Raw genomic sequence first — 288358 nt, forward strand, 5'->3', positions numbered from 1 at the left:
CTTGAAACATCTGAACTGTCAGAAAATTGAACTCTGCATTTGATGTGGGAGTTCTGGGCAGTCTAGTGGCATCCCAGTGTGCTGCCAGCTGCCCTGGCACCAATACCCCCTCCAAGGGAGCTTCCAATCAAGAGTCACAATCAAAATCTGAATGTTCCAGGACAGAGTCTGGATTTGCAGCTGTTGGAGACTACAGAAGTAGAGTAAGTGAATGAGCAACAGCTGTGTTGTTTTCCTAACAGAGCTACACTAAAAGCATTATTCTGTCTTCCTAAACAGAAAAAAATGTTTAATTTTACAAGACAAAGACCTGGTGGGGTTTTTTTTTGGTGTGTTCTGGTTTTTTCTATACCTCATGTGTTTGACTTTTTCCAATTTCTTAAAAACCGTATAATTTTGGTAGCATTGTGGCAGAATGAATTGTTTGGAGCATGTTCATGTTTCTTTTGGTAGTTCCACGGCATGGAGTTTGGGAGGGTTTGAAGAAATAAGTTTTTTGAGCTAAAAAAGCTAGTTTTTATGTGACTTAAGGAAAGTATTGTGCAAATACTGCCTTTGCTTTGTTATGATATGTGGTCATATCTGGACCACGTAAGTGTTTTGGGGTAACCAAAAACTCTCTGACCTGCTGGAGGCAAATTAAATAGGACATTACTGTGAAACTATTTGGAAGATTACAACTTTGTTTCTTGAGTTGAAATGTCAGTAGCTATCCACCTTAATGTCTGAACTATCACCACCATGTGATTTGAGATTAAAAAAAAAATGTATTTTGAATCTAGGGGGATATATGTTTTTCACATAAGGATAGGTTATTACTTAAAATAACAAAGGCAGCCCTGTCTACTTCAAATGTGGCCTCACCCTCCCCAAAATCTGTTCTTGCTTTTCACTGCTAGTACTTTTATGTTTTGTGGTGAAATCCAATGCCTTGCTACCTGTTTAATTTTTGAGGGAGGCTGCTGTGCAGTCTTTCTCCCTGGGTGAAACCAATGCTGAAAAATCTACCAGAAAACTGGCAGGTCGTGTGGGGAAGCAGCACCAATGTTGCTTTTGTTTGTCAGGGTGAAACAAGGTGTTCAATAACGAGAGATTTTGTGCATTGCTAGGATTTTGTGTGTATGACTGGGGTAACCCTGACATGCAGAGCAGGAAGATGAATGGACAGGCAAGGGACAGCTGCAGGTTGTCAGTGGGAGGTTCACAGGGAGGTTACTGAGGGCTGCAGAGAAGGCAAACACAAACTAATGGGTTTTGATTCTTCTAGTCTGCAGCAAGAAAAGAAACCTTCACCCAGTTATAGCCCTGCTGCTTGGCTGCAGGGTCCTTGATGAGAAAATGAACCCACAATTTTTCAGACAGTGCTGGCTGCCCAGGTCTCACCTGTGTGCTATTAAGGCTCTGCCTCAGCAGCTGCCCTGGTCTCTCTCCTGGCTGGGCTGGGGCAGCACACATCTCCTGGGGCTCCCCACTGCTCAAAATAACCCCAAACCTTCAGAATGACTACTTGGTGTTTGGAAGAAACAGCAAGGCTGGTCTCTTTGGCTTCTGAGAAATGTCTTCCTATTCACTTCTCACAGAAAACAATTAAAATTGCTACTTTGCTTGTATGCACAGCTTTTAATAATGCAGGCTCCTCTTCAAGGAAATTGCCACAAACCCACATGTTCACAAGCCAAGTGCCGTTTTTCCTTATTAGAGCATGTTATTATCCCATGTAATCTCTGAATTATACCTAATGAATATAGCTGCACCTAATTACTGAGCTAGCTACAGGTGAGAAGTTTATTTTTAATGAGATTTCTGCTTGATGAGAACGAGAGGATTCTCCAAATGGCATATCCTTGCATAGAGAATTTTTACTGAGAACTGGATATTCTAGTGATGTAGGTTGTGGTTTGTTTTGTTGCTTTTTGGGTTTTTTTCCAACTATAATGCAAAATGTAATGTGTAGTAACTTGGCTGACTGCTCAGGAGTAAAGAATGCTGTTTGAGAAGATGCTTTCAGTGTTTTACCAGGATTCCCAAATGTAAGAAATGTGCAGTGCAGACTCTAGTGTAGAGATATTGCTTTGATAGTAGTGATGTGGCAGTAAAATCACTGCTTGGAAGCTGGGCATGTGGGAGAGACACTCTGTCTCTCTCTAGTGCTCAGAAACCCCCAGAATAATGTGCAGGTGCAGCTCGTGGGCAGCCCCAAGTGATGACAATTCCCTGCACAAGTGATTCTGGTCTAAAGCAGGCTAGTTCTGCTCTGCCATAAACCATTTTCTCCCTGGCTTAGCTGGCACTGGTGCTTGGAATACTCCAACCAAAATCTGAGACACACGGGTGTCCCTTCTGCTGGGCTCAGTGAGACTGAAGAGCAGTATGTTCTCACTATAAAATTGGTGTTACAATTTGGAGCCAAATTTAGTCCTAGACATTGTTTATGGGTTCATCCAAATGCAGGCAAGTGGTTTTCCCACTATTATGAAAATTATTTGTTTACTTGCCATCTGGTTATTATACATTATTTTCTTTTATTTTTCCCAAGATAAAACGAAGATCTTTTGATTAGAGACTACAGTAAAATGTGTCTGATTTGTCTGTGAGAGTTGCTGTTTGCCAAGTACATTGCTGCAGCACAAGTACTGTTTGTTATGACATTGTACTGAGTCACTTGTTGATGCTATTTGAGGGAGAAAATTTAGTTAAAGAACCTGGAACAGGATGTCCATTTTATTTCAGTGCTTGCAATCCTGAGTCATTTCAGCTAGTTGATGAAATACAGCACCTCACATTTTAGACAGGGCTTCTCTTAACATAATTTGGGGGTGCTGTAATTTGATAGAGGGTGGAATAGTACGTAGAGCTGATTTTATAGAGAGAGGTTTATTTTAGTTTTCACTCTCTGTTGAAGCACTCTTAAACTTTGCACACATCTGGGGTAATTTACCAGGTCTTTAAATACTTTGTACTTACACATTGGTTCCTGTTTCAGTCTAGATAGCACATGGCTGTGCAGGTACTGGGATTTTGAGGGCTCTGTCTTAAGTATGTGGATTCTGGTTATGGTGATCAATTAGGTTTATTCTTGATTGATCATGTTGGCTGCCTCCTGCTTTACTTCCACTGCAAAAATAGAACTCCAGAGGCCTTTGGTTGAGTGCATGGGAAGCAAAGAACCAATGGGATTGTTATTTTTCACAGATAAGGTTGAATTCAAATATTAAGTGAAATTTTGGATATGATTTTATGTAAGCCTGTATATATGTGTGAGAATTAATGTCTTTTTGGGAGAATAGTATGAACCATCAAATGTGTGTTGTTACTTCCTGTAGGAATTTGTAAATGATTGTAAGATTCTGAAGTTGAGCATATTTCCACTTAGGAGCTCAGAGGCTTTTCAATATAATTTGCATGTATCCCATTAGCTTCACTTTGGGGTAGCAGGCAGCAAATCTTTAAAACATAGAGTATCTAGGGGCAGAAAATAAAGAATATTGATTCTATCTAAAGCTGTGGGAAGAATTCACGTTGGAATAATTGAATTATTAGATTTGGAATTTGCCCTGTGAAACACAATACTGCTTTAGGTGGGAGATGCTATTATGGGTGAATCCTGCTCAGAGGATATCAGGGCCTGGTTTCACTTTTAATTTGGATACATGCACGTTCAGTAGTTGCAGAAGCCCAGAAGGGGCCAATGTGTATGTCTCAAACACAGATAGTTGTGGAATCTGCCAAAGATTGTTGTTGATAATAACACTCTGTGAGAAAGAACAGGATGTGGCTGGAGAAGGGGCTTTATGGGGTAGGGCAGCACTTTCCTGGGACAAAACATCCTTGTTCTGGCTCTTGGAGAGAAGCACAGCCCAGCACAAGCACAGGGATGAGCTGAGAAGTGGGCACAGGTGTTGGGGGACCAGGACCACCAAAACTCCCTGACCTGTTTGCAGAAAGGTCTGAAGGAATGGGCTGTGCATGATAACTACTTTGGATGGAAAATGAGAAGCTTTCCAGGGCAGGAAAAGCCTACCTATGAAAATGTACCCCCCCAAGCCCAGGTATGTGGGTACCCCATGGACCCTGGATGCCCCATCAGCTGCATCCAAGCTGGACCCAGGGCTGCTGATCTTCTCTCCTTTCTTTCTTCCTTCCCTCTTTAATTCATCTCTCTCTCTTCCCTTTCTCCTTCCCTCCGTATCCAAACCCCACTGCTGTACCTACCTACAGAGGAGTTCAGGGACTATCATAGCAATTTCCATGCCAAGTGAGTAATTCACTAATAAAACTTTGTAAGCTTTTGCTGACCTTCTGGTTTCTGTTGTTCTTCTCAGCCACAAGTGTGAGATGTTACATAGTGATTCGTGTCATTATGGTAAATATAAACAAAAATACTAAATCCAAAGTAAAGCATATACATGAAACACAGGAAAATCTAATTTCATTATATTTGTTTAAATCACTTTGTTGCAAATTGTTGATTTTTTTTTTCCTTTTTATTTATTATTATTAAAGCCAAATGGTGCCACCCCTCATGCTGTGCAGTTGTTGTTTTCCTCTTGGGATCCTGTGGATCTAGGAGAGCCAGGTTTGATCTGGCACTGGTATGGCAGTGTGCCTGTCCAAAGGTTTCTCCTTCCAGTCTTTCACCTCCTGATATTCCCAGGAAATCTGTGTGATGAGGCAGCAGAGCAGCTAGGAAAGCTCCTACATCCCTAAATAGGAAAGAACAATGAATAGAGGTAATGTAGGTAAAACTCTACATTTAAATTATCTGCAGTCAAGGAGTGGAATACATTCATCCCTTCTGGCACTCTTGCTAATTTATATTTAAAGCAATATGAATTTCATGAGCATTTTAAAAAATCATATTTTAAATTCAATCTCCTGTCAAGTCATTTGATGTTTTGTGTAAAGTCATTTCCCGTAAACAGGTTATTGAATATCAAAAGACTTGTCTCATACATAATTTCTGGAAAGAAACAATATTATAATAAAGATGAGAATCTGGCCCTCATGTGAGTTGGTGAGCACTTTCTGGATCACTGCAGTTTCCTGGTGCTTGCTTTATCCCAGTCAAGGGAGTGACCTGGGAAAGGAACATTTGAAAAGGAATCCATAATAATAATAATGTTTCTAGGTTATTCTGCAATTAACTGCTGATATGATATATGAGGAAAGACAGCAGTGAATTTTTTTTCTAAATATAGAAAAAGAGTTGGGAAAAATATGGATTACAATACCTCAGATCTGACAGACCTTTCAAGCTGTAGAGCTCATGCAGAGCAATTGATTGGGTAATACAAGCAGATATGTTGAAAAGCTAAGACACATTTGTTCAAAACTGTTGATGAAATAACTGCTGTATTTTCTTGGCATGGGGTTCTTACCTGTGCTTGGAGACTGCTGTCATTTGGCAGATGCTGCACTATGTAAAACTGAGCATCAAAGCTGGTGTGTAGCTGAATCTTTTGTAAAAAGAAAATAAATTTGCCTCTGGACGCCACCAGTTCCTCTTCCAAGTCTGACTAATAAACCCTAGGTGTATTTGTATAAAACACACAAATAAGGTGTTTGGGGTCTCAAAGATTTGATACATCGGGCCAGTAGGGTTGAAATAGCTTTTTATTTAATCATTTATTCATTCCTTTATTTGAACAATCTCTGTTTTGAAAGGGGGTTTCTCCTTCTTTGAAGACTGCCAGAAAAAGTAGTTTCTAAATTTTGCATCTCTTGTATTGTAGTTTAATGTGATGGATCAGTACAACATAAACACTGAAATAGGCTGGGTTATATTAAAGAGGCAACTGGACATTGTGCTGAGTAGAGCTGGATTATACTTCTGGCTTTCTCCAGCAAGCTGCCTCCTACTTGATACAGGTTTGAACAGTTTTGCACCTCAATAAACTTCAAATATAAACCCCCTATTAGTGCAGAGTGGTGTCACCACCAAAAGGAGCAAACAGCAGCTGGGTTTGCCCTCTGCACGGTTCTGCAATGTTCTCTCATTGTTGGGCAAATTCTCATCTGCTGGGTATTGCCTCTCTTTGTCTCCAGAGGAACTGATGTGACTTAATGTGTCTGAGGAAAGGATTTATTATGAGGAATGGGGAGGTACTGTTCAAATCCTTGGTGTTCATATGGTAACGTTTTCTCCGTGTTCCTTTTATGAACAAGGTGAAATTAATCCCTGAGGGTCATAGACAACTAATGACCTAAATCTAATGCCATCTAAAGACCTAATCTGAAAATGCTGACACCATTGCTTGGATTTGATTATTGGAAAAGAATTCAGTGCAGGTAGAAAGCCAAGCACAGAGGGGGAAATGGGATAAATAAAACCAGATTTTCCCAGTGAGTACACAGCTTTGAAGGAGTAAAAGTGTAATGTGCACTGATAATGCTGTAGCCTGCAAGTTAAAATTATCCCATGAAGCAGATCCATAATATCCACATTAGGAAGCACAGTGCATTACAGTGGAATTAATGTGCCATTTCTGTGGTCAAAACGTGGGGCATGCTGAATAGCAACTAAATTGTCTGGGAAGAGCCTGGCCAGACATCCTGTGTTCCTGTGGAGCTCTTGTTCTGAGGTGTTTGACTTCTCCCTTCTGGCTCCAAGGAACAGAAAAAGAAAATCTCCCCAGCTCCTGCACCCTGGGCAGGACTGATGTCCATCTCTGCTATGCCAGCTCTGTTCTTTGAGAGGCTGCTGTGCTCTCAGGCCACTGAGATCCCCCTCTGCAGAGACCCTGACCTGAGGGCACTGAGATGTGGTCAAAGGTGAGGAAGAAATAGCATCCTTTGGTTGCTGGCAGGCACTGTGTGACTATTGTTCAGTGCTCATAGCTGTGACTGGTGTTCAAAGGAGTCACTGCAGATGTCACCACCTGGGACTGCCTCCCAAAGTATCCGTGGCCTTGTGCTGCACACGGAGGAGAGATGATGCTGGGAGAAAATGTTGTATGATGTAGTATTTCTGATAATAGCATTGTGTCAGTGCCTGCTGTGGAGTGTGCAGGAGAGGCTCAGTGGTGCAGAGGTGCCAGGGATGTCTGCAGCCTGCACAAGGGATGGGCACCCCTTCCTTGCAGGGTCAGTGCTGTAAACTGAGTTTGCTGTACAGTAGGAATAAATTAAATTGGAGATGATGTTGCCTTTGAGTTCATGGAATACATGGGAAGGAGAAATAAAGGTTTATGGCCAGGGCTCTTTGTGACAACGAATTCAGAAATGCCTGAGCCAGAGGTGAGGAGGAACAAGACACCCTCAGTAAGGCACAGCAGGTTCCAAAGAGGCAGCAGCACACCTCGGCCAGCCCAGGATCTCCAGGTCTCCCTCTGCTCTGGGATGGTGGCAGGGATACGGCCACTGTGTGCACCCTGGTGTCAAACAGCTGCTAAGAGGGAGTGCTGCTTTTCAAAGTCCATTATAACAGATGCTGGGGGCACTCCTGGATTGCTGCGCTGCCTTCCTGGCCCCAAACCAGTGGCTCTCTTGTGTCGATAGGTGGTGCAAGTTTGCTATGCTCCTGGAAAGCTGGAGCAGCTTTTCCAAGATTGCAGCACGTGTTCAGGCTACAGGGATCCGAGAAGAAGAATCTGCCTGTTAAATGCAGCCCCTCTCAATAGCCAGTACCAAACAGCAGTGTCCTGTCAGGTGTGCCACTTCCCCAGCCCTGGGGTTTTGCCTGGGAGGTGGCACTTGGACAGGCTGTGTAGCAGAGGGATGCCCCAGTGTGATGCCCAGGGTTTGCTGCTGGTGGCTGCCCCAGTCTTGCTGCAAGAGGAGTGAGCTGTGCTCGCTCAAAATGAGCTCTGGAGAAAACATGGGAGGACAGCAAAGCAATCAGATGTTGGGCTCCATGTTCTGTATCCCATTAACTGGCTGTGACAGAAAGTGAAAACCTTGCTGATGCAGAAGTGACAAAGCCCCTGGTTTCAGCTAAAGCAGCTGAAACATGACTGCTAAAAATAAAGGGAAAAGAGGATTTAAGCCAAAGCTGGGTCTCTAACAAGTCCTTGCACGCTGAATGTACAATTGCATAGTTTATCAGTCAGACTGTAAATGTGTCCTGTAAGTTTTGCAGATGGTTGTTTTGGGGGAAATCTGGTCTAAATCAGAGGCAGAGTTAACTATGTGCAGGAGCACAAGGCCATCAGGACTTCCACTGCCAGAGGAACTCTGTCCTGGTGTTTCCAGTGGTTAACTGTGGGGTTGTAGAATCTAAATTATTATATGGAAATATTTGGCCTAGCTTTTTCTTCAGAAAGGATCCCTATGAACAGCTAGTTAGTTAGTAGGTCCACTCAACAGAAGATATTAATGCTCATGGACACCTCATTGTAAGGAGACTATGAAGCTGAGGGGTGGGAAACCTAAGTGGTTAAGTCTGGCTGTAGGAATATTTTCTGCAAGGGTTTCTTTCCATGCCTTGTAGCTGGCAATCACCCTGTCCCAGCTGTCCAGGGAATGATGATTTCTGTTTGCTGCAGCTTTCAAGGTTTTTAGCTGCGGCTGTTTCACATTGAAACAAAAAAAAAAAAAAAAAAAAAAAAAAAAAAAAAAAAAATTGGACTGCTTTCATCAAAGTGGAAACATCTGGTTTGGGTGTAAAAATAGCTGGGTGTGTTCACAAGGCAGAGCACATTTTGCTTCTGCTTGTCCTGTTCTGCAAGTGCATCAGGCACAGCTACTCTCTTCCTCCATGGTGACTGTGGCACTGATTTGCTGAAGACACTGTGTGTGTGTGCCTCCTGCCCAGCCTCCCTGCCTGCTCTCCTGAGCAGCTGTAATTGAAAGCACTCTATCTGCAAGCAGCAATGCTGTCTGGAAAAGCAATGTGCTCCAGGAATATGTTACTTGCTTTAACATGTCTCAATCAGCAAGAACATTACTTGGGATAGAAGCAGGGGGGATAATGGGGTTTGGAAAGCTTTCCTACTACATTTGCCACATTTGTGGATTAATCAAGGCCTTCCTCAGACAGGCTGGAAGAGAAAAGTTAAGGTAGATGTGATATTTGTGCCATTTGTTTCCTCCCCTCCCTTGCCAGCTGCCCTCCTTGCACAACACAGTGCTGAAGTCGAGCCCAGGGAAAAGCAGCAGTGATCTCCAGCCACTGGAGCCAAGGAGCAGACCTTGCCCTGCTCCAGCTCCTCTGCTGGCCATGGCCCAGCACACAGCCTGCTCTGCCAAGGAGGAGTATCTTTGCTTTATATTGTGTGGTTCTCTTGTTGCTGATTGTGGGGATGGTGGCACTTCCAGAGTGCATACGAGATGGATGGGGGAAACTGCATTAAGATCTCTTGCTAATAATCCTTGATTAATGCAGTTATACTGTTCTGTTAAAGGCTGTCACTGGACAGGATTAAGGAAGAAAGACCTATGAGAAACAGGATTGGTTGTGAGTTATCTTCTTGTATCTTTTAATCTCTCATGTGCTGCTGCCTGATGTTTTCAAGTTTTCCTTTTGAAACGGCAGATAGAAACATATTACTGCTCTCTAGAACCTTTAATCTTCAAATGAAAATAAGCTTTTCTTGCAGAAGTAGGCTGCTTTTTCAGATGCTTTCAGAAATGCTGATGTTGTGCCTTGGTTGATCTGGCTAATTAAAACTGAGCTTCTGTCAATCAAAACTATTACTGTAATGGTAATGGCAAAAATGCAAAGTGCTGCTCTAGTAAAGCAGTGTTAGAAATGTGCCTTATTTCTGCTGTGTGATTCACTCAGGGAGTACTGAAAATTTTGTGAGTTTTGATATTTAGATTTTCCTCTTAAAAATTTTAGCCTTTTAATTCCTGTTGTCTGCTTAGATGACTAACTAGTGTTTACTCAATACTTAATTACTTGCCTAAAGATTATGAAGGGTATGGCCTCGAGGTTTCTGCTGGGCTGAGTCCAGCTGAGTTTGAGACTCCTCCTCCTCCCCCGTGTACCGACTGTATCCTGTCCCCTTGGGAACACCTCATTTTATCAGACACCTCATTCTGTTCCATGTAAAACTGGGTTGAACTGAAGCCACACTTCCAGGATTTCTATCCTGCTGTCTGTCAGTCTCTGAGCTGTGCCATTTCCCAGAGTTTGCTGCCCTTGATGCTCAGAAAACTTACCCTGGCGATGCTGAATCCTTCTCTGGCTAGGAGTGACTGAGAAGGCTCCCTGATTAAACATATACAGACAGCAAAGTATTTTTACTCCCTCACATCCTTTGTAGTGTATTTAGCTTTCAAAAATCTATTTCTGCACCAAATAGATGAGTAGTTGCAGTGAAAGACATTCTGAGTGTAGACTTAGAAGTGCATACATGAAAAGCTTATAAAGATACCTCATTGTCAAGGTTTGAAGGTTATGTGCATGCAGTGTTACATCTGCCCCTGGTTTTGTTTTCAGCAAAGACACAAACCAAAGAACCAAAGCAAACTTTAGATATTGAATCTCTCAAATGTCAGTACAAAGACTCCAGGTGCCTAATGATTAATTAGACTCAAAATGGCAAATATGACCACCTAGCAGCAAAAACTAATTATATGCAAATAGTGAATTAAGCTCAACCCAACTCAAAAGATCATAAAGCAGCACAAGGATTTAAAAAAGTGTTTCTTATCCACCTCCCCCGCCCACCAAATGCAAGGAGCTTGACCTCCCTCAAAGCAGCTTTGTATAGAAACTCTGCCTTTCCCTTCTTTTCCTCTATTTGCTAACCCCCAGTACCTCTCTTTGTCACTTAAAACTTTCCAGGGTGAAATCCTCCTGCTTCTGTCTGACCTGAGCTCCTTCCCCTGCTGACTCCTGTTATCTCTGGCTCAGCTGTTCCTGTCCCTCCCATCATTTTGGAATAGCACTCTTTTGTTCTGCCTCTATGCATGTTCTTGCATCCCACAGTCCAGCAGCACTTCTTTGGTTCTTCACACCTTCTTTCCTTTCTTGCCTCAGGCATTTCTCCTGCCTGTCTGCAACCCCACTGCACTGTGAGCTAAAAATCCTCAGCTGGGAAGATGTAACTGGGGCAATTTAATAGCAAGCCTGAATGCATCAGGACAGGTTACCTCAGGTTCAGTACCCTTTCCCAGGTGTTGTAAAAGTCAGTCATCCCTGTTACTTTAACTGTTCTTCAGATTTAGTTTGACACCAGCCTGGTGGCACCAGTTTTCTTCACCAAGTCCTCCTTTAGCCAGTCTCAGTGTGGGAGCCTGGAATTGAGCAGGGATCTGTGACAAGAAGAGCTAACATAGATCCTGCACACGTTTGCAGCAGAGCCTCTTGCCTTCCCAAGGTGGAGGCCTCAAAGAAAGTATCTGCTAGGGTATTCCAGTGCTCTTACACCCCTAATTACCTCCTCATGACTAAATCATAAGCTGTCTTTTGCTCAGGTCTGCTTGTAACATCCTCCTCTTTTCTGCTTCTGATGCGGGGGCTTTCCCTTTAATGTAGCAGCTGCTCAGTTCCTGTCTGAGTGATGGGATTGAAATACCTGCAGACAGGCTGAGGATCTCTCAAATTCCTTTTGAAATACACCTGGAAATTGCAAATTCAATTCTTGGATGAACTGCCTGCCACCTGAGGGGAGAAGGCAGGAACGTGCTCCCTGCACAAGCAGGCAAATGGCAGGGATAGGAAACAGCCTCTGTGCTTAAAGACCTCTCCCCTTCCCAATTCATCCCTGTTCCACTGCAAGGCAGTCTCATGATGGTCACTATTTTCCTAAGGCCTCAAGATTCCAGTCTTGTGATCAGACTGCTTTCATCAAGTAAAATTGGCCTGAAAGCATGGGGGTGTTCAACGGGGGGTGCATCTGGCTTGAAAACCACAAGGCCAAGGTACACAACCCCTCATTATAAAGCTTTTTAGCTTTAGAGGCCATGATTTCTTTGGAGGAAACCAGAGTGATAATATTGGAGTGCCAGTGGCAGCTATTCCCAGCTGCCTTTTATTTTTAAGGTGGAACATGAAGGAATGTTTTCCCCTATTTTTGAGATATCACTCAGGGCGAAAAGGATCATTCTGAAAAGTGTCTCTGTTTTTGTATGACTCTTACATTTGAAATACTGGGCTTCTTTCAGGCTAGAAGACATGGATTTTTAGCCAAGCTGTTTTGACCATGGCTGTTGGCATGTGCACATTGAGAAGAGTTCACCTTGGTAAAAGTGCAGTGCCAGTGCAGTTAGAGGCAGCCTTTAGTCTTTCTGGTCATGTGTGTGCTGAAATAATTTTTCCTTTGGATGATGTAAACACACAAGGAACAAATTAAAACACAGCATCTTTTCTGCTCTGTTGGGTCCCCCCAAGACTTGATTTTTTGATAGTGAGAAAAGAGAATTTGTTCAAGAGGGGAAAAAATAAACCTGTATATAACAGCTCTAAACTAGGATGAAAAATGTATAGAAAAAGCACCCTTTATTTCTCTCAGGTCCTTCAGCAAATCTAGGAATGATCTGCTTTAGCTTTCTAAGGTAAAAATCAGATTTACTCTTAAAAAAAAGTTTCTAGAGTGTTTAAATTAAAAGAGAGTTACAAAACAAATCATGCACTGGTTACCTTTATTATCCATTTAATGAAAACTGAAGGAAAACTGTGGCCAAAGTAAAAGGCCAAGGTCTAGCAGACCTCTGGCAATAAATTTGGGAGCTCCAAAATCTTGAGAACAGTATATTTGGATCATGCTTTCATCTAGTGACAAAATCTTCAGAGTCACCTTCTCAACCCTTTGCTGTATGTGATCTATTTGTCTTCCTAATGCATACTGTGAATTCACCTGGCTCGCATCTATGCACACACAAACATTATAATGAGGAGGAATTACTGCTGCCACCAGTGGATGTGCCTGGCCAGCTGCCAGGGAGTTCACTGATTGCTGGGGGCATGCCAGCCTTTATGAAAAAAGAGTATTCTTTCACATCACAAAATTGTTTTTGATTGAGGCAGAGTTATGAATAGCCGCTGTGTCTGCCATAAGTTTACTTGGAAATCAGTGCTGGCAAATGGCTCTGTGGCTATTGAGGGGTTTGGACCAAATTTTCTGGTGTGCAGAGAGCTGCCAGTTGGGACTGGGCTTGCACAAAGGCAGTCTGGTCCCCAAATCCCTTTGAGTGACTGGCTGCTCCTCTCTGGATTGTCTGATGGCTCCTGCTGCTAATGAGGAGTGGGAGCTTGGTCTGGAGGATGTCTGGGAATAGTCTGTGTTTCCTCTAGCTGGTCCTGCCACCTTCTCCCTCTCCCCTCGTGTGATCCTGCCCCGTTTGGCTGCTCTCCTTGGTCTCTGTGTTTGGTCAGGCTCGCTTTGCCCTCCTGTGGCTGACAGCAGATGTTCAGGAGGTTCTGTGTGGAGCCTAGCACCAGGCTGGACCTGCCCACCAGCCCAACTTCTGCCCAAAGCAACTCCTCAATGGTGGTCATTTAGGATTTGCTTTTAAGCACAAGTCCTGTCATTGCCTACATTGTTCTGAGCATCTCTGACTGGACTAGCTAATAGATACAACTGGTTTAAGATTTATTTATTCACCCTGAAATGCAACCAAATTTTTAAGAGAAGCCCACTGCTAGTTCTTTCTCTGACTTCAGACAAAATGGTAACAAAAACTTCTGGTAAAAGGTGAAACATTCAAAATAATTTCTTGAAATATATAACTAATAATAATATAAAGTTACATTCATATTGTTAGCCTCCTGCAGAACTGCTACACCTTCAGATCTGTGGCTGCTTCAGCCTGTTGATGTTGATTCTTCTGTTGGTTTATTTCCAGCTGACAATTTGTTTCTAGAAGGTGCTAAAATATGTACAGAGAGGGATAAGACTGGGGAAATGTTTACTGGCTGTGTTGTTGCCTTCTCAGGCACTGCAGAGGCAGGTGTTTGACTTCAGCCTGAGGAACTGGAGGTGTCATGTGTGACAGATTTATAATTATTATTTATTAATAATATATGTAACTTACAGAATTATATCCAGATTTATAGCTGCTGCATGTTGGGGTGACTTACTGGAAGTGGGAGTGAATTTTTTTTCATTGTCAGGTAGGATTTTTAATGTGAAGATAAAAAAAGTAATTTTTTAATAGCTATGAAGTGGAAATTACTGAAATAAGGGCAGCTGTTGATGTTTGCATCTGATCTCTTAGATCAGCAGGTACTTGCTGGCTGTGGTTCCAGTTTCAGCATGGTTCATGGATATCCTTGGGATATTTTGATTTCTAGGTGAAGAAATGAGAGGACAGCATAAATACACTCCAAATAAAGCTCTCATAAGAAATATGTCCTTAGTATACAATAAATGGATTTGTAATTACCTTGTACTTAATTTAAAATAGCTGAAATCTAAGGAGTTCAGGTCAGGATTGGATTCTTATTCTCTGTATATGTGTGATTCTGTATAAATCTCATAACTGTTTATGAAGAGGAATGGGGGAAAGGAGAGCAAACTTGATGCTGTATGAATTGCAGCTCTCTAAAATAAACCACCTGACATAAATGCAGTAGACTAAAGAAAATTATCTGCTAATCCAAGGAAAAGCAGTCATTAAAGCAAATTAAAGCTCTTCCTTTCCCTGCTGTGGACATGCTGCTACCCTGGGAATGCTGGCCGAACACGTGTGTTCCATAGTAACAGGGTAACATTTTAAGTGGATCCCTTTCTCCTATTTTTGAGCATTAATTAGTGCTCCAAGCATCTGTTATTGGCTGTGCATCCTCCCGGCTAAATTCCTGAAATGTGCTCTTAGAGTCTGGGAAAAATTGGGAATTCCAATTCAAAGCATGTGTTTGATGCATTTTGCATTTAAAACAAAAAAAAAAGTTTGGGAGTAAAATTGATTTTTCTCTAGAGCAGGTAACCAATTCTTATCCCTCTTAGAGCATAGTTGTTCTATCCCTAAGCTCTGAAAAATCCAGCATTGTTTCAGAGAGAGAGTAAGAAAATCTCTCCATTTGATGCTAGAACAGTGTTCCTTTTTGCACCTCCTTTTATTAAAGAGGCTGTTGAGGATTTTGCACAGCAGGCTTTTGCAGCCACAGGTTCAGGTGCATTGAAATGGTGAGGAATCCATCCCTTGGCTGTGGCAATAATGATTCCACATTGCTTACCCAGAGATGGGTGCTGTGCAATGGAAGGTACCTCCCTGCCTGCAGCCATGAAATTTCCAAAGCAGGACTGGGACCTGAATGTGATTCTAATGTGAGTCAGAATGTAATTATGAATGCAGGAGGGGATGTGGGAGTGCAAACTCTGTTTGATATGGTAAAATCTTCAGTGTGCTGTAGTGCTCAACCTGAAGTTCTGCACCTATTGAAGATTTCTAGAGTTAGAGCTTTGGAGTTGCTTTAATGTGAAATATTTATGTTTACATTACAAGGAAAATAAAAAATCTAGGGAAGGTGTTCACAACACACCAAGATTAGGACTGTGAAAAATTGCATAGAAAAGTGCTTCCAGGTTGACACTTGAAAGCCAAAGTGGCACAAGTTCTCAGATGTGACAAGCAATCACCATCTCCTCTTGGATGCTCCAGGAGCTGCTGAGTGCTCAGTGTGTGTTTGAAAATGAGGCCACTGATTTAGGCTTCTGTGTAGGGACTTAATGGCCTGATCTGAGGCATGCACTTCAGAAGGTTCTGACTGAATTCACATAAACCCTTCGAGTCAGAGTAAATGATTTTGTATTTCCTGTGACCACTCAGACTTAACTCCAATTTTGCATTTCATATTCTGAGATTGCTTATAGACCCAGGAGGAGGGGAGGCATTTTAAGCAGTGCTGTTTGGAGGACTGGTTAACCTCCTGAAACTGCCTGGTGTTTGCATTCCTGCAGGCAGAGGGTAGCAAAAAGCTGAGTGGATGCTTGATGTGACCTGGGGAGGGCTGACTCAGCAACGCCCTCACCTCCACCCTTGCCAGTGAGCAGAACTGGAGCCTCAGTGAACACGGGTCTGGTCCCACCATCTCCAAGTGTGTCACTCCTGGCAGAGGTCTGTCCAGCCTGCTTTAACCAGCAGCTGATGGTGGTGGCTCCTCAGCCTACCCGAGCAATCTCATTAGTGCTTTGAGCATCCCCTCACCCCTTTTGATGTTCTGACCCTCACTACTGACATCTTAGGTCATTGCTTTAACCCTTTCCTTTAGGGAGGTAATACCTGGAGGATTCCTTCTTGGTTTTGCAAAGTCCTCCTTGCACCTGACAGTTAATTATCTTTTCATTCAATCCTCACTTTGTGCAGCATGGTTGAAAGAATGATGACAAATGCCTCCTGTCCTAGTTTCTGCTCCTTTGACACTCTTGGCTCCCTGACTGTTCTGTAGCTCTGTGAGGGCAGTACTTCAGCCAGAGGCTAAGGACTCATGGCTCTCCTGTTATTTTTGCTCCATAGGGATTTCTTACAGATACTGCATTTATGATCTAAGTCTATTTGCATCAATATGACCTTGACACATATTAATTTTAAGATTCCTTACAAACATCCCAGAAGAATTCCTGTGCCACTGCCACACCCTTCCCTGTTTCATACAGGTGCTTATCCTTACTCAATGTAGACCACTGCATTTTTTTCTTCACTAGGTTACATTTTCTAAACTGTTTGTTCTTCAGCTTTATCAAAATCATGTTCATTCCAGCTCTGTTGTCAAACTTCCTTAAAGCTTTTGTCATCTGAAGGATTAGTAAGCATGTTCTTTTATAAATAATCTGGATGATAGAAAAGTGTTCAAGTCACCCAAGACAGATCATCATGGAAAATATCCTTTCAATTTGACAGTAAAACACTGATACAGCTTTCTGAGAACAGAGTTTTTTCTGCAGTCTAGGTCATGTATCCCTTTTTAATGATTATGTCTGCAAGGAAAGTTTTCCTAAAGGCAAAATGTGTATCAAAATGTGCTCCTATTTTAAAAAGAAGGGAAGCACAAGATGGTCATTCAAGTTTTGCCCAGTCCTACCACATGATCCCATTAAACAGAGACAAACAGGCCAAGGAGGAAGAAATGGGCACGGGGGAATTTCCTTTCCATATTTATTTTCCCCTGAGCTCTCTGGGGTTTGGAGAGCCAGGCTCAGACAGGAGAGCTCTGTGCTGCTCCTGTGGGTTCCTTTGGTGGGATGCTGCTGTCCCCTGGCCAGGCTGCCTGCACAGGGACGTGCTGGCTGGACATGCTCTCACTCTGCCCTGCCAGCCCTGACCTCCCAAACAAGGGCTGGCCCTGGGGAGCTCAGCAGCAGCTTTAATTGCTTTCAGCTTGAGGTGCAGCCAGCCAACACACCAGCTCTGAGAGCTGCTGCCTCAGCAGGGCTGTGCTCACAGGGGTTTAATGAGGGCACTGTGGATGGGTGCTGCAGAGCTGGGTTTGCCCTTTTACTGCTGCCATGGTAAGAAGGGCTTCTGCCCTGCCAGCCTGCAGCCTGAGGGCACAGGGAAGGCTGAGGAAGAGATGCTGGGTGGAAGGCAGCCAGGTGATGTGCCCTGGCCCCTCTCTGGGTTTGTGCCAGCCCATAGGGCAGCTGTTGTTGGAGAGGGAGCAGCCTGGTGCTGTGGAGATGTGCCAAATTAAATTCTTTTACCTGGTGTGCAGGAGGCCAATCTACACAGAGATTTGAGGTATTTGATTTATTTACAGTTCTGCACAGAAAGGGGAGCTGGGTGGCAAACCCCCAAAGCCACCACAGAGATTACCAAAACTTTTCACTATTTCTATACTTTAGCAAACAAAGGCATCGATGTTCATTGGCTGCAAGTTACCTACTTATCTTATTAATTAGTATTACATCTTCCATTGGCTCATGCATTTCTTGCTTCCCATGCTAGTTAGTCCATATGCTCAGTCACCCTTTTCTTCTGGGTTGGGGCATTTTTTGGGTGGGTGGCCACGAGTTGGTGCCTTTTACGCAGTTGGAGCTGATTCATCACAGTTGCTGTGGTGGCTTTATTAGTTTCATCCTTTTCTTGGGAGTACATCTGCCAAATGTCCTTGTGGTTCATAAATTCTGCTCTCTTTCTGTTCACTGTCAAGGGTATATCCTGGGAGGGAGTTGATTAGATCACAAGGATAATCTTCAAACTATGGGAGTCCAGTCTGTAGACCTTCACTTAACTTAGGGTGAGCAGAACTCCATCAGTGTTGCCCCCTGGGAATCAGTATGTAAAGAGTTTCATCCTTATGAGGATTGGTGCTAGAAGGTTCTCTGTTCCCCTTCTTGTTATTGGTTAAGATTTACTGCAAGTATTTAAATATTCCTAACCCTTTTTCCTCATTGGACCCTCACCCTCAGATTCTGCCCCAACCTACCTTTTATCCACCCTGGACCTTGCTTTTTGGAGTGCTCCTGTTCCTGCCCTTTGGGTTGTCTTGTTTGCTGTTTTTGTTGTTTATTAAAAGTTTTTCTGTTTTGCATCACTCCATCAAGCCCATCTTTTTATTCTATAACCACATTACTCTTGACCAGTGCAGTCCTGAGGTGGCAGCAGTCCAGGCTGCCAAAACATCCTTCTCCCCAAGCCTTGGTAACCTCCAGCTGTCCCAGGTGTGGGAGCTGGGCCTGCCAAATGGCTGTGCCAAGACTTTGAGCTGCTGGACATGAAATAAATATTCTTTAAAAAGACACATGCACTGGACATACCGTAACTTTAAGCACAAGGTCTTGTGGAAGGAAAATTTGGCTTTTGCATGACCACACACTGACTCATGCTGAATTTTGCAGGTCCAAAAAATTCCTGTGCTGAAGCTTTTGCAGCCTGGGCTGTCCTGAGGAGATAGCACTGACCCACCCTCAGCTGGGGTGAACTCTGGTTTTCCCAGAGCCTTTCCAACCCATGTTCCCTGTCGGATAAGCAACCTTGAAGATCCATCTAGTCAGAGGAAGGGGAAATCCTGTGAACTGAGCCCCACCTATATGCAGAAAAGAAAATGCGTCTGTGTGTCCTTGGATTTTGCCCGTGCTACGCAGCATCCCACATAAATTTGTGATGAATCACAACTCCGTGACGAACTCCAGTCCCCAACACTGCCTCTCTTCCCTTCTTATCTTCTGGCTGCTGCCTTGCTTCGTGCTAAGCAGGTCGCCAGACCATAATAGTTCAGTGATTCTTGCATAGATGACTTGAAAGTATAGGCTGGGGAAGGAAAAAAACCAAACAACAGTGCTAAGTATTAAAAGTATGTAATAACTCCAGTGCTGTAATAAGGAGATATTTCATTGTGTAAATGTTAGTCACTGCTAATGGGAAGCATCACGTATAAATAACATTCCCATCTGGTTAAATATTTTCCACTGGAAGGTAATTCCCAGCTACAGGCTTTTTCCTGAAGCAGACACTGTCTCCTGCTTTGGCCTGATGCTTAGCCACGCAGGCATGCAGATATTAGGTAGTGAGGCATGTTAAGCCTTTAGTACCACAGTCTTATCTTAATTGATATTCATAACATTCTGACACTTTCATGGGGAGAGGAGGAGAAGGCAGAGCTGTGAATTGAAAGCACTTGTGTATGTGAGGGATACAGAGAAAGTTGATTTCTCATAGTTTCATCTTGCAAGGTATGTTATAAACTGAGCTGAAGAAAATGCTGGTTGTTTCGTCTCCTGAGGCACCCGAGTTACCTTTGTGTTATGGCAGGGCAGATTTTCAGCTGAATTGAAGTGCCATAGTGGAGCCAGCAATAATAATAATTCTTACTTCTGTATTGTTTCAGTAAGTGGTGCTAAGGACCTGCTCCTTGGTTCCCTCTCCTGTGCTTTCAGGGTGAGTTAGGTGGGTCTGACATTCACAGCTTGTTAATCACCACAACCCCAGGTAAAAATAACTGTGTACTTTAAGTGCTGTAAGATTTTCTATTGAAATTCAATAGCACCCTGGATGCTTGTCTTAGCTGCTGTACTGTGTGTGCACTGTAGGAGTTTCATCATCACAGCACAAACACATCTGCGGAGCAGGAAATGGGGTGGGAGGTTTGAAGCTGCCACAATGGTGGTTTTATTTTTGTTAAGTTTGGCAATTTCATTTCAAACCATTTTATTTGGCTTATTGTGAGTGGGTAAATATAGTCCTTGAGAGTGGTTCAAGCCATACAAAAAGATGTTGTGCTGCAAAGAGCATTCAGAGCATCCTACCACTCTTTTTCAGGAAAGGACAAATGACATGTACATCTTGTGTGTTTACTCTGATTCTGTTCCTGTTTTGACATCAGGAGCACAGTTGCATTCATGTGGTGTTTCCATTTTGAATTTATGTTCTCATACTAAGAAGGATGTGTTTTGGAAATGGTGATTTTCAGAGGGTGGTATTGTTGTAGATGAAAGGACTAGGATTTTGAAGAAGAGGAAGATACATGATCTTTAATTTTTATTTTAAACGGGTTTTTTGACACTAAAGTAAAAAGTTGTGTAGTCTGATTTCTGCCATTTGCATTATTGGTTCCTAAACAGAAAAAAAGCCAAGATAAAATAGCAAGACACTGTGCCCTGCCTTCTGGGGAGCAGCTAAGAAATCTCAATGGCTGTTGAAAGTTTCTTCAACGTTGGCTGGGGTTACAGAGTGCTGTTTGTCAGTGATGTTCTCATTGTCATAGATGTGATAAGCACCTGCCAGAACCTGGCTGGCATCCAGCTGCATGGACCCAGCTTAAACAGACAGGGTTTTGTTTTTAAATGCTGGTTGGAGTTCCCACCTGGAAATTCAGGACAATTAAAATGAACTACCTGGTGCCTAAGAAGTTAATTTTCCACACTTGCAGACACAAATCAATTAGTTTAACAAGCAATACATTATTAAAGGGAATTAAGTTCCCTTAGTTTGTACTGCTTTCTGCCCATATTGTCCCAGACAGCAGATGCTTGTCTTTGGTTTTCCCAGAGATGCAGCATTTTTGCTTGCCTGAAGCCCCCAGGTTATCCATAAATGCTGATTCTCCTGTGGTGGGAGATGCTGCTGCCTCAGGTGCCCACCAGTGTGGGCAAAGGATGCCTGATCAGAGCCCTGTTTGACTTAATTAGGGAAATTCATGATCTTCTGGCCTTTTTTGGGTCTCTACTCGGGACCCCTTCCATATTTCATAGCTTCCTTTAGACAAAGTGTTAGGACAGGACTCCTGATGAGAGCTTACTCTAAAGGAAATACTGCAGACCTTCTCCATGCATTGTTTACTGCATTCCTTGCATTGATACTCATGACACAAATCTGTTCCTGGATAGGCAAGCTCTATGCATGTGTTAGTTCTAGGTAATGTGTGTATTGCAGGGAGGGATTTACACATCAGGCATGTTTTCAGTCACAGAGCACCCCATAATAGGAGTTCCAGGTTTGCACACTGCTGTGACAGTTTGCTGAAAACAGATGCACATATCCTCATGAGCACTGGTGCTTGAAAACTCCCCTCTAAGCTGAGGAAAGGGGCCAATTCACTTTTGCTTTGTGTTTTCCCTTCAGTGCCATGAGCAGCAGCACTGGCCCCACCTTATGTCACAGAGACATGGCCAATAAGCAGGAGAAAAAAAAAAAATCAGTGTTTTCACAGCCTTGTAATGCCCTGTTTATTTATGAAATAGAGTGAGTGTCATGTAAAGTTTGGAAGTGCACTTAGCTCTTCCCAGCTCCCTTGATCTGTGGTAGAAGGTTCTCTCAGCTGCTGCTGCCTCTCTAATCTGCACTCTGATTCTGCAGGCATTTCTTATCTGCTGGCTGTGGTCTGTTTGACACGTCCAGCTATGAAAGCAAGAACAGGCTGCTGAGAACCCCTGTGATAATGCTTCTGCCCAGGCACAGAGGAACTTTATGTTCCTTGCAAACTTGCCATGTGCACTAAAATTCTTAGAAGCACCAAGCTATTGAATGCTAGTGTTACCCCAATTCATTTTGTGCTTGATTTTCAGTGGGTATGAGCTGATGTACCCCTGCTGGTATCAGTGGAGCTGTATGTGTTTTTAGAGGAAAATTCAGAGCTGCACAGTTCCTGGAGCTTTGTGATGACATGGTTTTACTAAATCTGCTCATGAAGGTTCATCTTTTTGCCTTTATGTCTGTATCATAAGCTGGTGTAAAAGAAAATGAGCTGCCTCTGCTTTGCCTGCTGCTTTCCTGTGCTCTCAATGACACAAACCTGCTCCTTCAGTGGCACAAGGCTAGTGGTGAGTGTGTTGCTGGAGCTGTGATATACATAACCAGCTGCTCATCTTCCCTAAGTGAGGAAGAAAATCACCCAGAGGAGCAATGGCTGTCCCTGAGACAGCAGCTGATGTGGATTTATGAGCCTGTAGCAGACACAATCAACCTATTTAGTTTTCCCAAAGCAGGAAGAGCAGCTCTCCTGTGGGCACAGACCTTCTGTGCCCTTCAGCAGAACAGATCTTGCTTCCTGGGTGATTCTGCTGGATGGGAGCCAAAAGCTGGGTGTTGTGTGGCAAGCTTGCTCTCCTGCTTGTGCAACAAGGTCTGCTGAGGATGCTCAGGGCTTTAGATCACCTGGAAGGTGTCACAGTCCATCCTAAACCTTTGGAAAAGGCTTTCCAATGGAATCTTGCCTGCCTGGGGAAGAGCCTGTACTCACCCTTGCTTTTTCACTGCTTTGAGTGAAAAAGATAGAGCCAGTTTTTCCGAACTCCAGTTCAAGGCAAGGGTTGGATGCAATCCTCCCTGGGGAAACCTGGTGCTGTTTCCACTGTTCACCCTTGATTGTGGCAGGATCTGAGAGCCACAGCCAGAGTTCAGAGCCCCCTCGTGCAGGGAGTTGATTGTGAGCAGTTGGGATGGAGGGTGACAGCTCCTCTGGGACTGGATGAGGTTTGGTATTTTCTCCTCAAGTTTGATGGAAAAAAACGAATTCCTTCTTAAATGAGTGTTAGAGCTGGTGGTATTTATGGCCAGCCTGAGCAATACAGCCCCTCTCAGCATTTTCCTTCAGGATGTGAGCAGTGGAAGGCTGAGGACTGAGAAAAGGAGTTTGTAATCCAAATTGCAAAGGTGGTGCTGAATTCAGGTGGCACATTTTGGTGGCAAATTCTGGCATTTTTAGGCAGTACCTGTGTTTTCAGGAAAATCTGAGGTACAGTCAGGTTTGAGAAGATGGGGAAGTCATCTTCAAGGGGGAAACTGCTATCTGTTGGAAGATCTAGTAAGAATGTGTTTAAACATTTGCATGGTGCAGGGTAAAGAAGTTGGTAAATACCTGTGGAAACTTTCATTGTTTTCTAAGTGTGACATTTTCTTACCCTCCCTTTTCTATTTTATTTTGTTGGCTGAGATTGGTTTTGCTTTTCTTTTTTACTTTTTTTTAAGCAAAGGGACTCCCTGGGAATTACTGTAGATCTTCTTCACAATTCCTTAGTAAGACACTGGATTTTTTGCCTGTCTAATTCATGCTGAGAAGCAGCATAGCCCACAGGAAGCACCATTAATTTCAAGAAACCAATCAGCTTTAGTAAGGCTATTATTGAGATTATTAGGTGAGAGTTTGTGCAATATTGAAAGTGCCAAGCTATTACCAAATTTTACATTGTTGTTTTTTTTTTTTTCCAATTGTCATCTTCTTTGACAAGCATTGTAATTGTTTACTGGAAAAGGAAATGAGTGTTCATGTTCCTTCTTTTGCTGCCTCTCTGTTTTAGAGAGAGGAGTAATTCATTATCTCACAGATAGAAAACAATTAAAGTGTTGTTTCCTTCACGACTGCATGATAATGGAGTAACAAAGCTCAGACTCACATCTCTTACCAGAGTTCTTGGGAGGGAGACAAGTGCTGTGTGCTGAGCTGAGCATCAGAAATGTCTCATTTTTCATGTACTAGGGGTGATTGAAATCTCCCTGCAAGCTACTCTATTAAGTATGCTTATGCACTGCTGAAAAAAATGCAGGCAGTGCAAGAAAATACCACTGCAAGCACACCCTGAATATAGTAATACTTAATTTGTAGGCAGAGCTTCACTTATCTGGCTGAGAGCCAGTTTTTTTCTGGTAGAGGCAGCAGTGTTTGTTTAATGTGTCCCTTATCAAATCCCAAAGCTAATATTTGGGTTAGTTCTCCATGAAGATAAACAGGAACTGTTTGAGTGAGAATTAAGATCTTGTGTGTCATCCTCCTCAGAACTGTATCTGGGTACTTTACCTGAATCCAAAGAAATGTCTTGCAGATGTGTATCCACTCTGTTCAGAGCAGGCTCTCTTTTAAGATAGTTTTTGTTGTTAAAGTATTTGGGGTGGTTAGATCTTGGTTTTCATCATGGAGTTGGTTTGAATCCATCAGCCATCCTTTCAGGTCAAGGTTTTGGTCCTAAAGGTAGCAAAGAGGGGGTGTTTTGAAGGAACTCCAGCAGGAATTCTGCATTCCTGCAAAGAGGAGTTCTGCAATCCCAGCCTGGCTGTGCAGGGAGTCTGGTCCATGTTCATCTCTGCTACACAGCACAGAGCTCACCCAGCCCCTTTCCCTTCAGAGCATCCATCCCAAAACTGCACCCAAAAGTAGAACTACTCTCCCCATACACACTCAGATTTGAAGACAAGCAGCAACATGAGGACTCTTAGTGACTGGTCAGGATAAAGGTAAATAAATGGATGGTAAAACAAGTTATTCCTGGATGCCACTGCTGATGCATGTCCCCATCACCACCCCCTCAAAACAAACATTACAGCTGGGTGGCTGCAAAGTTTAATATGGCTTTGTAGAAGCCTGTGAAAAACAATCTGGTACTGCAAATCATGGTGGTAATGGCAGTGAAATGTGCATGGGGGGGAAAAAAAGTAAGGAACTTAGAAGCAGAGTCACAGCAATGCAGCTGGGGAAAGGTGCAACAGCAAATGATCACTGTATTAAAATAATATGTAGTATGTTTTTCCTCACCAGGCAGTGTTCATGCAGCATTCAGAGCTGAACAGGAAAATCTGAAAATATCATGAAGCTCTGAAAAGAGGATTATTGTGCAAAAAGAAATCTGTAGTAATGAGGAAAAATAGCCCTTCATGCTAAGGGCAGGCTTTAACTATTGAGATAAGAACAATAGCAACTGTTAATGCTGATAATCACGAACATTTGAGGTTTTCAGATTCTTGCCAGGCTCACCACATACTTTGTCAAGCTAAATGCTGGAAGGAAGCAATGTAGCTGGAACTTGCTGGAGTGCATTAGGTGGAGAAGAGGAAACCTTGTTTCCTGACAAATAACTTTTTCAGCTAATGCTTTTTTTTGTAGTTTTTGGCCAGCTACACTGTTGAGTGAAAATAATAATTGGAGAAAGATGGCAGAACACACTGAATAATATACAACCTTCAAGAATAAATTGTCTCCATCCCATGGGGGTAGAGGAGTAGGCTGAAGTCTTTTCATTACCTACATAAAGTAATTATTCTGTGGATCTCAGGAATGTCAGGAAAGCATCTTTCCCTTTCTTCTGCCTCAGGCCCCATGTGGATAGCACAGCCATGGCAGGAGAAGTGCTGCTGGTGATAAATGTGACTGTGAGCTTTGCCCAGGGCCCCAGAGGACAGGGCTGTGTGCCATGGAGGGGCAGGCACATGCCTTGCTGCTGAGTCCACAGGCAGTATTTCATGTGGCTTTCCCTGGAGGATTTAGACTAGAAGAAAACCCTTGCAGAGTTTAGCTGATCCCTCCTTTACTCTCATATTGTACAAAGAAAAATGAGAGCAGACACCAAGCTCTGTATTGTAGTGTGATGATTAGGATCTGTAGAACCAAAATTATCTTTCAGGTGGTGCACTAGGGTGGCATCAGAAAGGGATTTTTGGCTATAACCAGCAAATCACCTAAGTTTGAGTAGATATTTTGACCTGTGGCTTCAGTACTTCCTACTGAAGTACTGAAAATTAGTGATTAAAACAACCATCAGATTTCTTTGTTCCATTTTAAATTACAGTCTGAGGATCCATTTCAGCCCAATACTTGGGGTAGATTAGGCCCTATAACAGAGCAACAGTGGATTAACATCCCCTGAAACTGCATTGCTCATGCAGGCAAAGCTCCCTGTGTGCACTGCCTGAGTGTTGTGGAGGCAGAGATGATCTCACCCTGTCTGCATTTCGAGCTGACCAGGCACCATATGGATGCAGTTAGTGCTGTGCCCTAATGAGAGATGTGGCACATTAGCTTGGGGCAACATCTGACATTTCCCATGTCTTCCAGTTGGCTTGAAGCATGGGCAGAGGGAGCTGGTGTCTGTCTCAGTGTGAGCTGTGCCTCTGCCTGAAAAATATTGCAAAACTGTGCCTGAAAGACTTGCAAAGTGATTTTGTGAAATTGTTACAAAGTGAAATGCTCTCACTAATATGAAATTACTCCTATTAGAGCTGCAGCTTGAGTAGGTTATGTATGATCAAGAAGCACCAGTTCAAGTTCTCTTGTCCCTGATTTTCTATAAACACTGATTTTGATTGTCTTTCACTGCTGGCATAGGTTTTGACTACTGTCACATCTTGAAAAAGGGAACTGTCTGAAATTGTTGAGTTTTCAGGCTGGGTGCTGAATACTGTGATAGCATAGGCACTTTAAAAAATACCAGGAGGAAAACTTTTGAGGAACTTTATCAGTTTATAGAATGAGGTATAAATGTGCAGAGGTCTTCAAAATCAAGGAGCCTTGGATGCCAAATAATTTTTTTAGGGTTTAGCATATTAATCCTTATATTAAATAGCAAGGATGGATATGAAAGTGAGCATTTAGAGGTACATGTGGGATGTATACTACATATATGTACACATGTATGAGATGCATTGCTAGGTAGAAATGTACCTTACCCTTCCTCTCTTTTGTAGAAGGTGACTTTCTTTTCAGGCACTGAAATTTGACAGCAGCAAAAAAATAGGTGAGGAGACATTTTCCATTTAAAGATTATAACCCTAATCCAGTTTTTTCCTCCTGTTATTTCCAAAGCTTGTCATCATTTTCTCCCCATGTCTTGTTCTTCTGCACAGGAAATGATCCAAGTGTGGTAATTATGAAAACCTCTGAATCTATTAACCTGCATCCTGTAAGTCATTAGCAAGAATTCATAGTGCAGCCTTCCATTTTATGAGAGAGTTATATAGCAAACAGAGAGTTTCTAGAAAAGTACAATAAAATGTCAGGCAACAACCTAGGAGATGTCAGGAGTGGAGTAGGAGAGAGCTGCTGCTTTATTTAGTGAAGAATGAATGGTGGGAAGGGGACTTGGGCAGGTCTCTTCTGGAGTGAGAGCAGAACCTGGCTTCCACTGTTGTGTGAAGTTGCACCACTAAATAAAGAACCTGAGCAAAGCCAGAAAGAACAAGCTGTTTCTCAACAGATACGTGAGAATGGAGCAACTCCCACGGGAGGCCAAGCACGAAGGAGAAATGGCCCAGCCAGCATGGCTTAATATAGCCCAGCTTCTTGGCAAGGCAAGGGGCCAGTGCAGAGGAGAGCTGGGTCTGCTTTCCCCAAAACCTCCCTGCAGTAGGGAAGAACTCCTATTCTGACTGCAGACAGGCTGTGTGGCAGAGAAGCTCTGGGATTCAGGGGTCTGCCAGTGAAATCCAGCTGCTGGAGGTGCATTCCTTAGTGCTTCCAGCAAATCCTGCCTGCCCCTGTCTGCACGAGGTCTGTACTCAGTGGGGAATTGCCCACATGTCTGGACAGGAGGTGACCTCATCCTGCTGTTCACAGCACCTTTTCCCCCTCTCTCTCCCCCAAGCCTTGGTAGCAGGTAGACATAGCAAATGTGAGCTTGCACTGAAGACCTGGCAAGGTGCTGTCACCATCATGGGTTTCTGCAGACTCAGGCTGAGCTATTTTCATATAAAATGCTACTTTTCCCTATTCTGGACCAACTTTTCTCATACAAAACAAACCAAAACTCTAAGCAAAATAAAAATGATTGACTGCACTGCACAGTAAAAATCACTTCTAGACCTAATCCTGGGCATTGCTTCAGCAATACATTTTGGCAGGTAGAGAGATGATAAATATTGAGCTCTTTGCTCACTATTGCTGTCTTTTACATGGCAGCTGTCCCAGAGTGATTTCTGATTCCCTACTCCCATTTCCATCTTTTTCAACTGTAGACCTTATTGACCCTTGTTTTTCCTTTTTCCCATTTTTGCTGGTGCCTCTTGGTTCTGTCCCAGCCTTTGTTCTGGGCACTCTGCTGGTGCCTTTCAGCTCCTTCCTCCTGTTCCCCACCCTTCCTAGTGGCTCCTTCCCTCACACATTCCCTTCTCTCATGCACACCCCACTGTTCCATTTCTTATCCGCATTTTCCTACTATTTTCTCCACCTACACACTTCTTGTTTAATGCCTCCCTCCTCTTCTGGCTGCATGTCAACTATTGTACCAATAAGAAGTACTGAGAACTAACTAAAAAAATATATCCTTGATTCATTGTTTTTTAGGACTAGATTTATGGGATCCTATCAGTCTATTTCCTTTCTAACAAAAGAATTTACAGCCACTTCAAAATCCATTAAAGCCTTTCCAGGTTCCCACCTTTATTTGAAGCTGTGTGTCATATACACTACATATCTGTGACATACATAGTGTTTAATAGCTACAGCATGAGATGATTTTGTTTCAGCTGAGAGCTCTATGTTGAGCCTAACCCAGGAATGCATATTTCCATGTCCTGCAGCTTGTTTTTCTTTTGCAGAGGACACAGGTATTCTTCTCAAAAGCTTATTCCTGAAATATGCCAAAAGAAATCCCCTTCCTTTCAACTTTACTAAGGACATGTTTACACAGGTCTTGCATGACAAGTCACCCTTCAGCTTTCAGTCATAACCTGCTCTCTGACTGTCAGTCTCCAGCTGCTGCCCACAGTGGCATGGTGAATTTTGCAGGGAAATGAAGGTTGTTTAGGAGTCATCACACAGTGCTCACAGCTTTCACTGTGGCTGTGTGTGGAAGTGACAATTGACACTGTAAATGCAGGCAGCTTCTGTGTGTTCATAATTTGCTTACCCCTAGTCAGAGGTTCTCAGTGTCCCTTTTTCCATGTCTCTGGCAGTGCTGTGCTGAGTTGCAGTGATTCAGGGAGCAGGCAGTGAGTTAATGCAGCTCATGTTGTCACCCTCACGGGGCTCGTTTGCCTACAGGCATGTCAGAAGGAACAAGTAAAATAAGGGCATGTATAACTGTAGCTGGCAGCACACTGAAAGGATGCTGGAACTCCTTTAAATGGATAGGTTAGGACATCAGGAGCTAAGTAGCTGAGGAATAAGATGAATTTTCCTGAACAGTGCTGTGTTTCTGTAGTTAGGCTGTGCCTGGTACTTGATCTAAATGAGTATGTGTGTGTGGTGTGCAGTGAAGTCATCCCTTGTGTGCTATTTGTTCCTAGCACTGTCTTACACATTTCCAGTATCCATCACAGCTCACATCCCCTGCACTTCTTCACTGCTTAAGCCTGATGGGAGGGAGTAAAGGAGGCAAAGCAGTCTCCTCACTGCAGGTAATGGCATAGGGGTTGCAGTGATTTTCTGCTCCCAACGTTCAGCAATGTGAAGGTTCAGGGTGTTTTCCCACAAACCTTCAGGGAGGAGTGGAGAAGCCTGTGGTGTGATTGCTGTGCTGGTTGAAGTGTTGCTCTTTCATGGTGTGCCTGCACAAGCCTGAGCCTGCAGGTGCAGGAAAGGCCAAGAGCAAGCCACGTGTCCCCTCTGTTGGTGCAACCTGGGCTTGGTTTAGCTGCCAGGGATCACCCTGCAGAGCCAAGAGAGGTGGTTCTGTCTCTCCAGTTTGGATCGTGGCTGTTGGCTGAATGCGTGTGTCCTTGAATTTGCTAATTGTACTTTTGTAATTCTCCAGCAAGAGGCAGGTTTCCTGAGCACTCTGCACCAGCACACAGCAGACTGTGTTGTAAGGGGAATGTAGGACAGCCACACACACAGACAAAAAGTCATGTAATCTCTTGTGATGATCCAGTGTGATTATCTGCTGAGATATTCCAGGGAGCTGTATGGACAAGTTGTTCCAAGGCCAGATTTTCACTGAAGGGAGTAAGGAGTATCACCATTATTATGGAATTCGGACTGTGCATTTCAGCTGTGTTCTGAGGGAGAGCAAATGTTGGAGAGTTTAAAGCCATTGATGGCAGAGGAGCAAGGCTGGTGTGGAACCCTGCATAATACAGTTCCCAGTCTGGATCAATTCCAGCTCTCAGACCCCAATTTACTAACCACGGTGGGAAGGACACGAGTTTTCTTTTAGAAGGTCAGTATTATTTAAGGTTATTGAAAGTGAGTAAACCTGTTCCACCTTTATGGAGAAAACATTGCTGTGGAGTTTTTAGGAGCCACAGAGTTATAATGAATAATGAATATATGATACTTTGTGTAGTGTTTAGCTCAGCCTGAGAGAGAGAAAATAATGGAAGTCTCTTCTTTCTGCCTGGGTGTTCAAATGAAGGAAAATCAAAGCTGTTATACCAGAGCTATATATCAGCTAACATATTTTAGGAACTGTGGAATGATCATAATTACAAAAAAGTCCTCCAGAGAGAAATTATGAGTCATAGTTTATGTTCTCTTTGGTGTTGCTATGGAAAAAGAGGTTAGTGCCAATGGTCATACAGCAATATTAATCTCTGATCTGAAAGAAAAATAAATAACAATCTCTAGCTTAACCCAAAGCAGATTTATTCTCAGTTACCGCAGCACACCCCATTAAAGGGGATAACCACGTAAGAAAAATTAAAGATGACATTGATTATCAACATGCAGTTAGGGAGAGTTCCTTATTTGAATTAGTGTGCACTTCAGACTCCCACAAATGACTTGGTGGAGTGAGAGGAAGGGAAAAAAGGCCGTTTGATCAAAAGGAGGGCAGCAAAGATCAGCCACCACTGCCAGCTGCAAGTATGCTGATTAAAATTTCCTTATGCGTGCAGTGAGACTCAGCCTGGGGTGTGGATGTCGGTTCAAGGCAAACCCTGAAACAAACCCTTGGCGAGGGGCAGTGTGGAGCGCTGGAAAGTGGCTCTCAGCCTTTTTCCATTTATTTGGGTGAGTCAGGCAGCTCCGGGTGGATGCTTGGCTGCTGAGTCAGCACCTCCGGGGCTCTGCCAGTTGTTTCTTGCCCCTCTTTCCTTTCCGAGGCAAAGCCCTGACCAGGACCGGGGCCAAACAGCTGCGTGCTGGCCTTGCTCTGCTGTGAGTGAACCTTCTTCTTTTCCTGCAGGACCACCTCACACCTTCCCCTTGACACCCAGAGCGAGTGTGGTCATAACAGGTCACAGCAAAACTTTTCCCCCTGCCAAGCTGGCATTGTTTTTAAGGATGGTGGTTACACTCTCTCTGTCACAGGCAGCTCCCAACAGCACAGACCTTGCAGTCAGAACCCAGCTTGCAATTCTGCTCACAGTGCACCCTGCAAAGCAGGGCAGAGCCTTCCTTTCTGCCACACCGCTGCGCCTGCCGTGCTGATGGCAGGAAAACTTTTTGTTGGGTTGATGAGCTAAGCAGATTGGACCGGGGAGATACAGGGATCTCATGTCCTGCATCCCTGCACACAGCTTACTGATGATCACAGGAGCTGTATGTGTGGCCCAAAAGCATTGTGTGGTTCAAAGCATCTTTTGAGCCAGCTGAAGGCTTTTCATTAACTTTCAGGGTTGGATGGCCCCTTGTGAAGAGTCTGACCTCAAACAAATTGCCATTACTTTGCTAATTCTTCCAAGCTTACCTTTTTTTTAGGTGTTTGACTATCAGTCATCAGCTGTGCAGCTGTTTGGCATTACAGCCCACAACAACAAAGGGTTTTCACTGCATCAGTGTAAAGGACTATCCAGGTGTATTTTACCTTCTGATCCTTTTCTTCTCCTCTTTCTTGTGTCTGTTAAAGGGACAGAACATGCTTCAGTCAGGCCTGTAGGATGGCTTACACTGCACTCTCTCATTTGACAGTGAAATGGTCCAGAAAACCCGAATCTGTGCCTTTTCACAGAAGAGCCAGCTCGTGGATTAGCACGTGGGGGTCAACGGGATGCTCTGTGCTCTTTCCCCTAAAAGGGGACAGAAATGTCAGCTGGTTTTGTGTCATTGAAAATGGAAGTATCAGCAGCTGCTGAGTGCTGCTTGTTTAAATATTTATGCCACAAGGGCTTTATCACACCCTTTTCCTTAGTGCAGAGCTGCCGCTGATTCCGGCGGAGGTCAGACTCTGAATCTGTGCAGCAGCTCACAGGCCAGGTCCTCCAAGGAATAATGGTGCCAGTGGAGCTCACTGTCACTGTGTCAGGAAGCATAAACAGGCAGTTTTTAAAAAATAGTAATTCTGTGGACAAACCTGTCAGCACGATCACGGAATACTCGTGCACATGCCTGACATCTGCCAGCCTGCCGAGATCCAGGCACGTGCTCGAGATCCTTGAAGGAATGCAGTGCTGCTGTCCCAGGCTGTCTCCTCCCTCCATCAGTAATTTCTGCAGCCTGGTGTTTTCAGTCAGGCCCTCAGAATGGAAGGCAAGGGGGAACAAACAGCTTGGGGGGCATCTTGAGAGCCTGAGCTTGCTTCCTCCTCTGGTTTATAAGACAACACAAAAGCAGACGCCCATGAGTTGAGTGAAGGTTTTCCCCTCTTGCGGACCATGCTTTGTTTGTTAGGATTACAGACCCACCTGTCCTTGGAAATGTGCAATTGTGGTGGAGAAACCATTTAATTCTTGTCCTGCACCTACTGGCTGTGTGTGTGCTGTATTCTGAAGTGGGTATTTGAGTTAATTCTCCCAGATGCTCAGTATCTGCATTTCCAATGGTTTTACTGGACAGCATTGTAATGCGCTCAGAACAGTGTGCACAGGATTCATTTCAGCATCCCTAAAACTGGATAAAGCATGGCCAGGGGTATTGTTTGAATTAAAGCTTAGCAGGACAAACAAACCAGCACATCTGAAAGGAAAATACAAACATGATGCTGGGGCTCCTGGTTAGCACTTGGTGGCTGCGAGGGGTTGACAGCTGCTGCATAAAGGTTAAACGTGCTTTCTTTGATCTGTCAGTAAAATTAAGCCTGCTAAAGACTATGTGGCACTCCAGAAGACAAGAGTTTATCTCTGTGCATAAACAGAACATACACTTCAATATAAATATGCTTTCAGGACTATTTAGAGTAGTAGGAGAATGCTGCAGCCCAATAAAAAGATGCAGAATGAGCCAGGAGATTTTGGAAAGAGCCTGAGTAGGTTTAGATGGGCTAGAAGTCTGAAAAGTGTCTGGAAAGCAATGCACTGGTGTTTGTTATCTAGCAATAACAGCATAGGATGAGAAAGAGAATGGTATAGATACAACAGGGCCACAAACTGAAGTAATAAACACTTGACCTTTAAATTTCATCTTTGCCAGCTTCTCCCAAAGACTGACATGGCTGTGTTTTATATTATGCTTTTATTTGTCATATCCATAGTTAGTTACAAGTAAAAATTACTGAAATCCATTGTAGTTAATACAAAATAAAAATATAGCTGCACGAGTTATGCCATGATTTTCCTTAGAAACAGTATCTTCTACATGATACCATGCACTTAAGAGCTTAACTCTTAATAGTACTTGCCTACACTGAGCTCTAACTAACTAACTTCCAGTGTGATTTACTGGTTACAGGTATTATCCCTGTGGAGTAATACCTGTTAATTATTTCATAATGGTACTTCTGCTGTAGCTTTTATTTCCCCTGTAATTTGTGATTCTAAAACACAAAAGGAAGCCATCTTTTAGTGCAACATTAAGTATCAGTAGAATTTTTTATGTATATAAAAAAATAAAAATAACCCACTGCATAAACAACCAAGGATGTAAGGGAACTGTTGTGGGTATTGTGCTTCCCTTTCCTCCTTTGCCCCTTACCTTTAAGTGACAGGAATGAACATTCATAGTGAACAAACTACCTTGTAACCTCTCGTTTTCAATCAGTTTTGAAAAATTACAGACTAGTAGTTTTGAGAGCAGGTGGGTGACTTTGATCAAGGTTACTAGCAGAGAACCAAATCCTATGGCTTTGCAGACTCATACTTACATGAACTCATCCCTGCCATGAAGTTCAATCCATGACACATTGTTCCCTTTGGACATGCCTGAAAGAGTATTTCACCTTTTGTTGAAATTGTCCTTACATCCCTGTAATTATCTAACTCTCCTGTGTAGATATAGCTCTATATATGAAATAATCTGTAAAAAGATAAATTATGCTATTTTCAAAATACTCTGAGATACAAAGTTGTGCAGGTGCAAAGTTTGATAGTATATTGCTATAAAGACTGCAAATTAATTAGTGTTATCTGAGTACATATACTTTAAGCTGGGAGTATAGATTGAATACTGTGGGGGGTTATTTTTGCTTTTTTTTCATTTCATAGCATTTCATATTTTCTTCATGCTACCTTCATCTTCCTGTCAAACACCTATTTTTTTTTTTTCTTTTCAATTTCTGAACCTTTAAAGGTGCGGTAACACATTCATGCTTGTCATTAATGTATTTTCATAACTCTGTTAGATTGAAAAATACTTTTTTTTTTTTCTCCTCCCCACCTAAACATAGTGATTTCTTCTAAATGACTAGTGAGTGACATCTGGCAAAAATCTCTCCCCCACTGAAATGGATGGAACTGGGTTTTCAGCTTTGCCCTCTAAGTACTCTGCTCTTTTAGTCTCCTATGGTGCTGTGGAGCAAAGCCCCACAAACTATATGTGTGTGCACAATTACTGAATACTGTTAGTATTCATGGAGCACGACAGGGCAGCCGAAATCAAATGTTCTCATTGGGATTCCTACATTTACATACAAAACTACTCACAGTGCATGAAATACTGGGGGAAGGAAAGAGCACAGAAATGCTTGGGCCTTGACTAGCCTCCAGGCATTCCTCTGACCTAACTCTAACAAAAGCCAGTGATCAGCTTGCTTCTACCAGACATCCTCTGTGACACCAGCAGGCAGCATCTCTAAACTCATGAACACCACTGTCATTGACCGAGTCCGCTCCGCATTCCAACGCGACGCAATAAATTGTCACTGCAGAGGAAAAGGATGGAAGGGTGGCTGCTCCTGCCTGTGCAGCTGGAAGCAGGGCCATGCCTCGGGAAGGCTGAGTGTGCTGGGGCTGCTCAGGCTGTCTGGTTCACCTGCAGGACGGCCGCTGGGGTGCTCTCCTCGTCAGACTGTTCCATCTCCCCGCCAACCGGGTTGCTCCTCTCGTCGAACAGTTTCTGGCTAGAAACTTCCAGGGGCACCCCATACTCCTCGTCATCCTCCACGATGGACAGCTCGATGTTGTTGCTCACCACGGCCTTGGCCTCCTTCTGCAGGGAATCCACGGCTGCCTTGCCCTCCTCGGCCAGGGAGGTGCTGGGTGTCACATCCGAGCGCGTGTCGCCCAGGGACGTCTCCTCCTCGTTCTCCGCCTGCTCGTTGCTGGCGCTTTCTGGCCTGTCCTCACCTTCGGCTGGGCTCTCTCCCTCACGGCCTTTCTTGCTGCTGAAGGTGAGGGGAGACACCTTGAAAGCCGAGCCCTTGGAAGAGGAGGATTTCTGGTGGTGCACAGTGAGAGATTTCTTGATCTTCTCTCTCCGCTCGGGCGACACAATCTTGTTCATCTTCTTCTCGATGTTCTGGCGGGAGAACGCTTTCTTGAGGCTGTCCACCTTCTTGAGGCTGGATCTTTTCAGCTTCTCAGCTCTTGATTCTTCTGTTTTCTCCTCTGCACTGTCATCTAAGTCGTCTCCCTCGTGGAACATATCATCATCTGATCCCAACTCCACTGTATGCAAGGTTTCTTCCAGTGTCTTGTTCTCATCCACAGGCTCCTCTTTTCCTTCTGTAATGCTAGGAACGGGCTCTTTTGCAAAAACACTGGCAGGGATCTCATTTTCCTCCTGAAAGAATTGACAATATTTGAGTTTCATAGTTCACAGGACACAAATTTAATAAAAAAAGCACAACCTTGAACAATTATTCCCCACCCCAATGAGATGAATGCTGAACGTTTATTGGTTTTTTCAACACATTTGACCAGTAACAAACCGCTGAACCATTATCTGGTAAAGTTTAAGACTTATGAGCTGTCAAAGTGACTTGGGATGTATGCAGAATGGAAATCCTGTTCTTTTAATTTATATTAGGTAGCTTTTAATGAGAGTTTAGCTGTCAAGTTGTGCACCTGTCCCTGGGGAGAAGGGAGGGTAAGGTCAGGAGGGAGTTTGTACTGCAGACCTCCAGAAGTCACATAACCCCACAGAGCTTTCAGTTTCTTGAGCCAAAGACTGAGCATATCCCTGCAGAGGTGTTGGCTGCACCTGGGAAGATTCTCAAATGGCAAATGCACTTAGCATTTTTTCCATATTCCTGGAAAATGTATGTTGCTGTTAAAAATGGATTGTTGACATTGAAAAACCATGAAGGTCATGATGTTTAGAGTATATCCTATTTTACAGCTATTTACAGGAAGAAAAACCCTAAACTGATAAACTTTGTTGGTAAATATTAAAATGTGGATAGGATGCAACTCCTTGGCATGTAAGGATACAAATTTATGGTATACAAAAATAAAAAGAAGTTATACCACATAGAAAACAGGAGCTTCCAGCTACCAGGAAAAGTGTTGCTTTTTAGAAACAAAACCAAGAAAAGACACAGAAAGAAAAAAAAAAAAGAAATAATCTAAAACCAAAACAGGCTAAGCAGGGGCAGAAGCTGCAGGTTATAATGAGGGTTGTCTGTGCCCACTGAGTGCAGAAACTCTGCAACCCTGAGCAGCTCAGGGGCAGCACAATGAACTCACTGTTCTGTGGGGGCTTTGCATCTACCCATGCACAGAAAATGAGGCTCCTTCCACACTCCCTTCTCCTCTCAGCACTCTGAGCCTTGGATCTGCATAGCCTCTATTCATTACCCTTTTTATCACTTTCAGACAGAGTGCATGCAATTTCATTTCCTCACATGCATTGGGAGGATTTTCTTTTCCCTCCTCCCTCCACATTTATCTTTAGATACAAAAAGCAGTAAGTGCTGAGTGAAATGGTTGTAATAGTCTCAGATCTGTCCCCAGTGGGCCTGAGTGTACAGTTAAGGGGAAAAAAAGGCCACATACACTTCCAAGTTCATGCTCATTATTTCAGGACTGAGCACACAGTTGTGATCACTGCAGAGAACAGTGTCTTGGGTTAAATTTGCTGTCAAGGCTATTGTACATGGCTGTTGTTTAGTCTGGAGGAGGCTCAGGGGTGACCTTATTGTTCTCTACAACTCCCTTAAAGGATGTTGTGGCCAGGTGAGGGTCAGGTTCTTCTCCCAGGCAACCACTGACAGGACAAGAGGACACTTAAACTGTGTGTCACAGGCTGAGGCTGGACACTAGGAAGAATTTCTTCACAGAAAGAGTGATTAGACACTGGAATGTGCTGCCCAGGAAGGTGGTGGAGTCACTGTCCCTGGAGATGTTTAAAAGAAGACTGGAAGTGACAATTGGTGTCATGGTCTGGTTGACAAGGTGCTGTTGGGTCACAGGTTGGACTCAATAATCTCATTTCCAACTTAATTGTTTCTGTTATTCTGTGATTCTATTAAAACCTAGGACTACTTTGTAGCCCTTCTGGAACTCAAGAATATGCAATGTAGATGGGCAGAATAATTTTATACCATATATATATAAATATATCTATTTATCACACACTGATTCAAGTATACTGGTTAATATCCCTCGTGGATATTAAAATGAAAAGTGTAAAAGAAATGAATGCTGGTTTGACAGCTTGTACATGCTTTATCCCTGTGGTTTCTGCCTTTCTGGGCCAGTGGCTTTAGTCAGGCTGGCACACAGCTTTACAAGCCCTGTGCCTGCAGTGGAACATCTAATGAAGCCCACACTCTTCTCCTGACACCTATTATCCTGCTGCAACTATCAGTAACAGTGACCAAGATAACAAAAGGAAACCCACACCAGCTTTAAGTGAAACCAGCTGTTAACTGCTGTACAAATATTTATATTTTCTCTCCACTGCAGTTAATGAAATGTGGATTACATGAGTGGGTGCAGCATTGAATTATTCCCCAGAGCATGAGAACTCAGTATAAAACATAATTTTCCTATCTAGTGCATTCTTTCCAAACCTAGGTAATCCCACACAGTTTTAGACATCTGAACATCCAGGTGTAAGTGCCTGAATGGGATAGAAAACTCTGATTTTAATGGGTAGAGAGGTGGGTTGTTACTTTTTAAGTGTTTTATCTGGGAAAGTGGTGTCATATGAGTTTAATCACAGTGCAGTCTGAGCCAGAGATGGGTCTGAAAGGTCCTTCTCAAGGTCAGCCTAGCTCTGCCTACACTATTCATGTTAACCTGAAGTGTACTGAAGGCAGTCTCTAGAAGAATATGGACACAGATTTGATTACAATTTTTATCAAATTTCTGAGTAGAAGAGAGACTATCAAACTGCCCATCTTTTTATAAAGAGGAAAAAAAATAACCCAAACAGAAATATGCTGCATAATAATGAGCTAATGATTCAATCAAAAGCAGATCCTAGGTGATCTCTGGCTATCAGTAGTGGAATTCAAGGGATCACCCCTCTGTCTAAGCTTGTTGCATGGCTCTGGAAAACATCAGCCTCTGGGCATCTATTTGTGTGCTCATAAAATGGGATTGACACGCTGCTTCCCAAAGACCTCAGGATTACAGCAACTATTAAAATGCAAATGAAAATAAATTAAGTAAAGTGCTTTGAAAACGTGAGGGTGGTATAGCAGGAATGCTCTGTGGTGGAACAGACATTTCTGTTTCAAACAGAAAAAGTTTCAAACCACAAAAGTGGTTACTGATAGCATGTTGTAAGTGGGCTATTGATAACTTTTTTTGGTCTTACAAGTTTATGTGACAGCTATATTTTGTTCTGATACATTTTTAAGCAATCTGCTATTGCACTTAGGAAGACTAGAACAATACACTGAAAAATGCCAGCTGTTACAAACTGCATAACTATTTTCCATGCTAAAAGAAGTAGAACTTTGATCTTTACTTCTTGATCTAATCTAAAATTCTAAGAAAGCAATACATCTTTGTATTTTCCACATCTGAGCTCAAAACAGCCCTTGCATTTTTTTTTTTTTTCCTCAGAGGGGCTTGACTGTAGGTAGCAAGCTCCTCTGAATTTTATTTTTCCACATAGGAGATGAATAGAATGGTGGAAGTTCTCTGCATAAAACAACTCTTGCTCGCACTAGCAATATTGCATAGTTCAAATCAGTGCCTCCTTTGTGGCTTTGATCAGCCATCCTTGGGAACTTCCTGCAGGTCATAATTTCACACCTGTCTCTTACAAAAAGGAGTAAGATCCATAACAGTGTGCTACAAAACTGGGTGGACTGAGTGAACAGGTAGTTAATTTATTCAAGAACTGCTGATTCTCTGATGCTGCATGAGGGAAATCAATCTGCTTTGGTTTATTTTTTTTGTTACATTTGCTGTATGAGGCCTTGACCTTCAAGCAGGAGAGATTGCATTTTCCCAGTCCAGGCTCCTCTGTATGCCCAAATGATCACTAGCCTAAAACTTTGGTTTTGCAAATCAAAACATGACAAACCCTCCTGAAACCAGCTCCAGCTCCTCCTACTTTTCTTTGAGCAAATACAGCTCTTCTTCTCACATCTCTTGGATGTCAGAGTGGGGAGGGAGGGCAGGCAGGAGGAAAGTTGCTTTTGCAAAAGATTATTGCAGTGATCCATACAAGAAGATACAATCAAATTGCTGATTTTTTGTGCCCTCCTCTTGCTTCATTTTAGGATAAAGGGTTTACCAACAGCAGCATCTGAATATTACTGTGCTTGACCCCAAGCTGCAATTTTGGCTTATTTCATCTGTCTAATTTCCATGACATTTAATTGAAAAATTAAACATGAGCCTTTTTTTTTTTTTCTTTTTTTTTTTTTTTTTTTATCTTCCATTTTGCTTTTGCAGCTAAAAAAGCAAACAAAACCCCCACCAAACCAGAACCAAAAAGCTGGTCATGTGGTGAGAACAAAATAGAGGGGAACAATGCCAAAGCTTAACGAGGATTTTTAAAACAGTCACTTCAGTGTTTTGCTGAATTGCTGTGTCATTTATAATAACTTTTGCATCCTCAAATTCTTGGAATGGAGCTCCTTTAAAATATGCCACCAATTAAAGAAATATATGCAGACATTCTAGGGAGAGAAAACTAAGAGCATTTTAATGGAAAATATGTAAATAGGTGAACTTTTCTAAACACAGTTCATTCTCAGTGCATATGCAGAGGGAAAGCAGATGCTGGTGCGTGGCAGCACAACTTCATAAAATGCAGAGCTGGAGCTCAGTCGTGTGCTCTGGCTCTGCTCAGTGCTCCCACCAAGAATTAGGGAGTTTAGGGTATTTGTTGAATGCAGAACTGAATCTGCAAATGCAAATGTGAATTATTATTTTCTTATTGAGCTGTCTCCCTAAGCTGGAGAAGCTGGTTCTAATGAGAAACACGCTCTGTGAAGTTTGGCATGGGTTTTTTTTTTTTTTCAGTGGAAAAGAAGGATCCCCCAGCTGAAGAGGAGTCTCATACATCCATACTCCCCTTTGTTTTCACAGAAATCTGGCATCAATGTTGTTTCATTACTGAGACTTCTCCTTCCTGCAATTGTTTTTCCATGGATTTCTGTGCAAGGCAGGACACAAACCCAGCCAGCCTGCTTTTTTTTCCCCCCTGTACAATTATCCTAGCAAGGCAGTGGCCCTGCTGACTACCAGACTGTCCCTCCTGCAGCCTGAAAGATCATCCTGCAAGGAGGTTTCAAGGAGATGGGCATGCAGGTACAGCCAGGAGAAATTCCCAGCTCCACAGCTGATTTTTTTTTTTTTTTTCAATTTTAAGTAAGTTAACTGCAGTATTTCCTTAAGTCTTGTGTTCCTGATCTGCATTGGCTTGGGGTTGGGTGAGTTCATAATCCTGCACTGTGGTGATGTATTTTCTGGTGGCAGAGGGGAACAGAGTCACCTAAATCCCTGTAAGAGCTGTGGAGAACAGAACTGCTGTCCAAAGGCACAGGAGACAGGCAGTGGATTTTCTTTATCTCTTGTACTGGGACATGGGCCTGTGTTGTTTGCCTTAAGTTTGTGCAGTGTTAAGGAAAGATTCAAGGTTTAAAGCAGCCTTAGCTTTACAACACTATTTAGTGTCAGGAAACAGGACACTGCTTTACCCATCAAACCCTTCTTGGTGATTTTTACAGCTGCTTTCACCCAGTTCCCAGAAAATTTCCACCAGTGGAAGATCCCCACCCGAGGCAACGTCACCTGTCCTGGAACACAGAGCTCTGTTTGTCTTTCCTCCCTGCATTATGTCATCTGAAAATAGTAAATATTGAGTTCTCTGGAGGAAGACGCTCCTTGCAACAGCAGGGCCTTAATTCTCACACTCAGAGGTAGGAGAAATGTTAAAAATTCCCTTCCCCCAGGCCTTGCTGATGCACCCACCCCACAGGACATTGTCTAGGTTTAGGTTTGATCCTGGAGGCAGGAGCCAGTCATTAGCTAACGGGGCCTGGGAGATGGCAGTGTTTTGACATACAGTAATGGACCCTAAATTACTTGCAGTACTGCAGAGAACATGTGTCTTTTAATTTACCCAGCCTCTGGAATAATTTCCACATTCCTTCTGGGGTGGAAACATGCTGCAGCTCCTCCTCTTCTGGCCAAACAAGCCTGGACTGCAATTTGGGAGAACAATAAGCAGGGAGGTGGGGGTTTCCTTTCTGGGGGAATTACCTGTGCACCAGCCAGGCCTGCCAGCTTTTTACAACCAAGCACTGCTCTCTTGTTTTGGGATTGTTCAGGAAAAAGCCCCAACAACCCAAGGAGCAGAGTTAGTGGCTGACAGAGGTAACGCCCAAGCTGACAAGCTCAGTATGAAGCAGTGGTGAAGTGCCCAAGCTGTGACTACCCCAGCCCAGCATTTGCTTCTCTGCCCTCCCTCAGTGATTTGTGGAAGCCTGTCTTTATTATTTTTTTTTAAATATGTGAAAGTCACGTCCTGTGTTTAGTTAAAGCTCACGGAATGTTCTATCCAGACCATTGCTTAAAAAGGGGAAAATATGCAAACTGCCGCTATCACTGGATGGACTCCCAGGAAGCTGAGTTTTTAAGCTGAATTTTTAGCTCATCCCTGAATGGGCCAGATCAGCACAAGGAGACAGGGAGATGCAGCCCTGCCCCTCTCCTCCTTCTGAGGGCAGATGCAGAGGCAGTTCTTAGGGGCATTTCTACTGCAAGTTTGCAAAATGGGCTCTTTCCTCGAGTTTGCCAAGAGTTTGGATAAACATAAGGGCCCTTCAAGTTTACTTAAACCTCAAAACACTCAATGAAACAAACCTTTCCTCACATATGCTTGGAGAGAGTAAAATATGGCTCTTTCTCTTCATTTGCAAAGAGAATAAAAGGCAGCAGTTTTCTCACAAAGGCTAAGAGTTAGCAAAACAAGGTCTCTTTCTTCACATTCACTAGGAGTTAGTAAAAGACAGCTTAATCTCCAAGACTGAAAGAGTTAAAGAGGGGTCTTTCCCAAAGTTTGATCATAGATATCAGTGAAAAAAACAAAAGGAGAAAGAGGGAAAAAAAGTAAAGAAGTGCTTTTTCCTCAGTTTCCAAGAGTGAAAAAGAAACACGGCTCTTTTCCCAGATTTCCTAAGAGTTAGGAAAACATACTCTCCCCACCTCCACTTGGAGGAAGAACGGGCGTTTCTCCTGAATTTGCTAAGAATAAAAGAGGGCACTTTGCCCAAGTTTAAGAGCTAGCAAAAGACTACTATTCCCCCAAGTTTGCTAAGGTGGAAAAGTTTTTCTTCCAAGCTTGCCAAGTTCGAGAGTTACGAGTTCGCAAAAGACTACTCTTTCCCGAAGTTTGCTGAAGTGGAAAAGTTTTTCCTCCACTCTTTGCCAAGTGACCACGCAGACCGAGAGCTAGCAGCTTTAGGGGCGAGCAGCGGGGGCCGGGAAGATGCTCTCACCTGGAAGATGAGCACCTTGAAGCGGTCGCGGCGCAGCAGCTGGGCGTGGTGCTGCTCCAGCCGCCGCACCTGGTCGCACTGGCGGTCCAGGCGCTCCCGCACGGCGCGGGTGTGCGCGCACACCTTGCGCGACTTCTCCAGCAGCTTCTCCACCGTCTCGCCCGTGGCGCCGTGGCTGCGGCACAGCTTCACCAGGTCGTCCTGGATGCCCCGCACCGTCCCTTCCAAGCCGCGCTGCCGCTGCTCCATCTGCCGCTGGTTGCCCTCCACCGTCTCCAGCATGGACACCAGCTTCTCCAGCAGGGCCAGCACGGTCAGCGCGTTCACCTGCCCGCCCGCCGCCTCGGCCGGCAGCGGGGGCACGGCGCTGCCCGCCGCCGCCTCGCCCATCCTGCCCCGGCTCGGCTCGGCTCGGCTCAGCGCGGCCGGGCTCGGCGCTGCCGCTATTTAGGGCCGTGCCGCCGCCCTGCCCGGCCCTGCCCGGCCCTGCCCGGGGAGGATTGCGGCAGAGCCCGGCCCCGTTCCGCCCCGGGCAGCGCTGTGACCGCCCCGCGGCGCGGCTCCGCTGCCCGGCCGGGGTGCGCTGCAGCCTCGCCGGCATCGGTAGATGGCAGGAGATACCGCGGAATGCGGGCCCTGGAGACTGGAAAAGGTGCTATGAACTTGTGAGGAATGGGGGCTATGAAGTAGGCGTGCGTTTATTTAGCGTTGGGGCTCCTCTTAAAGCATGCACAACTCCAAACTATTGCTCTGTTTATTCTCTAACAGCCTAGGATTACACAATATGCATAATACAGTCTCAGCCCCGCCTAGTTTTGCTTACTCTCGCTTCTTGTTAAAATTAACCAAAAGTTATTTTGCGTTTGCACCTCCGTAATTTGGGGTCTTTGATGAAGGCTTCCAAACTCTTCATCACACTTGAACTTCTCAACTTTGTTTCTGGAGCATCCATCTCAGCTCCTAGAGCACATTCTAGGCTTTGGGATTAGCTGATCCAGGGTTTTGAGTTTATCACTTATTACCAGTAGCCTCGCACCCCTCACCTTGTTTGCTAATTTTGGCTTTGTTTATTGTAAACTAGTCTGTCTCTCTTCTCGATTTTGCAAGCACAGAAAATGTCAGGCATTCCTCATGGTCTTGGTTAGTTAATTTTGATGAACTGTTCTTTACTCCTCAATTCTTCATCTCAGCCTGAGGAGGAAAATGAGAATGTGTTGGAGGTGATGGTCCGGAGATCTCAAATCTCTCAATTTTGGGTCTAGACTGGAATTCAAGCCTGTTGTATAGTCTAAAGTACATTCTAAAGTATATAAAGTATATTCTATAGTAAGAATAAGTATTTAAATTATTGCTGTAATAATCACAGTGATTACAACAATAGTATAATAGTATATCACAGTAATAGTATATTGAAATGCTATTAAAAAAGTAAATTACTACTCTAATAAATGCATCAATTATTACATTAATCGCATATGAACGTGCTCTGACAATATACAATAAAATGGTATCAGTATATTTATTCTTATGTCAACATCCTTGTCATGATTTGTAAAAATCATCATAATAATTAACAAAATTATAAAACATTTACTCATGGTGAATCAAATATCACAGAATTCCTTCCACTACATGCAACACCAGACTGGGTGTTTGGATTTTTAAAAATAATAATGTAAATATTTTTATCTCCTCAGGCTTGTTATTGTTATTATTACTGGGCTTTAAAAAATCATTTAGGTGGTGATTATTCTATTCTATTCTATTCTATTCTATTCTATTCTATTCTATTCTATTCTATTCTATTCTATTCTATTCTATTCTATTCTATTCTATTCTATTCTATTCTATTCTATTCTATTCTATTCTAGTTTTGTTAGTAAAAAATCTGAAACAAACAACTGTGGTGTTGCATGGTGTGCTTGCTGTGGAGGGAGTGCCAGGAGCTTGGATTCCCTGCTTGGGATGTGCAGGTTAGCTGGGCACTCTGGTTGTCCCAGCAGATTTCTCCAGTAAGAAAGAATCACAAGGTTCAGCCTGTCTGTTTTGGGGGAGTAGTGATAAACTGGGTGTGGTGGCAAAGGCACTGTGTTCCCAAGCACCAAAAGGAGCGATTTGGCATGGAGAAATACCAAGCTGTTTATTCAGAATAGTGCATAACTGTTCCCAGGATGGACCCAAAGCTGTTACCACCAGGGAAAATGTTAAAAAATTCCTTGGACTTGGGTGGCTCATCCTGTACTGATGCTCTCAAGCAATCAGTAATCTGTGTTCTCTCCTTTACATTTGCTTGGAAACAGGACTTCCTGCTGCAACACAGGTGTTTCTAATGCTTGGGTATATAGGATTTTAATATCTGGGTAGCTGACATATAACATTTTCCAATATTGGCCAAATACACTTAATGATTTCCCTACATCCTGCAGATTAAAAACATCTATTTGGAGTCCAAATTACCATGATTCCTGCCATTTCCTTTGTACACAGAAGTAAAAAAACCCCACATTTTACCATGAAAAGGAATAAAAACTAATGACTGAAGAGCTATGCAAATGAGTTACCCATTTCAAATACTGTGTGCTTGAGCCCCTGAATGTTCTGCAATGTTACCTTTTTTTTTTTCTTACTTTTTTTTTTCTTTTTTTTCCTCAGGCTGCAACTTCTATTCTTCAAATTGTGGGAGCTTGAAAAATGCATTTGTGAGTGAGTTCACTTTGGAAAAAAAATCACTGAGTCTGCCAGAGCTGTCCACAGGGGAAACTATGCTGAGACTGTGAAATATGCAGGCTGGGAGGGGAGTGGACATATTTTAAAGGCACAACCTAAACAAAACCCTTCTGTTTCCAGATCTCCCTGGCAGCACTACCTGCTACGCCCTTCCCTAGGAAGGAAGGACATGTTTGTGTCTGCAGAGGGCTGCCAGTGTCAGCCCCTCTCAGCACAGGATCGTGCCCACCACACTTCCTCTCTCCCTCCCTTCTTTTTGGCCGGCACCTGGAGCTGAGGCAGAGGAGGAATTTTTGCAGAGAGCAGATTACCTCTCTCTGGCAGGGAGCAACCTGTATCCATGCCCTGCTACATATCTTTCCTGTGGCAAAATAGCTTTTTAACTTTCCAAATTAATTTTTTTTCTTCAGTTTTGCTGGGCTGTGGTGAAGCCCTGGCCTGGCTGTGGTCCCAGCTGCTGGCCCATCTCTGGAGCCTCCAGCCTTTTTGCATCCTCCTTCTGCTGTACCTGGCACAGATGGATGATGGAGGAGAGAGCTGCCCTGTCTGTGGAATCTAAAGAAACACTCCCCTGATTCCAGCTGTGAGCCTTCTGCAAAGGCTCTGCAAGTTTTTGAGTGTATAAAACCCCCAGCCCTGTGTGCATCCTACAGAAAAGTTGTGACACCCCACAAGAATCAGCACAAAACACAAGGTTTGGTTTCTGTAAAGCCAAGGGAGTGACATCAGGGCTGATGGAGCTACAGGGGTCATGGACACCCTTGGCAGAGGGTTCCTCAGGGTCCCCATGGCTTGGGAAGAGGTGCTGTGTTTTCCCTATGCTCCCTTCCCAGAATTGCTGCTTGGGCCATCAGCCCTGAGGCAGTGGGGAAAGGAGGGGTGATGAGAACAGGAGAAAAGGTGTCCCCAGACTGGTACCTGTCTCATTCTGCTGCTAAATTTGGCTGCCAGTGCTTGGAGGAATTGGAGAGTTTTTATGCAGGTTTGGGGTTTTTAATTTTATCAATTAATTTGGCAGAGTAGTGGAGGAGGTTTTTTGCCAAGTTTCAATACAGATTTTACTGGTGAGAAACTTTCTGGAGGAAAACATTTTACATTTATTTAGAAAGAAGAAGCATTAAAGAGATTAAATTTATCAGGGTCATCCAATGTAAGTCAAGAGTTCTTTTCATGTAAAATCAATATGTGAGAATTATATGGACAAAAATTGGAGGTTAACTCACTCATTACTCACGTGGGGCTCAGGATAATAAATGTTTGATGCTGGAGCATTACTGATAATTTATTAGGCATGGAGTAATAGGTAAAACAAAATGACAGGAAAGGATGGAGAAGGGAATTAATAGGGGAGGGAAGAGCAGCAGGAGCCATATAGGTCATCCCCATCTTGTTGAATTTAATGTCCAAGCTAGCAGTGGCTTTAAAGAGATGGTGTGAGGCATCTAACTGCTGAGGGGAAGGGCTGGCTGCTGGAAGAGCTGTGGAAGAGCATGGGAGGGGTGGTGTCTGCTGTGCTTGAACAGTGGAGAAAAGGGGATATGGGTGGGACATGGGTTGGGAAGGAGTGATGCTGCATCTCACGTACCAGAACCAGCAGTGTCTGCGCCCAGCAAGGGCTGGAGACATGGAATCTGTCTGCCTGCTGCTGGAGGGCTTCTCTGAGGGCTGGGTCACAGTGCCATTTCCCTCCTGTCAGGCTGCCCCATCTGCCACAGTGACACTTGTCACGCTGCTGGCACCTCTGCTGCTCAGCCAGAGTTGTTTGACACTGGTCAGGAGCTCCTGGGGAAACAGGGGCTGGACTGGTTGGTTTGTTAAACACGTGTGATGGCTGAGTGAGGTTTATGTTATTAGGCAGTGAGACTAACAGAGGTTGCTTCTTCCAGAAGAAATTGGTCCATGAACCCCTAATGTTGCCTTTGGTATTTTTTAAAAAGAAAATGGTATGTCTGTTATGAGTCAGTCTCACTGGAAGCACCCTGTTTGTTGTGCTCTGAAAGCATTAGAGAAGAAATGTAATGGGTCAGAGAGGCAGAGACTGATTTCCTGCATTGTCTTTGGCACCAATCTGGGCCAGTACAACTCACCAAGCCTGCTGATGTATGCCAGTAACTGCAGTGGATTGTGTACTGGCTCTCCTCTAGCAGCAGTAGTTACTAGCCCTTACATTTTGGGAAGGTATCAGTATCTCAGATGTGATGTAGTGTTTTGTGTAGAGGAGCAAGCACCTGAGCTGGGGAGGGTGAAACCTCTTACACCCATGCATGAGAATGGGAAATTTGAGCAGTCACTGCTAGGAGAAATTTTAATATTGGGGGAAAGAGATGTGGCTGTCTGACAGGAAATGTATCAGCATAGAAGAACATGAAACTGCAATTTTACTCTCTTGTGCAAATGGTATCCAGCAGAACTTAATATGCAATGAAGAAATCCACTTCCACTTTATCGGCCAGACTAAATCATGTTGTGCACAGGAGACTTCCTTTTGCTGTGTGCCAAATAGTAATGATTCTGTGCAGGCTTGCAGACAAGGGGAAAAAATAAGCCACATAAAATACCATATGTGCCAGGCATTTTCTGTGTATGTCCTCAGACATTGGAGGAGCACAATAATAAACGGAGTACTTTTTAAAATATATATATATTTTTTCCCTTTGAAAAGCAAATTAAGTTTTGCAAAGGGGGAAAAATAGTTTCCTTAGCTTCAGCTAAAAGAGAATATTTCAGCTGCTCGGTTGGAGGCTTCTGCAGCTCAGACAAAAGCGAGGTCAGGACACCAGCAGTTACAAAATGAACAGCATATGGCCGGCCAGCCCGGACCTGCCAGAGCTTTGTATTGCTCCAGATATGTGGGGCACGGAGCAGGAGGAGCAGCTCTGATAAAAAATGATACTGAAAGGACCTGGGAGATGGCAGGATCTGCAGGTTGGGCCATGGTTGCCTATAGGGAGCAGAGAACCAGCTCCATCCTCGACACCTGCTCCTGCAGCCAAGCCTTTGTGAGGATCTGCAAGGGCACAGGCAAACTGAGCTTCAGGGAAGAGGTTTCTGGAAAAACCCCTTCTAAATGGAGGGTGGGCTTTTAGGAAGTGAGATTGAAATGCCCACCAGTGTTCTAGCTTCCTTCAAAAGTGTTGTGTTCTCTGGAAGAAAATGCTGTTTGTTTTTCCCAGTTTCAGATCAGAAGCTGCCTATGGAAACAGATCTACTTTTCCCTTTCACTTTTGGATATTTCTGGGAAAAGGGGATCTAGTTTTCAGGCCTGATAACCTGTCTTCCTTTTCTTTCCCTCTTCAATTAAAGAGAATGAAAATTAGAAAGCTTTTAATAACTTGAAGCTGAATCCACACATGATGTTTTATTCTAGGATACTTTTTATTACAATACGTTCTCAGTGATTTATTGTCTTCTGAAATTTCTCGAGGAACATTTAAGAAATCAACCCTCTTGCAAAAGACAAGAATGGGCTGCTCCTGTGAAGACTGACAAAGTGTTCTTGTGTTGTTGTGGAGATTACTTGAGGTGATGCCTCTTCTTAACAGAGGGGAGATTTTCTAGCAGTAAATAAGGGATTATGATGAGTATTGTAGTTAAAAGGAATTGTGCCTTTATCCAGAATTTTTATTGTTGCTACAAAGCTGAAAGAAGAGATTTTCCTACTTTGTAATCAGGTTGTTTGGAAGAGGATGATAATGAAATAACATTTAATGGAAGCAAGTAGGGCATTAATTATGTGAAAAGCAGGTGAATTGAGATCTGTTCTCTGCAGATAACTGAGGAGACTTGAGTCACTTTTGGCCTGCAGACACACCATCATTCATATCCTTTGAATCTTTTATTTGAGATGAGCTATAATGGACTTGAAATCTAGAGTGTCTGTCCTTCATTGCTGAGGCATCTGTCATGTTGTGCCCTGTGACTTCATGTTGTTCTGATGACATGGCAGAAGATACCAGTGCAATGCAAAGCCAAGCATGATAAATCCGACATGGCGTGTCCAAAACAATACTTGCTTTTAGTAGATCAGTTATCCTTTAAAAGCTAGTATTTAGGTTTGTCCTTAGATAATTCAATAGCTCCCATCTCTGGCAGGAGTGATGTCAACCTGAGTTACTGTTTGTGCTGAGCAGCGCTGATGGGACATGATGGCATGGAAAGGATGAAAGAGCAGTGCACATCCCAGAGCTCAGTGCTGAGTACCTGGTCAGGGACAGGGTCACAGGGCTGGCATGGCAGCAGTGTGAGAAACAGTCAAACAGGATCTGTTTGTTTCCTGCTGGCCTCCCTGACAGCCTCTGCCCACCACAGCACTTGGGGTTTTAATTTATCCTTTTGCAGAGGTCGCCGATAGCGTGCCCTGTTAAGGCAGTGAGAGAAGAAGGAAAGGAAGAGCAACTCCCCAAAAATTGTAGAAAAATTGTGTGAACTGGTTAAATGAGGAGCTGAAATAAAATTATTAAAACCCAAAGTTGGATGTAAACCTTGCCCAGCCAGTTTGTCGTGCAAACTGCATCAGTGTGACCCGATAGGGCTCCAGGGAGAAGCCAGCTCAGCCCCCTGGGAGACACAGGATCAGAGAGCCTCCAAAAGTGGGGTGCATCCTGGACCTCCAGAGTTGCATTCTCTTCACAGAGGAATATTTTGAAAACTGTTTATTCTTATATGTGAAAATCAGAAATCTAGGCTGGAAGAATATGGGGTGTTTGGCAGTATTTTCTCTCTTGTTCTCCCCCTCTCTCACCTGTACCCTTGCTGGCTTTTATATGCCCTATGGATACTCCTGTCTGTTTTTGATAGCAATTATTTTCAGTGATTCAAAACACATTTTAACTTAGTTATAAAAAAAATCACATATTTTTCAGAGCCCCTGTTGAGGCTAGAAGAAGAAAAAGAAGGTTAAATCAGGTACTGAGCATCATGGTGCACAGTATTAATAGCTTATTTATTACTTCACAGGCATTAAGCATTTTTATTCAGAAGTATTGAATAAGCAGAAAGTAATCTACATAGGACACGGCTAAAATGTCAGGCTGCAAATGAGTTTGTTTATGCAGCAAGCACTGAGGGTTTCAGGCTTGCTCTCTGTCGTGCTCAGGGTTACAGGCAGTGAACCCACACTCACATCACAGCCATGAGCACCCTGAACTTGGTTTTTAACCCGGGCACAGTGCACTAGGAGTTATTTACACGTGCTGGCTGCAGGACTGAACCCATGCTGCTGCTCACTGTCCTTGGATGCTGCTGGGAACCAGGGAAAAAGCAGCCTTGAAGCCTTGGGTTTCTCAGGCTGCTCAAGGACAAGAAATTATAGCAATGATCAAACACCTGCTGGAGACGTGAGAAATATGTTTTACAGAAAGCATGTTTTCAAAGAGGTATTGCCTTCTTGGACCAATGAGCCTCTTCTATTCTGTTTTGCAAGAACTACCCTATATAAGTCTGGTGTTTCTTTAAATAAAGCTCTCTTTTGCTTCTCTTTTACACAAAGAACTATGCTGCATTATCCTTTTCACTGCTCACCTATATCTTCAAATGCAGCATTTCACATGGTGCCCAGCAGCAGCCTGTCACCCACCCCAGTGCCTGCACCAAGAGGCTGCCCCAGCCCTTAAATGGGTTTATGGCTTTATTTTAGCTCGTGGATCTTTAACTGACTGTGTCCACAGGCTCCAGGCTGTCTTGCCAGGCTTTCTGGAGATCTCCCAGACGATTCAGTGCTGCAGCCACATAAAGGCTACTCATGCTGTGAGAAAGGATGGTGAAGGGCTTGCACTGGGTGCACTCTCTGCTAGCCTTGGTCCCTTGCCAAAGTCCATTTTGTTTTGCAGTGTTCGAGCAAGCTCGTGGAAGAGTGTTCTGCTCTCTGGAAGCTGCTAGGGTAGCCAATCTTCCAGGCTGGCCTCTTGCTGTGCATCAAATCAGCCCTGAGATCTCTGTTTAGGCTGCCAACACAAAGATCAATTAGTCCCTGCCATGCAGGGCACCCTGAGGAGCATCCCAGTGCCCTACAAACTGGTCTGGACCAGCAGAGCATCTCCTGTCTGCCACCAAGGAGCTACCAAAGAAAAATGATCTTGTTGCTGATGTGCAGCTGAGATGGATGAAGCCATGACCCACATGTGTAAGACTGTCCCATAATTAGTCCTCCAAACCAAGCAGCTGCTGGGCCATTGCCTTTCAGCTGGCTCTCAGCCTCATGCCATCCTCTCGTGGTGCAGCTTGAAAAATTTCCCTAAAAGCTCTCTGGAGTGACACAGAAATCTGTGGCAGCTGTACCTGTCCCTGGGTGCACAATGCCAGCTGCAGGCAGGTCCCCAGTCCCACAGCCTCCCCTGTGAGTGCAGACCCATCTCCTCTGCTCTTCATCGCTTGGGAAGGGAGGACGGGGCGAGCACATGGGGATCTCACATACCTGAGAGATTTCCTCAGTGGAGGCTTTTGATTTTTGGTGGTGCAGACCTATTCTAAGGGGTCCTCATCCCTCAAAAAAACATACAAATCAAAACGAACACCAAAGTATTTTCCTCTCTGAATCTTTTGACTGCGCTGCAGATTGCTGAAAGAAGGGTTGAGAAAATCAATCTTAATTTGGGAAGGGTTTTTTCTCCTAGCCTGCTTTCTCCACAGAATCCCCCTTTCCAGATTCTTCATTGCTCGCCAGGAGCCATAGCCACAAATCCAATATTGAATGGGAGAAAGGAAGGCCATAGCAGGGGAAAGTTGTAATTGAAGAAATAGAGCAACGTGATTTTGCTTTTTTTTTTCTTCCCCTTGGATAAAATCCCTTTCATAAAACCTATAGGCCCCCAAGAAGAAACATTTTCTTTTTCATTGGCATTTTGCTTTAGTGAAGTTTGCCCTAAAAAGTACAGATGAACAAAAGAAACCTAGTTCCTAACTGCTAAACATGTTTGCCCAGCCTCAGAGCTTCTCTAATAACTCTGTTTCTTAGCACTAGGCATCATAGCAACTATTCTGCAGTGCACAGTGCTGCAGTGGGTTGGTTTGTTTGCTTGTTTCTGAGTGATTTCCAGGCATCTGAGGATACCACACTGGGTTAAGGCAAGCAAGATGCTTTTAACCTTCATGCACAGATCGAAAAAGCTGGCTGCTCTAAATGAGCTACATGTAAATCCAAGGACTAACATGAATGGAAATCCTGGCTTCTTTAGCTGGCTTAACTTGAAAAATACCATTTAAGGGACTCAGAAAAATTTCTTGGACAACACCTAGCTGAATGGGAGGTTCAAGGGAAAAAAGGCAGGCTATATTCTGCATTAAAACATAGCACTCTTTCCATCCTCTCTGTTCCTCTTTTCTTTTTAGTGCTGATAAGTATTTTCCCCCTGTTTATCATCACATCGGTCGACAGCTTTGTGTAGTGTGACAGCACGTAATTCAAGGAAGCAAGCAGCATTCTTTAAAGCTGTGTGTTTTCCCAGATTCAACATTATTGTGCCAGACAGCAGGTCTGCACCTTCTGCTGCTCTAATGAGCTTTGAGAGGACCAGGCAGACAGAACAGTGCTGCTCTCCACCTGAATCCTCTCCATGTCATTTGCCAGAGCTGCATTTGTGAGAGCCCAGTGTCCACGAGAGCTCTCCACCTTGAGATCTAAGAGTGGGGGTGTTAATAAAAATGAAGTGGTTTAAAAATAAAAATTAAAAAAAGAGAGAAAAACCCCTCTGCTTCTGGCCAAGTTGCACTCAAGGTGTGTGCCTAGGGATGATGCTGGAGGTTTGCAGTGAGTCGTCAGATGATTTGAGAACTGCAGATCCGGACTAAGAAACAAAACAAATTTTTTCCACTTTATACCTTAGGCAAATAATTTCACATCTTCTCCTGTTACTAAATATGGTAACATCTAAAGAATTAAGAGCTGATGGTAGGAGCAGATGAAGTAGAAGGTTATGGGAGGTTAAAGAAGTGTTTTGAAGTCCAACTTCCCGGATTAATTTTCCTCTCACAAAAAATCTGATTGCCTTTGGAACAAGCGTTTGCTGATCCCTATCTTGAGGGCTCACATCCTGTAATGAACCCTTCCCAGTGCCTGTGCTCCATCCCACCCCTCCCCTGATGGCACCCACTCCCCTCCTGCTGCTTTTACAGGACAACCAAAGTATTTCAGGGGCTGAAATCCCCATCTCTCTCTGAGGCTGGTTTCCTTTGCCTTGTGACTCTTAATCGATTAAGAAAAGGTTAATTCTGCACCTTTCAGTACTTACTCTCCAATATTATTCAGGCCATGGTTATTTTTCCTTTTCCCCCTCTTTCCTCTGTCTCTCCTGTAAGACTGGCTTTTTAGGATTAGTCCATTTCTGATCTTGACTTCTTTGTCTGTTGCCTCACACATCTCTATTGAACAGCATATTACCGGTGTCACTTCATGTGAAATCCATGTAATTATTTTTTGGGTTTGAAAGGTTTTTGCTTTTAAAGGGCAAACAACACTTTTCAGCAATCTTTCCAGGTGCATTAAGACACATGGGAATTTCCAAACACAGTGGGAGGAGAAGTTTCACCATCAGCAATGTCTAGAAGTGCTAGCTGGTGTCCCTTGACTCTTTCTTTGTGCAAGATGATGTTTGTCTGCAGAGGCTTTTCAGCAGCTAATTTTAAGAGCATCTTAAATAAATATCTCCTTTAGTTACAAAGGGAGAATACCAGGTAGGGACGAAATGTCTGCAATCTATTGTGTGTGCCCTTCTGGAAAAACTCAAGGTAAGAAAACAAAGTTTGAGAAAATGTCAAGGCCTTTTTCAAAGCATTTATTTCTGGATGCAGGGTTTTCTTTCCTCATTAAAAGCATTAAACAAAGTCAGCATGATGTCACCAGCTGACCAGATCAGTCTTAGTGTCACCAAAGGCTATTTGGTGTTCCCAAATCCTGCTGGGTATGGGACCAGAGGTTTCACATAGGAGGGTAGGTCTTTGTCTAGTGAAGGGCAGTGCTGTGTAACACTTTTGATTTTGCTGCTTCACCATGCTATGATTGACATATTTTGATATGCCCCAGGAAGAAATTTCATCTAGAAACACTAAACACATACAATAGAGCAACCAAATGTATGGGGACATAGAAGGGCAGGTCAAAGCAGTGAGAAGACCATATCTAGCACTTGTGGGGGCTTTGGGGGTTCCAGTAACTCACTGGGAGGTGATGCTGTTCCCAGTGATGTGGGTGAATCTGAAGATGTGTCTGTGTAATATGTGATATATACATTCTGCATCCATTAAACCAGCCTTTAATAATCTGCTGTGTAGAGCACACAACTCTCCCCCAGCCCTCCAGTCCCTGGAGCTCACAAGGGTGATATAAGGACATGGTCAAGAGGTTCCTTCATTCTCTGTCTATTTTTGATAGGAGAGGGTTGGAAGTGCTTCAGCTGTGCTGCTGAACTCCTGGTTTTGAGCTTAGTGTTTCTGAGCATTCTGGCTTTTTTGCTACTTTATTCAAGTACAGCATCAATGTACACCAACTTTAATGCCAAGCAAACATGAAATATTTGTGAAGACCTGGGAGAAAGAGAGAGGGAAGACTAGGTCTGCCCAAAGCAGGCTGGGCATCCAGTGCAGCATTTGCCCACCCAAAGTGGCCTGGCTGTCAGGGCTTTCCTCTCTTGCAGGGAGCTCCAGTGCTGTTTGCAACATCAGGGGGCTCTGTCATTGTGACAGTCCCAGCTCCCTGAATTGTTCCTGCCAGCCCCATCAGCCCAACTGGGGCTCCTGGCAGGGCTCTGCTGTGCTGAGCAGCTGCTGCAGAGGGGCATCCTCGCCACCAGCCACTGCTCCTAATGACTTTGGTGCTCTTTCATTAATGACTGAGGGACTGGGATTTCATTTTCTCCCCTCTACTGGCTTTCCAGACCCCTGCTTGAGAAAGCAGACCAAATTCAGACAAAAGTGATGGTTTTCTAGATGAAATTAATTCAATTTTTTTGATTTCATTTAAACCAGAGCAGAAGGCACCAAAATGGATACTTTTTGCATACACAGTACTACTGCACTTACTTGCCCCTATTATCTAACACAAACATGTTTTTAAAAGTCATGGCTATTCCTGATTATTATCCCATATTTCTGGTGAGAATTTGGATTTTGCGGGAGGGAGCTTTATGCACACAAACCCCACCACCCAAACCACGTGTGCTTCTTCAAATATATTTTCCACGGATTTCTGCAAGGAGCAGTAGCCAGAGACTGGCTTCATGCACCACAAATGTCAGGAAATCAATTTAAGGGCAGCAAAATATTCCCCAGCTTGGGAAGTGGGGAGTCTTTCCTTCCCAGCCCTGGTGAGGGGCAAGCAAACTGCTGAGCTGGGCTGCAGAGCAAGGGCTCGACCTGCAGTCCCAGGGAGCCTGGGTTCTGATGGGATTAACCTGCTTATCTGCTTTTCTGGCTTTCAGTTAGGATTTAGTTAAGAATTTCCTGCATCTGCATCAGCAAGAAGAAATGGCTGTTCCCAGGATTCAGAAAGGTCAGCAATAGGCCACAGATACTTAAGCACAGAGTTTGAGAATTTTAAGGTGTTGGAAATGCACAGGCTGGAGCCAAATCCTAAAAGTAGGTCCTTGGCATAAGGAAGGAAGAAGCTTCTAGCAGGGGATGCCTTGCTGTATGTCTGTGCATTTGCAAGCAGCAGGAGATGTTCCCTCTCCATTTTGTGGCAGCTGTTTGTCCCTCCACACCAATCCTGCAGCAGAATTCCCATGGGCTTGGATGCTCTTGGGAATCACTGGCTGTGTGGCATGTGGGACACTGTCCTCCCTGTGCTGCAATGCCCAGGGCCTTGATTTTCCCCACCCCATCTGTGCTTTGCCCACCAGCCAGCATCTGGTGGGTGCCTGCTTTGAAGTGTTGCTCCTCTGCAGGCAAAAAAAGCCCCTCAGATTAATGGTCTGCCTAAAAGCTGAAGAGAGAAAAAAAAAAAAAAAAGAGAGAAATAATTTAAAGTATCACATTAAAATGCCACTCCACATCTGAAAGGATCCATTAAAACTTTTATAGAGGTTTTTACATTTGTTTCCTCTCTTTTACATTTTGTTCTGATTCAGGCACTTCTCTCTTATAATTCTCCTATGTAATAAACATTTTCTTCTCAGTTGGCTCTGTTCTAAGAGGGACTATTTCTGCTGCAGAGGAAAACGTGGCACTTTTAATAGAATGGAGTTTTTCCTTCCAAAATCACAATTTGCAGGGATCCAGCCTGGGCAGGAGCCTTGGGCTAACCCCTGGAGGTGTTCCTTCACAATCTTTCTTTAAAATGTTGTGGTTTTTAAAGGGATTTGGAGAATGCACCTAGGCGTCACCCTCTGATTCTTCTCTTTGTCAGAAGGAAAGGTTTCTGAGGCCCAGCAGAAATCCCTGAAAACATTCAGGTAGAGGAGTCTGTGGAGAGGGGTTCAACTAGATGACTTTTAAAAGGTCCCTTCCAACTCAAACCATTCTATGATTGGGCTAATTATTCAGGTGGCTCCCTCCTCCTCAGGATGTGAGCAAAAACCAGAGCTTTCACCTGTTTAGCCTTTGTAATTGCTTTTAAAAATATTTTTAAAATATTTGTAAAAATATTTTGGTTCCTGAGTGCTTGAGGGGTATGGACACATGTCCTGCACCCTGCCCAGCCTGTCCCCTCCCCGTGGGCTGGGGACATGCTCACATCCCATCTCCCACCCCAAGGCAGCATGTTGTGCCATGTTTTGCCCTTTCCTTGCCTTGCCTTTTCCTCCTGCTCCTGTGCCCATGACACTGCAGATCCTGCCAGATGAAATCCCACTCGCTGCTTACCTGTACTTCCTGACTGAGGGATTTCACAGGGTATTATCTAATCTTTGTCTTGTCTCTAGCCCTCCTTCATAGACATGCATTTTTGGAAGTTAAATGCTTGAAACAAAGCATCTGGATGCACTGGGAATGGTGTGGCCACCCCAGCTGGCATTTCTCAGGAGGAATGAGGGTTTAACCCCAGCATTGCCAAGCTCCTTGCAGGGCTCCCCTTCTCTCTGTCCTGCCTTGTCACTGTACCTGCTGCTCAGGCTTTCCTGCCCTTCCTCTGCCTGCTTGGCATCAGCACACATAAGCTTGCAAACCCAGGGCAGACTTCAGGAATGCAAATAATGTTCCCTGTGCATCCAAACCATGTCTCTAAAAACCTTTTCCTCTTGTTCCTTGTTGCCCTGGAGGATAGTTACTTCAAAGAGCAGCCCTGTTGCCTGGTATTTCAGTTTATCTCATTACCATTGTGTTTGCCAAGCCAGCCAGCTTTGCCAGAAACAGAATCAAGGTTGTTGGCAGTGCTGGCTGGCTCACATCTTCACCCTCTCTGCTGGCAGAGATGCTAATTTCCCCTTGATTGCAAACCCTGCATTCATCTTTTGTGCCTACAGTCACGGCATAATGGCTTTAAAAACCTGGGCTGCAGCCTGTGGGCCCCTCTGCTGGGGCTGCCCAAGGCAGGGCTCATGGATGCTGTTGGATTATTTACTTGCCACTTCTGTGGCCCAGGGCAGCAGCTGGCTGGCACCCACAGCTGGCAGAGGGCAGGCAGGAGAGCTGCTTGGCAGGCAGAGCACCCAGGGGACGGGCTGGGGGAGGCACTGCAGCATGGGTGGGTGGAGGGATGGAGGGAAGGATGGGGGGATGGATGGAGGGATGATGGAGGGAGGGATGGATGGATGGAGGGATGGATGGATGGGAGAATGAATGGATGGATGGATGGATGGATGGATGGATGGATGGATGGATGGATGGATGGATGGATAGATGGATGAATGATGGATGGATGGATGATGGATGGATGGATGGATGTTGGATGGATATGGATGGACAGACAGTGGGTGGGTGCAGGGACACACCACTCAAAGATCATTTGTCACAGCAGGGGCTGATTGCAAGAGTAGAGGTGAGAGCTGACAGCTTCTGGCTCTAGGGGCTTCCCTGGGCTTCAGGAAGACTAGAACAGCCTCAGGACACCCTCAGGATGGTTTTAATACAATCTGATTTCCCTCTTGTCGCCTTGAGTTGATCGCAACAAACTGTGTAAATTTTTTAAAAGTCTCTGGTGCAAAATGCTGACCTGGCAATGGTGTAGCACAACCTGAACAGTTTGTGCTCAAGCTGACTTGGGCTGGCATTGCCAACGTGATCAAAACAGGACAGCAAGCTGTGGGTTGCTGCTTAAAGTCAGTTTAATGGCTGGGGATTGCTTTATTGTTTTTAACAGCCCCCCCCCCCCCCAAAAAAAAAAAAAAAAAAAAAAAGGGAAATTAGCAAATCCTGGATCTATTAACTTGCAGGGATGAATGAGCCACATCCCTGGGCTTTACATTCCTGGTTAGGATAGACCTGCTCCAAGTGATGCTGTGGCTGTTGCTAAGCAACAAGTGATGCTTGCTGTAGCCAATATTGCCAATATTGCCCTGTTTAAAGTACGTGTGCAAGGAGCAATCTGCTGTGTGCCTGACAGCAACTTGCAGATGTATGGATTTGTATTAGTGGCAGTAAACTTTGGCAATGCTTCAGCGTGGTGTTAAAATGGAGTACAATGTGGCATGAAGATATTGTGCAGCAAAAGCATTAAGCCCTCCTCTTTACTTAATTGAAACTTAAAGCTGGGATATCTTACTCACCAATATAAATTAACAGTAATTCAGGTTACAGAATAAATTAACGAATTAAATGGAGTTAGTTGGGAAGTTTAAAAAGGAGGAGCATCTGTGAGCTGCTTGCATTACAAATGCAGTTACAAAGTCTTACAAGTACAGTTACAAAGGCTGAGGTGCTGCTGCCTCAGGATGTCCAGGAGGGACTGGCCTGATGGTCTTGCCATGCCACAGAGCTTCCCTGTGTTCCTTCAATCTCCCTGGGCTCGCCCTGCTGCTGTGCCAAGGCTGAGGAAACTCGTCTGATGGCAGCAGTGAGAAGGGCAACTGTGGCAAGGTATTTTAACTGTATTACTTTCAGGTGGTTGCCACATCTTTTCTAATTAAAATAAAATCATCTTAGGACTCCTGAAATGAATATTTGGTATAATAGATTCAGAAAGTGATGAAAATGTTTTCATTAAATAGTGAGAGAGGGAGAGAGACCCTGCAAGGCATAGCATTTTATCTCAACTCTCTAATAACATTAATAAACTCTTTAATCTTTGTCACGTTTATGACTTAATGGCAATCCTTAAAGACATGACAGACAAGTTAGAGCTGCCAGGTTCCTTTAACCTATAAGCATTCATATTCTTTGCAGGATTTTGATTAAGTGGAAAATTCCTCTGCAAGGGGCTTTATTCTCCTGGTAAATCTGTGCTCTGCGGCTGTGTGAGTGGCAGAGGATGCTCAGCTGGGACCTGGTCGTGCTGTGGGATGGGGATGTCACCTCCCTACTCCCTGGCCAGGGCCCAGGTGAGTGCTGGGGGTGCTTGGTGACCAGCCCTGGCTGTTCCCCTTGTCCCACCTGGGTCCTGACCCAGCGCTGCTGATGGGCTTTGGTCACCCAGGGGACTCTGGCTCTCCTCTGCATGTAAACCATGCTCAGAGTGCTTGGTGTCCAGCTCTGTGGTATGCTCCCCACTCCCTCAGGGGAGCTGAGAGCTCTGAGCATCCCTGCCCCTGTGCCTTTGCTCACACAGGGGCAGCCTGTGGTTTCAGACAAGTAGCATTTGCTAAGAAACAGCATTAAGAGAGTGACATTTGGTTGCAAGGTCAACACTCCACAGCTGTGGATGCTGAGAGCTGCCAAGCCCAGGCTTCACTCTGCCCCAGTGTGCCATTATATGTGTGTGGTCCAAAGAAACAGATATCCAGGGGGAAAATAGTATGGATCATGTAATTATGGAGCTGTACAACAAGACAGGCACAGCTGGGAGCTCACTCCAGCCTTGGGATTTTCTTTTTTATTTTTCCCAGCAACCTGGCATTTTCTAACCATCAAGTTCCCGACTATAAAAGCTAATTAATATTCCTTTAATGTAAGGTTTTTGCATTTAATCTCCTACATTTATTTTGTTCTGTTTTGTTAATGTTACATGAAAGTGCAGCCCTTTTTCCTCTGTAGCTGGGGCTTGGACCCAGAACATCCATTTTGGCAGCTGCCACCCCAGTGCTCCCAGCTGGAAGCAGAGGGATGCTCCACTGGTGGGGTGAGTGCAGGAAAGGGTCATCAGTGGCAGCTTGGTCCCTTCTGGGGACCCTGCACCTGCAGTGCCCAAACCCAAACACCTCCACACAGGTGTCATTTCACTTGGTTCACTGTTATCTGCTACACACACAAGTACCAGCTTGGTAAATTCACTCTTGTAAATGATAAACTGAAGCCTCTTTGGTTGTTTCTCAGTCACATGCCAGCAATAAAATGAAGAATCACCATTAACCCCCTCTTTTATTTGCATAATTTTGATGCTGTCAAAAAGAAGACAATACTCATGCAGCATAAGGAGAATTTTTAAATAGAAACATTACATTTTAAAACCCTAATAAAGATAAAAGCAAAATAAACACTGAGATTTGAACTTAGAGAATGAGAGAAGAAAGATTAGGCTGTGCTGGTGAAGTAATGAAGGTAGTGGCTGGTAACAATTTTTAATAGCACATTAATGCTGAATTACTTTGGAATTTCTGCAGGAGTCGAGATGACATCCACATAAACACCAAATGAATTCCAAATGATTGGTATTATCATAAAGAGCACCAAATGAATTAATAATGATGGAACACTTAAACTAAAACGTTATCTTCTCTAATCTGTTTTCTCTTTTACGCACTGCGCAATTCATTTTTAGCCAACTATGACCCTTTCTTTCATTTGTCTTTCAATTTAAAAACATATATATTTATTTTTGCATGGGTGTTCTGCTCCTGCACTGTTTGAAGTGTGACTTGGATGAGTCCATCTTCACAACAGCTTTGTGCTGGCCTCGGAAAATTTAAGTGATGGATGGGAAGACATCTGGACACGAGACTCATGGCTGGGAAAATGACTATGACTAATAAGAACAATAATAATAATGATTCCCTCTTGATGGTCCCACATGTGCACAGACCTCAGGGCACCCTTAACAGCGTTTAATAAGCTAAATGGCTCACTTTGCAGCAAGGCAATATGTCCCCCTCCCATGGAGGAGCCCAACAGGAGAGGGAGCTGTCTGTGTAGATGAGCCAGGAGAGATCAGTGAACAGCTGAGCTGGTTTTGGGTGTCCCAGGGAGCAGCTGAGCCCCAGCGCTGCTGCTACACACGTGTGTGGCTTTTTGGGGTCCCCTGTCACAGGGCAGGGGACACCAGCACAGCAGTGCTGGCCCTGGTCACTCCCCAGGGCCAGGCTGGGTGTGCACCCTGACATATTAGCAGTCAAATGACATTTAGAGAGCACAAGTCTCACTCTCTCCTGCAGGCCAAGTAAATATCATTAGTAATGATATTAAATCTCAAATTGTGCTGCTGCACTATGGCAACCACTAAGCAATTTGCTATTGCAGCTTGTTCCTAACAATTACTTTCATAGACTTTATTTCTTGGAAAACTGTTACTGACCATAATCCTCTACATGGCATGCCATGAAAAGAAATAACAATAATAATAATAAATTAATGTTTAGAAAAAGCCAACCCAGCTTTCAGAGTGAGGCTGTAGTGCTGCCACGAGGCTGGCATGGCAGGTTTTGGTGTTGTTTGGAAGCTGGGAGCTGCACAGGGAGCTCAGCAGGGCACAGCTCTTCTGCCCTGTTATTCTTTGTGGCTTTGACACAGCACGTGCTGCAGGGCAGTCAGCTGGCTCTTCTCCACAGTATCCATCATGCAAATATAATTTTATTTTCCTCTATAAAATCACATTTTTGTATGTGCACGTGTATTTATTACATGCACGAGCACATAGGCATATCCATGTGTTTGTACAAGTGTGTATTTGGGGTGCATGTGTGTATACACACAGCTGGGTGCATATATGTGTCCATATGTGTATTTATACATCCCACCCTGTCTGTATCCATGCACACACTCACAGAGCCCCTCAGCTCTTGGCTGCTCCTCACTGCAGCACTGCTGGCTGGGCTGTGGCACTGGCAGGGCCACTGGCCCCACACACGTGCTGTGCTTCTGTGACAGGAGCAACATATAATTATATTACAAATTAACTTGCAAATGCTGGCGGTGATGCACTCCACGAGAAAAAAAAAAAAAAATAAAATCATCGGTTTCATCTTCTCTGGTGGCTTGTAGCTGGTCCCTCCAGCACGGTCTGCATCTGTCAGGATCCATGCCCTGGGAGCACTAATCATTTTTATTAACCATTAAACAAGAAGATCCTTTTTATTTGAAAATGTAAAACATGCAGGAAGCACTATGTATAGCTGCTAATTCAGGTCACATTACACGGCTCTCGCTCACCTCTGTGCTCAGCCCTGCTCTGCTGAAAGCTCTGCTGCTCTCGGGGCTGGGGGGCTGATTTTGGATGGGGGATGATGCTGCATTTAGAGGATCTTGCCCTGAATAATTACACTTCTTTTCCTAGTGACCCAATGTAAACCAAGCCCTTCTCAAAGCTTCTCTCGTGGCAAGTTTATGAGGTGTTACTATATTTTCTTAACATTCTTCACCTTCTGGTGGCAGTGGCTGCACCATGGAAAACCAGAGGGGACAGGGACTGTCCCCAAAGCTCCTCCCTGGGTGAAATGGGTCTCCCATTTTATTGACAAAGCAGGTACCACCTCGTTAGCATTATAGAGCAGATTCCTCACATGTTTTTTTTTTTTTTTTATTCTGCAGCTTGGCTGCTGCTGTGTGAGACTGCGGAATATTTTACTGCCTTGTGGCTCACATTCAGTACAGCAAATAGAAAAAAAAAAGGAAAAGTTGACAAAAAAATCTTGCCTTTTTTTTTTTCTTTTTACGTGCATCTCTGTTTTTAACAGCCCTCCTGCTGTGACAAAACTGTTAATTAAACTGAAACTGAAATAAATTAAGGCCACCTAATATGACAAGCATTTGGAAGCAAAGCATCAGCCCAAGGGCTGGCAGGGTAGGAGCTGCTGTTCCTGTTCCTTCTGCCCCTCCTTGCCCCCTGCCCCTCCTGCTTGCAGGGGCTGCATTGGTGGCACTGTCAGGGTGCAGCATCCCAGATGCTGTGTGTGTGGGGGGGTAAAAAAAAGAGATTTTTGGCTCTCATGTCAAACAGAGCACATTGTAAGAGGTTCTATCAGCCAGGCTGTGGCCCATTGAGACCAGAAATACAGATTAAATGTTAATACTATTTATATTATTATTAATAATAGCTTTAAATTACTGTAAAAACTTAATGTTTAATGGCCCAGTGTTTCTCCATCTCCCTTCAAGTTCAGCTGAGGTTGTCGATTATTCTGGAAAAGCCCCACCAGCAGTGCTAGACACTCTCAGCTTGCCTTCCAAAGCTCCCAAGCAGCGCTGCAGCCTGGCCAGGCACCCATAAATTACAGAAAGGGCCAGGCTGGCCGAGGCACAGCACGGGCTTTGATGTGCAGTAATGAAGCTGGCTTTTAATTCGGGGCTGCACCTTCCCTGCCGCAGAGCCGGGCGGGGGAAGCTGCATGCATAATCAGGGGTGAAGGCAAGGATGCCATGTGTCTGATGTCGGATGAGAGGGAAGATAGCCTTTAATCATTCTGTTTTCAAAGCAGCTTTAGAGAGCTCTTTGAAGATGAGGCTTTTTTTTGAGGGCTGCTTGTGGAAAGTAGGAGGCGGCGATAGACGGTGCTGGTGTCCCCCTGCCCGCTGGGTTAACCTGTGCATGGGGCACACCTGGGCTCCCTGCACCAGCACCTGGCACAGCAGCCTCTGCAAAAAACAGAGCTGTGACAACCTGGTGGAGGAGGAACTGCCCCAGTGACTTTGCTGTTGAGGCAAACAGTTAGAATTGGGTGTCCAGCATCCCTTCGTTAATCATAATATTTCTGTAATGGTAACATCCTGTAAATCGTGTCTTATTATCTTTGGATGAAAGGAATAATGAACATCTGATCAGACTTTAAGGAGAAGCACCATGATGGTGAGGAATGGGGCTGTGCCTGTCCTGTAATGCAGCATTTGGGGTAGGGAAAGGTGAGGTGTGTGCCACACATGCCTCCACAATGCCCCACCACTGCAATCAGTCAGGTGAGCTCCTTAGGGGCTGGGATCCAGCCCAGCATCCAAAAGCACAAAGGTGCTGGCCACCATCTGAGCACCCCAGGATGGGGAGGGTGAGGGGCTCTGCCAGTAGCACACCTGGCTTTATTTTGAGGGCTGAGGTCAGGACGTTGTTGTGATAAATGCATCACATACAAAATAAAGACATGGTTTAGTGCTCCAGAAATGTGACAGGCTGCTCCTTAGGGAATGGGTGTGCCAACAGTCCTATTTTTACCTCTTAATTTTACCTTTTTTGTACCTTTTTGTGTGGCTTGTGGTAAAGCATCAGCCAGGCCAGAAAGTGACTGCAAGCTGTTGGGCCATGTGTGTTGCCCCAAAGCCACCACACTGAGTGTGGAATACTGGTCTTTTCAGTGGTTTTTGCACATTTGGTCGTTTAGTGTGGTTTTTAAAGTGAGTATTGGCAGTTGAGGTTTTCTGCAGTTGCCACAGTGCCCTGCAAAAAAGCCCAAGAAACAGCCCAAATAGATGAACTAGTGCCCTCCCCAAGGACTGTCTATCTCCATGGGCAGCACAAGGGACCTTGCTCGTGCTGCTGAAGAGTGCACTGAGAAGAGAACAAGCAGCAGCACCTTTTCACCCCTCTGTGTGACTCCAGCTGGAGGAGCTGGGCTCTACCTTGGTGCATGGCACAATCCCCATGGCCTTATGTGCCCAGCCCACCTCCCTGCATCTTCTGTTAAACTGCACATTGTCTGGAGTTCTGGCCAGCACAGGGATCTAACACACACACATTTTCCAGACCCTTGAGAAAAGGCAAAACCCACATCTCCAAATTTGCTGTATTTTGTACAGTTTCTGCAAATGTCTTTGGTAGAAATCTCTGTTCCTGTGTGTACAACCCCAAGTTCCTGTCAGACTGTGTACCCATGCCAGCATGTTGAAGGTTAAGTCTGGAAGACCTTAAGAGGTGGGACCTGCCCCTGGGTGTTAAAACAAAAATCCTTTCCCCCTCTCTGCCTTCCTGTCAGCAGCTATTTAAACACTGGCCTTGCTGGGGAGGTGTGGGGCTTTGTGACATGCCCTGCAGCTGGGGATGCTGCTAATGACACCTGGCAAATGCAGGCTGTTTGGGGATTAAATGAGCCACTACTCAGTAGAAGCCAGGCTCATCATGTTGGGAAGTTTGGAGACAGTGTGTCAGACTCCTAATTTCACTCCTAAACGCTGCTGTGCTATTTTTGTCCAGGCCAAACCTTGCCTTTTTAAATTAGGTTTATTGCCATAGCTCCGTGGCAATGTGTATATGCTAACATTTGATTTTTGTACCTAATGTAAGCAACAGAAATAAACAATCCAGACCTGATAGTCCCAGTGGGGGGACTGACATTTGGAATGGGCTCAAAATACGTGGTTTTGGCACTTGTTAGACTCCAGGGAGCAGAAGGTCCCTGCAGGGCCAGCACCCCAGTGCCAGAGAGCTGCCCTGTGCCATCATCTGCCCCTCTGCCTGTGCAAGCACCACTCCCACTCCCATCAATCAGCACAGACCAGGTGTCTGGAAGCATCTCTTGCCAATCACCTTTTATTACCTTTAGAAAGCCAAGAAACCCAGAACAAGACAAAAACTGAGACCGTGTGAACATCATGCAATGGATTCACTTTAAAGCAGGCTGGGGTAGGGAGGGGAAGACCAAAAGTCATGTTAGAGTAGAAGGATTGCTGCACCCCTGCCTGAAGGCCAGGCAGGGTGGGCTGTCACTGCTGGGGCTGGTGGTGACTGCTGTGAGTGACCAGATGGATGAAGCAGGAAATGGAAACACACTCATGAGACACCATCCCAGGTGACCCCAGGTCTGACTGACATGGTGATGACAGTGAGGAATGCTCCTAACTCTTGTTTTGGGGGTGTCCTGCCTGGGCAGTCTCTCTGGAGAGCAGCAGCACAGTGCCTGCTCTCACAAGGGCTCTCTAGCTCAGTTCTGCTGCTCAGTGGGACTAGAGCCCAGGCACTCCATTAGAGGAGTGGATGTGCAGCAGCAATGTTACCCCACTATGCCCTTCAGTCTCACTCTGCTGTTAAAATTCACAGCACAAGCTAGAGCAGAATTACCTTCTCGAAAGGATGTGTTTTGGAGAGCTCCAGCTATCACAGAAATAACTTTGCATCTTGTCCATCAAGTGGATGTGACAAAACACATGCCCTTATTTTCCTGAGGTATAGCCAGCATTTGGGTTCATTACATTTAATGGAGTAGGGTCACCCATGAAGTTATTCATAAGGTATTTTCTGAGTGTTTTTCACCTTCTCTTTGAAAAAATAAATTATATCAGCATGTTCACGAGGTGCAAATGGGACTGGCATTTCAGCTGTTATTATGTTATTAACTTTTTTAACCTAATAATTTTCAATCAAGAGTGAGAAGCAATTTTCACTCACTCCAGTGACCAGAGTTGGAGATTCTGCAAAGTGTTCTCAAAGGGTTCACCTTGACAGACACCCAATTCCATCCCAAATGGAAACGTTACCCCCGACACTCGTCGCGGTTACCGAGAATTTCCATTTCCCCTTCGGTTAAGATTTAATTTAGAAGGCAAAGACTTCCTAAGCTATGGGAGAGTAAAGATAGATGGCATGGGAGAAGAAGGCTGATGAAATGTAGTTGACTCCGGATCTGAAATATTTTATCCCTCCTCAATGTAGGTTAAATTATTCTTCACCTTTCCCACATCCATAATTGTCGCTGATCTTGGACCAACTCAAAACCCTACTACTGAGTTCAGTAGACTCAAAATTGCCACTAGAACTGGAAAAAGAAAAAAAAAGAGATTTGTTAGTGTCCATAAACAATATCCCAAGACTATACACAGCTATGAGATACAGCAAATTTAAGAAAGGCAATTTTTTTCTCATCACTGAGTATTTATTATATATAACAAATACATGAAAAAGAAAAAACTATATTGTGTGATATAAATAGTTTATTTACATTACAGAAAAACATCAAGACAATGTATACTATTTCAAATATATCCATACATAATCAAATATAGCTGTAGTACATGTTCTCATTGGTGTAGATTACCACAAATGCAAGGCAACATGTGTAGATCTTGTCTTAATCTTTTGTCTATAATACTGTATTTTGTAGTCCAAGCTCTCTGCAGTTAGTTTTGCCATTGTGGAAACATGCTCTCTTTAAATTAACCTTGTCGATGCTCTTGTTGTGTTGTCTGAACTGTAGTGCCCTGTGTTTTGCTTCTGTCTGTGGATTCTGTTGCTCCTGGGACATTTCCTGGAAAAGAGAGTTGTGAGAATACAGGGCTCTTAGCAACACATCTGCTCGAGAGGTGGAGGGGGCAGCAGGGACACCAGGGTGACAGGGGCATCCTCCAGCCCTCAGTGTGCTTCCTCCTTAATGAAACAAAACTGGCTGGCTAATGGCAATGGAACCATAAAAAAAACCAAAAAACAAAAAACCAAAACCACACACAACCCCCCCCAAAACACACTGTGAACAAAATTATGGCAAGGGAGATGTTCAGATTCCTTAACACTGGACACTTGCTGCATCACAATGACCTCAACTGCACTGTGCTGTCCAGCTTTAAATAATGGGTTTATTTTCACCCATGAGCACACACCTCCTTTACTTACAGCTGCCACAGCTCCTTGGCTTGGTGTGGAAAGCAAAAGCCCTCAACCTGACATTCCTTTGGAGAGCTGCAGGGGCAAAACCCTTGTGTCTCAGGACCTCCAGTGCTCCTCAGCAAGGGCACTTTTCAACCTTTCACCTGCAGCAGCACCTGCTGTGGGATGCTGCATTTCCCCCTGATGGAAATCTCACGGTGTGTTTCTGGCTCCCTCTCATGGAAAGGCACCCTCAGGCAGAAAGCATGGACAAGTTTAATCCCAGGTGGAGGCCACAGGGTGTTCCAATCAGCTGAAAGCCAAGGTGGTTGTGGTAATAACTGTGGGCAGCTGCACAACAGAGGCTGAAACACCCTCCTGGAGTGCCATGGGAAGAGGGCCCACAACACTCCAGAGCACACTGACATGGAAAAACATTCCCTTTGTATGGGGCTGACTTGTTCTTCTGTTAGAGGAGGGCTTTCAGCAGCACCTGGTGAAACCCTATGGGTTATGCACTAAAGAGAGCCCACCTCAATGCAGTGAGAGCTTAAAGCACTTATAGCCTGCTGCTCTGAGTCAACTAAGAGCAGAACAGAGTCAAATAGATTTTTACCCATTAAAATAAAGAAAGTAATTTCCCCCATCCCCCTGTTGAATGGGAGTGATGCTATAGCTTTGTGACGTCAACTGAAAGGCTAAACAAGAGCATAAGAACTTAGGAAGCATTTTTAAAAAGTGCTGGAATACAATTACATAAGTGTCTAGCAAAATATGGGTCAGACTGTCCTGACTTGGCTCACTTTTAAGCCACCAGGACCACCCCCTCATGAGAAGCTGTATGGCTGTGGGCTATATTTTGCCTGTTCCTGCCTGGGCAGCAGTGAAGTAGGCTGCAATCACTGCTCCAGGAAAAACCAGCCTGTGTCTCCTGCACTCTGGGGGTCACAGCACAGCTCTCATTACAGAGCTAGGGCAGACTGCAGCTGCTCTGTGATCTCATGACAGACACACTGTGCACTGTGAGCTCCCTGAAAGGGCCATCAAACTTTGGGAGTGAGTCAGGGAGCTGCTGTTAGCAAACACAGGCTGGTCACTGCCCTGCACAGCCCCTCCTGCTGCTCTGTAGACACTTCCACCAGCTGAGACAGCCCCACCCACAGCCAGGGCTCCTCCAGCACCTGGATTTAGCAGCCCTGCCTTGCCCCAGCACTCTGAAGCTGGCTCAGGAAGCCAGGGCACGGTGGGCACAAGGAGGCTCATTTTCTGTGAAACATGGAGGAGCCAGGAGGCTGGGGGATGATGAGGATGGCCAGCAGTCCCAGGGGTGCATGGTGGCTATCAACTGCTCCAGCTGGAAGCAAGATGAGCATCTCATAGGCACTTTTCCCAAACCAACACTGACAGTATCTACACAGTCACTTCAAGGTCGAGAGAAATCAATTCAAATGTAGAGATGACTCCAATTAAGATGATAGAAAAGCATCTTTGAAACCAAAAATACCCATGTTTCAATTGTACATTACCCAGGCTGCTAACACACAATGCTATTGCATTTACAGGTGGGCTGTGTCTGAAGTGCAGCAGGGGGTCTTTAAGGGGGGCATTGGCATTTAACCAGCTTTTGAGACTTAATCATCTGCTAAAAGTGAGTGATAGGTTTTCCTCAGTCCTTAACTCTTTAATCAAAGGTCCTTTGTAGTGCACTGTGTGTGGGGAGCATTCATTTATGAACACAGCAGCTACATCGATGTAAACCAGGTACTGGAGCACAGGCAGCCCTCCCTCCCTCCCTCCACTGAAGCTTTGCTAGAGCTCGAGTTACTCACAATGTGATTCATAGCAGGTAAAACACGTTATGCATTCATTTTTAATCAAGTTATTTCTTCACATAAATAAGCTGCTGTGACTAAACATTAGGGAAGCACTAAAAATGCAAAGCTGTAAAGAAAACTGCTGAGAATCATTATGACACTAGGCTATACCTGCATTATTTGCCATCTTTCTTCACTTTTATCACTGCCTCTTTTTTTTTTTTTTTTTGCCTTATCTCTAAGCTAGAAATCATTGGGCAGCCTGTGCCTTGCTGTTTTACCTCTTGGCCTCTGGTTCCCTGCTCCTCCCCAGAAAGTTATTGCCATTGCTGGCACTAGTGATGAGCAGCCAAGCACTTCAACCCAATCATCATCACTTCTGTTGGTTGCATTTTCAGCTGAGTCCATCCTCTGGCTCTGTTGACTGTGTGGCTACAGAAGTGGCAACTTGGGAGGGCCAAGTGCCCAGGAGACAGAGGAAGGGGCAGGGTCAAACCTCAGCTGCCAGAAGCCTGCTTATTCAGATTAAAGTGTCTGTGCAGCAACCCTAAAACTTCCCAGGACTTGCTCAGAGCCTTCCAGCAATAGAGGACACCCCCACAGATCTGCACCACTGTACAGGTAAAATTTTAAGAGCAACAACAGTAATGATAGCTGGAAGATTACAATAGTTCTGTGAGGCTGAAATGGATTCAGTGCACCAAACTCTCTCCATAAATTAATTAGCTGAGGTTGCACTGAAGCAGCAAAGAATTTGGCTCCAGTGCCCTCTGAGTGAAGTTTCCCTTCTTTCTCCCAGGAACCTGGCAAGGTGATTTCAGCACTTTCAAGAATTCAGGGTGTGGAGTTCAAACCAGTACAGTCAGGTTCTCCAAAGCAGACAACTTCAAAAACTCAATTGCTTATGCATATGCTGCCACAATGCTCTCTGGTCATGTGGCTTTCTCTTAGGCCACTTCAGAGCACACTTCTGCAAATGTATCTCAAATCATTATGCTGGGATGGAGGATGCTCTGCAGTAATTACATGCATTACAGAAAGAAGTCAAAAGATCATAAATTGACTTGGTGAGGAAGTGTGGGGGAAAGGCACTGTTCTCTGTATGAAAACAGTGTGATGGGTAATTTGCATTACAGTACCAGATCACTCAGAGCTCCCTGTCCTCATTCTTCAGGATAAAGTACTTTGCTCACTGCATCAAGGTGACAAAACTAGAGTCACTTGACAAAACAATACACATTTATTCCATTATCAGTTACTGCACCACCTTCTTTCTCTCCCTACAAGCTTTATTTTTGGTGGTTTGAATTACTTCTGTGAGTACCACCTCATGTAATCTACTGCCTCATTTGGTAGTTCCATTCAGGTGATAAACTCTGTCAGGCCAAAAAAGGTTTTGTTTTGTGCCTTTAGGCCAGAGAAGAATTTATGAATTTTGGTTTTATTTGGTATTTTCCAGGAACAAATGCTCTACACTTGTCTTCCAGCCAGGTAGTGCAACATAAGGACTGAAATGAAGATTTTATTTTATACAGAGGTATGATAGATGGCTTTTTAATTTTTTTTTTTTTTAATAAAGAAAATACTTTTAAAAAGAGCTATTTATCAGTGCTGCTAGCTGAATTAATTTCACCTTGTGATTTCTAAGAGAAGCCTGTAAATTTTTGACACTCAGAACTTCACCCAAGCCCTCCCAGAGACAGTGACACAGTCAAGTGGGTGAGTAGAGCAGCACATGGAGAGGAAGGATTGCATTTACCCCTCTCATTCTGTACTAGTCTGGGGCTTTTCCCATTTACACAACCCTCTGCTCCTCACTAAGAAAAAATCCCCAAGTACATCATATATGGAAGACCCTAAAACAAGTGCAGTGCCTTTGAACATGCACTCAAGCCTAATGAAATCATTTAATCAGCAGGGTTGCAAACAGGCTTAAAAGTTTGTATGCTTTGCCTGATTAGGACTAAGGGAATGGGCCCTTAAGGAAACCAGATGGAGATATGATTAGTTTTATTAAGTGTTGATCCAGCTGCTGTATTTATACTCCCCTTATTTATATGAACAATATTTGTCCAAGCATCTGAATACAAAACAGAGAACTTGCTGTAGGCACCACTGCTACCTAAGTTTGATCAAGATGGAAGTAAAAATTCAATCATAATAACGAAGGAGCACTAGGCTGGCTGGAGCAGATGATATCTTCTGTTTGTTGGTGAATTAAATAGCATTTGTTATCAGCAGTGTCACTGCAGAAATCGGTATAATCAGCGCACATTGCAGGAAAAACAGAAGTCTTTTCTCTTTCTACTGTAAAGCACCAGAGATACTGACCTTGTAATACAAAGGACTACAACACAGATGATAGCAATCTGGATGGTTCCAATCACAGCTGCTATTAAGACATACTGAAATCGTACTGGGCCTGGAACCACATATAAAACGCTGTAGTCCTTTTTTTCACAGTGTTGTCCAGTATAGCCGGCATCGCATCTGAAATAAAAAAATATTTTTTTTTCTTGTTATACCTGCTGCTTTCAAAGAATGCTGGAGAAACTGTATCTGGAAAAAAAAATTAGTGGCTGAAGCATAAGCTTATGTGTTTTTTTTTCTTGCAGAATGGACTCCCACAAAGAGAGTATCTCAGCCTCTGAGAGGGAAGACTTGTGGTCCTCAGTGTCACCAAGGTCTGTGAGAGTGAACAACACTGTGAGAGTGCCAGGAGGTGCCCAGGGGACCACGACATAACCGGCTTCATGTGGAACTACTTGCTTGTTGTGATGAGAACCCATTTAGTTCCTTGTACAACATACTTGAGATATCTCCCTTTCTTTGGGGAGGTGGGGGAGGGTGAAAAGCCATGGAGCTGTGGTTCCTTATGCAGATTACCCCTAAGGAGGTGATAAGCAATCACCCAGGCTCCATATGAAATGTGATTAGATGTTTCTGAAAGTGGATACATCATTTACATTTCGTCTGGATGCTATAAAAAACCCCTCTATTGATGCTGCAGCCATCCACCCCGATGCTGCCTGCTGCACTGCTCACCAGTTCCCATCCTGCAGCCTGACATCTCCACTCTGCTCTGCGATTCTGGGGCCAAGCACTGCTTTTACAGTTTTAGCTCTTGCCCTGTTTCCCCTTAATTGCCCAAGCAAGATGTGGAAATCCAGGTCAATGGCAGCAGCAACTGTCAGGGACTGAGACAGATGGCCTGGGCTCCTCTCAGGTGTGTGAGTGGAGCACTAACCCTGATGGGTTAAGCCTTTTGCTTCCTCCCTTTGCTTCTCCTGCACTCCCACAGCTGCCAGCACCTTGAGGAAAGGACATTTTCCAGATGAATGGAGCACCTAAAATGCAGAAACTGCAAAGAGCAAAATGTGTCCTGGCTGTCTATGTGACCTGGGAGAAGCTGGCTTGAGGTTCCGCCCTGGGGACAGTCTGCTCTGTATCTCTGCATCCCATTCCAGTGTCCCAGGAAAATGGTGCTTCATGTGTAATAGTCCTTTTCCAGCCACCTGGACACTGTGTGGACTTCAGAAGTAATATCTGCACCTGTGCAGGGAGGCATTCACTGCAGGAGCACTACAGTGCTTTTCACTATTCTGGCTTTCCTCCCTGCCCAAACCTCCTCCAAAATCACCTGCTGCTGAAGCAGCCACCTGCTGCCCCACGAGCACCCCCCTCCCTCAGGCTGAGGGCACCTAGCATGGTCTGAGTACTTTGTGGGGGGCTTTTAAAAACACATCTAAATAGAACTGAAGTCTACTGGGTGGCTTTACAGTCAATTAACATTGTTCATAACTCAATACTCTTCTGGGACTTCGCTGAATAATTTAAGTCTGATGGATTTCATAGCACAAAGGGCCATGGTTGCCATTATTTTCCACAGCTGATGTAGATTAAGTGCTGCTGTAAGTCAGTATTTCCATGTGTGTGGCCTTCCCTGGCTGGTAGGAGAAGGGTTACCTGCAGGATGGTTCCAGCATGTTTGTGGAGTGCTCACACTTGCCATGCATGCAGAAGCCGTTGTAATGCTCTGGACAGGGGATGTAGATCCCTCTTGCACTTTCCTCCAGTTTATTTGCATTCTCTGTGAACACAGATGAAGGGGAATGTTAACCTGACCATGTAGGATAAGATGAAGTCATGGAAAGAACTCAACATATGAAAGAAAAGAAAACCAAAAGGACAGGATGTGAAAGATGTTCATGGGAAGCAAGAGCAAGGGTTTGCAAGGGTTTATCTCAGTCTTTCATAATTCCTGTCAAATTACAGCAAATGAGACACCTGAGAAAATAACATGACTATTAGAAATCTGATGACAGAATAGCACATGCAAAATACATGATTATTTCTGTTTTATTTTATGTCTCCTGTCTCCTAAAACTGAGGCAAGGTTGGGAGAGAGACTCTGGACACTTGCATGTAATATACATTACAATACATTTTGTAATTCAACAGAACAAATACAGAAAGACAATTTTATGGCTGAAGTAGAGAAGTTTATCACCAGTGCTGCATGCCCATGCCCCAAAGCCCAGTGGCCTCCTCCACATCCCACAGCATCCAGCACTTTGAACTGGTTTGACTTTCTGACCCTATTTCTGCAGCAGTTAAAGAGTCACTGAGACTGCAAATCCTGGGAAATCCCTTCATGCAGCCAGGAAAATGGAGGTTTCATTTAGTTTTGAAGCAGGTGTGTGCTCAACTTCACAGGCTGAAACACAGAGTGTTACCACCATGAACTCACATGAATTTTGTAGGCCACCGAGGTATTAATTAATCTGGGTAACTTTTGCAAATTCTCCCATTTAACCAATATTTATGATATCTCAAATGCTAACACTCCTTTTTCTGTGATTCTATCTTCTAGCCATGATTAATTAAAAACAGAAAAAAGAAATCTCATGATGGATGTCTGAGGAAATGTAGCTTGCACGCAAATAAGTTGAAGCATTTTTATCTTCCAAAGGAAGTCCCTGAGTGTTATAAAACAATTGCAATTTGTGTTCTGCCTCTGAGCCAGTCATGCCAGCAGCAGGCATGCTTAGGTATTATCCCACCTCTGGGAAAAGTGTGTGCAGCAGATCCAAGATTCAGATTTTCATAATGAATTTCTTTTCTGTCACTGCTGTCCAAGGAGAGTTGTAAGAGTCTCTAACCACTTGCACTAATAAAGTTGGTTATATTGCCCTGATGTGAAAACAGGAGAGGACCAGCTCCCAGCAAATGAGAATGACAGGCAACCTCTATGTCCCTGCTGGCAGCAGCAGCTTCTCTTTCATCCTTAGGGCTTCCAGGACCTGTGCACTGTGGGCCATATTGCAGATATGCTGAACACAAACCCGTGTGCCTCTCCCTGTTCCCTGATTCCACTGGGATACCTGTGAGGCTGGGGGAGGCTCTAGGGACCATGCAGTGAGGATTCCTGGGCTGGGGGCTGACAGCTGTCTCTGGGACAGCACAGACAGGATCTGCTGACAGGAGGCAGGTTAGAGCCATGGTGTAACCTCCTCTGACAGCTTGCCCAGGAATTTTTGCTACAGGAAAAAGGTGGGAAGACAAGGAGTCCATTTGGTCTGATATGAAACATTTTTGGCTACCTATGACCCTCTAAGTGAGACACTGGCTACCAACACATTAAATATATATGCAGGATGATGACCCCTTCCTGCATGCTCCTTTATGCCCTGGAAATCCTCCCAGACAGAACAAATGTGTGATGTGTCAGCTACCAGTGGACTTGCCCATGGCACACACAAAGATCTCCATGTGCTCAGGACCTGTGGGACTCCATTCCCATGTAGTGATCACTGTGCCTGATGGGTTCTGGCTGTGCTTGACCTCTGCTGTGGCCCACATTCAAATCTATTTCTGTCCAGGAAACTGCAGCAAGAAGTATGAGATCCTTATTAACACACATTTTTTTTTCTATGGTGGAAAACATAATGCCATTTCCTTCAAATCCTCCATTACCAGAGGAAGTTTGCTTCCTCTCTGAAGAACAGGAGACTGCTCTGTGTGTGTGTGTGTCTCTGATTGCTCCTTCTCAGGTACTGAGGTATCCAGGACTCAGGGCAAGAATCCCTCCTCTCTCAGATCAGCCAGCAGTGTGGTTAGAACAAAATGAAATCCTTTGGTTTAATTTTCTTTTATTTTCTTAAAAAAAAAAAGGGGGTAAATTGTAACTTTCAGGACAGACTAATCTGGGGCTTGAAAGGGGGACCAGGACCTATCTGGATGTGCAGATGCTCTCACTGTGTGTAGGCTTGCAGGGCTGGCAATCAAGTGGGTAGAAATCATGTTTTCCTTAACAAGGTCCCTGGCATACTTTAAAGTACATCTAGGATCATGCAGAACTTGTAATTACACCTCTGAGCATAATGTTGTGATGGAAAATGCTTTACTGAATCTAAAGTAAGATGGCCCAAGATTTGCTGCCATTCGTAGGAAAAACACTTCAGAGTAAACACTTCATACAGGAACACTTGTCACCTGTCCCAGAAGAGCCCACAAAACTTAGACACAAATTATCTGTATCTCATTTTGACTGATGACTCCTCCAAAAGAGTCAGGGATTTATATAAAGGCAGAGAGGGAGAAAAATGCATTTTAAGTTTGATCTGCTGTTTAAGTTAATTGAAATACAGACCACAATAAAAACACTGTTTTGTTCAGACTGAGAAGTTCCCCCTCCCAGCACATTTTGAACACACACAAAATATTTCCCTACTCCAAAACAGGCTATTTTTCTCATTACAAAATCCATCTTTTCAGAGCCAATGTAGAGACCCAAACACCCAGACAGGCTTTAAAAGTCCCTTCATGTTAAAATTGACTGCTCCCATCTCTGGAAGGACCTTTTCAACAATCCAGCTGTTGATGAGATACTAATTCTTATGAATGCATCACAGGGTTAACATCACCATGAAACAAGAACTATAAACTGATTCTAAAAAGAGAGGATATAAATGAAAACTATGCTGAGGTTATGAAGCAAACAAAAACTGTACATATCTTAAAAAAATAAACCTAAATTAAAGAAATTAAGACTTCTACCCTTATAAAAACTTTGGGTTATTTATCAATTCAGTATTGGATGCAATTTTTACTAATCAAACTACAGTATCTCTACACTCAGGAGCTTCTCTACCACACCAACCTCACACCAACAGAGAGCTAAACTAAACACAAACCCACTTTTTTCCAAGCACAGCAGATCTGTATGCATAATGCAATGACACAAACCCAATTCAGAGTTACTCAGGTTTCAGTAATGTTAAATTCAGTAGCTCCTCTCCACACACTAGACTTGCTGCATTCTAACTGGCAACAATGTGGGCAAGTTTTATTTGTGCCAGAAGGACAGATTTGTACCTTTTTGTGATGGACAGGATTTGAGGCAGAAGCCAGATGTAAAGACTAGAGATAAACATTGGACTGATTGGGTCAGTCTCTCCTATCTCTGGACAAAAGAAATTCCTGCCATGTTTCTCAAAATGCTTGTCCTATTTATTTCAAAAAAAGAAATACACCCTCACCCTCCAGATCAATTGTATTCAAGAATCTTTTTCTTGAAGCACTTTTCTGATCGAAAAAGTCACTTTGATGAAGCCAACATCTTTTGCATTTCTGCAGCATTTTTTTCATCTTTAGCCTAACATGACATTTCATATTGTTCACATCTCTTGTTAGTGCCAGCACAAGAGATGATAGCCTATCAAATAAGACACACTAGTCAAAACACATTATTTTTAAGTGCGTGGAGGCCAGATGCTACTGTGTGTAGCCTGAAACAGCCTGAAATCATCTCTCTCACTGGAAAAGTCTCCCAGCTGAACCCTTGCTCTCCAGGCTCTCTGTGGATGGCAGGAAGAAGCTGAGATGATGAACTATTTGTCTGGGATAAATCTAGTGTGGCTGGCCACCCACTCAGTGACCTTGCTTTTCCTGATGGATTGTCTTCAGAAATGTTAGATAAATTATTCAAAGCTGTATTGTCTCAATTCCTCAATATCCCTGTCTGTTCCTGTCTTTCATGAAGGCAGTGCAGAAGAATTATTTCAAATATATTTTGTGTCATTTTAGTTTTAATTTCTGGTTTAGCTACATGGCTTTCCTTCGGTGTTTGGGAGTTGAATGCACACCCTTCAGATTCTCAGGTAACTGCTTCAGTGAAAGCTGAAATTCAAAAGCTGGAGCAGTCTGCCTGGTGGCAGGATGTGACTCTGCAAGTGATGGAAACAAAGCAGCCAAACCCTCCTCTGGTCCCCAGCTCCCATCTGAGCAAACGTGGAGCTGCTGTTCCACAACCAAACATGTGCACCAGTGCCACTGACAAAGGAATAAATCCATTAGTGCCCTTGATGAGGATTATATGAAGTACTGTCTGGAGTGCCCAGAAAATTCTTTCCAGACCTAAGGTCCTACAATCCACTTTAGAGAAATTAAAATTAAAATCTAGGCAAAAATAGGATTCTTGTGTCCAAGAACTGACTGCCAGGCATTTAACAATTAGTTCTGCAGGGCTGATAATTCTGTCATTCTTCATGAGTGAATCAGTGAGACTTTCTAGGTGATTTCAAGCTAGCAGAGTAGAGGGCCATGTAAATTCTGATGTTAGCATTTTGGCTGATGTACAGCAGGTAAAGTTGGAGCTTTGGACAGAATAACTATTAGGCTATGCCCATATGAGAAAATATTGGCTCATGTACAATGTTAACACCTAGTGTACAGTCATCCCTGGACCAAGAGAAGGCCTGAAAATACATATACACACATGTATTTAATCAAATAAGGGATGAGGCAGTGAATGATGTGCAGCAGAAGCTATTTTGACACCTATCTCATTGGAAAAAGTGGTTAAGGCAAATTGACTTCCATAATAATTTAATCCTTTAATACTGCTGAGGTCAGTCAAATTTGCAGACGGAAGCTCTCGCTGATATTGAAGTAGTGACTCCTTACACATCACATCAGCTGAGGACATATGAAGGGAAAAAGGGATTCTGGGGTCAAGTCTATGTCTTTAACCTTCTCAACCCCTCTTGGAAGTAAATCCCCTTCCCTCCTTTTCCCTCCCTGCTGGCTCTTCCAAAAAGATGCTGCAGAGTACAGCACTGGGAACCTTCTTAACAAAGCTCTTCTGCTCTGCATCAAAGAGACTTCCTGTGCAATTCTTGTCTGAAATCAAAACAAACATCCAGAGAGTATCTACCTGTGGAACACGATGCCCTGAATTTTGGGAAAGAGCTGAAGTTGATTGACTGTGGGTGGGAATCTGAACTGTGTGGTTGAGATTAGGGGTAGTTTATGTTGCTCATCTTCAGACTTCACAGAGTCAGCAACTGCTGCTCTTTGGATGCAAAAGGGAACTTTCTCAGGCCAGGAACATCTGCAGGAATGGTTCAAAAGTCCAGGAGAGGGATGGAAATGGTGCTGCTCCCTCTGAAAGTGCAGAACTGCTTTAACAGATTTGAGGGCATTCCCCCCTTCCTCAATAGCATCCAATGGGAATGAGGTCCCACAGCAGCTTAGGGATGAAGTCCTCAGGCAGGCTTTCCACTCCCTTGTAATGAAGAACTGTGTCCTGGTTGGAAGGACAGTGTCTGCCAATAAAGGCAGAAACTTCGCTTTGAAATGGAGAATATAAATCCCTTCCCTCCAAATTATTATAATTTTGAAGTTAAGGGGCTCTCAGGCAAAGATATGGCAATTAGGAATAACAGTTCTTTACTAAGAAAATTAAAATAGAAATACAGTATTACAAAGAACAATCCCAAAACACTGACAGAGTCAGAATCCAACCTGACACACTGTCAGTCAGTCAGGGTGTTGGTAGCAGTCCCATTAAATGGTGGCTACAGTCCCCCTGCAGTGGCAGATGTGGTTCAGCTGGAGCAGTGCTCCTGTAGAAGGTGCAGTTTTCCTCTGAAGGTCCAGGGATGATGTGGAAAGGTCTGGCTTTCCTCTGGAATCCAGTGGAAAGAAGGTACCTTGTTGTTCAAAACCTCATTTTTTCTCAAGGTAGGAAAGGCTTGGCTCCTCCCCCTGGCTGGAGCATCTCTCAGTGGGATGATGTAATTTTATCAGTCACACAGTGGCACTGAATGGGCCAGCAGCAGATGATATCTTCCTGGAGGGAGGATGGGTTGTGGAAAAGATAAAGATGATTGCCCCAGATGGTTTTAAAGATGGGCCATTAGCAGATAGTATGTGCCAGGAGATCAGGGTCACTGCCCCACCCGGCTCAACAGATGGTGATAGAATATACATTTCTGGCCACATCCTGTATTGCAACCCAAGACAAACTGCCATGACAAATCCCAGCTCTGGTGAGAGAACAGATTTCTCCAGGGTCTTTGCTGACCAGCTCCAAGCTGCAGCATCCTTGGCAAACCTGCCCTGCTGCACGGGCACCCTGCACTGCTGCTCAGGGCCAGCCCCTCCAGCCCTCACATCCCCCCCTCCTGAAACCCTGCTTTTACAATTACACAGCGCCTCTTCACAGTGAGCAAAATGTGTGCAAGCAACTGAAAATCACTGTTTGGGTGGGCGTTGAGTGAGAATTCCGAAGGAAGTGCTTGCTGCTGCTCAAGAGGGAGCTCACCAGCCCACTCTCCCTGAGAGCAAGAGGAAAATGAGACACCAAATGTCAGCTGAAAATGTCTGGCACCACTATGCTGCAGCCTGAGCCTAAATTCTTCCTGCAGCCACTCCAAGTGCAAACTTGAAGCTAGTTTTTCTACATGAACTGCACAAAAAATACCCTTCCCATATTAGCTGCTTCACCAAGGGGAAAAAGAGAAATGGAACATGGTGAAATAAATTACATTCACTTCTTTTCTCAGGCACAAAATAGGCTTGCTGAACACAGTAATTTATTAATTTTAAATGTCCCTATGCAAATCAGTTCCCTGGAATAAGATAAAATCCACTTTCCTTTTTTAAAAATAATCTAGAGCTTTTTATGTTTGAGATGATGGCAAGATGTCCTAGCGCACTTTGAAAAAAAATATTGTGCTCTGTCTTTGCAGCAATGCATCCTAATTATTCAGCCTGCTGCCATAATTAATAATAGAAACCAATGAATTAAGACACTAATAATCCCCAGATGTTCAAATGGAGAACAAAATACTTTCAGCTTGTCAGCATATATACGGGGGCTATGCTATATATGTTAAAGCTGTTGCTGAACTTCGGAAATCAAGAAGCACTTTTATTTACAACATCTGTGAATATATCTTCCTTCTTTGAGAAAACTGATTGAAATCAAGCAACTTGTTAATCATTTTCCTGCATATATAACAAGACCATTTGTCTACTCAAAATGAAGCCAGTACTGTTTTCCTGTCTTTTTTTTACCCTTTTTTTTTCACAGTGTCTGTTGTCCCCTTGAATTAACAGATGCCTGACCCTTCACACTTGATTCCAGGACATCCAGAGGAGGATGATGCCCTGAGCTCTCCCTCTGTACTCCTCTCTTGATTCCAGGACATCCAGAGGTGGATGATGCCCTGAGCTCCTCGTCCCCACATGTCAGCAGCACCTGCTGCTCCCCAAGCCAGCAGACTGGGGAGGTCCCTGTGTCATCTCTGTGTCAGCTGTCCCCAGGCCACCTCCCCACAATTTTGTGGATGAACTAACACAGACAGAGCTCTTTATGGCCACTGCTGTGGGGGCTGCAATCATTGCTAGGTTGTGATTTAATGATGCAGGGCTGTATTGTGGATTTATCAAAGCCCTGGGTAAAGGGGTTCTTACAGTTTGTGCTGCCTTCTTTTGTTTCAGGATTGAACAAATCTGTGTTAACTCCATTCTTGGAATACATTAAATCCCTCTTGGTGCTAACTCAGCTTCTCTTTGTTTTTGGCAAGCTGCTGATGTTCCCTTCACTCAGATTCTCCTGCCTAAGAGAGATGCCACCAGCCCTGTGGGAGCAGCATCCTCCTCCTTCAGAAACCAGCAGTGTAAAGAAACAAAGTCACAGTTTATCTCCTTGTGTATGATCTCCTTAGGCAGCTCATGACAGAGCCCTTAGAGGATGAGTTAACCTTATTATTATTGTAATTCTGTGTTGAAAAAGAGTTGGTGTCAGTTTAGAGATTTGTGAGGTTCCCTCCAATTAGGCTGCGTGCCTGCAGGCAGAGGGGCGAGTGCTGGATCCATCACAGGACAGCAGAGAGAGTGTCACCCTCTGTGAGAAATTCCTCCCAACAGCTGAGCCAAAGGCTGTTTTCTCTCCCATCCACCTCTCCTCCAGCTACTCATTAGTGCCAGTGCTGGAGGGGGTAAGAAATGGGCAGGAACAACCAGATCAGGGCTCCTCTCTATGCCCTCCCCTCTGACAAAGTACGCCTGAGTTTCAATTTACTGTTTAATACCAGATTGAACAGAGATGGAAATACCACCCCAGTATGTGGATGTTAGCAGCAGAAGATGCTTCTTTATACAATCAAATTGTGTCTCCTTCAGAGAAAGCAGGCATGGATCTGCAGAGGATGCTAGGAGGGACACTGCCAGTGGAATACCTCTATGTTCAGTGCTGTCTTTTGGAGCACAGGAGACAGACCACCATCTCTACTGCACACACACAATTCTCACCAACCAGCAGCTCTTCACAACCCTTCCCAGTCCAGCACTGCAGTGACACAGCACTATCAGTTAACTTAGTTATGTGATGATTAAGGAACAAAACTCCCCGAACTTCACGGAGAGGCGTCCTGCTGTTTCTGCTTTGTGTGCTACTATGCAATTTCTATATCAAAGCAGCCTGGCTAGTGCAGCACTCCAGAGCAGCTTATTTATATGTAGATGTGGCTATATGACATTTCCAAATGCCATACATTTGCATATGAAGGTCCCACTTTTTTTCCCCCCCACTTCAAGTAAACAGAGTCTGCTTCGATTCCAAAGCAGTGCTTTCCCTCAGTTGGAGCTGGCTGAGAACCATCCTCCTTAAGCAGCTAAAAAACCCCTGAAACACCTGATTTTCACAATTCAGCAGCCTTGGCTATCAATAGTGTCTCTGGGTGGGTCTTGTGATTTATAGATGTACCTTTGATAGCAAACCGAGCGCAGAGAGCAAAACTGCAAGACCTTAAGATTTCACATGAAATGGCTGCAGATAATCTGCAATACCAATCAATATTTGCAAATAGGCCTTGGACAGATGATGGAAGCTTGTGGTCATCCTAAAAAAGCCTGTGGGTCACATTCATTATAGCTATGAAGATGGTATTGATTTTTGTCACTGATTCTCCACTTGAAAACAAGAGCAGGAGCATGTTGCAGGAGCTGCTGAGGAGCTCAGAAACTGCAAACCTAACACAAAACCACAACCTTATGTAACACCAGGAAAGCCAAGTGGACATTATATATTCAGCTTTCTTGTCAAAGAAGATAAGGCTGAAGCAGATGGTATGTGGGCAAAGTTTCAACCTGAATACATTGCCTTGTAAAAACCAACAGTGCTATGAAAACAGTGCTATGAAAATGTAACGTGAGGCTGATGAACACGTTACCTGCACACTGATGCAGGCACTCCCAGGAGTCACCCTCACTGTTGTCTCAGCTCATGGAGCTTCATCCACCCCCCAGTGCCTTTCCAGAGCACCTCACCCTCTGCTGCATCAACTATGACAAATGGGACGAGCTGCCAGAAAGCTGATAAATACTTTTGATACGGCTCTAAAAATAGTGAAGGGATATTTGTATCCTTCTGACACTTTTTGGAAAGTAGATGGATATGCATGACCTAAGTTTTAAGAGGGGTGTCAGGAATATTGATGTGTGGAAGGAGCAGGATTGTCTGGCTGGTGCTGCCCCAGGGGACAGTCTCTTGACTGATGATGTCTCCATCTCCCAGCTGAGGGTGTGCTTGGAGGGGGCTCGAGCAGAAAAATGGGAGCCCATCCAGAAAAAAACAGGATTCGTCTTGCCCACCTAGGACATATCTTTTCCTCACTGGGGATGATGAAATTGGAGAGATGGGGTGCAAGCCTTCTCTGAGCAGCACTGCTGTGCCCTAAGTTATGTCCTTGCAATTCCTGCCACATTAACTTCTGTTATTATCAAGTATGATTGAGCTTGGCATGTTCCCAGGATCACACCTGTAAATTTAATCTGATATTTCCAAACCCTCTCTGGAAATGTGGCAGTCAAATATGGTTTCTTCCTTTTCCCTCCAATCTCTAGAACAATGTAGACTCCACAGGTCTCCAGTTTGCACAGCCAACCCCAGATGTCCTGAAGTTTTCCCTTCTTTGGCACCTATGCAGGAATTTATGCATTGGTGCAACTAGCAGCTCTTCCAGATTTTAGGGACTACACTGATAGAAATTGCTTTTAAGCAATTAAACTGTAGATTAACAAAGCATGCTTCCAGTTTGTGTGGAGATGCACTTACAACCTGTATCCACCTGATCATACCCAGGGAACAGGCACATCTTCCATAACACAGAGCTGCATTTTCCATCCATCCTCTCCCCTTCAGCTGAGTTCATGGCTTTTACTGGCAGAAAGATCAGGCAGGCAATCAATGAAACAAAGCAGGAACTTCCTCTTGAGAAGCTGCTACACATAAAAGCACACCCTAATCCAATTACCAGGCTGCCCCCTAATTTCCAATAGGAACTCCAGCTCTGAATGGATTGTTTTCCACAGAGAAGCAGTGCTTGAAAAGGTCTCTGACTTATATTTAGGTCTGCCAGCATGGTGCTATAAGACTTTACTTTCTGGTTTCACACTTCAAACAAACTCAGAAAATTACAACTGAAAGCAAGTATGAATGGCAAAACTGTCAGAGGTTTGATGGGAGGCTTGGATAAGAAAAGGTTACCCAGGTACGTGACAGAGTGGACAAGTAGGTCAGGGATATCACTCTGCCTACAAGGCATTTCCTTCAGTCCTTCTGACAATCTGAAGGTTTTACAGTCCTAGTTTTGCACTGCTTTTATATTCAGTTTGATTACTAAAATCAGTCCTTTTTTTTCGGGGCACATGTTGGCAAGATGCTGCCAAGCTGAAGTGTGACACCCATTTGGCTCCCTTCCCTCCTTTCTTTTTTTCCAAGGTAGCATCTGTGCTTGTAAAGACATGCTGCCTGAGAGGATTCATCCAGGAAACTAAAGAAAGAGCTGCAGAATTTGGGGGAAGTGTGTGAGAAAATAGGAGATGGAAATAAAAATACTTGACTCCTATATGTGGTATTTTTGTACACTTCCTGAATCACATGCCTGGCAAATCCCTTGTGAATATCCTGCTTATTTTAGTTGCCAGAACATGACCCTGAATGGCCTGTGACTACTCAGAAATATGTCTGTAGCTGGCTAAAAGCATGGTTTCAGCCATACTTTCCACTGCTTTTGTTCAGGCTATTCAGAAAAGTTTTGTTATGCTCAGAAACATTTTATTGACATGTTGCAAACCTGTGATCACTCCTCCTTACAAATCAAATGCTACACTTGCTGAGGGATGAATCCTCCGTGGTTTGGTGCTATTTTTACTCACTCCTTTGCCCTGAGTCCTGCATTGTAAAACTGTGATGGCAATGGGTCCACACTGTCTACAACCTTGCTTTTTGTATCAGTCCAGTGTATTGTTAAAACCTTTTGTGGCTGCTCAGATGGTTGGCTTTCAGCAGATTACATGTTTGAAACTCCTACTTGGTAAACAGGAGTGTGCATCCTTTCCCATGCCTGGAGCTGAAGAGACATCCCTTACTATTCCCAATTTTAAGTGTAGGAGAAAATGGATAAAAAAATATAAAATGCCACTGAAGTAAAACCTGCTGCTGGAATTCATTATTGCTCATTTTCAAGCACAGAGAGAAAAGTCTATTAAGAACATTATTTTTAAATAAATGAATACCTGCATCTACTATTTTTCCACACCTGTTATTATTGTCTTGCAGCAGTGCCACTGAAGTGAGCTGGAAAGATGGCATTTGTGGAAATAAAGGGTTTGGTATTTTAACTCCACGCTTACTCCTAGAGCTAATATTGAAAGCAGAACAAGCTGAATGAAAAAGAAAGGGCAATTCTGGGAAATGGAAAATTTACCAAGAATAAAAATGGACCAAAAACCACACAGAGGAATCTCAAAGCCATTAAACTCAATAGCCACTCTCCCACTACTTTAAGCAAGGCTGGAATTTTACCTACTGCCTCTTTAAATCTTATTGACTCTTATAACAGTATTTTAAACCAAACAGCTGACATCCTTCTGCCCAGCCAAGGCCTTTTAAATCACTGAAATGCAGGATGGAAAAAAAAATCTGCAGTGCCAGATGTGTCTAAAAACAGTCACAGTTCTTGTTGAGGCGATCTGCAGAGGAAAATGTTTAGCATTTATCATGCCTGACAAAACACTAATAGTTTATCAGTTTTGATATTACACACTAATAACAAGCTTTTCCATGGCTACCTCATTTGCAGAGCATGGAGACAGGCTACACTACTGTTACTGGATTTTAGAACAGTGCTTTTTATTTAATCCTTCTCCTTCCTAGCTGGATGGAAGCACACTTCCATTATTTAATGAAATTGTAAACTAAATACTCTAGGGAAGGGGTGTTTTTGATATATACCTGACACAGTTTTAAACCACAGATAAAACAAGAGGGAGATTAAAACCAAAGGGAGAGTTTTAATTTCTCCCCCCTCCCCCAAAAATATTTTGCCATTATGTAATGCTGTCTGAAATGGCTAAGGCTTGTGATAACAGCACTGCATTTTGATTCAGTGATGATAATATTCTGACATGCACTGCCACTGGTACTCTAATAGCACATTTTGTTTACAGCTGTTGTATTTCCAAGAAGAGGAGTTTCACAGCCACTTAATGCTCATGGGTACAAGCTAAAATGACAGCCCAAGTGTGTAAGAAGTCACCTTTCTAGGCAGGTAAATATTGCTTTCAAGCCTGAGTTATTAAGAGCACTTCTGCCTGCTTGGTGATACAGAGGTGCTCTTCAGACTCCTGAATGCAGAGGAATATTTGGATGGACAGAAGTATGGGAGAAGGCACAGCTCATATTCAAACTCCTGCATCTCCTTCTGAAACCCATACTTTCTCTAAACCATTTCCATTTTCCTGCAGAAACAAGTTTCTCTCATGGTTTCATACATTAAATGTTAATATGGAAAGTATAGTTATGTTGCACTGCTTGAAAAGTCAGTGCAGGGTGTGGCTTTTAGCAGGTGTGCTCAATGGAAAAGGTAAATGCACTTTTTAGCAGGTGTGTTCAATAGAAAGAAGTAGATCCATCAGCCAAGTGAAACTGTTGTGGCAAAATATTTGTCTGTTTTTACTTTCTTTACCCAAATCTATTAAACCAGGCAAAACTTGTCACTTGTCTCCATCTAGTCTAATTCTTAAGGTCTACTAAAAATAAATATACCAGCTCCTTCTTTTCTTTCCCAAGTATATTCCCTTTAATTCCACCAGATGCATTTGTACTCCTGAATCCAGGTGAAATTGTTATCTCAAGGCTCAGATTACCACTGCACGTGTCTAAATGATCAAATTATCTCGTGTTTGTATTGCAATTTGACATGATGATACTCCTTCTACAAAAAAGGATGTTTCAGTCAGTTCTAAGCAACAACTTTCCTTATGGTTACAACTTATTTATTACAACTGTCATGTGCTTTCATCTCGTGGTATTTTGATATCTAACATTTCATAAAGAATGCCAAAACATCCCATGAAACAAAATTCTGAGGAAATTCAATTCTATGAATATTTCAAAATAATTTTTTTTCAACATTTCAGACTAGATCAAACACAAATATTTAAATGTTGATGTTTCCTGAAAACAGATATTCTAGCATCTCATTATAACTTTAACTCTCAAATCCATGGGAAGGCCCTGTGATTCCTAACAGCAAATCTGGTGTGCAGGGGGTCTGGGGCTGTCTGCAGTAAATTTAACATCTGCAAAGCCCCTTTATGGCCTGTGCTGTTAGATGGAGCTCATACAGAGCTCTATTTAGTGCTGGTGTGTCTCAAAGGAGGGGCCTGGAAAATGGCAAGGATGCAGTATTAACTAGGTGCTACAAGGTGATTTAGTCAGGTGTAAAAAGAACTTTTTGGCTAACTGTAAATCCCTTCACAATGGCAATGCCTGCAGCAGGAATTATGGTGCATATTCCATAAATCCATGGCAGCTGAACATTGGCTGTAGATCATGTTGTTTCATCCCCACAAACCTCTGAAAACAAAGGTTAGGAAATACAAATTTTGGGAGTAGCTGTAACCAGGGCATAAAAACTAGCATGACTGCAAACCATAAATGTAATTTTTGGAGGGTCCCTACCCTTGCCATGACAGGTTCTATTTAGGAAGTAGGTACCTGGTTAAAGACAACTTGAGAAATCAGGCACAGTTCAGCTTGTGTTGAATTTCTGGGATTTTTATGTGGAAGAAGGAAGGTGTCTTTCTTCTCTGCAAGCTTTGCCTTCCTTTCAGCTTAGCCATTCTTCTGATCAAAATACAGATACTGAGCAGAGGACCAAAAGATCAGCAAGTACTGAGAGGCTCAGGTTTGAAAGTGAAGATGGGTTCCTGTGCTCCAAATAACACCAAACATATGTAAATGGAACCTTATGTGTTTATGGACTGGGACACAAATGGAAGAATCTGGAGAAATGCCTGCATGAACTCAGGTCTGCTCATCTCTATTGCACACAGAATTTCTGTTTTTATCCATAACCTTTAAGAGAACAAAATGTTACAGAAGTCTGCTAACAGGATAGCATAAGGGGAAAACCAACAAGTAAGGCACACAGTCTTGGGCAAGCAGAAGAAGTGCTTGGAGCAAGCTTCATAAATTTCTCACAGTTCTGATGGAAACCCCACATGACAAAATACACTTGGATTACAACCTCCACCCTCACCCCAAATCTTAAGGAAGTTTTCCACCTGAATCCATTTCCAGGAGTTAAATGCTTCAGGGATGCTGACAACACTAGAACAGCCTGGTCTAGTTTTGTGGTTTTTAGGCAGCCTGTGCCAACACTGGTGTTACAAGCTGGAACTTGTTTTTACTGTTTGTTTCCTACAGATCAAATTCTTAGCCTGGATTTACTGAATTTTCAGGCTCCCAAGCTTTAATGCAAATCAAATAGCTTTCTTTATAATGTTCACTCACAACAATACTGAATTTGTTTATTACGTGAGGAAAGCACAAATGAATTCTGCAACTTTTGATTCACACTCATTAGTGACTGAATTAAGGGCTAAGCTTTAGAGGCACAAATGGAAATGTTCTTCCTCCTTGAGCTACATCAGTCTAAGGTAAAGAGATGTCTAGCAGTTCACCTGAGACCTAATTTAAGTTTTAATGCTAACAATTACAGGTTCCATGAGCATGACACTGGGAAATTGTAAGTAATGAAAAGGCACAATTTATCTCATTATAAAACCAAAACCCCCCCAGAAATCCAAAAAAACAAGGCACATTTTACCAAGCTTAGTGCATCCAATTCAAAGTTAGAGGAGAACTCCCATAAAAAGTGAGGTATTCTCTTGAGGCTGACAGATTAAATGAGCAATATTTCTCTCTGCCTCTCGCTTGTTTTTAAAATCTCCATAAGCCTGTTTTTATTTTGCATGCTCCTCAGGAAGAGACTGTTAGGAGTAAGTGCTGTTAAATCACATGGCACAGTTCTCTGGAGTGCTGCAGCTTCCTTGCTGGCAGGGGGCTTGTTTGTGAGGCTATTATGTGACCCCTACCACAGTGGGTCTGTCTCCCATTCCAAAAAAATTATGTAGATTTCAGCAAGATAGAGCCACCAGGATCTGAAGGTAAATTTGAGATGGTTCTACAGAACAAAAGCACTTGGGGTAGCCTGTGCTGCAGTGCCCATAGCAAGACAATTGCATTGTTGCCCCAGCCTTTCATATTTTAGAAATAAAACATCCAGCCTTCCTTATAACTGAGGAAAATGCTGGAGTGGGACTTTCCCCACTCCACCTTTTACAGCCACAAAAGAAACAGCTGCAGGTTTTCATTTCAAAAACATCCAGGACAAGTGGAGGTTTGGGGGCCAAGAGAATCATTGGGACTGACTCTGCTGTCCACTCAGAGCTGAGTTCAGGAGTAGCTGGCAGGAAGATTTACTGACCTTACAGCTGGTATCTATCACTGCCTTTCAGATTTTCCTCTGGATATCAACAACACTGGAGGAGCTGCAAGGCAGCAGGAGGGCTGGAGACCACCAGGCTACCAGAGCACAGTGATCTCTCTCGTGGTTAAAATCCTCTCAGAAGAATCTAGACTGAGTTTTTTTCCCCCCTCATCTACCACCTTGTGACTGTGACCACCAAGGACTTTCACTGTGCATAAAGTATATTTTCATAAAAACTTGCAAACAAGTGCAAATAGCGATTTGCAAATGCAAATAACAATTCAAGGAACATTTAAAAGCTTCCTGTTTCTATAAAAATGTATAATTTGTACCATTCTTGTTCCACAGGTCACAGTGTGTGTGTCTGTGTGTGAGTGCAGGTGGAGGCTGCAGCTAGACACCATTCATGCTGCCACACAGCTGCCAAAATATTAAAGTCTAGTTTCTTTCAATTTTTAAGTGATTTGATGCAACAGCAGGAAGGTTTTCTATATAATCTACTTATTTAGTGTGACAACCTCTGACTCTGAGGCTGAGGAATCGAAAGCCAAGCAAATCTGCATATGCAAGGATGTAATTTCTCTCACATTTTTACAAAGCTGCAGATGAGAAACAGTTTCTCTCTAGCTGTGGTGGTTGCACAGTGTTCAGTTTTGTGTCTCACTTGCTAATTCCATTAAGAAGAAAGGAAAACCAAACCTGGTTCACAAAGGCAGAGCAAAAATGCACCACAGTTTATATCCCATAGCTAAGCTCTGGGGCTTTATTATTCTTCAGCAGTTCAGCAAATGGCTGACACAGTAGTAGAACACAAAATTTAATTTGAACAGACAATGTCAAGTGGTTTAGACTCCAAACTTAACCTACATTGAAAATGTTGTCATCTGGAGAAGGAATCTAGTCTGGAGTTCTCATATTTTAGTCCAGGGGAGGGGGGGGAAATTAAAAAATAGTCACTATAGAAATTCAGCACTGCTGTTCTGATTCCTGGCTCCTCTCCAGGCCTGTTACAGATGAAGATGGTTGTGACTAAATTGTATTTATTTTGGAGCCCAAGACTCTTGGACTTTTGAAGGGTCTCACTGAAGAGTCTGAGACTCTTCTTTATCCTTGTGTGGCTCTCATGGCCTTCATCCCCCAGCAGTGCCCCAGTGCCAGCCGTGCCCAGCCAAGGGAAGATGATGTGTTGACACAGATGGATTTTGCCCTTTTTGGTGGAGCTCTGAGTTTGCTTGGGCAACACAGCCATCTGTTGGATTACTCACCCCAGCAGCCCTGGCAGTGCCAGGCAGCACTCTGAGAAGCATCCAAGGCTGTCAGGCAGGTTTGGAATCCCCTGGGAAGGCAGGAGGTGAGCAGGGAGCAGAGCAGCCACGAGCAGACGTGCAGCATTTTGTGCTCGTTCTCGGTTCTGGGTGCAGCAGCAGCATTGGCAAGATGGGCCAAGGCACTGCCAGGACTCCCCAGGAGCCCAGAAAGCACCACCTGAGGCTGATGCCAAGGGAGGCTTTACTGCCCTCGAGGAACTCCAGAACACAGCTCAAACTGACCACTTGAGGATGCACATTTTTCACTATTTGGGCTGAAAATGCCTCCTTCTCCCTTCCATCAGCCTCTCTGTGCTGCTGGCATTCAGCTGCTGAGCCTTGATCTAATCAATGCTCATATGGGGAGGTTTGTCTGGCCTGGAAGATGATATTATTGAATAGGTCTATCAAATTTGTCAGTGTCTTCGCCGACAATTTTCATGAATATATAACATTGAAATATGGCACATTCATACTGACTTATTCCTTATGGTGTTCAAAATGGCTTGGAAAGAACCTTCTGTAATTTGATAATGAGAAAGGATAAAGTCATTAGGGGCATAATTGGTAATATCCAGATCTTAAGAAGATAATATAAATATTGAAGAATATAAATAAATAGGCAAAGGGATTAACAAGACAAGAACTTCTTGATTGCCTGGACTCTGAATTCCAAAATGCCATCAAACAGCCTTATTTATGCATATAATGGGGAAATTCAAGAAAACATCCATCACAGGACTTTCAGCTAAAACATACATTACACTTAAAATGCTTCAAAATGCTCTTTCATGGAAATTGCAAGATAAAGTGTATTTCTATTGGATTTGAAGGAAAAATCGCACCCATTCATTTATTCAGCAAAACCAAATCTCACTGCACAAACTTGATCAAGGTCAACGATCTGCCATTTGTTGAGGAGAGTGAAAATCTCCCCAAGTCTGATAAATGCCTTGGGGTTTCAGAAAAGGGAGAGGCCAGCACTGCACAGAGGCATAGATGCACAGTGTACAGACACGTGTGGCACAGGCAGCCATGCCAAGGGGGGAATGGTGACCCTGGAGAGGCAGGACAGGTCACAGAAGGGCCTCCTACAGCTCACTCCTCTCAGGTGTGCTTTGTTGTACTGCTTTTTGGGTGCCTCTGACATTGGCCAGGCATTTAGAGTGCTGGCACAAATCTTGCCTGTGTAAAGCAAGAGGGTGATGCAAACCTAACACAACGGTTTATCCCCCAAAGGAAGGAGTACCCTTGGCTTTGTAAGATTTGTGCCTTGTTGGTGAGCACCAGCAGGCTGGCAGGAATGGGAGGGAGTGAAGACACTGATGGAGCAGACAGCTTGAATAGTTCAACATGGAAAACCCCAGCTGGGTGTTGGAACTTGTGGCTGTCTGCAGAGCTGCTGCCCTCCCGGGCCCCGTGGTGGGTGTGTGGGGGTGGCTATGGAAAAACCTGCACAGCTCAGCCACCACAGCCCTTACAAAGAGCATTTGGCTGCATTAGCATAATTGACAACATCAATTATGCCCACTGCTGTACTCCCCCCTGGGAAAGGCTGTCCCTACAAGCCAGTGTTTTTAAAAGCGTGTGCTGTTCACGGTCTCGGCAATTTTTATTGCCATTAAATGGTAGGGAACAAAGATATTGTGTGGAAAGCCACAGGCTCAGGGAAATTGCTTCAGGGGCTGAGGAACTGTTGCTTTTTCACACAAAGCTTCCCATGGTTAGGGCAGCATTTCCTGTCTGAGGAGATGTGAGGGTGGGAAAGAAGTTGCACGTACCACATCCTTATCACAGCCACCAGCATCAAATGTTTCTGCAGCTGAAGGAACATGAGGATGGCACAGAGCTTCCTGTCTGCCAAATGCTGATGCATGAATGTTCACTGAGCCTCAGTTTTACACTGCTGCCTTCCTTTTCCCTGATTATTTCCAGGGAAGCCAGTGCCCTCCTCAGCTCTCCAGCAAGAAAGAGAAAGGATTTAAGACAAACATGACTTGGTCTTGGTTTCTAACTTAAAACATTTTGGCTTACTTGGCCTTGTGTTCCCATAGGACACCACACCAGCCTTTCCAGCCTTTTAAGAAAACTGACCACTACCTCTCACAAAATGCTAAGGGTGATTAAGAGTTTGGAGGAAAGACACTGAAGACTTTTTTTCTCTTTCTGTCTTCACCAATGGAAGGGCTCCTTGGCAGTAGGAAACACCTGGACTGTGGCTCACCTTGATCTTTTAGAAATCCATCCCAGCATTTTCTTTCCACAGCAACTTCCACCCTCCCTGCTTTGTGCTGCAGCCACCCCAAGACCTCGCCCTGCTCTGCCTCACCAAGACATCGTTTATTCACAGCTCTGTGTTTTAATCATCATGCACTGTGTTATGTAGGAATAGAACAATAATCTCTAAGGCTGGCTACCTCACTGTCACAGGAATGGCACAGAGGGCCTGCAGAGGAGATGACCAGCTGGATTATCTCCTGTCTCAGGACTCTCCCAGCAGGAAATGCTCTCGCCTGTGAAACCCTCAACTCTGTCTCACCCAAGCCACGCAGCTCAGGCAAACCCAGCAATGCACACCTACTCTCTCCAAACACTTCAAAACCTCAGAAGTGTCAGGGAACTGAAGCAATGAGTGCATCACCTGACCCATTTTCACCAGACCTTCCCAGAGGCTTTCATTCTCAGTGTGAGCTGTGAACATTTGCATGCACGTGCCCGCTCATGCACACGTTCCATTTCTAAATCAATCCTCCCAGGCAAGGGGTGTAAAAAATGTCTCCCAAACCTCACTAGTATTTACATGTTTTTAATTTCAAGTGCCATATAGGGCTATTCAGCCATTATATTTTACTATAGCTTCTAAATAAATTAAACCCATTTATCACTTAACCCCCCCCCACACCCCCATTTTAAGAACCTTATTAACATCATAGTTAAATGCTGACAGGTAATATCCATTATGGCAGAGTTTCATGGTATCCCAGCAGGGCTATGAGCTGGATTTTCACTTCCTTAAACCTGTATATCATGATAGAGATATGCATAATCCAGAGCACTGATTCTATAATTTTCAATAACGTCTGCTAATTCTGGCAAATAATTTACAGTATTTATTTCCTCTTGTCAAAACAGGTGTTTTATGGCCAGCATAGCTGTAGGTTGACAAAAATAGAAGCAGCCCATTTGTTAAAAAGAGAGTTTGAAGCAAAAGAAAGAGTAATGGAAAGACAATGTTTTCTTAAAGTAAACCAGGAAAAACATGCTAAAAGATGAGGATGCTTCACCCCAGCAAATGAAGGAGAGGAGAGACTTACACAGATCCTGTGAATTGTGATTCTCACAGAATAGGAACCGTACCTGCATAATCTGTCCTTGCATAATGCCCATCTTCTGATTTTGTAGTTGTTGTAGTATTGTCTGTGTGAAAAGAAAAGTGTTGAGTTGCCTGGGGAGCCTGGACTCCACACAGCCCCATGCCCCAATCACAGTTCCCAGGCAGAGCTAACCTCACTTGCACACACATCATCTCTGCTGCCTGCAAGGCTCTCCTGGGCCTGCCAGGTGAAAACAGCAGGATCTTTTTTCTAACAATATATGGTAACAGATTGCAGCTGGGATAAATATATCAGTCTGAAGCAAGGGTTGTCATTTCTGCTCTACTTGAAGTAATTGGGGATTTTAATATGTACCCTGAAATGAACTGCAACTTAGGGTGGTTAACTTTAAAGAGATAGGAATAAACAGGAATGTGTTTAATACATCTGTGTATGGCCTTGTGTGTTGAGGATTTATGGGTCAGAAGCCAAGGAAAAAAGCTATTGAGAGTCTAAGCCTCAGTAGACAGTTTATTTACAGGAGCTATTGAAAAGCAAATTCTCTTTGTTTTTATTTTAGAGAAAACCAGGTTTTTTACAGGTGATGTAGTAGCCCAAGAGGGGGACACAGAGAAACACTGTATTTATGGAGAAACAGAGAGAGCCTCAAGCCATGACTGGAAAACTTCCTTCCAGGCATCTTGGGCAGCATGGGGCCAGCAAGGGTCACTTGAAGAACCAGCCCAAGCACTGTGTTTTGGAGCACCTATCCAGGGAATCTCAGGATCCATCCTGGCAAAATAGGGCTCTGCCTCTCACCACAGCCTGTGCTCTAGAGTATAAACTGCAGCAGTCTAATGGAAATGTAACGATTCCCAAACAAGAAGCCAGCCCTGCTTCTTTTTTTTTTTTTTCCTCCCTGAACAAAAATTGAAAACATTCTTTGAAATGAGTTTTGTTATGAGAGTTACCTTGACATCGACCCAAAGACATGACTTCAATTTTCTCCTGTTTCTGGCATGATGCCTCTTTGATTTGACATGCATTATCATAAGATTTCCCATCGGAAGCACAAAGAGGATTGAAGTTGGTTTGAGAACAGTCAATGTTGCACACACACCTGAAAAGACACAGAAGGAGAAAAAAGAAGAGGCTAATGTGAGAAACTTTTTTCAATACATCATAAATACATCTCAGAAATATAAGTGTTTGTATTATCCTGACTGTACAATGCAAATCAACATAATGTAAGTGGAAAGTTCTGTCAAGAGGTCATTTGTATTTCTTGATGGAAATGAGATGCAGGGAGAGGGAAGAGGCACATAAAAGCAAGATAAAAGAAGTATGTTTTACATGGAAAACTGTACCACAGCATTGCCACTTGTAATCTCCTGTAAACCAAAGAGATATGCAGATAAAGCAAGCTGCTGAGCCCTCCTGCAAACTAAAGGAGGCACAAAATTCTCCTCTGTTCAGGTGCTGTCCATTGTATGTAATACCATATAAACTGGGTTGATATCGATTTATGATTTAATTCTGAAAATAATTACAGCACCTAGAGGCACTCTGACTGTAACAGAAGATGTGATACTGAAGCCTCAGTTCACCCCTCTGGGATAAAACCACCTGCCAAGACAGACTGGAGCAGGGATGTGACTGCTGGTGGGATCTCCCCAGCTCCTGGACACAGAGAGGCTGCTCACTAACAAAACCAGGAGAATGCTGTTTTAGGGAAGCACTTTCTGAAGCACTTGGATAACTCAGCCTTACCCAGGTGTTCCCCAGGAAGGTCTCCTGACCTGGTGTTGTCCTCTGGAATGTGCCCAGGGTGATGGAAAACAGTGGAGCCAGTACTTGTCTTCAGTTAGAATTTTTTTTTTTTTTTTTTACACTGGGTAGGTGTATTTACCCCAAATGTTCACAAAATACAGAAAACTTCAGTTCAAAAAGAGGCCAGTGGTGAAAAGCTGTGGTTATAAATTAAATTACACGATTTCATAACTCGAAGAGTCTAGCTCCCTGTGTGTAGCAATTTCCCCACACTGATAAACATACAGAAGAATATAAGAAAAAAAATAAATGCAGTGCATTTCCCAAGAATCTCCTTATCAGCAGAATAAGAATGTTCTGCTCCACTGAAATATTAACCATCATCATTTCTTCCTGCAGCCATTTCCAGCTTCCCACCTTAGTCAAACTCACTTCATTAGGAAACATTTACTGCTCAAGTAATAGCAATTCTTTCCACGTAGCTCCACCATTTGCATTTCAGATGGGACACAATCAGCCATATGCTCCTTTTTTTTTGTACTAAACCAGCTAAGAAACAGCTTCACTTCTCTACATTTTGCTACAGAAAAATGAGTGAAGGTTAATATATATTATGTTTCAAGTCAAGAGAAAATTAAGCCAACGGGAAAATTACAACAAAAGGGTGCTCTATAGGGGAAAACTCAGCAACTTTGGATTCAATTTCAAAAATACCTAGGGGATGTAGGAACCTATGCTCAGAGTTAGACACTTTAGAGACATATTTTTAAAGGTGTTTAAATGCTTAAAGATGCATGCAAACACTTAGTGTGGGATTTTTGGTATCTCAGAGACCTATCTCCCACTGATTTCAAAGCACTTCAGAGCCCACTAGGCATTTATCTACATCTGCTGATATCTTCCAAAACATAAAGACCCAAAATTACTTTCCTGACCTCTTCCAGCAAAACTGAGAAGAGAACCAAGGCTCAAACTCCTTGCTGCAAAAGGATCTGTGCATCATCCACCCCTTGCACAGTTTCCAGCAGACAACTTCTGGCTTGCATCTGCAGTTTATTACTGCTTTTGCACTTATACACCTAAATCCTACTTTAGGGCTGCACAATTAAGTTGGCATCAAATATATGTCAGGAAATGCAAAAAGTAGGATTGCATCAGGAAGATTAATGTGCCTGTGTTGCTGGCTCTTCTTAATTCATAGTGATCCCCTTATCAGGGAAAATGATGTTATTCCAACATGTTTTTTCAAACTGGAGGGAGCAACAGTCTTCCATTTGGACCATTCTGGCAAATTTTAGAAGAGGAAAGAGGTGAGGCATGTACTCTAAAAGAGGCAAATGGAGCCTCTGAGAACAGCTCAGGCTTAAGAGGGATCCACCAGTGAGGTAATAAATGCATAATGAACAGCACTTCATGCATTTGGTTGGATGAAAACCTGCAAAGGTTTTTGACTTCTTGAAGCATTTCAAAATGCAAGAGTGGGACTCTGTTGTGTTAAACAAGAACCAAACTGTGACATCCCTGCTTGTTAGGTCAGAGTTCCAGGGTGTCCCAATGGTGTTATTTTCTGGGTACAGAGAGCACCTTCAGCTCTTGTGGGACACAGAAGACCCTTTCCCTGCAGAGAGCCTTTCCCTAACACTTATGTACAGGGCTGGCAGCACCCATCCCACTGCCAAGGTGTGTCCGATGGGCTGGCTGGCTGCAGCTTCCCAGTCCCTGAGGCACCCCAGTATGCCTTGAATTTTAAGAAATTCAATCATTTGACCATGTAATCATCCTGCCTATGACTTCTGGTTATAGCTCTATCAATAAATCTACTTGCTTCTGCAGTCAGAAATGTAGCTTTAAAAGCCTCTGTGAGGAAGGGGAGCCTCCAAGATGTCAGCAGATACCCTGCAGCTCCTCTAAGAAAGGATGAAATGCTGTTCCACATGCCCTTTGCATCTTCAGGTAAAAGGCTCATATGTTAATTGATTAAAATTTGGGCTGCCACCATAAACAGTCATTAAACAAGGCTCATTTTCTCATGTCTTTTCTTCCAGGTCATTGTGAGAGTCTCCAATGATTTCCCCTTCTTTAAATGCTTTATTTTATTCCGTTTCATTTCACAAGATGATAACCCTGGAGGAGCTGAACATCCAGCCATCTATGTGGTTACTCTGGTGATCATGGAAGCCAAAAACACCAAAGCAAACTAAAAAGACTTTTGAAGGGGCAAGCCTGGGCACCTCCTGAGAGGATTCTGAGCTAACTCCCCATGGTGGATCTTGCAACACTGCTTGATGGCATGAGAATGTCACACCCAGGGTGAGCCAGAAAGAGTCTGCAGGCAGAGGTGCAGCCCTGCAGAGAAGATGCAGGAGGATGCCTGGGGGAGAGCTGGCAGAGCTGAGCTTAGCCTGAGGCAGGTGAGATGCTGACAGGCACCTCCTTGTGCCTCACTACCCACTTGTGGGGTGTGTGTTGCTGCACTCTGCTCTGTGAGCTTTGGGAGCTTCTGTCAAGGCAGGAACTGCAAAGAGGGTGCTCGGCAGCACAAGGCAACCCACAGGCATTTTGGGATTTCACCTGTTTATCGTGCTTCTCCCCTCCCTAGGGGAATAAGAGCACAGAGAACTCCTTTCCAGCCCTGATCCAGATCATGAAGAAATGCTGCCAGCCCTCAGCCTGCTCTATGTGCCAGCAGTGATGGTGATGTGCTGCACCAGGATGCCTGGCCAAGCTGGAGCAGACAACTTGGCTTTCTGTTGAACCAGTCTCCATAAAAATTAATGGGGTCAATAAACCAGGCATGGGTGAGTGCACAGTCTCCTAACGCCCCACGCTTCTGCAAATAACATATGGTGCTATTTTCTGGGCACAGAGTACCTCTGCCTGCAGAGAGCAAGCTACTGGAGACAGGATTCATGGCTATGAAGGACTGTCCTGAAAGCAGGAACTGCATTTTAAGGAGGAGTCTAAATAAAATGAGAAAATGGTTCTTTGCCCATGAAGGGTAGGAGAATCCTGTAATTCCATTTCCTTAGTTCATGAGTAGAATGTAATAATTACTGACACAGCAATGACAAAAAGAAAGGCACTCCAGGCCTTATCTTTACTCCTAAAACAACTATTCAGCCTTTATTTCCAGCCGTGTATTACTGAAAACCAATTTAAAAAAAATTACTGTGCAATATCTGCACGTAGCATGAGGAAGGTTTCCCATGTAGATGTGATGGGAAGCAAGGAGGATAAATGAGACAATGCTTCCAAAAGAGAGGTTCACAGGGAACAGATGCAGGCACATTTCTGTCAGAGCGAGATGGCAACGGCAGCTCTTCCCCATTCAGCATCTTTTAATTAGCCCTCTGCTGTTTGGAAACCTGAGAGCACTGTTGGTACTACCTCTGTTTATTAAAGATTCATATGCAGACTTTGCTGGCCATGGGTCATTTGCTTTTTGGAACCTGAGCAACAGAAAATTGTGCCTGAGATATCTGAAAGAGAAGTACTTAATGAAATGACTAACGTCTTCAGGCAAGTGTCTAGTTGATTACAGGGTCCAACCAGCAGAACAGCAATAAATCTGCCACAAAGAGAATTGTCAGTCAAGAAAAAAGGCATAAAACCAAAGAGACAGGGAGGCAAGAGCTAAAAATGTGAAAATGCAAATCTAGTGTTATTTTTACTAGTCAGAGCTCTGATATTTGAGTGCATATGCTAATTTGGTCAAGTGTGAGATCCCACCATGTCTCAGAGAGCACTGTTTTACAGAGAAGGTGAAGTTCCATTCTGCAATAATTTTAAACTTTGTATATTTCCTGCAGGCAAAAAAAATAAAAAGGCAATGAAAACCCCAACAATATTTTGCAGAATAAAAAAGCCCAAAGCCTTTCCTTTGCCACAAAATGGTGTATAAATAAAAACACAGTTGTTGCACATTTATGGTATTTCCACCTGAGACATTTCTTATCTTCCTCTGCTCTGACTAGAAAATGGTGATCAGAAACTCAAATTTCTGGATGTTGGCATAGATCTCTCCAAGCCCCCCACCCCTCTGAGTGGGATAATAAATACCCACTTAAAGCAAACCTGGCAGTATCTGTCTACATAAAGAGCCTGGCAATCAGTCCCAAATGCCTTCTCCATCATCTGGATTCCTGCAAGGTTTTCCATTCTGGTACACAGGGCATCTTTGTTGACATCAGCAGCAGGCTAGCTGAAATGAAGCCAGGCTTAATGCTACACCTCACCACTGGAGCAGGCACTGCAGCACAACTCAGCCCGTGCCAGGGGAGCTCTCAGTCACCCAGGCAGCTCTGGGGCTCTTTAATGCCTCAACACAACACCTTGCAGACATCTGAAGGAGCTCTAGGCAGGGACTGGGCAAGGTGAGCCTCTGGGAGCTCAGACCAGCCTTGCTCACACACAGCCTGTGACAGCCCTCCACTGGGGAGCTGTGCCAGGTCACCTCTGTGCCCACCACCCACACACACAGCCACCTGCACACATGGCAGCAAAGCTGGATTGTGCCAGGTGGCTTGGGCACACCCGTGTTGTGATGTCAGTGTCAGCAGCACCACACAAATCCCAGCTTCTGGTGTGACCCTCAGCCCACACCCATCACACCACAGTGATTTCAGCCAGCCCTACAGCAGCAATGGCCTGGCACCATCACACCCCCTGAACAGAGAGGCAAAGTCCTGACATGCTCAATGCAGAGCCACCAGGGACTTGTGGCACTCTGGCCAAACTCAGGTACCCCACAGAGGTCTCTGCAGCACAGCCCAAGGGGATGGCACCCAAAACTGCCTGGCACCATTGCCTGGTTTGGCATGCACTGAACATCACAGCTACACTGACATACATACATATAAAATATATCCAGAATGCACACTGGCACACAGTGCTTTACACTTTCTATGAATCATACCCTACAACCTGTCTGTGCTTGCCAGGAGACTGAAATCCTATCACTGAACTCTTAAGAACATCATTAAGAAGCTTAAAGAATAAAGACTCTTCATGTCTCCTTCAAAACAAATTTTGCTGTAATTTTTGAGGCTGATGCAAAACTTTAGCTGCAGTGCAGAACAATAAACAATACATATTTTATAATGGAAGCACAAAAATAGCACGCAATATTTCTTTCCTGGGCCTGCTAGTGCTTCTCTTCTGCTTTAAGATCACAAGAGAAGGAAAGCACAGCTTATTTTGAGTGCCTTCCATTCAGTGTTTGTTACTTACTTATTTATTTATCTAATTTATTTTTCCTTTTTGTCCTTTGTAGCCCTGCTTCTGCACTAAGGGCTTTAGCATGCCTACTTTGCACAGTGGCTTCCCTGGGATATTTTACCTATTTTAACTGTTCAAATGTTTATCTTCACCAGGAGTAAAAGGAGAAAAGCTTGATTCCCTCAGGGTGATGCAATGCTTCTGCATGGCATTTCAATAGCATCCTGTTATTCAAACAATTAGAAATCACAGAGACCATGCACAGAATTATCAGCATACTGCATGGAGATTTTTATTATTATGTAGTGCATAATGAAAATGATTTGAAGGACCCCAAAGCATCATAACAGAAGGAAGTGCTGAATAATCAGGGGAATTTTTTTTTTTTTCTAACTGCAAAAGCCCAAAATATTGTTTACTGGACATATGTCAAGCTAAAATGCACTAAAGTGGTGAATATATTTACTGATGGCCATCCTTGCATACCAAATACAACCCACTCTGGGAGTGTAGCTGGAGACAGAGCCAGGAGCCTGGGCTACAGCTGCCACACTGCTGCACAGCAGGGAGGGACTGGCAGTGCTTTAGAACACACGTGGATTTTTCAGAGCTTTCTCATGGGGGATGCTCCAAAACCATGGGCTGCTCCTGCAGACATCCCTGAACAGAACCCCTGGGCATTGGCTGCCTCCCAGAACCCAGTGAAGGGCTGGTCTCATGCTCCTCCAGCTTTCAAGAAGTCATCCTGGACACTGCACTACAACTTGAGTGCTAATTCCCCTTTAATTTTTGACCTGTAACTTTTTTTACTAAATTTTTGACAAAAAAATGATACAAACTTCACCTTTGCTTCCCTTTTACAATTCACAGCACCAATTCTAGTATGACCTTCACCTGGCTTCCCAATGCCTCTGGTGCCCTCAACATTACATTGAATTGTGTGCTAACAACTTTAGGGCAAAATAAATGTCTTTCACTCTCTCTTTTTTGGTCCTTCTAAATATCATTCTTCTTTAAAAGTACTAAGTTTTATAAGCCGAACAGAGCATCACAAGGCTGATGACTGGGTTTGAAGAGTCATGGAAAAGCCCTCTGTATGGCCAGAGAAAAAAATTCTAATTCTGTGCACATGCCAATTCAAGTCTCTGCAGGTATCTAATGTGCAAAGTTTATTTAGAACTCATAAAATAAAAGCCTTTCTATGGTTTCCCTACCCCTAGTGTCCTTCAAGTCTCTGTGTTCTGTGCTAAAACAAAGCTTTGCTGATTGTTTTTCTCTCTCTGTAAACATTTGAAGCTGTCCTTCATGAACAGGTTTATTGCTGTGTGCCTCAGGCTGCTGATACTGTTCACTCCTATCTTGAAGCCAACAGAATAATGAAAATTGTTCCCACAAATCCCACAGTCTCACCCCAGACTGAGCATCCACAGGGAAGCATGGGACACTATCTGTCTGCAGGTCCTTGCCATGCTGGAAGGATCCATCTGCTCACAAAGAACTGCAGCTCCATCTGGGACCAACTGCGAATTTCTGCTAAAACTTTTGCTAACACCAGAAGTTACTTCTGAAAGTGAACTCTGATTTATCAGTGAAAGTAAAGGGATGATGGCCTTTTGGCTAGCAGAGACCAGTGTGCTGCCAGCCCCATCTCTTGCACCACAATGAGCCATCCACTGCTGGTGGGGAAGTGGGAACCTTCCCAAAATGAGGGAAAATTGTGGTCAAGGAACTCCTCAATGTAAAGTCTGCCTCCACATGTGCAAACCTAGACCAGCTCTCCCCATAAACTCTCTGTGACCTTAAACATGTCCTTAAATACCCTGAGGTGGAAGAGACCCACCAGGATTATATTAAGTGAACAGTAATGCAGGGGTTGGACCCACACTGTGGTGATATGGGCACCACATTCTAACAGGGCTACCTGCCTGAGGCAGCACCACCTGAACTGGCCACACATTCCAGGATACCCAGCTTGGTCAGCTGTCTTCAGCTACAAAACAAAATCCAGCCTGCTATTCAATGAGATTTTAGGAGGATACTTCCAGGCTTTCCTTCAGGCATTGTTTGCCTAAACAGGCAGAAAGGAGGCAGGATAACCTCACTTTATCCTGCCCAGCAGTGAAATGAGATCTCAGCCCTGAGGAATGAGCCTGGGACCCAAGCAAATCACTGCATTTGCAAGGTGGAGGGTGCAGTAGTAGCCCTCCTTTTCTCAGAGCACCCAGGTGTGTAGGTAAAAGCTGCTGTACACAACCAGGCAGTGGGATCTGCCTCGTGATGCCCACGGTGGCTGGCTGCTTTTGGGATCAAGCCCCAAGGGACACTACTGCTGCCAGGGAAAGGAAGACAGAAGAATGGCTGCAATGTGCCATCTCAAGGACATGTCCCTGCCAGCAAACTAATGGGATGAGAGTAACCTTCTTCAGGGCTGGCACAGATCAGTGGAATCCACCTGCAGCTCCCTGGAAGGAGCAAGTGCTGTGCACTGGCCAGGACAGGTGTCCCTGGGGCAGCGTGCTGTTCCACTGGGGAGAGCTCTGTTACAAAATGGGCAGGCTGAGACACAGCAATTAAATCTGTACGACAGGGCACCTCTCACACAGGCTTTGAGCTGCAGCCTGCACGTGGGGAGGGACTGGGGCAGGAGATGGGCTCTGGGAGGAAGGGACACCTGCCACTCTGCAGGGGCTGTGAGAGCTGAGGTCAGCCCTGTGCGTCAGCTCCTCCTGAGCTTTTCCTCAGGCTCATATTTAATGCATGGGATGTATTTTTAATGGTTTAGATGTGTGAACAAACCGTGGCCTTGATGTTCCTACATGGGCGTGTGAAGGAGCCTCTGACCTTCTGCAATGGATGCAGTTCTATTTTAATAGTTAACATAAAGTGGGATGGAAGAGATGAAGCATTCTATTAAGACATTTGATAATAAATTGCTAAGTGCTTTCCCAGTGTTTTACATAGTTATTCTCTCTGCTGATCTATTTAGCCAACACATGTAATTCTGAGCTACCCAAGTTGTATTCCTGCTTTCGTAAACATACTTACATAAAACTCAATAACAACACACTCTATTTATTGCTAAAACGCTAGTAGGAAATTGGAAAAGGTATAAATACAATTCATTGCTGGTGATCTCCTGCCCCCTGAAGGCACTGTAAGGCTCCAAATCTTGCTCGGTTCACAGCATCATAAAACCCAAGCAATAAATGTCACTCCTTTCCTGATTGCGCATTAGGCCAATCGCCTTTTTATTGCGGCTAAATAGAGCCGTCAGCAAGGCTCTGCTGCTGGGCATGGCTGCCTGCACGGGGCCAGGGAGGCAGCAAAGCTGGCTTGGGAATAACAACAACAGGGGGCACAGAAAGGTGCAAAGCACATGGCTGTGGGAGGCCTCTGTGCTGGCTGTGCGTGGACAGCTGCGTGTCGGTGCACATTAACACCCGATGGCACTGCCCCAGCTGCTGAGTGTCCCCAAAACCCTCCTGATGCCCTGAATGTGGGCAGCCACTGCTGCTCCCCCCATTCTTCAACAAACAGCCAGCTGGACTAAGTGAAAGTCAGCTTCACAGTTCCTCTCTGCTTCCACAGTCCTCACCCCTCCGTGCCTCCCATCCACACACACACAGACAGGCATCTTAGACATGGAAACCTAACAGGAAAATTGCTCCTGTGTTTAGCCACACTTTTAAAGTTATTGAAGTTTTTTTCCCACAACTCCAGTGCTGACAGACTATTAATTGCAAAGGCAAATGATGGCTGTGTCTCTTACAAGCCTTCCTCCCCTTGAATTTCAGAACAATTTGTGTCTTGCCCCTACAAGAGCATGGCATGGTAAGACATGAAACCCCCCCAAAATCTCAGAAATTATTTTTGTTTTTTCACAAATCAGTATTTCCTCTGAAGCATTTGAAGCAGTCAGTTAGGCAAATCCTGCTTTTACCATCGCAATTTCCAAGTTATTCTTTGCACTGTAAGACTGACAGAGAAGACACACTCCAACTGAGTTTGTTCTCCCTTCTACCAACAAAAGGCTCCACAGGCTACTGAGAAGTTACTCCATAGTTATCAAACTGGGAGAGAACTTTTGTTTCACTGAAGTCAGTGGGATAACTTTTATTGACTTCCCTAAGCTGCATGTTCACCTTCTGAACTGAAAACTAAGTTTGGGTGAGCATATGAAAAGAGGAGCACAAGGGAAAAAAAAATGTGTAAGCTTTATGACTGTGTAGAGTATTATTCCCTGGACACACACAGCAGGTTTTGCTGTAATTGCCAAAGATAAAAAATGCCTTTTTTTATTAGAAAACCAAATGTTAGGGATTCTAGTTTTTGGATAAGAGATGGATGTGTCGTATGGGGTCCTTAAAAAGCTGCTTGGGTGAGTGGTACAGATGGAATACAATGTGGGTTTGCATTTATCTGAGAACATTTAGAGCCATGATATATAGTCTACATGACAGACTTCCTCGATGTATAGAGAAAATATAGCCAATTTCTTTGTGTAGGCAGAATTATTTACCAGAGTGTTCCAAAGTGTATTGGTAATAAAACACTATGAAGTATAAGTAACTCCAGACAATCTTGGCTTAGGTTAAAACAAGCTGGGGTTATATTTTTGGGTTTTTTTTTTAAAGAATGTTATTAAGAAAATAAATCCTGAGAATCTGGAAAGGCAGAACTTACTCAAATGAACGTAAACCTCTGAAGGATTGTGTTGACTCAACGGAGAGAAAGGTCAAATTCTCCCAACCATCATCCTAAAGGAGTTGGGAATCAGTCTCACTTCAAAATTAAATAGGCTATTTTGGCACAGGATGAAGGATGCAGAGATGGTAAAGTGATTCTGTGAAACTCACCTGACTGGGAAAAATGGCTGGTTTTAACTAAACCTGAATAATATACATGCAGAGTAAAACAAATGTCACCAGATGGCCAAACAAGCCATCATTTTTCCAAGCATTAGCTTTCTAGCCAGGCCAGGAGTAGTGCCATCAGTTTAGAAATACATTCCCTTATCCCCTCATCCTTCTCTGGAGAACTGGACCACAAGATTTTCTTGGGGCTGCTGAAGATAAAGCCAACTGCTTTTTCCATACCTTTCCTGTCTCCTTCTGAGAAAGAAAACCACCTATTTTTAGCTTGATTTAGGGTCTTTCTGAAGTCTGTGGGCATCTTTCCCTGTTTATGTTTGGGACTGAAGTCACTCTTACACTTAGGCCAGTTTAGGTTGAAACTGCCCTCTGAAAGAGTCCTACAAAATCTCAGCAGCTTGTCAGAGAGAAACCTGACAGGAACCATGGCATTCATGCAATGCTTACCTGGGGACCTTATTTTCTGACCCTAACATCATGTCTAGACACTGGTTTCTAGTAAGCCAAATCTTTCACCCAAGCTGGAGCTGCTGCAATGTTGTTCTTGTTTGTGCTGTGGACAGCAATTCAAGGTACAGTTTTGTATTTTTCTAGTTTTCCCACTTTTGTGCCTGTGGCATTTATTTCCCCAAGTCCCAGACAAATAAACGTGGCTGGGTTCTCTCTTCAGCTCTCATACTCCAGCAGCAGAATGTGGCTGAGCAGCTCCCTATAAAAGCCCCCAACCTGGCCCTTTCTCAGAGCAGGTTTTGTAATTAAAATGTAACATACAGCTGGGTAGGCATCATCTTGCTTTTTCTAACATTCCTCATCTTTTTTCTTTCATTGCAAACGCTTCATTGACTAATTTCCAGTTGCTTAGGCTACATTTTTTTCTAGTATTGCTGACTCTTAACCCATTGAAGGGTGGGTCTCTCTTACCTCAACATGGCATTTCAAGTTTCCCTGTAAGTCAGCTGCTTTCCTTTTAGTTCAAAATCTTTTAACCATAGAACACACATGAAATGAAACATTACCAGGTAACAGAGACAGAAGAGGGGTAATTTCTGGGCAGGCACTGGAGGTAGCTCAGCTATCAGACTGGAGCTAAGTGACATGGGTGTGAGAGGGTGCAACCTGCTTGGTCACCCTGCAGAGATTGTGCTCCAGTGCCTTTACTGCCCTCTGCAAACCCTTGCCTGGACTCTTACTAGACATGACTACTAAGCTCCATGTGAAGATTTATGCAGCAACAGCTTCACTTCATGCCTTAGGTATGATCTCAAGTTAAGCAGAAATTTAAGTTTTTTCAGAATTGTGTATTTTTAATGACTTGATTCCATTCCTGTGCTTATAGAGCATTTACATGTATGTGTGTTACACCCAGCTATGAACAAAGATCTACTTTTTCACTAGAAGAGAAGGAAAAGCAGCAGCAAACAGCAATATATCTCCTGTATAATGCCTGGGACACTGCAGATGTTAAAGCAGCTCGTTGTTTCTGCATCTGGAACAAGTAGGTCACACATAGTTATTATACACACTGCTGAACACGAAGCAGCCAGAACCCATGTAATGTATGTGAGACTTCAAAACCACCTTTTAGTACTTTATAGCAGTACAGCATCTTGTTTGCAAATGCTCTGCTTGAGAGCAACTGATGGAAGGGGGAAGGGACCCAAAGCTGACTGACCTAATTGCTGCATGGATTGAGAAGCTGGCAAAAATCATTAGTTTCTTTTATGTGTTTTCTTTCTATACTATAATAAAGATAAATATTGATTGCTGGGGCAGTACTGATTGCAGGGGTCGCTGCAGATGGCAGCTGCATGATTTGCACAGATATCTCCTTGGTACAGAGCCACTTATTTGCATGAAAATGTGGTTTCACCCTGCTCAGTGCTTCTGGCTGTTGGCTTGCCTTAGAGGAGCATTACCCAAACTGAATGTACCAGTGATCAGCAGTAAAATATGAAACGAGGGACTCAGGGTTCATTTTATAACACCTTTTGTGTATGTGCCTGCCTGCTGTGGGTAAGGGGAGTTTATTGTCCCAGCAGCATGGGCAGAGGCACAGGACACAGGGACCTGCTGCAGTGTCACTGCCTCACCCAGGAATGGCACTCAGGAATGCCATGCAACCAGCCATCCTTCCTTCCTTCCCCACTCTGAGCAAGCCCAGCTCCTTCCTCCAGGCCTGGATCCTGAAGAATGGCTTCAGCATCTTCTCCTGAGCTGAACCTGCCAGTGGGACCCTTGACCACCTGCAAGGAGTGGAAGCTCTCTCCACACACTGCTGTGTGTCTGCCTCCCAGCCAGCAACCTGCACCTTACTGGGGGCTGCACTTCCACACTGCTGCTGGCTGACCTGCTGACATTGGAATTCAAAGGGAAAGTATGCATATTTAACCCCAATTCATCATTTTGATTTTGATTAACTCTGCAAGTCAGAGGTTTGCAGGCTTTAATCTTGTTTTAAGAAAATACTCCTGCCTTTCTCTGTTTTTAGCATTTTCCAACTGGAAGCTCAAGCAAAGGGTCTTTCTTATTATTTATCTTCTTCCACTTTGGACACAGTGGTGGACCTTGGAAACAGCTGCCCAGTATTTATCCAAACCATGGCTTGTCCAGTGCAGGGAGTGCTCTTGTTTCCTCAGTGGCCCTTAAAAAGGAGACTAATGCAGTAACCCAGGTTTCTGGCCTGGCTCTGCACTGACACTAAGCCACTCCAGCAGAGAGTGGGCACACCATTGGGTGAGCACTGCTTATGTACAGTGAGGGTTTTGTAGATGCTTTTTGGAAGATCTGAGCAATACACCACGTTTCAAAACGTTATGCCTCATTCTTCAATTCCTTTTAAGTATATCTCTCGGGGTGTCATGTTGAGTAGCCCTGTCTTACAAAATCAATTATTCCTTAGCCAGCTCAGGAACAAAACCCAAAGCAAGCAACACCAAATGTCTGATTTACCAATAGATTGCAACCCTGTGCTAAAGAGGGTAGCCACTGCCCTGCTTTAAATATTCATGAAGCCCACTGGTGCAAAATGCATTAAAGGTGGGAATAATGCCAGCAAATACACGATCCTCTTAGTGACAAGAAGCTTTCACATATTAAAGCAGCAAGATGTTAAAGACTTTCAAGTGAATAGTCTTTGTTTTTAACTTAGAGAGAGATTCACTAATGGAATGCCAAATTGCATTCACTCTCACAATACTTTACTGCAGAATAGGATAATAACACATGTGTGCTTCTGCATGCCATGGAAAACCTGTTATTACAGAGGTTTCTTGCCTGCCTTTTCTCTGTACTTTCCAGAAAATGTTCACACAAATCTTACCCCTTCAGCTAATCTTCTGTGTGCCAACCCCCCATTACAATCCCAGGAGTCTAGCCATTAACAGATTGGTTTTAGCAAATAAAAAGATTTAAAAATAATGGTGACACAGTACAATAGCACAATTTAGATGAGTGACAACTGGCAATGAATAACTGGAAAAAAAAAAAAAAGACAAGAAGAGTTAAATCAGAGATAACGGTCTGCAAAATATAGATTGTGACAATTCAGAATAATGTCAATTGTCACTTTAAATCATCAGCAGCCCAACATCTGCTATCACACCTGTGCTCTCCCTTCTGATCTACTCTGGCACCCTAGAAACAGCAGGCGAGCAGCCAGCCTTGCATCTCCAGCTCTCTGAAGTCTGGCTCTGCTTCCAGCCTGCATTCCTCTTACCTGGGGTGGATCAGGCACTGACCTGCACCTTCAAACTGCTCCTGACTGACAGGGACTCCCTGCTGGTGCTGGGACTGACATCCTGTAATAACAGGTACCAGGACCACCAGCAACTGTTGACCCCATTTAGATTTTACAAACCCCATCAGTCAGGTGAGAGAGCTAAAGGAGCCCTGCTTACATCTGATACTTGTTCCATATAAAAATAGTGAACAAATAATAAATTAACATTTCTTGGCAAGGGGAGTGGGACAATATGTGCCAAACGTGAAAATGTATTTGAAAGAGGGCTGTACAACCTCCATACACAGTCCACTTTTATTCTAGAAATAAAAAATAATGAAAAGCTGACAGCCAAAAGCTCACTGTTTAGGAAAATGCTTATTTGAGACTAATCAGGGGGCAAGGACAGGAAAGTAAAGCTCTGTCATGGCATATGAAGCTGTTTTCTTCAAAGCAGACCTTTCACAGGGTTTGGGTTTTTGGATGGGAATTGGCTTTCCTGCCTCCTTACAGTCTGTCTGGGAGCATCTTCCCTGCTCCCTGCCCCCAAAAGCACCTTCCCCTGCAGAAAGGGTGCCTGTCAATAAAGACTGAGCACCTCAGCTCCTGCCATCACTGTGCTGCTCTGTAAAAGCCAAGCTGTTTCAGAGGGGAGGAATTAGATTGTGCAAACGCTGCAGTGGGAACACTGGGGTAAGTTGGATCAGGCAGTTTTACCAAGCTATTTCTGGAAAAAATAAACACTGCTACTCAGTGCTTATGATTAATAATGTTATCTTGTAGCTAATTTTATTCCTTGCCCCTCTCTTCTCCTGCCTTCCAATTTGGAAGCGCACTTAATTATGAAAACATGAGCACTAGACTGTGAATTTTGATATATTAATTTCACCATGGTTTTGTTTCTACACTGCACCACCAAAGCTCTCAAGGACAACCAGTCAAGGAGACAATGAAAATCATAGCACCTGGGGTAATTTTCTTAAGCAAAGTCAACATTAGGCAATTTCTTACTCACAAATTTCATTACATTACTGAAACCCATAACCATGATGCACCTTGCTCCTGTTTTTCAACACTACAGTTTCCTTTGATGGCTGAAACCAGAGCAAAGACTCAGTGGCTGGTTTGCTCAGGGTCTTTTTAAGGACTAGAACCAGAGATTACTGATTACTAAGAGGCTGGCAGGACAAAAACCAAAAGGAGCAGAAATGGACAACCATGACCATATTCCTGGGGCTCTTCCCTCAACAGCAGAACTGTTCCTCATTTCCTAAGGGTGCATGGGTGCCTTGCCTGGCTGGGGTCAGCTGCCCAACACTGGCCCAGCTATCAAGTTCATCATTTATTGACTCCCCTCTGCTCCATTCTGATTCTCCACACTGGAGCTGTGGTCTCATTGCTTTTCTGACACCCCACTGCCCAGTTTGTGTACCCATCCTTCACCCCACAGCTCCGACACCTGCATGGTTATTTTGTTGTCTCTGTTTTAGTTACTTAGAGAAAAACATGAGGTGTGGCATTAGGGCACTGTTAGAAATATAGCTCTGTGAATAGTGACCTTTTTGATCTATTGGCTGTTCCAAAATCACAATGAAATTATTAGCTCAGAGTTGGCTTAATGTAAATTTGCATATATACTAGGCAAAATGAAAAATAAAAATATGAGTTGATAGAATTATTTCCCTTCAGCTTATGTAATTAAGGTTTAAAATAAAAAAAATATGAATAATTTTGAAACCCCTTTTAAAAAGTAAAAATTAAAACCATTTCCATTGAGAAAATGTCTAAATGTACACTCCCATTTCTTCATGCAATTGAGGGTAAGGTTTTCAACTCCAGCAAACTAGGAAAAAGCGAGACAGATTTCCCAGCCTTTCTAATGCCACACATGAATTAACATGATGATAATACTAATGATATTTTTTAACTGGAAAAGCTTTAGGTCAATTATTTTTCCCAATTCTATTTTTACTGAAGTATGAAGCTGTAAAACCCCAGATGGAATAACATAAGTTATAATGGCAACAAAATGGATAACTGTGTTTCTAAACTTGGCCTAAATTGTGCATGTTCCAAAATTATAAACCAGAGTGTTTCATACATTTTTTTTTCAGTGTAATAACCACCTCAGTCACTTTGAGTTGAATGTCTGGGTGCAGAAAATTGAGTATCTAACATTTGTAATGCTTCTCAAAGTACAGTATCTTTAAATAATACAACATTCATTAAAATAGAAGAGTAGAGCAAATTACTGTACCAAACATCCTCTGCATCTTCATCACACTCTGCCCCAAACTGGCAAATGTCACAGGTCGATGTCTCTTTTTGATTGGTTTCACCTGAGCCTTCATTGACTGTTTGATGGAAAGCAGAAGAACATACATTAGTAAAGACAGCACAAAGCACTTCTCTCTCTCTAGAAAAATCTATTCACTGCATCAGCTTAATGCCCTGCTCACAAAGCTGATGGCTGGCCAGCAGTGCTCTGAGCTGGCCAGCACAGAGACTTCCACTGGCCTGTGATAAATCCCCTCAATTACAGAGTTAAAAGCAAAACCAGAGGAAAACCCTTCCTTTTCCCTCTCCCCTTAAACAACGACCCCTTCAAGCTGCAGCCCAGGAAGGTCGTGTCCCCACTGAGTCTTAGGCTCTGTTGCCTGGGAAAAAATAATGGAGGGGCACTGATAGCATCACATGCTGCCTCGTGTCCTTTACCCATGAAGGCCTTGAGATGGCCCCAAGGGGATGCTTTCCTCAAAAATGTTTTGAAATTACCTGCTGTGTGGTGCAATCTAACCCACTCCAAAGGCAAAACATTTTTCTCTGCAGAAGCAGAGCTATGAGCCCCAAGGACTAGTTATCTCTGGCAGAGAAGATTTAGTGCTGTCCAGAGGAGAGGACAATCTCCAGCATAGGTTAAATGTGAAACCAAGGGAAAGTCAATGCTGATGTCTGCAATTGTGTAAGGTTTGTACCTGGCCAGTAAGTCAAAAACAATAAGGGACTAAAGGGAAAATAAAAATATGGGTGTAAGATGACTGCAAAAAAATACTGATGGCTGAGTACTGCAAGACAAAGAGACCACTAAGGTAGGCACCAAGATGAAGCAAGGTTTGTTAAAAGATCCAAAAGAAACATTATCATTGTTTCTACTGAAGTGTATAAACAGCCTTTGATACCTTTTGAAAGACGACTCTCTCTAGCAAGACACCATATCTAGCGATATCCTTCTGCCAGCAGCAGAGATATTAAACCAGCACAGGCTTTCAGCATCAATCAGCTCTGACTGATGCTGTTATCTGCACCAACAGCTGCTGCAGTGTCACCTGCCTTGCATTTGGTGCAGGCTTCTGCACACCTGGGTGCAGCCCACCCAAGCTGGTGGACATGCTGGTGTAGTAGTTATGATGAGATGGACTGGACTGACACCACCATCAGTCCTTTATTAAAAACTCTGCATGCCTTCTTTCAATGGGCTTCTCTCAGGCAACTCTGCTTTCCTCACAAGCAGCTCCACACAGCACTGACTCCTTTCTGCATGACTGGCTAGCCCCAAGCTGTCCCTTACCCAGCCACCTAACCCTGTCTGTCCCTCACACAGCATCTTCTTACCTTGTCTGTCCCATGTACAACCACACATCCCTTCCTCCTCACAGCAGACTCCATCCCAAACTGCAGCAGACTCCAGATCTCAAGCTCCAACTGTATTTGTGGCCAGCTCCCCCACTCTTTTATAGCCCCCATCCTGACAGGGCATCCTCACCAAGGCTGTTTCCACTCCTTAGCAATCAGCACAGCTGTAATCCATTGGGAAAGTCTGCCTTCTGCACTATCCCTGCAAACTATTCTCCTACACTGCAGTATGTTGGTAGCCCCAGTGACATCCCCTGGACAAATCATTTCCCTGATGTACATCCAGGTTGTTACCAGAGGCTTTTGTGTCAGAGGGCTCTGACTCTGAGTAAGCTGCTTTTGTTTTTCACTCAGAAAAGCACAGTAATCCCAGGCTTTCACAAAGCTGTTTGAGGAGAAAGGGCTCTTGCCCCTAGAAGAGCAAGTGTGACTCCAATGCCTGTTTTTCAACAAACTTCCCTATCCTGGACAAGTTATGTAACCTCTGCCATGCTTCACACTATGTGATAACAAGAATAATATAATTTCCTCCCAACAGAGAATGTGGAAACAAGTATATTAAAATATTGTGATATGCTTAGATACCACAGTGATAGAAATCACAGAAATACCAAAGGTAGATGACTTATCTAAAATGCTTTTTTCCTGAGCCTTAATATAGTCAAAGGAAGTGTTGGTATTTTTAGGTATGGACTATGCTGCATTAATTTCTTATCAGTCATTCTTGAATTTAGACTATATTAAACCGAAAAAAAAATCCCCTATGAAAAGCATTCTGATTATCTGATTATTCCAAAAGAAAAAGAAAAGGGAGTTTTGCTCCATTTGTATAAATTTGCTCACCTTTATATCCATAAAATTCACATACAAAAAACCAAAGGGGAAACCAGAAAAAACACACTCTGGATTTTTGTTCTGCTGCATTGTCAGGCTTTACAGGGAGGGTCTGAGCTGTGGTTTTTTTCTCTCTCCCTAAACGACTCAGAAATTCTGTAGGCTTACATGTTATAAAAGCCAATCTATGAGGGTGGACAAGGAGTCCAAGTGCCACATCCTCACACCACTATCATATCCATGTGCTGCCTGTGTGATTCTGGCCCTAAGAATCACCAGGTTCATGATCCTCCCCACCTCCCTGCAGCTGCATCCAGGCTGCAATGTTTAATTTACATTTTAAATACAGAAATATCTTTTACTGAGGAGATAGCTTTGACAGCCATTTGTGGCAGGGATTTCCAGTGGTTAAGATAATAGACAGGACATGTAAAGTGACTATGGGACCTATGGGCAGATGACTTCTCACAACAGCCAAGCATTCCTCACCTACCAGAAACATGACAATTGCTCCAGTTCAGGAGGGTGAGAATATATACTTGATGGAATGGAGCTTTAATTTCTTTATTTTGTTATCCTGCAAATCACTTCCCTTGCATTTCCTTTTAATTTAAAACATATGCCCTGCTTTCTTCCTCCCTGTAATGTTTCTATTCATAACTGCCCAGCACGTGTCGCTTGGCCAGGGACCTCACACGGTTCTACATCACAGAATAAGTGCAATAGCTACTTAAACCATTAAAAAAGGCTTTTGAAAGACTGAGCATGTTGAAGGGAAGTAACTGATTTGGAGAAGATCATCTACTCTACAGCATATTGCAGTTCTGAATTTCTACTTGAAAATAATAGGTCACTCCTTCATATTTTTCTGAAGGAGCCCTGTGAGCAGCTTTCCACAGCCAATGTGCACCTTGTCATTAAATGTGCAAATGTGCAGCAGTCCTTATTAAAAAAAGACAGCTTTATCTCCTGTCTATGCTCCTGCTGTTGTCAGGCACACAGATAATGTTATCCTTTACATTTCTTAAAGGTGTGTTTTCTCTCCCTACACAAACATAGCCACTGGCATATGCACCCACACCCACAACTGACACACACAGGGCTTGTTGTCTCCATGCTGTGCAGATAAGTGCTTTGATAAATCAGACATCTTAAAACGAGTTATTTTCCCAATACTTCCTGCTGCTTTCTAGCTTGAGGACTAGTGGATGCTTATTTTCTAAGGTGACTCTTTTTCCTTTTTTTTCCCCTCACTGCACTTGCTGATTTGCACTTCTTTTCTAACCCAACTGGAAAAAAACTGTTAGCAAAAAATAATCTCGTTTTTGGATTCCTCTTCTAAAACAGAGAATGAGTCTTCTTCTCATGCATGTTAGCTAGTTTTCACATTAGCAACTATTGAGGTTTTAACACTGAAACCCACCACTTATTACTCACACAACTGAGAAATGTTCAGGTGCAAATTCCTATTTGTATTAGCAAGAATATCAACTTTGAGAGCCCAAAGAAATGTGCTAACAAGGGTTAGAAGGTCACTAACATTATCTGAAAGTCACTTCAGAGACTATGTCAATCTCCTAAGCAATATAAATTCTCAGCTGTGAAGGCACTACACACAATTTACAGAGTCAATGGACTGTGGTAACCACAACAGCTCCTGTTTTAATCATTTGGTCCTTCTCTGGCATTCTCTCAGATGAAATAGCTGTGATTTCAAGAATGTCTGTATTGTTTGCAGGTCCCACAAGAAAGAAACCATTTCTGAGGCATTTTACTCTGTCTCCCTATCTGAAAAAAAAACAGATTGAAAGTACCATCGGTAGATTGGCCTGACCCTGTGCTTATTTCCTGTAACATCAGGAGAAAACTAAAAGCCCCAAAACTGCCCACTCCCACTGTGTAACTTGATTCAAAGAGATTAAGTGTAAGGAGAAACTAGAGATGTCTTATTCAACATATTTCAACTACACAGGAGAACACAACAAAGAAACAATATAAAACATCACCACATGCTTGAATATACAAAATATGACTATAATGAATTATGAATGATGACTACTCTTATGTAGTCTTCCTTTGATCGATGTGATCAGACACGTGCTCAGCACAACCCCTGATTCTGACTTGACTCCTCGTGGTGGGATATCTTTGCTATTGTTGAAAGAAAAACTTCAAAAAAAAGGCTTGCTCTAGCTCGTCCTAACAGGATACATGCTTGTTTTCAGCTATAAAATCTAGGTAATAACAATAATCTCATGGAGATGAGAGTTGATGGCCATTTTTGTACTGCAGGATGCAAGACAATGTGCAAATTAAAATGTAGTGGAGAAGGATGCTCTTCAGACCAGCTGAGGTGATCCTGCCACATGCTTCAGTCCTAACAGGAGTGCTCTGGGCAGGTGAGAAGGTGAGTGGATAAAGTGAGAAAGCTCTAAGCAAGGAGGGCAGAGAAGCCAGCAGAATTTACTAAATGTGTGAGAACAAGCGCTTCCTGCCCCACCAGCCAGCTAACACCACCTCACAAACTGCACCAATAAAAGCCCAGATGCTGCAAGCAACCTCACTCTAATCAATAAGCCCTTTTTCCTGAAAGCATTAGCTCAGTCAAAACCTGCAAAGTGAGAAAAATGAAGGGTGCGAAGCGGGGGGTCAGCTCGCCAGTGACTCTGCCCTCAAAGCCTGGCACAGGCTCAGAACAGCATTACTGTCAGAATGAAAGGGAAATGGCCCTACAGTATTGGTAATAAATCCAAACTCTGACGTGCCTTGCTCTGCTTTACTCCTGCTGGCCAACTCCATCTCAAGAAATACCAATCTGCCCTCTCTCACACCCATAAACACTCTGGGGAAATTAGTGATTGCAGGGGGAAACAGTGGCTGTGCCCAGCTCAGGACCCAACACAGAACTTCTTGAGGACACCCAAAATATTCTCCTGCACCCCAACGTGCCTTTGATGGTTTGGTTCCCCAGAGCACCACAGGTGAGTCCTTGAAACCTCCTCTGCTCCGTGGACAGGTGATTTAAACAGCACTGGGGCTGTGCCATAGTTGGGCTGGCTGCCTGGGAAATCAGACCCCCTTCCTCAGGGTTTATTCTGCCCCAGGTCCCACCCTGTGCTGCCATTCTCAGCCAAGTGATGGAAAAGGTTAATGGGATGACTCTGGCATGATGTAAATACCTAGCAGGGTTTTTCAGGAGGAACCAGATGCACCCAGCCAGCTCAGATTGCTGATAAAATGTGCTCTTATCTTATTGCTAAAGACCATGTAGATAGAGCCTGGCACTGCTTTGATGCTGTGATTCTCAGTTTATGCTTTTTTTTTTCCTTGAAAATCATAACCAGTGGATTATCTCAACATATAAGGTTCTCAGCTTCCATGTATACATTTGTTTAGAAAGGAATGCCCAAGCTTTAGAGCAGTGGAGAAAATGCTTGTGAGCATAACAAACAGCCAGGACTTGTCTGCATTTCTACAACTGTGGCCAGGAGGGAATGGATTCAATTCTTACTCAAAGTGTATTTATTCTAAACAAACACCACTTGCTTGTTGCTGGCTCATGCATATTCCTGCAGCTCCCACGGTGCATTTGATAAAAAATTAAATGTGATTAGTTGAGGCCGGTTTCTCCTCACAAACATCCCTAATGGTGTTACAAAAGGAATGGCTCATGGAATAAAACCTACTGTAAGCTTTCTGAGCACTGACATGAAACAGCTGTTATTACTGCACTGTTGTGTGGTCCCCCTACAAAATTTGACGTTTGCCTGGTGTCTGTGGGCTGCCAGCAGTGCAGATTTAGGTGCCAGCACCTTTATGAAGGTGTACCATGACCAGCACTGACAGTGCTGCCAGCATGAGGAAGAGTAGGCTCATTTAATTTTGCTTCCCCTCATAAACAGCTTGGAGTAAAATGCCAAAATAGCACATGGGGACTATTCATCTCTGCCTTGCATTAATTTAAAGAGAAACCTCACTTCCTTGGAGGGGAATTTTCAAGAAATAGATACATTTTTTTGTAAAAACGTGACTGCAATGCTGCCAAAGCTTTGGTGGCATCAGTCCCTGCTTTTATGTATTTCAATACGCACAACAGGATGAACAAAATAACCAAGTGGACATGGCCACAGCTGGGAGGATGCAATGCCACAGCTCACCAATCCAGGCCAGTTAAAGAACCTGAAAGTAAATTACTGTAGCCCTAATTGCAAGGACCAGAAGATTTTTCAGGATCAAGGAGAAATAAAAAAAGATGATGCCTGATTCCTCCCTCAGGTTGACTTGCCTGGCCACACAGATCATTAAAGCTCAGCACTGTGTCAAGGCAGGTAGGAAGCTGCAGCCCAGGAAAGTGCCCAATGCCTTAATGCTTTTCTGATTTGTCAGAAAATGGCCATCACAGGTTACCCTGAAGCAGGGTCAGGTGTGAGCTGCTTCTGGCTGGCTGGTCCTGTGTGCCAGAAAGAAGTGGAGTAGGCCAGGATGGAAATCCATAGATGGAATGTATGGAATCTGTACCTGCTGGAACATGGCACTCACAAATTCTGTCAAGAGACACTGCATGAGATGTAGATCCAGTTAGAAGAATACAAGCACTGCCTTCCTCTGTAGGAGATGTTCCAGTTGGACATAAACCACAGAAATTACCCATCTGTGCTTTCCCTGACCTCTGCCAAGAATTCACATCCCACCTGAGGTTCTCTGCATTTTCATTCATTCTAGGCAGAATGGAACCCCCATCACTGAATTTACAGAAATTCAGTGAAAAAAAAAAATAAAAAAATCCAAAGCCATGGTTTCACAAAGCCTAAAATAAGCAAGTCCCAAATGAGTGATGTGACTTTTCCAGACTGAAAGGGTGCTTTAGACAGTTTCCTACCTGGTGGAAAGATTAACAGAAGTCTTAAATGTGAATGCTTACAGCTACTCATCTTTCAAGAAACAGAATGAAAGGAACAAAGATAAAGCCTAAAAGAGCTGCCTGGCATCCACTTGGTGACTACTTCAGTTTTAAGATCTTTGTCACTTTGCTATTGATTTAAGTCTGTGTATCCTTTTGAATATTAGTATGGCTAGCAAGATAGCAACATCATACATAAAAATGTTCTTTATTCCAGAACAGATGAAACTCCCAGTGGTAAAAGAAGATTTAGGTATCTCTGAAGATTTCTTATCACTGTGCAACATAACTCTCTAATGGTTCAGTGCCTTGGAGGGTCATCTGAGATCACTTATCACATAAATCAAATAGGTGGCAGGCTATAAGAATGGAAGCCTATAGCAATTTCATGTCTTTGCTTGCAGACATCAAATCTATCTTTTAGGCAGACTATAGAGGAGATAATATGCCACTCCATTTAAGCCAGTGAAGAAACCCAAATCTGGGTATTAACCAATTTCTGGGAAGCTGCTCCTGGTCTCGACTGCACCACAATTATCTTGGGAAATGACTGGTTTTAAATCCTAAAATGGGGATGGCAGACACTGGTCCTGGTTTTAATTCACACTAAAGCTGCTGTAAAATCACTCTGGCAAAGGAAGGGAGTGCCAGAGCAAGTGAAAGTCCAGTTTAGTTTATGTCCCATTTATATTATGTGGTGTGTAAAGCAGATCCACTGTAAAAATTATTTGGGTCTACCTATCACTGGATTCAACAAGAGGATCAGAGCTTTCTTCTCCCTCTCCAGTTGTCTTCCATGTAATACTCCTTTCTCTTGGTTTGTGTGGTGTTAATGCAGGTTACACACACGGAACAGAGCTGGAGCTGCCTTGGGGCTCAGAAGCACCAGGTGGGTGTGTGCCAAGCTCATTTTTAGTAGCAGGGTCTCAGAAGGGGGCAGTTCAGGAGTGTGTTAGTCACAACCCATGTTCAGCCAGGCTTTTTGGTGGTTGGTTATGTGATTTTTTTTGCTCATTTTATGCGAGTGGCTAGAAAGCAACTCTAGCTTGTTGTTTGGAATGTATAAAGAGAATAAAGATGAAGCATGCATCCTCCTTCCTGGTCAAAGCACAGAGTTAGCACTATTAATGAAGAAGATATTAAAGAAATAAAGCACAAAAATATTTGTAGAAGTGCTGCTTCCTTCTGGAAATAAAATACCCACTTATTTCTGCAATAGGCAAACTACCTGTTTTCCTGGGCAGTGTTTTAGGAATGACTGAGAGCTGTGAGAGATGACTTCTCAGCTGCCTCTTCCTCCACCAGCTCAGTGCATCCCCAATCCCCCTTCACAGCTCCCACCCCAGAATTTAGTGTTTCTGCAGCAGCACTCCCTGATCTGCAATTGCCACTGCTGATCTGATCCTCTCAACTGTACAAGCAGGGCTCATCCCTTTGCTCCTTCCCCTGTGAGAACTCCCTTTAAAAACAAAAGCAAAGCAGAAATGCATCTCAGAGCACGATGTTAAGACACCCCTCCTGCCACATCTGAAGCTATTTCTGCCTTCCCAAGGCTGCAGGTTGGTAGTCCTTGGGTCTCTGCTGCAGCTCAGGGTGCACAGCAGTGCTGGCACTTAAAGGACTTGCTAGAAGCTGAGACGAGGGTAGCTGCAAAGCCTCCAAGTCTTGCTGGAGGAGATACAATATTTATGCCACATAGATCCTATCTTTTACATAGCCTACTCTTCAACAAACATGAAAACATATGGTGTCAGTTAATTACATGAAAATATTTGGTAGGAAGACAATCTTTCAGGACAAATGGGGGAAAAAACCCCCAGTCAAGCCATGTATTTCCCTTTTATACCCCTTATTAGTGAGCAGGTTGAGGCAGACCATGAGTACTGGTTCAAAGCACTCCTTGGTTTATGGTTTATGCAGTGTTATGGAATAACACAAAATCCATGAGAAACACTGGCAGCACTGCTGATAACCTAGGCAGAAAGGCAAGGCAGCTCATGAATGACTAGCACAGCCACTCCTGCAAGGGTGGCCAGGATTTAGGAGCAGGAGCCTCCATGAACCAGGTCTGTGAATAAACAGGGGATCCAATCTTGTGCTGTCACCCAGAATCTACATGACTGGGAGAAAAAAGCCTCCTAGACCTCCACTAAGAGGACAAAGAGGCTGAGTGTGAAACTTCAAACTCAGCCTTGAGTTTGAAGCAGCAGGAGTGTGGATTTGAATCCATTTACACCAGAACAATGTTGCCCTTCTGAGTATAATTTTACAGACGTGCTTATGATATAGGGGGAGCCATATGGCACAAAAGGTTTAAACATTTAATCTCACTTAGCTTCAATACACTGCATATACAGAAAATTGGAAGCCCAGCAGGAAAATGCCAGATTTCATTGTCACTTAGTCGTGATTAACCTTTATGGGCTCGCTCAGAGTTCTGTCACCTGTGAAGTCACTGGGGGCAGGCAGGCTGCAAAAGCCCTGGATTGCTGCTTTGGCCAGGGGACCACAGCTGCTGAGCTTGGGCTCTCCAGGAGCTCTGGGAAGGGTAAAAGGGATCACAGGGAATGAATGACATGGAGGGACTCTTCTCCTTTTCTTCTTGCAGCTGGGTCTCCTCGGCTGGGCTGGGTCCAGTTGAGAGCAGCTTTACCCCAGCAGACAAGACACAAGGCAAGCAGCTGATACATACCACACTTTGCAAATATGCTCTTTCTCATTAATACTGATTCCCACACACAAACACTTTAGCTATATTCACTGATTGCATTACCATTGCAGAAGTGTAATTAACAAATTAAAAGGGAGGATTGTGATTCAGCTTAATTTGGGGGAAATCTTTAAATAAATAAAATAAAAAAATGGAGTCTGATGAGTCTGATGTTTGAGGATCCTTACCCTCTGCTATTTGCTTTAATTCTTTGGACATGCTCTCAGAGAAATGCTTTCCTTGAAACAAACACATCCTGAGTATGCTGCAGTAGTGGCTACATGAGTACTTAAAGAAACAATGACAAAAAACCCAAAGAAATGAACAAAATCCTGACAGATGCTAGATCCAGATATAGATTTCAAATGAAGGGGGGAAATGCCAGCTGGAAAGTGGTCAGACTGATCTGAGATTGACAGCTCGTTCACCCAAACTTATGAAAACCAACACAAAACGTGCACACCGCCTGCCCACAAATATTTGCTGAAGGAGGGAAAGCAGAAAAATCCCCTTTACTTGCTGCCCTTCCAGATCCTTGCATGATAAAATAAACCAGTTCCACGGAGTCAATCAATGTTTGTGAGAGCAGACAAAACTCCTAAGCCAAAGTTGGAAGGAATTTCTCTCCCAACACCAGCTGAGCACTCCTGGAAGAACAGCAGTGAAATGATACATGCTACCCCTCACATTTCCACCAAAAACACCTTTCAGGTGATCTAATATTATGAGAAACCATAATCATTAAGGATTGATCATGCTAATATAATTTTCTGGATGGCTTATTAACCTACTAAGACATGTTTTTCTCTACTTCCCTTCATTAGCGACAGCAATAATTAGGTAAGGACAGAGCAGCAGAATTGATCATATGCTACTGCTGAAGGGGACAGAGGATGTATCACGGACATTCAGCAAAATGCTCTCCAGACTCGAGGTGCATTAATTTTAGTTAGTACCACAGGTATTTTCTACCTTTGATACAAGGAATCTGTTCATGTAGCTTTTTTTTCTTGCATTCCAAGATGGAATTTTATTTTTCCTTTAAAGTTCATAGCGCGGACCGAGGCAGGAAAACATCCCCCTCTCCAGTGTCCTCTCCTTATTTCAGTCTCCTGATGAAAGCAGCACTTTGAAAGCACAGCAGCAGCAGAGCCCTGGCTGGGAAGGGAGGGAGTGAGTTATAGTGTCACCTCCTGGGCAATAACAACCCCCAGGGCTCCAGCAGCACCAACCTGGCCCCTCCATCCCAAGGATGTGGTGAGCACTTGTGAACCCACCAGTGACAAAGGCATCGAAGCCACTGAGGGTTTTATCTGTTTTTTTAAAAATGTGAGCAACTGGTTTTCCCTGAGCTCCCCCCTGTGAGCAGGAGGCAGCTTTTTGTAGATAAATGCATTATAGGGAGCTGAAAAGAGTTGACATTACAAACTTGGCAATCCTGTACCAACAGGGAAAGGGAGGGTCTGCCAAAGTGAGAGCCAGACATAACATAAAAAGCATCAACCCAGCACATTGACCTTATTTAAGCCCAAACAGCATAACACTAGAATACTTAATGCAAAAATGTCATAAATATTCTTTATTCTACATGCACATTAATGTTTTCTTTAAATATGCAAGTCACTTGATATCTGCAATCCCCCCTTCTTCAGATGCAAAATCCAAAATAATGATTATATCAGTCATTGCTTAATACATTCAACTGTGGCCCTGATTTTCATGCATGAATGGTCATTTACATATCATTACCCATCATGCCATCCACTCAGATTTTTCTTTCTAAACAGAGTAATACATTTAAAGTTGTCATTTTAAAACAAAAATGCTTAAAAAAGGGACTTTCATTTCTCGTTATCTTATCTATGCTCTTAGCAGCTAATAGACCAGAATATTAAAATGGAAAATTCTCAGTGTGTGTGACAACTGTCACAGTGAGAAGATCTTAGAGAAGAGGCAATTATCAAGGGATTCTTCTCAAATTTGGAAACACCGATAAATGTGAGCAGAAAAGCTGAAGCAAACCGACCAGAAGCAAAACAGCAATTATAGCACATTCTTCTATTTTCCTAACACAAGCCCTTGTTAGGGGCAAAGCTAGTTCCACGTTAGCAAAACTACTGCAGACATGAAGTGCAGTTAGAAGCTTTGCATGAATAAATTACAATTTTTCAATTAATACTGCCCATGCTCACAATAGATGAGGGATATCCCCCCCCTCCTCCTGCTACTTTTAAAGTAATTTTCTGCTATTTTTAATTAGGAAATTTCTCCGCAGAAGGGAATGTGATAGAAGATTAATCCTGTATTTTCTCACCCACTGTGTCAGTAGACTCAAGTGGACACTACAAACCCCAGTTAAATACGCCGAGGATGATGGAGCACGGAGCTCCTTTTGAGAGGTCGTGTCTGCAGACTGTGGATCTCATTGAAAACCACCAGGAATGAGCAGGGAAATGGTGTTTCTCTGTGGTGCAGTGCCACAGAGGAGCCATTCCCAGTGCTCCATGGTGTGAGGGTTTGCTGTCATGGCTAATGACACAGAGAAATGGCACTGCCACAGCTGCCCTGGGTCTGCTTGTGCCCCTCACCACTAACAACTGCTCCTCCATAGTCACAACCTATTTTACACCTTCTGTGGGAGTATGAAACAGCAGTTAAACAAAAAATAATGAAATAGCCACTGGTTGGCAATATAGTAAAGTTTGGGTTTGGTTTTGTTTTCTTTACAGGGAGAGACAAAGGGTTCAAACTGTATTTGCTTTAATGAACAATGAAGGGAACGAGCTATTTACCCACAAGGCATAAAACCCCATGAATGGTCTATTGCTGCCAATGCTGATTAAATATCGGGTTAAGGCTTTTTAAAATTGAAATCTGAGGCACAGTAAGAACAATTACTTAGAGGAAACTCAGACCTACAAGAGGCAGAAACATGCAAGATATTACTCTTTGATGGAGAGAGAGGGTAAGCTATTTTCTCTGAAGTTTTACTAGTGGAGTGGCTGAACACTGAAACAGAGAAAGCATGAATGATTTAGAGGAGGAAACACAGACATGTAGCCATGCAGAGACCAAGAGCTTTGTGCATTGATTAACCAGGACCAGATTGTTATAATACAATACAAGTTGCCAGTACAAACCTCCTGGGGACAGAAAAGGTCAAAACGGGACAACTGGCAGAGAAAATAAGTAATGCAGAAGAAATTTAGAAACTTCAATTCCAGTTTCATTCTGGGCTTTAAAAAAAAAAAATCAGTATTTTGGCTAGTGTGATGCCTATTTATTCCCTCACATTTTGACACATTTATAAGGCATTCTTATCCCACTCTGCTTGATGCTGCTCTGGTTTCATGGAGAGAAGTGCTCCATCAGAGCATTTAAGAAGAGACAGCCACCTTTGCAGAGTCCAAGGGAGAGCTGTGAGGATGACAAGATTTAGAAAACACTGTTCTGTGGCGAGCTTAGGGGAATGGAAATTTTTTTACTTTGGGAAAGAGAAGACTGAAAGGAGACTACTCGTCTGATATGAAAAGGAATGTAAAAAAAGGCTGCTATAAAAAGAAGGATAGTCAATTGTTCTCCATATCCATTATTCCTGAGACAAGAAATAAGTGACATAATTTACAGCAAGGGAGATTTAAGTCAGATATTAGGAGATTTTGTCCCCCCAGCTTCTAATAATTACCATGGGCTGGAACAGGCTGCACTGAAATGAAGCTGCTGTGCTCACAGGTAGCTTCTGAGACTGCTCCATGCAAGGTCTGAGCAAGGGACAGTCTAACTATAGCTGTTCCCATCAGATAGAGGAGGATGGATGAGATGATCAGTTGAAGCTACTTCCAGAACTATGTGCATATGACTACACCTTTCCTGCAAGCCAAGGAATGGCTTGGGCTCCACACTGTGCATGACTTGATAATCTTTACTTGCACAAATTCCCATTGAATTCATGGCACTTTTTTTTTTTTTTTTGTTCCCCCCACCATGTATAGGGGCAATATATATTTTAATATATAATTTCTGAAAGTTTCTGACTCCTGCAAACACAGAGGATTTGGTCACACCTAAGACCTTGTGGTCAAGATTTCAGCTCATTTGATCCTGAAGAGGTAGGAGAACTAACCACATCTTCCTCTCTTGGAAGGGAAGTCTATTCTCTGAGTCACAGTGGTTTGAATATATCTGTTCCACTTGACCAAGATTTTGTTCCATTATAATAAAATACCTTTTAGAGGAAAAGCACAGACCTCTTTAAAAGGAAGACACTTAAAAAATTGTTAAATGGACTGCAAAATCTACATTAATACAGAAATACAGGTAAAGCATTTCCCAGTGAGCTGAGCCACACAGAGGGCTCGCATCCACCTTTGTTCTGTCCCTGGGCTGCACTTCTGCTCTGCACCTGCACAAAGTCACCCCTCTGCTCCTGCCTCCAAGCACTGAGCAGCCCTTCCACAGCCAAGGTGGCCTCTGCTGGTTCCCAGCCTTGGGTGCCCACTCTGTGTGTTTTTGTTCCCCTCTTTTTCCTTCCAGTTCATCTGCACAGTGATAACACAGCCTTCCAGAAAGGAAGTACAGAATAATGGATATACAGAATAATGCAGGCACATCCATCTGTCATCTCCAATAAGCACAGGGGTGCCATGTGAATGCCTGGTCACTCCTGTAATTACCTGCTAAAGCTGAATGGGCAATTTTCAGCCTGAAGTACATGGAATGCGTGAACATTTTAATGATGCACGGAACAATTAAGAATATTACATGCACGGTTCCTGATCACCTTGAGATTTTCTCTCTACTTAGCACTGGGGAAACTCAACCTCTATAACCCTGCTGGAGCAAGAGGGCACAGCTAGAATCAGGAAACAGTGAGCTGAATAAATTGCAGCTAGGCAGGCACTTTTTAAAATGCAACTTTTCCTTCCACAAACTCTTAGATAATGATGGAAAAAATGTCCACAGTGAATTCTGATGAAAGGGGGAAAAAAAAAAGGCCAGAATAATAAATGTGTCCCATGTGACAGCCAGGAAAAATGAAGGGTCTGATTCAGGTCCTGTTCTAATCAACGGGACTCTCTCCATTACCTCTGCTAACAATCCCACTAAACCCTTTATGTCTAGTTGAGTAGATAGAGCACAGAGGTAAGAAGCAAGGAAGTCTAGGCACTGAAATGGCAGCTAAGCATCAGGTAAGGCACCTGAACTCACTCTGCAGTGAAGCTGTGTGTATGAATCCATACAGAAGACATAAAGGTGGTTGGATTCTATTTCAGCAGACAGCAAACTCCTTGTGTTTTCCCCTCCAAACATGGCATGAGGAGATCTGGACCACAAAATAAATCAGAGAGAAGGCAGCCAGATTCTCCATGCATAGCCAAACAATGTAAACATAGCTAAGCAATGAAAGCTGATGTGTACATACAGAGAGGAAGAAAAAAGGGATCTGGCCCAGTGTGGTAAGGAAAAGTCTTCAGTTATCACTCATTAAGTATTTGCTAGAGAAAAAGCAACACTGTTCTTGCTTAAGACACTGTGAAAATTTGCCTTAGGAAAGCCTGTGGGGATAAATTCTACCTGGAACTGCTGTGGCCACAGACACACAGCACAATGAGGAAGGAGAATGTGCCTCCTAGCTCATGGATGGGAGGTCAGCTTTCAGCTCCTCTCAGCTGCCTGCCCATCTGACTTCAGAGGAGCAGAGCTGCTTCCCATCATGTTGGGAACAAACTCACTGTGTTCACCATGAAATTTTCTCAGGAAAAGCTAATTGGCAGGTGGAAGATGTGGGTAAGTTTCTTTTCAAAGCTTGTTTGTTTCTGTTTGGAGTTTCTGTTCAGAGTGAAAGAAGTGTAAACATCACCTAACCCGACCATTGCTTTCAAGTACCTTCTTTTCACACCGAGTTGCTATAAACTATCCCCGTAGAATTTTGCTGTAATTACATGCAGTAAAAGGAACAACCAGGTAATTACCTCAGACTCTGCAATAACATTTCTACATTAAAATGTAAGTGCAAGGTGCATAGCTTGTACCTATGTCTCAAAACACAGGAAAACCAGAAAACTACTCATTTGAGGGGAAAGCCACACATTAAAAAGCCCTTTGGCAGCTACCAGCATCCAGCGCTGTCCCAGCTCAGGCTGCTCATAACCCCACTGACAGCAATGCACAGTTTTGAAAACAACCAAGGGGTGTTTTACTCTCCTTGGGAGCCTGGCACCCTGAAGCATACACAAGCAAGCTTTAAAGAGTCCATTTATATGTGGAGAGAGGTAGTGCAGAAATCGGCTTGCTGAGCCCGGTCCCTGGGCACGCCACGGGCTGGATTAACAGGGCTGCCAGCCCCTTGACCACTCTCAGGCAGCAATTGAAGCCTCTGGGGGCCAGCTGGTGTTGGATTAGCCACATTTCACCTCCACAGGCTTGTCTTCCACACTGAAGAATTTTCTGTCTTTCATGAGCTTTTGCGCTTCATTTAAGCCCTAAATAAAGCACAAACAGCCTGCGGGAGTAAACTTTACTCTCTACCTGTCAGAATAATTTCCTACCTGAATTAACTTGTGAATACACCTTAAAAAAAAACCCAGACACATTCTTCTCTGTAGCCTGATTATTTGCCTGCTTTATTTTCCAAATGCCCTTTTTAAGCTGCTTTCCCATTTTGGGTGCAAGTGGAATCATGTTAATGCACTGGCAGGGTGAAGAGCAAACGCAGGCTCGGACTTTATGTGGTGTGTGTGATCTGGTTTACACACTTCCCCCAGGCATGACTCTTCCCTTAGCAGCACTCACATGGGCCCTGTGCCTGCCTGAAGTCCTGGCACCTGAATGTTTTGAAGACAAACTGCTATGAGCTCTCACCATGGGAGTTGAGAATTTTCTCATCCTTTTGCACCAGGAACAAAAAACTCCCCCAAGCCTGGCCTGGCTGTGAGGAGTGGGAGGAAGAACTTTAGGGGTGCCCCATCACAAATCTCAGGAAGACACTTCAAAGAGCAAAAAGGAAAGAAAAAGGAAAATCGTTGGTTAAATATCACAACTCGAAATGCCAGCAGCCCTGATGAGCTGCAGCCCTCCAGACAAGTGATGCATAAAGGACCTGCCATCTGATAAGGCTTTCTTTCAACTTAACAAAACTTGGTGTCCGCATCACATCTCTTGTTCTGGGATCTCAGACAGGCTGGTGCTGGCTCCCTCTGGCCATGCCATGGGAGTGGCATTGTGGTTCCTGCAGCAATGCCCCACTGTCTGCCACCAGCCCTGGGCAGCACTGCCTTTCTGATCACACTGGTCCCACTCACCAGAAACAGGCACCAGCTTTGATTCCTGCTTCCAGGTTTCTTTGAATCTGAACAGCCATGGAGGACAGCACAGGCTTTGGCATCACTGCCCAGAATGTGGACAGGCCAGAAAATCCCAGCTGTCCAAACCAGAGCTGGCAGCCCTGTCTTTCCTAAGATAACCATGGTTGTAGGAAGTTCGCTAATGGTCTCGCTTTTCAGTAGGGCATAACTCATCCTCTGCCATCCAGAGCATCAGCAGCACACCATGGACAGCTGCACAAGTCAGGGGAGGGCTGGAAGAAGTCAAGGTGGCTAGCAGGAGTCCAGCTGAGAGGATCCCAGCTGCACCACATAACCAGCATCCACCAGATGCTCTGCCTAGCTCCCAGTTACCACTTCATTAAGGAAAACACAGATCTCCTCTTCTGATCTTACTATCACAGGTAGTTGAATCAAAGAGTTAATGAAGCAAGTGGGGAAAACACAGCCATGCATTGTGCTGGCTGCAGAAAGATGCTTGAGAGGAGCAGAAACCTCCAGTGACCTGACAGTTGGCGGCTGAGCTGGCAAAGCAGGCAACCCAGCTCTGCCAGCACAATGGACCACTTCCAGCAGCTAAGCCTGCAAAGAGCTCCAAGTGCCCTCCAGCACATCCAAAACCCTGCAGCAGAGCACAAAACACAGCTCTCTCTTAGCTCAAAGAGCCTGGTATTTATCACTCTTCAATCAGGCACAGCCTTCTCCATCACATCCTTCTCTGGATCTGGGTTCGCTTTCTTCACTCTTTCCCATCTCAGAGCCCTCCCTGACAAAAACACCACATCTGCCCCTGTACAGTTTGGTCTGCACACAAGGAATGGTTCCTCTCAAAGGCCCCAACCCAGCTTGCAAATTCCCACTTCTTTCTTAGTTCATGTATCTAAAATGGGATTATTTTATGGGGATCATCTCCCTAGTGTCTGAGCAGCTTCATGGCCTTACACTGTGCCTCTCTGCTTCGTTAATGCTGTTGTTTTCCTAACAATCTTTCCCTGCTAAAATGAAATTCACACACTTTGCATCCCATGAACATTAAAGACTTTTCAGGGAATAAATATAATTGCTCAGTGCATCAAGTATGATTGATCCCTCTGCATTTCCTGGTAATTACCCTCAAGAACAGTGTGCATTAGACACTCTCTGCTATCAGAAATAGTGCCTAGGGACTTGTGGTCAGGTTTACTAAAATACTCCCTGCAGTATGTGACCTATAAGACATATATGCATATCCTACTTAAGTGGATTCCATTTTGCTCTTGGACTTGCATCCGGCCAAAGGGAAAACATCCATTAAGCTGTTCTACCAAACTACCATTATTTGAAACAAAGAAAAAAAATAAAAATCACTGAATCACAAATGTTCTCAGTTGGAAGGGACCCACAAGGATCATTGAGTCCAACTCTTAAGTGAATGGCCCATACAGGGTTCAAAGCCACAACCTTGGTGCTGTTAGCATCACTCTGACCATCTGAGCTAGTCTCAGTGGCATGTACGGCATTATTTTTTTCTATCAGCTTCTACATTTTTTTTCTTACTTATTTTACTCCTGCCCTTTATAAAATACATTTGTAAACAGAAGTCCATACTTAGACTGGACTCTACATATTAACATTTAGAGATCCTCTATATTCCCTCTGGAAGAACAAGATTTTGTGCTGATTTTGGCTGAGGTACTGTTAATTTTTGCTGGCTGGGGCTAAACCCCTAACACCCTTCCAGTGGCTACTTTTTATTCACAATATAAATAGATTAACAGAAGTTATGCAGTGTCAGAAGCTTCATCTCAGCCTGTGGGACAGGTAACTGTCTTTTCTCTGCTCTATCTGTATTGTCACTGCCTCCCTGTGACAGGTCAGAATAGGCTCTTCTAGCTCTGAACCAATCCCTTTTTAAACACTGATGCTGAAATATGCTTCTACTTACCAAGAAGCACTATTACTTTGGCTTTGAATCATGTTATTTCTCATCCTTCTAAAACAGTGGCAAACCTAAGCATCTGAGTAAATGCTATCCCAAGTAATTTGTGGTCTTTCACCACTGCCAAGGTAAAATGGTGCACCTGCTTTATGCTTGTTTCTCCAGTATTTGGTTCAGAACCCTTTCAAAGCCAATGAGGACATTAAACAGTTGAAAAAACATTATAGTCAGCTTCAAAAATCCTTGCCAGGGCCATAAACACCTTGTCTCTGTGAACTACTCTCCTCTCTTGCTACCAGTATCCAAATGGATGGATCTAAATAGTCCAACTGGCTGAGCTCTAAATCACATCAAAGGTATCATTAACAAATGGAAAAAAATGATATGGGTCATTCTTGGGGACATTCAATTTCCTGGAGCCCATCTGCATTCTTTCTTCACACTCTTTTGGCTTGAGATCCCTGAGACTTAATCAGAGCTCAATGATTTATTCCCAGGGAGTCTTTGGTAACATTGTTCCCTTTTTTATTTATCTTCTGCAATTGGTCTGGTGCCAGCAGACATTCCCCAGCACCTATATAATATTTCAGTGCATTCCCCAGCACCTGTATAATATTTCAGTGGATTTCCTAGCATCTATATGATATTTCAGTGGATTTCCCAGCACCTATATAATGTTTCAAGTGCATTCCCCAGCACCTATATAATATTTCAGAGCATTCCCCAGCACCTGTATAACATTTCAGTAATTTCCCCAGCACCTGTATAATATTTCAGTGGATTCCCCAGCACCTATACAATGTCTCAGAGCACTGTTCCCTGGTGTGTACTTTGCTAAAGGCCAAACCTCCTGTATATTCCTCCTTTCCATTCTGTTCTGGCTGATCAGCCACCAGCCATCCTGTTTTTCCACGCTCTCCAGCTGGCCCATAAACCAATCCTGAAATCCTGAACAGGATTGTGACACCAGGGCTTTTTCCTTAATTGCTTCCACAAATTTTGAATATCACTATTGCCTCTTACTTTGGAGATGGGAAGGAATGAACCACAACCTCTGCTGTCTACTCAGATCATTATATTGTTGCAGATCTATTTTTTCAAACCTTTTAAGTACACTTGAATTCATAGCAATTTTGTACCCAGCTCCATAGAAAAGGCTGAGGGGTGCAGATAATGCTTTCAGATTATTGTTAATACATTTTGCTTCTCTCTAGATACTCTAGCACCCATCCTCATGCCTTAATTGGGTTTGGGATTTTAGGTATTGAAATTATTGTTCCTAGGACTATGCAACTTCAAAGTTAACCTCTCTGCTACTAGGTGAAGAATCTCCTAGAAAAATTCAGAAGAGAAATAAAGATGTCACCTGTTGATTACATTATTGTACCAGAGGTAAGTGCCATGGACCTACACCAAAGATCTTGTCCTCTGATGAGGTGCACCTTGAACAAACTCCGGTGAGATGACTACAGTACCCAAAATATAGCTACCACATTCTCATTTACCTGCCACCTGCTCCCAAAGCTGTTGAATGCTCCAGTAAAACTCATTAGTATCATCCTGCAAACAACTACTTAACCTGCAGGAGCAACCATGTGAGTCCTGAGCCAGAGAAAAGGAGTGGCTTTCCACAGGACAACAGGGAAGCTGAAAGCCATGGAAAGGAAGAAAGATGGTTTTCATGGCCATTCACAGTGTCTCATTGGCTCTTAGTTGCCCTTTCTAGACCCTAGCTTTCTTCTGCAATGTGTCTATATCTGCATGGAACCTTTCCTAGAGAGAAAACCATTGTCCCCATCCCTCGTGAAGAGCCCTAAGCATGGAGTCTGTGCAGAGGCTGCTCACTGTGTGACACTGCAGAGCTGTGTGCTCCCACTGCCCAGCCACAGCCTGGCATTCTGGGGCCACAAAACTGCATTTCTCACTTTGCACATGCTGAGGGTAGGGGCTGGGATTATGCACCATATGCTGTCCTTGTACAGGACCAGAATGTGGCCACTCTCAGCACAGTCTTTGGGAATAGTCTGAACTCAACTTGGCAGAAACCCAGGCTGATGCTCCCACTGCCAGTCACTGCTCCTCTGGAAGCATCCTGGGATGGAGCAGAAGGCTTTGAAGAAGACAGGGCTTGCAGTGATGAAACAGGGGAGACATTCCACAGCCAGGTAAAAGAAATTACTATGAAAACACCACGTGTCTTTGTGAGAGGTGGAAGAGCTGTTTCCAGTGGAGCAGTGTGTTCCACAAGGCCTAATGGAAACTTGTCTTCACAGCTGGAGAATACCTGAGGAAAATAGCTGGGTGGTGCAGATAACCTGAAAATCAGCCAGAACACATGGAAAGCACAGAATAAAATGACAAAGAATACCAGGGCCCCCATCATCAGGCTTTGGAGGAGCAATGCTAACTACATCAACATTTGTGCCTTAATAAGACCATACATCTTCCCCTGTTAAAACTGCCAACTCACTAAGTTCAACTGTAAAGTTCACATTTCTATGAATTTTGCATTTCTAAGGGAATCTGGAATACCACCAGCAATTTAATAAATTTATAATACGCACATCAAGTCCTGCTGTAGCAACAATGTCTGGGTAGCAGCTCTGTGTGCTCTGAATACAAGTGGATATTAAGAGAGTCAAGAGCAAGGGTTAATCATGGTATTTAAAAAACAAAACCACCTCTGCCTCTGATTCACTTCACAGACTTCAGTGCTTCATGAAGCAAGGCACGTAGATGAGTAAATAATCCTTGTGGGCTCAATTTGAACCATTTGTAGCAATGAAGAAGGGTGGGTACAGTATTTCCTTGGGCAAGGAAGGAAAGCCATCACATTAAGGAAGGGGGCTGGCTCTGTGTGAATAAAACCTGTCTGCTACTGAATATATTGAAACACGATCTGAAATCAGATTTGCAGTCCTGCTGCCAGGGGACTGAAGAGGTCAGCTGTTTGTTTTATAAACTGCCAATGTTTTCCCTTTTCCCTGCCTGCTCTGGTCTCACTGGAAAGCAGAATGATGGATGGCAGAAGGTCCCCCTGCTCCCAAAAAACCCTGCAACAGAGGCTGTGGGCAGGCTGTCCCCTCTGCCTGCCACTTCCACCAGGACAAGGAGCTACAAAACATGCTTGGTGCCAAGGGTCCCTATTAGCCCCACCTTCAGCACAAAGCCATCCTTATCCTTGCTCCTTGGGCTGTAATTGTTACACCCATGGCCCTCTAAGGACATTTATATCTGTGCCTCAGATAGCATAACACTGCTTGTTGAGTGGCAATGCTCCATAGGACAGCAGACAGCCCTGGCTGGGAAATGGCAGGCAGCATTCTGGAAATTCTGCAGGCAGCAGCTCTGCTGGGCTCCAGGTAAGCCCTACAGAAAGATGCTCTGCTCACACAGATCAAGCACTGGGCAGGTTATCAGCCCAGGAACAAGGGGCACAGGCTCTCAGTAGAAACTGGAAAAAACTTCCCCAGTCTGAGCACATGAAAGCCTGAAAACTTTCAGGCTTTTTGGATGAAAGGTGGCTTTAAGCATCTCCCCTCTGAAGAGACTGGCAGAATAAAGACACTGTTGGAGCACTTGAGCTTTCTGCTCTCAAACTCGCTGAAGTCCACAGGGAGCACTGTGTTGCCTTTGGTCAGCATTGGATCAAGCCACAGATGCCAGCAAAAGCCATCCCAAGAGCAGAATTGCCTGTGCTGGTGCAGCCTGCCTGCGTACCACAAGCAAAAAAAATCAAGGAGAAGTACAGAGAATTATCTGAAGGGAAAATAATCCTGAATTTACACTTGGGCAAAGCACAAAGCTTTGTCTTTATTACCCCACTCCCTAGACAGATTTTTTTCTTTCCTCTTTCATGTTCACCCTTGAATTCTCTGCTTGCTTTCTGGGGACATGGGCAGGTTTTGACTCTCTCAGTAGATACCACCAAGAGAACAATAAACAGGTGATTTTCACCTTCAGGTGCCTGAAACTTCCTTTAATGTTTCATTACAAGCACATACAGGGGCTGGCAGTGCACACAGTGCAACTTGAAAAGAACTGTGGGTCGAAGTATCTCACAGCAAGAATATTACTGTGGATTTAGCACTAATTCCAGCTTCATTCCTTCCCTAATTCCTGTATCACATAACCTTATCTACAGAGATAAAGTCCCTTGAAGTGCAATTGCTTTGATGCATGGATGGATGACTTTTGTCCAAAAAAAAAAAAAAAAAAAAGTAAGATTTGCTTAGAAAACAATCACCACTATATTTAGACCACAGTCCACTCCAAACTTCCCTGACAGGTTTCAGTGCAAACAAGCAAAAGCTTCCCTTGGCTGCTGCAAAAGCCACGTTTCAGAGCAGGCTGTGGCACACAGGACAGGAACCTCTTGAAGCTGAGAGCATCACCAGCAGCACAGCATCTGCACCCCACGGTGCTAATTCCCCTGTGCCCAAGAGTATCAGTGTCCCTGCTGATCCACAGGTGGATTATGTTCCTTGGCTCTGGCTCTCCCTGCCTGCCCTCCCTGCAGTGTTTAATGCACGGGCTTTCAGGAGCTCTTCAGCTCAAACTGTAGTGGTGCGAGGCATAGATCTTTTGATGTCAAATCCTGTATGGTTTTACAGCTGGCAACAAAGAAAATTTACATTTACAGCTGACAGCAACTTTCAGCCAGAAGGATTTCAAAGCGCTTTAAGAACTATCATTCAAAACAAATAACGCTGAATTAAGATATTTCTGGGTTGAAATATAGAAAATATTGAGCAGAGCTACTCAGCAGCTTGGGGTAAAGGGTGAAGAATACGCCATCCAATTGAATGAGTGCAATGCAATTTTAGTTAGCCAGGATGCAATTACAAAAACTGGAGTCTGGCCAAGCCACCAAGGTTAACTACTCTACTTTTTCTAAAAGTATCATGGGATTCTTCTAATGACCACAAGTTAATGATGTTGTGTCTGAAAGTCAGCACCTCTCCCTTTACAGTGGCCTTTACAATCATTTGATAGCAATGGCCTGATACCAGATGCAGTGAGAAAACCCCAAATCACCATTCCTACCATCTTAGAAATCATCCTTTCTTAGAAAATTTGGTTTGGAAGGGACCCAGTGAGACACTAGGCCCAGTTCTCTAGAACTGTAAGAAAGATAACACATATAATCATACCACTGGCAGTGAGCATAGGAAGTTTGATACACCTTCAAGATTTACTTTAAGTTATGAACACCATAAACTTATCACTTATCACAAAGGGAGCACACACATAAGTCAAAGAGGACTATTAGAAAATCATATATGGTGAGCCAAATACAGGCATTAACACAACAGAAACTTTGTATTGTTTGCACCAATTTTCCTGTCTTTAAATACTGATGTGAGCGTACAGATCTTCGGCTGAAAAAGGTGGCAAATAAATTATCTACAATTTTTAGTTTGCCACACATGCCTTTGGATTTATCTTGGCCAATCCATTTCTTTTAAATGAACTTTTAGATGATTCACTCAGTTTGGTATTCAGTTTGTATTTTCAACTGCTTCCTAGACAAACCATTAAAAATAAAACACAATTTAATTGTGATAACAAATGGAATGGAAAGACTAGAAATAAAAAAGTCCTTTATAATTCCTCATGTGAACCAAACCATCAGGTATCACTTGGTGATGAACATACACAACATTCTCTTCTACCAGATATACAACCTGCATGTGCCAGTAAGCCCTAGGGTATGATCCACCAAAATCAACAGAGGTTTTTAGATTGGTTTCTCTGTGCTTTGACCCTCATGCAGCAGATTACAGCAGCTTACCAGCTGCAGAGCAGCATTTGCACAGCTCGTTGGCTCACACCCCTTTGTTGAGTGTTGATCTGATTAGGTAAATGAGATACTATGAATGACCTTCTGGAAAGTTTTGGGCTATGCCTTTCTGTGATTACCTGGTCTCAAAAATAGTGGTATTCTAAATTAAACAAAAGCAAAACAAATCCAGCTCGGAGAAATCAGGGCAATTTCTCAGAGAGCAATTCTGCCAGCCATGAAGATCTCTACTGCCACCAGTGAACTGAGCACCCATCCTAGAGGATCTATCTTGTGCTCACTCATTACACTCTAAGCAAACCACACAATAGCTTCACTGTTATTTTTAACACTTAGCACATTGTACCATCATTTGCAGTTACTTTTTCTTGGTGCCAACAACTAACTTGCAGGCCTAGTGAGAACTCAATGGGACTGAGATTCTCATCGTGTTTGCCAGAAATTTCAGGTTCTGACACATTTTAAGGCTGTTGGTAGACAGTTCTTTGAGTTCTTGCTTCTTTAATTGTTTACAGGTGAAACAGCAAATCTGATCTTTGCTCTTATGCTAGCTGGAAGTGAGCATACATCTGTGAGTATCTGGTGAGAATTTTTCATCTGGGATTTCATTTCCTGTAGACCAAAAAGCTATCTTCTGGTCCTAATACTCTGATCTTTATTTGATTAAAAGGATTCATTCTGATTCCTTTCCCTGTGATATTGCATAATATCACAGTGCCCTGTCTCTTTTGTGAGATGTCTCCAGAGGTCACTGCTTGGCCCTTCTCTGAGTCCTTCACCTCAAAAGTACCACTGTAGGCACAGGGCTGATTTTGTTCATTCTTGAAATATGTGAAGATGTTTAAGTATGCAGGCAATGCAGCCAAGCTGTATTCAAAGGTCTCTTCTGTCATCCGAACTGAGAATCTAAAACCTGGTGTTAATATTAATCAAAACTGGTTTATGAATGTAAGCTCCCGCTGAAAACAGAGGGATGTGCATATATTCTCTGAGCTTGGATCAAACCTTTGATGACTGAAATGCTTTTCAGCTAGAGACACCAAACAGAAACAAAAAGACATGGAAGAAAACGCAGTTGTTAGGCTGCCTTTTCTCCCAGCAAGGAGGGTTTTACAGCTGAGCGTTTGGAGGAGGAAAAAACCCAAACCCCACAACGTTTATGTACCTTGGTATGAATGCAATAACCCAGCACATAAAAAAGGAGCACACAGAAGGCTGCAGGTGAAACTCTCTGCTGTGCAGACTGCCTGCCTGCTTTGCTGGGTCACCCTCCAGCTCTCAGCAAGGTCTGTGAGAGGGAAGGGATCACACTCGGGCTCTGCCCATTAAATGCAGCACTGACAGCTGTCTTCAGATATTTGGCTCTCTGGGCTCAAACCCAGACCTGAATGCAGCAACCAAAAGCAGCACAGACACAGCTAAAGTGCTTGGTGAATAGATGGAGGGGTGAAAAATGAAACTACAAGAAACTAAATTTCACTGAAAATTTAACATTTCTCAAGTAAAAAATGTCCTTAGCCCAAATGTGGCATTCAGTGCAAAAGTTTCATCTTCAAGTGAAAACTTCTGGAATTTTTTTTTGTGCAAGAACTCCGTATTTGGGTGATTCTAATGGTATATTACACAGTGGTGCAGGCTCACTGCAAACACCTGACTTTTGCAGGGGCTCTTCATAGGGGCAGCAGACCCTGCCATCCATCCCCAGCTGCTACAACACATTTAATCTGTGCTAAGAGCAGGTGAACAGGCATAACCTGCAATTCACTGGGCATTTTTCTTATATTAGAGATACCTAGGAACCAATTCTGTGCTGCATATTACCCTGGTGTGGCAATGTCAGCAGGGCTTGTGTATCTCTACAGACTGTGAAGGTGAAGCAGTATTTAAAAAAACAGATTGCACAACTGTGAAGAAGAGCAAGGCAGAAGAATGAAACTAAACCTATCTGGAGATGGCTGAGAACCCATGTTTGTTAAGAACATCCAATATAAAAACTTTTTTTTTTTTTTTTTTTTTTTTTTTTTTTTTTTTGTGACCAAGGCAGTAGAATAATTTTTTTTAAAAAATGAAAACAATACCAAAAGTCAAAGAGTAAGCATAACTTTACATCTGAAAAATATATTTCTATTCCCATCTCTTTTTCCTAAGCAATAGACTCTCATATTTGTGGAAGCCCTGCTTAGCAGAGCTTTCTAAGAATCACAGATTGTTCTGCTTCTGATTGTACCATAAACATTTTTTCCTGTTTCTTTTTTTTTCTTTCCTTAAGTTTGGCACGAAAGCAGGTGATTTTAACACTGAAGTGGTCTTGGCAATTTAAAACCTCCTAGCAAGCAAAACACTTTTGTCACTGCACCTCCCTTCAGACACGTGGCTGGAATTGCCATGTCCCCACACCCTGAGCAGCCACTCCAAGAGGCTCAAGTGTGTGCACCTCACATTGGTGTGAATACAGTGAGATTAACATCCCAAAATGGCAACTGGGCTTCTCTACACACAAACAGCATGCAATCACAAAAGGAGCTGTTGGCTCAACAGTTTTTCAGACAACAACTTAAGAAAAAACCAATATTGCAGAGAATTTAATAAATCCCAGGGGTATCTCACTTCCCCAAGGGAAGAAACCAAGCCCAAGCCCACCACTGGGCTCTTGTTGTCTTGCATACACAGTGGGGATCTTGCTCCACCTGCCATTTCTTGCTTCTAGAAGTTGTCTGCCTTATTTGGGATTTCATTCTAACTGTCTCACCTTGCAAACACACAAGACTCTCTGCCAGTAAAAACATTCAGTAAAAACATGCCAGTAAAAACAGTGTTTTGACCTTCCTCTCTTCAGGAGTGCAGTACTGCTGTAATATTACATCTCCTCCAGCAGTACAGCACTTTTCCCTGCTCGTGTTATCCTGTGTATTTGAATCCCTGGCACCTTCCTGGTGTCCATCCCATCTCCCTGGCTCTTACTACAAACCCATACATCCATTGCCTTCTTGTTTTCAGAGGAGACCTATAAAGCATATAAACCTTCATGGCACCTTCCTGAACACAATTTTCTGCATCATATTTGAAAAGGGAAACAAAATCAGCATAAAAGGAAGAGCGAAGTTGCAAACAATTTTTACAGCTTTGCCTGCATCCTGTAGTCTTTTTGCAATAACAGTCTCTACTTACTCACCTACCTGCTTGAAGAATTTGAACTCTCAGGATCCTCTTTTTTCAGCCAGAAGGATTTTAACACAGTATGGATATTATCATAGGAAATAATAAAATAGTCATATAATAGAGTCATCTGGACCAGTAGACAAGCCCAGATCTTTTCCTACAGAGCAGTCCTTCTTTAACTCTGGACTAGGGTTTACATAATAGTGCAAGCTCTGATCCACAGACACCACCATTTTAATGGGAGTTTAACAGTCTGGTGCATTATTTGATTTCCAAATGCAGTCAGTGCCAGCCCATCATTAGAATCAAGGCAATAATGTGGCCCCAGGGAACACTTCTCCCTAGGCCCCAGTAATCACCATCAGCCCTTACACTCATGCCAAAGTGTTAGTTCATTCAACATTTTGCTCTTTTTTGTTACAGCTTAAAGAGAAGAACGGAGGGTAATTTCATACACAAATGTACAAGAGATTTGGTGCTCATCTGGTGTGAAGAAGGTAATTTAAAAGCTCTGCTATTTAGAAAATCTAAATATAAGAAACTTTGGCCTTCATTTATTGAGATTCTGAATCAGGTCTGGAGACCAATAATAGTTCAGCTCACAAACCATAAAGAGATGCAAGCCCCACTAATTTCATGCTCTTTTAATCTGCTTTCATCAACTGTGTGGATTTTGTAAAAGCACTCAAAAATTAGATGTTACCATTTAGTGAAAGCATTGACTGATTTCTAAAGGGTTAGCTTGCAGCTACTGAAAACATTAGTGACACTGCAAATAATCCAGTGCTATGTGCTTCCCTGCACTACATGAGTTCTGCTCTAGCAACATATATATATATAATTGTATGGAAGTTATTCCATGCTTTTAATAAAGAGAGAGAAAAAAAGGCTTGGCCTGGATGTTGATCTGATTCCAATGAGGTTATATAAATAAACTGTTACTTGTAGCCCCCAAGACAAACAGTTTGGCTGTGCTCAAACACCATATTCATTAGCATGGATTGTATTTACACAAATGGAAAAAAAAATGACCAAGGCCATTGATTTCATCATAACAAGCAACACAAAGCAGCTGAATGCTGTTAATCAACAGCGTGAGCAATATTGCTTTTACCAGTTTTTAAATAAGTTTTTTCAACATGGATTTTCTTCATTTCTGTGATCATTGTTATAAATAATTGCATTAGAGTGCTGTTTCATCAAATTGTCTCACAACTGCAATAACCTTTCATCAAGATTTCTAGGACAGCAGTTACTGTGAGTATAGAGAGAGCTGATTCTGAGAAAAAAAAGCTTAGTGCAAATGAAAACACACTGTGTACATCACTGGCACTGTGCTGTGCAGTTACAGAGAGCATTAATGGGGAACAAGCCTGATGCCATCCAGCTCATCAACTACCCTCAGTTTCTTGATCAGAAAAATCAACATCATCTCCATCCTTTCTCTCCAAGTCAGCAGAATGCTGAAAAAGCTCCTGTGAGCAACAGCCACAGTGCACATCAAAGCACAGACACTGCTCATATTATCCATCAGAAGCACCTGTGGCAAAATTAAGACACCTGACCTCCACTCCTTGCCTCCTTGGAGAGGAGGGATGCAGAAGACAACTTACCAAGAGCTGAAGTGGTGGATGGGCACTAAATAAACTTGCTACACACTGCCTGAGCATAAAAACCTCCCCAGGAAACCAACAGGAAAGTCACTTCCAGCATCAACCACCAGTGTACTATTAGGTATGCTCATGCTGAACAAATTCTAATTTCTCAACCTAATTTCTGTGGAAAGGGGGAAATAGAAAACAAGACATTGCCTGTTTGACCTAAGGCAGAGGTTGAGAAGAAGTGCAGTGGCTGTCACAGGAGAGAGAGGTTTGGAGAGAGGGGACACGTGTGAGGAAGTGGAAAGAACTGGGATCAATGGGCCATTTGGTCTCTGCCACTTGTCTATGCAACTACTCAGCTGGCTCTCATCAGAAAAGATCTGGACTGTGAACCTGGACAACTTCTTTCCTGATGGAAGATGCACATGCAGAAATTACCATGAGATCAACTATTCAGTTGGAATTTATATGTTGAACTTTTCACCTCTATGGAAAAGGTGACAGCATTTTTGTGAGGTTTTAAAACGTGCAATAACATCTTTCAAAATGGGGGAAAAATAAAGCACAAGAGAGAAGGAAATGCACATGGAAATATCATTCCTTACTGAAATCAATGGATACTGTTTTTGATAACACTACACAGTATTTATCATGCCCCCTTCTCCAGAATGCAGCCAGTGAAACTCTGACATGAACTCAGCTGAAACCCAGCTCTGATTACTATATGATCTCTGCAAACCCAGGCTGTGTTAATGCTTTCAAATGAAATGGAAGGTGTTTAATAATTTTAACTCAAAGGCTTCTGTGAAAATTTAGTAGTATGTTCATTTTGATTACTTTGGTGTTCAGCGCAGACAGGCTCCGGTGATTTTATCACAGTCCTGGTATGGCTGAAACTCACTGGAAAGAAAAATCACCCATTTCACTGCTCCTTCGAGAATCAATTGGTAAAGCCCTTTATCAACAGAAAGCAGGGGAGGTGAGCTAAAGCACTGCTTGTATTTGTTCAAAGTACAAAACGTGCTAGTCAGATCTAAGGAAAAAATTATATGACAACTGGGTTAGAACTACGCAAGGCCAACCTTTTCTGTACTGTCTAGAGATCCCTTGTTCATAACCTCAGGCTACTATCAGCACTGTGATGCCTGCAACAAAGTACTATGTGCACATTAGCACTTGATGAACTGAATGAATAAATGTTAAATCCCAAAGCAGGATGTTCCTTGTGATCTCTGCTAAAAGCCCACAACCCTTTTAAACAAGAGCCTCAACTCCATCATCTCTGTGGCATCCAAAGCATCACGAGAAACGAGCCAGTTTCCCACACACCGTGTCCTGCCAAGCCCAGTCACTTTTCCAAACACTTATGTAACTGTTCAGGGGGAAAGGCTGGGGCTAGCCCCATGTGCTCTGTGCTCAGCTCGCTCTGATGGGATGCCTTCTGCTAAATGGAGCAAGCTCCTCTCAGCCTCCACCCTCTGGCTCTCCATCTCTCTTGTCAAAGTGCTGGCAGAGCCCTGAGCAATAAGCAGCTCATCCAGTGCTCGGGCAATGCTGGAACAACTGCCTTGTGCTGACAACCTGCTGTTTATTCCCAGAGATCCTTTCATGGCAAAGTGCTTTGTCAAGGTTCAGACTCGGAGCACAGGAACAGCACATCTGTGTCCAGGCTCTGATCTGCAATTAAAAGATTTCTGTTGAGCAGGATATTTGGACTGAATCCTGGGCCTGCCTTTCCATCCTCTTTTCCATTTTAATCACAGGCTTTCTTTTGTGTTTTCACTCTTTGTAGTTACCTTGGATGACTGTAAACTGGGCGAACAGGATAAAACACCTTAACACCCTGCACTGTTAAGCAAAGCAGCATGGCTGCAGAGCACAGGTTCAGCAAACAGCATTCAAATTGATGAGACACGACCCAGGATCCATGAACCCAGCTTTAAAAAATACCTTTCATCAAAAATAATCAACCTGAAGCACACCTTTTCCCCCTTTGGTTTCTAGACTGCATTGCCAGCTTGCTTTCTACCACAGAGTGACAAGAGAAACTCCTTAAAAGCAATCAAAGAAATCTCAGATCTTCAATAAATCACATGTAGAGGATCCTGAGGTTGTGATTAAATTCAAAAGACCACAGAGCCCACGATGAAACCACAAAAGTTGGCAGCAAGCGCCACCCCTTGCTATGCACAGTTGGGAAAGGAGCCATCCTCCCTAAGCTTTTATTTACAGCTCTCTTGACAATATTTAGCTATACCTGGAGCCATGAAGCCCATACTAGCATTCCCAAAGCTTTTAAGGACCTCCAGAGCAGGCCCCTAGAGACAGCCAGTCTGTGAGCCACGGAAGAGAAAACCAGCAGGGTGGAGATGGAGGTTTTCTTGGGCCCCAGGGACAAGATGTGTGGCAGCTCCCAGTGGGTTTGATTTCCCTGCTGCAGAAGGAAGCCTGTGCTCAGACTAGACCAGTCAGACTGAAAGCAAGTTCTGATTCTGGCATAAATCAAGAGGAGACAGCACGAAGACTACGGGGAGCAAAGAAAAGATGGAATCAGGAAACCACAATTCATCATTTATCTTCCCAGTATCCTGCTAACAACGGAAACTTCCAAAATAATGACTATTTAAATGCAGCCTTACATGCAATGTATCATCCCTGAACAGAGTATTGAAACATCAAATAGAGAGTTCTATGATCAACAGGATGTTTACAAATAATTATTAGGAGGTGATTGCCTAATTTTGGTCTATACTTTGGTGTATTTACACTCTTACATTCAAACACACCTGTACTTTGTAATATTTACATATCTGTAGTTTGAGGCTTCCCTTAGTAGTGCTATAAAAATGCTGATTTACTACTTATGCAGACACGGTACACATTTTACTGTGCTGCAAATGCAATTTGCCAAGCTGCTTCATTCCACCCTTTGTAGTTGTATGATTAAATATTTTGATTTTCCTCTATTTATTTTGCTTAATAAACTTTCATGCATTTTGTTCAACAAATACTGCAAAGTTTGCCTCTTGCTAAAAAAAAACCCAAAAAACATAATTTCAGAAAAAAAAAAAAAGGTTTCACTATCAGTTTTTAGGGTTACCACTTGACTGAAATATTACTGAAATATGAGAATTACTGTGCTGAGCATTCAGTTTTGACCATGGAAGAATATTAATAAACACCAATGCTCTCTACTTCACTGGAATGCTCAGAAACCAAGTTCCAGGTACAAAGAATGACACTTCTGAAAGCACCAGTCTGGAGTGGTTATGGATGTTTTCTTACACACACCCAGTGATATCTGTTTTCTCTGTTCTTGCATAAATCTTCCTCCATTAGCTGATTTGATCAGATTTATGAGAGATGAACTGGCTCTCTCAAAGCTCCTTCTACAGTCTCAGTAAAACTATTATGCTTATTTAGATCTCAGTTGCTTATTTGTAAAATGAAAATAACTGTACTCTTCTCAGAGAGGAACTTAGCTTCATCACAAGAAGACACACAGTGACTGCAAACACTGTAATATTCTTCTTTAAAGGATAATAATGCTGACATTTCAGTAGTGTTCTGTTCTTCCCCTCTAAGAATTGTTAGAGCTAAAACGCAATGTTTCATACCACATACTGAAGTGCCAAGGGAGAGTATGATATAAATATACAGATATGAAACAGCACCTAGAAATGATGAGTTTGATCTTTCAAAAGACAAATCACTAATCTCTGGCTCTAATAAGATACAGAATGATAAAGGTCATGCTGAATAAAGGACTAAGCTGACGGATCAGCCCAAAAGTTTCAGAACTGATAATGCTGCTCTTGTCCCATTGGGGGGGAAAAAAAGCAATCCTTTGTGTGACCTGCAGCAGAGTGTTACAGACACATTGGAGAGATCCTTTCACTGTGCTTAATGCAAGGGCAATTTTAAACTCACCCAAGGATGTGCAGGCTGAAGCGTGGCACAGTGCTATTTTAAATGCCACAAAATTATTCCATTTATTCCTTCAAAAGACACTTTCAGTCTGAAACTGGTAAAAGCTCTTTCACCTCCGCACATCTTTATGAGGATGATTAATGTGATTCAGTAGAAGTTGCCAGGTGACTGTGAAAGGACCTTTGGTCAACAGTAACTTGAATTAGCTGCTGACATGAAAAAGGAATTGCAGAGTAATACAGCTTTATTCAATTTGGGGCTTGCTAGTTTAGGACTTGATGTAAATCTGATCCACAATTGCCAGCAAATAAGAGCCTCAGCAGAGCACCACCAAAATCCCTGATTTACACCTTTCATTCCCAACAGTGTGAGCATTTCACTGTCAGTCCCACTGGGGTGATAACTAGTGTGTGGCAGTCTGCAGAGCTCTGCCTGATTTTTCTTCAATTTCTTTTGCTCAGGTGAGCTGGGCTCTGTCTTGTAAAACCCAGCCCCTGGTGCTTGTCTCTACAATAAGAGCAGTAAAGATCTGTGACCTCTCACAGCCACAGAAGCTGTTACAAAAGTGCTGGACTTCACCTGCTGCTCTTCTCCTTAGTCACCAGTGAACTGGCTTGTCCATTGCTTTCAAGATCTTTGAGGAAAGCTAATGTTCTAACGCTAAATAAGCAAGAAGTCTGAGAAAACAGACTTTTTTCCACTGAAAAGTTAATTTCTCTACATCCCCAGGTGAAAAAATGCTGCAAGGTATAGCTGAAAAATTGGCAAGTTCTCTACTTTCCTTTCAGAAGCCACTTTGATGTTATTCTGGGTTGAATTTGCAACTGTGCTTTCAGGTAAAGATCAGGTCATACTGCAGTGATCAGGTTCAGCAGACAAGGAGTAGAGAAGGCAGAGAGAGGAAGAAGAGAAGAGAAAATGAAGGTACACTTTTGGGAAAGCTGTGAAATGAGGCAACTGCACTCTTGTGTTTTCTCTGTCACCCAAGTGAACTCATTAATGCCTGCAGAATTTGAGGGAGATTGATTAATTGCATAAAGACCCAGAATGGACATGGCTATTGTCATTAATTCTAAATAAATACAGTATCATACAAATTGCATCTAAGGGGAACAAAAAAAGCTTTTGTCCCTCCCAGCAGCAAGGAAAATACTAAGTAAACAGTGTTAATTATGGAAACAAAGGGATGGAGTCAGGCACAAAGCTTTTAGGTCACTGACTCCATTCATAGAAGGGGGAAAGAAAAGAGGGTAAGGTACTATCTAACCTAATTATAGCTCTGTAAAAATTATTTTCAAGCCATTAACTGGATTTGGCCTACTTAGGCTGCAAACTTCTAGGGGCAAAGACTTGCTCTTCTCAATACTTGCCTGTCTTGCAAAATGCAGACTGTGTCCCTGACCAGAGCTCCTGGCCCCAGTATATTAATCTCCCAAGCCATGAAGGTGAGCCAGCCTTGGCTGGACATGTGCCAGGAGCTATACCTGCTGCTGAAGGACTTCTGGAGCTCTCACTTGGAATCAGCAGCTGGCAGAATGTGGTTTGAGATTTGTGAGCTAGGGTGGAAAGAAGAGAGAAACTCAATTCTTCCCATGAAAGCTCTGCTTCTTTGGCATCAGAATAGGCAACCATCCTCCCCCTGCAGAGATCAGCACGAGCCAGAAGCCAGGCCAGGAACAGCTTTTCCTGAGAACTCAGGGATATACCTATAGTCCTCCCCAAAACCAATCATCCAGAATCTGGGTCAGTGTAAAAACAATTGGAAGAGTTACAGAGTTGAGTGGACCTCTCGAGGACTGATCCCAAGTATCTTTCAGGCTGAAAGCACTGTTCGCTGAGAATGAGCACATTCTTTTTGATTTTCTATTTCTTCCAGGTCAGTGCTGGCATAACCTGCTATCTGCAGAGAACCATTTATTGTCATGGTTCTGCTGTGAAATGTATGATACCTGCTGGTTTTGTTCAGGCCTTGGGTGCTGGAACCAAGACAACACAGAAGTGATTCCATGGAGTGGGTGAGGGAATGTTTGAGGAGATGTCTTGCCCAACTCTATGACTGCAGAGAAAAAAATCTTGAAAATATAAGTGCACTATTAAAGATCCTGAAAGGCAATAATAGAACTGAAACATTTTTTTCAAACAAGCTGATTTGGAGTCATTCCTGATTTTAAAATGCGCTGTGAGGGACGGCACAGTGTAGAAATTCTGTGTTCTCCAATGGCCCACACCTCCCAGCACCCCAGCCATTACTTTTCAATTGCAGGTGAAGAAGCTCCACAGTGTAATTTATAAGTCACCTCCAATCTGTGGAAAGCTCTGATATATTACAGGTAAAAGCACTTTGCTTCTTACACGGCAATCAGCAGATGTCAGGAGTACAAGTGCTTGGCTCTACTGGTATTCAGCCTCATGCATAGCTTTGAAAAACACGTGCAGAAGAGCTGGCCAGAAGCATTATTTTTTAATTAAGAAGGGGAAAAAAAATCTTTACAAAGCACCTTAAACTGACAAGGTGAGGTGTGTGGAATGACCTAAGACAGACAGGCACTGATTGAAAGCCATTGAGGTAATTCCCGAAGTAATTAGATCTTTGGACAACAAAGTGATGAAACAGGACAAATGACCTTTTCTCATTCGCACACCACCAGCTTATTTTTCTGATTTGCTCCACTCTCCAGGAGCAGTATTTCTTTTAAATACTATCAGAAAAAAAAATATGGCCACTGCTCTGAGCTAGGATGCAGAGTATCTGGATTCAGCGCCTGGCTCTGCTGCAGATTTCCAATATGACCTTGGGCACATCCATTAATCTCTTGCATCTCAGTTCTTTAGCAGTAAAATGGAAGGAGAGCTACTACTTTTTCCTTGCCCGCTTGCTTGTCTTCTCTGCGGAGCCCGTGAGCGTTTTCAGAGCAGAGTTTCCTGGCACAACCACCTCTATAAATTCAGCAGAGGCCATGGGAGTCAAACACTGCTAAAAGCCAGGCAGAGGGAGGCCAAAGGCAGGATTGGGAAGTGCTGTACTCCCTGTACCTGTGTCCTGGCTGTATCTGGGACGTTCCCAGGCTGCTCCCTGCCCATTGGGCAGCAGACCAGCCCCTGCTGCCCACTGAGCTGCCCACCACAGGTAACCCAGCAGCTGCATTTGTGAGGCGGCTCCCATGACCTCAAAACCACACTTGAAACACAGAACTCGCTTTTAGAGCACAGGAGGAGCACAGATTTAAGCCTAAGCCACATGGAAACTTTTATCTAAGGCACCGCATCAGAGAATTACATGTTGGCCTCACAAAGTTACTGTGAAAATCTACCTTTTTTTGGCATCTGATCACCCCTTTCCTGCACGTGTGAGAGAGCAAATACATAAATATGCACCCAGTCAATGCCATACAAGCTCTGTCTGCGTATCATATGCAAATACCTACGTGTGTATGAATACACATCATTACACACCCACACACGATCACATTTCATCCCAGGGAGCAATGTCAGAGTTGGTTTACCATCCCAATAAACATCCAGCTTGACACATTTTCCGCAAGACCTCTGTGAATTCTGCATAATTACATTTTTGAGGATGTATTTTGCCAATGTGCCAGATAACAGCAGAAGCACAGCTTTGAGTTGACTGCGTTCTTACTCCCACCAGTGTCCTTGCTATGACAGTTTTGATACAAACAGTGTGTATTAGATCATTAGTACAGAGACAACCCTCTCTCCCTGCCACGCTTCTGAAGCTCAGGCTGATGAATGGGAACTTGCTACTTTTGTGTGGAGCTGGGCCAATATATCACAAAGCTGTGCCCAGGGAACGACACCTAGACTGCCTCTGACCACGCTGCTGGGGTGTTCCCTATCAGCAGAAACAAACAAACAAAAACACACAACATGCCTACAATCAATCAAGACATAATTTTCTATAAGCACAAGGAAGGTCACTTATTGACTAATAAGGCAGCCAATTATCCAAGGCCCATTAAGAAGTATGAGCACTCAAACCTTACCCTGCCCGTGTGAGATTTCTCTGTGACCCGTTTGCAGGCGCTCTTAAAAAGGTGAAAAATTACAACATATGGAAATGTGCAAAAAATAATGGGTCTAAGATTTCTGTGAATGAACCAGGAACAAGGGCAGGTTTTTTATTTTTGTGTGCGTTCATTTATTTTTAATTTTAATCACAGACTACTTCAAAAAATAAAACTTGTAAAATCTCTCCCCAACCTGGAAGACCATGAAACGACCTGGAAGAGATGACACTAATCACCATCAGAAGCTGTCCACTGATCCAGCCTTACCCTCTGCATCACCCTGTTGCTAATCAAGTGGCTGTATTGATCCCTTCTCCTTGGATGCTTTCCCTGTTACCCCAGGGCCCATGCAGTGCAGCTTGAGCTTTCACAGCTCCCTTACAGCCAGGCATCGACTCTGATTTGGAACAGAGTGGGGCAGCCCTGCACCACAAATACAAAAATGTTTTAGCTCTTCTGTGGTTAAATCTGCCCTCCAGAGATCACATGCCACTTTCTATCAGTGCTAGAGAAGCACAATAACTTTTTGATTTTCTCTTTCCGTCAGTCTCTGCATGACTCCCACAAGTTTTGGATCAGATTCTAAAAGAATACTAATTCCCTACAAGCCTCATGAGAATAAGTGGCTTCATTCAGATGAGATGCCCAGCCGGAGCTCCCACTGATGGAAAGGCTGTGCTAGAAATCATGCTGGATTAAGGACCTTTGGAGGACAGAGCTGTCTGAACCCAAACCACAGGAACTGGCTTTATACATTCTTCTGACCATGAAAGCATTCAGAAATCTGAATTTTGGCTATTTTTGCAAAAAGCAAAAAAGGAAGGTCTCTTTACATCCATATTTATGGACTCTGTTATTTTTCATTTTTGTTCAAGATCAAATTCTGGCATAAACCGGCTCTTCTCTGTTGACTTTGCAATTACACACAATGCTTGCACTGGGCTCTGCATTGACCCTGCTGATCCTCCTTGTCATCTCTTCCTGATCTGCTCCTGTGCTATCTCTCCTCTGAATACCACAGTGATGATCAGTTGCCTCTTAGAATCAGTGACTGGTCTAAAAAGACTTATTCCAACTTTAACTAAAATTACAGTTATTACAGTTGAATTTAAAACAAACAAACAAAACAACCAACCAATGAAAAAAAATTGCCAACCCCATCCAGTTTCTTTCCCTCTATACTAATAAATTGAAAAATTCTACTGGAAAATTCCAAAGATAGTGTTGTATGCTTACATTTACACACTAAGTTTAGAACAAGATAATGTGGCATTTTAATTACAGTTTTTCTATTTATACATTTCCTATGTGGCACAAGCCCCCTCTAATGAAAGCATGTTTTAGAGCAGCTTCAACACCCAGCATTATTACAAGTTTTTGAATGTGCCAGAAGCTTATCAGCTAAAATATGTTAATTTCTCTAATAGGGTAATGAAGTCTAAATGCTTTCAGGAAGACATTGCTATGATAATGGGTCTACTTAAAACACAACATTAGGAGAACCTTGATTACAGGTTGCTCAGTAGTTTCTGACTTCCTTAGGAACCAGAGTTTGTTCCATTGCTAATTTGCTGCAAGAGCTGCTGGGAAGGAAGCTCATCTCCATTTACTTAGTCAGTCACCTTTGACAACAAAACCAGAGTTAGATTCCAAGAAAAGCTGCTAATGCAACTGCACTATCAAGGCATTAAGGCTGACTTAGAGCTGCAAAGGCTTCGATGATGAAGCGACTCCAGGGGAGCAAGAGGATTCTGTGCTGGTGGCACACAGATCAGAAGCTGATGGACAGTCAGAATGAAGTGACAGGTTTGATGAGATGGGAAAAAGGCAGGGCAAGGGTGGTGAAGGTGGCAAGCCCACTAAGGAGCCACCTGGCCAAGGTCTGTGCACCTCTGTGGAGCAAGCCTCTGCATTTCTTCTCCTCAATGCTTGGTTATTTGGGAAGTCCCCCCTCAAGACACTTGTGCTCTCTGGGCTTTATGAAGCTGGTGACTTCCCAAGACTTGAGCCTTACCAACACGTGTTTCTTCCACTTTAAACACACACAGGCAGCCCTCAATGGCAGCTCTCAAATCCCCCTATTTCAGACCCATGGGAAGCAGGATAGCATCACACAGCTTGTGACCAGGAAGGTGCAGAAGCAGAGCTCTGTATCACCTTGGTGCCCCCCAGCCAAAAGCACCACCCACCAAAGCCCTGCACATCTCAAGCCTGCACTTGCCCTTGCCTCACTTCAGAACTGCAGGATGCAATAGTCCCACATCCCTTCCCACATCCAGGTATTTATTGCTGCCAGTTACCTGGCCTGCCTGCAAACACACACTTCTTTATTTCTCTGCATACACTCCCAGCTGCAGGATCAAGGCACTGCAGAGCCAGCAATGATTCAGCTTCTTGCTGGATGAAGAAGAAGTACATGGGGTGTATCTCATGTGTGCATGGAGGCATCTTGTCAAGCAGCAACCCATGTACAAACCAGCAAGCTTACACAGAAAATTAGATTAAAAAACTACTAAAAAAAGAGATACTTCTGTACTTAACAATCACACCAAGTTCTGACCCCAGACATTGCATCTGATTTCCATTATAGGAAAATCATGAAAGTCAGACCACATCATACAGATGAACTCCTTGAAAGGAAAAGGGCTTGATGTTTGTCCCCATGTGCTCAGCTGGGACTGTGCTCTCCCTTGTTGTGGAAACAAATGCTGCTGTAAATCTGGCAGTATTGAGCTCAGCTTGATCTAAATGAACTAAATAATCTAGTTTGATAGTTGCATTTTCTCTTATCAAAACAAATAGTAATCCACTCATTAAATCCAGTATTTCTGTAATTAATTTGCAGCAATTACAAATCACCTTTAATTGGATTAGCTATAATTACTATAAAATAATTTCCTGAAATCATGTTATATTTGTGAGATTTTTTTTTTAAATTTCAGTTTTGGAGATATTAACTTAGCTGAACATAACGAGAGACGAAGAACACTTCAGAGGTATCAGAACTCCCCCTATTCTTTTTTTGCCAAGCTCATCTGTGTATTGCTCCTTTTGTCCCCAGTGATTCTGTTTTGTACAGACCTCAATTAGCCAAAATTATTCACTGCTGCTCCTCCAATGTCCCACTGGCCCCTGTTGCAGCTGGGGAATTTTTCAGAAGCCTGGTGCCCATCACAACTCTCCTTTTCCAGTGTCATCCTGTCCTTGGCATTACCCACCTCCCTCTGACACAGAGGGGTCAAACCATGTCCATATTTTAAAAGCAAACAGACATTTCCCTTGGAACAGCGTGACATGACTTTAAGGAGCCAGTTCCTCTGACACCTCACATTTTTACGGTGGAAAAAAAAGTCTCAAGTCAGGGATCCACAAACTACCTACCATGCTCTGGGATAATCTCTATTAATAACAGAGCCCTGGGCTGTCTCTGCTGTACACAGTACATGGCTTTGATGTTAGACCCCACTTTTGGGAGGGGATATTTCCCAGCCAAGGGAAATTCACCTCCTGGGTTATGCTCTTCTTTCTGCTGACCCACCCTAACACAGCTGCAGGGACTTCAGTCAACACTGGCTGAGGATGTGGAGCACACCTCATACAGAAGGGTCATTCCCCTGCACTGTACACAATTTCACAGCTGCAGAAGCCACCTTGGCTTTCTCTGCTCATATCCTGAGATGAAATCAAATGTCGTGTAAGGAAGAAATCAAACATAAAGGGGGAAACGACCTATGGGCATAGCTGACCCTAGACAAATGGAATAAATTTGCTGGAAATACAGGGTTCTCATTCAAGACCTTTCATTCTTAAAATAAAATTACATGGCACATTGGCAGTACTGCTCTAACACCAGTCACAATTTCACATTTAATACATGCCGTAAAAATAGCACATTTGATTCACACGAGCATGTCACGTCACATAACTGTAACACTGGGCTGCAAGTTACATTTTCTGCCCCTTATATGAGTGTGCTGCCTTCCTTTCTCACACTCCAGCTCTCCTTGGGAGCTGAAGTCTAGCAAGATTTAATCAGGCTGAGCCATCTCAAAACTCATTTTTCAAACAGGTGGAGTCAAACCAGCTACTAATGCATAAAACAAAGTCCACTTGGAAAAAAAAAAAAAGAGGGAGTAGAACCAGGTGTCATATTAAAAAAAAAAAAAAATATATCACCAAAACTCATAAGTGATGCTTGCTTTAAAACACAACCTGACTTTATGTACAGCTCCAGTGCTTCTATTTGACTAATCCCTTATACAAAATGCAACTCTAGGGCTTTCAACAGCCTCTTTGAGTTCCATGGCCAATCATGGCATAAATGCAGAGCTCATATATTCAGCATCTTTGTTAAAGACATGGAGTGGCCCAAGTCATTTTGCTCAGTTTATATACACTTGTTGAAAATACGGTCTCTGACTTGATGCTCAGACATTAAGTATGTTAATATTGCAGTTGTAATTATATGTTTTTTTCCTTCTAATTTTGGAAGGATAATTCTTTGGAATAATTACATAGAGGGTGAGTTAAATTCTGGGGAATGGTTGAGTCACCAAGAGTCACATCTGCACTCATGCAGAAGGGCTCGTTGAAATCCTAAACATTTTTATCCCTTGTAATTATAAGAGCTGGGAAAAGCAAAAAGTTGGTTTATGCTTTTTAGGAGAAACACACAAAGTCTGTTTGAGAGATGCTGTAGGGATTTCCTCTAATGGAAACAGGGTAGCTGCTATGACCAGTTTCTGCCTTTAGACTTGCTGAAGATTTTCCGCTTCACAATTAGAGCAGCACTTCGTGTTTATCCAGTACCTTCAAACCTAAAGAGCACACAGACAAGCTACAAACAACAACATCTCTCAAATCTTACAAGCTTCCCACACAGAACTCCCACCTAGAGCCAGGGATGAAATGGAAGAGGACATGCAATCCACTGTACACAGACAACTCCAGTTTGTTGTACAGTCACTGCATAATAGGACACTAAAATACTCCCAAAAGGACTGAAGAAGGAAATTACATACAAGTGAAACTGCCATTTAAATGTCAGGCTTGCAGAATTCTAACTCTGAAGATGCTTATTTTGGAGCAACCAAGAACCCGTGGAAGAAAAGAAACAACAAATGAAAAGCAAATGGAATTTCTCAGTGTTCAAAAATGGGCTTTTAAAACCTGAAGGTCTAACATCTTAACAAATTCATCATCAGCCAAAATAAGTTCAAGTGGACCTGCTGCACCTTATTATCCTCTTTCCTTGCCTAGCTGTAATGCAGATTTATTTCAGCAGCCCAGGGTCTCTTAGTAGTGTTTGTGTGCTACCCGCAGGTCTGGAGTCCTCTATTCATTCAGTTATTTAAATAATAATACATATGTATAATCCTCCTTCCTTCTGTAACTGTTCTACTTGAAGAACCAATTAATTCCATTTGTTACTTCCTGGTGTATTATTTCTTCTCTACAAGCTGGAATCCCTTTAGGAACCCTGTCTGCCCTTGACTACTGATTATTTCCTTGGCTTTTCAATCATCAGAGCCTCTTCCTGTGGATTTTAGAGCATTATTGTGATTGTCAATTTTAATAATGCAGGTTTCCATAGTCTGTGCCTGCTGCAGGCCTCTAAAAAAAAAAAAGAAAGAAAAATAAGACAATCCTGCTTTCCATGGCTTTAAAAATAAATGAACCAATCATTTTGATTTTTTTAAAAATGTAAGTTACTCGGTCTTGCTTATTATATGCTCATATATTATGTGATGCATATGCAAACACTGACACTCACACAGCTCTTCTCTTCTGGTCTAAGAACTAGCCACAAAATGCCTTCAGATTTAGAGAAAGTGAGCTTCCAAAAGAACAAAGCAGGAAAAGGATCACCCATTTAAATGCCTTTAAGCAGGAGGCACTAAAGTCAGACCTTTGAATCCTGACCCCCTGAGGAATGGCACAAGCCAATTTATCTGTTGAGGTGTCCTGGTTTAGGGCAAATTTGGGAGAGAACCTCTGAATAGGATCCCTTCCCCAGCTGGTTAAGGAAAAGACATGAGGTTACACCAGCTTTTTCTCAAGACATTATAGATGAAAAGCATTTAACATATTTCCAGGAATTTATTTGTTTTGTAAGCACCACACTAAATTATCCTTAAGTGCTTGAATAAATACTAAGAAGCAGAAAATTCAGGAAACAAAGGCATTTCCTGAGGCATCAGACTTCAGGAAGCAAAGTCTCAGATCACCTGTACTTCCTCCTGCACTACTGCATGATTAGGGGAAGCATTAAATGCCTACACACTGTCATGGCTGGGTGGATGGTTTAATTTAGCTATCAGGCTTCAGACAGGCTACACCACCATCAGATTCACTCCTCCAGCTGCAGCCTTGGAAATTATAAATCTACAGCCAACGCCGCTGGTCTTCTCTATTTGCCTGCACCCAGACTGCTCTGGCATGGAGTGCAGAAAGGGAATTAAAACTCTTCCAGTTCATTTGCCAAAATGAACAGCAAAGTGATGCCTACAGTTCCAGCAGGGGCTTCTGCTATGGCTTTGATACTTGAATTAACACCATCAACAGAAACTTCACCTAAATACCGTGCTCTGTGCTGCTGCCACCACCTGAAGTGGTGCTGTGGAGCTGAGAGCAGGAGAGGAGCCAATGGGAAGTTTCTGGATGTTACCTTGGCCAAGCTCCACAGGACATCTCTGCTGTCCCTCTGCCTCAGTGATGGCAAGGGGCCCACAGAGTTTTTTCAGAGCTCCTCATTGTGGCAGTGCAAAATCAGGAGAGGATCTGAGCTGCCAGTCACATCTGTCTGTAAATAAACAGTGCATCTGCTCCCTGAGCTGCACAGGCACTGACAGGCTGATGTTTGTGAGATTATTTGGGACCAGCTGAGATGCAGCTCTGCCCCAGTTTTGTCCAAATAATGATTTCCAAATTAAACCCACCATAAGGCTGCTGATGAGAGCAAGCCAAAGCTCACAGCCGTACTGTATCTATGAGCTTTCAAATGCTGCCTTAGCATCTTCCTTTTAGTTACTGATCAACATAAGCACAAGCTCATCTGTTTTGAAAGAAACGCTCTGAAAAAAATACAAAAAACAGTCATGGCAAGCTGTGGGAACGCACCACAGTAAATCACCTAACAATTAGTAACAGCACTCGATTGAGATGTAACTAGTAATGTCCTATTAGCACAGAAAGCAGTGTTCAAAAAGCACAGGGATGAAATGGACAAGCTGAAATGCTGGGAAAAAAATGTTCCCAAGTGTAGCACTGCTCCCTAAAAAAACACCTATCTTCTACAAAGGAGTTAAAGCTAAGAGGAGCAGACAGAGGCAAAGAAAGCAAGGGGCAGCACAGGGAAGGATCCTCAGCATCCTGAAGGGTCTTGTGTTCAGCTTTCAGAATCCAAGGAAAACAGAACATCCAGTGCAATCAGTTTCATTCCAGCAAATTAGGATCATTATCATATCACCAGACTCCAGCATTCAGGTTTTTTCACAGCTGTGTAATACAAACACATTTTTTATATGAGACAATTCAGGTTCACATTGACACTCTCATCCTGTTGCACAAGCCAAGCATTTGCTGGTGGTTTTCAGTGAGCCATTTCCCAGTAGGGTAGCTCAAGGATGAAGCTTCTTTCACCTTCTTTGGAAACAGCTGCTCCTGACTATCTCCAGTGACATGATTTGGAAATACACTGACCCCAGCCTGATTCATGATGAATATGCACATAGAAACATAAAAATTGTGGGCATGCATTTATGCAGAATAATGCACACAAAGTATGCTCCCTTGTAATGCTCATACCTACAAAAGGTTAAATAGCCCTTGGTGAGAGGGAGCTATTTAAATGGACCTTTTTATAATGGCAAACTATAATGCATTCTGGTTACCTTCTGACATGGCTTACTTCCAGTCAGCATTAAGCAAAATTACTACCTGATTTCAATACATCTTGGTTCAATTTCATGCAAGCTTATTGTCTTCTAATTATCAACACAGCAATTTGATCTGCATCCAGATTAAGGCACTGCCCTGACTTCTAACACCAGAGCAATGCCTGTGGTGGCATGCTGACTCCTCAAGCAGTAAGCAGTTTGCTGTTGTCTCACATCCCCAAGGCACAAATAAGCAGATGCTGCATTAAAGCTTGTTTTACAAAACTGCTTCTGCTGTGGTATACATTTTTAATATAATATACTGAGTGTGTTACAGCAAAAACTTCCAGGGCCAGTAAAATCCTACAAATTCATTAGCAAAAGCAGCTTCTCAATTAAATCTAGCTGAAGGCTGGATCTAGTTGAAAATGACTGAAAAGCTTGATCTTGCTTGCCCCAGGTGAGCATGGCTCAGTTTACCACCCCTTTTTTCTTTTGGTGGCATTGCTTCTCATCAATGAGAGGCTTCACTAACCTCTCTCTTCTTTTTCTCACAAGGATACTGTGGTTGACTTAAAAACTTACTTTTTTTTTTTTGTTTTTTACAAAATTACAATTCTGAGTGCAAAAGAAGAGGCACAGCTTTTCATAGTTAGAATGGCTTCTACACAGAAGGCACTAGTAGGGAAATGTTTTGGAGCATGCCCTGACATGCTTTCATTCATGGGTAGGTTTAAAGGATCAGAATTACACCACCTGTTTTTGAAAGACAAGCCAAAGGAAAAAGCAACATTTTCACCGCTCTCTTTGTCTTATTTGCATTTCTTACCTACATTCTTCTCCCTCAGATGACACTGTCAGCTGCAGGATGACAGGAGAAGAGCACCTCTGGAGTACTCTCTAGCTAATCCTCTACAATGCCTGTAAACCACACAGTGAGTTGGTGGTTACAACAGCAGCTCTTGAAAAGCACACATTTTGCCCTTCCTCCAAACAGAGGGGAATCTTTGTTGAGCCCTTTGAAAAAACTCAAGCTAGGAGAGGATTATTATTCTACCAGTATTTGTTTAATGGCAGTGTAATGTAAAATGTTCTAAAAATTACTCTGGCCAGCAGCAGACTAGGGTTTGGATAAATCACCTGGTGGCTGCCTCTGGTAAATGTGACATTTGTCTCGCTGGTGTTTATGGCACAGCTGGCTGCTATTGCTGAGAGCCACGTTCCAGCAGCCTTGTGTGACTGCCTGCCTTGCAGCAAGAGAAGTTCTGTAACACAACCTGCAGGATTACTGTCTTTTATGAAACCCTCTGGCACTAAATCTTTCCAGACAATAACAGTGCAACCACAGCAAGGAGGGTGAGACATGAGAAGAGCTTTCCCATCCTCACCACTGGTTATTTCTTCTGTGCTTCCCTGTGCTCCCTCACCTCTTGGATGTATTCAGCATGTGTCCCAAAGGGTCACAAGGCCAGGGTGCTCCTCAGTGTCCCCTCCCACCCCTCTTTATGTATAAACACCACTATGAGACTGTGATTAATTTTGTCTCCACCTTCACCACCATTTTTTTCCCTTCACAGGAGGTAATGAAGATGAGGGCTGCTAGAACTGCTTAAGTCCAACCCATTATGAATAATTAAAAGTTGTACTAAGTCCTAAAAACCATAAGGAATTTCACTGCCTGCCCCACTCTGAGACACTGCCATTTGACAAGTGACATGGCTAAATGAATGCTCCATGCCATTAATTTAAGACTGGAATTTGCAGACATTTACATGGTGACACTTGTATCATACATGCCAGCACCTACCACCACTGCACAAGTAATTGGGCACTAATTTAACCTGGCCTTAGCAACTTTGTGCAGTCTGACAGCTCCCTGTGCAGCCACTGCAGAGTCTGCTGGGGATCTTATGCTCCTTCTACATCCCCCCAAAATAACAGAATTTCATCAGCTAGTTCTGCAAGGCCATTAAACACAGAAATGCAGATGAAGGAGATGGCCCTGATCCTGAAGGCACTTGCATGGGAAGGAGAAAATGCAGATTATGTGCCTAGCCACCACGTGCTGTTTAAAACAAATGGGGGTGCGTGTCCCTAATTATACAGATTGCACCAGTAATCTCTTCCAGAAAGAAGATACATCTTGTATAATACGATGAAAGATTGATTGCTTGTGCCACCATTTCTCCTGCCCCTAGCAGCTGTTTAATTCCCTAGTTAAGACAAAGCAAAATCTCTCCTTCCTGTGAAGCTGAAAAGCAATCTAGCAAGAAAATCTAGAGATGAAGACAGGAAAATATGGTGAAGTAGCCTGGTCAATTCCCAGGATACTATGTGTAGAAGTTTCTTCCCATTTGTTTATCAACTTTAAGCCTTCTTGTGCTCTGCATTTATAATTGCTTGCAGATGACTGTAACGCTCTAGAAAGTTACTTCAGATATTCTTTACAATACATAAATCACTGACAGATTTTCTCAGCATTACTTCCAAATCAAGGGTACTTGTTTGTCCACCTCTGTACTGCCTTGACACTGTATCAAACCATAGATTACTTTCAGTGTAGATGATTTCTGTAAAACAGATTTTCCGGACCATAACTGCCCATGAAAACCAAAAGGTTCTCTTTCAACCAACAACAAATGTTGCAGCACAGGAGTTGAGATGGAAAGGAAATACCTAAACCTCAGGTAGAGGTTTAGAATAGGCACAAAGAAAATGGAAAATCCTGTGAAAGACTGCCCAGTACCAGCTCATGCCTGTTAAAACTGCTCTTTTCAAGTAAGAATGAATGCCTTAAACACAAAACTTTTCACTTCATATGTATTCTTGTCAATTCAAAAGTGGCTCATGGTAGTGTTTTCAAATAAAAAGGGAATCCAAGAAAATCCTCCTGACAACAGAAGGAAAATTTCAGACTAAAAGCAGCTGTTATGCAGCTAAGGGCATCCAGAAAGAGCTCCTTACAGCAGAGGTGCTAGTGCATGCTGCACCTTTGTATCCTGAGCCCTTATGTAGCACTAATGGGCTCAGATACAGATTTACTCCACTGGTTTAAAAGAGTTCCACTCCGTGTAAAATGCTCTCTTTTCAACAAAAACCCCAAATTATTGCTGCTGCCTGTAGACACTGCTTAGTTATTTGCATCCTCACCTTCAGGAGACTGAGGAAGCATTAGGATTGAGGGCCCCAGATGTGATGAAGCTCATTTTTCCAGGATCCCACAGCACAGGGAAGATGCACCTTCCCCTACTGACACAAGGGAACCCCAGCAGGGGGACATCACTATGGAGCAGGAGGAGAAAAACCCCAAGAAAGTCCTCCAACAGCCAGGATGGAGCCTTGTGGTTTGACCAACACTCAGCATGGCAGAGCTCACAGTTCTGCAAACACTCAAAATGCTCTGTTCTCAGGGACTGCTACACAGGACAGGGGATTGCTCTGCACATTCCTAGCAAAAGCTTCCAGGGAGCCAAGGCAGAAAGAAAAGACTAACAAAAAACTTTCAAAAATATTTGAGTAAACCTGTGCCAAAATCTCCCTGGATGTGCATCCATGACTAAGCATGAGAAGTGAATTGCTGCTGCCACGCAGAGGGTGCTGCTTGCTGGTCACAGTCTAAAAGCACTGATGCAGCAATAAGCACAGCTTAATTGCCAAGAAGCTTCCATATTAATAGCAGAATTTTTGGTCAGAAACATGTGAAAGCCTGTAGGCTTTGGAGCAGTAAAATAGAACTGGGGCCGTATGGTGGCAGAACAAAGTCTGCTGAAGAATGTTGTATTTTCTGCCTTTGACAGGGACTTTCCAGAGCTGTCAGCTGTGCTGCAGAATTAGAAACCTGACATTGCAGCAATCAGTTTTTAGATTTCAAGCTGTTCAAATGACTTGTCTCCAGGGAGGGACATGCAGCCTGCAGGAATCAATAGTGGAACAGGTAAAGATGCCAGGGTACAAGGGCAGCCGCCCCAACACCGTGCCCCAGCCAGCCAGGCACATCTGCCAAAAAGGAATCCTGGGAGAGGATGACAGGAAAATCTGCTCTCTGAATAAGCACCAGAGAGGTGTTACAGACAATTCAGTACATTTTTGAGATTGCAGCTTGATTATATTTGCTTCCACCTTACAGATAGATCTGCCACACGCCCTCAGTTCACACTGCACCAGTGCTCCAAGCCACTTGCTGCAGAGATAATAAAAGAGCCTGTTTTATCATATCCTCACCTCTGAATGCTTTACAAGTGACACTGCTTAATTTTAGCCAATCTGAACAGCTAATTAGATGTAAACAGATTGAAAAATTGTACACATGGGACAACTCATTTTTCAAAAGGCCACTAATCTAAACAAACCTGAGTCCATCAATTCACTTCAACATTTGTCCAAATTAATTACAGCACAATCCTGTCCTGCACTGGCCTTGTGATTCATATAAGAGGCTTCCTCCTCTTTTGATGAAAATTTCAGGCACTGTACAAAAGAAGAAGTTATTTATTTACTTATCAAGGCCCTATTATAACAAATATGAAGATGCCTCTCTCTCTGATTCTAGTGGACAATGTGTATGAAATGAACAAACGCATCCACATAACCCATCCCTTTATGGACTGCTTAGCACAGCAACCTTGCTGAACAAAATAGGCTAAACTGCCTAATTCACGTGTGAACTAAAACTCAGCTTTCTTTGGAGCATCACTCACCTTCTGTTTTCCTGTCTGTGCTCTGTGGTTGTGGCTTTATGTTTGGCTACATTAGAGGACCTGCTCTTGTACCAGAGTACCAAGTAAATCACAGTGGGTTGTGTCAGTGAACCACTCATTTCTTAGTTTCCCAAATTTAACTTTGAGAACCTGATCAGTGAGAAATGTGTCCACATAGGCCACTGGCAAAACACACAAATAAATAAAGAGCATAAGGCAGATCCTTTTGCTGTCTATCTAACAATGATAAATCCACTTGTAATTACATCCTGAAAGGCAGTTTTTACTCCACTAATTACATACCACGTCAATTGTGCACGATTCTTGTTCCTTAATCATAGTGTCATGTAGCAGCATGCCAAATGCTTCACTGACATCCACGTACACTGTATCAACCAAACTTGTAGCTTCATAAATAACATTGCAATTAGTTGACAGAATCTATTACATCACCCCATATTGCTCAGCATTAATTCTCATTTATTTCTTTATTGAGCAGGTCCGGGACTTCATGTCCTGTTCTGCCTCAATCAATGTCAGATTGGCAGGCCTATAAATATCTGATTTCTTTTTCCCCCCTCACCCTTTTTAATACCTACACATCTACATTCTCTCAGACCTTTAGAACTTTCCCATCTTCTTTATGGAAAACCAACATTAAAATTCCTCAACTATCTCTCTCTTTACACTGCTACCTGCAAGTTATTTGGAGTTGCAGGGGTAAAAAGAACCCAGCTTCAAAATCTGCTTTTTCAAGGGGCTTATATAGGCACCATCATTATCTAACTCCCTTGCACCTAGAAGAAATGGTATAAAGAAGTCCAAGGCATTAAAAAAAAATCATGTTAAATAACTTGAAATGGTTTAGACCTCTTGTTCCCTGAGTTGTGATATTTTCTAACTGCAGTTTAGAGATCTCCCTATTGTTAACACTTTGGGCTTCTATTCAAGGATTCTCCTGAGCAACAAGCAATATGTTTCTTTGAAACTAGAAACCAAGCATTTTCTATAAAGCTACTCAAAAACCTGGGCTAGAAGACTCATGGCAACATCTAAAGAACTGTTAGTGCTGTCCCATAAAATTCTAACTCGTCTGGATCTGATTATGACTATGAACTGGATTCCTGGGCTTGCACTACACTCATTAAACTTGTCCTGTGTGCACATTTACATAAAGTAGGAGGCTGTCTCCAGTTTGCTGAGTGTCTAGGAATCAGTTGTGCTCTTCCTTAAGATAAGCTCCCACTGACTTCAAAAATAGCAGGCAAAATTTCTGGTTTCACTTCCCAGTCTCTGAAAGGAGAGAAAACCTCTTAGATAAAAAGGAGTTTAAACATCAAGTGCAGAATACATTAAATTTGCCAGATGCAGCTGAGGTTTGAAATGCAGGAGTTAGAGAAAGCAAATACATGAACCTTTAGAGAGACTTGGCAGTTTTCATCCCATTTGTTCTTTTTTAAGATCTCATGAGATTATCTCACAAAATCCTGTGTCACACCAAAACCAGTTCAAAGCAAGTGCCCAGTGAATCAGCTTCTTCAATCACTAAACCACAGAACACATAATGAGGAGGTGCACGAGGATCTGAAGCAGTTCTGGTCACTCCCAGGCTGCCTCAGATCTCACTTGTGCAAGACATCCACATCCAGAAAAAAAATTTCAAAGGCATTTAAGCATGTTACAAAAATGAATAATGTGCTTGAACACATGCTCTTGCCCCATGAAGGAAGGTGTTTGTAGAAAGCTTGGAAGAGCCATTTGAAAGCTTAAAAAACACTTTTCTTCTCCTTGGAAGAACTCCCTGTTACAAAAAAAGAAAAACAGTGGGCTAGATTTGTCTCTCACTGTCATCACAGCTAATCTCTAGTGACTCCACAGTTGTCACAAGGAAAATTAATCCAGGTTTACAGAGATGTAGCAGACCACTACAACTCTCTCTTGCTGTGTTTACAATAACAGACCAATAAATGAGTATTTGTGATCGGGCACTGCTTTTTTAATCTGTTTGCTGGAGTATCATAGGATTTGTTTGATGATTTGATGACTTAGTTATCAGTGGATTTACAGATTGCACATGATTAGCCAGCGTATTTTGGATTTTTTTTCTCTGTTTCCATGCAGAGAAGCAATTTTGACATCTAAAGCAAAACCAGGGCATCCTCAGTATTATTTTATGTAGGTGAGCATCTTCCATTCATAGAATCCCTGTGTGGCTCTGAACTACTTACACAAAGTGCCAAAAACCTAAAGGATTGCATAATGCAGGAAAGAGGCTATGAATGAATGTCATTCATACTCCCTGCCCACAGAAGTCAGTGGATCCTCATGGCATCTCCTATTCATTCCCTTCAGTTTTGCATGAATGGCTGAAAACAGGCCACAAATCATTCACTACCCATCAACTCTCCCCCGTGGCATTTCTCAGTGTCTGCCTGATGGGACCAGGAGCACAGCAAGGACTGCTGCCCATCAATAACACAGGTAGAAAACACAGCACTTTTCTCTGGATGTCTGCATCCCAGCCTCAGAAGCAGCAAGCAAAACACAGGCAAATCCAGGCAACTAACTCCAAGCCCACCATCTCCCAGGGCTGGTACTTTATCTACAACCCTGGAGAGCTTCTGGGAGCTATGGGGATTTACTGGCTCAAGCATCTCAGCCTAGAAGGGTTGATGAGCTCAGTACACAGCTTAAATTAGAGCCTAAGAAGAGTCCAAAAACTGGCATTCCTGTCATCTCCATACCTTCCTAGGATTTTTAAAAATGGCTAATGCATCCTACCCAACACAAAATGCCCCTGGCAGGGGTCTAGAAGTCTGGCACTTGTGAATGCCCAAGTGCTTCTCTTCCAGTCAACAAAAACATATGGGAACTTCATCCTTTCCTAATTTTTAAAGGCCACAAAGAGACACGAACTGCCTTTCCCTGACCTAAGTCTTCTATAGGTCAGATGAGCTCCAGCCCTGAACTGGCAGTCATGTAATCATGTTAGGACAGCAAAGAGCCTGAGCTAATAAACCCAGCCTTTCAAAGAGCTTATTGGTTTGGGCTCAGTGCCATGCTGAGGTTAACAAGGTAAAAACCTGTTTAACAAAGGAGACATATTTGACCAACCACAGTCAGGTCAATCATTTCAGATTTAAACATTCCCTCCAGAGGTATTTACTCAGTCGGTGCACGTTGCTTACAGTGGATTCTGTACCTTCTGATGCTGCTTTAAATTGTATCTCCCAAATCAAATTAGAGCAGGAGAAGCTTTCCTATTTCCTTATTGCAGTTGACAATCGCATGTGGGGTCAGCAGATATTCTGAATTCACATGAGAGAAGCCTGAATCACCTATTACACCTGGGAAAATAGTCTGCAGCTCAAAATATGAATTCCCTTTCTTTCCAAGGTTAGACTAGAACAGTCAGAGTATTTTCCCCTTCATTGAGAACATGTGTGCATGTGTGTGTTTATCAGCACTGCATTTTATACACTGCCTCATTCAAACCAATATACACTCTAGGTTTTATGGTGTATTTTGGCTCAAGTGTGATTGCTAGGACAGTGTTTACAGCAATATTCAGCATGTTCTGCATAGCCCTGCCCATCAATCAACACTGTAATAAAGCAGAAAGCAAAGTCACTGGAAAAGCAGCAGAGCTGCTGAATTCAAGTAAGCCATTCAAAACCAGCATGGAGACAAATGCAAATGCAGTTGGGTCAAAGTAGCCATTTACCTGTTGATTAAAGGGAAAAAAAAACTATATACAAGCTGCATTATGGTTTGCCTTAAAAAAATAATATAGGCTCCAAAGTGTTAATTTTTTCCTGCCTATTTTCTCTGGTTTAGTGTTTCAAGATGACTGCTGCTCCATATAGATTTATAATATGTATGTGTTTATTCACACATCTCTAAGTCAACAGGAAAGGCAGCCCAGAATACCAAATCTATCATTATATCTACACGTTAGCACGTTAGTACAAAAAGCTGCAGGACTTTATTTTTTTCTGGCTAAGACTGAAAGGATAAATTGAAAGAATGAACAAACAAACAAGACATGCTCATCCTTAAAATACACAGACATAGGAAGAGAGGCAGAGAGGGGGGGGAAAGAAGATGGCTTGTAAGGTTTTTGGCTTTCAGATTTGTCTAACAGATCAAGAATAAGTTTAAGAACAGTATAATCTCTGATTCTTTCTGGATGTTACATGGGTTTGCTGACAAATACTGGGGCTCCAAAGCCCCAGCACTGCCTCAGCTCTGAAGCAGCATGTGCTATTCCCAATTCAGACACTGGAGTGTGATGCAGCTTCCAGCCCTTGCCCAACTTGAATACCCAGGCTCTGCTTCACAGTTTTTATTCTCCACCCTGCAATCCTAATCTTAAGATTAGCACCTCTAGATGCTACTGCAAAATAAATGATGATGATGATATTGATGAATTATCATTCATTTGTTTGGTTTATTTTAATTTTGCTTTAGTCTAGATCATAAAGAATTAACATTAAAACCAAACTAGTCTAAGATCTGTGCACCCAGGGCCCCATAGAATTCCCACTGGAGTCAGAAGGGCTTGAACAGAAATTGAAGGAGGCTCTGAAACCAATTCAAGGTAGGTGCTTAAGCAGTGCCCTGCCGGGGGTGACAGCACACCCAGGGTGACAGCCACCCCCAGTGAATCCATCAGACTGTGAAAGAAAGCCAATCAGCAGAGCTGGGAGTGCAGACAATGCAGGCAGGGCAAAGAGGTGCTCAGTGTGAAAATGAAACCGAGGGAGAGATGCTCTTAGCCCATTAAGGGCTATAATGAAATACTGCATCTTGAGTTTGTTGCTGTTAGAAGGAAGCCAGGAAACGAGCAAGAATTCATTATAAAGCTGCTCAAGACCAAAACATGAATCATTGGGTTCTAAAAAAACCCAGTTGTCTAGAGAACAGCATAGATGAAAATGAATGGAATCTCTTTAAATTACTCTCTGTATAAAGTCTTTCACATTCATCCTTTCTGGCTTTCTGATTAGTATCTTTCTGGGATGTGGGTTTTTAAATAATTCCACACCACACTCCCAGCTTCTGCAATCAAAACACTAAAATGGCTCTTGATTCTGCATTTTTCATCTTCATTTACAGGGAAGAATGTCTTCTGCTGTAAGAAACTTGAACACCTACTGTCCTGCCCAGCTCCTGGATATCCCCAAAAGTGTATGCTAAAGGCTCAGTAATCAAATGAGATTATGACTCCCTCATCACTTTACAAATAAGGGGACTTTTGCATGTTATTGCTGCATAAAGGAGGATTAAATCACCTCTGGAAAGCCCTCGAGATCATTAATGTGCTGAAAAGCTGAGACCTCTCTGATCTCAGCATCCCTGACAGGATAATAGAAAACCCCAAATCCTACACAGTGAATTGAGAAGACTTCCCTGCAAACCCAGATGGGAATACCTGAGAGGAAAACACGGCAGCAAAACACAGGCTGTTTTTTTCATGCAGTTTCCTGAGGAAAGGAGGCTTGTATGACCACATGCTGTGCTTATCTGCATCTGTCCAACCCCTCTCCAGCTACTTCTGAGCCCTCTAGCAATTACAGTTTCCATGTGACAAGCTCCACTGAAGGAACAGCAGCTCTGGGAGCTGAGCTGGTATCAGTCATGGGGGAAACCATCTCAAACTTGGAAACTTGCCATGTTCTAAGGACCAGAAAAACACAACTTGAGTTGATTCCTTACTAGATGTGTACCCCAAAGAAATCCAACCACAAGATACAAGTCTCTTGAAAAATTTGTTCCCTTATCTCAGCTGGCTGGCTGGGACCATCCCTATGGCAGCAGTTTTGCTAAAGAAGATGCTGCACTGGTAATTCTGTTAACCAAGACTGCTTGGAGGAGCATAAGAAAGAATTGTCAGGAAAAATCAGAAACCATTGCCTAAGACCTTGGGCTTCTCATAGGAAGATGTCCCACTCATGACTGCTGGAGTGGATTTTACAAGACTTACTGTGATGACATCCAAAATTTATTACAGCTTTTACAACAAGGCCATGTCTAGTAAAGAGTGATGTAGTGACAATACTTACTTGTCTGGATTTAGCTTCTTTAGCTTCTTAAGGCACATAAATATAGTTTTGTACTTCAAGAACAGCCATAGCTGCCTACTAAATCTAGAATAATACAAGGCAGCTTTGCAGACCCTTAAACACATGTACCAACTTGGTTCTGTCTCCTTCACAAATCTGCTTCCTTACTACCTGCACAGTCAGTCTCAAGACCCTGCTCTGCTCTTCTGTCATCCTGAGCTTTGGAAATCATGCTTTTAAACTCCTATGCTTTCTGAGAATGGAATTCATTACTTTCAGAAAGTGCCCAAGTTTGTTTTCCCACCTCCTCACTTAAAAAAAAAAAACACACTGAAAACCTTATCTGTCTTCCTTGGTACATGCATGATGAATTTTGTGCAATTTCATCTGAAAACTAATTTATTGACCATAGGTGTGAAAACTCTATCGTACATATAAATCAAATTGCAGATTTCTGATAAGCACTGAACAAGATGTTTTTTCTGGTGTAATAGTTTAGAAAGACAATCTAAAAGAACATTACTGTAAAATAGGAATAGCTGGAAAAAACTAGAAGTATTTTATGATGCAGTTTTTGGGGAGCCAGATTAGAAACATCTTGGAGTGTCCAGAAAACAGCCTGAGTGTGATGTCAGAAAATCAGGCCCCTTGCAATGCCTCATGCTCATGTTGCTGACCACTTCACAGGGAAAAATACCTTCAAACACATATCCTGGTTACCAGAATTAAACAAAACCCAGACTATCCCTGACCCCCAGAGAAGCCTACCAGCCCCAAAAGTCACACTCCCTACCCCAAGGCAGGGCACTGCCCAGACCCAACACTTCCAAGGACTGATGTCAGGCAAGCAAATCCATTATGAATGCACCAAGAAATAAAAAAACAAAACCCAAAATAAAAAAATAAAAAAAAACCCCAACAAAATACCCCCTACTTCAATGCTAATTTGCCTGCATTTCACAGTATCCCCTGTGTGCCACAAAGAGCTCAGGCTATTTCCACGTTCAGTTTTGCTGTTGCTGTTCTTATAAAAAACACATTGTTCTTCCCCTGTGACATTTCTTCATCTCTTTGAAAGAAGGCTCTCTGCTACCACAAAATATTTGGCTTGAATCCTCCAGTGAGGAAGAGCCAAGGGTTTGGCTCATGTTTTAAAAACAAAAGAAATATTACCCTAAACATAAAACAAATGAGTGCAACTGTAACAGTAGATGGAGATAGAGCTCCTAGCACAACCTATGAATAATTCTAAGCCCTATTAGAAGTAACAGAGCTTTCTGAATTTCCCTAGAAAACAGCATGTCATGATTAGGTTCCAGCTTGACTGAAATGCAAAATACCACTTTTTTCAAAGACAGAGCTGAGCAAAAGACAATATGTAGTGCAATAACTTAAACTGCAAAGCACATCCACTTACAATCCAAAATTGTGGGAGACAGTATGTGTACACATAAGAGCAGAGATATTAAGAGAGGGCTCTTACCTCCATCCCCAGATCCTGAGCCAGCATCTGAGAAGAGAACAGAAAAAAATTTACATTCATGTGCTCCAGCATGTGCTGAGAGCATGCAAAGCAAGGCTTCAGTGAAGAGTACTACAGTGCACCTTGCCTTTGATGGCATCCCTGGGTAAATTATAGAGATCTAATCTGAATGTAATTCACTCAAACCATCTCTCTCGTCTCTCCTTTTTTTTCTTTAAAAGTCTCTCTATCAGATCAAAATACTGTAAGCCACAGAATGCTGCAATGTCCTTAGAAGTCTCTACCCTGTTTTGTTGTACTTAGGCTGATAAATCTTTGTTCTCAACAGTAGTGCAGAGTTACTCCACTTGGTCACTACTAAATCCTCACCGAGGAGAAATTTTAAAAGCCATTTGTTTGAGGAGAAAGCAATTGTAAATTTGTATCATTATCTTTAGAAAACAGGACATCTCATCAAATTATAACTAGCTGGAATAAACCATTAAATTGCTATTACTCAAAGTCTTCAGGTAAATTATTAAAATGCCATTTTTCTCAAGGTTGTTGCTGAGTTCCAAAACTGAGTGCTTTCTTTCTTCTCTACTTGACATTTTGTTGGCTGGAATGATGAGAATCTCAGATTTACAAAGTGCAACATCACAAAATTGCCAAGCCCAGAGCTCCAGTAAGAAACTTCCTAAGCAGGGCAAAACATGGAAATGCACACACATAGGGCTACCAAAAATAATGCCTAAGAAGAGTTTCTCCTGCATCCATCCTATCCCCCCCCCTTAGTGGAAGAGTTATGCATTTATCAGTATCAAAACTAACAGAGTTTGGAAAAGCTGCTTTGGGATCAAAGCACCCTGTGAACTGTTAGATCTCATTTACTGACAGTGAAGCCTGAACCTGCACATGCCATCACTGCTCAAAACTAAGAAAGAAAAGGAAAATCTTTGCTAAATAATTGGTTGCAAGAATTGCTTCAAAGGGCAGATTTATGCAGCAAGGCTGCAAAGGCCACATGCAAAAGGGAACAGAAATAATGGTGTTTTCCCGGTGACCATATCCTGAATTTTCCTGGTCTCATCTTTTGTCCTGAAAACCTAAGGAAAATGGCTGTTCCCTTCTACACTGAGCTCCTCCTTGGGAGAAGGAAAAAGAGGCCAAAGACCTTGATCAAGACTTCAGGAAAACATCTTTTTTTTCCTTCTCTGTTTCTGAAATCCACAATGTGTTTCAAAGAGAATGCTGCCTACACAGTCATTGCCAGCAGGCAAATAAGTTTCAGGAAAGTTGTAGCAATGCACTGCAATGATCCCTTTAATCAAAAAGTTTGAACCAAAGAAGACCAGTTGTTGTGCTGAGAGAATTTACTAAGTTGAACAAATCCTACACCACAGTAGGTTTTGTCAGCCTGAGCTCCATTTAATACCAATTTATGGACAAAAAAATTGCAGCATATGTTTTTTTCTTCTTGAAAATTGTCAGGTAACAGCTTCAGAGAAGAACAACATTTCCAGAGAAAGGAGTTTATTTTCTCTCAGGTGTATGAAACATGAAATTACAGCACTGAAAAAAGTTTGTCTAATGTACTTTTTATTGACTCCTACATCCTCAGCCAAGAAAAAATTCTGCTTTAAGTTTAAAGAACTCTCTCAAGAACAAAGGCTTACCCCTGCTCTTTTCAAGTTAACTTCACTGCCCACCTCTAAAAGATACCGAAGGAAGAAAAACATCAAGAAGTCCTGCACGTAAGCAACTCGGTTTTCCTGACAGATTTTGCTCATTCACCTTTCTGGCTGCTTTCATACAAGCTGAGATATAAACAGCTCACAAGGCTCAGAGCTGAGCAATGCTGTCTCACATGCCAGTCAGTTTTCTCAAGCCCAGAACAAAACACCTGTGGCACAGACCTGATCATTACGTGTGCTTTGGACTAAGTTTTCAGCTGGTATAAATTGGCAGGACTCATCACAACCAGTGGTCTGTTGAACTGTACCAGCTGGGAATCTGGCCCTACAACGATCAGGAAAAACCTAAGGAACTGGATTGCAGGCAATAATGCTCCAGTTGTCTCTCTCCAGATTATGGAGAGGTTTGTGGTAATCCAGATGCCCATTTATCAGACATCTGCTCACTTAATCTGCTACCAGCTCACTTGTCCTAACAGCTCAGAAGTGTAGGCAGGGCACAGGATGATCAGGAGCATGAGATACAAATTAAAAAACAAATCCACTTCTGTGCTGAACTCTCCCAAACAGTGGTACAGTGCATCAGGGACTGTGAGCCTATAGCAAATTACTTAACAGGGAAGGACGGCAGCAACTTGTCACTCCCCAAACTGTAAAGAATTAATGAGCTAAACGAATCAAAGAATGCAATGAGCTCAGCTGAAGAATCCAAACGGCTTCTGCCATGGCCAGGCAGAATTTTGCCCATTTTCCTGGGTGTGGCAGGGCCAGCAGGCAGCCTGGGGTGAGCCATACCTACCCGTGGCACACGATCCCTCGGACACCAGCAGGATCTCACTCTGCTGCTTGCAGGCAGCCTGCTTCAAGTAGCACTCGTTCTGGTAGGTGTCACCATTGGAGCCACACACGGGCACATAGTCATTGTTGCACTGAAGGGACAGAGAGCAGCAGTGTTAGTCACACAGCAGGGGGACAGAACCCACCTAGGTGCCCCCACACATCCTCCCTGCCAACATTAAAACACAGTGAAAACAACAGAGAGGGTGACACCGAATCCTCTCTCACCTTTGCAGCTAGCAAGGGAGAGGGAGGAGGGCTTTTAAAAGAAAACACAGATTTGAAGAGATTAGGGGAAAGGTAATCTGAATGGACAAAGTGCCCCAAAGAGGTGTCTCACTGCCAGCAGGAGCAGGGGATACTCCCAGGGAAGGAACTGGGGTGAGGCAAATGACTCCTGACATCTGCAAAGACAGCTCCTGCGTTTCCATGATGAACAGGCTCTCCCTTCCCTCCCCCTGCACACACACACAGCCCTATGTATCATAGCACACAGTGCTATGGGGGTCTGCAGGCACACCAGGGTGTGCCTAACTGCTCAAGTACTGACTGGACAGAGGGAGATTAATCCTGAGGCACCACTGCACAGAATCCATCCCTCTTTCTGCACAGACATTTCTGCTCCAGCAAGCTGCAGCTGGGATGCTCCACAAAGGCCCAAGCTCTCCCCATGGTGGGCAGGAGCAGCAGCACTGCAGCAAACTCAGACACTGCACAAGTTTCTCACACCCTGCTTCAGCTCAGAGCTGCTGAGCTCTGCTTGGTTTCCTCTACCACTGGAAGACAGTTTTGCCCCTTCTTGCTCATTTAAAAAAATAATAATTTCATTTTATACTGAAAATTGGGCAACCTACGGGGTGCAGTTATCACAAGATAATCATGCTTGGAGGCTTAGAAACACTTGGATGTGCCCTGTACATGGCAATTACACCAGGGATATGATTATCTCGTGATTACCCTACTCCTGTATGCCTCATTGTTTAATTAGAACAAATGGAATGATCACAATTATTATTGACAAATGCTCACCTCTGCCTAAATCCTAGCAAAAATTTAGAAGATCAAATACATCCTATTTAGCTGTATTATGCCACGGTGTGTCTGAGGTGTGTTTGTTGGGCACAATGGGAAATGCAGAACTGAAATATCAGGGATATTAACGTCAAAAATGCTTTAAACTGAATGACTACTGAAGTGATTAACACAAACAATTGCATAGATTGCATTAATTGCAGGCCTCCACACAGAGCAGCTGCCAAGAAATTATTCATAGTTGGTCAGAGTGACATTTTGATTGGGCCAAAACAAATGACATTTTCCTTTTGCATTGTATTCTCTTCAATCTTCCCAAGATGTTGCCCACCTCCAGCACCCTCTTCCCTCAGAACAAGGCAGAAAAACAGCAGCCACAACAGCAGAAATCCTCTCCTTCTGCTCCTCACAGAGTGTTCCTCCATGCAGAGATTTTAAACTGTTGATTAAAAACGTTTCTAGGCTATTTTCATCATTATGTTCCAAATCTGAGCAATGTTTCAAGCATAAAATGCCAACTTCATCCAGAAGCTCAACAGCAGCAATTGCTGGAGGCTGATCTGGAATACATAACCAGGACAATTAACACAATCGTGCATATTTTTTAAAGCATGAAGCATCAAATCATGCTTGCTCTAAGTGTCATATCTGTATGTCACCCAAGGATTTGTGAGGAATTTGGTCTTGAGTATCTCATGTAGAAACAAGGTTGGATTCTTTGCCCCAGAAACACAAAGGCAGCTCCTCTGCTGGTTTGGCCCAGAGCAAGGAATGATCTTTGCCATGGACTCAGCAGCAGATCTCAAAGGCCAGGCAGCCCCACATAAAAGGTGAAATCTCAATCCACACAAAGGAGTGCTATGAGCTAGGCTGGAACTTCTTCCAAAGGCTGTAAACTTTAAAATGCATTTGAGAGGCACCAGCATCCTGGGAAGTATCAGTCCACTCTTCCCACCAGCACCTTTGAACAAGTAGGATTCAGATGGAAAAATCAGGAGCCATAAGGAGCAAAGGGAGGAATATCTTCCATATGGATCCTGCCTTGGCTTTGAGCTGGACACTGTAGTGGAAGTTACCCAGGAAAGGAAACAAGACCAGGGATGAGAGGGGATGTGACATTAGTCACCAGGTGGTTCCTAACCCACTAGAGCCAGATTTGTGTTTGCCCACAGCTCATCACCATCACAAAATACTTCCTGCTAGTGCTGGAGAATGCCAGGTGTTGAATGCCAGTTCTGTCAGTCAAGTGACATGTCTTTGCCATAGGTATAGGGCTCACTAGACCAGCCCCTAGATGTGGGAATGATTCTTCATCCCCCAGTAAGGACTGAGCGAGCCCTCAGGGAAATCCATGTCAAAACTCCCACTAAACCCAGCAGCACAGTGCCACACTGTCCACTCCTCTCTTACACATGCCAGTTTTTAAAATACAGTTTTTAATTTTTTTCCCTTTCCCTGTAGGGCAGGGAAATGGACTCAGGCAATTCCATCAAATGTCAGCACCTGCAACCTCGAGTGCCCCCTGTCACAGCCAGGGACAAATCACCTTTGGGAGCCTTTGGATCACTGATGAGTGCTGAAAACAGGTGGTTTGTTTCCTAAAGATAATGGTAACCTGCAGAACTCCTCCTCCTGGTAACACTGTTAAAAACTTGACCTCCTCCTACTTTCATGGATCCCAAAATGCCACCCACATCTTGAACTGAGTAGCACAAGATACATTCCAGAAATGTAACAAAGCTGGAAGTTGGACAGGTGATGTTGCAGCTCCATCAACACTGAAGCAGGCTGAACACAGGACATGCTTGAAAATGGGACTCCTTCCTCCCATAAAAAACAGTGAGTGTCCAGAGGCTGGGTGACTCAAGAGAAAAGACACTAATAAAACTCCTGGTGTATTATTTTGATCTGTTGATGCAATGTAAGAGAGAAGAGCGCAGCTGCCAGACCTGTGGCTTTGGGCAAGCAGGTACAGAGCCCAGCATGTCTCCAAGCACATCCTGCTGGCACAGCCCTACACCTGCTGCTGCACCCACTGAGTCTGGGGGAAGGAAGGGATGGTGATTTCCCCTGTGCTCAGCCCTCCTGCTGCAGCCAGCGCTGTCCCAGTGCCTGCCCTCCCTGCCAGCACCAAAGTCTGCCCTTGGAGATGGGTCTGCATCTCCTCATCAGAGCAGGACATGGTGGTTTTCAGTGGTGCCACACTGGACTGTGAACAGGAGAGCCAGCCAACATGAACCTCTTCCTCAGCACAAGCCTGCTGGCTCTCCAGGGCTGGAAGTCTAATTTGGGTGTTCCAGAGCAGTCTGATCACATTCTTCCTTTCAAATAAAAATAAATTCATTTTACCTCCACTTGGGCAGACGTGAAGCATCTGTAATTCTGGTCTGAACAAACCCAAACAAAGACTGCAGAAGCCCCGTTCTCCATTTCCATGTTCTCAGCCCCTCAAGACACAGGCTGGTCAGTCCTGAACTTTCATCAGTACAGAGGCAAAATGAGCTCTCTATCCTTGTCTATTCTCTCAAATTTCTGAAGAAGTCATAAAGCACAGTTATAGTGATGAGGAGCCTGCTATTGATTTTCTCACTGCCACCACAGAGAGCTGTCACCGAAATGGGAGCCCTGAATTCTGATGGGGGTCCCCCTTACTCGTGACACAAATTACCTGGCCAGCTCTACCTCACTTAGCCAGCCTCAGACACCACACTAGAAATTAATTTTCCACTCCAGTGGCATATCTTTCTGGCTTGTCACACTGTCCACTGATGTTACAAGAGAAGCTAACATCCCCCCAAGCTCTACCTGTATCAAAGTGCTCGTGTCTGACTACAGAAGCCCCCAGCACCAGAGTGCCCTTGGCAGTGCTGGCACAGCATCAGCCACAGGTAATCTGCCCTCCAAGGTCACAGCCAGCCCTCAGGCTCCACAGAGGGCTCACAGCAAGACAAAGAGCTCTGAGTGTTTACAGGGCCTGTAAAAAGGCCACTGAAACCTAAGACTGCTGTTGATTTCAATGCATTTCCTAGTGATCAGGCTAGCAACTGCCCAACTCATTCTTTTGATCTTATTTACATATTCATATACCAATTAACCCGATTTCCTCAAACCTGTTTCAACTGCCCCCTACAGAACTGCTAAACTCAGCACACTTAGGACTGTCACCTCTCAAAGAGGGCACCACACAGCCTGGACAGGTTTACCTGGCTTCATTTACCCCAAATCACCAGGCAACAGCATCTGCCTTGGGAACACAGCACTTCCCATGCCTTCTTCCCTGCCAATGGCAACGCCTGAATTTGCACCCTCCAGGCCATGAGTTCACTGCTTTATGCCAAATGGCAACACCAAACAGGGACCAAAGACAAGTCTCAAGCACTCTCACTGGCTGCTTTAAGTTCCCAGGACTCATGGCACATCTGCCCTGGCTTACCACCAGGCAATGGGACAAGGCACAGATGTTTCAGTGCCTTAAAGATTTTCCTTAGAAAGAGAAAACAGACCAGACCATAACCCTGGTATCTCTGCATATGCTGAGCCAAGGCAAATGCTCAAAACAGCATTCTCACACTGAATTTTTGATTGCATGCAAACTCCAAATGGAATAAAAGACTCCCATGGTCAATATGAATTCCCTTCCAACATGGGAAACACAAGTGTCTAAGAAGTACTGTCTCGCTCTCATTAGAGAAAATTCCTTCCTTGTTTAAAATGAAGGAAATTATCATTTGGGTTTTATTTCCAAAGGCACATTTGGCTCTGGAGATATAAACAATATTTGCAATGCTTTAACATGAATGATTGATCAAAGCTCAATATCAACACAGTCATTACAGATGAGCACAATGTTGAGCTGGGCACTATTTGGCCTGCTCTACTGTAAGCACTCAAATCAGCATTGTAAGTTTCACAACTTCACCAATCCACATTAAAATGCAGATAAACATTGGAGCATAAACGCACATAAAACCCTGTGCTGGTACATGCTTTAAACTCCTTTAATTTGTGCAGTTTCTATTCAGGTCATTATTTAAAGACCAGCTGTTTTGCGAGTTAGCTAAAACATTAAATGGAATCCTTCATAATGAAAACGTTTGACTTTGAGAAGGGCTGAGGTTTAGACGTAGCTGAGAGAGGAAGAGAGAAGAAATAGAAGGAAAACCCCTTACTACTCAGTAATAGCTCTCCTAAAACTATATAAAACCTAAAGGAAGTTCATAATTTTGGAACAGAGGGATTGCTCCTTAATCTGATCAGCTGGGCAGATAAACAGGCAGAAGCATTGTCACTATGCAGCCCTTCCTGAAAATATTGCATAAGCACATTACAGATCCATTTCTTTAACTAGATCAGAACTCCGAATACAATAAGCCACGATCTGTATCAGAAATGAATTTAGAACGGACTCTAAATCCTCATTAAAAGGGCAGGGATGAAAAACCAGAAATGCACAACCTGGAACTACAGACCCAAAGGGACATTTAAAGCCACAGCATCTGCATTTTCCCTGAGAAACTTATGTCTTCTTGACACCAGTTGGTTCTCCTGCCAGCTTTTATACACACTGCCAGGTTTCCCCTCTAACTTCTCTGCACATACAGAAATAAATTGCCAAGTGATAGGTTATAAAGGGAGACCCATGATTTGTATTCTCATTAGTGAATTAGAGAACAAAGTATCAATCTTCTTACCTTGAACTGACAGACACAAGTCACACTGTCTCCAATCCTTAAACACTCCCCATCAAATTTACAGGTATTGGTGTCGCAGAGAAAGAGATCATTTTCTCTGTCATCGTAACCTCAAATGTAAAGAGAGGGGAAAAAAAAGTCAGCTTTGGTCTAGCAAGAGGAACAATATGGGATGATTGCATTTTAATGCACACAGCACAATAACCTTGTTGATGAAATTGATGGAGTCCAGATTTCCTTTTGTCCTTCCCTGCCCTCAGCTTTTCACTTTTCCTCTTGTTTCTCTTAGTTCTTATTCCCCACTACCTCACGCACTTTTCTTCCTATTTCACAGACCCGGTTTCCTCAGAAGTCACCCGGTAATTATGCTATTTCATGGCTCTGGGTTGGAAATGTCATCAACTTATCCCCATCCGATCACAAATCTGTTGGACAAACGTCCAAATTGGAATTTCTCCAGCCCATGACACAACAAAGCCCCCAATAATAAAGACAAACAGGCTGTGTGTTTTCTGTGATGGTCTGCCTGATCCCAATGAAGATTGATGACCTCTAAGTTAACAGGAGAAGTGCCAGGTTCCCCACGAGCCGCTGAGTGAACCGAGCTCTCTGCCTTCATATTCTCCAGGAAAAACCAACAGATCTGACTGAAGATTCAGTTCACGAATACAAGCATGAATTTCAGATTTCGCTAGCTGACTTCCCACTCCAAGAGCGAGTGGCAAGATACTAAACAAAACAGCTATATCAGACTCCAAACCCATTAAGATCGGAATCCATTGATCTTTTAAAGAAACATCCGAGTGCTCTTAACCGTATGGCTGCGTGTTTAAAACGAAGAGCTCACAGCACAGATTCGCCCCGATCTAACGCGTCATGTGCGATGCGCGCAGCACCCCAAATAACGCTCTTTCCCTTAGTCTAATTTCCGAATTATTTTACGTATCGGAGAAGGACCGGCTGCTGACCTACATAGGAAACCGGTTACAAAGGTCAGCCCGACTTTAAGGAGCAGGCAGCGGTGCTGCCGGTGCGGCGATGCCGGTACCGCTCTCCGCTCGGAGCGCACGGGAACAGCCGCCCGCAGGATGCGCTTCGCAGCCGCGTCCCCCCGCTCCCGCACGGAGCCGTGCCCGGGCAGCCGGGGCTGTGTCTCTCTCTTTCTTCCCGGGGAGCCGGGGCTGTGTCTCACTCTCTCTGCCCGGGGAGCCGCCCGCACCGGCGGAGGGCGCGGCTGCCGCGGAGTGCGGGGCAAGCGGAGCCCCGGGGGCTGCAGTCGCACCGCGAACGGCGGCGAGCCCCGACGCCCGGCACTTTCAGCCTCCGCTATTCCCGCGCATCCAACGGGACGCGGCATCGCCCTCCGAAGTTGCCTCCCCCGGGCTCGTCCGCGCAACTCGGAGCGCCCGGCGGGGCACGCTCCGGTGCTTACCGGAGCAGTTCCAGCCGGTGGGCGTCTGGCAGTCGCTTAAGGAGGTAGGGAAGGCCGCCAGCTTGTCGGGGCGGGCGAGGACGAGCAGCACGGCGGGCAGCAGCAGCCAGCAGCAGCAGTCGCAGAGCGTCCAGCCGCCGCACTGCCGGGGCGGGGAGGGCTCCCAGGGCACCATGACTTCCTAACTCAACTCTCCGGCGGCGGCGGCGGCGGCGTGCCCCCCGGGCGGCGCGGCGGCGGGCGGCAGGGACGGGCGGCGGGGCCGCTGCGCATCCCGGGGCCCCGGCGAGCGTTGGCCGGGCGCTACGCTGGGGCGAGCGGCGGAGCCCGGCGGGGCGGCGCGGGGCTGCGGGCGGCGGCGGGGCGGGGAGCGGCTGCCATAGGGGCCGGGCGGCGGGGAGCGGGGGGAGGGCGCGGAGGGGCCGCCGCCGCGCAGCCGCCGCCGCCGCCGCCTGCCCCGCTCTGCCGCCCGCATCCCTCTGCGCGGGGGAAGCAGCAGGTCCCGGCCCGCCGCGTCACGTGCGCCGCCGCGCCGCCCCCATTGGCCGAGCGGCGCGCGGGGCCCGGCGGGCGGGGCCGGCCGAGCCGCTGCGCCCCAGGCAGCGCCCGGGGCAGGGCCGGGCAGCGGGGACGGCAGCGCGGGGACGGCAGCGCGGGGACGGCAGCGCGGGGACGGCAGCGCGGGGACGGCAGCGCTCTGCGCCCCGAGCCGCCGTCCCGCCGGCCGCGGGGATGCGCCGGCCCCGACGGCATGTGCGCGCAGCGAGCCGCAGGTGGCAAGCGCGCCCGCGGGCAGGGACAGCCGCGACTCCCTCCGCGCACACACCGCGCTCACCGAAGTTGCCGACCGCGCGCCCCGGTGCCGGTGTTCAATCGCGGTATAGGGAAATAAAACACCGTCACGGCTGTAGGGGCTGGAGCGGGCGCAGGGCCGGAGAGGTGAGGAGGGGGAGAAACGAGCGCTGCGGGGAAATCAGGGAGAAGACAGACAGGGAAGATCTCGCCCAGCCTCGGCAGGCAGCGGCCGGGGTCTTGCCGGGCTGCGGCACCATCCCGCCATCCCCGCGACGGAGCCGGAGGAAAATGCACCATCACGCCGGCTCGGAGCGCTGCTCTGCCCCCCGCGCCTAAGGCACGCCGGCGGAGCGCAGCCCCGGAGCAGCATCCCGGAGCAGCATCCCGCCGCCTGCAGCCGGCGATGTGCCGCGGGGCTGCGGAGCCGCCTCTCCCGCTGCGCCCTGCGCCGCGCATCCTCCTCCCTCCTATCTGGGGCTCAGCTTTAGCAGGTCGGGGGGGACTCCCCTCGCTCCCCGGCGGCGGGAGCATCGCGGCAGTGTCCCCTGACCCTGCTCCGCAGCCGGAGCTGCCGAGCCGCAGCGCTCGGGGCGGCCAACTTGGCCCGCTGCTCTGCGCATCTCCGCCCGCATCTCTGCCCGCATCTCCGCTCGGCAGCCGAGCCGGCAGCACTCGCCAGGTGAATCCCACCCTGGCCCCCGACCGGCGGGGATGGGCGACAAGGACGCGTTAGGTTGGAGAATAATAATAATAATAATAAAGATCGGATCGATTTCTGCAGATGGCAGCAGGGAAACGCGTTCTAAACACGGGCTGCCGGTGGGAGCCGCCGGGCCGGGAGTACCGGGCTCTGTGCGGGTGCTGGGCTGGCTGGCCCTGCCCTCCTCCGCCCATGGAGCTCGGCATCCCCGAGGGTGCGGGCGGGAGCAGGGTACGGCTCCCTCTGGGCCTGGGGAGCCCCGAATGTGTGCGAGGAGACCCTGCTGGAAGTTTACCGCTCCCGAAAGTGTCACCTCCTTTTCGACCCCTAAGCTGAGAGTCCGCACAAATCCTTACAGCAGCGCTACTGCTTGTTAGCCCTTCCTGTAGGGGCATAGTATGCGAGAGCCAAGGAATAGTTCACGCTCAGTTAGCTCCCGTCTAGCTTCTTCCTAAGCTCTAAACAAGGTTTTCTTCCGCCTCCTTTCTCCCCCCGTACATCTATGTCTGCTCCCTGCTCTGCCCACCTGCTGTTATCTGTATTGACCTCTCCTGCCCACCTGTACTCCTGAAGCCTTTGCTATAATTAAAAGGTATCAATTTGCACATTCCAATATCTTCTAAAGCTCTGACAAGGATCCACACAAATCCGTGCCTGCAGTTTCCTATTTAGTCATCAAGACCTAAGCAGAAAGAAAATACTAATTTTTACTGCCTGCTAGTGGTTGCACTGAATCTTACCTTTCATCTTCTGTGGGCTCACAGAGCATCTGCCAGCTGAGCACCTGGTGCCAGATCAATTTCTTTCCTTCCTTTTATCTCTTTACTTCATTTTTTTCATGCCATTCACTTATTTTACATACTACCACATTGCGTTTTTGTTCCCCCTGTCCCCTCTTCCTTTTTGTTTTAACTTTTTTTTTCCCTTCATATTTATTATTGCTTGTTAAAACTCAGCTCTCAGCTTGATGTATCACTGAGGTGCTTAACAATCAAAAATGTGCTGGCTTGCTACTGGTACCACAGTCACACAGCCTCACCAGGGGAATATTCTCCTCTCTCCTTTTTGCTCCCCCCTTGTTTCTTCTTCCCACTTCCCTGGTTCTTCTGTGTGGTCTCACTTCTCTCCATTCCCCTGGCTGCAATTAGCAAAGCCTGCAGTTTCTATTCCCTTCTTTTCTTCACTTTCCACCCCAGCTTGCCTTCATTTCCATATAGCTACAGGTCATAAAGGCACCACTGGCCCCATTTTTAGACCAGTTTAACCAGACCACATGGGGAATGGAAATGCTAGGTCAGTCTTTGAGCAGCCAGACCCTCTCTGACTGTCCCTCATGTTTCAGGTGATTCCACAAGCGTACCTGGCATTCACAGAGTCCCATTATATCCACAGCAGAGCCTGGCTCTGGCCCCTGCAGTCCCCAGAGTGCCATGTAACACTGCAGCCACCGAGCTCCAGGCTCATGGTGCTAACAACTACCCTGCTTTCTTTCCTGCCACTCACACAACAGGCACTGCCTGGGGAGACAAGAAGCCCCTCTGCATACTGGTTCTCACGTTTTGGGATGTGGAAGTTCCACCAGAGGTCCTGTAATTGCCACATCATGATGCCTGAACTGTGAACATAAGGCAATCTCCTTATGGCACATGGATTTTGCTCTGCCTAGCACTGGTATCTTCCTTAAAAAAATTTTACTTGTTGATACGAAAACTCTACTATAAAAACATTTTGTTAAGATAAAAATATACATCTGTCTGTTCCAACAGGGACGGCTAGATCCACAAGCCCCTTTTCTCAATTACGCTCTCTAGCAATTTCTTTTGAATTACAGAGACTGAGATACAATCATTTTTTCATGTAGTTCCTAGCCCCAAAGCATCCTACCCTCTTAATGTGACACTGCACACACAATCTCTCAGCAACACATTATTCCCAGCTATACTTCAACACTTAGGCTAGTTGACATCTACAGTGTTGTACTCCCTGATGTGCCCATCCCATCTCACCACTGCACAGAAACTACTACTTGTAAACCACGCAGGCAGCTCTAGGCAGGTGTGAGATAAGTGTGACCAGCACCTCCTCACTGAAACACTGAGGTCATGCTACCGAGCCACCAGTGGGGCTCCTTGTGGCTACATGTTTGATGCCAGGTGAGCAGCAAAAATAATCACAACCTTCTTGGAAGAGCTGTGATGAGGGCAGGCTACATCTCAAGTATTAAACCCACCTCTTGTAGCGCTTTTCTGTGGCCTGCACAGTTTTGAGATGCTCATGCTACAAGAAACAGGCTGATGGGTGTATTCAAGGGCAGCTGATGGGATGCAGGTTTATCCAAGCCACGTGGCCGTGCCATGCTTACCCTGCTCTGAGATCAGCCCCAGCTGACAAGCAGCTGCTGGAGTGTCTCAGGTCCCAAAGCAGGGCAGGGTGGGTCCTGGCTGTGCACTGCACTCCTTCAGCTGGCACTGGGCAGCAGCAGCTGGCAGGGGGGGCCTGGGGCCAGCCTGCACCTGATCCCAGTCCCACGTAGGCATGTCTGTGAGTAATGCCTTCTGTTGCTGTGCTTGGCCAGCAGACGCTGTACTGGCGAGGAATTACGCAACCTCAGTTATTCATACTTGTATTATATCTTGGCTGTGCTGCTCTTGGGAGGCTGCAGATTCCAAAAAGTTTCCCAGAACTTGGGAGAAGCCAAATGGTACAGATGAGTGTACCAAAACCTCATCAGCAACACAAGCTCTGGGTACACAAAACCCATTCTCTTTCTTCTCTGTCTATGAAGCTATGACTATGAAGCTAACTTCATCATCTTTAAAACACTTGATGTCCTGTGTCTGTTGTCTCTAAAGGCCCTAGGAAGGTAATCTTGGTCAAGAATACCAGGGAAAAGGAAAGGAAAATACCACCAGAAAAGGCTTGGAAGCACAATTGTCAGTCAAAATATGCCAGGCAGAAGGAAAGGATGTTCTCTGTTCTAGCACATGACCAATGAAGGACACACAGCCTGTATGCACTTGCTGTGTGTGAAGCTGGAATTTCGCCCCTTACCATGGAAGAACAAGGCTTATTTCATGTCTGTTTATTTTCAGGCCTGGTTTGACCAAAAGTTGGCATACTTAGGCTAGACACGTGTTTCTGTCAGAAGTTTGTGCATCTGAAGCAGATTTTATCATCATCTATTTTTCATGTGTGCAGGAAAAGCACACATGGCTTCACTCGAATGCACAGGCAGTAGGGTGCTCTTTGCCTACATGCAGTTTTACAGATCTTGCACAGCTTTCAGCTAAATCACATATCTCCATGCAAAGTATGCCACTCTTGGATATCACATGGATTTTTAATGCTCTGAGGGATCCTTTCGGTCTATAAACAACAAATAGATTACATTCATCTACAGCATGGCACAATTCTTTTCTCCCCCATTGCTTCGTGAGACAAAATATGGCTCTTGTTGGTCCCTGGAACTAGCCTGGAATCCAAGCACAATTCATGTACAATTATGAGAAAACCATGCCATATTTTTCATTGTAATTAACTGCTTCAGAGCAAGGCTTCTCATGTATAAAGATGAAGAAAGGTCTCAGCTTTGCCTGAAAGACAACTTGCCTTTCAGCAATGTCTCACACTTTGAGTTTTGACTGAAACATTCCACTGCTTTGGTGACCTGTTGTGCCAAAAAATCTGCCTTGTGTTACGCTTTGCTCTCAACTGAATTTGCCAGCACATGCCAAGGGACAGAACAAAGTATTGCAATTTATACTGGAACACTATTTTGCTCTGCTCCACACATGAAATTGATGTCAGGAAAAAGTGCACAAAGGGCATGGAAAACGTAAATAAATACTGTGATCCTTTTACCTTCAGTTTTAAACAGATGGATTGGAATGCATGGATCCTAAAGATTTATGAATCCGTTTATAGTCCATTCTGGAGTTTTAACATTTCATGCAGCTTGTAGGAGGGAGTGTATTATTTATAAAAAGTCATGGTTATTCAGCAGTGTTTATTTCTGAAGAGCAACAAAATATATTCAAGGGAAAAGAAGAAATTCATAACTCTGGTTTACTACCAGGGTTAGCCAACTTAAAAGTCTTTTCTCATGACTGATTTACAAAGACCTTTGCTCTTATGAGCAGGTTTGGAACACTGGATTTCTACCAGCAGTAGAAATCACCTCCATATCTCAGCACAGCAGTGGATTCAAAGAGGTGATGGGAACCTTTACTGTTCTGGAGATACTTGAGCTTTATTTTTGCAGCCCTTTTCCCAGCACAGTGTTGGATGGAAATTCAGAACTAGGCCCTGCAAGGAGAAAACCCACAGCAGCTATTCACAGATATAATTTCTGTGTGACATCAGTTTCTTGGCCATGTGAACACTTTCTTCTGTCTGATGAAATGTAACATCCATTTCTTGTTTTCATTTTCTATCTTTGGGCTGTGTTGCCCAGAGCTGTTTTTAAAACAAAGAGCCTGAAAGGATTATAATGTAAAAGTAAGTGCAGCCTTAGCATGCCTTTGGTCTTTCTAACTACTTCACCTCATTGGAATTGCAGTGATTGCTTTTCTTCCTAGCAGGTAATAAATCAGTTTCAATGAAAAACAACTCAGACATAAACCAGCATTTTCAAATGGTGTTTCTCAGTCAACTTTTAGCTTCACCCTCTGTGAAAGTGGAGCTTGCAGAAGTTGCCTTCAGCTCACCTCAGGTGAACACACAGTATCTTTCCACCTGGATATAATTCCTGCAAGCCACCGAGGGGAGTTCATAGTTTAACTGAACAAATCCCAAGCAGTCTGACCTATCCCTCCTGTCTCTTGGCAATGCTGTCAAAAGAAACACCTGAGCTGTGTCTATCTGCAGAGCAGAGAGCCCAGCCACAGACAGAGGCAGCAGTGCTCATCAGAGGAGCCATCTCTGGCTTGTCTCCAGCAAAGCCTTAAGGACAGGTGGATGGTGCTGCTCAGGGATAAGAGGGAGTCTCTCTGTGGTTAATAGCTCCTGATAGATTTTGTTTCCATGAATTTCCCACAAACCACATGAACATATGGCAGCCAGGACGACCTGTGGTCACGAGCCTCACAAACTGTGGGAGAAGATAACTTTCCTAAACTCAGCACCTGCTAACATCATTTGATACTCCTACATCATGCATTATGAAGCAATAAACAGTCATTTTGTATGCAGCACCTTGTGCCAGCCCTTATCTGCAAGCCCTGCTCCATGTCTCCTGATATATTGTTAAATCATTCCAACAGATAACATCCTGCCTGTGCTTTCCTTTTGAGTAGGGATGGAGATCTGGCACCTGTGTCCCTGCTCATGAGAGGCATCAGTGGGCAGTGTCTGAGCACTGCATGCACTGCCAGCAGGACTGTCCCTTCCACAGTCTGTCCTGAGAGTGTCCCTGCTGTCCTGCATGGGTACAGGGTGTGAGCCCAAAGACAGTGGTACCTGTTAAACACAAGGGGTTGGGAACTAAAGGACATTTGTATACCCCAGGCAAATACTGGGATAAGTTCACCTGCTCTGTCCTGGTGTAATGCCAAAGTGGTGACCAGAGTGCTGCTCTGTGCTCCTGTGTGCCACTCAGTGACAGCCTGTCTCAGGTCAGAGGGTGAAGGGTCACAGGAGCATTCCCAGCTGTCCTGGGGAGTGAAGCATCAATGAAAACTAGGTATAACAGAGAAACCACTAAGGCTCTTGAAGGATTTGCATAAGAAGGATTTGCACCTGAATCAGAAGTCAAAATCCTTAGAAATTTTTTGCATACACACACTCATACCTACACACATGCATGAAACATAATGCTTTAGCTATTATGAAATCAGATCCCACATCTGAGAAGGGAGAGGCCTAGGAGAGCTACAGTGTTGTAAAACATAATTTGGCACTTTTCATCTCAGGATCTGGAAGAGATGTTTTGGCAATGCTGACATTGTACACAACAGGCTACCAACAGCAAGCACAGAGATGGTGTTCTAAGGAAAATGAATATTGCTTCCCATTTAATGTATGGCACCAATACTTAGGTAGAGTTTCTTATTAAGCCACACTAATCTCATATCTGATTTGGAAGCCATCACACATGTATTTAACTTTACCTTAAATGAAACAAAACAGCAATACAGGTAAGTATTGTTGAAACCTGAAAACAATTCACTCCATATAATTAAATTTTAATTCACAATGTCATTTCTTGTGTATGATAGAAACATTTCTTATGATCAGTCAGACAATTTCTACATAATAGTTACCTTTATTTGAAGGCATATCGACTCAAAACAGTAAAAAATGCAAATGGATATTCTTCACTAGCTAAAACATTGATGTCAAATTATATATATAAATGGTAACATAAAAGAAAAAAGAAAGATTTGTCAAGTACATCAAGTAAAGCTCTGGAATAATACAGAACTCCTTGCTGCCTTAACAAGAAAGTTTAATAGCTTCCATTTAAAGAAAGAGGAGTTAAAGGCAGAGTACAGTCTTAAATACCACTCTGAAAATGGTGGTAGAATAATTTTTCATAGGCTGTGACACACAAACAGAAAGCATCCTGGGCATTTGCTGCCCAGCACATGAAAAGTGCATTTTGCATCTAATAGTGGGAGACCCAAACTGAAGGTGAGCAAGATACCTCTGCACTCCTGATATCCACCAAGCTGCTCATCCTTTCCACAGCCTCTCAGCTGCTTTCCCCTGTGGTGATCTGTGTCCTTGCTGACCCTGCTCTGCTCCCAGCCCTGTGCTCTGGGGTTTCCAGGCACAGCACACACCCTGCTGTCCCACTGACCCACACTGCTGGGAGAACTGGGACTCTCTGCCACGAGTTGTCCTGTGCCCACCCTCCTGCTGCTGCAGCCCTCCTAGAGGATCTCAGTCCCAGGTGGGTGAGGGCATGAGGACAGACTGGCAAAGGCTCTGGCTTCCTGTGCACATGGCACATTCTGCCCAGAATACAGCTTCACCAGTGGTTTTTTCATCACTTCCTAAAACTTGCCCCAACTTTGGTGCAAGGCAGTCACCACAGAACTCTGTGCAGGAGAAATACACAGCAATTATGAGAAGTTCTCTGCAGCCCCCTGTCCTGCCTTAGCCACTGCCTCACTGCAGGCTGCAGACAGGGCATGGAGGAGTCTGGAGCAAGAGCAGAGAGAGATCCCCTGCAGATGATTTATGATCTTAGGCTGCTCTGAAATGGTTCTGACCTGCACATGTCAGGGAGATGTGGAACCTGCAGAGTGCCAGCTCTGTGGAGCGAGCAGGGTGTGTGGCTGTGCAATAGAACAGAGCAGGTGCCAGCAGATGGCTCTCCAGATATGAGGCCCATGGTTTCACAGGATGAGCCACCCTCCTGGCCAGGGAGCAATGCTGCTGCTGCATGCCAGGAGCAAAACAGCCCCTCAAACTGTGCCTTGGGACAGCACAGGGATGGCAGGGAGCTGTGGCATCTCCTCCCCAGGCATGCCTAAAAATAGCCAAGTTCTCAGCTTTGTTATTTTCTGTAATTCAAAGCAAAAATACACTCCTCGCTACAGCACGTTTGAAATCTCCCTTTAATTCTTTAAGTGAAATTTAAGGGCTGTTTAAGTAGGCTGGGAAAAGCTGAGCTAATGCTTCTGCAGTACCCCTGTGAGTGTGCAAGAGGAGGTGCTGCCAGTCCCAGAGGGGTTATGTAGTTAATAAGTCAGATTTTCTTAACTAAACAGTTGAGCTATGTCTATTTGGAGTTGATTTTCTCAAGCATACATGAACTAACACCCCTAAGGGGAGGGGGTCCAGGAGGGATGCTCACAGTTAGAAATTCTACAGAGAATTGAAATGAATTTTTAGTACTGTGTAAGTACAGTAGATAACATTTAATTGGGAGAAGAGAGAAAGAGAAGGAGAAGAGAAGGAGAAGAGAAGGAGAAGGAGAAGGAGAAGGAGAAGGAGAAGGAGAAGGAGAAGGAGAAGGAGAAGGAGAAGGAGAAGGAGAAGGAGAAGGAGAAGGAGAAGGAGAGAATTGAATTCTCAGTTTGGGTGGTGATTTATATCCCAAGTCTAAATTTTGAGAATTGAGTAAATATAGAGAGAACAAAAGCAACCAAATTCTTATAGCTACTCAGTCATTCTTAAAGAAAGGAAGAGGGTTTGTACACTACAACTTTAGGCAGGCAATTAGCCATTTAGTGTATACACTAAAAATTCTGCTGGAAATGTTATTAAATTTTTAATTAAACTTTGTTTCATTGTTACTTTTAATGCAGTCTTCCACAAAGCATGTACTGAGACCTTTGCCACTCAACTGTGATACATTTTTCTAGTCAGTAACCCTCATCTATATATATTATACTCTTTCTGTTTCTTGGTTTCATGTCAGGGACAGCCAGAGTGGTTGCTGACTCAATAATTAGGGCAGGAAACACCATCTCTGTATGTTTCTGTAGCCATTGAGTTAGCAAGAAAATAAAACCTTTCCCTATAGGTACCTGGCACTTTCCAGGAGTAAAGTAGGGAGAAAATGTAATTGCTAAAATCTCACACACTCATTATTAGACTAATGATACCTTTTTCTCTCAATCTTGCCCCATAAAGGCATTTATAAAAGTGGAGGTGTAGAGATGCTGTTTCCCATTATAACAGGAAGGAGAAATGCAGGCTTGTAGTATTTCAACTCCATCAAGCAATAGTGTGAATATGCAGAATATTAGAATATTATGTAATAAGGTAGAATAAGATAATAACATAATACAGCATTAATAGACACAGTGTGCCCAAATGATTTCCAGCCACAAGAAAAATAAGGGTGAGGCAGGGGCATCGACTGGAACCAGCAGAGGTGAGCTGCCTTCCTTCTGTGCCCTCCAGAGGAAAAACACTTCCTAATTTCCAGCTCTACTCCCAAGTTTGTGTGTGCTCATGTCTTTCCTCCTGCTTCCTCCTCCAATCCAGCCACAGGCTACAGAGGGAATTTAAGGAAGGTAGCTGGGTAAGTTTTGTCAGCTAAGTTAGGTCTGACACTTGTTTTGCATGAAGACTATCTAGTATTTCAGACTATTAAAAAAGGGGGGAAAAAAGGATGAACTTTCACTGAGAAGTTGGGCTGGGAACAAACTGCTTTACTTTGATTTTCTAACCCAAACTTTTTAGGGGAGGTGAGTGGTAACTCTCCAAAGCCTTGCATGGAACCCCCTGCTCTCAGGTTTGAGAAGGAACTGAACTCAAACTATGTTAATGTAAGTTACATCACTGAACTGTAGCCTTTCTGGTATTAATAGGGGTACCAGAAGCTGTATGAGTCATGTAAAAAAAGCTTCCATTCTTATACAAGGTCATAATTTCTCTTTTTTTTTTTCCCCCTGCAGATTTCTCTCATATGAGGAGGTAGAGTCTGGTATTAGCATTGGAAGGAAGTTGGCTGACATTCTGATCCCACGGAAATAAATGTGAGTTAGTTATTTTAGTTAGCCAGGATTTTTTCCCATCAGCTTTCATGACTAATATAGTTAGTCCTTGATTTACTTGCTATTATCTCCCTATGAACTTTAGAGAATCTTGTGCTCATTTCTTTTTATTACAGCACTAGAAACTATTAAAGAAAAGCTCACCTTGAAGTGTAGAAGACAAGGTGGTGGTTCTGCAAATACTATCTAATGAATTCATGGGTTCACCTACAGAACTGTTCTGGTAGTGGTGATGGGAATTTTTCAAGATAAATTTGATAGAATGAATTCACTTATTATGCTCCTCCTTTTATGGACCTGTGCCCTGATTCAATCTCCCAGTCTGAACATCTGGTGTGCCTTAAAAAGATTCTTCCACGTGGAGCCTGGTTCCTGATTTCCTCAGCTATTATTTATTACATCGTTTGGGCTTTAGAAGGGATTGCTGAACCAGTGTGGATAATCTAAAAAATAAACTTAATCTAAAACTAATGCAAACTGTACAGCATAGGAGATTTAGAAAAGCTTACTTAGCAGCCAAGTAAAACCTTTCATTTATCTTGGTACTTTCTGAATCCACCTCTGAACAGATATGGGATCATGAGGGAAAAAAACCCCAAGTACTTTCTGAGTGACCAGGAGGCAGAAATTCCTCACACACTTGAAAACAATTGCCTGAGCAATGTTTAGGAATCAGAGAGGTTTGAGCTCCCTCACATCACCCCCATCTCAGTTGCCAGGTGGCATCAGGAAGTTTCAGCCCTTGTTTTGAGAACAGTGTCTATTACCCACGCTTAAGCCAAAGCATCTTTTTCAATTTAAATTATGGCTGCCTTAATAGCCTGCTGCCTGAAATGTTCTTTGATACTGAGGCAGAATGCTTTCCAGCAGTGCACAATCAAAATCTGTGGGGCCTGTTAATGCTGTGTGCTGGCAAAACCCCTTTTTGGGACATAGAAAGGTGATTATCACCTTCTAAGCTTTGTCCAAATAGAAAGCTAAAACAATCTGGACTGGATGTGATCACTGCGTACAAAATTCTTTAACATCCCCTGTCTCCAGAGTCGAGGCTAGTGCCAATGGCTTCAGCAAATGAAGCAAAATAATCCCAGATCCAAGGCTTTAGGAGTGACAAAGGCAGAGCTGCTGCTCTCACACTGTTTGTAAAATATGGTGTGAATGCTCAGGAGCTCATGAGCCCAGCTGGAGGATTTTTGACGTGTTCTTGCAGTAACAGAGACTAACTCTGCTCAGGGACAGGTGACATATGAGGTGTCCTGGCACTCTTGGGGATTTTCCTCACCTCAAGCAGCAAGTTTTAGTTGGAACTTTTAACATTTTTTTTTCCCATAGAAGAAGGCTTCTCTTTTCTTGTGTCAATAATACTTATTTCAAGCACAGATTATTTGTATATAATTCTTTCTTTTCTTTCAGGCTGAACCGTTGTTAAGGGTTTGTGTTGCCATAACAGCACATTTTTCTGTAATACTGATGGGGCAGATCCAGTCCATACCCTTCTCCCAGTCATACTCATCTGTTCTAATACACACAGCACATATCTATCATTCAGAGAAAAGTAAAATGGCCCAGAAGATGTGGGGAGTGAGCTCTGGATTGCCTGGTCAGATCCTCTTTACTACTGTTATAAGCACACCTGGGCTATTTTGCTAAATCAAAATTAACTGTTTCCTTGTTTGACCTTCAAAAGCACTTTTAACCAACTTGGCACCATGAAATACAGAGAAAACAGTTTCTCAGGAGCACCAGTATGTCTGCACTACCACCTTTCTCTACAGTAGCTAAAACCAGCCTGCCATCACTTCATTGCAGAATTTTGCACTCTGCAAGTGATACCTTTGTTAGAGACTGTCAAATAGCTTAGAAGTAAGATTTCTGGAAAATGTACAAATGTAGATAGTGACAAAGCATGAAGATACATCAGCATTAAATGAATAGCCAGCTTGGGGTTCTCAACTGCAATTACCATATATTCTCTGTGTTTGTAATACCTAGGAGACCCATAGCACATTACAAAATTATGTTAATTACTAAGTAAGTGAAGAAGGAGTGGAAAAACACTATGACCAAAATGTATATTGTGTATTGATTCAGAGAACTGTAATTTAAAATTAATAATTTATCATTCCTCTTAACAGGCTATGCTGTATTTTATAAAAAGTAATGAAACCTTTGGAATACAGAGGAAATCACTTCCCACTCTGTCATTCCATCTATGCTGAGAAAGGGGAAGGAATGGTTTGTTGTTCTCTTGCCACATTAATAAATTTGCAGTTTGGCAAAGAGTAGATTAGTAAGATTACAGACTTCTCTTTGCTGTTACTCATCATGTAACAGGGGACAAAATAGGAACTGGTGTGTGATGTTAAGAGAGTCTTCCCAGGTAATACCCTCGAGCACTCAGAACAGTGACAGCCATTGTCCCCACCAGTTTCAGCAGTTCTAACCATCCAAAGTTCCTTGGTTTATTGAATGATAATGAGATTGGCTCTCTATTGCTTGAAAAGCTAAGTTGCTCAGATCAGGACTTCTACAGGAAACAGAACACTGCAAGCTATTAGTGAAATCACAGTTGGTTCACATCTAACTAGAGGAACAGCCACAACAAAACTAACTTCTCTTGAGAAATTCTTTATTCTTGCTGCAGCTGCAGCCTTTGTTTTCAGTGCATGTGCCCATTTGGGCTAAATAATTTCCTACAACTGCACTGTGAAAACTTTAGGTGAGAAAGCTTCATAGAGAGCTTCAAACAAACACAAGTATTAAGTTCTTATGTGTGCTTTCTTTACAGAGGCATTAATCATTTTCAGTTATTGCTCATTTTCAGAGCAGATAGCTCCTGCTGCATCCTCTCTGTTAGAGATTGAAAAGCTTCACAGCACGGTGGGGAGGTCAGGTCCCAGCCTCCTTTCCAGGGGAAAAAGGGCTTATGGGATTACACTGATTATGAGCATGCAACTCTTTTCTCCCTCATACATTATTTATTTAATTGGCTGCTTTCAACCGAACTAGAGAATCACAGATTTCTCCAAAGTAATTAAATCCCTACAAGTTTCATTGAAGCAGACAAATAGGAAAAGGACAGAGACCCTAGACATGCTCTGAACTGGGCTCCTTTCTAATAGACACCAAAGGACCTCAAGAGGAGATTCAACTAATGATACCAACTGCAAGTAAAACCCACGTGAAACTTTGACCCTTGCCAAGGATCTTTAGAGACAAATTAGACACTATTAGACTATTTGGTGCTGATGAATCTGTGCCAGCTGCAGGCACCATGCATTTGGCATGGATGCTTGATGTGTTGAAAGTGTAGCCCAGAGTTAGGACACTGTCCTAAAATCTGGACAGACATTACTGCTCTGCCAAGCACTTCTGTGTGATTGTGGATTAGGATTTGTATGATGGTGCTAAAATGAGGACAATGCCTTTGGTCTCTATAAAGAAAGATGCAACAGGTAGTAAAGCACTCACACAATGTGGGGACACAAAGAAGGAGCCTCAAAGACAAAACCAAGATGCCTAACCCTGGAGAAAACTAGGAAATTACCATACAGGCCTCTCTTTCTCCCACTTTGAGCATAATTTGTCTTCTAGATTTTATTTTTGTATATCTTGTTTCTTGTATCTTTTTTTTTTTTTCTGATCACCTACCCTCAGACACCAGTTGGTTCCTTCCAGGTGATTCAAGATATGTGATCAGCCTGGGAAGAATTAGAGGAACAGCTCATATCTTCAGAATGAGGCTTCAGGAAGAGTCCAAAGCATTTGAAGAGGCAGCATCCCAGGATAGCTGGGATTTTCAGAGCACTGCTACTCTGCCTACAGTTTGATTTACATGCCCTGTTGATAATGTACACCCAGTAACTTTTCTCTTGAGACTTAAACATAAAATTAGCATCCCAAATTTTAAAAATTTGAACAGGTCTCCAAACAAAGCTATTGGAAGTAGAGAAAGTGTATATATGTGGCAATCAGCTATTAAGAGCCACAGACATAGGGAATGGCATCAAATTCAGTAACCTTTAACAGCTGGAGAAAACTTGTTACTTGTAGCAAGCTAAGCCCCAGTGTCCTTTCAGAGCCACAATCACTTTCCATGCACCCTTTTTGCAGGGATGGGTTACAATAGCAGAACAGAGGTAGCTGTTCTGATGGGGCATACAAATGACAAACTTCTGTCTTCAGAAGTCTAATATACAGAGTTTTTTAAAAAAAAATTCCCTTCCAATTAATTAGGGTTTTTTTTAGCTTGATTTTTTTTTTTTAATTGGTGGACATTCTGTTCTACTTAGGATCATTTTACTTTCTCTTCATTATTTTTTGAGATTCTCAAAGCATCTCCCTTTCTGGGAAAAAAAAAAAAACAAAAAAACAAAAAACAAAACCAAAACACTAAAAGCAACAACCATAAAACCAAAACTCCCAAATTTGACATGTCAAACGCTAAAGTGAGGTTACTTCTACTTATCTAGATGAAAAGAGAATCATCCATTTCATATACAGTAGGCACTCCAGGACAAAACCAGAAACTACATGGCTTATCTTTAAGTCTAGTCATGGATCATCCAACTGCTGTGCAGAGAATAATGAAAGATAATAAAGGCACTCCCATACTGCCAGATCACTTGTCTTCTCTTTAAGTGCATCCTTAATGATATAACAGCCCCAAACCTTATCCCTGAGCAGGCCAGCAGAATACAGAGATGGCAAATATCTAAGAGGCTCTTAGAAGAGTGTCCCTGGTGTTTTACTTGGGCAACATGGTCTACTACACTGCCAAATTAATAAAGACCAAACCAGCAAAAAATTCTGGGTGACAAAACAAAGTATATCTCCTGGCTCTAGATGGGCCACTGAATGATCATTCCTCTGCTCACAAAGTTGGGTTCCAATTACACCTCTGAATTGCTCATTCCTCGAAGACATCTGGTGTAAATTGCTTTCTGAAAAGTAGCCACATCTTTCACAAAGTTATGCAGATACAGCAGCTGTTGTATATATGCTCACCCAAAAGCAAGAAGTGGCATTCTGCTTCTTCCCCATTTTGGAACATAAACTCACTTCTTTGCATGTACTGTGCAAGCAGAATTTGATTTTTTATGTTGTTGTTGGATTTGGGTTTTTTGTTTTGTTTTGTTCTATTTTGTTGGTTTTGTTACTTTTTTTTTTTTTCCTTTTCCTGCTGGCTCCATTCCTTCCACATAAACCATGCCTGCAAATTACAAATGCTGTGTTGCTAAGTTCTGGCTTTATACCTAGAGAGTGCCTCACAGTCCTGGCTGAGGCTGTGCTGAGTGCTCGGCTGCTGTTTTGGTGGCAGCTGTTTTCTCTGAGTCAGCTGGAAACCAGCTGTTCTTCAGCTACCTTCTCCTTGGTTAGAGGATGCTCACTGGAGGCAATTTCTGGGATTTGAGAGTCTTTTGCAGGAGCTTGGTGGACAAATTCTACTTTCCCCATATGCTGGAGGGACACCTCTGCCAACAGCTGTGCCACTTGGAGAGGTGTGACAACACTCTTGCTTTTGGGAGTTTGATTAATCAATATAATGTGAATTTTGTTCAAAACTGTATGTGTCTAACCTAAATTTCAGTTATCAACAGGAAAGTCTCTGCACACTTCACTGAGCTTTGAGTTAGATTGTGCTAAATACGGCATCTCTATTTTCCCAGCAGATGATGGTTGGAAACAAAATTCATCTGTGTGCAGAGAGATCAGAAAAACAAAATCTATACCAAACTCAAGCAATGAATAAACTATATCTGAGTTAGGTATGTGGCTTGATTCATCTGTCATTTAGACTGGCTTGGTGTCAGTATCTCCTGACCTCAGCCAAATGATTCTGATAGTCCCCTGAAGAAAGGGGAAAAAGTAAAGCTGCTATATCTTGAAATAGAATAACATGCGGTATTGTGATAGAGATTTTAATAATATACAAGATACATACAGTATCCATGTTTGGAGTAAAGTAAGGATGGTATTTACTATGAAATGAAGGGCTGACTTGGATCTTGGCCCTACAATAACGAATGGCAAAAAAATCCCCAACAAAATAACTCCACTCCTATTTTTTAAACTAGAATTTAAACAAGATTCTTTTTCCTGTGAGAGATATGAAGAGGTATCTTTTCTAACTTACATTATTTTAAAGCATGTCTAATAAATCCACATGAATTGTCAGTGTATTTATCTGATTTGATTTTATATGATGGGAAAAGGGGAAATAAATGTGTTTAACAGAGAAAACCAAGCACACATCTAAAATGATGAGATTTGTCCCAGCATTTGCTGTGATCATTTGATTCTGCATCCCCCCTGCTCTCACTCTTGTGTTTCTGTGTCTCTGCTCTTTCTAGATTTTATCTGACTCAGACTCAGCTCCTGTCTCTGGAACTGAGATAGCACACCTAGGCTGCTGCAGTCTAAGTAATGAAAAATGGCTATTAGTAGGATATTTGTTGCAGGAAGAGAAAATTTTGAAATGTTCTAGCTGTATAGTAACTGTCACAGAGTGCTACACACAACAAATATTTGCCCAGAAATGGACAAACCCTCATGGATCTTTTAAGTTTTCCCCAGTTTCTTGGTTTTTTTTTTTTTCCTGTTTTTCTTTACAACCTAATAAGCCTGTATCACAGGAGGCACAAATATAATCACACAATAAGCTGTCTAGATATTTATAGTACCAGGGGGTAAGGAGACATTTTAAACACTTAATTGCAGTAAGAAGGTGAATACAGGAGCCAACACAGGTACCATTCCTCAGTCCCCTCTAGTTAAGGAGAGGGACAAATATTTATATCAAGGAAGCACAGCAGCTACAAAAGCTTGATCAACCCTTCTCCCAGGGCACTGCCAATCAGCAATTCCTGATGAAAGATGTTAAACAAGAAAATATTTAGAAGTTTTTCCTGGCCTTGTGGACAGGTCTGCCTTGTCCCTGCCCATCTGCCCTCCCTGGTGAGGCACTTTAAAGCACTGCTCCTGGTAAGGAGATGAGGCAGAGGAGGTGGGAGTGGAAAGAAGAGCTTGTTCTTGAGAGAAAAAGATTCTTATAGTGGTAAAACCCCAAATGTTACAGATGGGTACATGCTCAGCTCCTGCCTGCTTTCAGAATGTTTCTGCTCTCTGGCACCTAGTGTTGCTTTTTTTCTCTACATCATCAGCAAGGATCGACTCTCTGTAACAGGGATTTATTTTGGATAAAAAGCAGAAGTTGGAGTCCTTGTAAAGAGCACCAAAACGACTTCTGAATAAATTGCCACTGTGACCAGAGTCTGATACCACACAAACCTAATGCTGTTCCTGTAAAGGTTACAGGATTTGTCTTTGTTGAACCTTAGGCTGTTGTTTCATATTCTAATAAAAATTAAAGAGCTAATTGCATACAATTTAGACTACACATGAGGGACACAGGCTCAGTTTCCAGCTGAGCTGGGAAAATTTTAATTGTTTAGTCAGAAAAGCAATCTATTTGGAGATGTGCAAAAGCAACTTCTGATTCTAGGTTAGAAGTCATCAGAGCAATTTATGTTCTTACAACTATTAATTTCCTAATTTAGATTAAGAAATAGCAACTGTAAGGAAAAGGCAGTGACTGTGCAGATTAGATCATTAGACCCACAGTCAGCACAACTAATGTCCATTAACCTAAGTGGCAGCATTAACACCCTTCTTCCTGGCACGGACCCACTGCCTCCCCCTAATCTGCTTTTCTGGAACAACACCTGGCTATAACAGAGTGAGGCAATTCCAGGAAAAAAAACCCAAACAAACTAAGGAGAAAGGCAGCATCCATGCTTATTTGGCTATGGGATTTTCCACTGTGCTATGGAGTCCACCAGTGACGGGTGAGAGGGGAGTGTGTCCCCTCCTTTCCACCAGACTGCTCAGGACACTAAGGATCCCAAAACTTTATTGGGAAATGACTGTGGGAAACTGCAGGGCAGAAGGAAGGAAAGCCAGCATCAATGTCACCTGCCTCTTCTCTCCTGCCTGGTCAAGTCACCCAAAAACCTGACAGACAGCTTCCAGCAGAGACTGGCTGTGGTGCCACTGGCAGCCACAGGACAGTAATACACTGAAGAAAATAAAAAGAAGAAGAGAGAATTCAAAGGCATTTTATTTTTATCAAGATGAAAAGGTGTCTTCATGTTCTAGCAATGAATGTGAACACACACGTTTTAAGGAACATTCAATAGTATTTGCTCCTTTGCTATTCTCATTTCCCAAAAGTGCCTCTTTCTGGGTTTTCCACCATAATTTCTGTACAGTCCACAGTCAGCAAGAAATGTCATTTAAAAACTGCTAATGTGTAGGATTTAAACAGCATTTATGTGGCTGACAGATTCTGTCTTACTGTGCAGAAGGGATAAGTAACAAAACCCAACAATAAATGAGAAACTTGCACCAACAGTGAGATTTAACGCGAGCGCATTCACAGAGAGCTGCCGAGGGCAAATTCAACGAACCAGGATGGATTGCCATCTGTTTTGGGCAGTGTCACTTGGCAAGGGCCTAAGGCCAGAAGGGACTGGTGTTATCTTTGCTGTCTAGGTCACCACACCATGCTGCCTAGGACAGGCTCAAGCCATGGATTGAAACAGAATAGTCTCCTTCAACTTCCCCTCATGCCAAAGCACCACGATGCAAATACATTTTGCATAACCCTTGGCAAGTTATCTGCCATATCAATCTGGTGATTTGCTCAGTTGAGTCTCCAGATTTATCTCTTCTCTTTTAATTGTGGCCATGATTCAGTCATCGCATCCATTTTTGCTGATATCAGGGAAAGTGTACCTCATTTGTTCAATAATATGCTCATTTTATTAAAAAGATAAGGAAGCAAATATAAAATGGAAGATATTAATAAACATTGGACTGACTTAGTACATCAAACCACCACATGAGTACTCATAATTTAAAAAAAAAATCATGTCAGTCACTGAATTAATGCAACTAAAGATCTGGGCTCTATTTTCTAGGTCTACACAAATCTGTTATAAAGAAGAAATACAGACTCTGTTTTGAGGCAAAAATATTGGGTAACTATTTCAACACCAATCACTAAATGAATTTCCTGGTATATTGGTGGAAAATTCAAAATTTAAGATCCAAGAATATACTAAATCCTCTAATACAGAATAGAACACCCTTCCTCCCTTCAACCCCTCCATAATGCTGAACTGCCAGTGAGCTTCACTGCTAGGGTGAAGATCTGGGTGGTGAGAAGGGCAGGTCTAAAGCAATGTGCTTTTGCCATTCTGCAGAAAACTGCTGGAGGAAATGAAGGTAAATCTCTCTGTGTCCCCTCCCCACCTGAATGACACGGGACCATGCTGCATTTTAGCTCCAGTGGACTGAGTCTATGGATTAGTGGTACTGCTCAGACAGCTGGTTCTGTGCTGGGATAGTAAAGCTCCATCTTTCTGTTGTGGGTTTTGTTTGGTTTTTGTTTTTCCCCTGAGTTCATGTGCACAGAATGCACTTTGCCTAGAGATTGCCATTTCCTACCCATCAGGAAGAGGACAGAGACATGGACATCTTTAGGGTGCTGTTCTGTGACCTCTGGGGCCATGTTAGAATCTATCAACAGCAGTAGCAGTGAGCTCTCTTTGGAGAGAAACTGCTGGAGTTCTTGACAACACTGCTTTATTTGTACTCATGTAGTCCACTGACGTAGACCTGTCAGGGCAATAAAAATAAGAATACTCTCTTCAATCTTTTCAGTTTCCCCAGCACCAGTGTCATAACACCATATTCCTCCTTCTCTCCTAAATAGCAGCAAAGCTGTTCTATGTGTCAGAGCTTTTGTTTCTTACTAGAGAAAGAAAGTTATTGTGTTGGGGTGGTTTCTTTCAGTCCTCTTTACCACAGAGTTAAGGCACTGCCATGGGAAGGAAATATTGCTACTGGGAATATTACTTTTTTGGCCTCTTCTGGGCTTTGACACACAAAAGTAAACACAAGGCCTTTACTAGATGCATATTTTCAAGGGACACCTATGAGGTACTTTAGATCACATAGATACTGAGGTGAGAAGTGACTCTGCACAGGAAAGCAAATCCACATCTAACTCCAGCATGTTTGGGTGTGAGAATTTGATTTTGCTCTTTGTAGATGCAGAAAGCAGCCCCTTCACCCAGCTTTACTGACCTCCAGCCCTAAACCAGCATGTGTCACATTGCCTAAAACAACAAGGCTGATCAAACCCCAAGATGCCAATAAACAGAGAATTGCACCCTTGCTGCCCTTTGAGCCTCTAGACAACATTTAAGTTATTTGGCAAACTTTTCTTCATATTAAACAAAAGTCCAGAGAAATACTTCCTTTAAACAAAAACAGCTTTTCACATAACCCTTAGATTCTTGAGCTCTGTCTAGAAAAACACATCCAAGTACCACAGGAGTCTAAAGAAAATAAAATATGAGAAGTCAGAGCCAGCAACACTAGCATTTTAAATGAGAACATGAATTTTTCCAACATGTGGGGATAGTCAAAGAAAAGAGAAGGTGAGGACTGTGCTCAGGGCAGACAAGGGCATTGCTGGAAAGGGAGATGGACAAAGAATTAGACAGAATTCAACTCACAGGCTGCCTCAGCTGAAGCAGATAAAACTTGCCTTTTTCTTAGAGACCTGTTGTTATGGTTTTAAAACTTTTATTTTTTTTCCCCCTCCAGCTTCCTGCCTATCTTTCTGCTGCAGATTTAAAGAAATAGGAGGCAGGTGCATTGAGAGATGAAGAACTGAAAAAAATTGAAAAAAGCAGCAGCCCTTATCATTGTCTGCTCTCTCTCCCAAATCTCTGGAGCAGGCTGTGAAGGAGCTGCTCTTTAGCCATCCCAAGAGAAGGCTCCTGATGCAGCCTGTGCTGAGCCTCACAGGGAGAAGGGTCCTGCTGTCCCAGGGTGGGAGCAAGCTCCTCCTCAGCTCCCTGGCAGGGTGGGCAAGGGGAAAGGCTGGCAAGGGAGCCAGGGAACAGAGAGCCAAGAGCAGGGAAAAGGAAGCAGGAAAACTACCAAGACAGACAGAGTGGAGGAGGCTGGATGAGAACTCAAACAGTCACAGCCAAAATGCCAAGCTGAAGCAGAGCACTATATTTAACAGAACTGCTCAGTTGGATGCTGTTGGAGAGCTCAAGTTCTGAAGGAACATAGAATTAGGGAGTAACTTTTAGGTTTAGTGCTTCTTCCCCCCTCTGTTATGACCTTCACTGCTCACATCCCATTCAAATGTAGGTAGGAAGAGCATCCCCAGAGAGCATCTTTGCACCTGTCATTCCCTGGAGCAGTTGTACATACCTAATAAACCTTTTCAAATATTATGTCTTGCTTAATTTAACACCATTGTCCTGATGTAAGTGCACACTATGGAACACATTTTAAAAACTATGTTAAGTTTGGCTTCAATAAGCTTGGGGAGCACTGAGGACTCAGTAGCAATCCAAGCTCACATTAAGGCACTGCTTGCAGAACCAAGGAAAATGGATAAAGATCTTGAAGAAAAGTTAGGAAAGGGGAGTTATGTGGAATTCCACTACTTTTCCTCAGAGTTTTCTGAATTATGATTCTTTCCATCAATTGTACAATAAGATAAATAATTAATATTACAACACAGTCTGTTGCAACAATTAATATATTCTGGTGGAGTTGCATGTAACTTCAGAAAACTGTTCCATGTTACCAGCTTCATCTTTAGACTCAATAGCAAAACAATGATCAAACCTTATTTGATGCCAATATACTGATTGTCCTGGTGGAATTTATATTGTTGAATATGCATCTGCTTGGTCAAGTGAGATCACATACCACACACTACTAAAAATTTCTGACAGAGTTGCACAAGATTGCAGCAAAAGCCATCAAAATAAAGTAGCAAATGATAGCAAAATAAATGATAGCAAATACAGCAGTTTAAACAAGGGTTCAATATTTAATACTGTATTCAATTTTGTATTTTGAGAGGTTGGCAAGGATTAAGCTTGAAGAATTGAAATAATTTATTTCATAGGTCTTTATTCAACCCACACAGTAAAAAACACTATCCATTGTGGCCTCAAAACCATGACACAGATGAATTGCTTCATTCTGTTTCCACACAAGGAATTGGATATTGTTTAATTAGGGAGAGATATTTTAAGATACAGTGAAATTGGCTGGAATATTTCTGAGACCTTTCTACTTTGCTGTTAGGACTGAACCACAACTGCGAATGTAATGAAAACAGAACCTGTTTGCCACGAATTTGCCACGACACAATTATTTGTCCCCTTATGTCAGTTTTTACCAAGAATACCAGGATCTTTTTACCAAGGTTTCCAGAATACCAGGATCTGCTTTTCCATGCAGTGACATAGATCCAGACCCTGCAGTATCCACAACCATACTGCTGAGCTGTAGGACAACACTGGCACCACACACATTTCAACACAAGAGAGAGAGGCTGTGCACAGAGTTTAATTCCTGCTGCTTGGTTTCCATCCTGAAACATAAGGAAATGTTTGGGATGAATTCCTCCGTCACTTAATGGAATGCCACACCTCATTTCTTCTTTAAACAGCAAAACAAAGCTCTCCACTTCACATTGGAAAATGCAACAGGTTTAGATTTTAAAGCTGGGTAAGGCTCTCTTATTTGCAAATTCAACTGGATAAGCAAGAATAAAGCTGTTCTGAAATACCATGGAAAACAAGAGCTTAGGATCTGCTTTATGTCTGCTCCATGAATGAGGGAGGAAGGCCAGGCACAGACCTGTGACAATCACCAAACCTCTCAGACCCACCCAGACCAGTGGCAGTGACATCCTAAGGACTATTGGGGTGCCTAAATATGAGTGCTGTAGAAATAGCAAGAACTCATTCTTCAAGCAAGTATTTCAGCTGTGAAACAGTATGCATTTTTTTTTGAGTGAAAAAGCATTCATTTAAAGGAAAGATGCAGTTACTTGAGGGTTTGTGATCTGAATATAAATATGGGCAAAAACTAATGGAGGGAGACAATATCTGTGAACTTGTCTGACCTTCTCCCCTCCAAACAGTACTCTGAGCTCTCACCTGAACCTTGTCTTGTAGCTGTTACCTGTTCCTAGAATTGCTGGGGCTGTAGCACCAAACATTCCCCTCGTTTCATCAAATGTTACCAAGTGAACCCTAACCCAATGCTAACCTTAAACATCCTTAGCCTGTTTCTCCCTGAAATAGGGAAGAGAGCTACCTTTGGTCCTCATGCTAAAAGGATAAAAGGAAGGAGAGCACTGCAGAGCTATCACCACAACTCAGTCGAGCTCAGCTAAGCCTAACATGAAGCACAGCCAAAAAAAAGAAAGCTCAGATTAGCATATCCCTAATATTCCTCTTCAGTGGAGGTGTCCAGCAGGTTCCTCCCCTTGTTTCCACACTTGGGTGGCACTGCCTTAAGGGACACTGAAGATGGAGGTGTTTATGGACACACAGGGCACTGACCAGGGAGGGACCAGCTCCAGCCACTGTGTTTTTGGCAAAGTGGCTCCAAGAAGTGACAAGAGCACACACAGGTGTGAGATTTCCTGCCAGTTCCCACCACTGGACATTACCTGAATTCCCCAGTGTAGAAGACTGGAGCCCCTAAAATGCAAACCTACAGAAAGATATTCAAGCTGGAGGTGAAATCTCAGCCTTTAAGAGGCTGCAGGCTGTGTACTCCACATGCAGAGGAAGAGAGAAATGCAGTATCAATAATTTTCCTACTGCTTTTTCAGTGGTATCTGCACAAGTGCTAGAAAAACTGCCTTCCCCATTCCAGTTAAATAAGACTAGCATTTTCTTCCAGTAATTTCTAGTAGGGTGCACATTTGGTTTCCTGTAAACTATAAATTCATGAAGACAAGCCCCACAAACCAGCACGAGTAGGAATCATCCCAAGATTTATGCGTGGATGACATTTTCAAAAAATTCCTGCAAATCATTTATACGACAGGGCTGTACATGCTGGCTGTGAGCAAGCAATCAGGAAACAACATCTCACATCCCTGGGCTGGCACTTGAGGTGGGGCCTGGAGTACAGCTGGGTGGAGAAAAGGGGATTTATACATCTTGTAAATGTAGCAGAGCTCTTCATGTAAGACTAGGCAGCAGAGTTGTGGGGGAAACAAGCCTTGCCCATGGATTTGTTGGGATGTGAGCAAGAGCTGCTGCATCTGAGGTTTCTCTCTGGGAAGCTGCTCAGATCTGTTCGATGATGAGCTGTGCCAGTGAGGAAGGGTCATGCTGCACCCACAGATTTGAAGGGAATTAAACATAATTTTGTGTCAAGAATAACTGAAAGCTCACTATCAACCCAGTTTAACTCTTAGTGGAAGGAGTCAGAAGCATAAAAGCAACCATCAGCCTGCAGTGAGTCTGCTGAGAAAGGAGGAGAAAATATCCCTCCTTTTGCCAGAGCAAACCAGATTTCAAAATCAACCTGACTGAAGAAAATCTCCAGCCACTGTGGAAAAACATAACTGGAAACGCAAAAATTAGCCCAGAGTGCAAATGCTGCTTGTGTTTTCTGAACCTAGGGTTGCAAATTCACTTTTTTAAACTCAAGGGGCTCTGCATTCACCTCACAACAGCCTAACCAGTGGTGGCAAGATGGCCACAGTGGCCATGACTTAAACCCAGGATTTAAAAAAACAAAAAATCAACTTCTCCAAGCATAGGGACTGCCTGATCTCTTTCAAGCTAGGATGAATAATACAGATATGTTTAAATTTGAAATACTCTTCTTGTGAGCTTTATCTTCCAGCAGCAAATTCCTATCCTCTTTCCCCAGCTGAGCCAAGATATTCCTGAATATTTTATAACTAAAAATCTTTTTCTCTTTGCCCTCCTATGTAGATTCTCACACCCTGCAGCCCAGCATGACAAGCTCTTCTCTTTGAAATATTGAGCCACTTTCAGTGGGTCTTGTCAATCCTTTACACCTATTTTAATTGAATATTTCAAAGTGAAGGGAGATCAGAGCACTCTGCCTGGGTGGGCACAGGCTGATGGTGTCAGGCTCTCTCTGCTCACCTCCAGCTGAAGTGATCAGATCCCTGGCCTCTTTGGGCTGAGGGGATGATGGATGTCACAGCCTAATGGGTGAAAAGTGGCCATGAGGGAGCTTGGGAGAGAGTAGATGAAGCATGCTAAATTTAGAAGCTGTTTGTTTTCAAGGATGGGTTTGAACTTTAACTCACACAAAATTATTCCACTTTCTGTGACATCTTTGTTCCTCAGCTTGGGCCACCAAATACAATATCACTCTATTATTAATAGCAAGGCTCATTGTTTGTTTTTTTTTTCCTTCCACCTCTCCAAATGTGGATGCCTGGATCATATAGGCAGATGTAGCATCCAGGTCTGCTCTGGATACATCCAGCCCAAGTTCTCTCCAAAGAAATTAATGGGAAACACTGGAGGCTTGGTGTTACTCATACCAGAGTCATACCAAAGGATATACAAGCTCCATTCTGGTATAATATTTAAATCTTAAGTAGAATCTGACAACTACTTAGTGACTGTTAAATTTCTCAAGCACCTTATTCTTCTGGATAAATTAGAAGGCAGCACAAAATGGGATCTCCTGTACTTCAATCTCATTTCTTTGCTTACATGAAAAACAGCCTTTTCAGAGGGAAGAAATGCAGAAGAAATGGCTGTCTGTACCCAAAAACTCTCTGCCAGCACATTCTGAATATTGGTGACCATCAGCTCCATTAGCATCAGGCTAACAGTAGAGAATGAAGAGAGGCTGCCACAAAAAAAGTCCTGAAACAGAGTACAAGCCAAGGGGGAAAAGGAGGACAGTATATTCTTGAAAGCAAGACAGTTAAGGAAATACTGGCAAGACATTTTGATGTGAGAATTATTTTGGTTTCCTTTTTTTTTTTCTTCCTTTAAATCATCAGTTTGTTTTAGCTGGCAGTGATACTGCAAAATTAATTATTTTTCTTTGTTGTCCCAGGCAGAATCCCCTGCAATTCCTTGATAAACTCCTATCTCATGCTCATGTCTTCATCAATTTAGAGTCTTTTCTTCCCATTAGAATTAGTTGTTTACGGTTGACAAATATTATCTGTATTTTCCTTGCTAAAATGATCATGGGGATAAAACTTCCATTTTTATACTCACAAATAAAGCTGAACAATTATATGGCTTTTGGCATAAACAGGAACATAACAAGATTTCTTTTCAAATATTTTTCCTCCCTTAAATTCTCTATTGTGGTATTTTGGATCCAATGCCCGAACATTCAGCATAATTAATTAAGCTTTTTATTCTCAAGAGTATTTGATGGGATTTGCCAGAAAATGGCTATGCACTTAATAATGTGCATTGACTACTGTTCCAGTGCTCTGCAGGAGTGGATAGCCACAATGAGCATAAAAACTTAGTTATGACTGGGAACTGTGTCCCTCTTACATAAACACAGCTTAAAACCAAGAGAGGAATTTTGCATTATTCCAAATGATTAATACTGTATCAGAATGAGAACCCAGTTAAAGGGTAAATTTGTCCAGATTGCAAAGAGTTCAGTGAGTTATTTTGGTCATCAAAAGGTTGGGGCAAGGGATGGAAAAGCAAAGAGTAAATGTGTGGTGGAGCTGACTGAAGAAGCCTTAGCACTGAAAGAACAGGCTAGCAAGACAAAAGCGCACTCCAGAAAATGTCCTGTGCTGGAATAGCCTCCAGCAGGTCTCCACTGTTCAGTTATCTGGGTGCAACCTCTGTCTCATAAACTCTTACATTCACTTTTACGTTTGTTTTCTTCCTAACATGCTAATTCCACTGCCAGAGTCACTGGAAATTAGGCTCATAAGACAGGCTCCAAACCCAAAGAGAAAATGTGAGGTGGCTTCACACTATGGCCACTAGGTAATTTCTTTAGGTACTCAGGGTACCTGGGTTAGAGCTTACTAAGGAGTCTGAGTTTTACCCTGCAATTCAAAAAGATTTTACTCACCATCACTGGGTCTGCCTCCAAAAATCTGCTTGCATTGGAGCTGTTGTGTCATAGCCTTACTACCTACTGCCATGTCAATAGCAATGGAAAAATAACAAATCTGGTGATTCTGCTTGCAGAGGTTTCCAGTCAATGCAGACATTTGGGTTACTGGTTTAGCAGCCCTTGAGCCTGTTTAAGGTTTCACTTCCTGGGCCCCAGCAGAGAAGAAATCAGCATTGCTAATGCAGTACAGGAGCACTGTGTGAAGCTGCTTTGAAAGGAAAGCCAAGATGCACACAGCCCTGACCACAACTTTGCCCTCTGTTACTTCTAAGGCATGACAAACTAATAATTAAAAATCTGAAATCCTTCAAGAACCATATGTGCAATTTCAAACCGCTTCACTTTACATAATTCTTTAATCAAATGGTCAGGAAAGCAGCACAATGAAGGCTGACATGCATTTCAGCAGCAGAAAAGGGGGATCACAAGGAGTTTTGATGCAAGCATATGCAGCCCTTGTGAACTGCAGCCTGACACTGATAATTGTTTTGTCCCATGAGTTTGGAACTGTTGGGATAGACTCTTCTAGCAAGATACCCTACAAAATATGGGCCTGACCCAGTGCCTACTGGAGTTAATTGGATTTTTTCTATGACACTGGCAGAGATGATTTTAAGCCCCTAGAGCAGAAATTGGCTCACAATTGTCCATTTTCTCTCATTATTCACAGAGAAGAAATTCTACTGTGCCTTTTCAAAGATGATAGCTGAGTGTTAAATTCATGCTTTTATTTTGCTTATGGAGAATGAATTTCTTTCAAAAAAATATGTCACTTTTTTATTTTCTTTTTAGCAGAGTTCTGGCACATGTTTTCAGGGTCAAGATCTAATAATAGCCCTTGCAAAACCCCCACAGTTGTGACATTCATTTTTTGGTCCAGCAAACAATGAGACTGTAATGATGATGATAATTGTGCTTATTTTTGATTCTGGACAAATGTCATCCATTCTCCATCCAGTCCCATTGTGTAAAGGCCTGAGCCATGACCTCCAGCAGGATCAGCTGACACAGTTCCACTCGGCCCAAATTTCTGACAATCTGCTAAAAATGGCAATCTTAGGTTTTTTTCCTATGTTTTTCTCACTGCTGGAGAGATCTCCACTAAGAAACATTAATTTATGCTAAAATATTTCAGCTAAAGTTAAGCTAAAATAATGTGTGCTAATGATGCACTTATGATCCTCCCACTGCAGAATAACTCCTGGTGTCTCTTACAGAGGTTCTTCACCTACTCAGTGGAGATTTGCCCTAAAAAAATAAACACCTGTTTGCCAGCACCCTCCCCATCTCTAGCTGCACTACTGCCCTATTTTAAGGGACACCATCTGCATCCAGGGTCTAATGAGGTGATTGTAGCTTCTTCTGGAATATATTTCCCTGTTGCCACTAAGCTGATGTCATAGTGGGGATGAAAGTGAAGAGTAAGAGGGAGAAAGGGAAACTGGGGAGAGAAAGGAGAGACTTACAGAGATCTTAGGTATGTGATAGATTTCTTCCTAGTAATTCTGAATTTGTAAAAAAGCCAAACTATTTCAGTATCTTTTGACTATAGTTCAATATATTGATAGTTCAATATATTTTGAGTAGATAGTTGCACGTATTTTTTAATGCTGAGGTTATAAGAAAAATAAATGATTAACAACTGCCTTGGAAGTGTATTATTAGAAGTTAATATTTGAATAGTTGTAAGTACTGTTTTGTAGCTCAGCAGTTCAGCAGAGCCCTTCTTTATAGCAGTCCTATTCTATGTATGTTTACTTAAGAGAAAGTAATTATCTTCCTTACCTAATTTCTTGTTTTCCCCTCCTTCTTTCATTAGCAGACTTTGATTTAGTAGTTTTCACTGGAGACATAGTTCATCACTGTACCAAGGATGGTAGCATCCAGCAATTTATCTGTCAACCTCTTCTCAATGCACCAGCAATTTTTCATAGAAGAGAGGAACTTACTGGAGCAGTGGTCTATTCTTATGGCATATGGACCTATTAGAGTAGTAAATTTATCATTATACATGACATAAAAGATGCATTACCATCCATTAAGTTCAGGTAGAAGCAAACCATTGGGTGCCTATCACTGGATCTCTCCCACACCACAATATCCTTTCCAGTAATGCCTGTGTGGTCTTTGAGGAGAGTTTCCCTTTCCAATGGTGCCCTACAATTAAACGTGCAGGGCTTTCAAACCCAAGCCAGCTGCAAGATATTGGCATCAACATTTACTGCTGTGTAATGAGCTGCACCCAGTTAAAAGTGCATAAATTATTACTTGTTTTATATGGACAGGAAGCCTGATTTTGCATTTATCTTCTGCTACACCTTCCATACCCCTCAGATATAAATTGAAAAAAAGGCTCATTATCTTCTTTTTCCCTTTCTGCACAGTCCTGTGCTTCTGCAGCAGAGGAACAGGACCCCCAGGCAAAAAGCCACCATGCCCCAGAAGCACAAGGGGAGCCCCCAGAGCTCTGCTTGTAGTCTCAAACCCCCTCTATTTTCAATTAAATGATCTAAATAGCAAAATTGCTTTGTGCTGTCACAAACTATGTTGCTGCCCTAAGAGAAGCATGATTTAATCAAAGTTTTTACCTGTAGCTGACTAGTTTCAGGAAGATAATTTTTCTATTGAGTTTTGCCTGGTTTTATTCTAAAAAGCTCTTTGGCAAACCTAGATGTCTTTTTCTCTTTTTTTTTTTTTTTTTTTTTTTTTTTTTCATTTTCTCTCCAAGTAGTAAAGCCCAAGACATGATTGGAAAGGTCATTCTCCCTTTTCCTTTCTCTTCTCCTCCACAGTGAGAAATGTTCCAAGATAAACACACCCCTCTACCCATTGTACTCAGCCTGAATTCACCCACTGAGGTCTGTTGGGGTTACACACTAAAACTTCAGCAAGAACAGGAAACACACAGAAGGGAAGAATATTTTCATTTAAAGAGTGATAAAATTCATCACAAATTCTCAAGACTGATCTATAAAGATTGAGAGCTTTCTTCCAGCAGTTTGTACTGCTGGGTCATTTTACTGATATTGCCACTACTGTGAAAAGGAAAAACGAAAAACCAAAACAAAATCAAAAACAGCAAAGGGGGGAAAAAAAAACCAAAGAAGGGGTAGGAGGAGGACTAATTTTACAGGGTGGTGGAACTGAGGACATCAAGAACAAGCACTGAAATCTTACAGTATTTGATCAAACTTCTGCATGCCTCCTTCCCTCCTTAGCAAAAAAAAAGGCAATCTTATTCCACACTGATAATGAAGGTAAAGTCCCAGGAAATAGCACATGAAGCGGGTAATTTTCTTTAATTATTTGTTGCATTCAAAGGCAAAAATTATACTTAGATACATTGCTTCAGTGTTGACTACTGGAGAAATTACTTTTACTGAGCAAGGTAAGAAAGCAAGGAGGTAGAAATTAACAGATATTATTTAAAGCATTCCTATTGAGAAAACATGGTGGACTTCTACACTTGAAGAATCCTTGAAAAGAAAACAACCTTCCAGCAATATGAATAATTAAGAAACAATTGTCAGTCCCTCAGTCAGTGCAGAAGAGATGCACAGATCAGATGCACTAAGTGTGGGCTCACGTCACACACCTGCAGTGCTGCAGCCAGTTTTTTAGCAGTGATGTGGTCTCTTTTAGCTTGAGCAGAGCACACACAGAGGGGTGCCTTGGAGGAGTACTGGAAGCTGCCCTGGGTGTGCTCAGGACCAGTAAAGGAGGTCCCATGGAGTGATCACTTAGCAGAGGAACACATAACAGCCCTCTCACCGTGTTTGCACTGCTGGCAACCATTACAAACCAATTATTTCCTTTGGTCTCTTGAAGGGGATGGGAATATAGGCTTCCTAAGGACTGCCATCACCCCAGAATGGCGTCACATCATTGCTTCAAAGGGAGCTGTGCTGAACAGGAGGAGACTCTGCCTGACCTACCCTCCTACCACTGAGCAAGCCCACGAGCTATGGCTACAGCAATGAAAAGTGCTCCCCAGGTGCCTTGTCTTAAAAACTGGTAAAGGCGGGAGAAAAGTCTCTGAAATCTCAAAGACCTCGATTCAAATGTGCTTGCAGAAGCATCTTTTTATCTATCAAATGCTTTTGGACTCCAATTAAGCAAAGCACAGAAAGGGCTGGAATGGCCCTGAATAACCTTTGCACAAGACGATGCTTGTACGCCAAGTGCACAAAAAGCCACACAAGTTATTCAAACCTATATTTTTTTGTCCATTTGCAGTAACAGCTAGCACTGCATGCTGTGTATCAGTGGGCTGACTTGTCAGTGGCTGAAGCCTGCTATTAGCCAATGAGTAAACATGGCTTCTTGCCCTCAGACCTTGGGAAGGATTAGCTTTTGCTGTGAAATACACACATACTGGCAACATTTTGGATGCATTTTGAAACATCACTGGAACACTCTGGTACACTTCAAAAGTATAGGTGCCTTACATTTTTCCAGAGTGGCAGGTCCAGCAGGGAATATTTAGCATCAAGTGTAATTATTTTGTTTTATGAGTCTGTCTCAAGGACCAAGTTTTTGAGTCTGCTGTACCCAACATCACCTGAAAAACAGAGGAAATAACTACAGAGCATTTCAGAATAAGGGAAACTGAACACTAGGATGCTAATTTGCCTTTCTTGCCCATCTCACTGCTGTGGGATCAGTTTCTTGGGCTATTGTGGCAGGTCATTTCAGCACAGGTCCTACCATCCTTCTCCTTAGCTTAGTGTATTCAGGGCTATGATCAGAGGCACCTGGATTTTCAGCTCCACACCTTTGACTAAACTCAGCAGCCTGTGAATTATCTACCTGTCATTTCTAGCACAGCCTGCTCTAAATAAGTGAAAACACATTTGAATAAAAATACTCCTCCTTCCCCTTCTCCATTTCATTTTTCAACTGTGTGTTGAGAAGGGTGCTGTTCTTCAGCAGGGCACATAGAAGTATTTGGGTACAGCAGCAGGAAGGTTGGCAGGAGGTGGCCAGGAATCCTTGCAGAGGACACAATGCAATGATCTCTTAAGAAAGAGGGCTGTGCACATTTTTGTAATTACTGTATTTTACCCATACTCCTGTGAAGTGCCTTAGTGCTGGTACTTGTACCAGACTGTGTCTAACCTAAAGCACTCTGGATTGAAACCTTACTTTAAAAAACCAAACAAAATACTTAGAATTCAACATCAAGTTTACTCCAAATAAGAAACCAACATAAGTGCTCTGAACCTCACAGGGAAAGAGGGCCAGAGGGACACTCATCCATTAGTTTAGAGCACTAAATATCAGTCAGAGTTAAGGATTTATGATTGGGTCCATCACAGTCAGTTTCTGCAGGTAGTTTTTTAATTTGTTTGACCAAGAAGAACCAGCTGTTGTAACAAGGATTGCCCCTGTCAGCACTGCTCAAGGCAGTTAAACATAAGATGTTATCACTGGGAAGAAAAGATGGCCCTTTATTTTTATGGATGGGAGAAACAGCTTGTTACCATAGCAATGTTGCATTTTCACATGTGGAGGCTGAGGTTGAAAGGGGCAAGCAACCTCTAAACTTCAGCAGTGATGACTGTGGGACAAAATAGAAGGCAAAATATTTGCTTTTCTGTTGAAACAACGTCTGCAATTTGGGAGAAAAGATGCTCAAGGTATCTTGTGTGTGGTTACACCATTGTTTTGCCTCACTCTTGCCAGCATACACCTCATCTTGGTGTTGATTAGATAGAAATTTAAGTGCTGCTCTCAGCACCTGTGTTGATTATGCACAGTGTTAAGTGGACATGGGTGAGGAGACGAACACGAAAAACTTACTACTGAGAACTAATTAGCAGAGGTTTTTATGTTTATTTAAATATAGATATTTAAAAGCTTCCCTCTGGGAGAAAGGAAAACATTCCCCAGAGTGGGCTTGCATTTTAAGATCTAAAAAGCAGTTTTATGCACTCGTGCATGCACACTTCTATTGAACATGTACATGAGAAGCCCTCATCAGCTTCACAGGCTTTTAAGCACCACACGAGGCACTGTCCTTTAGGAAGGCTCATTTGCCCAATTACAAGAGGAAGTTTTAATTTTGCCCAATAATATGAGTAGGGCATCAGCAAGCATGCTAAGGTAGAATCCTTCTAGCCAGTACCAAAATCGTCATCACCAGCACTCCACTTTCACTGTCTGCTGGACACAAACAGAAATCAGACAAAAATGGGAGGGTGGGCACCCAGGAGCATTGACTACAGCTTGTCGCTTGGCAAACAGATCAGTACTTAACTATCCCCTGGAACAATGCATTTGAGACTGCTGTTCACAATGAGCAGGCTCAGTTTGTCCAAAGTGGGAAAACCCAGAGTATTTTGGTATGGAGTTTGGTGATTCAGAATGCAAGCTGGACAACAGGGACTGTTGAAAGCAATAGAGGAAGGGAAGGGAACAGAGAAGTAAGGATGATAGAAGTTCTTTCACTCTGGTCTAAGAAAAAGCTTACACCACAAAGAGTCAGATGTCTTTTAAAGCTTTCTTTTCTAAAAAAGTATTTAAAATATTATTAATCCTTCAACCACTTTTATGGTTTTCATTAAATTTCTAGCTAGATTGGAATCTTGTGGCACTGACTTTCATAACATAGCACACATCTTATGAAAGACTCACTGCCATCCAACCTTCAGTTGCCACTTTCCAGTTTAACTGGATTTCACAAAGACTCCTGTGTTCTCTCAGTCACTTAATGAGTGTGGGGGAAAATTCCTTAGGCAGCTTTTCTCTTTGCTTCCTCTCTTTACACTCTATCCAAAAGAATCAAAACTTCCAGATACAAAAAGTTAAGATGTTTTTTCTCTCTTTTTAAAGAAAGCTGGTCCAAGGCAAACAGGATTGCTTGAAATGTTGGTCATGAAAATCTCTTGCATAGTGAATTATCCATCTGCACGCTTGGAACAGAGACAATGCAGGCTTCATACTTGGACTCCTGTTGGTATTTAATGCTCTTTCCAATACACCATTCATAAAATCCATGCATGTAGACAATTCCAGTTACTCTGTTTCTTTCAGCACATCTGTCTTGGAAGGTCTGTTCCACATTTTTACCAAGAGGTGTGCAGAAGGGCAATGGTGACCTACAGCCAGCTGAGGCCCCCTGCTCTCATCTGCAGCTATCACACAGCAGAGGACAAACAGTCAATTATGCAATTGCTGACAGAGCCTTTGATGATTTTTCATTCCTTTTCATCTCCAAAACATGTATCCTAAGAAAACAGACAGCACTGTGGGTTCAGCATTCCTTCTCGTGCCTTTGCAGGAAGTGGGAGCCATGCCAGTGTTTTCAGCAAGAACAGAGATGGGTCCAAAGGCAGAGCTGGATGAGACTAATCTCCCACATTTCCATGGGCCCCAATTTCTAGCTGTTCTCTCATCATTACTTTCCCTCTTCTCCACCCTCACTTGCCCTCCTTGTTTCTCCTAGAGACAGGGTAACTGAGCTTTTCCCAAAAGGATCTAATAACAGCAAGATTGCTTTAATTCTGATTTTTAAAAAGAGACTGTTCCTTTTTTGAGGGAAAACATTCAACTAATGGCTGTTTCTGTTCACCTGAAAGTAAACAGAAGATGATACTTCAATTGAAAAAATTATCTGAGAGGGAAAATTTAAGAGGGTGTTTGAATAGCTTCAGGAAAGGACAACCCAGGGCTCAAGTCATTTGCAAGATCATGCATCTCAGCATACCCATGACATGAGAGATAACCTTAAAGGTGCACAGGGCATCTAAGAAGTGCTGGAAAAGTTTTCTTTCGGATCACCTGAGTAAATTTGACATTATGTTTCTGTGTCTACATCCACTGAATTTATTTGGGACCATCAGTGATTTACTGAAGAGAAGCTGAAGACCACAATTCTCATCTGAAAAGCCACAGCTCTCCTAGAAGGGAGCAGCTGTACTGTCACTGTCAGGTATCCCCTTGCCTCTCCATCACTTCCACTGTGCTAGATAACAGCTTATTTAAGAACATCACACTCTGCACCAATTAATCTGAAACAAAGGAAGATGGCATTGAAATCGAGTTGGCAGACAATTTAATTTCTCCACTTTCCTTGGAGCCTAAAATAAATGAGTTGTATGACAGACATGGAAGGATAAATGGGAGATGAGAAGAATGTATTGGTAGCATTCTTTGATCCACTTTTGAAAAGACAGTTTTGCCACACGTCTGCTGGAGGAAGACAGAGATAAAGGACATTCTCACAAATAAAGTCCTGGAGGCTATTCCACTGCCCTCCCACACAGTACACCTGCTTTCCATCACATATCCCATCAGATACTTCTCATTTCTCAGACTGTTTTGCATTTCCATATGTCTTCAGAATACTTTTCTACTACTTAAAAAACAAACAACAGCCGTAACAAAGCCATCAAGAGTTTTGCTATTTGTCATGCCATACTCTTCACACACACATGCACAAAGATTCAAACCCTTTCTCCTCCCCTTAAAGCACAGCAGATTAATTTAGTTTGCCTCCATATCTGCAGAAAAGCATTGCCATGACGAAAATTTAAATGTCAGGAAGAATTCAGTGCTGTATTAGAAAATGAGACATCTGCTATGGTAGGCTCTGGCAAGGAGAGATGTTCTCTGATTGAAATGCCCAACCTCTAGTGGGTTTCCACTCAATAAACATCCTCATTGTTGGTGAAATTGTTACAGACAGAAGCTTCCAAGTTAGAGAAGCCAGCAATAAGCCTTGCATCTCTATACACAGAAAAAAAACTGTCCCTCATACATATAAGTTCATAGAATGAGAACAATGAGGGAGACAAGCAAAGACAACTGTGTTTATTCAGAGACAATGGATGAGTCTAATTCCTCTCCTGAAAACTATTCCCATTTCCACTGTGGGTGTTGGCTGAGTGGTTAGATCAGAAGTCTGCTGTAGCATCTGGTTTGCAGTTATGCACAGCTACTTGAGCTTTATAATTCTGCTTCCCTCACCAAGACTGTAGTACCTTTTGTTTGCAAATCTAATAATTGGCAATAATAATTCTTTAGTCACCTAAAATCCAAAATACAGTGTTTTCTCTAAAATACAGGTCCATAACTGTTACATTTGATGTGTTACCAGTGGGAAAGTTTACTGCTGGTTTCACTGAAGAACTAAACAAACTTGTGGTATTTTCTTTTCTATAGTGTAGTTTGTTACTTCTAATTTTAAAAAGTGTTACCGGCCCTCTTCTTCATTTTACAATAAATGCAATGTCATGCTAAACAAAGTCTTATTTAAGAATGACATAGAGTCACAGAAAATTAAAGCTAGAGAAATGTTGACTCTCTCATCCAGCAGCAAGCACACACGAGCTACAGCACACTGCAAGTGAAGCAAGCTGCATTGTACAAAAAAGAAAAAAAAAAAAAACAGGCAACATGGGAATGGCACAAAGAATCCACTGAAGTAGAAGACAAAACTCCAGAAGTGCTCTATGTACACAAAGGTTTGCACTTGCACAATTCACAGGTGGAACAAAAAGCGTGTTGGGATGCAGTAGTTCAGAGATGTGACTGGTGAGTGCCCAGGGCTAATTCCAGAAGAAGGGTGCAGATGGAGGATGAGTAAAGCACTTGCTCTTTGACAGAGATCACTAACTATTTCCAGAGAAACAGAATAAATGCTACCTGACATCAAAAGCTTAGTTCTGATCAAAACTCACCCGTGAAAGGAGGCAACAGCAGCAGAACGAGTTATTCTCCATATGCACTTTAAAAAGGGAGATGATCCAAAAGGGGAAAGTCACTTTACATAAAAATGCAGTTTTACCACTCCACTTAAAAAGACCAGCAGCAGAATTGGATCATACTTTGTCATCACTGACACTTCAAATATTCTTTTATTTCTTTGTAATCTCTTTCCCAATCGTGCTTGCCTCATGCAGACTGACAAGAAGGGAATCTTGCTCCTGCATTCTGAGTATTTAAAGACCTGCTTCCCTTAAAAGAGAGGAAGTGCTTTTTGAGTACAAACTGAGAGATACAGATCTCAGATTAGAGAATCTATTTGTTACTCTGATATAAACTTGTTTCTCAGCAGTTTTATGCCCCTAATATCACCTTATGCTCAGTTTAATGATCTTTTATTCACTTGGTTATTTTGTTTTATTACTTAATTTGCACTTAATCACACATCATTTTATGATTAGCAATATTACTACAAGAAGAATGCTTCAAGTTTCTATGGCTCGGTTAATTCTGGAATGTTTTTAAAAACCCCATGAACACCCACCCCGTCTGACCCAGATTTTTGCTGTGAAGCAACTAATGTACAAAAGGGTAGAAAAGGAAAAAAAGGAAAATTTTAGTTTCTTGCTATTAGTGGTGCAATTGCCACAGGATTATTCTGACTTCATTGTCTTGTCTTGAATTGTCTTGTCTTGCAGCATCTATGAACACATTTAATTTACAAACATGTTCTGGTTGAGGGCTTACAATAAAAGAAAAGAAAAGCTCAGAAATACCTTTAATTGAAGTTGTTTCACATGGAACTTCACAAGCACTTCACACCATTTTTTCAGATGTTACATTTTAATGGCCAGATATGTCCTTCTGATTTAACTTAAGGGAAGATACACAAGGTGACAGTAATGCTTCCAACACACTGCCTGTACAAAAGACCCTGTTAAGCAATTGCCCATCACTGAGGAAGCTTTGACAAGGTGAGTGCCCCTCCACAACCTTAAACAGCACAGTCTTAAAAATCCCTTCTAGTTTGCAAGATCCTTTTACAACCCATGGCAGATACTCAAATTCAGAAAGAAAGAAAAGTGGCACATTGATATAAATTATCAAGTACTTGAAACAGTGTGTTTTAGAGCATGAACAAGGATGTTGAACGGAGGGGGCACAAAGAACTTGAGCATTTCCAAACAAATTAGACCTCAACTTTGTCATCTTTAAGTTCTTCAAGCGCCCCCTTTTAAATTACAGTCATAGACCACAGTGGACTTGGAGACCCTCAAAGCTGCCATATCCCATGATCTGCATGCAGTAATGAGAAATGTGAGTTACTGAGGCATTCACAAATCCAAAGAGCAAAGGATTTAGACCAAACCTTTCCTGGCCTTCAGAAATTCTTCATTTAAGGATAAACTTCTGCTTATTTTGTAGTTAATATTTTGGTTTCATCTAGATACTATTAGAAAATGGTGCAAAACTTCTTTTAACTTCATGGTATCCACAAAGAGCCATAATTTATGAGACTTATGAGACTACCTACTTCTGCTTCTATGGTTTGCCTTTAGTAAAACAGGTAAAATAACTTCATGTAAATGTAGAGCAAGGTACATAACAATTATTTGAAGACACAGGCACACATAGAGGGGAACAAGTATGAAGAGATGGTTAAAATAAGAGGTGGGCTTGGAGGTGAGAATTGTAGAATCTAGACAACATGAATATAAAATGTAAGCATGGGGATAATAGAAAAAAATATCAAGACCTATAGAGACGTCTTGGTAAATGTCAGTGCAGAATTTGACCTTTTGGTATCTATCATACCTCCACCTGTCTTTGTTTGGGACTGGTATCTCCAGTGTCATTTTGCACTGAATTGCAAATCCTCTGGTGCCTGTTCAGAAATGCTGTACAGGGAAGATCCAAGAAATAAGACAGACAACCACAGAGACAAAAGCCACATTTCAAGTGTCTCAAATCCTAAAAATTGCTGTCCTTCAGCAGCCAAGGTGTTGTGTGAGCATTAACCACAATTATATTTCATGATTTTGGACAGGGCATCCTCATTGCTTGGACTCAGGTGAAAAAGAACACACTTACTTAGCCATGGCACCTGCAAACTTTCATTTTCTTCATCTGACTTCATTGCCTGAACTGACATTTTTTTGGGCAAAAGTAGGTTGCTGTCAGCTACTCAAAAAATGCCCCTTTTTAGATTTATTTTTTTTTTAACTAGCAGTACATTGATAGTGATCCTGGGGAAAACTTGGGCACTGAACCCTGCCCTTTTCTTGTGTCCTCTGTCACCCTGCCCATTAAAACCACAACCTACAGACCCCAGTGAGGGCCCAGCATGGAAAAAGATGCTTCATTAGCCTTGCAATGGTCTTGGCTTTTTACCTGGTAACTGGAGGAAGAGGATGTGGGAAGAAGATTAAAGGTGAAGAAAAGTTATTCTAACAAAAATAAGACCCAGAGGACCTGGGTGTGTCCTGATGTTGCTGTGACAGAGCACTGACACACTGGAGTCACCAAAATCCAGATTGTACACCATCCCCTTAGAGCAGATGCTGATCACACAAGCACTCAGACAGCACCATGTTCTCACCCAAAATTACCAAGCTTACCCCAACCAATGGAGGTTGGGGCCCACATCCAAGGCATGTATTTGGGACTATGTGACAATTCAAGAGTTTATTCCAGAGAGCTCTGATGCTCTGCAGGGCACCAGAGCTGCAGCCCAGCTGTGCTTCTGGACTGAAAGGATTTTGTTATCCCTTTTTGTGCTTTGGCACTGAGCTTTATAGGGGCATACTGAATTGCATAACAAAGCACCACTGAATGGTAGATGTTTCATAAAGTGTTTTTTTTTTTTTTAATTGAGCTTTTAAAAACTCCTTCCCCCCTTTTTCAATTAAGAGAAAAGAGCATGACCTTCTGACAGTGATGACTAGAACAGCATACACAGAGTCATTGCTGATTATCCCATCTGCAAGCAGGTCCTACACAAACAGAAGGGTAACATTTCCAGAGAAGCCCAAATCCATTTTCCACAGGGGTGTAAAAACACATTCATTTGTTTTCTGTTCAAGAGATGGAGAAAGGTCTGAAGGAGACAGAAGCTGCTATAGATATAATCAGCTGAAGCAATCTTGTCTCACAGGAGTGAGTTGCTTGATCAGTGCTCTAAGTGCTCAGTTATTGATGCTGAAAGAGGCACTGCTCCTGGAAACCAAGCAGTGCTGCAGCACTTCACTGAGCCAGGGCCTTCCTGAAACCCTCTGGAGAGGGTTTGGGTTTAATTCTGGGGGTTCAGTTGGCTTTGGTATGTTTGCTTTTACTTTATGTTTCTGCTTTTTGTTTGTTTTTTTTTGTTTCTTTTTTTTTTCCAAAACAAAATATTCCTCCTATAATGTCTGTAGCTGGAAAGTGGAAGTCTTTTCTCTTTTCAAAACATCTGTCATTCAGATTAATATTTGCAATTTCAATTTTCCATCTAGTTAACATCAAACAATGAAGAGATGCCACGAAAACTGGTTACAAATTACAGCACTCCAATAGCAGAACCACTGCAATATTGAAAACACAGTAATAAATTTATTTTCTTTAACAAATCCCAGGATTTTCATTTTGAAAATAATGTAAGAAAATGAATGCAAACCTCCCATAAAATTCCAAATATCAGCAGACATGAGAAATATGGGGAGAAAGAAGCACTGAACAGGCAGCATGGTTTGTCTTGTTCAGACTGCCCAACATCTGCAGCCCTTACTCCTTTTTGGTTCCCATGAACTTTGTTCAGTTTAGTTTCTTTGCTCAATTTTCCCTTTCTCTGCAGCCTGAATATGTTTTACCTTTCTCAACAGATCATTTTCACAGAGTGGCTGTGGCTTAAACCCCATGGCTGGCTGGCAGTGTCACCCCCTTGCCCCTCAGGACTATAACTACTGATTTATCAGCTACTGAAAGTCTGTAAAAAACAAACCCACTCTATTCAAACACCCTGAAAAGCAAAGATCTGGATAGCCACACATTGAGGGATATGAGGAAAGAGTGGAGGGGGATGATCAAACATGCCAAGTGTTTTTTTGGCAGTTTATAGATTTGGTCAGCTCCTGCTCCTGCACATCCTGCTGCAATGAACCATGTTTTGAGTGAGAGCTTCTCCCTCCTTCAGCAATCTGCCTTGCAATCAATAGATTACCTGACAGCAGGCACCCCTGGGATGCACTGCCCAATGCACATGTGCAAGGAAGGCTTTTTTTCTGATCCAGCTGGGGATAAATTCCACATCCACCTCTGCACCCTCCAACAACTGCCCTTCGTTCAGGGCTCCTAGGCCTGGCTGTTTGTCTTATATAATTTGGAGCTGAGCAACTAGTTCAGAGAAAATAAAGTACCTTCAAATATTTTTAGGTTATTTGCAACCTGTAAAAACAAGTGGGATGTATCCAGTGTTCAAAACTATTCATATTTTAAAATTTCCCTCCCCAGAGGGATGGGACAGTTCAATCTGTACACTCTACATCCTCATACCAACATTTGCATTAAAAACTACCTTTCACTTGATAGAATTTTACATTATTTTATGGGAAATGAGTGATATGTTATGATAAAGAAAACCTGAATTTACAAACATTGTGGGCCAGATCATTCTCTGCTCTTTTATCTTCTATCTCTATTATCTATCCACATTAATCTTCATCTAAGACTTTGGTAAGGCACCTCCTAGGTTGTTTGCTACCTTTCTGTCACAGCATTGCACAGACTTGTCTAAAGGACTGAGGCTATTTGATTAAATTTCTCAACTAAGTAAATTCTGCTTGAAAACCTATTAACTATGTGAGTTTTCTTCCTGGTTCAGACCACATCTCCTCTGTTCCTACATGCATGGATCACGTTTAGTTACTGATTTCCAGAACCACTGTGGTGCTGCATCCTCCCAAATGACATACTTTGTGTGTGATTCTGTAACAACAGCTTTCTGAGGCTATAAATGGCAACACAGAAGAAGCCACCACAAGTAATTTTGGGCATTCAAGCCTATACTCTAGCCAAAATATGAATGGTCCAGGCAAACTTGTGAAAGAGATTATTGTTCCCCATGTGCAAAGACAACTCCTAGTTATTGAAAATCTGCTGGTTTGGCCACTGTCCCTCTCCTGGCCCAGCCAAGCCAAGTGTGCTTGGTTTGCACCAATGGCTTCCACTGTCACAATCTTTATTCTACACCAGTTTTGGAGCTGCTAAAGGAATGACAAGACTCAGGCTGCCAGAGACCTCCTGATGGTAATCAGCCAACCAAAAAGAGCAAGTTCTTGGTTCCTGATGTCCAGCCCAAGGCCACCCTCCCTCCCCCAGACTCAGAGATACTCTCTGTCAGAAGGGGCATTTCAGAGTGTTCTGCACAAATTGCAAGTCCCTCTGATTTCTCAGAAGAGCATCTGCCTCTAGGATAGCTCAGGACCAACAGTAGCCCCATTCTTGCCTTTCTGGCAAGGAAGGAGAGTTAGGTGCTTCAACAACACATCATGCATGGGCAGTGGGAGGGGGGAAGGGATGGAACAAGGCAGCAGTTGCTGACAATATGTGCCATTCGGGTGCCTGTCTAACACTAATTTCAAGATAGAATAATAAAAATTTACCGCTAACACAATTTATTATCTGTTTGCTTTTCAGGATCTTAAAAATAAAGCAGACAGATCATAATACATGATGTCCCCAGTGATTTCTATTCCCTAATTGCACAGATAACTTGCTTGATTAGTGCTGTGCTTTGTACAACAGGACTAGCTGGAACACAGTGAGTCTATTTACTTCAGAAGTGCTCTGGATATGATTAGCAGGAGTGCATAAATGTACATTACTGCATATTAATGCAGCAACTAATCTAAACTGTGGACAGAAACAATACATATTGTATTTTTCTAGCCAGTATGTTTCTATTTGAAAATTCCTTCCACAACAAGTGCCTCTGAGGTACTTACTTTAATTTTTTCTGTTCCAATTTGTAATTACCTTAGATTGATATGTCTGTTTTTCTAAATAAATTGCTTTACTGGCAAAAAATATGCCCTCTTTGTAAGCAGATTATATCCAGTACCACACAGCACAGTTAACTTATTTCTCATTGGGAGAGGAGGATTTGAACTCCTTGCTGCAAGGAGGTTTTTTTTAATTTTGTTTTTAAATACATCAAGGACATTTTTTGTCTAGAAACAACTCTGTCCTGTAAATGATGGGGATGGTTCTGACATCCATCTTCTAACTAAGGATATTTGCATTTTTGGGACTTCCACTGTGCTCTCTGCAGCAGTGAGGAACAGGTTTTGTACAGAAAAACTGGCACCAGAAAAAAGAGATGGTTTATAACTCTGTTGTCAAATCATACATTTGTTGTGACCTTTTCTATGACATACACGCAGATTACTCACCATGACAAATATTTACCATGTAATATAGGAAATACAATAAATGATATTTCTCATACAACAGGAAAGTCATTAAATAGCAGAAAATGGAGAGGAAGTTCAGCCCTGTTGTCTGTGGTGCCTTCAGGCCCCTGCCCAGCCCTACAGCTGAACCAAAATCTACAGGATACCCACCACCACTAGGCAGGAGAGGGGCATCCCTCAGCAGGACAGATTCACTGATGATGAATTCACGTTCCTGAGACACAGACAGCATGATTCTTTCAAGAGGAATGAAAACCAAACCTCTCTCCAGGACCTTATTTTCAGAATTTGCAGAGATAGATTGATTTCAGTAGCATGTTTCATTTCACACTTGAAATTGCACCACCCCCTTCAAGCCTTTGGAGGTCACACCCTCCTCCTCAAGTTCCTTTCACCATTACCCATTGTCAATAGAAGAGTCAATGACTATTTTAATTATTTATCTATTTCATGTAAGTCTCTGTAAGTGTTTCCATGTTTCTCCTACTGTCCAGAGAGCTCTTGGCTATACTGTCATGACATTCAGTGATTGACAGCACTGGGATCATCCCCAGTAGAATTTTCCACATACACACACAGGAGTTGAACAATCTTCTGTTCAAAAAGCAAAAAAAGGTGACTTAAACCCCCAAATATAAATCCCAAGAAAAGGACAAGATGTACTTAGCAGCTAGGCAGGGAAGTTTTCTCTTCCTTCCTTATCTCAGAAGGACTGTGCTTGCCCTTCTTACACTGACATCAGAATATCCTGGGTTGGAACACAACTAGCATCAAAGCCCAGCTCCTTGTTCTACACAGAACAGCTCCAAAAATCCACCACTGGCCCAAGGATTTGGTTCAAATGTCACTGGTCACCACAGAGAAGAGCTCAGTGCCTGCCCCTCTGCCTTTCCTTGTGAGGAAACTGGGATGGGGTCTCCCCTCAGCTGTAGCAAGCACACACTCAGCAAGAGCACTGCATTCCTCCTAACCTGGCCTCAGTGAGACACTCTGAGCTGCAAATTCTCAGATAGATTCTCCTGTCTCTTGCTAGCCACGCTTCACTGCTGGTAGCCAAACGGATGATGCCCAGATTTCCTGAGATGTGGAGCCTGGCAGATTCCTGTTCTGCTGGGCACCTGACCATGCCAGTCTGCAGCCTTGCCAGCACTCAGCTGAGCAATTTCATGGAGGGAAATGCCAGTACCAGACTACCAGAAGGTGACTGATCACAGAGACTGTGCATCATGGTGCCAAGACTACAGGGGAAGGGATGGTCACAGCAGCTGAGAAGAAAGGGGACTGCAGAACAGAATTGTCTTTAGAACAGTGCCTCTGGCCAGGATGATGCTTTGGAGGCTGCAGGTGAGCCTACTGCCCAGCACAAAGAGCAGGTAGGGAAAAGAAATACTCAGCACTTTGTTTAACTGTAACCAGATGAAAATGTCTCACCCTCTGCCTTCAGAGTGGGTAGTTAGATTAGACACTAGGAAATTGCACAGATTTTCTGATGGGATGCTACTCTGCAGTCTCTATCATTTAGTTTTCAATTTCTTTCCAAGAGTTATGGGTCAATGGCTAGAGTCAAATATAACCACTTCCTCATGCTTATGGTAATTACTAACTCCCACTTTATCACAGTGCCTTTTATCTGAAGTATCCCAAAGCATTTTACAAATTCAGCAACACATCAATGTTGGACCTGATCCAAAGCGCATTAGGGTTAATGAAGTTAATATACAATGTATTATATGCATGTAAACATTTCATAAATTGCTTGCAATAGCATAATTACAGTTGAGGCCATCCAAACAGCCTTAACTCTGCCCCATAGTGATGGAAACAATAGAAAAGAACAACTGGATGAGTCTTCCAAAGACAAGCTGCAGTTTTTTGCAGCTAATTCAAACTAACACATTTAAACACTTAAATAATAATTAATGTGCACTATTGGCAAAGGACTGGGTTTAAGTTATGTGGGCCACTTAGCTGAACATTCTCATTCTTGAGATTTTTACAGTTTGACTATCAGGCTGAATTTCCTAGATTGAATGCAATTTATCAGATAAAATTTGAAAGAAATTATTAGGGTAGAAGAGATGACAAACACTAGTTCAATTTAACACCGTATTTATCTAACTAGTGATCAAAATGAGCCTAGGCACATCAGTGTGCCATCTTAACACCTTCCAGAACACTTGCTAATGCACACTGCCCCAGGGAGTCTTTAAACTGGAGGTGTACTAGGAAAAATATCATCCTTTGCTTCACACCTTTTAAAATGCTCTTTCCTTGAGTAGCCTCGAATGCCCACAGTTTGAAATAAGACACAAGTTGGATGGGCATTTCACCCGACCTGGTGCAGCAACAGCGTTGGGAATCACACTTTTAAAACAAAGAACTTGGGCTTTACACTAAGACTAAGTGTTCAGGCTAGCAAACCTATAGATTAATTTTATCAGTGGAATTTCATATATTCTAACAAAGGCCCACAGTAAAATACCTCACATCTGCCCTGCAGCTGGGCTGGTGTTTTAAATGTGGACACTGGTATTTTAAAGTTGTTACAAATAGTAATTGCAATTTGAAACTTGAATAGTTTGAAGTCCATCATTAGGAACAGTTATCTGCTATTTGGAATTAGGCTTCCTGTCTCTTAGTGACATTGCTGGACTTTTACTGAGTAAATGACCTACCAAGTATAGTCCAGTGTGGACTTGTGTTTTCCCCAGCACTAGACGGAAGAGGAGATTGAGAAGAACTAAAAGAGCTGAGGGATAAATGACATTTAATAAACCAAAGCACTCCCTTAAGTCTGTTCTGGGACACAAAGGGACAGCACTTTAGAACACCGTGTTACCATCAGTGCAGGAGTCATTCCCCACACTCGGTATCTGCTCCTAAAGTGCTTCCACTAGAACAGCACAGCTCCCATCCTTCTTCCCAGTAATTCACTGAGAGTGTGCCTCAATCCACACGGGAGGGATTCAGGGAAATTGCTTGTGAGGTGTGCTGGGCTGGCAGCCCCGCACGCCAGCGCAGACCACTGCTCAGCAGAGACTCTCAAACAGGTATAAAACAATGCAAGCAGATGTCATTCCCTCTACAGAAAGAGCTCAGCTCTGGAAAAGCTTTCCTCCTGCCTTGGATCAGGCTCCCCAGGGACAGCACAGCTTTTCTGCCAGCTGAAGCACAAACTGATGCTGTCTAACCCAGCGTGCTTTCTGTGATAACTAGACTTGGAGCATCCACTCACTGCACAGTGACAACTGCCACCAGCAGCAGCACCCTTCAGCCACTCACAAGTCTGTCCTGAAGATATGGAATATTATCTTGTTACAGAAAAATGTATTAAAACATCACAGCTCTTTAGTTTAGAATGGAAAATATTTTTGCAATTAAACTCACTTCTATGTCAAAGAAGAAAGGTTGTACAAAACCCTTCCTGTTCAGATTTGCATTAATTTAATAGCTATATGTTCCATCACTTACTAACATTTTTAAAGTAATAACCTAGGCCAGCTTAATAAAGACTATGAAAAAATTCTCTTAACTTCAAATGCTGCAGATATTCATAAAAACTGTGTGAGGGTGAAAGGGATAAGAGAAGTCTTTTCACCATGAAGACAGAGAAAGGGGGATCCAGACAGGCTGTGCAGTTTCCACACTTGCAAGTTTTCAAGGTCTGCCTGGTTAATGCCCTGAGCAGCCTTGTCTCACATCTAACGCTGCTTGCAGGAGGTTGGAATAGGGGCTCCTTTGAACCTGAATTATCCCACGGTCCTGTGGAAGTAATTGTCTCACATAAACCCAAGACAAAATAACTTCAAAGTTAGTATGGGATTATCAAAGTGTTTGATAACAAGTGCATTTGAGTTAGAAAAAATCTCCCTCTGCTTTTTAAGCACAGAAGGCCAAAGACTTGACCGATAAGGGCAAAAATAATGATACAAGCTAGCCTTTTACCATGGGATTATCAACTCAGATGTTCACAACATAATTAAAGATCTTTATAATGGACACGTTAATGAACTACACAGTTCCCTCCTACATTTAAAGACTTAACAGCTTCTACCAGATACAGGCAACACCAGCAAACCAGATTGGAGTGAGTGGAGCACTGAAGGGATCAGGTTTGATGCGGTTCAATAACGAGGCACATACAGCTGGAAACACTTGTGAAAGTGCTGAGGGCACAAAGATTATTTCAGCAGTGAGATGAAAAAGTGAGTCGGTAAATTGGTGACAGTACAGTGACCTGATAAACTGGCAATAATCCAAGAATATGTGTAACACAACCATATGGGGGAAAAAACCCTGTCTGAAGCTATGAAATGAGTTAGAGAGTGTTTAAGGATCACAGTTAGGTTGTTCAAGAGGAGCTCTTAGCTGATATTAAATTAGTGGGACTAATGTCTTGAGTTGCACACTAAGGGAAATGTATTTGTAAATACTGCATTACAATTTAGGAACCCATATTTCAGGAAGATGGAAACAACTGTAAGTCATAAAAGTCAGTGACCAAAAAAAAAAAAAAAAAGAAAAAAAAGAAAAAAAGAAAGAAAAAAGATTGTGTGATTTTAATTACATTGCCCGGTTATTTAGTCAATTCATGTAAATTTTTGTGGTAAAATTTTAGGATTTTTATGTCTACTGTTCATAAATGCTACAAAGAGCTCTCAAAGCACACCACAGTGGAAGGGTCTTCCAGTCATGTAGACAAAGAAGTGGGAGGAGCCAGTGATTTGCCTTATAGCAGCTTCATTTCCTGGGAACCACATAACAACAAAAACCTCAAAGCCCCTACAACACTCTAAAACCAACGAAATACAACAGTAGCTGTAACTTTGCATTGATGCTCATTCAAAAATAATTTTGTAATGGGCACCTGGTGTAACTCTGAATGCAGATACCACAGGTGTGTGTGTTCAGCACTCACTGCAGTTGTGCACTCACCATGCCAAGAACCAGCAGCTCTCAAATCTAAGGGATCCATGTATTAGTAGTCTTCAACTGGCAGCCGAACTCTGCTTTACCTTCCTCTGTTTGTGATTCTAAGCATCTAAAATATTCAGCAGCTATAACCTCATCTGAACATTTCCACTCCTGCTTCAATGGGGCTGTGACATACAGCACATAGGATATAAGTGTTAGGAGCAGGCATCTATTTCCTTCTGCCAAAGGCAGGAAAAGCTTGGATTGCCTTGAATGCTTGGCATTGTGAGTGTGCACAAACCTGAAAGAGCATAATTAAGATGAACATTGGCCTGTTAAGTCTTTGCTTAAATGGTGCTAGTCATGGAGAGGAAAAAAAGAACCGCTGAATAAAAAAGTGATTAGAAGCATTAAATCTGGTCATTTGGCTTAAATCCCACCCTGAGTCACAGTCTACTAGGGAATACAGACACTTGATCTCTTTTTCCTCCTCTGTCCTTTCCTTTCCCAGTGAACTAAGTGCTATGCCACCCTCTGTCACCCTTCCTGTTGTGCCACTTTTCTGCAGACCTGCTTTTTCTACTCTGCTTATGCCATTATCTGCATTTTGGATCACATTATCAAAACCACCCCGAAAAATTTCTGTTTAACTAGGGCTGGGTATTTGTGTAAGCATTTTGAGCAGATGACTATTATAGCCACCTCCCTTGCTGCATAACAGCTTCACAAAACTAAGCAACATATTTCCATTTTTAATTAATGATTAAAATTAGTGCAATCAGATATAAAACAGTTTCAGAAAGTGACTAATCTGCATGCTATTTCATGGTTTTTTTTGGTTGGGTTGTTTGGAAGTGGGTTGTTTATTGGAGGGTTTTGCTGTTTTAAAATGGATCTGTTTGTCAGTATTTTCATTGTAAACATCTCAAACCCAAACCTCTCCTTTCTGTTTAAGCTAAAAAATATTAGCAATGCAGTCTAGCCAAGATCTATTCAGCCAATAAATCCACCTATTTAATTCTTTCCCAGACTCTTCAAACCTTCGTTTAAAATGCATACTTTGTGGTGCATCCTTCCATTTTCAGTGGCACTAGAGAAAATAATAAAAAAAAAAAAAAAAGCAAGAAACATCGACCTATTGTCTTTGCTAAATGGCCACCAGAAATCTTCACAGCAGTTGTGGTGCTGGAAATGGGGCTGTGGAGAAGCAATATGATATCTCAGCATTGCAGGAGAGTGAGAGCACGTCCTTGCCAACAGCTGGGTCAAAACAACCCACAAGGTGTGGCATGTCCTAAACCTTATAATTCTCCCAATCTATACCAGGACCCAAACACAAACCATGGCAGGAAAAAAGCCCTTCCTGCCCACAGCACTTGGCAGCTCCTTGCAAGGAGCACAAATTCACAAATTTGAGGCAGGTGGTGCCAGTCCCTCTTTGTGGGCAGTGGTGTGACCTGGCCCTGCCCTCCCTGGCACGCCAGGGCAGGGAGATCCTTCTCACCCTCTCCCAGGTGTCATTCAGTTCAGCAGGTGTTTTTGCTCACATTAAAGGCTCGCAAACGGCGCTGCTAATTGAATTACAAATTAACTCATTATCGGATACGGTAAGTAATTTCTTTAAATTAAGTGGAGATTAATTAGAATAGCTGGGCAGAACAACTGAAGCAAAATGGTCCCACCCCCGCCATCAACAGCTAAACCTGTTAAATTATTCTGATCTGACCGAAATTGATTTGGGATTATCAAGCACATCTGTCAAACTAGCATTAAAATACTTCAAAACTTAAGTATTTGACACCTGTAACACTTGAGGATATCCTCAAAAATAAGGAATTATTTAGCTATGTTTCTTGAAAGAATGGATTCAAACATGCATTCAGGTGCTTATGAAGGGCACACTTGATAGTTGCTTTAGCAGATTAAAAAATCCCAATAGCAAACAACCTCTATTATCCTTTGAAACTTTATTACTTCTGAAATAGTTATTAGTACCAGAGTCATATTCCCTGATAGGTAATAATTACACCAAGTTTCCTCAGGTTGCACAAATACATTCATGGTCACCAGTGACACTGCAGCTCTCAAGGTTATCATTCATAGCAGGACATTGTGTCTATGTGTAGAACAAAATGAGACAATAGAAGTGCTGAAAAAAATCCCAAACCAAGTATTTTTTTTTTGGAACAGAACATTCAAACACAGCAATTTTTAAAATCTGTTCCTAAAGGAGGAGAAAATGGTCAAGCATTATAAATCATTATTAGCAACTGTAACATTAAGGACAAAGCCAATTTAGAAATAATCCATCAACTGATCAAGAATTTTCTTTCTCCTCCCATATGTATAAGCAGTGCCACATGAAATCACCCAAAGCCTTACAAATAGCATTTCCACCTGCTGAAAAATAATCCATTAAAGTCCTTTCATGTGAGTCACAATAAAGTACATCATGATAAACTGTATTTTAATTGGAGACTATGAGAAGGAAATTAATTTCACCAACAACCTTCTGTGATAAGGAGACACACGGGTAATTTGATGCCAGCTTGGTCTTGTAAGTCGAACTTCCCAAGGAAAACTGGGATTCCAAACACCATCATTTATAATCCCAGAAAGGGACTAGGTAGGGTGGGCTTGAGAATCATAGGACAGACATGTAAAATATTAATTAATGCCTCGGAACACCACCCCTCCAGAAATTAACAACAACCCAGAGGGCTGGGAGGGACAAGAGGTGGTAAAAGGCAACAGCCCTGCCCAGAAGGGCTCAATTTTCTTTACAGGGACCAATACAGAGCTGACAAGAGAACAGACACCATCAAAAAAACATCTGAAAAAGCCCAGAATGCCCCATGGGAAGTGCTGAGCACCCAAAGAGAAACTTGGAGCAACTACAGGGAAAGGAAGGCAGGTCAGGATTCTGATATCCCCCAAGGGTCTCATGCCAGGCTATGAAATAAATATCTCAAAAGACCTACCCAGAAGCTGAAAAAACACTTCAATCACATCTTAGATTAAATAATCATCACATCAGAACAAATTTGACTGAAGAGTTGTGGCAACAAATGATGAAAAACTTGTTTCTTTCCTGTTTAGTGTGAATTAAAATGGCATAAAATGTGACTGCTTTAAGGCTGCTACATTTTGGCAAGTCCTCTATGGCCTCCTTATCATTTTGGAGCTGGAAATGCTTGAGGAAGACATTTGCCACCACTCTGTCAAACCTGCTTATTTTCCCATCCCCATATCTAAACCAGGGGTGTGTTACAATGCAGGAGTAGTAAGGACAAAGCAGATAAATTGGAGCCAACATCAGGAATCCTCACTTCTGGAAAGGAATGAGCAAAGAAGGGGGTTAGAAGAGAGTTAAAAATGCTAACTGTAAGGCAATTAAAATTCTCTGTAAAACTATCCATGGCACCATATTAGAAAGCAGACCATTTCCACAGCCACTGGAAGAGGTACCATAAATTAACTAAATGACACACTAAAAACCTTAAACTTAAAATGTACTAATCCCCTTAGACTCAGACTCTAACAATTTTGCAACAGGAACTGCAGCTCCTTTTGACAGAAACAGTAAATCATCCCCTCTAGCAGCATATCTTACTGCAAAATAGGTATGTAAGAAACTGTATCTGTCCCAGACGGTTCAGAACAGTGTTTTAGAGCAGCTTATGATTATATTTTAGAAGAACTTTTTCCCCATTTAAAAATTCCATCAGTTTTAACGTTAAATCCAGAGATAAATTGGGCACTTAGAGATATTAGAGGCTTTTTCAGTAGATGTTCTAGACATTTTGCTAGCTTTCATGTTATTCTAGAGGCTAGTTAAGCTCATTGTTTGAAGTCCAAAAGCTTTTGGAAATTGATGTCTAGGGCTAAGCTTAAATCTTTAAACACTTTTCAAAAGCAAGATTGGTTCAGAGAGCCAAACAGTCTTAGCAGCCAGCCTTTTCAACAGGACCTATTTGTAAAGATGGATCTAAAATAGATTACTTTATCTGGCTCTTCCAATGAAAGTCATTTTCAGAAAGAAATTCTCTAATACATCAGTCTGCTGTATTCACAGAAAGCAGCAGTTTCTAATTTGCCCTTCATGCAGCTGCAAGTGCAGTGAAGATCTTAAATTCCTTATCTCAGTGGGGTGAAGGGTAAAGAAGGAAATGCAGATGTAAAATACTGAGCTCATTTATTTGGACAGTGGATGAAGCAACTGTGATACGTTTATTGATTTACTGCTCCACTAATTAACATAGTGCTTCCAGTCTTCAAGTTTTCATCAAAAGATTGAGCTGTTTAAGACAGTGTCTTCAAAATCACTTCTCAGAGATGCCACCTTAAACCAGAGCAAAAGCTCTGTAATTTCTGGTTTTAATTGGTAATGAACAGGCCAATTCTCTGAAGGTTCCAATCCAAGTGCTCTGACAGGTAGGCTTGTGCACAACAATGTGAAAAAGCAAGCCAAAACAGAATGCTGCATATTTTTTTTTTCCTAAGTAGCAAACACGTTGCAACAGGATACCAGTGTGGAAAACAATTCTCATTATAAATGTGGAGACATCAGATGTGCATCCCTCATCAGGATCTCCCTCTCCTTCTTTGATGTATGACTAGCAAGTTAACAAATAGTTTCTTAGCAAGTATGAGAGAGGAAGTAAAAAACGGGGTCCCAGAAATTAACAACACATTTCCATTAAATTGTACCATGCTTAACAAGGCATCAGCTCATTAATTTCCTGAGATCTGCTCACTCATAGCCACAACAAACAAATACAGCTCGAGCAGCAGGAATGGAGAGACAATGTTCTTCATGGTCTTTTCATGTCTCCTGACATCAAGAAGACTGTGATTATTAACACAAGATTTTTTTTTTTTAATGACCTTTGCACAAGCAACATCTCAGAAGGCAGAAAAGGAGTGATTATGGCCTTCATGAGCCTCAAGTCCAGCTTGTTTTCTTAACTCCTGACTTTTCACAGCAATTACTCAGAAAATTCTCTTTCATTGAGAATATCAGCACACATCCCTGACCTTTGTTCATTGCTACATACAGATAATTAACCCACCAAAACACTACTTTCACACCATGAAAGAAGGGAACAAGACCACTGCCTGGGAATTAATCTGCTCCCTGGATGGCAGAACACACAGTCTCAGTTAACAGCCCCAAAAAGGCTTCTGATAATATTGTCTCATTGCCAGCATTAACTCATGATAGGGGTCTTGCCCTTACAAACACATCTACAGAAACAGGGCTCAGCTCTCTTGCAAAACTTGGACAGTGAGGACAAAGGCAAAGAGCTTGTCTTTCCCTTCTCCCTGTTTCAAGGAAGAAAGGGGGAACCAGGATAATAAATCCACAGGCTTCTGAGGAATGTGCTGCCCATGAAATGGTGTGAAGCCCAGGGATTTCTAAATTTGCCACCTGCTTGTAGGACAAGTATCACTGCTCTTAAACAAACAGTCCTGGCACAGAGCCCTCTGCTCACTACTGCATGCAGGGGTGGAGAGCTCTTCCTATGGTTTGTCTTTTTTTTTTTTTTTTTTTTTTCTCCTTTTCTCTTTCACCATTATTTCTGATAACTGAGAGAGCTAGAGGACCTGTACATAGAGAGATGCTTTTACACTTCAGTGGATTCCCACCCAGTACTGTTGTTTGGATACAAAACCAAGGAACAAACCCATTCACCCTGGGCTACATGACTATTTGTTTCAAAAGACACTGCAGAAAATAACTGGAGCCATGTGTTAAGGGGCACATATTTTAAATTCCAGGTAAGCATCTTCCACAGAAGTGTGGAACTGCTATACATGCCCAATACAGTTCAAACCAACTATACAAGTTTTTTTTTCCCCCAATGAATTCTAATAATATTTTCCTTATATTAACAGCAAAATGAAAGCCTTTCCTTATGTGCCAAGAAGCCCATTTGCAACTAATTAATTCTCAGGGTTTTTATGTTGGTCTTTCTACTTACAATTTTACAGTTCAAAAGAATAAAATGCAATCTCTTTGATTAAAGCAATATGCAGAGCCTTTTCACTGAAAGTGATGTTGTGACAAAATGGACTATAATAGCATTTAATAAAGTTGCAACCTCGGGTAGGATGAACATGTGTCGATATTATAAGAAGAAAATGAATAAAAAAGCATGTGGGAGAAAAAAATATCACAGGGATAAAACAAAATAGTTGTGGCCACACATTGGGATTCTACAACAAACTCAAATACAGCAATCACATGGGAACCAGCCAACAAAATTATCACCTCTTCTATTTATGTGTATCTACAATGTCATCAGAAAAAACTCTTGCAATTTTTATTTAGAAAGAAATCAAGGAATTTTCCTCATCCTGCTGGATATTTCCAAGGGAACAGATGGGGGAAGAAGATGTAACTGCTCTTATAACCATCAAGATTTCTTAATAGATGAACAGTGACAAATGGATTTCTCCTCTGTCCATTTCACTTTGCAGATAGCAGATTCCAGAATGGCACAAAAGAAAAAGATCTCCAGACACTTGGTCATTGCAGAGCCTGGTCCAGCCTCTGAATGCACTGGTTTAGGAAGAGATGTCAGCAAGCAGCAGCCTCAGGGTGAGATGCCTGAAGATCTTGGTGGCTGCAGAGTAGTGGTGCCTTTGTGCTGGCTCAGAAACCAAAGCTTTACTTGGTCTACCAAAACTTTGCTAAACATATGTTCTGGTTTGAAGGACAGGTGTCTGCCAATAAAGGCAGAAGCCCCTCTTTGAAATGGAGAATGTAAACCCTCTCCCTCCAAATTATTATTAAAATTTTGAAATTAAGGGGCTCTCAGGCAAAGATATGGGAATTAGGAACAACAGTTCTTTTAATTTTCTAGGAAAATTAAAATAGAAATGCAGTATTAGAAAGAAGAATCCCAACCCTGACAGAGTCAGAATCCAACTTGACACACTGTCAGTCAGTCAGGGTGTTGGTAGCAGTCCCATTAAATGGTGGCTACAGTCCCTCTGCAGTGGCAGATGTGGTTCAGCTGGAGCAGTGCTCCTGTAGAAGGTGCAGTTTCCTCTGAAGGTCCAGGGATGATGTGGAAAGGTCTGGCTTTCCTCTGGAATTCAGTGGAAAGAAGGTACCTTGCTGTCCAAAACCTCAGTTTTTCTCTAGGTAGGAAAGGCTTGGCTGCTCCCCTGGCTGGAGCATCTCCCAGTGGGATGATGTAATTTTATCAGTCATACAGTGGGACTGAATGGGCCAGCAGCAGATGATATCTTCCTGGAGGGAGGATGGGTTGTGGAAAAGATAAAGATGATTGCCCCAGATGGTTTTAAAGATGGCCCATTAGCAGATAGTATGTGCCATGGAGATCAGGGTCACTGCCCCACCTGGCTTCAGCAGATGGTGATAGAATATACATTTCTGGCTACATCACCCCAACACAAGCAGGAACCTGGGTGCTGATCATGCCTATCCACATAATACTCACCAAACAGAAGCCATCCAACAACCCTGGGCTGTAAAGCAGCTCTAAATTAAGCAACTGAATAAACTTCATTTTCCTGGGGAATTAGGGAAAAACTCCATCCTACAGGGTCCCAGATGCAGGTACCTATAGAAGCTTCTAAGAACAGAACCAGCTGCCCAATGCAAAAAGGATTTATCTTCCTGGCTAGCAGCACAGTTGTTTTTCAGGACATGATTGTGTGAAGATGTCAACTGTTTATTTGCCTAGCAAATGGGTTCCTCAAGTGTAAATGTACCCATGATCACGCCAAAAAGAAAAAAATAAATTTTCCCCCTTCCCAAGTCCTGTTATTTTTACAGGGCCAACGCAGCAGCAGGCAAGCCATATTTGAGTCCCCTCACACAACAAGGTTTGCTAGGCTGTATTTTGTCACACCTGCACAAGCACACTGAAAAGGCAGGTGTAAACAGAAGCTGTAATTTGTCCTGCTGGTGCTGATGCATGGGGAGGCAAAAAACCCAGCTTGAGCCAGAGCCCCATTTGAATGTACAAGGCTGCCAGGTAGAAAAACAAAAGCATCTTTTCAGTCCCAACCTGCATATATTTTATATGAAAATCACTAAGGCACAATAAATATGGAACCCCACAAAGAACTTTTTTTACAGTCAATTTTTCGGAGGAGAGCTGCAATTTCTATAATGAACATGCATTAAACCCTCCATAAAAAAGTTAATTAAGAAAATGAGTTTGTTTTTTCTACTAGAAATAAGTATTTTGCTATTTAAAAATACAGCATGTACCGTAAATATGGTTTGGCAAGAAAGGTTTGTTGCAGAGCTCTATTGATATAGATAACAAGTTCTTTTCCAGTGCAACTTGTAACAAATTTAGACACTCTATGCATGAAAATAAAATATGAAAAAAAAATAAAGCAGCACATGAAACCTTACAAGATCATAGAAAAAGCAGAACAGAGATGTGCAGAAGTGGCACAAAACCCCTGGGAAAAAGAAAGATCAGATATTTGCTATTAAAATTGACAACTCAAGTGGATTCTTCCCCCAATCTCACATTACAGCTAGTTTCAGTAGAAGCAGAGGACCCCACAGTTTTTCCACAGTACTTTGGAAAAAAAAGGCCTTTAAAGAACTGAAGGTTTCCTTTTTCGGTCACACAGATCAAGAGGGAGACTTTTGAAAGCACATTCAAACAATTCTGTATTGATATTTTTCAAATTTTCTCTAAGTTATCCAAGCAAAGAAATAATGACAGTGCCATGAAACAGGAGGCAGTAAATAAGGTTATCACAGAGGTGACAAAGAAAAATACTGAAGAAAAACATGTATGGTTTGACATAGAGACAACTTATATGGAAGAAGAGCTACAGATTAAAAGGGTCTTAGTTATAGGCAGAGAAACAACAGGAGGAAGAATTCAAAGGAAAAAAAATCTACTTGTTTCGTTAAGAGAGGAGAAATATAGACTAATCCTCTAAAAGGGAAAACAATCCTAAGCTTTACAGCAGTTCATACTTAGAAATGAAAGTCAAAAAAACCCAGAAAAAACACCCACTGGGGTGCTGCAGACTCTGTCCTAAGCCAAGAGGAAGAAAGAGAGCCACAGCCCCTCATTGAGCTCCTGGTCAGGAGTGGAAAACTTCCCAAAGGATGACTGAGAAACCCTCAGCCCTGGGCAGCCAGCACTCCTTCTCTGCAGCACAAGTAATGAGTTCTTTGATAAGGTGGCAGCTTCAATGGCTGGAATAGTCTCCTTATCAATAGCTCATCCCCAGCTGCAAGTTAAACTGATTTCTAGCCTACTCAGCAGCTAAAGATTAGGTTTATCTCACATGTGGTAATGGTGGGGTGGATTCACCAGGACAGAGGTTTGGTGGGACCAAAATTCTGTTCCTCAAACTAATTTTTTTTTTCTTTTTATGACCACTTGAGAAGGCAAAATGAGCCAACAGCCAGCAAACATGATAAACCAAGAGTATGGAAAGACACTTCTTTTCATAGCACCCAGAAAATGAGACAACCTCACCTGCAGCTCAAGGAACCTCTCTGACTAACACCCCCAGACAGGCACCATGCAAATGATGAAACTTTAACCTCAGAAGAGCACATCACAAAGAACTCTGAAGAGCAGACCCCTCTGACAGGGCTCAGAGTGGCTCCTGTACCTCCAGAGCTCACCCTTCACATCACAAGTACCATCTTCTCCAGAAGCCCTTCATATGGGCAGCACACAGAAACTCACCATCCCCTTTCCCCTTTGGTTTACTGTGCAACATTCCAAAGAAACCAGAGAGAGAAGAGCAGGACCTCAGCTAACACCAGGCAGGGAAACACACACTCCCCCTAAACTGGAAATATCAGTGTAACTTGTTTGAGCTGTACCATTTCACAAAGCTTCTTACCTGTTGTCAGGTGGTGAAGAAGGAGCTCCTGCTTGCTCTAATTCAATGTCTTTTTCTTTCACAGGCAAGAAACCAAGCCTGCCTGCTACTTCCTGGGCCAGCCAGCCCACCTGAGGCTAATTTAGAGCCTTTACCATAGCACAATCTACTGGGGCAGCTGGATGCTGTGTGGGTAACTCAGCTCCAAAAGGAAACTTTATAGCCAAAAGCCTCATTGCTCATTTCAAATGGAGAAGAGGCAAATAATTCACTCTTAATTTAGCTGTTTTCCTTCCCTTACCCTTACCCTCATTGCTTTCCAGCTTTATCTCCTAGCCTGCTTTTCTGCTTTTTCTTCTTACATCAAGCATTTATATAGCTCAAATTTCCTGAAAAGAATGGGCTTACATGAAAACCTGAAGTCAGAGTTTAGACCTAAGTGAAAATGCATGGTTTACTCTGGTAAATTAATGCCCATATTCAGGAATTGTTGGTATTTTACCAATTGTCTTTCACAAACATTGGCTGAAATGAACATTTGCTCATGAGCTAATGGGAAAAGCTCATCAGTGTGCTCTGCCTAACGAGTCACGGCAGCTCCTGCTGGACCAGAGCAGGAATCCAACTTGGCCACACCACCAGCCTTGCTCAGTGACAGGCTGGTGCTTTGGGGAACAAGTACTTATGAAATGCCTTCCCCTAGGCAGAGGCTGCAATCCTTACCTGTTAGAAGAGCATGTTTGATGGTGTTGGTCTCACAAAGGTGTTTTAGGATGTTTGTGGGAGCCTTTGGATGCCAGGGCTTCTTCAGATGCGTGTTCATTTGAGTTTTACACATTAACGTCTTAACAGAATGTCTCTGCAAACAAGATAGTACTTATGCAAATGTTCATAGCAAGTCATAAATGATATAAATTTGATTTAAAAGAAGTTACTGTGTTCTGGTCTTTCTGCATGCAGTTGCTTTGTAAAGGCAGGCTGACTGATTCCCTGCAGAATCCAGGATCACTGAGTTCTTCTTTGGAAAATTAAAAGAACAGGAAAAAACTTAGGCTGATTTCCAAAGTGGCAAGTTGAGTCTGCAGATGGAGGTGCAGTGTGAAGTCTTCCCACTAGAACTCTCCACTCTCCCACGTGCCTGATCTCAATGTTGGGGTAATTAATTCTTGTGTCCTCTCAACACATCTTCCCCCTCATTACCAAGACTGTGATGATAGTGGATGGTGTCTTGCCTGGTCCATTAAAATGCAGATGACATGACAAAAAGACCTTCAGCATGCAGAGCTGTCAGTCCAGCACATTTCAGCTCTGCTGGTGCTGGCTGGAGTCTCCCATATGCAGTGAGCTGAATATCTGAGCAGGGATCTGTGGCACAGATATCAGGACATTGTAGTCTTTAGTCACTGCTGGCACACAAGCAAATACAGAGACATTTTTCTTCAGTCTGCTCTGTGGTATCCTGAAGACAAAGCACATTTACTCTTTCCTCAAGAAGCTCACCATGTGCTTCACTGGAGGAAAAAAGTCAGGAATAATTAAAGAAGACATGTGCTGTCCGAACTTCTGACAGAAGCTCCTTTGATAAATAATTCATCTTAAAAATCTTGAGAGGGATGAATGAGATGGCAAATGAGGTGCTCCTCTCCAGCACACAGGCCTTCCCAGGTGACCTCCCCCGGCACACACAGCTCATAATACCCTGGAGGGGGCACAAAGAGAAAAGAGTTTTAACAAATTTGTCAATGAAGCTGTCAGTACAGACATATGCTATAATCAGGTGCTTGAATATCTCACAGCAGACCCTGCTGTGCAATTCATAAAGTATCAGGTAGCTTCCCACAATGAATTCAGGGAAGACAAAGGAAAACATCAGACTCCACTCTCACCATCAGAGCTGAAAAGCAATGTTACACATTAACAAGGGCTTGCACAGTGTGTGTCCTTCATGCAGGATTGCAGTGACAAATGTCCATGCAGTCACAAACTACATGACATTACACCATTTAGCCCTCAGGGAGCATCCTGCCAATTTTCTGTCCATCATTTATTTTCAGATCTGGTGGTGTGCACACTTTGAGTGCTCTTAGCCAAAGGTCACATCCAGTGAAGCTTCAGCAGCAAACATTTTCCATCTCTGGTTGTGAGCTGTTTGATTTTAAATAGTTGTTATACTTTTGTTCAGGGCATGTGTCCATAATAATCAGAAGGGAGCTGAGTCTTCCAGCAATGCTATTTTTTAGCTTTCTCCAGAATTTACTCTTATCTACACAAACTGTAACACCTGCAGTAAAAGTTTTGCTCTTTTTTAACCTTATATCATTCTTCCTTGGTTTCCTGACCCCTGTGCTAGGGTTGTTTATGACAAATGTATAAACACCTACTTTATCTCTTCTTACAGTTAGCAAGCAACAATAAATAGTCTTCCTAATGGTAGAACATACAACTAACATCTTAACAGAAGCAATCTTTATAAATTAGGGGTCTCAACTGAAGGGCAGTTCTGGATAAGAATGTACAGATCAAAAGAATATATAGACTATATATATAAGAATATATAGATAAAAAAAGTGCATGTGAAATACACAAATTATATATATGTATTTGGACTAGATTAGCCTATGTGACAATTCTTAAGGAGAGAGGAGCATTGGAAAAGGTATATTTCTTTGTTGAAAGTACTTTAGCTGATCTTGTGTAAAAAAAAGTATTTCAAAGAGGTATTGTTATGTGACAGGCACTGCATTAATGTGAGGCTCAGCTCAGCTCTGTGCAGAGCAGGAGCTCCCACATGGTTTGAATTTGACAAATGCAGAGCAGCAGAAGGCTGGTTCATCAGGAAATGTGAGATGGATAAGCAGAAAGAGTATCTGAGTATGGCCTGCAGTGAGCACCTCCATGCTCGTATTTTGAGATCTTGAAAAAGTTTTCACAGTTGACATTTTTTTTCATTTCTGTGTTATATGGGTCAATTACTTTAAACTTTGGATATTTTCCTATCTACTTGCCAACCACTACTTACTTAACGTAGATATTGATTTTTATTTTTTTGTTTCTGTTAATCAGAGATCATCTGTCAGACTCTTAAGATGTCTATCTGACCCTGCCAAAGGAAAGCTCCATGCAGACCCTGTTAGATTGTCATTATTTTACTGAGGGGGAGATGTTTTTATATCTGATTTTACCTTCTTTCCACTTCTGACAGAAGAGAAGTCACAAGCTGAATAGAGCTTACCTGAATGCATCCTACAGAAGGAGGTGCAAGGGTGTACAAGATTATTCACAGCCAGACTTAATTAGGACCCATTTTGGACAACAAAACTGAATTAAAAGAAGGAAGAAAGGGAAAAAATCCATCTCTCACTCAGTTCTACACCAAAGATGCTATATACATAAGTGTGTGCCAAAGTTACTCTAAGGACTGTTTTTGACTTGGAAATAGGTGTTTCTTGGTAAAGGCTTTACACTTGATGAAAAAAAAAGACAGACATTTTCTTGTCACATTTTTGTGCACTTCTGTTATTTAGACTGAGGAAACAAGCATGAAATTTGTGCTGCAGAAGTGTTTAACACTTTACACATTGCTAAGAGGGAAGAAAGTTTTACAAGTTCCTCTGCAAGAGCCTCCAGCACAGCTGCCCTTGTGTCCCTCAGGTAAGATCCCAAGAATCCTGTTTGAAGGAGTGTTAAGCCTGGGAAGGTGCACCTGGACAGTAATCACTCTGCTCCTGCTGCCAGCTTCTTTTGGTTACAAGCAGTGCACCTTATCCTCAAAAGTCCGAACACAGCTGTGCCTTTTGAGAGGAGGCCACAGCCCAGTTCCAATTTACTTTATTTATTGGCTGACCTGGCCCATAAATAGGAGGTGATTACCCAGAGTCAGTGACCAGAGCTAAGGAAAAGTTCAAGGCTATTGACAAAGAGGCCACAACTAAGAAGAATATTCCCTAATATTCTGAGGATTTTTTTAAATGAGACCAGATAACCAAATTTATGAGGGTACGAAAAAACTACTACTGGGTGCCATTTAAATCTTGTCATTTTGCTGGCACCTGTTGTTAGAATAAAAAACTAAGGTTAATTCCGGTCCCATAAAGCAAAAGCAAACTTTTGTTTGCAAGTCAATCCACAGAAGCAAAGAATTAAAAAAACACCCCAAACCTTTTAAAGAATGGAGGTCACAGATACTCTTTCACAAAAATGACTCATACAATGTATGGTCTCCCAATACTAAGTTGTATGTGTGACTCAGACAGGGAGAAATCTAATTTATGTGGGCAGCCACATCTTAAAATGACAATCTTGAAAATAAGCAGGAAATGTATTTTCTCAAAATAAATTAAGTGGAAAAAGTCCACTTCTGTTATGACAATGACAAGACTGCTTTTACACAGTTTATGCAGGTTTTTTGTTTAGTGAAAGAGGATATTCTAAGCTAAAACACAATTATTTTACCAAGAAACACACCCTTGTGCCCTCTCAAGAATGTACCATAAACTGAGGAGCTGAATGCAATAGACACTATTGAGCAAACAATTGTTTCCTCCAGACAATGTCATATTATGTGTCCTACACAGTGCAGTACAACTCATTCCACAATGCATTTTCACAGAAATACCTCACTATTCACACAAGTTATGTAATGCCAAAGCATCCTATTGTGGAGTGCTTCGATGGGAGGGAAGTGGTGTGAAGGCAGGCAGAGGAAAAACTTTGTAGCAGAGCTACAAAACTTTGTGTGTCAGCTCTGAGGGTGCTGGGAGCTGGCAATGGATAGAAACTCTCCTGCTGCAGCCAGCACAAGGGATCTAAACTTTCCCAGTGCATCTCCAAAGTGAGGCAGAGAAGTGCAGAGCCTGGCAGAGTGAGGGGGGGCTACCTCAAACAGCAGAGAGGGGGGAGCAGAGTCACACAATCATTTTGGCTGGAAAAGACCTCCAGGATCATTGAGTCCAACCTGTTGGGTCACTGCACCCATCAATACTGGGAGCACAAAAAATTACAAAAATATTAATTCCACTCTGCACCTGCAATGGTAATTGCAATGATGCTTCTGGATCTTGCACAGAATTGGTCTGGAACTTAGGATGGATTTCTGTTTTTGTGGTTTTTGGTTTTTTTCCTTCTGAACTGAAATGAAATTACAGGAACTAAAGCATGGCACAGGATCAGCAGCTCAGAGGAGTGGGATGTGCAGTTTTACTGCTGGTGAAGCAAGGGACACTCACTGATTTGCTGTTGGCTCCAGAACTGCTCTAAAGACAAATGAAGTGTAATAGCACATCACACCATGATTGCATGCTGGTGCCATTTCCTGAAGTGATGTGATGACACCGGGGTGGGACCATTAACCCATCTGTCACTTTTTGCATTTGTCTCAATCAAAGTGACAGGAGCATTGTGTAAATATGACTTTGGGCGAGGCAGGCCCGGCGTTACAGACCTGACACAGAAAAAGGCAGCTGGCATTGAGAGGAGGGACTGACATGACACAGACATATGTTTGAAAATAGGGCTCTTGCTAGAGGACATTTAAATAAAAGATTTGTCATTCCTCTCAAGCAATTTGAGATTATTGCTAAGGCACCCTAAAGATCGCTGTGACTTTTTGACAATCTGCCTGCACATATTATACAGAACATCACAGAAAGCATCAGGAAAAGCAAATTCCTCTGAGGAAAAGAGACATGCATTTAACTGTAGGCACACCTGAAAATACTGCTGCAGCACTGGTAGGTTTAGAAATTCTCTTCAGGACTATTAGGGACAATGTTTCAATAACACTGTTGCCCTCCTCTTGGCCAAAATTTCCATTTCCACTAAATGAAATTCTGGTGGATTGAGGATTATAAGGCCTGGTTTGAACATGGAAATACAGATCAGACCCAGCCTTCCCTTTCACATTTATGTAAAAAGATAGAAGCATAATTTATATGTGTTTTCCCTTTTCTTTATGACATGATACATCTTTACCATATAACTGAATCTCCAAAAATGCAACAGGTGCTATTGTAACATTATCATTTTTTCCTTAGCTAAAGATATAAATATCCAATTCCTGTGTACAGATCACTGTAGAAAAATGTAACAATAATTGAAATGAAATAATAATTAAATATATCCCTGCAATTTTTTCTGCTTTTTGCCTTCCCTTTTTTCCTAGTGCTTTAAAGTGCTCATGGAACACAATTTTTCTGCTGCCTTCTAACAGATTTTGGTCTGTTAAAGTGTCATCCATCTTGCCATGTAAATAATGAATAAGTACAGAACAGCTTTTAGAAGTGAAGAAAAACAGAACATTTTCTGGAGCCCCCCAGAAAATCCAGAACACTTGCTAGAACACTGACATTTATAACTAGTATATAGAAATAGATAATAATGAAAAATAGTATGTAAAAGACCTAAAGACTAGTGACAGACTTAAGACTGTAAACCAATAGAAATCATATTGCAATGCAAGCAATGACAATTGCTCTGCTTTCCTAATATTGTTTCACTAATAAAAGGACTAGAAGTGTTAAATTCTAGAACACTGCAGGATAGAGCAGATGAAAACGTCAGCAGTTGATTAATAATTACTAATTAGAGGCTAGAAATAGGAACTAAAACTCAGAGTCCACAGTGATATTGCCCTGGGGACATATTTTCCCCTCCCTTAGTGTCCCAAAGTTACCTCTCTCCCTAGGGAAAAAACTCAAACCACTATTAATTTCTCTATTCCCTGCTACCCAATTTTTTATTCCCAACACTGAGACTCTATTTGTTGATTTTATTGCCCAAGTACCATTCAGCCAGGATCAGTTCCATGCCCCTGGTGACAATGAGTCCACCCCAAACACTGCGGCCAGCAGGAAGAAGTGGCCAGCAGCTGAGTGCCACTGCCAGCACTGAAAATAGAAGCTGACAGTCCTCCTCTGCTCTTAGAGAAATATTATTTTAACCCAAAGAATTCCGTAAAAACTGTAGAAGATAGCTAAGCATTTTTAAAAGGCCTATTTAAAAAATCTTTTTAAATGGACTAATTTATTTCCAGATGCAGACAGCTGCCTTATCAAGGCTGAGGGAGCAGGGCAAGAGAGGATCAAGCCACTGAAGAAGGAGCAAATGAAGCACATGGGCAGAGGGAATCTCCAGCAAGCACTGACACCAAAAATGAGCCTCACCGGGGCCTTGGGTGCTGCTTCTCCCAGATGTGCAACCAGAATAAAATTGAGGAGGTCTTGTGAAAGCTCACCTGTTCTCCTACTGTATCAATTCCCTAATAAAATTATTGCCTCCCAAAAAAACCTTGTGTAACAAATAATACATTCTACCTGCCAAGTTGCCTTTTTTTTTTTTTTTTTTTTTTTTTTAATGCCTCAATCATGCAGGGATAAAGGAACGGCAACTGTATTTATTGTATTTCCCTAAGTGCAATCTCTCTCCCCAGCAGATGTGACAATTTACTGCCAAAGTAAGTTCATCACACAATTAGTGGTGTGAAAGGAAAGCCTATTGTGTACCATAATGGTTTTTCTCGCCATTAGCAGTTAATAATTACCGACACCAGCTTCGGGGCAGGCGCTGCATCCCCATCTCTCTCTCTCAGCGCTGTGCTGCAAGCCGCAGCGGCAAAGCAAGGAGAAAACGCTTCCTGATGGCTCCTGCTAAAGCCAGGCTTTATTTCCCCCAGCCCCCTGGGCTCAGGTGGCCTGCACGGCTGTGTTGCCCCTGCTGGCATCATTCCCTGAAGCCACCTGCCCCATCTGATACAGGCACATTTCTTCCCCACCGGTGGTGTTTGGGATGAGACGGTGCTTTATGGTGGCAGTAATGACTTTCCTATAAACTTTTATCACGTTCTGTAACATCATTTCATAAATATTACTAGCACAATACTTAGTTCAACGTTTTATTTGAAAGCCCGTAAAGTAATAATAGGGATTGTCAAAACTGGACCTTTAAACTACACAACGTGTTTTCATACAAATCACATTCTAAGAACTGACCTTGAGTCACTCTTTTAGTGCATTCAGCATTTCCTGTGACAGGTACACTCTGCCCTCAGTGAACAACTGTCTCTGTTACCAATGCTAACTCTTCTGCCTTTTAAAATATTTTTCTATTTTGAGATGATTGGGTTGTGGATTTTTGTTTGGGTTTGTTTGTTTTTTTTTTCTGTTGAGGGTTATTTTTTTCCCCAAGAAATCACAGAGACTGTTGTTTTCTGGTAAAACTACAACAAAGAGCTAAAATAAACCCAAGAGAACTCCCAAAAGAGTCAATACATCAGAAATTTATGAAGAGCCAGCTAAGAGTGTAAAGTTAATGAGCATGTATCGAAGCCTGTTAAAGCACCATGTACATGCTTCTCATCTGGGAGTAAGGCAGCCTTCAAACTACATTAACCCAAGAGTACTTTGCCCCAAACAAAGGCATGCACACTGTACTTTAAAGGCTTTTATTCATGCCCATTAACTTTACTTGAGCTGTTTGCATTCTCCTGCTCTTCTCCAGGCAAGTTCTCAAACTGCTGCTTCTCTAAACCATCTTCCATCCTGAGCAGCAGTTTTTCTTTTCCAACCAGAGTGCCACAGTTATCCCTAAACCCCATTCATCAGTTCACTCCACCTGTCAATCAGTGATTTCAGCAGGGGATGGGGCAGTCACCCTGGGGAGTGTGCACATCCAGCCAGGTCCCTTTTCTGAATTCTGCTGGAATAGGTGCTCTCTTTCTGTTTGCTGCAGTGAGAAATGGGACACATGGTTTTGATATCTGATTCAGATACATAAGGTGGGTGTACAAATAGCACATCCTATCTTTTGGGATATGCTGGGGAGCCAAAAGGAAAAGAGAGAACCGATGAGATTATTCAGTGTGATGGGTTGAGTGCCTTGGTTGATGCCTCAGGATAGCTGATAAAACTCTACATCACCCAATTTTGAATTGAGTAATATTCAGAAAGCATTACTGACACAACAGAAAATTATTTCTGGGGATTTTTTGAATGCTTGGAAATACATGCTCAGTGTGAGCCAGATGCTGGCTACAAAGACATCTGAATTCACAACAAGCAGCTTGTCACAGCCACATAACTGGCAAATCTCTGGGCAGCTTTCACTCCTCTCACAGATGCCCCATTTCTCACACTAAGTTTGGCTACATCACAGCCAACTTAGGAACTTCTTGGATGGTTGTTGGCTGCTTCTGACTGGTGCCTCCACTCCTTGCTGGACTTTCAGCCTACATGACTACATGTCACCTTTCCTTGGGAATGTGGTTGCAGAGCTCAATTCTGTCCCTGTTAATTTAACATGAACCAGCACTCCCACCAAGTACACCTGGCCTGCTTATCCAGCTCTTATCCCTGCACCTGGGCCCTGCTGGGACTCTGGATTGCCCTACCAGCTGAGGAGAGGCAGTGCATGAGCAATGTGGTCCAAATTGCATGTGCAGTTATGCCCATCCCAGGCCTAAACCCTCACTGCCAGCAAGTTTCTTCCTTTGAGAACATTTTGTGGCCTGCCAAGAGAGATGACAGAGAAAGTTCATAGAATTGCTGTATTATCTGTCTTTATAATGGGATTGTGGGATATCACAGGTGACTGATCATTTTCCTCTGATCAAGATAACCGTGCTGAGTGGATGTGAGAAAAGAGCCTCCCAAATTGTGTCCACCTTTCATCCATCTCCCTGTCCTGTGTGTGTGCTGAGAAAGTGCATTGCAGCTAGCTAGCAGGGAACAGCTAATCCTCTCACTTGCAGTGGTTCAGACCAAATCCACTCTTTTGCCCTGTATCACCTCCCCTAAAGCAGTTGCACCCACATCAGAGCTGTCTTCACCAGCTGCTCTCTGGTCCCTGTGCTTTGCCTGCCAAGCTGGTAATACACTGTGTTCACAAAAAAACCACCAAAAAAACAAACAACCTGGAAGATACAGAGCAGGATTGAGGAATAACATTTCATCAAGAAGACTCATTCATCCTAGGCTATTTAGGATCTGAAATTGGCACCAGTGATTCCTCAAAAGACAGATTGCAGAGCTGCAGAAAACAGGGTGGAAAAATAATTTGAGAGGTCACCTAATCCCATCCCATCTCCAAAGGGCCATCTGTGGCACATTTGTCTGACCTGTTCCCAAAAGGCTGCAAAGACCAAGTGCCTGTGCTGGGTGTCTGAGGCAGCTTTCAGAGTGGCAGTCCCCAGGAAAGAGGATCAGTGGCTCCTTGCAGCTGCAGGGCACAGCTCCCACCCGTGTCTGCACAGCGCTATCTGGGAAAGCTGCCTGCTGCATTTCCCAGCACCAGCTCCCTACAGAAGCAGAGAATCCCCCTCTGGAGCAAATGCTCTCACACACAGCAGCACTCAGAGGAGTTTTTTCTGGCTCCCAAGAGAGTCGCTGCTGAGCCTGGAGCATATTGTACCAAGTGGGAGGATTTCTCCCCAGCCTAAGCTTCCTCAGAATTTCTGTGTCAATTTCAATGCATCAAATTAGGGATTTCTAGCAAAGCTGGGTGGAAGAAAAAGCACTAATTCACACTTTTCTGAACAAAGAGTTACTGGCCAAGAGTTATGCATTAAGTATCATCTTTTTAAAATTTGATTTTGTAGGTTCTTCCTCCCTCACACCAACCCACAAATGCCTAAACAAGGAACTTCCATATTTTTTCCAGTCTTTGCCCACTGCCTTATTATCTGTACAATTCCATTTGGATATTTAAAAACAAGGCTGCAGCCACTTCCAGCTGATTTTTCCATAAAAGCAAATTGCTGTTTAATGTTTTCAGTCTTGTCACTCTGCAGTGCATCAGATGATGACTAGGCTGCTTTTTGCTAATCTGAGCACTAAACTTAATTGTCACTCAGAAGTAAATTCTTCTCTAACACTTCCTTCCCCTTCTGTCATCCTGGGTATCTCATCAAACTGAATTAGCTCGTACATGGTGATTTGTCTCCTTTTAAATGATGCTGATTAAAACAAAATCCCAGTCTGGTAGTATGCAACTTGGCAATGGCAAACAAAGAGTAGCTGTGTTCTTCTGAACATGGGCTTTAACAGGAGTGAAGAACAGAAGCATTTTTCCCCCTTTATTGCTCTTAGAGGGGTTTTTTTGTTTGATATATATATATACACACACACACACATATATATATGCAAAGGCTGCACACTTCCCTTCTCTTGTACCCTCTTCCTTTTTAAAGCTGAAGAGTGAATCTTCTTGCAGATTCTCCACTATTAATTGTTCATAATGCATCTGTCTGAAGGAAACACTTGCAATGGTATCTCAGCAAACATTTCATATTATTTATCAGTAAGTGCTCTAGGAAGTTTGTATGAGCTGTTCCCTCATGGCTGAAATAAGCCTACTTCACACTTACCAATATTCTACTGCCTTGGGATTTAGGGCAGTAGACATACATTTTAAAGTTACATAAGATCAATTTTTTATGCCATTGAAGTGGATTGGCTTTGTAATTAAATTTATTTTCAGTTGTCTTTTTAAATTGTTAATCTAGAATGCTACTTAGCTTCCACTTGCATCTGGAAGCTGAAGTATTACAGAGTATTATAATATGGTATGTAAGAGTTATATTTTCTCAGAAAACTAAACACTCATAATTTATGGGTAATTACAAAAAATGTTTTATAATCTAAAGGGCTGGAGAGAGGAGCAAATCTCTGTCTCCTGAATTTTTATCTGTTGAAGGAAAGAGAATTCATTAAGGTAGAAATAATATCCATAAGTAAGGAATAGATATGTCTTTCTTCTGAGTGTTAGCATTGAATATCATATCACTAATATTAAAAGAACAGAAGATGTGATGGCTACATTATGCATGAACCTGGTGTAGTTTGCTCCTTTAGACTTAGGCAGCTTGCTTGTGCTTTCTCATTCCTCTTACAGCAGAGATCAGAGAGCAAAAGATTCCCTTGGCAGGGAAGCTAAATTGGGTAATAATATATTAAGGGTAATAGGAAAGTGGAAGGGAAGAGGGAGGGTTTTCACCCAACAGACTCTAAAGATCATTAATGGGAAGTTAACACTGCAAATGCCAGTTAGCTTTCCCAATTTTATTTTTAAAGTGTGCCAATGGAGCAAAAAACACAAGAAAATCTCTGGGGACAATGAATTGATTTCCCTGCCAGATAGGAATCATTCCCAAGAAAATGTTTACTACTACCATATTTTGTGAGCTTAGAAAGTCCCAAGAAATATTTCCCTTGAAATAGCAAAAATCATATTCTGCTCTGATGAAATGTATCTTTTTAATATTTATATCTCCCCGAGTGACAATCTCCCCACATCAGGGACAGGTAGGTACATAGGCTGCTGCCAGCTCCTTTCCTTTTCTCCTCAGGAAAGCATTCTCATTCACAGCAGCACTTAAGTAAATGTTTAAGTGCTTTCTTGAATTTGAACCAAAATTGTCACTCTCTAGGTGACATATATTTGGCTTTTTAAAACTTTATATTTTTTTCCCTACTGCTCTTCCGTGGTTGAGTTTGTTTTGTTGGGTTTTTTTGTTTTCCTCATGTTGCTCACCTCTGAGACTTCTCATCTTTTTTGCTATCAGTGTTCTGGTGAATGTGTTTCAAGAACCAGAAGAATTGTGGTCACTGCTCTCATATCCACTTTTAAAAAAAAAGGCTCAAAATTTATTTTGATCGCTTCTTGCTTTTAGCCAAAAATCAAGCCAGTAAGAGCATGACTTTGAAATCACTTATTGATATATTTCACTCTCAAAATCTATACAAATTAAATGAACAAGAAACTCTTTTTCTCCTTAGGGTTATGTTGAGAGATGAGGAGTTGAAGCAAGAACAACTTTTATAAGCCTTCCCCTCTTAGTTATTTGGAGTTGAGAAATTCTGACTTTTTTGCACCCAAGCACCTTTTCTAAAGTGTGTTCCTTGGCAGAAATGAAAATCTCAAACTGTCCAGCATTCTAAAGATGTAAATTACAAAGATGCAGTATTAGATCCTCAAAAGGAGGAAGTCACCTGCATATTGAATGCTTTGGAAAACCTCAATGTGATAATTAACAAGCTAATGGTGCACTGTTCACTTTCAAACTGGAACCAGGCTCCACGTGTGTCTCCAGCCCCTAGGTTTGCAGTGTTAGAACTGTGTGACTGCAGTGCAGATGTGTCCTCAACAACATGGATTATCCACCCACCTCCAATACACACTTACAGAAATTGTTAAGGTTTATATAGAGATACTAATTACTAACAACACCTGCTGAGGTCCTATGACAAAACCCCACTTGCAACAAGGTTTTTGGAAAGGTTTCACCGTCCAATTACACACAGGCTTCTGTATGTAAGCAACAATCCTTGCTGGGGAAAGGAGATGAGGATTCTCTGTTGATCCCAGGCTGCTGTTCCCAGAGTTGAGCAGGTTTGCAGCAACACACCCCAAAGTTTTCTATACAGTAGAGAATCCATGTGAAATTAACACAGCACACAAAAATAGCCCAAGCTCTCCCTTCAGAAATAACACCTTGGAAATGAGGACTGGACACTTCAAATCAGTTTTACCTGAATGAATAAGTGCCTTTTTAGATAGGAATAGGGGGCTGGACTCTCATTTCAGCTGTGGAAACTCTGGAGAACAGTGAGCTCATAAATCTGTAATGCACATTCAGGCTGCATCTAAAGTTTCATGGGGAGAAAGAAAATGACCAAATTGTGTGGTTTTTCTTGTTTTAAACAAAGCCAAAGCACACTTGTGCTGTGCATGCCTGCATGGAGAGGGACAGCAGGGCATCACACACCAGGTAAGAGACCAGTACAGCCCCTGTAATGTGTTTAACCAGGCTGCCCAATAAATTGCTTGTGTGTAACTGGAAAAAAAAAATGAAGGCAGTATGAAGGATTTTCTATGTCTAAGTAAAAATAGTGGCTCAGAGTAGGATCCATTCCTAATTGGTAAAAACCATAAGATTTTCAGTGTTTCTGATTGTAAAATTTGTTAAAATAGTGGTACACGATTCCTAATTACAACGATTATACAAAATAGTATAATAAAACCCATTAGACAAAAAAGTCAGTGTGTTCTGTTTCTGAAATACAATTTAGTCTAGTGAATAAGAAAAGTGATCTTTTGTTTCTAACAACTTGGGGGAAATAAACTGGATTTTAATTAGAAAAGAAGTATGATGAAATTAAAGCTAAAGGAAGAACAAGGCTTTAACAAAACTAGCTGAAGTGCTTTAAAAAAAGTGTTTTCACTTTTTAATTGTAAATTGAATTAAGAAGCCTATAGTTATTATATAAGAAAGATAATTACAGGAAAACATTCAGCTGGAGAAGTGCTTTAGAAGTCAGCTGGGATATATTCTTACAGCCCATGGAGCAGGAACATTTCTTACTGGAAAGGAGGAAGATTTCTTGCTGATACACAATTTATAGAACCATAGAAAGGCCTGGGTTGGAAGGGACCTGAAATATCATCTATTTCCAACCCCCAGTCCTTCTCCTTCTGTGTCACTTCTTCCCCTTCCACAAAAATTGTGGGTGGTAAGTATTTTCTAGCTGGCCATCAGACCTCCTCCTTCACAGTTTCTTTACTTTCATTACCCACAAAAGCAGGTTCCTTATTGTTTTCATGCACAGAGGTTTTAACAAGCCAGGCCTAAAGACAAAAGGAAGGCAGGCAGGACTTGGGCACCTTGGGCTTTCCAAGCTGCAGTTCACTCACTCATCCTTCCATACTGCTCTCTATCTGACAAACTTTGTTTTGTGGGGGAGATAAGAAAAACAGAGAAATAAATCTCAGAAGAGAAGCTGAGCACACTGTCTTCTGCAGGCACCAGCTTGTAAGTATTCACACTCTAAGCCTAAATATTTGCCTCTCCATAGTGGCATCTCAGCCAGATTTACAAAGCCAGGGGAGCAGCTCCTGTTTTATTAAACAGGGTGTCCTTCCCTTTCTCACAATAGTCTCTCCAGACTGTATTGATTCAGACAACACAATTAGTGCTGACTCAGATTAAATACAGCCTCAAAACCCACCTTTTTCTCATGACAAAAAGGCAAAATGAAGACCCTTATGATTTGTACTGTAGCATAAAAATAGAAAATTCCACAAACATTTATGGAACCTTTACAATTCTATGTGAATCAAATATGATCCTGAAGTAAAGTCCCTTGGGCATCTGATAATGTGTACAGTAATTTCCAGAAATACAGAAATAATTGATTCATGTTGCTTCAGAGAAGGGTCCTTGGAGCAAGGACCATTTGTCCTTAGGGATTCAGAACTGCTTAGTCAGACAACCAAGTGGAAGAAGAAGTCACATTTAAACTCTGTACCCAGCAATTAAAATGTTACTACTACTATGTTGTCATACACTTTTTGACTTCTTGGGAATAAAAAACCCCACAACAACAAAAAACCCAAACTCAGGGAAGAAACCCAACAAAAAACCCAAAACAAACAAAAAACAAAAGACCACACACCTCCAAAACCCCCCCAGAGCTAGAAGTCTTTTGTCTCACTTGCATGGATGGAAGCTCCCCACCTTATGGATTTACCATCACACCACAAATGCCTATTGACAAAAAATATGCCTTTTTCTGAGGGCTCTGTCTATTCCCTGCCATTCTGACAGGATTATCTGTGCCCTTTAACTGTGTTTCTGCTAAAATATGAAGACCTCATGGGAAGCAGCAGTCACTGTTGGTGGTCGCGTTCTCGCTCGGATGATTCCTGCCATGGAGCACAAACTCTGGCCAAAAACAGCCTCCACAGAAAACAACAGTAGCCACAGAAATGACACCTTCCAGCAGGAATGACACCTACTCAACACTGCAGCCTGGCCTGACAAGCCTCTGGTGCTGGGAGCTCAGCTAGCAGGTTTGCCTGTGCTACCAGCACGGGCATTTTTCCTGTCAGGATTTTACAGTGTACAAATGGTTTTCTGCTTTTCCTTCTCTCCACTACGAGTCAGCCTGTTTTAATTGGGGCAGTTCTGTTTTTTTTTTTTGTCAGTGGCTTGTCATCACACTGTCTTCAGAGTGCTTGAGAGACATTAATGAAACACAAAAATGTGCTAAGTTGTGAAAATAATAAGCATTTCACTTAGAAGGGAGTACATTTACACTGGTAGTGACACAGACAGACATCAGTCATTATCCTACCTACCACTTCACCCAAACTCTGGTCTCCTTGCATTGAAAAAAAATGGGAGATTCACCATCAGATTCATTATAACTTGTCCAAAGATTTATTTTCACCTCCTCTGATGGGCCTTTCTCCATTTAACCCCTTGTTCAGCCATTCAGAAAGAAGCCCTAGTGCAACCTTGCAGAGAGTTTATCAATTATGGCCCAGGGACATCAGTGTGCTGTGTATGTCCAAAGAAATTGCTGGAGAACATTTAAATGTTGTTCTTGCTAAATTAAAGCTCAATTTAAAAAAAAATGCAGAGAGAGAGGAAGGAAAACGCTGTAACAACTACCCAGACAGGGTAACAGATGGGAAAGAACAGAGCCTCTACAAGGTCTTACAGAGCAGGTGGCTGCTTGTTTATAGACTACTATTTCCAGGAAAATATGTATTTTTCAGTGTGAATTAAGGAATATCCCCTATTTATTATAAAGGAGAACTGGAACACCTCATCTCCTCTATTATGTTTTATAGAGGAACCTGTGCTTGGGTTTTAGATAGGAAATGATTCCTTCATGTTTCTATATTCCTCAAGGGAATGTTGAAAGAAAGGCCTGTGGCTCCCAAGCCTGTAAATCTCCTATATCTGATACCACCACTGTGCTCTTGGCCTTCCCCACGTCTCAAACCCACAAACATCCTCTGCCAGAAACCAAGCTATTACTAACAGGAGGCTCACGAACCTGAAAGCTAAAGTCTTTTAATCAGACCTCAAAATTCATCAAGTACACAGATTAATTATTATTTTTAAAATCAGTACAGTGCTAATGACTTGAGAAGAACCTGTATTGCCACTGATAAATTTTTATCATTTTGAAGACAAAACAAACCAATATGTAGGTGTGCTTACCTCTTCTATAACATGTCTAGCTGAGGTGTCCCCAGGAATCTTCCACCTAGGATAAATCCAGAAAAATTAATTTCAGTGCATCTTGAGAAATTACTTCATGCAAGTGAAAGTGTTCGGATTGCAGTGATCAATCCAAATCCTGCTCAAATGCCAACTGTTTTGACACAGACCAATCTTTTTTGTCTGAGAGCCAGCACAGAACCTTTAAATGTTGCAGTATTTGCTAATATAACAAGGAAATTATTGCACAAGTAATGTCCATGATGAACAAAGGCAGAACGTAGCTGCCAGATCACTGAATTTCTCTAACGCACATCGATGCAATGATCAATAGGTTATTTTGCAGTTTTCCTAATAAAATATTTAATGCAGAAACGATATAGAAAAAAAAATTAAACTAGGCACTAAACTGAGCTGGCAAAAGGAAAGAAAAACACTGGACATGTGCTACATGATGGAGCAGAATGGAGCTCCAGTACTTGAACACAGCAGTCCTCCCTTGTCCTTCAGGTACTTAGAGCCAAGAGCCTGGTTCTCAAAATATTTATTATTCAAAGGCCTCCACAGACAAATACAGTTGAGAAAATTAAGACAGCAAGATTACAAAACCAGGATTTAGTCCACTCAGTTCCAAGCTGTGTATAGGAGCAGAGAGTTCCTCATACTCACTCTCAAAGAGAGCCTCCTTCCCTTTCATCAGCCCTTTTTTCATTTCTCACCACCCCCAAACTGGCATTTCCTATCCGCAGGCATTTCAGAGCCTGCTTTACCTTCTCATTCATATTGTCTTAAAGGGATGCCCTTTAAGATTATCGCTCATCTCTGGCTCTCTTTAAGGATAAATCCTCCCAGGTGACATAAACCCACACAACTTCATTGAAATCAGAGAGCCATAATCAGTTAAATCAGATGAGGAACTTCTGCTTTCTACCTGCAGGGCACTGGAGAAGAGGGGGAGAAGGGTGCTTGTGCTCAGCAAGCTGCCCAGGCGTGCAGTGGTGCAGGGGAATGGCCAGAAGCCCCTTGGCCTTTGGTGGTTGTGCTGAAGCCTTTGTGTTGGTGACAGAGTGGGTGTCCAGGGGCTGGAGCTGCAGGGATCCCTGCGAGACAGTGCCTGGAGATGGCCACGACCCCTGTCCCAGCCAGGAGCCACCATCAGTGTCCTCCTGCCAGTGTTCCTGGCTGGATTGCTGAGGGCTCTGTGGTGCCTCTTGATCCAGCTCCATAAGCTCCTCCTGGGCAGCTGCCTTGTTCCTGACACCTGCCTGCTCTGGAGCTTCCCCAACAAAGAAGCAGGGGCTGTTTTGCAACCATGCCCAGGAGAGACTGGAAGGGTACCCTCCCTCTGGTCCCACTTGCTTGGCTTTCTGAGGCATCTTCCACCCCTGCAGACCAGACTGAGGAATTTGCTGACCACAGTCCTTGACAGAGTTTTTACAAATATATTAATGGTAAAAGGAATGGTATAACCAACCTCTGTTCCATATTGGATGAGGCAGGCAACCTAGTAACTAAAGATGAGGAAAAGGTGGAAATGCTTAATGCCTTCTTTGCCTCTGTCTTTAGTGGTAAGACAGCTTGTCCTCAAGACCACTGTCCTCAGGGGTTGGTAAGTGGTGCCAGGGAGCAGAATGGTCCTTTTGTTATTCAAGAAGAGGCATCAGAGAGCTGCTGGGATGCTTGGATATTTATAAATGGCACCAGATGGGATCCATCCCAGGGTGATGAGGGAGCTGGCAGATGAGCTTGTGAGGCCACTCTCCATCATTTATCATAAGTCGTGGCTCACTGGTGAGATTCCAGATGATTGGAAACTGGCCAATGTGACACCCATTTACAAAAAAGGTAGGAAGGAGGATCTTGGTAACTACAGGCCGGTTAGCCTGACCTCAGTACCAGGTAAGATAATGGAGCAGTTCATAATGAGTGCTATAACACAGTGCTTACAGGATGGCCAGGGTATCAGACCCAGTCAGCATGGGGTTACAAAGGGTAGGTCATGTCTGACCAACCTGGTCTCCTATGACCAGGTGACACGCCTGGGGGATGCAGGAAAGGCTGTGGATGTTGTCTATTTAGACTTCAGCAAGGCCTTTGATGCTGTCTCCCACAGCACACTCCTGGAGAAGCTGGCAGCCCATGCCTTGGACAGGAGCACTCTTTGCTGGGTTAGGAACTGGCTGGATGGCTGGGCCCAGAGAGTGGTGAATGGTGCTGCATCCAGCTGGGATCAGCATCAGTGGTGTCCCTCAGGGCTCTGTGCTGGGGCCAGTTCTGTTTAATATTTTTATAGACTATATGGATGAGGGCATCAAATCCTTCATTAGCAAATTCACAGATGACACTAAGCTGGGAGCTTGTGTTGATCTATTGGAAGGAAGAAGGGCTCTGCAGAGAGACTTAGATCAGTTAGATAGATGGGCAGAGTCCAACAGCATGAAGTTTAGTAAGTCTAAGTACTGAGTTCTACATTTTGGCCATAAAAATCCCCTACAATGTTACAAGCAGGGGACAGTGTGGCTGGATAGTGTACAGGCAGAAAGGGACCTGGGGGTGCTGGCTGACAGCTGGCTGAATATGAGCCAGCAATGTGCCTTGGTGGCCAAGAAGGCCAATGGCCCCTGGCCTGCATTAGGAATTGTGTGGCCAGCAGGAGCAGGGAGGTAATTTTTCCCCTGTACTTGGCACTGGTGAGATCACATCTTGAGTGCTGTGTCCAGTTCTGGGGCCCTCAGTTTAGGAAGGATGTTGAGATGCTTGAACGTGTCCAGAGGAGGACAACAAAGCTGGTGAAGGGCTTGGAACACAAGCCTTGTGAGGAACGTTTGAAGGAGCTGGGGTTGTTTATCCTGGAGAAGAGGAGGCTTAGAGGTGACCTCATTGCTCTCTACAGCTTCCTGAAGGGGGGCTGTAGACAGGTGGGGGTCAGTCTCTTCCATTGGGCAGCAACTGATGGAACCAGAGGACACAGTCTCAAGCTGCATCAGGGAAGGTATAGGTTGGATGTTAGGAAAAAAATTTCACTGAAAGAATAATAAAGTACTGGAATGCTCTTCCCAGAGAGGTGGTGGAGTCACCATCTCTGGATGTGTTTAAGAAAAGGCTGGACATTGCACTTGGTGCTATAGTCTAGACTCTGAGCTGAGGTGTTAGGACATAGGTTGGACTTGATGATCTTAGAGGTCTCTTCCAATCTCATTATTCTGTGATTCTGTGAAAATGTCTTCTCCAAAGACTGTTCATTTCCTTCAATCTTCTATTCTACTAATATTTAAAAAATAAATCTGAATTATGTAATCTATTTTTAAATTTTGCTATTTTAATAAATTATCATAAATGCATTGTAGGAACTATATATTCATACATATATTTTATATATGTATTAAAATTACTTTAAAAAAATACACAAATGGAATACAGCCTATATTGAATGTTTCCTTTCAGAGGTATTGGAGGAAGGAGACAGGCTGCTTCTTTCTTAATGTGGGTGGTGGAACTGAAAGAAAATGAGAACTTCTCCAATCTGGAAGAAAAACTTGTTTGCCATCCTGAATGAACACTCATGCTACCAGCAGTTATTTTTACCTAGCCCATCATTTTGCAGCCAACAAAATCTAGAATTTGGGGTTTGGGAGACAGTAGCTCCATGCTATAACATTTCAATACCCTGCATCCTACAGAACAGATCATGGAATACAAATTACACTCTCTTCTGTGGCTCTGTCAGAGGTAGAACAGCAGCCTCCCAAACCAGCAGAACACTTCTACAACCAGGAGCAGATTTAATTGCACATGCTGGTGCACCTGAGAGAGAGCCAAGAGAGCACCCCCCACCACACACACACACAGTTGAGCCAGGAAGTGTGGCACTCACACATGGATCAGTGCTGCATCTGGACACACCCCCAAAAACTCATCCTCTGAAACACTTTCAGAAGTAGTTTCTGGAAATGCTGTTGTTTCAGTAAATAGCGTGTATTGAGCACTGTTTTGTACTGAACTGTGCATTTTAAGGCTTGGAGCTTAAGCTGGCACAACTACTTTAAACAAAGATAGCATTTTTAAGGATTGGGGGTGGGTTGCCTAAATTTTTCACATGATGAAGGGTCTCTATCAGTAACCACACCATCATAACAAGAAAAACCTCTGGAAGTTATTTCAGCACACTGTGCTCTTCAGCTGGTGCCAGACGTTTTCAGACTGTGGATTTAAAATGTGGCCTACCAGAAAAACTATCAGAGGTCAAAGTTGTTATTCACACAGCCCCAGTGACCAGTGGCTAGCACAGCAAGGCAAGTTAGGCAGGGATAAGGATAAAAAGTAGTTCTCTCTCTCTTCTCTATCTGCCTGGAGGGAATGAAGACACCTACTTTTGCAGCTCCAGTGTTCAAATCCTTTTTGCTTTCATGTGGTTACTGTGAATGTTCTCTGGAGTATTAAACGAGAGGAAGGCATTACAGTTTTTAACTTTGATGCCCTAATAAGATGAATATGCACCTAATGAGCTGAGAAATTACCATTGCTGCTTTTTTTCTGTGCTGCTGTACAAGAGCAGCTAATCAGGATGGGGGGCAATGCTCTTTGTGTTCCTAACCCAACAGCAATGGATGTTAGAAGATCATATTCAAACATATGTTTAATGCAGCAACAACAAAGGCAATAATAGCCTCTGCTATGAAAGGAGGACTAAAAGGGCATTTCTTCATTTTATTTTTTTATTGTTATTTTAAGAGCTACAGTAACTATCTCTTGCAGTTCAGATGTTGTTTAGCATAAAACTTGAGAGATATTACTTGTAAACCAGCTATAGCAATCAAAATTGTAAACATTTCAACGTCTTAAGACAAACAGCAACAAAAATAACCATCACAACCACTGATTATTCTGGGAGAAAAAAAATCAAGCTAATAGCAACACTTGAACTCTATTGAAGCTCCTTAATGAGTCAATCCTGTTGGAATTCGAAATATGTCCTTGTTTCTCAGGTCAGGCACCCTAAGAATGAAGCTGTATCTAATGACAACGTGAGAAGATAAAGCCAATTATATCCCAGCATTATTGACTAATATTTCCTACTTGTCAACTGGAGTGTGGCAAGCCTTATTCATACTGTGATATGTGATCATGGATATGAATCTCTGTTTCCCCCTAAGGGAAATCTTGGAACAAACAGTTGACAAAGCAACAAACAATTTCCAAAGCAACGAATTAAAAATCTGATAAATACGATGCAAAGAAAGAACCTGAGAATTTAGGCATTTTTTTAGTGCCTGAAACAAAGCACAAGTTTTCCTTCCTTTCAAAGATGCCTGAGTGGAAAAGTACTACTGAAGTAATGAAGAGAGCACCACCATGCTGACACCTTGCCAAACATCCTAGAAGTTTCAGTCCCTTGGGAGTCCCACAAATGTTCACCAGGTAACTTTACTCAGGTATTGAAAAGGCCTGAGCTCAGGAACAGCTCTGAAGTCCTTGCACAGCTGAAAAGCAGAAGTCTGAGTAATTACAGCTCCTGTTTGGCAGGTACAATGGGCCAGGAGCTCTCTGGACCAAATCTTTATAATGGTTACACTGCATTCCTATAAACAAAGCACAGGATAGTATGTTCACTGTTCCCTCTGCTCCTGCAAGCATTCATTTCCAGTGCTTACAAAAGGTGCTTGCTTGGGAGTTTTTTTGTGTTTTAGTCAAGAAGATGTTGCTCTTCTTATGTGCTACATTTAGCCTATGGCAGAGGGGACATAAAAAAAAGTTCCCTAAAGTTGCCTTTTAAAAAAAATTATTAAAGTCCCAGAAGATCTGGTAACATTATAGAGAAAATAACAGCAAGGATGATTCATCCTTCATTCTCTTTGATGCTTTTTTGCTTGTAGAAGATGCACTCCAACATTCTGCAAGAGATTTTTCCCTTTGATAGAACTATTACTGCAGAATGTGGTCCTGAGGATTATGCTTTTAGGCAGTGCTAGACCCCCAGTTCTTCAGTGCCATTTGTGCCAGCCCTGTCATTTGTAGTTTGAATTTTGGCCAGCCTCAGTAATGACTCTGGCACAGGACTACCCTGCTGTACATGTATCCTCAACACATCCTCGTGGTGGGGCTGCCTGGGGAGGAACTTTGAAGGACATTATTTTAACCCAGGTGCTTGGAAACAGAGCTCTCCTTCTCCACAGTGAAGGAGCAAAGCAAGCTCTGCTCATTCTGGGCTCCTGAATTCCCCTCACACCAACTTCTGCTGCTACAGCAGCAATCAAAAGGAATCCCACAGGGGAATCTGAACAGAGGGAACGATTTTCTAGAGAGAAAATGTCACACAGAAGGGACGAGCGAGGAGGAAGTGTCACTTTAGGGTTGTATTTAAGCTGTGATTCCACTTTGAAGGCAAGACCTGGTAGAATCTCGCTTTCCCACAAGTAATTTGCAACCTCTGTGCACTCAGTCACATCAACTGCCTGCACAGGAAAAATTAAGCATGATTACTACTTAATTATCATGAGATCTGGGCAGCCAGAGATCAGCAATAATCCCACTTGATATATAAAAAATGCCAATTAGGATTGAAAGGTCAGGAATGATTTTTAATGGGGAAAATAATAATAATTAAAAAAGAAACAGGTGCATTGCAGATAATAAAAATCTTAATTTTTGCAATTAACTCACCCCTCATCCTTTTCCCAGTTAATGGCAAAGTAGAACAGGGCTAGAAGTAATAGAAAGAGGAAACAGAATCTCAAGTTTGAGGTTCTTCAGGATGTACTTAGAAGCAGTAAGTTTCAAGTGAAACATGGGGAATTTTCACAACAGTTTATCTTTTGTCTAAGCACACATTATTATAATATCATGTTTCAGTGAGCATAAATTTAGGTTCCAGCATGTATGGCTGCTGAGGAGTGTGCCACAGTCACAGCTATAATCTGCTTCACAGAGGTATTGCTACAGGTGGCAAAGAAAAAGAAAGCAAGACTATTTTACCCCAATTTATTGGCCTATAGTGGAGGAGGAGAATGGGAAAAGGGGCACTTTATTTAGAAAATAAGCAAAATACAAGATAAGTAGAAAAGCTCTGGAGCCTACATCAACCACTTCCAAACCCAGTCTTCTGAGTTATAGCTTTATAATGCTTTATAAATGAGCTAAGGACTTATTAAAGTTGTTTAAGAATGCAAAAAGAAGGAACAACAGGCTTTGAAGAAAATTGAATTATTTTACATTGTTGGTATTAGGCTGCATCATCAGGAAGGCTGCTGGGGATTTAAGAAAACCTGCTTTGTAGCAGTCAGCACAGGGAAATTCAGCAGGCACAATTTAATAAACAAATCCAGTGGAGCATGGTTATTCTGCCATCCTGCTGCCCCACCATGAGGCAGAGGGTATGAGTCCCTCACACCTGGTGGGGAACATCAGCTCTGCTGTGCACAGCTGTGTTAATGCACGGTGATTCTGCTAAATACCTGGCTGAGAGAGGCCTCCAGGGGCCACCAGCACTCTCCTCTCCCCAGTGGCTCACTACAAACCATCTCCTGCCCCACAGCACAGCGCTGGAAGACGAGATACAATTAAAAAAATAACAAATGAATGCAGCGGTAATTTCTTTCCGACAGCGATTTGACACCCAGCTGATGGAAGGAGCTGAACCCCATAACCTCTACACCTTGGGCTCTGCTAAAAGAGATTCTCTCAAAGCACCCATGGGGTTATGGATTCCTGCTAATAGCAGCAATAGGATGCATGATAAAATTATGGTGGTGTAGAAATGCTCTCTCTATTAATTTCCCATCATGTTAAGGCCATTATCAGTGGATGTCATCTGGCGAAATGGAAAAGAAAAACACAAACCCAGGAGCATTCAATACCTCTGAAAGTTTCACTCACTTAGCACATGATATAATTGCAGGGTAGAGCAGCCTCTTGAAATAGTTTACCTTCAAATAGAGCTGTAATGGTATTGATTTAAAGCATTGACAGCCAGAGCTGCTTAAAACACATAAGCATAAATGGAGCTAAAAAAGAAACAAGTACACATCCCAGAAGGAAAGCAGGCAGAGATTCATCTCTCACCCCCTCCCAAAATGAGTTGATTCAAGATTTCTAGGTGTCAACCAGAGCTTTTTTGCACCAGTTTTCAACACAAAGCTCACAGACCATTGTTTGACAGATCTTTATATGTGTTATATATAAATATTATATATTATATAATGCAGCTATTTCTCTAAAGGAGCTGTTTCTAACCAGGTCTCCTTAGGTGTTATCTGCAGTTTTTCAGGGGGAAGATGAATGTTTAGAAAGGCAGGGATGGGAAGAAGTACAATGTAACTTCTATGAAAGGGCTCTCTCATATTCACAAACAGATATAGGCACACACATATTCATATATATGAAGGCATGTATGCATTTATGTATGCTTTTATGTGTGTATGTATATTCATACAATATGGTAATTTATATTCTTGTCAATATGGTAATTGACTAGAACCTATTCTTATTTTGCCAAAACGAAGGCTCTGTAAGAGAATAAAACAGGCAGCTTTGCTCTCTTTTCTTCACAAGCTTTCTGTCTCCTCTTTGCTTGCTACCTGCCAGTTTTGTCACTGCCTTCCCAATGCAGACATGGACGTGTATCAGCATGGAGCAGAGATCTTGGGATGCTGTGGGGACAGCTGAGCCAAACATGTAAGAAAAGATCACTGGTGTATGGAAGGTTCCTTCTGTGTGTCGATCTGGAGACACGATTTCCCCTACTATAATTAAGGTACAAGACATATGATTAAGAATTAAAACTCAGCCTAAGAGAAACTGTGTGTGCCAGGAAGAAGTGAGCAGAAGAACATTTACAGTAAGACAGGCAGCAAGAAAGCAATGAGCCAAAGCCAGCTGGAAGGGTTAGAGACTTTCTTTAACATACCCAAAGAAAAATGTACATCCATAAGCGAGAAAGAGGACAGAATCCTCTGGGCTGTATTTTTGGCTCTCCACTTTTGAAAATGGGCAGGATATATCAGGGAGGCATTTGCATTTACAATGCAATTGCAACAGTTTTCTGGATATGCACATGCAGCTATTCATTGGTACAAAGCATCTAAGGCAATTCTTATTATAAAAGTCGAAATTCCTTTTGGCTGTAAGAGGAGCTGCTAAAGCCTTAACATTCAAGGGAGAACTTCTAGGTTGATGCACATGAAAATGTCTCACAGGGTGCTTCAGACTGTGTCCCATGGCTTGGTTTCAGCTGAACAGCACCAAGAGTGCTCTGTGAAGAGCTGACTGCCTTTAACCACACATCATCACCCCAGCAGAGTTCACAGCCTGCTGGGATTGTTACTGCTGCCCTCCCCTTTCCCTACTGTCTCAGCAATCAGGATAACATTGATCCTCCAGACAGGAGTTTTTGCTGACCCAAAGCACTCAGATAGAGTCGAGTTAGGCAATCACCACACAGGCACATCTAGCAGGGAGGTGCTTCCAGCAGCAGCTGCAATAGGGCAGGACACAGCTTAGTGACATTCTGAGCATCTTCCAGCATGGCTCAGAAAGCATTACCGAAGATGACTGGACTCTAATTCCAGATTTCATAGCTCTGAATAAAAACAGGTGTGCAAATGAAAGAATGCCCTTTAGCAGTTGTTACTACTGCAAATAAGTCACAAACTGAGTCCTACATCAAAATTCAGTCGTTAGTTCAGTTCAGTTGTTTTTTCCCCCCCTCCAGCATTACAAGAAACAGCTCTAAGCACAGCTGGCATCTTGAGAAACTTCAGGCAGAGAAAAACATTACCCTGCTTGTAGAGATCACCAAATAACCTAAAAATCAGGAAAAAATACTGTTGGAAAGAAATGCTTCTCAGCTTGCTGAGGTAGCAATAGTCAAAATTCTTGACATCTCAGAAACATTGGACATAATTTGCTCTTTTATGTCTGATTCCACTCCCAAAACAAAGCAACTGGTGAAGGGCTTTGACTGACACCCCTGAGACTCAGGCTCCTTTTGCCCAGTTGGTCCTGGCCTGATCCTACCAGTGCACTTGCCTCATTCCAGTCTATGCCTGTCTGAAGGAATTACACAATGGCAACAACATAGATCTTAACCTTATTCCATGGGCAGCTTCCTTCTTTCAGCTGCCAGCATCTATAGTGCCACTGCATTAAGGACTATCTGTTCTAATTTAAATGGGCTGCTTTGCAGAGCAAAATGGAGAAATGTAAACTTTATGTCTACATCAGGGGCATCTTCAGCTTTGAAGACTGTGTAAGTCTTTAAAGCATCCCTGGATGTCAGCCATGTGAGATGTAACTGGACATCTAGGGCATGTTAATAGTTTTCCTCTAAAAATGTGGCAGAAAAAGCACCTCTTTCTTCCTGAAATGAAAGCTACAAGAGCAAAGGCATTCAGCTACAGATGCAGCTTGGAACCAGTGGTAGCAGGGGAGGGGAACCCCACACATTCACCTTCCAAACCCCCTCTAGCCATCATGTCAAGAGAAAGATGATGCAGTGAAATTTTCCCAGCAGCAGTGGATCATCGCTGTGTTTCTCGCTGCAGCAATTGATGTCTAATTCCAACTTTCTGAAAGTTAGATCACTGAAAATGCCTACAGCTGCTCTGCATCTGCTTCACTTCAATACCTATCTGGTTTGGGAATCAGCCTTTGCAGCTGGTTATGTAACTTCGTTTCAAACCTCATTAAAAAACACATACCACTGAACTCCTCCCTGCCCCAATGACTTGCACGTCTCTTTGTTTCATGGGGCAATTTCAACCACTTCCAACAGCCTCTGTTTTCACTGATACTCTTCCTCTACCTAGATTGTGTAAAGGAAGTGATGCCATTGACTTTTTGACTTGGCAGGACTTTGGCTTGAGGCAGAGCTGCAAGGACACCATGAGTGAGTGGCTTCCCCCAGGACCTGAAGAACATTGGTCTGTACTGATGCTATAATAAAATACCCCAGGATTTCTGTTAAATTAAAAGTGGAAGCTTTTGACAATTCTTCCCAATTCTGAGTATACAGTTTCTGAAAATTCAGAATGTAACAGAATCAGAATTTGGTGCCCAAGCCAAAACACGTGATATCATTTCAATTTAGCCTTCATTGAGTGGTCATAGCCAACCAAAATAGAAAAAAAAAAAAAAAAAACAACAAAAACCAGCAAAAGGTACAGTAAGAATTTTAATAAGAGCAGGCTCCAGCCTACTCAGACCCTGCTGTGGAACTGGCAGCTTTTTACATCCTCATGAGATGGGTGAGGCACAGAATTATACAAATTCCTTATAGGGTTTGACAAGTCCATTACACCTATGATGTCTTTAACCTTGTACTACTTTATTGTACTGAACTTATGTCAAAGCAAATATTCCAGAATAATTGCCTGATGATGTTTGACTGCTGTGGCAAGGCTGCAGAAGACACAGTGTTCCTCCAGCTCCTGGAAAACAGTACTCAGCTCAGCCATGAGGAGGAGATCAAGGAGCCAAATTAAGTATAGAAGCTGATGGTGACATTTTCCCAAAACTAAACTGAAAAATATTTTTAGCAACTAATAGCTGAAATTATTTTTGATCTGCTAATTTTTAATTATTGCTTGCTTCTGTTTGCCAGCCCTGCTAGCGAATGGAAACAAAGAATATAAAACAGTGGGAAGCATTACCTTTATTTCTGCTCTCATTAGGGACAGAAATTACCCAGATTTCCAAGACACCTTCTAATGCCCCTTTTTCAACTTCCTGGACAAAAAGAGTGTTTAATTTGTGGAGCAGCTGTATTCATTGCTGCACAGTGCCTTCCACCAGGGGTGGCAGACTGGGGTGGTTCCATGGGTTTGGATGACACTGCCATCACAAACACAATGTGGGTATGATAAGAATAACAAAGCCCTGAGTAAGGTAAGAGGAACAGTAGATGTGGTGTTTGCCAAGAGCTGCTAAAAGGTGGATCTGTGGCTGAGCTGCTTAAAAAGCAAGAGGCATAGGCAGGTAGTTATAAAGTGAGCTGTCTGCTACCACAGATGAATCCCTAATCATTGGGAGTCACTGCCATGCACTGCAGATTGCTTGTGTTAAACAGCAGAAGGGTTACTCACTCTCCACAAGTCTTTAATTTCTTTAATTAGCAGCAGGATAACCAAGAAGATGCCAAACTTGAGTCCCTGGCACACCAAACTTGAATCATTAGGTGATATCAGACGTTTTTTCCACCCTAACAGGCTTGAATAATTGAAATGGGATAAACCTAACCAAAAGCTCACAGGCATGCCATGAATAAACACCATAACACATGCAATGTACAAATAAGATCACATTTTCTATGTTACATAAATGCCCATATTATAAATACTTAAAATGGTAGAACACGATGACAATTTCCCTGAAAAAGACAGAGTCAACAAAAATTGGAGAATCTTACTTGAAGAAGCTAAATGAAATTAAAGAGAGATGACGGAATATTTCAGCCCTAATTATTATTATAAGATCTTGGTACACTGTTTTATAATGATATTGTTATTCAAAGCTGAAGATTTCAAAGGCTTGTGTGCACCACAGAAATACAGGATTTGGAAGACCTTTTGAGGCAATGAAAATCCTCTATATACAAAAGGTAACATCACACAAAGATAGAAGACAAATTCCAAGCTGGAGTCTAAATTTCCTAGGTGTTCCTCAGAAATCCCATGTCCAGCCCCACATGATTCAAATCCAAGGAAGAGGAACAAAGAGTAAGCAGAGTCCTCCTGAATCTGCTCTAATTATTGACCCTTCAACACCAATTTGCTCCCACACAGTTTAATCCATTTTTAAGCCTTGATTTAAAAAATAAATAAAATAATACAAACTCATTCATTCTCATCTGCTACATATCACATTTAATAGACATCAGGACAGAATATTTTGAGCCATCTGAATGTGCAGTGGTGCTTTCACATCTCTCAGATGGTGCCACCACTGGATTCAACTTTCTGTATAAAAATCAGAGCCAAAGGCAAGCAACCAGTACTGCACCTACCAGTCCTGGATATCAAAAACCTTAAATAATTTACCAGGCCATGCTGAAGTGTATAGAAAAAGGATTTAGTGCACCGACAAGATATGAAATAAACATCTGTATTCAGTCTTGAAATGCTTCAATTTGCCATACATCTTCCAGTTTCTAAGCACACTCCCTGCCAAAGGCCTTTCTGATTAATAGCCTGGAATCCCCTTCCATGGCTCCAGGGAAAGGGGAGTGGATGTACTAATCTGTTATCCACCTGTCTTTGTATTATGTAATACAGCACTTATTTTATCCAGGAAGATTCATCACCATTGACACCATAATAATCACAGCTTAAATTGCATACCAATGAACTTCCAATGCAAAGCCCTAACTCGGTCTGGTAACTGAGCTGAATCAGATTTGTCTGTCAAAAGTTAACCAGGAAATCTCTAATTATTTCCTAAATACAACAAAATGGTTATTAGTTAATGGGGAACCTAAATAGTTAGATTAAAAATAACCAGTTCAAAAGAAAAATCTTTCTGCTGCAACTGAGCACAGTAAATACAAATAAATAAAATTTATTCATCCTTCACAAAAAAAATGCACTTTTATATAAACTAACAATATGTCTGTTTTTAGTAAGACATGGCTGGAAGCTTAATCCATTGGTGCAGAATCAGATCTGCCACGAGTCCTGTGAAAGATGATGTAAAAGAATAATAATTGTGACCAGGGTCACACCTTAAGGACCAGGTAGGGTTTGAATTAGAGCAAGCCTAGACTCTGCGATGTGTTAGATTGTATAAAAGACTCCAAAAACCTCTTTGTTGTATGGGAACAAGGGGGAGGTTATTTCACAGCACCTCAGATCACTTTGTCCACTCCCAAAGGGAGAAGAAATCTCTGCAGTTGTGAGGTCCTTTCTGTTATAAAGAGAAACCTTTGAAGAAGTGACTTCCAGTGACACACATTTCAGGACTGAAAAGTCTTAGACTCACATGCCTTTCATTCATTTGTGGGTAAGCTCTGGCTGCCTTTGGTTTCTGAAAGGAAACGTGGACTGATGACTGCAATATTTCCTGTTATTTTAAACATTTTTACTTCAGAGTAAAAGATTTCTGCATATTTAGAAGAATATTTGTGCTACAACCTGTTGTATTGCATTGTTATGCTGCAGGAATATATCTGTTCATGTTCAAATCATGCATAATTATCAGCTTTTGACCATTTTTTACCCGAGAAAAAGTCCTGTAATACACATGTGGGCTAGGGAGAAAGTATTCCAGCTGCTGACTGGTTCTGCAGGCATCTGGTGAACCCTGTCTTTTCCTGCTCTAAACCTTATAGAAGCTGGCATGGCCAACATGATGAAAGAGATGTTAGTCTTCAAAGAAATCCTCCTTTGTTCTTTCTCAGTCCTTTCCAGCAGAGGCAATGAGAGCACACCTGTCCTGCAGCCCTGGCCCAGAGGTGAGCTCCCTCCAGCTGGGGATCCTGTCCATAAGTTCAGTTTGGCAAAAAAGACATCCTGACTTCATTCAAACACACATTAGAAATCCTGTAAAATCTACCCAGAAAGGTTGGCAAGAGTATTGAGTTCTTTCTGACCACTTTGGGATCTTTGGGAAGGCATCACCATCACTGATGAATGTACCAAAACTGCATTATTTGGATGGAGCTCTACCTGAGAGTGATCTTCCAGATTAAACACCAGCAGCAGGCCCATTGTACACTTGAGAAAGAACACTGATAGAAAGTGGAACTTGCACTTCAAGAGATGAACTTGTTTCCTGGAGTTTGATCTCAATAATTGGTGAGCACTAAGAGATTGTCAGAACTCCTGGGCACAGTTTTGTGTTTGGAGGCAGCACAGGTGCAACTTCCCAATGAAATGAGAGACCTGACTTCAAGAGAAAAACTATTTTCATGACTCTGAAATAAACCTTCTTCCCTGGCCCATTACACCTAGTTTTCAACTGCTGCTGCTGCTGCTGCAAAAAAAAAAATCAAGCTCTAAAACAATTCACTGCAAATTTTTATCAGATTTTTGTTGTGTGAAACTCAATACTGCTTTTAGGTGATATCTCAGGCTAGGGAAAAAGTGATTTAAAGCTTCACTAGGTAAAAGATATACCATACTATAATTGATATTTTGACAAATTTTAGATATTCTAAAGATACTCTTTAGATTCTGGAAAACATTCAATGCTCAGTAGACAAGTGAAATAAATTGGGCTAATCAATAAGTAGATGGAAAATGTCTCAGTGTGGTATGAGCAGAAAATTTTCCAGCATTTTCTATGTCCTTGATTACCAGCAGGCTAGAAATATCTGGATATCAGACTCCTCCAGTGGGACTACACACATCCACTGGCATCTGACAGTTAAATTCCTAGTAAAGACCAAATGTGTCTCTACTTGCAAACATCCCATTCCTTAAAGTCATATTTATATCCATGCCTGAGTTTGCTCTGGTGTTCAGAAGAGATTTTAAAAAAAGAATAAAAGAATGCCAAAATGCTGTTTCCTCTCTCCCTCCACCCCAGCCCAGCCAGCATATAAACACAATGCAAGCTGCACACCACCATGTGCTGATGCTGGTCAAAATCAACATATGTACACATATGCTTGTGAGTTTATGCCCAAAATGGCACTGTGGGTGCTATCCTGATGCTTTTGTCTATAGATGTTTGTATTTGTAGTACAGCAATAACATCATTATGTCAAATTGTGTCATACTGGGAATAAATAATAGAAACTGAACCAGGAGAACCTTCATTTGTTTTACTGTGCTTATGGACAGAGGAACTTTCTCCCAAAGTAACAACAGGTCAGCAGAAGTCCACTCAATAAGTCAGAGGTCTAAATTAGTCTTTTCTCTGAGATGGACCAAAGGTTTGAACCTGTTCCTCACTAACCTACCAAGTATCCCAGGCAAAAGGCTCCCTAAAGCACATCTGCTTCTGCATGGTATCGACTTTAACTGAAGCTGGAAAGGAACACTGCACTGTCAAAATCCTCATGGCTGGTTTACAGGAACCATTTCCCATCCCATTCTCTTTTTGTAGGGACAATGACAGGATGTCCCTACAAGTTAACTCAAAGCTAATGCATCTCATCTACAGTTATATCCAGTGTATACTCATAAATTAACTCCTCAGTAAGGGGCATTTCCTTTACCTGAAGACACCACTTTGCCTATCACAGCTCAAATGATTACTTCTGATTACATTTTCAGCAGTAACCTAAAAAAATGTTATATTTTCTGTGCAGGGTGTGGTGTAGTTACTTGCCTTCAGTCTATTTTTCATAAGATCACAGAAGTAATTAGAGCAATTAGAGAGGTTATTTGATGCCTTTCTGTTAGAGGCTGTCAAGTCTAGCTCTTTCTAGCAGAAAGAAAACATTCCCTGAATTCATAAAAAATACAAAGATCTGTGTTCTGGTTGAGTTTTTAAAAACCTATTCCTGTGTGTGGTTTATAATCTCTCCACTCATATTACTCACCTGGGCCTAAAAAAACATTTTGCGGTGTTTTATCATCAAGTCCAAAACAAAACTGCCAACAGGACTTACTGCTTGTTCTTGTACAGTCAGATCACACTTGAGTTTTAGTATTACAACAGTAGAATATCCTGTTTGCTTGACAACAGGGATCCTACAAATTCATTTTGAACATAGCAGCTCCATCTGAGTAGAGCAGCATCACTTGATGTGGAACATTATTGCCAGTTATGTTACAGGAACAGAGCAAATGCCCTGAGAATGAAAGTGCATGTTAGGGCCTCTCATGAAACATTTATCAGCAAATGTGGATACTGATATGTGCAGGGAGGCTGCTCAGATACCATTTGCCTTTTTGGACCCACTTCTCAAAGAACAGCACCGTTCACAAAGGCATTGCCATAGAGTTTTGCACCTGAGGGGTTTGATTAGACCCTCCTGCAGCAAAGCACATGGTGCCAGTGGTGCTCTCACCCTGCATCCTTCCTCCCCACCACCCCAGGAGGGAGGGACACTGCTTCCCATTTCAGAGAGAGGTTGCTGGGTTTGCTGAGAATCAGCAGCATTAACCTAATAAGATTTCTTGGGAGTTTTCCTTCTAACCTGCAAATGGTTCTAGACATGTGCCAGGATGTAGACAAGGAGTTGTAAGTTATTTTTTTCTCTGTGTCCTTAACTGGTCTGTTTAGCTGGTAAATGCTGCAGTGTTAATTACACAGCATGGGGATTTCTGTCTGCAGAATTAGCAAGGCTTTTCATGCACATTTCACCTGCAGCCTCAAAGGCTGGAAACTTGATAATAATAAAATTAAACTAATGCAGTTTCTGAGGGGTTTGTGATGGGGGCTCCTCAGCTCCAGGTCAGCCCTTGCCTGGGGCTTTTTTTGAGTTTGCTGTTCTATTGCCTGTTTTGACCAGTGCTGCTGGGCTCTCCTGCTTCATCTGAGCACAGAGCAGCCCAATTAAAGAGTTGCTGCCCTGTTTGTCAACCTGCCCTGTGACCAGCCCTCCAGGCCTCCCAAAAACTCACACCCAGCACACTGAGTGGTATCTGCTAGCTCAAACACTCTCCAAACTTTTAAGCATTGTGCTAGAATGATGCCTCAACTCTTCTGTTTTCATCAGAAATATGATCTTCACTGTCTGGAAAAGCTGAAGTGTCTTCAAACATTTCTTCCCACACAATCACCCTTCAGTGAGGGGAAAGAAATTATGTACTAAAGAGCCTAATCTATTTCTGTCTGTTACAGGTGAGTACCTTTTCTTCCCCAAAGCCTGCTTCTTCACATCTGCCCTTTTCCAGAGGTGTGTTTAACCCAAATAAAATTAAGCATTCCTATTCTGCCATAAACAATATTTTCATTTAAAAAGATAAAGAAAAATATGTGCCATCAGGGAAAGATTTAATCAAAAAAATATAAATTACTTTCTATTTCAGAAAGTGATTCTTGGAAGCTGTCAAATCTGAATTGCTTTTATTTGGCTTTTGACCTTTCTAATTGTGAAATGGTAAATTTCAATGCATGTATATACATAGATGTATGTACACATAGAAATTTATATATCTGTGGCCTCAGTACTGAAATTCCTAATCTCCTTATATTTGCATGGAAATAAAATATCTTAGAATACTACAGGTTCCACAGATTTGTCTTAATTCTGATACATTTCTTAGAACAGAAAAAGAAATGCAGGAAAGAATCCTTATTTCACTGAACTAACTATAGATGCAGAGCCAGAACCTCTAAGCATAAGTCAGCATAAATCTATTGAAGATAGTGCTAAATGGAAATAGTGATTTATACCAGCTGAAGTACCACCCCATATCATTTAGAATTGTTTGTAAAGACTTTCTGTGTCAAACACTGCCTACATTTATTTGCTGAAGCAGTCCTGCTGACTTTAATTGAATCAATTCCTTAAATTGAGCAGAGTTTAGCCTGTCTTCTTGTATAACTTATGTATAATGATACAAATGTTCTGCAAACGCACCAAATAACAAAATAAACACTGATCAATGTGAACAGAAACATGTATTTGTTTAATTCTGGAGCCAGGTAGCTTGCAGTTCACATTACCTGCACTTTGTAGTTTATATGATAACACTTTTGTATATACGAGCATTTGCTAATGTCTGAGAGAACACTTTGGGTGATTTAGGAAAGAGAATATTTAAAAATGCAAACATCCACAATTTCTCTTCATTTCTACATGTTTTCTTCTGAAATTACCCATGCTTCCTTTTCTAAACCTGTTTAGTTTATGCATATTTCTTTAGCAACACTGAGTTCCTACAGCCAGGAACTTCCTTCATTGCTCCTGAACCTTTACTTCTTATTTCAGAAAAATTACCCACACAGAAAAACTTGCTACTCAGAGCTTGTTTCCCAACAGCATCCACAGGTACAAGGCAATAGCTTAAATAATCTTCCAAACACCACTGTTCATGTTTCTCAGCTCCTTTTTAATCTGAGTTATGTTGTGCATTTTCATTCTTAGGATGTTAACCTTGAATTGTATGCTTGAACCAAACCAGAGGCACCTAAAAATGCTTCTTACTTTTCTTTAGACTTTGATAGTCCACAATGAATTAGCTGTCAGCTCCAAGGAGCCTAGAGCAGGACCTGCACAATTGCCCTGGGCACAGGTTAGATGTACCTTTCACACCACACTTGAGCTGAACAAAACTCAAGGACCTTCAAACCCCACTTCTCCCACCCAGACATCTGGATTTTTTCATGCATTTGGCAGTTATCCTCTAAACAGGAAAACCCCTTTGGATCAGGTTTGCCACATGCAGTTTGGATGGTCAGCAGGAATTCACTCAGGATCACAGTGTTTCTTGCAACTTTGAATACCACAAGAATAGGCAGAGATTTTTAATAAGAAAATACACTTACATCTAGACAGTCACAAAATATGGCCTTTGCTATTCAGAAAATTAAGATCTGTCTCAAAAGTTACAGCAAATTTATGAACTCAAATGGACACCTTAATACTACTATTATTTGTTCAACATAACAATAAACCAGACTGACTGAAACTCATATGAAAGAAACTAAAAGAAGACAGACAAGCCAGAAACAGACATATTTATACACACATTGGGTTTTACTTTCTAAATAAATTTTTAAGAGTCCCCTAAAGACTTTTTTTCAGTGCATCACTGTTAGTCTCAATCTCTTTTCCTACCTATTAGAACTGGAGTGGAGAATAACTGAATTACCCTCTTCAATCACTCTGTTATCTCTTTTGGGGAGCATCCACATCTATACAGCATGATAGTTGCAACCATGACCCTCAATAGCAATATATTCTCTTTGTTATATTCTTATTTCTGGCCTTTATTGACAGTCCTTTGGAGACTGAGTTTCTCAAGCAGCTGTTATGGTGGCACAAAAGCTGTAATGATAGCACTTTATTCCCTTATAGAGAAAATACTCAATAAAAATTATAGAGAAACCTTTCTACTCACTGTTTTAGCACAATATCACTTTAACTCCATTGATATTTTCAAAATTATTCTCTTGATATATCTTAGCAAAATTCAAGGCTTTCCACTTACGTAACTGGGTGATTAAATAACGAAATAGACTGATACCCTGGATAAGGAAAGTGGTCTATCCTCAAAGTTGTAGCTGACCTTTTTGGTGACCTGAGAAAGGTCATTCCATTGCTTTCATCACTTTGTGATCCTACTTTGGTCTATCTGTCAGCACTTACTGCAAGGTTTGTGATAAGGAATATCTCTTACCTTGCTTTTATACCATGCCAGTTGCACTGGTGTTTCTGTTTACTAGACACGAAAAAAAACCAAAACAATTCAAGCCCATTTAAAAACCAGAAGAGATACAAAGCTGACCTTTTCATTGCTTCATCCAGCTCATGTGCAGCAGCCTGGACTACACTGTGGTGATTTGTCCATGTACATTAGCCTTACAATAAAATTCCCCAATTTCACACACACCAGAGCCGTGGTTCAGAAATAGCACATCGATCACGCCCTATTGTAAATATAACATGGCATAGAGTGCAGATCAATATTCTGCTACTACAGAGCAGAGCACGAGCAAATCATTATTTTTAGCTTTTAATAACTATGGGAGCTTAATTTCATCATTTTAAAGGTGAGGAGAAGTGTTTGAAAAACAGCCCCATTAGTGGCCACTGTGTGAGCTCCCATCAGCGTGGGGATGGAGCAGACAGCAGCCACACACAGGCACTGCAGGAGCCCATGTTCATGAGCCCAAGGCATGGCAAGTGCCTTTTCTGCCAGGTTTTCCAGAGCCCCAGAATATCTGGGGAAGGCTGAGTGCAGGTTTGCACTTGCACCATGGTGCATTTCCCCAAGCTGGGCAGGCTGGTGCAGCCCCTGCATTCCATACACAGAGCCTGGATGAATTTCTTCTCTGTGGAGCTGCAGAAAACATCACACAGGAACTGCTGAGTGTAAAGAGAAACTTGCTCCAAACAATTCCCTGCTCTTTTTCTGAACTTCTCCCATTTTCATCCTCTCCTTCCAAAAACCCAATTAAACTGACAAGAACTCAGTGAACTGGGTTTTGTCTTTCAAGGACAACAAATCCAAGAACTGAACAAAACAGCAACTTACTAAACAGAAGACAAAAAAGCAAAGATAACCAGGATTAAAAAAAAAAAAATAAAAAAATTAAAATCAACAACTTCAGTAACACTTATGAAACCTTTCTGAAAGAACTACTGAAACAAGTTTATTCCCTCTGATGCTGTTTTCTCCCTTGAAGTCTGAGAATGCCAAGGCCCAGGACTCCTGATCAACTTTCTGAAGTCAACCACCAAGGCTTTATCCAGACTGCATCCAAACCCAACTGCCCAAAATGCCAGTAATTTGCTCAAAAAATCATGAGCACAGAAATGATCACCTGTAAATGTCCTCTTAGATATAGAAGCCACTGATTTTATTTAGTTAAAACTAGCCTCAGGTGATTGTCTTTTCTGTTTTCCTAAACATTAATTTCTGGTGTTTGAACTTCATTTCCAATGTTCTAACTTCAGTAATTGCTGCTTTAATCTTTTGCAGCTTCACATGTTCTTGGTAATAGAGAATAATAAATGTAAATGTAACATTTAGGCCATCAGTAATTTATCCTGGGAGAGCAGTTCAAAGGGAGCATCAGCTTGAAACTATTGGTTCGTTTGTGAAGTTTGAGGCAGGAGACCCAACTGTCATTTGACTTCAAGGAGCCTTTGTACAGGACTAATTATAAGACAAAGCTACTGGACTGGTACTGATTATTTATTTATATTTTTGATGAAGTTATCTGCAGTTATTTTTTGATCTCTAATTAGAGGTGACCTCTAAAGCAGGAGTTTGCTTCATTTTCCGGAAGAGCAGCTCAGGAATCACTCAATCACTCACTTAAAATAAATACCACGGTGATCTCAACACTCCCTAGAGTTGATTCTTAGTTAACAAGAGAAGAAAAACATCCGATTAAGTTCCCAGAGCTGGCTCTCTGAGTGGCCGAGGGCTTTTTTAAAATATGTCACACAGATGGAAAATGCTTTCTTGTAGTATCTACAGCGAGGCACGACACTCTCTTTTAGATCCTTCATAATTTGTGAGACAGAATTAACAGCTGTTTTTAAAGTAAAATATAACCCATGGGAAATGGGAGGAGAGGATGAATCCTGATGCTTCCCTTTCTGACATTCTCAGACCAGGAAAGGAAAGGTTTCATTTTTGTCATTTAAATGCTAATATAATTTCACGACCACCTGCCACACCATAAAATGTTTTCCGTTGCCTTAATCACATTCTGCTCTCCTCAGCAGAAAATTAGCTGATGCTAAAATACCCAAAGATTATTAGGAAACTTTTATTTTTATGGGTAGATCATTTGATATATAAGAATGATGTATTTGGGGCAATCTCTTAATCAGATGCTGATGCATGCAGCAGCCACTTCCAAACACTGGGGAGAACAAACTGCTGAGCTCGATGGCCTCGAGGTGCACTAGGGGAGTTTTAGACTAGATACCAGGGAAAAATTCTGCACAGAAAGGATTGTCAATCACTGGAACAGGCTGCCAGGGAACTGGGGGAATCACCACCCTTGGAGGTGCTCAGAGAACGTGTGGATGTGGAGTATGAGGACAAGTGGTGAATGTGGTGGTGGGACTGGGTTAACAGTGGGACTTCACGGTCCTTGAGGGCTTTTCCAACCTTAATGGCTCCATGGTCTGCATCAAAAGTGTCTCTACAGCTCTCCATCCCTAACTTCTGGTACTTTCAGTGCCACATCCATGGGCAGAACAATATTCCTTCAGCTGCAGTGGATGAGGTGACTACCTCCTATAGAAGCTTCCCCAGAAATGAAGCAGCTTTCCTGTATTTTTTACAGACTCAAGATGCTTTCTCTATATGTTTCTTCTCATTATAAAGTGTATTTTCAGCTGTTTTGACTAGACTCTCTTTACAAGTAATTAAGTAGAAAAAAATCAAGATGCCTGGCAATATCTTTTAAAAAAATAGGAAATAGCAAAAACACTAAAATATATCAGGAAGGAAAAGAGAGATGAAAACCTGGAAGCAACAGTCCAGCAGATATTGAGGAGTTCTGCTTTTAGAAAACAGCAGAAAGGTTTGGTCTGATAAACCCTGATAAGTAGTTTCAGCCATGGAGGTTCACCAATTAGAGCAAAACTTCTGTGCCATGCCTTATTACTTCCTTGATTTCTTCCCACCTGAGTACCTTATTCAAAGAAATATTTGCTACCAAATATTTTTTTATAGTAACTTAATAAAATCCTCCAGCAATATACTTTTTTGCAATTGCAGAATGTTCTGGATATTATTTCCTACTCTTCTTATGGCATGGGAAAGTGCTTTTACCTTCACCATCTTAGGAGATTACATTCTTACTATGGTAGGAAAATTATAAAATATCATTATTTTTAGGAGAAAAAATGACATATTCAAATTTACTATTATAACCAGAAATATAGTCATATTCTTCCAGTGAGGTGGACAGGCCAATATAATTAAATATAAGTAAATGCTGTTAAATTTATTTTAACATTTGCACTAACCATATAGCATGGTTAACTTTAATCTATTAATACATATCAAATGTTATTTTCCTAATGTATACTAAAACCAATGATTTATTTAACCTCATGCCTTGGCATCATCTAAGATGATGCTCTTTCCTGCAACAGAGGAACTCAAAAACTGAAAATCTAGTTCTCAGATTCTCATCCTCCCCTCTTATTCTTACTACAAGTCCTAGCTAAGAATGAGTCTGCAGGCTCCCAGAGAGGTTTTCTTGCAGACCCAAGTGGCATTAAACAATCTCTATTAACCACTGACAGCAGACTTCCCCAAATTCCTTCTAACTCTATTACTGCCCTTAATGGAACAGCACAGCTCGAGCAGTTACCACTGCAGACAGCACAGGCACTGCTCTAGTCTGGGATTTGATCTGTAACAATTTGATGATATGGCCTTATTACCAATTCAACAAATTCCAGCTCCTTTTAATCTCAAGCCTACTCCATTACAGTTGAGTCAGTTATTAATTTCTCATATAAACTGAAAATTAAAAAATAAGGCCTTCAAAAAGACTGGAATTTAAATTTTTTTTTCCTAAATTCCTACTCCAGTGCTTAAAGATGCAAATTGTTCCCAGATATTTCTGAACAGCCCCAGTTTTAACAGTAACTGGTTATTAGGAGTACTTTTAAAAATGGCTTGTAATTTTTCTTCAGATATTTTCCTTATCTTTCAGAGGAGCCATGCACCCAAAGTGCAAAAAATAAGGTAATTTTCCAGGCTCCTTTGGACTTTCATTACTGTTGGTGTGTCTCCATCACTTCTACAATGAATATGAATTTTCCAATGGAAACTACCCTTTCAAAGCATGGGTAACTATTTCTAACAAAAAGCCCTGATTATACAAGATAGGTGGGGTTTTTGTGGAGTTTTTTTGGCATGTTCCAAGTCTTACATTATAACATTATTAGAAAAAGCTAATGGCTCAAATTTTTTCAATCAAATTGGACTGTGCTCTTGAACAAGGCTGCACGATTCTTGCAATAGGAGCCACGCTGATTTTGGAGTTAATATTTGTTTTGAAGCCAATCTGACAGTGTTTTGACAGTCCCTTTGACACGCTGCAGTTTCTCATTCTAAGGCCTCAAAACACAACACAAGAAGCCACTGAGTGGTGCAGAATCTTGCACTTACAGCTTCAGCAAATGTTGCAGACAGTTTCATCGGTGTCTTTCACAAGAGCAGGAAACAAACAAAGCCTCACCCATTGGCAGAGCAAGCACAAGTTAGGTGTCATGGCTACATGGGAACTTTTGGATCCTTTGGCAAAGATTCTGCAGATCTGAGATGAGGATAGCATGGTACTAGTTGTGTGACAACAATTTTTCCCAAGTGATAACACAGTGTTTTTCACAATGTGCAACTTCTCAGTATCAGGATGATGGTTCCACTTTGTTATTTACGTTTGCTGCAGCACTTCCAATCCTTGGGAATGAGGTGGTAGCAACAGAACTGCACATAAATCACTCAGGTGTCACAGTGGTGGATATTAAAAAGTCAAGCCTTGCCACAGCACTGGAATAGTTATGTCCTATTTTTAAAATACTCGTGCCAGTCTTCTCCTGTATGTGACTGCTGAAGTGTAACCTTCAGCAATTCTGGACCATAACTGTAATTGTAAATTAAAAAAAATACTGTTCTGCATACTTTGAACAGATATTTATTATGCAGATCACACACAATTCTACATAAAGTACTCATAACTGGGAGTGTCTGATGGCTGCAATATGTAAAGTCACTCTATTGTACATTATATGAAAAAAAAAAATCAACTTAACCTCTTTCATAATAATCTAAAACAACTTTACCTTCCCTAAAAAAGAAGCTACAGGACACTGTCCAGCCTTTAAGCCTCAGAGCTAGTACTTGGTTGCACCAAGGCCACTTCCACCTCCTTTTTCATGGTATCAAACAGAAAAACCTGCCAAAACAATCCTGGACTGAGCATGTGATTGGAGACAAACTGCTGCCTAATTTTTATCCCATCCAAATGGCAATGTAAGGACAGCCTGGTTTTAGTATTTGCATACTAAACAGATGTTGGCATTAATTATTTGGTGAATCCTGAGAGACATCAGCAACATACAAAGAAATCAACATATTTACACTGTCAGAAACAACTCTGAAAGAAAAGAGAGTAAACACAGATTAAATTAATCTGAGAGGTCCATCCAGGGTAGGCAAATACAACTGATAATTTGAATGGGAATTCCTAATTAAGCAGTATCAAACAATCCATTTTTGCATATAATTTTTTAAAGACCATCATATATACCAGTGTTGGCAGATTTACAAAAGCAGTGCTAGGCAAAGAGACTGGGACACAACCACCTGGATGATCAAGGAAGAGGAAACAGGGTTCAAAGCTCTTGTCACAGCTTGGGGTTAGATTTCCTAAGATACATTTTCCAAGCTCAGTCTTCTGCTGAACCTTTGCTGGGAGGTCCAGCAGACTTCTAATTGAGGCTGTGAGAAATTTTTCCTGGGTCAGCAATGAAAATTGCATTAATCAAAACCAAGCTCAAAGTTTGAATGATAAAGAGACTGTAGAGAAAGAAGAAATAAATAGATATTTGTTTGACATAATCTGCAATAAGGGTATTTTACTTCCTCACTGAAGACAGAGGTATCTTTTAATTGGTTTGGCTGATCACTGGAGAAGTAATCAAGTTTGGAAATTTTGAGCAAAGCCTACTCTAAAATGTGGAAAACCCCCCAGACATCTGAAACAGCTCCAGATCAAAGGTCGAAGTAGCACAGGCAATTCTGACAGTATCCAAAAGTGGATACCACGGGCAGAGGGAAAAGCACACACCACCACCTTTCCTCCAGCATCCAAACATTCCTGTTCAGGGGCTTTTATAGCCAGATATAGTTTCTATGTATTAAGTAATTCTCAATGGATTTATTTTCCTTGAACTGTCTCGAAACCATGCAAACTTTTGTCACTCCTGGTATTCTTTTGTGGCTTCCCAAACTGAGATGCTTTTAACAGGAAGAATAGTCTTCATCTGGTCTGAGCACAGCTCCAGGAACACCAAGGGCTCCATTCTTATAGTGGAAGTGGGAATGCTGTCCTGCTTCTCCAAATGGCTCATCACTCTATAAAGTTCCCTCACTTCCCCAGTTGTTTCTTTTCCAGACTGAGATTTGCCCAATCAGTCACTCTTTAGAAGGCAGCCTCATGTCCCCAGTACAAGTGACTCATACTTTTGATGTGCAAAGAAAGATCAGAGGACAGATATTCCTGTTCCAAATTCCTTAGAAAAACTAGCCTGGATCATTATGTCCTGAGCTGCTTGTCTGCTGTAAGGCACTGACTTAAAAACCTTTTGTTTTACATGACTCAAAGCACACATCCCAACACCTGGGCAATTTCACCCTTCTGAAACCACAGAGGGACTGACTTCCACAGAACTCATTTGTGCTGGTAGGAATGATTTACAAACTGTCTCTGATGCAGTTTTCTTGGCTCCCAAATTCTTGATCTGAACTCAGAAAGGCCATACTGCACCTGCAACAGGCAGCTCTATATGTAGAAAAGAGCTTCCAGTGGAAAATACCTTGGATTCATTAAAGCATCTGTATGGGAAGCCATTAATGCATTGCCTTCCTCACACGTGGAATCCTACAATTCCAGCTGTTAATTAAATCACTATATTCTCAATTTAAGCTATCTTAGCATAACTGACTCATACTTTTAGTGTGCAAAGAAAGATCAGAGGAGAGATTGCCTACTCTAAATTCCTTTGAAAAACTAATTCAAATCATAATATCCTAGACTGCTTCTCTCCTGTGAGGCACTCACTTAACAATCTATTCTTTTACATAAGTCAAAGAGCAATTCAATTTTAAAATCACAGACCTTGAAATTTTACAACTAGCTCAATTATCATTTTAAAAACTGATGATTTAACCATTAAAGTATACCCAATTAGAAATGTCACATGTGCCTAATTTATATAAATGCTACTTAAATTACAATGAAGTGGACTGGTTTTCAAGATAATTATATGTAAAATATAACTTAATCATTTCAAATACTGAAGTTTATCCCTATAACTCTCCCTATTTATCCTCCTTTCCTGGGCTGGAGTACAAGTTGGTCATTTTTCACCAATGACAGGGTTGAAGTGCAGTATTAATGGAACTTAAACCCAAAATTTCTGAAACACAGAAATGGGAAGATGCTGTGAAGCATATCTGTCCTGAAAGACAGACACTGCTCATCACCATACCCAATACCATTGTCAAGATTGGTTTTACCACAGAAAGAGAGGGCAAAGAGGCCCTATTTCCAAGACACACAGCAAGGACAGACTTACAGAAATCTATGATTTTTTTTTTATTGATAATGAAAGAAGTGCCTGGATTTTGCTCTGTGCTCCACTGACTACACTGATAGCTTCAGTTTGTAGGTATTGAGTGCTAAAACATATTACATCATTTTTGCTGCCTTTAGAATATCATTTATTACAGATAGCATTGAAAAACATTTAATATTTTCATGAACAAAGGTGTTAAGATGCCTTCACAATTACTGTGCAATAATATAGCATTTATTCTGCTCTGGGTGATGAATTTATTCTTTCATGTAATGAGCTGTCATGATTTTCTTTATTACTTTTTTTTTTTACTGAGCAGGAAGTTGCAATCTAGTAGGTGTCTAGGTTAGCTTGTCCCTAGAGCAGTATTTGATATGCAAAATACAACTTATTAGTTTTCAATTTGCCACTAGCTTAGTTAAGAGATGCAGTTAGAATTCCTCAGCAGCAGGTAACACTTCTGCATTATAAAATGCTCTTGCAAGTGATGTGTAAAGAAAACACATGATGCAAACTTAGCTCCACCAGGTTTCACTCCACTTGCAGTTTATATCACTAGTGAAAGGCAGTAGGAACAATGCAATTTACCTGCAACTTGAACACCAAACTGAAAAGGCCAGGATAGTTTATTGCCAGCACATTTAACCTGTCCCAAGGGGTGCAGTGGCAGCTAGTTAAAAGATGAATTTATGACATATATTGATCCTTTCTTATTGGAAAGGAATTAAGAGGGAGAAGGTGAGGATGGATGCTAAGACAATAAAGATTCAGAAGTGAAGGCATGTCCATTACAACTTGAATATATTACAGATGCCATTTAATGTGATGCATCAAATAAAATTCCTGGGAGTGAAACTCAGAGTGAGGGTCAAAGATTTAATTTGAGAAATTGAGAGAAAAACCAGATTAAGGCAGAGGAAGGCATCATCCAGTGGGTGAACAAGTTCACAGTACTCCAGAACAAGAAAGGAAAATAAAGCCCAGTGTTTACACACTCAAAGAATTCTTCTATAAGATGTGGGTCCACCAATTAGAAATTATGGAACAAAGATAGGGAGTTCTGCTTAGCAGATTGCACACAAACACAATGACCCTCAAAACCCACATGAGTTCACTCCTGAAACTCTCTGTCAAGATGTTTCTGATGGACATAAAGGAGTATTTGTGTTACCATAGTGGATACAAGCACTCTCATCATCCTAGAATAGATAAATTCAAACTGGGGAAAAAACAGAAGAGTTTCCATGACAAAGAGAGAATGAAGAGGCTATTTCATGAGAACAGATTAAAAGAGCCTGCTGAGAAGAGTTGAAATGAACTTTCCTTGTTTAGCCAAGCAGAAAGCTCAGAAGGCTACAGTTGGCCTCTCAGAATAGAATGAAGATGCTAAAACCAAGGGACCAAGAGGAATTACTGAATCTTGAAACATAATGGCAGTTGGAGAACAAATTGTTACAACAGGCAAAGAATCTTCAATTTGAAATTAGTGATAAAGGACCATCATCAAAGTATGGTTTTGAAAGAGGATATGCCAACCTGGAGTTTTGATACAGGAGGTCCTGTCTGGATTTAGTTCTTACAACTCAGTTTTAAAGGGAGAAATACAGCTCAGCTGAATTCCTGAGAAATTTATTGAAAAAAATAATTTCATTATTTTATTTCCTCTGGTACTAACAGTTCAGTAACCTTCACAAGACAAAACTTTTCTATAATTATGTGGTTTTCTATGCTCAAAACTAGCAAAATGCCAGTAGAAGCACACCAAAACCATCTTTGGTGTAACCAAGCTCCATAACCCATAACCTTTGTCAAGAGATAGATTCCCATGCAGATCCAGCCATGCTGTTTGGTTTTGCAGAGAAAAATGCAGATTTCCTTTGTGCCCAGGTGCAATCAGAAATGACTTGATGACATCAGTGTCCTACCTAGATGTCACAGAACACAGAATATTCAGAATTGGAAGGGATCCACATGGATCACTGAGTCCAGCTCTTAAGTGAATGACCCATAAAGGGATCAAGCCCACAACTCTGGCATTTTTAGCACCAACTAAGCTGTCTCAGTGGCAGCTCTCTTGAGGCCAATGAATATTCCTAGAACACAAAACACTTCCATAGCCTTTGAGATTATGCCCAGTACACCTGCTGGTCATAGATATATCCTGACCTGTGGGGCTGACTCCACGTGCAGGTACACAGCATGACTTTTGTTTAAATGATGGCACAATAAGACAATGATGGCAGGATGAAATGATGCCAAATGTTCCAGAAAGTCAATAGACTTGAAAGTGGAAAAAATATGACTGGAGTGAATGACTGTAAGGCACAGTAAATACATTCCTTTTATTAGTTGTTTACAGTCGTGGCAATAACATGGGTATGCTATAATGGGGTATGTGTTTATTTGCTGCATGGAAGATGTATTGCCACAAGCTATTTGCAGCTGACAGTCCCAGCAAAACAACATTTGTAATGCAAAATCAGCATATAAGGGGCTCATCCTCATTAAGTATGCAACAATGCATGACAACTCAATAAAATATAGGGATGCTCTCAGCAAATGTCAGATCTGTCTGCCTCTTGACTGATTATGATCTCTACTCTTACATGCTTGTGCACCTGTACTGGGTCATTTTTTTGATGGTTTCACTCTCTGACTTATGTTTTGCAGGTGATTGGCTCAGAGGATTAAACCCAAGAGGAGGAGAAGGGACATTGTAAGAAGGACTATTGGCTTTGTTTTATTTCTTCTTTGCCACACTGTGCAAAAGAGATCTTTACTCTGAAGTACTTCATGCATCAGTGACTAAATTAAATTAAGAACACAGATCTCTCCTCTAATACAACAATATGCTACTTACTAGGTGTTTTTTACCTTACTCTATAACCTCTAGGCTGAGGTGAGGAGTGAATGATTTGCACTAAGTGATTCAGTAAGTCAGTGCCAGAACCAGATGGAGAATAAGACATTTGTCATTAATAAGTCACAATTACAATCACTGTACAGCAGAAAACTAACAGGAACATTTTAAAGTTTGTGTAATGAGGACAGTAGGCCTAAATTCTAAGCTTGCTATGGTGGAAATTCTTGGATAGCCCCACCCTAAAGGATTATTCATGTATTTGGAGCAACAGGGACAAAAGTTTTCAAAAAATTACTGATCTAGAATTGTCATGTTTTGCTTAGACTCTCGATTTCAGGTCATTCTTCTCTTCAGCCACGAGATCAGTTTCTGTGATTTATAATAATTGGTGTTTGCAATAGCACCTCTGTTGCAGGCCTTGCTTTCCATCTGTCTTTACACAGAGTATCAGAACTTCAGTGCACCTTGGGAGAGAGTCTGGAAAGAGAGCAGGGGACACAGATACAGCCTTGCTTCTGAGGGATTCCCAGCACAGCTACTCTTGGGCTCCCAGACAAAAGCAGAGATGACCTCTGACCTGACCAGACTCACTTCTTATTATTACTTCTATTTTTCTGAGGGATATTTCAGTTAAAACTAATCTCCCACAGAGTAAATTGGCTTTTTTATTTTATATATTCCATTTTCATTGAACCCTCCTGCCTTGCCTAAGCAGTGCCTGTAGCTCATCATTACTCATAACTTCAGCTATTTAACCTTTTGTTTGCTTCCTAAGGACTAAACATCCAACACTGGAAGTTATGTCTTTGCTATAAAAGCCTGACACCTGAAATCTGGGGAACTATTGACACATATTTCTACTCATGGAAAATCTGGCAGAGGACAACAGACACTTGGCAATCTAAGGAGTAAAGCAGCTCAGCCTTGGAGCCATCAAATTGGTGATGGCCATTCCTTCATGTTTAGAGTCCCTATATAACTCCAGGTAGCAAAAAGCTCCAATGAAATGGATATCCTCACAAGGATAAATGGTCCCAAGCAATTTTCAGACATGCATATAAGACTTGCAGTATTCAACTGCTTAGATCAAGAAAGAAAAAAATACTAAAGACTGGATTCAATGATATGGTAGAGCTCCCTTGATCTTTATTCACTAGATAAGAATTATAAGAACCAATTTATTGGCAAAAATCCTACTTCACAGTACTAGCAGAAGGGGCATGGAGGAATAGCAGAAATATCTTGTTAGAAACTATTAGACCAGATATATTCTCCATCTGATCCTGGACACTGTCCAAAAGAAGGGCTCTGACAACAAATATCTGATTCTAGAAATCAGATGCACAACCTTCATTGCATAAAACAGCCAGCATGCACTTGGAGTGATAAAACATGGAATTAGTTTTAACTAATACTTCACAATTTTTGGTCCCTGAAAAAGCTGATGGAATCATCTTTAAATAATCACTTTATACAAGCAATTTAGAATGTAAGATTTTGCTGAAAAACCCCCAAGACTTCCAAAGGTGACCAAGGTCTTTTAATTTTACTTCCACACACTTGTGAGATTGAAGGTAGCAGTCTCATGCCTTGCTATT

The 288358-nt window shown here is 42.6% G+C and overlaps 2 protein-coding genes and 2 long non-coding RNA genes across 4 annotated transcripts; 1 reads left to right on the plus strand and 3 right to left on the minus strand.

The window, feature by feature from the left end:
• Positions 1–16670: 16670 nt before the first annotated feature.
• On the plus strand, positions 16671–18564 carry LOC306804753. Its single transcript, XR_013774989.1, has 2 exons — positions 16671–16782; positions 18073–18564. It is a non-coding gene; the product is annotated as an uncharacterized lncRNA (long non-coding RNA).
• A 14712-nt stretch (positions 18565–33276) lies between these two features.
• On the minus strand, positions 33277–43323 carry CAVIN2 (caveolae associated protein 2). The gene is made up of 2 exons (XM_079311810.1): positions 42909–43323; positions 33277–35779 (listed from the first exon to the last, which is right to left on the minus strand). The coding sequence occupies exons 1-2, from the start codon at positions 43296–43298 to the stop codon at positions 35012–35014; spliced, it is 1158 nt and encodes a 385-aa protein (XP_079167936.1). The 5' UTR covers positions 43299–43323; the 3' UTR covers positions 33277–35011.
• Positions 43324–66300: 22977 nt separating this feature from the next.
• TMEFF2 (transmembrane protein with EGF like and two follistatin like domains 2) lies at positions 66301–180552 on the minus strand. The gene is made up of 11 exons (XM_079311809.1): positions 180133–180552; positions 178701–178810; positions 172940–173069; positions 170468–170494; positions 112765–112861; positions 95903–96051; positions 94975–95034; positions 74145–74268; positions 72510–72668; positions 67943–68029; positions 66301–67540 (listed from the first exon to the last, which is right to left on the minus strand). Exons 1-11 carry the CDS (start codon positions 180305–180307, stop codon positions 67444–67446), a joined length of 1215 nt encoding a protein of 404 aa, XP_079167935.1. The 5' UTR covers positions 180308–180552; the 3' UTR covers positions 66301–67443.
• LOC306804779 lies at positions 156634–159151 on the minus strand. Its single transcript, XR_013774999.1, has 2 exons — positions 159052–159151; positions 156634–157418 (listed from the first exon to the last, which is right to left on the minus strand). It is a non-coding gene; the product is annotated as an uncharacterized lncRNA (long non-coding RNA).
• Positions 180553–288358: the final 107806 nt, after the last annotated feature.

Source organism: Erithacus rubecula (assembly GCF_903797595.1).
Source record: "Erithacus rubecula genome assembly, chromosome: 8".
NCBI classification, from domain to species: Eukaryota; Metazoa; Chordata; class Aves; order Passeriformes; family Muscicapidae; genus Erithacus; species Erithacus rubecula.

Bases quoted from the DNA above. Each gene is read 5' to 3' on its own strand.
- CAVIN2 (XM_079311810.1), bottom strand. From the start codon at position 43,298: ATGGGCGAGGCGGCGGCGGGCAGCGCCGTGCCCCCGCTGCCGGCCGAG. The intron at 35,780-42,908 runs GTGAGAGCATCT...CAATTCTTTCAG, and splicing joins TCAAGGTGCTCATCTTCCAG to GAGGAAAATGAGATCCCTGC.
- TMEFF2 (XM_079311809.1), bottom strand. From the start codon at position 180,307: ATGGTGCCCTGGGAGCCCTCCCCGCCCCGGCAGTGCGGCGGCTGGACG. The intron at 72,669-74,144 runs GTAACCCTTCTC...TTTTTATTTCAG, and splicing joins ATGCTGGAACCATCCTGCAG to ATGCGATGCCGGCTATACTG. The intron at 68,030-72,509 runs GTCAGTATCTCT...TCTCTTTTCCAG, and splicing joins GTAGTCCTTTGTATTACAAG to GAAATGTCCCAGGAGCAACA.